The sequence below is a fragment of the Mixophyes fleayi genome, chromosome 8 (assembly GCF_038048845.1).
Source record: "Mixophyes fleayi isolate aMixFle1 chromosome 8, aMixFle1.hap1, whole genome shotgun sequence".
Taxonomy (NCBI): Eukaryota; Metazoa; Chordata; class Amphibia; order Anura; family Limnodynastidae; genus Mixophyes; species Mixophyes fleayi.
In genome coordinates, this window is record NC_134409.1 from 22,000,399 (window position 1) to 22,288,756 (window position 288,358).

General features: G+C 40.5%; 3 protein-coding genes and 1 long non-coding RNA gene across 4 annotated transcripts; 2 read left to right on the top strand and 2 right to left on the bottom strand.

Annotated features, from left to right (window-relative positions):
* Window positions 1–2,393: 2,393 nt before the first annotated feature.
* On the bottom strand, window positions 2,394–6,455 carry DMRTA2 (DMRT like family A2). The gene is made up of 2 exons (XM_075182057.1): window positions 5,223–6,455; window positions 2,394–3,956 (listed from the first exon to the last, which is right to left on the bottom strand). Exons 1-2 carry the CDS (start codon window positions 5,656–5,658, stop codon window positions 3,076–3,078), a joined length of 1,317 nt encoding a protein of 438 aa, XP_075038158.1. The 5' UTR covers window positions 5,659–6,455; the 3' UTR covers window positions 2,394–3,075.
* A 29,694-nt stretch (window positions 6,456–36,149) lies between these two features.
* On the bottom strand, window positions 36,150–200,074 carry FAF1 (Fas associated factor 1). The gene is made up of 19 exons (XM_075182058.1): window positions 199,811–200,074; window positions 176,251–176,319; window positions 159,887–159,933; window positions 159,074–159,294; window positions 157,626–157,717; window positions 151,958–152,049; window positions 146,628–146,733; window positions 117,295–117,381; window positions 102,999–103,094; window positions 101,123–101,249; window positions 99,588–99,651; window positions 98,788–98,869; window positions 91,438–91,592; window positions 77,913–78,049; window positions 74,696–74,784; window positions 59,354–59,434; window positions 59,147–59,224; window positions 49,715–49,930; window positions 36,150–37,696 (listed from the first exon to the last, which is right to left on the bottom strand). The coding sequence occupies exons 1-19, from the start codon at window positions 199,853–199,855 to the stop codon at window positions 37,613–37,615; spliced, it is 1,968 nt and encodes a 655-aa protein (XP_075038159.1). The 5' UTR covers window positions 199,856–200,074; the 3' UTR covers window positions 36,150–37,612.
* Window positions 200,075–230,532: 30,458 nt separating this feature from the next.
* On the top strand, window positions 230,533–237,476 carry CDKN2C (cyclin dependent kinase inhibitor 2C). Its single transcript, XM_075182059.1, has 2 exons — window positions 230,533–232,743; window positions 236,159–237,476. Exons 1-2 carry the CDS (start codon window positions 232,615–232,617, stop codon window positions 236,534–236,536), a joined length of 507 nt encoding a protein of 168 aa, XP_075038160.1. The 5' UTR covers window positions 230,533–232,614; the 3' UTR covers window positions 236,537–237,476.
* A 22,688-nt stretch (window positions 237,477–260,164) lies between these two features.
* On the top strand, window positions 260,165–260,904 carry LOC142100021 (uncharacterized). Its single transcript, XR_012678657.1, has 2 exons — window positions 260,165–260,306; window positions 260,441–260,904. It is a non-coding gene; the product is annotated as an uncharacterized LOC142100021 (long non-coding RNA).
* The last annotated feature ends 27,454 nt before the right edge of the window (window positions 260,905–288,358 follow it).

Sequence of the window (288,358 nt, forward strand, 5' to 3'; positions counted from 1 at the left end):
ATTCACAATGGGACCTGCATAGCTTTCTTTCCCTACCATAAAACGGACTAAAATCCCAGTTTAAATCTATTTACCTGAGAGTGCTGGTCTATAAGAACATTCTGCACATCCTAACGACCATTGTTATTACCTAGAACAATATAGTGGATACATTCCGTAGATGAGGCTTTGGGTACCTGTGGCTTTCCAGCATCTGCCAAATGAATACTTGCAGCCTGCCCATGCTGGGACTTGTAGTTCCACAACAGCTAGAGAGCCACCGGCCGGACACTTCTGCTGCTGCAGACTTTCGTGAAGCGATTGCAATACAGCAACAGGGTCATCCCATGCAACACAAACGTTTAACCCTATGCTTGCTGTACAATATTTTGTACAAATTCAACAAGCACTTACTGGATTTAGTAACCAGCTGTGAAATCCCCCCCTCGCCCCCTTCCCCCAGTGTTACTTCCCCACATAGGTCAGTGGTCTGTGCAACGTGTTTCTTAATCCGAATTAAGGTTGACTGAACAGCTAAATACACAACAAGTTCATACAGATGTTCGACCCCATAATTTCTCAGTAGATAATAACCTAGTATTTTACAACGAGAACCCATCTGATTTTCCAATTAAAGTGGAATTAGCCAGACCAATCAAATTAGCTCACCATTAAAGCCTGTCTTTATTAAAACGATTGCGTGGCTGGATATCAAGTTACAGCACCTCTTGCTGCAGAAGCTTCCAAAAGTTTACTTTCCGATATAAATTTGGCAACCCCTAGCAAGCACTTGTGTCATGTCTGTTTACATAGGTTTATTTTACACCATTTAAAACTATTTTTAAAATAGCATCTGGTGCCCCAAGTGCATTAAATAAATAACGATAGTTAGGATTCGGTTTAAGCCTTCCTGTACCTTAGCCCTAGGGCTTCCTCAGTAACATGTCAAGTCATTAAGCCAAGAGACTGTAAAGGTGATCTTGCCTTGACTTCGATATTTAAATTTAGAAATGAATGGCAAAGTTATTCTCTAAAACCCTATGGGCCGTATTTACAGCTCAGAGAAAATCCAGCTGTAGGGTGCAGATCTACCCCTGGAAAAACCATGTTTCAAATGCATTTTTCTCCATGTTGGAAAAAATTGCCTGCTTTGCATGCAACACACAAATACAGGGCAGTTTTATTTTTACACTGTTGTTTAAAATTGAGTACCACCCCACTCCCCCTATTCCCAACTCAAAATGTGTCTTCTAACTGGATTTATTCCTAAATGTAAATGAGGCACTGTGAGCTCACACTAAACTCTGAGACAGCCCTACAGGCCCCTCTAGTGGTGTGACAGTTGTGCACTGACTTGCGGATGGTGAGTGAGAATTGTATAAGGGATAAGTGACAAAAAGATGCAGGGCAACTTCAATACCTGGGGGAAAAAGTATCAAGCTTAGAGTTTTCCGGCGAGTTTGAAAAAGCAATCAGATTCTAGCTATCATTTATTTAGTACATTCTAGAAAAAGATAGCAAGAATCTGAATGGTTGCTATAGGCAACATCTTCACTTTTCAAACTCGCCTGAAAACTCACAGCTTGATACATTTACCCCCTGGTGTTAAAAAAAAAAAAAAAAGGACATTGAGGGTCGATGCTTGCTGCAGAATGTTGCAGTAATGCTGGGTTGTGTTTCAAAACAAAAATGTAATATTAGAGCAAGATATAGTCCCAAACATGAATTAGTTTCAGTGAACACAATGGAATATTTTGACGACAAAACGGACAGATACATATTTGAAAAAATCACCACTGTCTAAAGCTTAAAATAAATAAATAAATCTCAATTAATCCATTGAATGCAGAGAGCAAATGGAAACATGACAAAAGGAAACTTGTGTGTAAAAAATAATTTAGGAGAATCTCATAATCTAAATAAAAATGTTTTTCTCCAGTTTCTTCTGGACTCTCCTCCAAATCTCCAATTATTTAGTTCATCTATAATGGTTGTAACTGAGTGCAGGTTAATCAATCTCTGCACGATAGAAAATATAATGAATAATCAAAAGACATCTTGTTCAATGTATATAGTATATAAATATCGATTTTTAAATAATAAATAGTCAACTATGTATGGGTAAATAAATGTGCAGACCAGTGACAAATCTATATAACCTTTAAGCATTCCTGTATCTATATAGGTCTATAGTTTGTCAGTGATGCTATGTGTAACAAAATAATTTCATAAGAATTGTATCTTGTATTCTGAAGGCATGATTAGAGCTTTCTATAATAAGCCACAATGTTGCATATTAAAAAAGGGATATTTAAACTGTTTAAACAAATTGTTTACCATTATTACTTAGCTAAATAAAAATGTTTATGTGATGTGCCATGTGTCTGATACAAGCTGTGTACACCAAAAAAAAATACTTTTGTAAAAAATAACATTTATTACTAACGTTTATGGAATGGTCACACAAAGGTGTTATTGATTTCTAAACAATTAAACCAACAGCAATATTTTAAAAATTGACAAAAAGAAGCAGATTTGATGCTGCCTCCCCACCGTATCCACAATTCTGTACACAACGACGAATGTCCCGTTGTCCTTTTCACTTGCAAGTCACTGACTTCACCCACAACGTCAAGAATAACTTAGAATCCCCTTCTCATAACATTAGATTTTGTCTGTGTGTGTATATATATATATATATATATATATTTATGTTTATATTATAAATTGCAAATTCACAATGCACCAAGGCTAAGCCCATGCTTTTGATGATAAGCAAAGAAAACAACAGCAATTTAAAGGGGGGGGAAAGTGCATCTTACAAAAGTTTACAGTGTGTCTGTGGCAGCCCAAAGAAAATCTTTGACTGATTATATCCAGAAATTGTCCGATTGAAATTAAAACACTAGATTTAAAAATCTGTTTTAACTGTTTGCACTGAGTAGGATCTGGTTTAAATTGTGGTGGACCATGGATTTGATTCCTCTGAGGTTTCTGTGCCCTGGAATGATCCCCAGTAGATGTGGGGACGTGGCCCTTCACAGTCTGAGCATCCAAGGTCATCAAACACTTCTATTGTGGCATGAAGAATACGGCTCATTGTTTCTCTGCGCTGTTATTGACTACAGAACCATAGAGCCCATTTGAGTAGACTTGGTCTTTGTGGACATTGGCCCGGTCTCTCATTAGGTCACTAAAGGCATAGTCCATGGGCGGGCGGAAGCCTAAAGTGGGCATGAATCCCGCTGTGGAGTAAGGGGCCATGAAGGCAAGTCCTCTGCTATGTGCAGAATAAGCCAGTCTCAAAGGGTTCAGTCCTAAATGTCCACTTAACTGGTAAGTATTAGTATCTGTTCCAAAGTGAGTGGCATTGGGCTGTAACGGTGAAAATGCCGATCTGCTCCCTATAGTGCCTATGGCCGGGGTGATGGCCCCCGCTATGAGCGGTCTCGGGGTTGTAGATACTGAGGGCTGGATACTTTGAAGGGTTGAGTCTCTAGACCAACTCTCATCACCCTTTTCTTGCCCTCTGTTATTTAATATTTGCTCAATGGCTTGGACCACATCTCCACCGCAGCCTTGAAGGACCAGCTCCAAAACGCTCCTCTTCTGGGTGGGGAACACCCTTGTCAAAATGTCTATAGGGGTCCTCTGTCTAGCAGAGGAGGAAGAACTAGGGTCCTGCTCATCCTTCTCCGCATCAGATCCAGATTCAGACCCCAGTGGACTGATAGAGCTGGGGCTGTCCTCACCTTCTTTCAGAGCTTTGGACATAGGTGAGCTTAGGAAAGATTCACCATCCCCATTTTCGGAGCCAGAGCCTGGCCTCACTTCAGGAGAGGAGGTACCTTGGGCACTTCCAGTAATAGATTCACTGTCCAGGGTCACTGGTTTTGCCCCAGAGGTCAATTGCTGAGGAGTGATAGACCTGGGGATCAGGGTCTTGGGAAACAAATCGAACTTCTGGATTTTGGTCTCTGAAAATACATAAGTCTGGTTGAATACAATGTCATGTGTTCAACAGTACAGAGTCAAATAAGATTTATTTTTTAAAAACTAAGCAAATAAAATATAGAATGTAAAAAGATATTACACAGAAAATAATCTAATTCGATAATTGCCAAATTTAGGAATAAAACTATATAGGTATTCAAATTCTGGACATAATTGTATTATATTCCTTGCAGGTTTTCTTCCAATTGCTCCTTATTTATTCATATACACTGCAGGTATTCTCATATTAAAAAAAAAAAACACTGATAGCATCAATTCAGAACAAACTTTAAACTGTCATTACTGAAACAACTGTAATTTACAAGAGGACTACTGTCCTGTAGATAATTTCTTACAGCAAATGTATTGCTGTTTGTTTCTCTGTAGTTGCTCTGCAGAATTAACCCATATGTTATCTGTCATTAACTGACCATTGGACTATAACTTTCAAAAAATAATACAATATTATAGCAGATTGACTATGAAAGGCAACCAATATTTAGTGACAAGTCCAAGGTAAGGGGAATGTTATCCAAACTGCACAGAACTTTTTATATGACTAGAAGACTATTGCCCTGGGGTTATACTAGAAGTCATTAAAGGGTGATAGGGTATAATTATAGATAGGAATACCAAGATAACTTTTTATTACAGAGTACATACCATACAGTACCACAGTAATAGACTAAACATGTTAACTTATTGATTCATTCTGCTCTATAAATATTGTTTTGTATCACAAGGATGTATACTTATATATATTAAAATAAAATAAAATGCATTTAGCTATTTTATACTCATGATTTGAGCCTTATAACTTGCACCTAAATTTAATCCACCTCTCAAAAACCGTTGAAATTATACTTGATTTTAATTTGTTTTATTTAGTATATGCTATCAAATATACTCAGCTATATATTCCATGGCAAAGTTTTTTAAAATAGAGAAAACATTTTTAAGACTGGAATTTTTTTTCGGTCCGTATTCTAAATATTTATTGTCTATCAAACAAACAATTTTCTTTTGGAATTAGGACTATAAGGAGAGAGTTAAGAATAACGGGAGCAATATGAGCCTTATTGGAGAATTCTTGTAAACCTTATTGGAGAATTCTGCATTTTAGAATTCTTCAATAAATCTACTTTTTTGCTACAGTTATTTCATAACTGGTCCATATTGTTATAGGTTGGATATTTTTGCTGAACTATTGGGAGTGTGTTAATTGATGCAAATATTGATTATCCGCTTACCTGTCCCTCCCTCTGCGCACACGGATCCAAATAATTCATACGCTGGCCGGGGTGGGATGATGCCGTTGGCCGCGGCCAGTGCTAGTCCCTCGGCAGTTCCATAGAGTAGCTGCAACTCCCGGGCTTCGTTTTCCTCCTGCGCCTGCTGCCGGCGCAGCGCAACTTGCGCGGCCATCACTCTCTGGCGCTCGGCGATGAGCGTGCACTTTGCGCACATGCAGTCCTTCCAGCGACAATAGCGCTTGTGGCCCTTGAGTGCGGAAACCACTCCATGATTCCTGCAGCGAGCGCACTTTGGAGTGCGCGGATACTTCTCCGCTGCGCGCAGGAGCAACTGGGGACCCCGGAGAAGGGTCCCGGCTACAGTGACTGGTATCGAGGTCGAGGTGGTAGTCTGGGGGACCTGGGATCCAGACGGGGCCCCGCTTATCTCCATCGTAGGAGCCCCCCACACAAACCTAAAAGTAGACAGTGCCAAGCAGCAGTCTATACCCACATTCACTATAATGCCTATAGAAATGTATTCTACTCAAATGTATATGGGTACAACAGTATAGGTTAGCTACAAACTACAATAAGACAATATAGTTGATCAATCATCAGCGAGGGACATATATAAGTCCTTATAAACTATAGCCAGACAGAATTATGTGATACAACATTATAGACACCACTATGCCCAAATAGCCCTACACATAAGAATCTCCTGACAGCTCTCTATAGCCAAATACAGATCAGTAAATCATACAGTCCCTTTACAATGTCTGTAAATAGAAATCTATGGAAACTATACCTACATGTGTTAATATCAATATATTGGAGCCCCTATAACTTGCTTGACCTCAATAGATTCTCTTTCTTGTCTGTAACTTGCTGGCCACCTAAATCCCATGTCGAAAATGGAATAAAACACCCACCCACCCAATTCTCTCAGCTCCTCTAATCTCAACAATCGGGATATCTCCTATGGCTCACTCCTATAATAGGCTGCTCCCTATCTTCGTTTATAATGATACTGACCCTGTGTGATAGTGTTACCTTGGGTGATAGTCCCAGATCCCCAGGTCCCCGAATCCCCCTCCAAAGATCCAGGTCTCAGGCAACAAGTCCAACTGTTATCATTGCCCCCTAAGCAGAAGTTTTGCAAGTGTGTCAGCTAGGAACACACTCTCCGGCACAAAAATTGCAACTACAGGCTCCAGGCAGCTCCCCTTGTCTCTCAATTGTTGATCACTCATTAGACAAATGTTGATAACAATGTGAATCTCGCCATTGGCCAGTCAGGGGAGATGCTCACTTCTGATTGGTCATTGGCTTGTACCACTGTGTCAAGAAGGACGTTTTCTCAAATAACAGGAGGAGGGTCTTGCAGAGGTACAATCACAAACACTTATATAGATCTTTGTGTATCATCCTGTGACTATACCCACTGCCCCTGCCTCATCAGTAGTTCAGTGCAGACAACTATACTGACAATATTAAATAAAAAAAATACTATGTTGCAACTGAATTCAGGGGTTTGAATTATTATAGCAATAGGTGTTATGTGTTATTGCACTGGCTGTGAAGGAGAGTTGTATTAGATTTTAAAAGGTGAGTATTATATCTATCACTAACGGAGAATATTTTACATTTTTCTTTCTACTTAAGGAAACGAATCATTAGTAACAAAGTTAAATACACCCCGTATGTTGCAATAACTCACGACTTACTGTAGCAAGATATCACATGTTTTCTGTACGCTCCAACAAGCAAGCTATATAACGCAATAATTAAGTCACATAAATAAGAATTAACTTTTAATATATCATTTCTATGGCGTTGTTATTTTTATAATATAGCTGATATAATTTTTTTACCATTGTCAGAAAAATTAACTTAAATTAACAATGTTCAGAATATATCAGAATATAATATAATTGATAGCACTCATTAAATAATTATGTAGACTGCACATAAAACCGTTTGTTGTATTAAACGTTTTATTTATTTACAACATATGATCATTAAATAATAATAAGTGCTTGCAAATATATTAAGACTGTGTTTAAGGAAAGAGATGAGGATTTATTTTAGTCTTCTGAAATGTGACAGTTTATTAAAACGTTTGTGGATTTTGTTAAACGATAAGCGTCTCTGCTTTGTAGCTTGAATTTTGTTTTTCTGAATAAAATCACGTCCTACAACAGACATAGCCAACCTCTGACTCTGCAGCTGCTGTGAGACTCCAAAGGTCATGCTGGGAATTGTAGTTCCACAACCGCTGCACAGCCTCCCTGTCTCTGCTGTAGAATAATGTAGATTATTTCTCAGATCAACACAGGATAAAGTGCCGCCATGCATTGAAATTGACCTAAATATGAATTTTCCTCCTCTCATAGGTGTTGAAAGCTGACAAGATTTTCATGGTGTCATAACATGTTTATTAAACGTAGCCAGAAAGTCAAAATACCTGATATACTTGTATGGCTGAACCCTCCAGGGGCCTTACATGATAGACTGATAACCCCTGGAATAGCTGAAAACAATACATGTATATATCCTATACTGAATAATGAACAAATATTGACAAGAGAGGAGCACTCACAAAAGGAAAATTAATACATATATCAGGAAGCAATACATTATACAAATAAACAAACACATGTACGTGTAACGCTCTATTTATTAAAATATAATGGTATCTTTTAAAATTGTAGGCTAATATTTTATGTAAGAATTCACACTATCATTTTAATGTGCACGATATTGAAATGAAGTGTTAAATTAGCCTTTGTTCGTTCGACATATGCATGAATAAATATAAATATATATTATATAGACACACATATATACACATATATAATTTTACACTTTCTTTGCCGGTTATCGAATAGGAGAACTACATGTAAAGTTCGCCACACTCATCACGGGTATAATATTCCCTAGAAATCGGGACAACACGTTAACGAACAATTAAATGTATTTCTCATCATGGGTTTTTTTCTCAGCAATTTGGTTTGTTATATTTTAAACAATAAAAATAAACTATGCACTGAAAAGCTGTTATAACAAATATACATGAATGATTAACTTTTTCACGGCGTAAATATATTTTTATATAGAATTGTGTCCGTTTTTTCCCCTAGAAAGACTAGTTTCTCCATATTAAATGGGTATCAGGCAGACTCAGGACTTATTTGTGAAAACGAAGGTGGAATCCTGAAATGGATACATTTATTATAGAGTCAGAAATACTCTATTAAAGCGTTTGGTTCTTTTGTTTGTTTATGTTTTCACATAGCTCAGAAGAAACGTCATTTGTAATTTAATATCTAGCAATGTTTAATATTACCAGTCTTGGATATTGGAAATCAAAGTAGATTTACAAAGAACTCGCTATTCTCTGTAAACCAAATAAGTCAATAGGTACTTTCAGAAGACAAAAAAAATATTTGCTCTAATATTTACAAAATGTCATCAGTATAATATAAACTATATAATATTAACTATTATTACTAACAAATGCGGGTAAACATTAGTAGCAGTGGAAGAAATAAATTAATTAAGACAATTTAAATTACGATAAATATCACATCCGAGACACAACAGCTAATATATTCTAATTTATTTCTACTTTTTCTCACATTTAAAATGTTTTATATCTAATAAGTATCTTCTATTTACTATATCGATTCTTTACATTTTTTTATTTCTTTTGTGCATTCCCCGAACAGGGGCCGATACACTGGCAAATATATTAGTCTATCACTTACACGTGCTTTTCTATGTTTCGGTTTTAAACATATCTATAAATAAAAAGAAATACGTGAAACGTATATTAAAACTAACCACAAAAATGAAACATTTATTTACAGAATGATGTGTTTAATAGGTTTTGGAGTTCAGAATTTAAACGAATTTCTATCTTACATTTATCATGGAGAAAAAAAATGTTCAAGGTGGTTTAGAATTGCCATAGAAGTATGTGATCCACACTTAATTAAATCTCCTTAAATCGGGCTAAATTAAGTTTTATTTGATGTATTTAAGAAGTGTGTGCAGTGAATGCATTCTCTCTGTCTAGGCTCCTCTCCGGATTGGCCCTTCACACAATGACAGTAGATGTACCTGCTAGTGTTAGACAATATCCCTGCAGTTCCTCCCTCTGTTTACTCACTGAATCACAGCAAGCAACTTCCATCTGTTCCCAGAAGCTTCCACACCACTTTTAATTATCAAGCAGCAGCCTAATAGAGATGATATTAACCTTAATCTTTCTGACATTAAAAGTAATTACCTCCAAACCAATATTACAATAATGAATATTACCCCTCCATCTTTTTGTGTTCTTTAAAAAAAAAAAAAAAGCGAATAAGTATTTCAGAAATAATTGACTCCCCCCCCCTCCCCCCCGGTGAATTAACTCATACGGCGCTGACGTCAAGCTGTAACATGCTATTTAGCTATAAATGCACACTGAGGTACGAACATGGTTAATTGAGGGGTAGGGGCTGATTAATTGTTTATGCTGCTAATTGCAAAACATTTATTAATTCAGTATCTTAATGCATGAAGAAGTAATACACACACACACACACAGTTTTTTTTCCTGAAAACAAGTATATCTATATGTGCTACAGATGTCATCTTTAATTAAAGTATATCAGTCTATCTGCAGTTAACTCATGCGTGTCAGACTGACGAGAGATGGAATGTCATCTTCATTGATGATAACATATAAACAGGAGTAAATCGTTCTGCATTAGCAGCTGGAATAGATGGGTGTATAGAAATTATCAGAATACTCCTCTGCATGAGATGTATGACAGTAGAAGTTACAGATGTTGCCATGAACAAGCCACGGCTGGCAAATTAAATCTGAGATAAACACATCCACAAACTGCTTTTATTTAATCCACCCGTTCGATTGTTTTTAATATGTACTAAACTGAGCTAATTCTAATTGCATGATTCAACAACCCCAAATCTAGATTAAGACGAATGGAAACGGATAGGGGGATATTTCTGTTTCAGTAATTATGAGTAAATTTGTGGATGTGATAGACCCCGTTACAGTTCTTGCGAGAGCTATGATCCAACAAAACAGAACAATGAATGCTGGGACTTGTAGTTCCACAGCATCTAGAGATGTAATAAAATCCAGAGGCCACTTCAAGAATCTGGTCTTAAATCTGATTTTTCTACCTGGAAGAAGACACATTAATTGTAATATTACCTAACTTTTGCAATACATTGACAGGAATAACGTTCAATATGCACATTACAGCGCTACCACAGGACACTAAGAGAAATATCTCTGCTGATTTATTAGTCTGTAATATAAACGGTTTCTTCAATAATTATTAACGTATCGCTAACGGCGTTGAAGTTATTTTATTCAAAGTGCTATAAAAACTGCGTCTTGTCAGCATGTGTGATACATCACCTACCATACAGGTTAAGAGCAAACACTATATGAACGGAATATTCAGGAAATATAAAGGTAACATTAAAATATTCAACTAAAGTTTCCACTGTGTCCTATATACTGAACGCGATACTAATTAGATTGTAAGCTCTGCGGGGCAGCAACTTCTTACTTCTGTATAAATGTATATGTTATTTCTCGGAACACTTACATTTACGTTATTTTTACTGTAAGATAGTCCTTGTCATTTAGCCTTACTATTTAAATGTTGCAAGTTGTGCCATTACAAATAATGCATATACACATCTATAGGCTATAAGGGATGATGTTACCTATTGCTTATAACCCAGCAGTGTGTCGTTGGAGGTAGCAAGCCCATGGACGAATGCTCTTATACTAGTACCATACTATTATATAATTACTATAGGAATATATTATTTTTTGTGGGATCCGTTTACTAACCGCTGTGGAACGCTATTTTTGGCTGTATTTAATAACATGACCCAACAACTCTAAGACAGTTCCAAACTATCAACGTTACCCCCCTCCCATAAAAAAATCAATGTATTGTATTCCGATAAACAGTAAGCACATATTTCGTGTTACATATTTAGTGTTGGGCTGCAGACAATAATGAGTGATGTATCACTGATTATATAACACACAAGTTGAAGCGCTTAAACGCGCGCTAGTCTGCATCCACCGTGAACATATAGGGATAGCAGGAAGGGTTAACACGGTCCACCTGCCGGCAGATAGAGACACATTGCCCTCTCTTTAATTCCTTCTTTAAATCCCCTCTCACAAATGATCGACTCCTAAAACTTCCTCTCCTCTGGATGGATTAATACCCTTCACTGAGCCTGTAACAGGACATGCTGTGGAGTCAGACGCAGGAGCTCTGTCCACCCATCTACCCATCAGTGACTCTGTGTCCCCTGCCTCACCGCGGTCATTGTGTGGATTTTTAGGTCGTTTAAAACCAATTCCCTTCTTCCTCTCGTCACCCCTCAGACCTGGATTAATCCTTCATACAATCTCCTCTTCCCAATTTATGATGGCTAAACCCTGCTCTGGTCAATGGGTCCAGGAGGAGATGCAGTAGGGGGCTGGAGACAGGATCAGCAACTGTTATTTGTGTACAGTGTTTTAGTAACAATACCCCCCAACAGGGGGCAGGAGGAACACCAGATCAGTGGCTTTAATACACAGCCAGAGTTAACTTCAAAGTGCGAGACCTCTGTGCCTCTTATAACTGGCACAATTAGTAAAATAACACGGAAATAGGACATTATTAATTGTTATCTGGTCCCCATACACAAATCCCATTATATAAGCTTCATTTAAAGAAGAGGTGTGTAACAGCAAATGTAATCCCAGTTTCGACAATTGTCATTTTAAAAAGATTAACTTTTTTCAATTTTGCAGAATGTCAGTTTATATTCTATATATATCCATAAATACACATCTGTGTTGAAGAGCAAAACGGATGCAGATTTATTAGAATTTAAGAAAATTGTGAGATGTAACCATTTGTAGTGGATCGATGAGAGATAGTTATATTAGTTAATTGAAAGCATCTAAGAAGGTATAGGCAACCCGCGGCTCTAATGTGGAACTACAAGTCACAGCACGCCCGGGCAGTCAGAGGTTGCAGATCAAGCTGGGACTTTTAGAGTTCAGCAATAGCTTCAGGTTTTTGTACCTCTGACTTTCACAGAGCGATAAAAGTTGCATTTATCACCGGGTGTTATACACCTTATTATAAATTATTTTTATTCGATTCACACAATATTATATACATCTTGCTGGATTTGCTATCTAGAATTTAGTTCGTGGTTACACAAATTCTGGAAGGAACTTTAATCCCTCGGAAAGTTTCAGATAAATATAAGTGATGTTTTGTTTCAGGTAATAACCAATCATTAAAATTCAGCCCCAGTCCCCTACATCTGCCTTTCCTTTTCCAAGTGAATTGAAGGGAAATAAAAGGAGATTGTATTGAGATCACAGATGGGGTGCAGGTTTTTGGAAGAAATTTGAGAAACACTATTGTCCAAAATCAAAACTCAGTGTGTTTCTCTAACAAAAGGTTCTGCTTTAAGCCCTTCCACTTGTATTGGGCTTGTTTTTTAAACTTGAAGAGATTTGTACAAAAGATTTTCCCTAAAGTGTCAAAACCGTTTTGATTGGAAGTGTGTGTAGCTTTGTCTGCATAGATATGGAGGGATCGGATTCGGTAGCTATAAATGGCTATAATCTAATTCAGCGTTGGCTAACCTGTGATACTCCAGGTGTTGTGAAACTACAAGTCCCACCATACCCTTCCAGCAATCAGCTGCTATATATTGGCAAAGCATGCTGGGACTTGTAGTTTCACAAACACCTGGAGTGTCACAGGTTAGCCAACACTGATCTAATTCATGCTTAGGAACTACAAGTCCCATCAGTCCTTCCCAACCTGCATCTGGTTGGGTATGCTGGGATTTGTAGTTTCTTTCCACCCAGGGGCTGGCTAGGCATGCTGGGATCTGTAGTTCCACTCTGAAGCCTCTAGCCAGCTCTGCAGATAGGAACTACAAGCTAGCAGTACTGTTCAGTATCATAGATGGGAGTTACTATGATCTTATTAGAGATCTGTAATTTGAGAGTGGATTACAACAAAGCATTAACATTGGGATGTATGAGAATCTGAGAGTGAGTGGAGAGTATATTTAATGGCAATTATACAGTGGGATAATATAATTTGAACCCACCATTAGTATATATTGTATAGCAATTAAATTCAATCATTTATATTAGATACCTGGTTGCATTAATCAGACCAATATTATTTTTTATATTAAACAACATAACAACCTAGGTATTGATATATGAGATCATGTTGCAGATAGACAACTCTAGGATCTTCTGGCAGTTATGTTGTTTTATCTACATAAATGGCACAATTTGGCTACATATTATCACAACAACTAAACAACTCCCTTTAAGGATCACTGGTCTCAAATGCTACATAGAATTCTAAATTATGAGAGAATTATTAAGTATACATAGCATTGATTACTATATTCTTTCTCCATATAGACATATATTATATGGGGCATATTCAATTAGCTTTCTGGTCCGCGGGATCGCGCCGGAACGGGCTGCATAGTCAATACACGGTACCGCAATAACGTTGATTTTCGTTCGCAGTCCATTGGGTTGCGTACGAAAATCCGCGTTAATGCGGTACCGTATTAACGGCAATAGTGCGCAGGATTCGCGGTAACGCAAATATATATATATATATATATATATATATATATATATCTCTATCACTTAGGAGTTACCATCTCTAGATAGGAGATCTATTACATATGTTAGATTTATCTCATGTGTGTTCCCATTTGCTACTCAAGAATTACACAATAAGCCTTGTATAGGAGGATGGATTTGGCTTTCTATATTCAGGTGCAATTAGTATTTAGAGACTGTGAGATATGGATGAGATGTCAATATTTGGATGGGCACCAGTGAGTCTAATAAGTTAGAAGCTATATTGGATAATTGGATACTTAGTGATACTGGTATCTCCCTTCTCCATCCAACTTATCCCTATTTATCTATACACTGAAGGCTCTGGTTTGGTTTTTAATTCACCTTTCTTATTATTTACACACACTCTTTACTGTTTTATAATATTTAGCCACCATTTGGTCTTTGGAATAAAGGCGTATTTTGCCAAATTAATGAGAAAACCAATGTTATTTATGTATAAGAAATTTTATTTGTTATTTACTAATTAGTGGACTGGAGTGTCGTCTGTCTATATACTTAGACCTCACTTCTGTCTTTTTGTTCACATCTCACTTCTGCATGATTCCCTGGCCGGCATGAAGCTAGTGAGGCCTCCAGCTGACTTATCCGTTTCCCAGAGTGGTCACTTTCTTCTTACATTATACACTGTAGAACTGGTAAATACATAGGTATATTTTTATAGAAGATTTAGTACACAAAGATGCATAAAGTGGATTTATTTGATCCCCTTATCTCAAAGATCATCAAACCCCAATACATGTATCACTAAGCACAGCATATTATATGTTAGGTGCTTACATTGCAACATGCACTGACTATACATACATACACATATATACACACATATACACATACATATATATACATATACACATACATACATATACACATATACACACATATACATATATATATATATATATATATACATATATCTATATATACACATATATACATACATATATCTATATATACACATATATACATACATATATCTATATATACACATATATACATACATATATCTATATATACACATATATACATACATATATCTATATATACACATATATACATACATATATCTATATATACACATATATACATACATATATCTATATATACACATATATACATACATATATACAGTGCTTTTTTTGTAAAAAAAAAAAGGTGGTGGAACTCACATCTTGTTAAAATTTTATGTTTTTTTTTTTTTATATTCATGTCTTAACATACCTTTAATGTATTATATGTATTGTATGTCCCCCTTCAGTTTTAATCCTGTGCCAGTGCCCCTAATCATTTTTTTGTGCCCCTTGAGTTTTTATGCTGTGCCCCGGGCCCGCCCCTCTCATGCTGGCCTTTTTCTTTTTTTTTGTCACCATTTATTTTTCTGACCACTTTCTTTTAAACGGCGCCCCATTTTTCCTCTAACTTACCTTGCTTTCTGTTGCCTCCTTTTTCCTCTTCACTTCTTTTCAGTTTTCTTTTCTGTCGCGGCGCTCCTCTTCTTGTTGATTGCTCCTCACAGCTCCGTGAATGACTGTCGGGCGCGACGTGTGTGATGACGTTACGCCCAACAGCCATTGGAAATAGAGAAGGGAGGAGGGCGCGGCCGCGCCGGACAGATGGTATTGTTTACTTTTTTTTTTTCATTGTGTGTGTTAAAGGCCGGTGGAGAAGCCGCCGCAAAACAAAAAAGGTCCCGGAACGCCGTTCCCAGCGTTCAATGGGAAAAAAAGCACTGTAAATATATATATATATATATATATATATATATATACATATATATATATATATATACACATACATACATACATACATACATATAGACAAGCCCCCTGCTGCCCTCACACACATTATACTGCCACAAGCCCCCTGCTGCCCTCATACACATTATACTGCCACAAGCCCCCTGCTACCCTCACACACAGACTGCCACAAGCCCCCTGCTACCCTCACACACAGACTGCCACAAGCCTCCTGCTGCCCTCACACACTTTAGACTGCCACAAGCCCCGTTGTCAACACACACACACACACACACACACACACTTACCTTGCTCTCTGCTGCATCACTCAGCGCTGCTCAGACAGGAAGTGAAATGAGCACTACCTGTCTGAGGCCTGAGGCCAATCAGCAACAGGCAGCCTCACGATTGGCTGCCTGTTGCTGCCACTGACCACCAATGTTGTCACAGGCACCGCGATGGGGATGAAATTCGCACCAAGTTACGCGAACATATATATGCCGAAATGGGAAGATGATAACATCTGGAACAAAAACCCCCACCACAAAGACCTGGTCACCTGGAAAAGGTACATAGACAATATATTCTTCATATGGAAAGGCAGCGACACAGATCTTCTCTCCTTCCTGCAACACATCAACACCAACAACCTCAACCTGAAGTTCACTTTCAACTCAAGCAAAACAAAAGTAGAATTCCTGGATCTCACGATTTACGTGGAAAACAACAACATAAAAACCAAAACCTACATGAAACCAGTAGACTGCAACAGCCACATTTCAGTCAGCAGCAACCACCACAGGACTTGGCTGAAAAACATCCCAGGAGGACAATTCAGAAGACTTAGAAGAAACTGCTCCTCCATGGAAGACTTCAAGGAACAAGCAGACACAATGAAACAAAAGTTCATGGAGAGGAAATATGACCAAGAGCACCTAAACCAAGAAATCGAAAAGGTAGAAAAACTGGAAAGAGAAGAACTCCTCACCTACAAAAAGAAAGAAACAAAAGAAGATAACACACCACTGTTCATCACGAACTACCACAGCAATCACAGAAGACTTGAAAACGTCCTGAAAAAACAGTGGCACATCCTTCTTGAAGACGAACAAATCAAAAAATACCTACCGGAAAAACCAAGAGTAATATACAGGAAATCAAGAAACCTAAAGAACATACTAACGGCCAGCTTCATCCCAACAAACGACAAAGAAAAGAAAAACAAAGAAACCTGGATTAAAGAAGGGAAAAGGGGATTCTACCACTGCAACCGATGTACGGCATGCAAAACTACTAGACAAAGCTCCACAAAACCATCAATCAACTTTACCTCACACTCAAACGGTAGCGAACACAAGATAGAAGAAAAGATGACATGTGACTCCACGGGAGTAATATACCTCCTTGAATGTCCCTGTGGACTCCAATATGTAGGAAGAACCATCTGAAACCTGAAAACACGGATCCCAGAACACATAAGGAACATAAGAAAAGGAGTACAGAACCATAGCGTATCTGAACACTTCAGAGTGACCCACGATCAAGACCCCTCAGGTCTGAAGTTCAAAGGCATCAAGCAAATCCCCAAACCATGGAGAGGGGGAGACTACATCAAACTGATCTCACAGGAAGAAGCGAAATGGATCCACAAACTAGGGACCCTAACACCGAAAGGCCTCAACATCGACTTTGACCTAGGAAGTTTCCTGTAAGTATACACCCCCATTCCCCCCCCTTCTTTCCCCCCCTCCCCCGCCCCCCCCTACACCCCCCCCTAAATATATCACCCCACCTACCTTAAAAGACCACAAAAAATAACCCCAATGTACCGATAAACGCCTATACTCTTAATTATTTATATCATCACTCTAAATTACTTAATTTATAAAGCCACCCCTAAAGTTTAGACCCCCTACCATAGATCCAAACACGACCACTAAAACAAAATATTCCAAATAATCTCAAGTAATACATCCGCATCCCACCCAACAAAAAAACTAATAACCTAAGAAAAACCCTAAGTTATGCACCTATCCCCTATATCAACCAAATTTTAGGAACTACAGGCATCGCAAAAAAAGTCATCAAAAATTAATCCCTAATCCCTCTCCCCCTCCCCCTCTAATATCCCCCCTATATAATCATAATTAAGCACATACTCGTATCAAAAATCAATAACCCACCTTACACCTCATCCCGTTTCCACCTCCCAAAAAGCTCATCATAGCACATTAACGCCCCTAGCCCCCCCCAATTAGAGAAATCTTAATATATAACATATATAATCTCTTACCCAGATATAAACAAACCCCCCCATGCACCTACAACTCCGATAACCAAAGGAAGATCCACACAAATAAATCCTCATTATTGTTAAACCCTTCACTCCAATTTAATCGCCCCACTACCATAGCCATATGCACATTCAGCACCCGCCTTCCTATCCAGCCCCCAATAATACAATAATATAATACCCATCTCCATCAAGAGTGCCCCGTTCGCATCACATAAAGACTAAAATCCCTACACACACACATATTACACACATAATGTTTTCAATCATAATATCCACACCCTGCGTTATCCCCCAATTTAAATAAAAGCTATTATTCGTATTTATAACATAACATAAATAATCCCAAAATATAGTCCACTTATCCCTCATTGCCCCCCCTCCCTCCCCCCTCTTCCCCCTCCACTCACCGCATCCCATTGGACACAAAGATGGAAGACTAGGATATAAAGATCCACTTACCAAAAACAAGCCACATCCCTGACGAAGTCTCCGGACGAAACGCGTTGGTTAGGACACTCCATAAAGACATTACATCCAAACCAAAAGGAACCTGAACGCGGAGAAGCCCCACAACAAAACGAGCTGTCCGACGAAAGGTCCAACATACCAGAGGCAAGTGTTACACACGCGGAGAACACATCACTGCAGTGGAACGCACAGGCGCCTGTGCGTTCCACAACAACACAGGAAGTGAGGCATTTGGAACGCTTTTGCGTTCCAGCAACAACGGAAGGAAGCCGCTAGGCCGCAGCCACCCTGACCGCTCGTCCAGCGCTACAATTCCAAAGCCTACCTACAGCAGACACCCGCCTACCCGAGGTAACCTGCCCAGAGAAGCCATCCCACACCAAGCACCGCACGAACTGCCCTTTTAAGAGCACGGAAGCAGAAACGCTAAAACACCCTCCATCTGCACTTCTGAGAGCCTTAAGCCACACATATCCCCCTCACTTACAGCATTTATATCCCCACACATAGCACAGCCCATATCTCCACCTTCACTTAAGCACATACCATTACACTTATCCCACATTATTTACATTATTTACATTCACCACATCATTTATCTTAATCCCTTAGAAGATTGAAACACTAATTTAAGCCACTACATAAACCGATCTTGCTCCACTAGATCACCCAATAGCTGTATTTTAAATAAATACAGAAAAGCAAGCCTACACACTAGCTAGCAGTATACCTGCTAGGTTTAAACCCCAAACCCACAAAGGGCAAACTAACCCCCCTGCCCGTCACACCCCTAAGAGCTACTTACTCTGAGAACTCCATAGATCATCATAGTATACACGGCACTAGAGCTATAAACCAAGCAAAAGAGCTATAAACAAAAACTGCAAAACAAGCTATAAACATTTCCCACTCCAGCAGAGCCACTGCTCCGGCTGATATCGTGTATACTATCTCCCCTGTTCTCTCCTCCCCCTCCCCCCCCCCCACTCCCCATCTTATTTCCATCACAGGTTGCGCCACGGAAAAAACAAGAGAACAACCAACAACAACCGGAAATGGAACACCCGGAACTGGAACACCCGGAACAACCGTCACGGCAGCACCAACCCTCAAAACACCAAAACCAAGCGCAGACGTCCAAGGTAAGCCCTCCCAAGAGGGTCTCTATCACCCACCTCACAATGTTGTTTTTATTAACTTTCTTTTTCCCCACCCCTTCCCCGCTCGCATCACCCCCTCCCCCACTTGCGCCCCGAGCGGGGGGGCGGGTGCCGCGAGCGAGGGAGGGGTGGTGAAAAGGAAAGTTAATAAAAACATGCAGCAGCTTCTCTCCTCCCAGGCAGCAGGGGGCCCTCAGAGAGAGGGGGGCCCGGGGCACGTGCCCCCTCCTTAATCCGGCTATGAACATACATATACATACATATATATATATATACATACACATATATATATATATATATATATATATATATATATATACATACATACATACATACATACATACACACACATACATACAGTCCCAATGGGGCAGAGACTAATGTGAATGGGTTCTCTGTACAGCGCTGCGGAATTAGTGGCGCTATATAAATAAATGATGATGATGATGATGATGATGATGATGATACATATACACATACACACCAACCCTGGCAGGGGCTGGCTGATTTTAGCCAGGCAGGGGGGGAAGAGGGGGTGACTTGGCTCTGCTGCCTATTAGGAACTTTTTAAGGTAAAAAAAAATGCAGGTGGCCCAATGACCCAGCCCAAGGTAGCCCACTATAGGACCAGCCCGGGGGGGCACTAGATTTGGTACTTTGTATATACAGTTATATAACACCCATGATATATTAAGCCCCTTTTGCATTTTATTAGTAGAGAAAATAATAATGTTTCAGTATCAGATAGAAAAGGTAAAAATAATGCAACGCACAAGTAAACTGCACCCACTGTGAACCACTGTCACTCTGTGACCTATGTCCGTGGGAAGAGGGGGGTGTAACCAGGGCCATCTTTTCCATTGGGCACGATGGGCAGCTGCCCAAGGGGCCCCGCGGGCAAGGGGGCCCCATAGGCACGGCTCTTATTGAGAATAAATAATCCTGCAAAAGAAAAAAACCTGCAAAAAAAACCTACAAGGGTCACTGAGCAAGTACATCTATCTATCTCTATCTCTATATATCTATATCTATATCTGTATCCATCTATATATCTATATATATATCTATATCTAGGGGCCCCGTTGCACTGCTTTGCCCGGGGGCCCATAATGTTGTTAAGATGGCCCTGGGTGTAACCCTTTCACTGCCTCACTCTGTAAGATTCGGCAACATTAGTACAAAGAGCCCTGTACTGTTGTATTAGAGCAGAATTAGGTAAAACCTTCTTGTGGGACTTAACGCCCGAGCGTAGCCCGGCGGACAGTGGCTGGTAGGGCACTCTGGGAGTTATAGTTCCACAACAGCTGGAGCGACACAGGTTACCTAGGACTGTATTACAGCAAAGCAGCAAATTAATCTTTGTATTTTTATTCATCATTCTTGACAGCTCATCTCGGATTTGCCGGGATTTTCATTGGAATGATGTTTGTTGCCTTAGTAGCCCATGAGCTTAAAACCCCTCCAGGAATGTGCAGGATAAATAAAGCAACATATTGAAAGTGTCTGAATGGACTATCACTTTACATCTCCTCAATTACACTCTGTATTACTCTGGTTATTAATTAAACATGATGTACTAATTACAAATCAGCGAGATGCAGCATTGCATAATGCCAAATTAATTAGAATAAACAGATATACTGTGATACTTCGGTTATGTGTTACACGGTTATATAAACATGCTATAAGTTGGGGAGAGGACTCCACACTGCAAAATTAGTTTCTGGATAATACAACAAAAAGGTAAAATATGCCAATTAGAATTCAATCAAATATAACAATATAAAATAATAAACAATGAAGTAAAGCCACATCTTCCAACATGAGCCATGGTATTTTTCTGAATTAAAGTAAATAATTTAAATTAACATCAAAGTGTAATACTTTATTGGTTACCTTGATATCCAATTTATTCCTTCACTAGAAACTAGTGACATCATTGAGGGATGATAAACTTTTTGAGCGTGATTCATTAAGGAAAGTAAATCATAAGAAAGGAGCAACTTTGCACCTGGGCAAAACCATGTTGCATTGGAGGGGGATGTGCATTTCAAATGTGGGGACAGATTTATAGTTGGGGTAGGGCATGTCCTAGATCAACCTTAAATTTCAGTGTACAAATAAAGCTATCAAGTATTTGTGTGCTACATGAAAAAAAACAACCAGTATTTAACTTATGTGTAAAATAATAAACTAATATGCACCCCTTGCATTGGAAGATGGTTTGTCCCGGAGAACATTTACTCCTTTTTTTGCCTTAGTCTTCTTAATGAATCAGGCCCTTTATGTCTCAGTGAAGTCATTCCTTTCTACTAAATTTGTACTCTGAATATTGGATCCGTCAAAACAATGACTGCGTCCAGTTCCTTGTAGGTGAATGGTTCAATTTAGAATCATCCCACACTAGTTCAGTTGGAAAATGAGTAGAAAGAATTTGCAAAGACCATTGTGTATCGATAACAAATTGAATTAAAATCGGAATAACTCTTTAATCAGGACATTAGGTCCTTCGAATACATAGATGCCCACAGCCTAGTGATTTGGTATTGATGAAAGTAAGGTATATAATTGAGCAACAAGGGAACAGCAAATACATAAAGTTTGAAAAACAAACAAACACAGTCATGTAGTCTTCATTGTATCTGCAGTTTAAAATAAATGGTTGTGGTAATTAGGCAAAATGTATTCTTTTGACGAAATTTCACCTTCTTTCTGCTTTGATTAAAACAATTTAAAGATTATTTAAGAAAGCAAGGAAACGCTATGTGGAAACATGTTCATATTTGCTGTTAGCAGGGAGCAGAATCAGCTACAACAGGTTTAGAAGCCTTTGAAGATACCCTTACGCTGGGGAGGGCTGGCAAATTTTAGCCCGGAAGGCAATACTCGACTCAGCTGCTTATTTTAAAAAGGAAAAAAATGGGAGGTGGCCCTGCGACCAAGCCCAAGGTAATCAACTATGGGACCGGCCCGGGGGCAAATGTCCCCCTGCCCCCCAGCCCAGCCAGCCCCTGCTCTGACGTGTTTAGCTGGATGGGAGGCGGTATGTGTATGTGCTTCACAAAACCGCACCCTCCAAATAATGACACTACAAATATAGTAATATCTATCCCTGTGTAGCCATGGAGCCCGACTCTGCGCTCCCAGAGGTCAACTGGAATCCCAGAGATGTCCGCATTCGTCCTGAGCTTTGATGCAAAGGGCTCCTTCATTAGTGTAATGGGGAGATGGGGTACCCCGGTCTGGTATCAAAAGTGGACAAAACTAAACCAACAGTCAAAATGGAAGTGGCAGGATTATGGCAAATAGCATGGACTCCCCTGCGGAAACCATCCCAAAGTCTAGATGAAGGACCATGAAAGCCAATAGAATCTTCTATCTAGAGCCATCACCAGGACGGGAAGAGCTCGAAAGTGTTCTACCTGAATCAGAACCAATCTTCTGATATTGTCCAAGTGCACCAGTGAGGGGATTTTGGCAAAGAGTTTGAGATTGACATTTAACAAAAGATATATGGGGCGATAGTTGACGCAATTATTGGGGTCCTTTCCAGATTTGGGAATCTTTACAACCTCTGATCCGGTGGTGGCTCCATTTGGCTCCGCGGAAGATGGCGTCAAATAAATCTACTACAATAGGCGTGAGGTATCTTTGTTACAGGAAATAGCTGGGAACATGTTGAGATCAGGGGTGGAGGATTTTTTTTTAGAAGTTCCTTTATTGCTTGGGTGACCCCTCCTCAGGGTAAACGTCTTTATTAAGTTTGGGTCGCTGCAAATGTCTAATTTTCAAGAGTGTGCAGCAATCCAAATACTGCAACTATTGTAGCAAGATGGTAAATCATAGAGATTTGCATAGAATTCTTGGAAGCGGTGCACAATTTTATTTGGGTCATATGTTAATTGCCTATTTGCCACTTAGATGCAATAAATTCAGTTGTGCAGGCGTTATGCAGAGTTTGGAGTCCAGCAGTGCATCCGCTTTATCTCTCCATTTGTAAAATCTCTGTTGTATAGGGAGGTCAAATTGGCATTAGGGAGGTCAAATTGGCATTATTTGCAGATGATTTACTGGCAGTTGTCACCAACCCTGTGGTTTCCCTTCCAAATTTGATGTCCGAATTCAAGAAGTTCGGACACATACCTAACTTCAAAATCAATTACTCAAAATCAGTTGCTCTAAATACCTCCCTTCCAGAACATAGTGAAATCCTTGAGAACCTCCTTTCCCTTTAAATGGCATCCGACATCTGTCAGATACCTGGAAATTACACTTTCAGGCGACACTTCCAAGATTTATGATTTAAACTATTATCCTCTCTTAACTAAAACGCGCAGTGATCTGCTATCCTGGTCTAAACTACATCTCTCCTGGTTAGGAAGAGATCAAATGACTATCCTCTAGAAGATATTGTATGCTCTCCAAATGGTTCCAATCAGAGTACCTACTCGCTTTTTTGTAATCTACAACATATGATCAGGGACTTTGGTGGGACAGATGGCCGGGGTTCAAGCTTGAGATACTCTATAGACGTAGGCACCAAGGAGACCTACAATTACCACATTTCTGGTGTTCTTATCAGCAATCTATGCTTACTAGAGTTCTGGAATGGATGAGATTGAGAAAGCACAAACAGTGGATTTCCATAGAGAGCCACGGGCTGTTGACCCCATTGAACTTATTGCTGTTCTCCCACACTTACCTAAACTTACCCATCCCACTATTGGCCCTACTCTAGATTGCTGGAAAAGGATTAGGGTGAGTCAAAGCATCTCCACAATTATCTCACCTCTGACCTCTTTTTTGGGCAACGCCAACTTCCCACCTGGGTTCCAGCTTAAACAGTTTGCTGTTTGGGCATCAAAAAAAGTATTCAAAGATTGGGCAATCTAATCAAGGCTGGTAACATCCGAGAGTCCCGCAAACTCCGATCTGTTGTTCACAGAGTATCCTATCTAGGGTCACTAGGCCACTCAACCCTTTGAAACTCTCTGTACTCTCAAAAACACACCCAAACATACTATATCTAGTATTTACAAAATACTCATCGTAATTTTTTTACCCACAAACCCCTTTTCATGGAGGCCCGGGAGAGAGATCTTTTGGATCTCACTGGGACAATCCAGTGGCCTAAACTATTCATGGCTACTCATGCAGCCTCACAAGTTACAACTATTGTTGAAACCTAATACAAAATATTAACGAGATGGTACAGATGCCTCGAATTGTTAAATATATTTTCACCAAGAATATCTCCTCTTTGTTGGAGATGTAATGCTTATGTTGGTTCCCGGCTCTACATATGGTGGTCGTGTCATAAGATCTCCTCTTATTGGAACAAAGTTATTTACCTTTCTGAAAAGATCACAAGAGGTGCCGAATGGCACTGGTTTCTCTATCTAATATCCTCATTTCCTCATATAAAAAGTTGCTCCTTAAGCACCTGAATAACGCAGCCAAGTCTTTGATTCCAGTCCGCTGGAAGTCTCCCTCTTCTTCCACTGTGTCTGAGTTGTTTACCCGCATTGATTTTTATATGTCTTTAGAAGAAGACTGTGCGATAGGGGTAACCGTCCAAGGCGCAATGCTGAAGGGGGACGCAATACATGAATATTTTCATTTAATTTGGTTAAAATTGAGGGCTAGGGGGAGGCATTTTTCGCTCTCACCCCAGGCGCTAAAATTTTAAGTTACAGATCTGAGTGGATCTGATCTTCCAAATCAGCTAAACGTTGGCGCCCCCTTCTTTTTTGTGCGCTGGCCACATTGATACAATGCCCTTGATGGTGAACTTATGAGCCTCCCATATGGTTGAAGGGGGTAAGTCAACGGATTGAGCCAAAGTGAAAAACTCTTCTACAGACCTCTCAGTTTCCGCGACTATCTCAGGTTTCAGCAGTAAAGATTCACTGAGCCTCCTTCAAGGTTGCCCTGGGGGAGACTCGGACATGTCCAGTACAAGCATGACCGGTGTGTGATCTGAATAGGACACGCCGGAGACCCTGGCATCTCAACAACTGAACCATTTACTAGAATGTAATCTATACACGAGTTAAGCATCCTGTTTTCAGTGAAGTTGTCTCTCTAGCAATTCACATGCTGAGTGGAAGACATGATGAGCACCAGAGGGAGGGAGAGAGTTTGTCTGAAGTTAGGATACGGTCTCAGATATTGCCCATGTTATGCTGAAAATGCCAAGCAGGTAAAACATTCACATAAAGGGATTCCATGTAAATGGCGTTCTCAGAAGGGACAGTTCTTGTAATGAACATATATAACATTGTTTTGAATTATTTTTTTTTTTTGAGTTGAAGGATGTATATTAAGCCCCCTCTAGAACTGGTCTGGCCCTTAGATGTCTTGACAGCAAATGCTTTTAGTTTGAGACAAACCTTTTTCAGTTTTATATGTTTATATAATTGTTAATCACCTTTGTTTTTAATGGAACAATGTAGAAAAAAATGTAACTTAAAATTGCACAATTTTGCAATCTGCTTATGTAATTTCTTCTTTTCTGTGTTCCTGTTCCCCCAATACAGCAATTGGTAATGTTATTGCCCAGTGTTTCAGTGGTTTCCATTCCTGCAAAACTTGAACTGCAAATATATTTGGAACATTGCAAATGGCTATACTCCGATTTCAAACTAAACACATCATTCTACTGTCAGGACTTGCTTTCACCTACCCGCTATTTTGTGGTTTTCACATATTAATAAAAGCAAAAAGTGCATTCAAACAGGTTCAAATAGGAGCCAATCCTGCGGTACTCACCTTTCCATTATGTTACTGCTGTATTAACAATTTTAGTTAATAATGTCTAAACACTTTTGCGTATATTAATGGGCATTACCAGGACAATATACTTTATTGGGAAAAGCGTAAATGCATGAAAAACGCATGTCAAACAAATAAATGCATCCGTAAGGCGTACGTTAGTTTTCAGGCACTTTTATCCATTTTCCCTGTGTATATTTGTGGATGAGCCCCAGGCTTTGACTGTTACTACATCGCCAAGTGACTTTTCTGCTTGGAGAGAAAAAAATGCTTTGCTCTCTGAAAAAGCATATGTTTCCTTCTGTCATTAAACTAAGATAGAGACTATCCAGAAGCATAGTTTAAATAAACAGTATATTCAATCTCTGGGTATATTACTTATTTGTTTATTTTATCATCCCATGCTGAGCTGTACTCCGGATGAACTTTGAAATAAGGAACCATTGACCATGACCTATTAATAGCATTTAATGCCTTTTACAATGTACTGTTACATTATTTATTACAGGTGTTTAGCATTTTGAAATAAATTTTGAATTTTCTAATTATTTTATGGACTCGTTTTATGAAAATTCTATAGATTTATTGCTTGATGGAAAATCATGTGTCTTACACTTATGTTGGTGTTATGGGGAAATGTAACACTATGGTAAGGACGAATATTGAAAACCTTTAGGTGGATGTAAGCAACATATCCCTCTGTCTAGACAAAGGAGCTGATTTTTGGGGTTGGGTACGCTTGATTGATGAGGAAAAATCCGACATCGACAAGCCTTCCAACTAAAATCCGAATTTCTGCATAACCGATGTGAAGATAAACAGACTTACCTTGAAGCAGCCTCTGGAGATCTCCGATTGGATCGATAAGCTGACAGCAAGTTATTCCGATTGGAGAAGTGTTCGGCCCTGCAGCTTGATGTCATTGCGACGTCTCTCAATAAAAATTTAAAGCGGCAATGTCGGGTTAAGTGTTTAAACACTTAGGGCTAGATTAACTAAGCTGCGGGTTTGAAAAAGTGGGGATGTTGCCTATGGCAACCAATCAGATTCTAGCTGTCATTTATTTAGTACCTTCTACAAAATGATAGCTAGAATCTGATTGGTTGCTATAGGCAACATCCCCACTTTTTCAAACCCGCAGCTTAGTAAATCTAGCCCTTAACCTTAGTGGTCCCCACATTGCCGCTTTAAATTTCTAATGACAGACTTCGCAATGACTTCAAGCTGCAGTGCCGAAGACTTCTCCAATCGGAATAACTTGCTGTCAGTTGGTGATCCAAGTACAAGTACAAAGTGTATCTCAATAAGTAAGCAATTAACAGCAATGTAAAATACCAACACAACCTTTTATTTGCACTCAATGATAAAAAATACAACATTTTCCTGAAAGGGAATCTTTTATGACCTATTTCCATGGAAAAAAAATAATAAATAAATCACCCCCGACGAGGCAGTTTTCCTTGTGTCTTTTTGTAAATGACACAAGTGACAGGGATTAAGTCTGCCGAGATGTAAAGCAGATTCTAAACCGTGAATTGGACCCTGCAGAGAAAACACAAGTTCCCTGTAAGAGGATTGTGGGATTTACATTCCAGGCCCTGGTTGGGAGTTAGGGACAGGGGACACTGGTTCTTCCACCTGCAAAACAGGGGGCTCTGAGAAAGTAAACTCTCAGTGACCTCAGCGGGATAGTTTAGCCTGAGATTTCAGGAGGGGCCGCAGGGGGATCATCTTATGTGTAAGGACTGGGGTGATTCTGGTATTTAACCTCATAAGTGACACCATAGCAGGGACTAAATCCCTATATGTGCGGTGAACCGGACACAAGTGATATTAAGCAGCTAACATCCCAATTATCTCCTCCTTACCTGACCTCTGACCTCTGGAGAATGTTTACTCTTAATATATGATTTTCCTGGCCCTCAGTCTATATTCAACGTCTGGACCAAGCCTTTATGGGTACAGGGGGACCTAAAGGTGCACCCTACCGATAAGTAGTCTGTGAGAGCATGGGGTACTTTTTTTATTTTCTTTACCCAGCATTTCCCCCAAAAGTTTATAAATTGCACGATTATTTCAAATTGAAATATTAATAGGTGTAGCCAACCAGAAAATGTACATTATCTCACTAGAAAAGGAGCTTGGCCTGTACAAATTTTGGTGTGTCCTAAATTTGTCCCAATTTTAAGAGGGATGTATTCAGTACATTATATCATCTGTTGGTCATGGGGTATCATCAAATATACATTTTATGTGTTTATTCAAACCCACCAGCAACATTGGCCTCTAGGGTATGGCCGGTATGGCTATTTGAGGTGGGGGTGTGGCTACATCATTGGGGAGGGGGCGCCACATCTTCCTGTGGCGTACCTAGACCTTCAGAAGGCCACCCCCAGGGCCGGATTAACCTGAGGTCTAACTGGGCTACAGCCCAGGGGGGCATCGGGCATCCAGGGGGCCCTTGAAAGTGCTCAGCTGCATTTTTGATCGGGGCAGGGGCGCCCCTGGCCCGATCAATGCTGCTAAGCCTGTGACTGTAGCCCTTCCGTGGCGCTCAGTAATCTCCTTAACTAGGGCGATCTTGAGAGAGTGAGACTATGAGTCTCCATTCCTCCATTCCCTTATTCTGGCCCTGGCCACCCCCCTCATGAATGGTGATGACCCCACGATTGTGATCAGCAACATAACTCCCAACTTAACGGGAGTCGGGACTGTGCTGCCTAAATCAGGACAATCGGAAGCTATGGTTTGTTATCGCTTATTTAATGACGATGCAACAAATCAACTCTTAGAATTTGGCTAAATAGAAACTCCTCAAAAATGAGGGAAAAACTTACAAAACAAAGTTTAAAAAGCTTTAGAACTTGGTTAGATTTGAGCAATAAAGAAGCATTAGATACTATGTACTTGCGAGCTGGGCCTTCTCACCTCTTTGTTTGTTTTACCCAGTTTGTTTATTAGTTTACTATGTTTGGCCCCAATTGTAAAGCGCTACGGAATATGTTGGCGCTATATAAATAAATGATGATGATGATGATGATATGTATTTATAGTTACAAATGTGCTGCTTGTTTAATGGATCTGCAGGAGAAAACCAAACAGGCATGTGAGTGACATCAGCTCAGTGTCTCGAACTCTTCTGCAGTTTGTTTCCGACTGGGCCAAGCGCAAACATCAATTTTTCACACAGTTATTTGTACAGTGTGATATAGTCTTGCACGAGCTATTGTGCATTTATGTGTTACTGTAAACTAGGGACACAACGTATCATGTATCTAGCTCGGTGTTGTAGTGTTGGCACCAGTGAGGTAACAGACAGTTTCCAGACATTTTTCCTCATGAGCGAGAAAATATTTTCTCCAGAGAACTTGGAGCAGCAACATATGCTCAAAATTTGGAGGCCAACATTTTTTTTTTGTAATATATTTAGGAAAATGGTATTGAGTTTATACGTTGATGAACTGAACAATGGTACTCCCAGGGGCTGGGCCTGTTCTGCTTACAAAGAGAACCACTTATCTATTGGGTCATCAGAAATAAGCTTTTATAACATGAAACATAAAATAAATCAAGGCGTTACCTCGTTAACATTAAATCATTTTTGTCTCTCTTTCTAGACTAAATTCCAAGTGAAAGAATAGGGCAGACAGATGTGGGCTGTTGTGGTACCAAAAGACCAGCACGGCCGTCAATGACTGGCACAATATTTCCACAATAAGGGTGGGCACAATTTGCCAGCTGTAGAGCAAAGGCATACAATCTTTATTTATAACCTGTCCAGCTGCAGTTAAACTAATCCCACCTTAACCACAGGATCTCTAACTATTCAGAATGTAGACAGAATAAGGATGGTCTGAAGAGGACTACAGAGCACATGGTCATCAAACCAGACAAAATAATAATATATTGGTGGGTCAAATCACACCTAAGTCCTAGAATAACAAATAAAAGCAAATGGAAGTCTTAACCGCACAACCTACACAGTTCCTTGAAGGTGGTGGGCCGCAGGAGACAGGTCAACCGGCCGTGGAGTCCCTCTGGGGCTGTGATCAAGGAGCCAGAGTGTAGCTGGATTAGGGGCATGTTCTGTTTCAGCAATATTAATCCGAAGGTCTGAAGGTTGACTGCTGATAATCTTCTTGGTGGTGGGTCTTCTGAGTATTCAAGAAACTCATGTTGATACTTAAACATTCCAGGAGTCAAAGAATAAAACAACAACAAAAGTCCTGGACATCGCTGATATGTGCAACCTTACAGATCAATAATACCCGTAATAATACACTTTGTATAGAAGTGCTGCTTAGAAAGCAAGTAAATCCAATATGTGACATTAAGAAACATCAAAACCGGTGTACGTATTGCTAAATAAAATAGCCTATAATAATGGAGGTGGAAAGCATGCTGTCTATTCTGTTCCCTTTGTGATATATTAAATATTGTGTGTGTGTGGGGTGGGTGGGGGGATAAGGAGGACTTCTGGATCTTATATCCTTCTGGGACAGGGGTATGGAGCATTAGCTGGGTCTCTTAATTATCTGTAGAAATTGGTTTGTAGTCTACTAGGTAATAAAATCTATTCAGACGCAAGGACGTGTCCAGAGAAAATACAGAAAGCTTGAAGTAATCCTGTTATACGTAGGCGGCAGTAGATCGGTACTTTGGACACCACATTCTATCTCCTACCACAGATTCTTGGGAGGACGGAGACCTAGAGACTGGGAGAAATAATTACTCATGTTCTTAAAACTATTCCAGGACTTACCAATCCTTGTGCCATGGAGGAAGTGTTGCTGAGACAGCCCATCCCCAGAAGGGCAAACTATTGCCAAGAAAGACTACACCTGATTTTTCGCCACATGGGCCATTTACTTATTGCTCTGTTTACATCAAATGGCTCAATGTGCACATTGAAGACTCCCTACTAGACAATTACATGGTCACTACCATTGTGCATTGTTGACAACCAAAATAATGGCTGCAGGGATTCTAGTGCTTTTCACACTTAGTCCACCTATCAGTGAGAAACAGCAGTAGAACTAGGACTTGTCAGACCAGGTGGTATTCTTTTGTTTTCTAATCCTGCATTGTTCAACATTTGTCCAGTATTTTGTACTAGCGGGAACTTAGTGGGGTCATTAGCTGCCTTATCCTCATCAAGATTTATTTATATAGCACCAGCATATTCAGTAGCACATTACAATTGGGAACACAGTAATAAAACAATACTGGGTAATACCAGAGAAGACAGCTCTGCTTGTAAGCTTAAATTATCTAGCCTTATCCCATCCATATAACAAGGTACAACGAGTTGTGCTCATTCAGCACTACTGGTATACTCAACTAATTGACTGACTGTATCCACAGTTTTCTCTGCAGAACTGGTATAAAACTCTATTCTCCCCCTTTCCCCAGTGGTCCACAATTTGATGGACGTTTGTATATTGCTCATGCTTGTGGTGACACGTCTAATACACTGATGCTGAAAAGTCTGTCATCCCCTAGCACGCCACTGTCAACATCCGGGAAATAATTTATTTGGGAATCTTGGCCATTATTTAACTGAATTGCACAAACATACACATGATCCACTAATAACGGCTGTAAATAGCATCACCTGCACATAAAATGCAGTCACGGATTGAGCAGTCAATAACATGGGCCAGGCAGATATAGCCTTGGGCACTTTATATGAGCACATTATTGTGCAGGAGATCACACCCAAATCATAATGTTGAATACATGTGTTATACTAATGCATTTTTGTATAAATGATCCAGACTTGCTAATGCCTAACGAATGTGAATTTAAACAACAAAATGGCAAAACATGTGAACCCATTAGCAGTATCGTTGTTCCCAAGTGAACTTTTTTCTTTTATTAAAGTAACCACTGTAATTTCCTTTACCGGCCATGACTTCCAACTAAACCAGTGGATCCCACTCAAGTTTTTAATGCCATTGTGAAATATTGTAGACAATCTTTTTGGACTATATATTTGGACATGAATTGTTGGATCATATAAATATTTTTCAAGTTGTAATTTTTGGACATGCTATTGGCTTAAGATTCGCTTTCAGGCCAAACACTCTTCTCCAAAAAGTTCCAGTCACCATGGGCTAACATTTGTAAACTCAATAGAACAAAGTGTACCTACAGACCATGCTACACAATCATTCTACATGTGTATTTTGTAACCTATTAAAACACATTTAGGACTTCTCTGATGGCCTAGTTCTAACCCCAAACTTTTTTTTTAAGCAAAAAGGTCAGTCATTTTAGTACCTTAAAATGAAAAATGTCTCCTTACAGCAAGTGCTCCCTTACGCAGATTTGTTCAATGCCGCAGTCACGTGTGTGTGTAGCACGGTGGCTTAGTGGTTAGCACTTATTTGTGTGGAGTTTGTATGTTCTCCCCGTGTGCGTGGTTTCCCGCAGGTGCTCCAGTTTCCTTCCACACTATCAAAACATACTGGTGGGTTAATTGGCTGCTCAAAAAATTAACACTAGTGTGTGTTAGGGAATTTAGACTGTAAGCTCCTGATGTTAATGACAAATATTATTTGTACAGTGCTGCAGAATTGGTGGAGCTATATAAACAAATGATTTATACATTTGGCAAACGCTCTTCTTCTCAGTTTAAAACCAAAGCATGATGCTTTTAAAGTATTGCATTTAAAAAAAAAATTAAAAAAAAAATCTATATATTTTTTTATTTCAGAATGGTTACATTTTACACTACAGGTTCATAAAATAGAGCAAAACTATGAACTCTGTTCATTTTTTAATATGTTTAAAAGGTCAACGTTTTAAATGAGGAAAGTACAGCTAAACGACATTATAACAGATCTTCATGTACAAATGAGGAGTTTGCCATAAGTATCAATAATTATTTTTGTCAGTCAGTCTCGGTAAGGTTGGTGAGAGGAATGAAGAAATAAATACAAAGCTACGTTTATCAAAGCCCACCAGAATATTGTATACCTGATATTTTAAAAATAATAGCAGGCGTGGAAGTGGCTGTGCTTGGGGAATGTCACACAAGCGATTAAATACATCAGCCAAGAACAGCAATTGCTTAAACACGAATACACTGTAATGACTGGAGACTCAGAACAAGGGATTGAAAGCATACAAATGACAGTTTCGAGCATCATACTATGTATCAGATGAAACACTGCCCTTAAAATCTGGCATTTTAAAATCCACCAAATTTACCTATTACTGGCTGTGAAAGTCCCTATTTAAGTCTCCTTATAGTGACCACTCATCACCATTGTGCTGGTGCATCTCACTAACTTCTTACCAACCAGCAATCAACTCTGCTTTCTGAAGAACTTCTTTACATCTCACTTCAGCCAGATCTTCTTTTCTATATCTGATCCTGAGATTCTCTATCCGGTCCACCAATTGTCTTCATTACAGCGACTTACAACCTATGCCGATTTAATATTTTAGGAAACTTCTGCAGACTCTGTCTTCCTTATATTATTCATATCAGTATTTACAATCTCTTCTGTATCGACATAATAGAGCCCTCTATATTCTTGTATTCCTCTAAGCAGGGATATAGTGATTAGACTGGAGCACCATTCCTATCATATCGGACTCATTTGGTGACCAAGAATAGCAAACAGGGTGCCTCAAACCTCTCCTTGTGATATATTATTAGATGTAACATTATTAAGCTGAAGACGGTCATGGTCAGAACACAAATACGACAGATTGCAACAAGCAACCTTGTACTTCCCTGTAAGATTTCAGAGCGACACTCCAACCAAATCTAACATTTCCCCAATAACTATTCCTCGTCCCACCTGACAAGTAGAACCGTGACAAGTCACTTACACTTCAGGACTTTCTCAACCCCGATGGTGCCAACCTTTTACATGGCTGTGTTTTGAAAAGGGGGCGATGGGTTTTTGGAGAAATTCTACATTTGGGTGGAGTTATCCTTTAAACAATTGGGATGTAATGCACAACATTTGTCCACGATGCAGCCTCTTAAATAAGTGTATGAAGTGTAGAGGGCATGTTCCTTACTTTGGCAATGATGCAGGATGAGAGTAGCTCCCGATACAACTTCAACCCAATAAAGAAAACATTTTTCACACATTCTTTTTTTCATTTTTTTTTTTTTTTTTGTAGCGTGACATGTACAACGTTCTTAAAAACATCAGAATAACAATATACAAACGAGGACAGACACAAGTGGGGAGTCGGAGGGGAGACTGGGGTGAAGGATCCTATGGTTTATCTTGTGATAGGACATAGGTCAAATTACCCAAAAAGGCTTTGGCCTCTAAAATGAACCCCTTTGATGCCCACAGTTGGTAGTAATACAAGGACATGTATTTATCGGGCCGTACCTTTACCTTAGATACATTTGCCCCAATAAATCCATTTTATGTTTGGCTCCAGAGTTCACCATTCTACACAACGGCTGCTGCTGTTTTTGCCTTTCATATACAGAATTTGGGGCCTGTATAACAGTGAGCAGCCTAAAAAAAAATAAAAAGACAATATTCTGTCTGAGGGATCACATTATAGATCAGCATTATGGAGTACAAACTAGGATTTCTATATAGTTCACATTTTGCTGTAAAAGACGGACACTAAGGAAGGCCACTGAAAGGAACACCTTTACCTGTCGCAGATTGCTCCGCTCCATCACCCAGACTACAAGATGATTCTATGACAACTTTAATGTTAATGTTAAACGTACGCTCAAATCAATCTGACTGGCTCATCACAAGGTTCACTCATTATACAGCTTTAGCGAGCATGTCAAAGAATATTCCTATTTAGTGTCATCTTAAGGGCTAAGGAGGTGCCTCCCCCTGCGAGCTTTGCAATTTTTTTTTGTGGAGGATGAAAAAAAATTAAATAAAAATGTTTTTTTTCATTTTTTTACATTTTTTTTGAGTAGTACCCCTGTTCTATTACAGAGAATTCAATCCTCTCCCTATATATGGATGGCCCTTCCAGGTTACAGTTCTACATACTCCGAGACTTGCAGATATCATGGCAGAGAATACTTGGCTCAGGCCTCCAAAACCTCCAAGGTTCAAGACATTTCCCCTTACACTTCTGCTAGGCATACACGCCTGGAGAGGCACGGTGTTCCCCCAAAGCATAAATAGCATCACGCTGCCAAATCTGGAGCAGAGGACAGAACATATAACTGGTAACGCCATGTGTATCAGTAACTACGATCATGCTGGTTAGTGTGACATGTTCTTGCAATCCCTTAAGTCAATGGCCCCATTATGGATCATCACTTCCCACCTACAAACAGAGCAGGTTTAATGGGTTCCCAAAAAAAATTATCACAACATCTTAAAATTATTTCCCATTTCAGCAAATTAAAATACTCTTATCATTTTAGAAATATATTGCAATTGGGGTTCTGGCTCTTTTATTATATTGAAAATTTTTTCCTTTACTAATGGGGCTTATAATGCAGAGGTTGTGTGTTTGTATTACACCAGAAGAACATGGAGAAATAGTTGGGTGGAATTGTGGCTCTAAATTTACAATGTTCTCATGTCAAATTAAGCTCCATTACACTAAAGGTAAGTGACCTGTAACTTGCCAGCAGTAGCTGAATCATAAGTCTCAGCAGGGCAGGACATACTGGGACTTGTAGTTCCACAAGATCCGGAGAGTTACCGATCGCCTTAGCCTGCATTAAATGAGTCCCGGATTCTAGGGCACTTTGGACCAGAGTGGGGGCAACTCTGAATTATTGGGAAGATTTCAAGTATCTTGTGTTGGTCTGTTATTTATTCAGAGTTAAATATTCACATCATGCATATACGTAAGAGGCACACACTGCAAAGAACTGTACCCCCACCTCCCCAGCCTTAAAAAAAAAAAAAAATCAAGAAAAAACCCAAAAAGCCTAAATCAGAAATAAATAACTGACATCTTGACCAAAATATATTCTTCAAATAACCCCTCACATTTTTATCAAAGTATCTGGCAATGAAAAGGTCCTCTGTAATACTGTAAGATCGCTGTGGAACGTTCTGTGCATCCCTCGTCCTCTTATTAGGTCTCGAGTTAAACAGTGTATGTAATTACATAGTATTTCCAGATTTTGACGAAAATCCAGACAGGTGTGCCCAGGAGTTGCAAAATGCACAGATTAAAATAAAAAGTAATAAAAAGGCTAGATGAAGGAGTTTTCTGCGTTTGGGGATTCAGCGGTTTGGAGGGGGGGGGGGGAACGTATGTACCAGTCTAGTGATGCTGAATATTTGCAATCTCCCCTATCATTCCCAGCCAAGTTATGTGATTAAGTCATAAGGGTCAAGTCACATGCAGAGTTCTGTTAGCTTCCTGTAAAAACAGATTCATCCTGATCAAACTAAAGTCATTAACTACTACTAGGGAGCGGAGGCATTGTACAGCATTCTTCATGATTACTGTGTGCACCCTAATACCTTACAGTACAGCAGTGTTTGGGGTGTTATTCTTCCTTCCTACTTTCCTCGTACATGTCACATAATCGGGGTGATGGGAAAACTTTTAGAACATTTGTGTTGTCTAGATTAGTGGGGGACACGGCTGTGCAAACGTGATGCGGCCCCTTATGTCTCACGTCCAAAGGAACACAACAACGTAAATGACAATAGTTGGAATTAGAACGATGAGTGTTTTAAATGCAAAATAATAATAAACACAACACTAAAAAAAAAAAAAAAAAAAACAATTTGTGGCCGATCATCCAGAAAGAAAGCAAGGCCATGTCTTCTTAAGCTTTGGAATATATTCGATGTAAAGGAGCTGGCACTTTAAATGTTCTGTTGCCTTGCTTGGCTCCCGAGCTATCCTTTAACCCTGTACGGACATGTTACTTATACAGGTAAGCATCAAACATGCGCTGCCTGCTTCCTGTGTGTGGGGAAAGTAGCAAGAGTATACAGATAATCAGCATCGTAACGCATGACACATCCCCCCCCCAATCAGGACACATTCCAGGGAACCCCCTTTGGTGTCAGAACGGTGCATTCATTTGATCAGAAGCTGGATGAGCGGTAATGTGAAGGATATGCTGTATTGGGATGATCTCCTGCACAGGCTGAAACCTTCCAGCGTGGGGTCTGGTAGAGGCTCTCTCTTCCAGGTAGTGTGGGTAACTCTCTAGGACCGGGGAGGTGACAGGGTAGTTTCTTTATCCCTTAAAGCAGAACATCTGCTGCTGTCACAGTCCGCTCTATGGACACTTATTCCTTGGCTTCCAGGAAAAGTGTTTCCTGAGGGTACAGCTTTAGTTCCATGAGAGATCTGCTGGGATCCAATTGGGTGATCTGGGAAACAGAATTGAGATAGGGACTTTAATATGTGCAAATGTAAAAACAAAAAACCCCAAAACAAAACATAAAAACAAAAACAATCCAACTGTACCTTGTAAATAAACCTTAATATGCGGTCAATGCAGAAAGAATATTTAAAGACAATAAATAAATCAACGAGGGTTTAGCCAGCGACAGTACAATACACACCAATATCAAACTGACCAGTTTACTATGATCATTGCAGCCACTCTTATTACAATCCCACAGACTAACCTCATTGACTCATCCAGCTCAGAGGAGACCTGCCGGGGACATCACTAGTTCAGAGATGGAAAAACTGTATGAAAGCCATCCATAAAAATGTATCTGCCCCGATCATCCAGCGACAGGGACTAACTTATACTTGGCTCAAAACATTAGAACACCATCCTGGAGAGGATGGGACACACACTAACAGGTTGGGAGTTAAGCTACATTACAAAACGCCAGCCTGAAATGGAAGGGGTGCTGGTGGCCTGCGCTGTACTTTACTGCTGAAAAGCTTCACACATTAATCTTATAAAACTGTGGACAAGTTTACCCCAGACACAAAAGCAAAGCAGACAATGGAAAGAAAGGTCAGAGCTTCCAGCAGTGGCCAGTCAGGTGGAGCACCATAGAATATTGAAAACTACATTTAGAAGTGCTCTCTTGTGAATAGCAAGACAATTCCCATTTTTACTTAAATCGCCAAAATAAAATTATTCCCACTCCCAACTGTCTGTTTCTGAGAACTCCCATAGTAAGCAAGAAGTCTTCTGTGCGTTCATGTAACAGGTAACGCTAGTAACGTGTGGCTTGTAGAAGTTACTAAAACTACCTGTCCCATAATCCGCTCTACTGGCAGCTCACACCGCTCTACTGGCAGCTCACACCGCTCTACTGGCAGCTCACACCGCTCTACTGGCAGCTCACACCGCTCTACTGGCAGCTCACACTGCTCTACTGGCAGCTCACACTGCTCTACTGGCAGCTCACACTATCTTCTTGCCAACAGAATGTAGAGTGCAAGACAGGGGGCAATTCTCAGGGAGGTTATTGCAGGAATGAGAATATGGCACCAAAACACCATTTAAAGTCAGCTTTATAGGTAATTATTAATGAAGTGAACCAGTACCTTTTACATCAGAAATTCACTGCTATAGGTGTAAACGAAAAAAATAAATAATAAAGTCATGTGACTTCTGCTGACAGTGCCGGGAATGTAAGCATGGTTACCGACTGCCCGAGTTCTGCTTATACCGGCTGCACACCCGCAAGGCTCTTGTAATGTACTAGCTTAATTATGCAAAGTGCCTGAAAACTGGACACCCCTAAATAACTGGCAGCTGCAAATATTCTAAAAATTACTTAAAGACAGAAGTAACAATAAAAGAAACACATCAATATTACACTGAAGACATCATAAAACAACGAGTGGACTTACTCTTTTAGGATGGGTTTTGCCATATTATTGTGCTTAACGCACAATAGCAAAAGAAAATGACACCCCAACCCCCTCCATGATCACATCTTTATCTCCACTTGTGATCACTTTCAATAGCTGCCCACATACAAGTCTATATGACCAGATCGCAACCAGATCTGACTACTTTGGTTCCACAACGAAGATCATGGTATTAACCGATAGGATTTACCAGAAACCAGAACTTTGATTGGAGAAATAATAGTTTCAGTGAGTGAAGACAGGATAATACGGTTGTAAATGCACCACCTAATGGACATCTCCTAACTTGGGGAATAATAGTGTCAAGTAGTCCAAAATTTTCGTCTGTATGTTTTAATTGCAGAAGACTCCTTAGTGGAACCTAGTTTCATAGAAAGGGAGATTGTGTACTGTAAACCATTATCAAGTGAGATCACTGTCTATTTCATAACAATATACACAAAAATATTATTTTCATTCTTTTTTATTAGCTCTGTTCCCAGTTTCCAGTATCCACTTAACAGGACTTCCTGGAAAACTTATTAGGGTAGACTGGTACTTATGGTCCATTTAAAGCTACACTGCTACACACAAGCAGGTGTATGTAGAATGGAACACTGAGGTGTAATAAGCGGAACACAAACTTAACTGGAACTCTATTTACAAACTCAAGCTAGCTTAGATCCTTCATCATCATTTATTTATATAGCGCCACTGATTCCGCAGCGCTGTACAGAGAACTCACTCACATCAGTCCCTGTCCCATTGGAGCTTACAATCTAAATCCCCTAACATACACACACAGACCGAGAGAATAAGGTCAATTTAATAGCAGCCAATTAACCTACCAGTATTTTTTTGGAGCGTGGGAGGAAACCGGAGCACCCGGAAGAAACCCACGCAAACACGGGGAGAACATACAAACTCCACACTGATAAGGTCATTGTCGGGAATTGAACTCATTGTACTGTGAGGCAGAGGTGCTAACCACTAAGCCACCGTGCTGCCCGATCATTGGAGATGGCCTTTTGCCAAGTCAAGTCAATACACTACAGCTACATTTGAATGGTCTATTGCTAAAAGTAATTTTCCTGTTGTGATTAGTTTATTACACATACAAATAGTTTCTCTGTGAGAAGTTAAATTACTTTTAGTAAACAACTGCAGGATTGAGCACAACAACTTATGCGACGTGGGAATCGCTGCCCTAATTATCCAGACAGACGGCGTTCTCGTCTCTCTGCGGTGTTATGTGGGTTGGTGGTTAAATGAGCATACTGTCAAACGTAACCTTACATGTTGAAACAGCTGTTAAGAGACGCATGGAAGGTGAGACATGGCAATATGACTTTGCTGCCATGAACACCTATTGCTGCTTTTAAAAGTGGGATTGCAGCCTTAACGAGTGCCTCCAGATGGGGCAGCAGCTAATTAGAGAGATGCCGAACCTCAGCCGAGCTCCGTGGCAGTAAGACGGCTCAGGATGCCCTTTTCTCAATCTCTTTTACACTTTGGAGATCTTAGAAAAATTTCAGGCAGAGGATGGTGGGTGTCATGAGAAGGGGTGGGACTGTTTATACCCTTGATTTCAGATTGCCTTCTGTTTCCAATTCACCGGGGGATTTGCCGATTTGCCAATGTTTACACCATTACCCAATTACTGAATATGCGGCTGCTGCATCTGTCAACAAACAGAGCTGTTGTCGCTTTGTTTTAGCGGCTCCTGCTCCCCCCCCCCTCCTCCTCATCATATGGCTCATTGTTCAGCTTAATTAGCATCCCATAACCTTCTGCATTATCAGACACCCCGATCTGTTATCTTTAAACAGTGTACTTGGCACTATGGCAGATTAATAATGCACAGACGCTTCAAAATGATTTCTGTTATTACAAAAACAAGTGTTTGCCTTTAATTGATCACAACATTATACAACAGAAACAAACGCACTGCTGGAGCCGAGGACTTTGATTACATACAGAAAGGGGCAAAATAAAATAATAAACATTTTACGCAGACAGGAAAAGGATTGCGCACCTCACGTCAATGACCTACTGAAACAGATTTGACGGCAGATATGAACCACTTGGCCCTTCTAGTCTGCCCATATTTTTTAACTTATGGTAACCTCGAACCAAATTTGATCCTTAGTTCTTTGTAAGTATATCCTTATGTCTATCCCAAGCATGTTTAAATTGCTCTACTGTATAAGCCTCTACCACCTCTGGTGGGAGGCGATTCCACTTATCCACTACCCTAATAGGTTTAATGACTGTACTATTTTTCTTAAAGCCACTGTACTCCAGGATAAAAGCAGTCGCACTAGGCTTTTGAGATCCAGTTCATGATAATTCAGATCACTTTAAAAGGCACATACTGAAATCTATAGGAAGCAGCCAAATGCCTTTATTCATCTTTTGCACTATATCTGAAGTCATTTGATGCCTCACATACAGTATGTTTCTAATACACCTTTACTCAATTGAGTGACATTCTAAAAATTAAAACAAAACTAATAAAATGCTCATAAACATCTATGAGCATTATTCTTTATAAACAAAAGCAAAAGAGGATGGCTAGCGCATTTTCCACGCTCAGTGTTAAATAGTCAATAGATAACTCCACCAGTTAATATAAAAACGCTTACTTATCTTGCCATGCTCAGGGCCCAAGTGGATCTAGTAGACAGATAAGTAAAATGGTCAAATACACCACTCTCCAGTGTGGCTGTCCCTCACCTACTCTCTGTACTCCACAAAAAACTCTTGCCTCACCCCGCCTTAAAAGTGTATAATATGGGTGCTACATTTAATATATTGCCATTATGTGGAGCTGCATGGCTAAATGGCTCTTGGATTTTAAGCCAAGTCTTAGATAACCTAAAAGGAGGGCAATTGCATTAAGCATCTGGGTATTCCAATTGTATAGTTACCCTTTTCTCAAAGCTACCACTAACAAAGAAGAAAAGATAACAATGAATGAACATGGAGAAGACAAGTTTCAGTTGATCCTTTTTGGTCAGTGTTGGCTCACCTGTGACACTCCGGGTGTTGTGAAACTACAAGTCCCAGCATGCTTTGCCAATATATGGCGGCTTATTGCTGGAAGGGTATGCTGGGACTTGTAGTTTCACAACACCTGGAGTGTCACAGATTAGCCAACACTGTTCTAGTTCTTCAAGAATGCCGGTTAACGGACATTACATTGAAAACAACACACATTCTCTGCATGGCTCTTCTGCTAATAAACTTCATCCAGAATTTGCTTTGAAATGCCAAATGTACCATGTTCCAATACAACTTGGCTGCTGAATAGCTGTTTTTCAGCGAGACATTTTATTATACCATCTGACCAGCAATGAAACATCTTTCACCGACAATAACAGGTGATAGCTGCCAAGGGCTGAAAAGTTCCAATGAAAAAGGTTAATTGTTGGTAGCCTGACTGCACGCAAGGTGACTGAACAGTGGCCGCTGCTGTCCAACAACGTAATGATCTTGTCCTGGGCGCCAGTTTTTACAAATTTATTTTCAGAGTTTTCTGATGCTGGGAAAACTTCTGTCAAGAGTATTATTACAAGTATCTATATTATCGTGCAATGTTTCCCTACTGATGTAGCCAATGTCTATGTCCGAGAGGCATTGCAGTGCAAGACTAAGATCATTTCTCTTGGACAGCCTAGATCAGTTTTGGCTAACCTGTGGCACTCCAGGTGTTGTGAAACTACAAGTCCCAGCATACCCTTCCAGCAATAAGCTGCTTTATATTGGCAGAGCATGCTGGGACTTTTAGTTTCACAACACCTGGAGTGTCACAGGTTAGCCAACTCTGGCCTAGATTAATATAAACAAGGATCCCAAAATAATTTTTATATTGTTGATAATATTTAGACAATGATAGGGTCCCAGTATTTGTATTAACTTAACTAGCACCATAATAGAAGTAAAACCCTGACTTTATCTATGCCCTGCCCTGTGAGAGGGAGTACTGGTCCAAGCCTGGCCAACCTGTGCCTCTCCAGCTGTTGTGAAACTAAAAACCCCAGCATGCTTTGCCAGCAGATAGTCAGCTGATAGCTGGTAGGGCATGCTGTGACTTGTAGTTTCACAACACCTGGAGAGCCACAGGTTGGCCAGGCCTGTACTAGTGTATGAATATAAATGTTAACGCCAAATTAGTGCATTAAACGGTGTTTTCACAATACGTTTACGCAGGACAGGACAAAGCGCTAGCCATCCTGACTCAAGTACTGTAACAATACAATTCCTTTTCAATATAAAAAAAAACAACAAAGGGAAAAAAACAGTAAGACATACTCTTAAAATCCATGTAGACTGACTCGTAACTAATTCTGTAGCCCGTGGGGGGGGGCCTGCTCTCCTGGGTGTCATGTAATACTGCAAGGTCTCATTACTTCTTATTAATGCTATTCCACATGGAAGCCAACAAGCTAAAAACATAAGCCTCGTTAGATGGCAATTAGTACACAATAAAGAGGCATGTTTCAGGCAGCAGTTAGAGCAGCAAGCAACAAACAGCTGTGTTTTTCTTTTTAATCAAGAAATAAAAGGACAGTTTGTACCGTTCTCTCATACACATTGTTACATCACAGCTCAGTAATTGTATACTGCACATTCTATAGAGACTGCTATGGGAACAAACAGTGCGTACCGCAAATAAAAATCTGATCTTGCATAAATAACTACCATCTCTTAGATGGAAAAGGAGACATGTTTACTGACAGTTAAGAGTGGCAACCTGATAGATTTTGGTGTTCCAGAAGGCTCCATTTTTTTTTTTAAACTGGGGTTCTCTATTGAAATGCAGTATAACTTGAATGCGGTTATGGTGAGACACCAGCCCTGTGGATCGTCACTAGGGTGCTTGTACACAACGACTAGTATCCGCTCTGCTACAAGAACCATCAGAAAACGTGTACAGGCTCCGGTACATCTCAGATCCTGCACACGCCATCTGATAGCTTCCATAGCCAGAGGTGATTCTACATACCCCAGAGATATCGGGTCCAGGCCTGTTATCAAATCTAACACCCCAGCTTGTATTACTCACCACTAGTGTGCTTCAGTGACCAATTTATAGCTGGTGGTAACATTCATGTCATGCTCAGAATTACTGATGAATGTTCTCCCCCCAATATATCTGTTATAATATTGGCTCTTATCATACTGATTACCATCAATCTATTTTACTTTAGCCAATATTCTCTAACACACATAAAAATGTCACTTCACATTGTCTAAAGGCAAAGCTCGATTATTATTCCCACCCACACAGTACCTGATGTATATATTACAGACATGTGATCTATTAGCCAGAATGCCTAGGACTTTTTGGTCTTTGGACTTTTTTTTGCCCCCTCTATAATACTATGGGATTATTCAGCCCAGAAACATAATCTCTACACATTAAAGGACAGCTAAACCCTAGGTTGCTTCACATAAAGAGATACCAAGATCACTGGATGGTACCGCAGTTGGTTTACTGGAGTCTAGTTGGAGACAATAGGATAAGTAAAGGCTGCCTGTAGCACAGTGGTTAACATTGCACCAGGATGTTGGGTTCAAATCTGACTGGGGTGTCATCAGTTTGTACTTTGTATTGGGGTCCCTTTGAGTTTCTCCTGTAGGTCACCTGGCTTCTAACTACATAGGTCCCATTGCGCATTTCTGAAATTAGACTGTAACTGTAGGGTACGTACTAATGTGAATCAATAAACATTCTCTGCACAGTGCAGCATAACATGGTTATCTATAAAGAACAATAATAATATACAAAGCTGCATACAGGTGGTTGAACCCATATACATGAGTATATATCCACGCAGTGTTTGCAACCTATCATATAAATACACACATGTATACACGTACATACATATTATATCTATATACACACTTCTCACCTAATGTTAAATGAATGAACCACAGACTCCAAGGAACAGCGCCCCCTAGAGATCAAGTGGACGCAAAGTAACGTTGGAGTTACAAAAAAGTTTTTTTCAGCAAACCTACTGAATATGCCATGTTCACATAGTATCTGCGTTCTATATACTGCTATACAGACAAATGACAGCTGAGGGAGGACTCGTGTTTTGCACACAAGTGAAGCCTGGAAAGCAATATATTGATATGTTTGCAAGCAGTCAGCACAGATGGCGATCGGCTCATCCAGCACCTGCACAGATGCAGCAGACTGACAATAAATTGAATTTTGGTACCGAGTAGAGCTTTGCAGCACAGGTATTAAATTAACTGAAATTGCCATATGCTGCAGTAACTGATGCCCAAACACACTCATCTCTTCTAAATTAATTTAGTGACAAGTGAAGGTTGCCAGATTGGGAAAGTAAAATTAAAATAAATACAAACTCTGCTTATTCCACACAAGAGACAAGTTTCTCTTTGTATAGATTAAGGTTGGGCAATCTGTGCGCTTGTTGTTGAACTATCACTCTCAGCATGCTCCCCAAGTTTGTAGGTAGGTGAGCAAGTTGGACATTACACTTCAGCATTACAGTCCCAGATGACCAGAAACCATTCTTGCCTGCACTCCCGGAATGTCCGGAAGACGCTCGAATTACAGGTGCTTTTCTCTGACCTGTGGGAGAACAGGACTTCTCCGGATCATGATGAAGCGGGTGGTACAGGGACATTGTACCATGGGGGGGTGGGGCCACAAATGATGTGATTTGCCGTGTGATGTCCCATCTATACTTCCAGCTTGATCTCCCCTTTTTAATGCCCCCATGGACAGACCTTCTGACTACCCTGGTGACAACCAGCCTTCCCATCCTTCTGTAGGGAAGGTGAGCACGCAACAAACTCCTTCCATCAAGCACAGCTGTTGCTCCCCTTCAGTTTAAGTTATTTTCCATCCAACAGGAATACTGAACAGTCTAACACATTGAATCGGTAATTAAAGGGGGCAAACATCTACATAGTGGGGGCAGAAATATGCGGGGTGGGGCAATATTCATGAGAACGCAACCAAATCATTTATTACTATCGACATCATTGAGGCACTTTGTGCCTCATTTCTCAGTGATGTCGCTTGTGACTAGTGAATCGGTAGATTGTTTATAGCCTACTCCGCTGTACGTAGGTACATTATAAGCCTAATAGGAGAGGTTTAACATCACTGCAATGAGCACAGTGTAGTTTCCTTTTTATCAGGCTTACATCTTGCCAGAACGTTATCTCACTTGTTTGTTGGAAGTGCCCAATTAAAGAGATTTAAGCAAATCACACCATACTAAACAGAGCAAACTGGTTTTAAATGATTAAGCAATGCCTTCAGCTGTGGGATTACCTTAAGTGACTTGTGTTCTATCTGATCCCACCACACTGGTTAGGCGGAATGTTGTGTAAACCGAACCAGATACAGTAAAATACTGCATTCTAAAGTTTAACAAGATCCCATTTACAATACAGTATAATATGTGTCTCACACAGCATAGATCATAGGACATGTGCCAAGAAGCAATTCATATGGATGTAATTCTTAGTCCAAAGAACAGATGATAAAAAACAGCACTAATACTGTGATCTAGTTGGTTGCTCTACAAATATATAAAAATCTTTTGTATATATATATATATATATATATATATATATATATATATATATATATATATATATATATATATATATATATATATCTATATCTAAATACCTCTATTAACTGTTTGTTCTTTTCTCCCATTTTACTCACAGCCATTTTTATACATGAAACTAATAAATAAAATTGAAAAATTAAATATCATCTGTTAATGAAGAATTTCATGCAGAAATAAAAAATAGTTTTCCCCCATAAAGACATATTTCTAGCTGAACTACTGTGAACACTGCAATGACTTCCATCCACAAAACACAGTTCACAATCAGTGCTCCAGGGTCTACGCCCTGGAAAAATAATGTAGTCTGAAACACTGAGGACCAAGTTGAAGGCATTATTCATTGGAAAAGAGATTGGTAGCAATGTAGCATTGAGTTTCCTGTAAGAAACGGTGTCAATTCAATGATTTAATTTAGACCTGGTAATTGACACTGAAAAATAAGGATGATACTTTTATCCTGGTGAACTGGTCATGCTAGAATGCATGAAGAAGCGGAGAAGAAACTACAAAGACATTTCATTCCTGAACCTATTTAATAAATTCTCGCTACCAAAAAAAGTATAAAAGATGAAACTAATATTTTCCAGCAAAATTCGTACCAGGATTTTTTAGCACGTGGGTAATAAATGGTTGTAAAATATGAATTTGTAACATCAAACATGTCGGCAGAGGAAACCGCTAGGGTTGGAAAGTTTTAACAAACGACCAAATCAGGCGGCTTTGCTTGAATGTTGAAATCAACCGATTAGCAATCATGCATGTACCACAGCACTAAAATCACATGTGTTTATGTTTGCCGATTGTGGTTTCCAGATGAACAAACCTATAGGTAAGCAGTTAGCTAGTTAAACATCTGGTTGCTCTGCACACAGGGGAATTGGCTGTACTCATACGAAAATGTACAGATCAGACTGTTCATCTGGAAATAGCAAAACCTCAGTGTGTCACCAGTTTAGCTAGACAGATCAGGTTAATGCAATAGGCCAAAATTCCCTTTAAAATAAACCTGACAAGCAGATCTTTCAAGGGTGACGGCATAATATTATGTCAACTTTAACTAGTACATGACACCAGCTAATTATATGCCACTGCAGGCTCCTGGCAGAGGAGGGGTTAAAGTGTCCTATATAATCACACAATAAGCACTCGCAGCTCTTGGCCTGCTGGAAATTGTATTCTTTCCAGTTTAATTATCGCCGGCTCTAAAGAGATTAGAATATATTACAGAGACATCTCGGAGCTTCAGCTGTATTAGTCATTTTTAAGCCTCTGGTGTTTGGTTCTGTATGCGGCTTGTAAATATTTTGTAAACAGTTTATTAATAAAATGATCTACAAATGAGTTGCTTCCTCTCATCCTAGTTTATGTAGCTGCTCATTTTAATCAGGAAAGTGGGCAGGTCAGACACAAGTCAGCTTATCCAGACATCTGCTCTTCCCAAACCCAACTTTATTAAAGAAATCCCTGGCTACATCACTTCCATCTATAATGGAAACTCCCTTTCACTACTTGATATAGATTCAATGTGGATCAATTTCACATTACATGTGGTCTCTCTACAGCATTACTTGTGTACCTATGTTTTAGCTGGTGAACGACATAGAACATAGTATATTATATTTATATCGTTACAACACAAACGGCACACACAATGTCTGTGTTCACATGAAGCACATTTAACTTATTTCCGTGAAGATGTAGTCAAAAAAGCTGTCTTTAATCATTAATTAATTTAGTCTGGTTGCAGAAGGCTGCAACGTTCCAGTGTCACTGCAAACTGCAGCAATGTGAGGCCTTGAAATACGACAGCAGTGTGATAATGGACCTGGCAGATGTATATGTGAAGATGTATATTACAAATTGGAGAGCCTATTGATTATATATAAAGTAGTTAAGCTGCTCACATTTACAGTCGATGTATTGCTTCAAAACAGCCCCAAAATCTTTATGTGTTAGGATAAAAACGGCCAACTAACCGCATCAATATTTGCTCAGGAATAAATCAGATGTCAACTGAAACTGGACGAAAAACTCTTTTGGCCGACTTCGAGCTGCATTGTGCAGCAACAGCTGACTGAGAGGTGATTTGTTATTTAGCCAGAGTGTCAAGTTACTGGATCGAATCATTTGGTCAACTACGTCTGTGTACTGTGTAGCTAAACTTGTACTGTGCTGTCTCCCATTGTATTGTAATTTGTTTGTCCCTGTACGGCGCTACGGACACCTTGTGGCACCTTATAAATAAAAATTAATAATAATAATTAATAATACGTCCATGGCAAAATTGGAGACAGATCCAGTCACTCATAAATGACGATGTCACCAATTATAATCAGACTGCAATTATCATACCTTCATCACAGTCACATTTGAAAGGACACACATTCAGGTGTTGAATTCATCAAGTTGTTTATGGAAAGTCTCCACCACCAGCTTTCGTTGGCATCACTGCTGTTCTTGAGACCGACCTACTGCACTGGAGCGCGTCACAAGACCATCAGTGCACTGATTCTCAAATAGTGTCTAGACCAGTGTTGGCTAACCTGTGACACTCCAGGTGTTGTGAAACTACAAGTCCCAGAAAACCCTTCCAGCAATAAGCTGCTATATATTGGCAAAGCATGCTGGGACTTGTAGTTTCACAACAGGTTAGCCAACACTGCTCTAGACTATAGTGCTTGCCCGAACACTGGGCTCAAGAAACACACAGCACATGGGGAATGAGACAAACCTGTTTTCTATAGTGTATGGTGGCTATAATATAGCCAACAGCCACAGCACTTGCAGTATTAGTGATATTACAAACTCCCTATAGTTGTCCTTTAAATGCAGGCCTTCTTAAAAATTCTACTTGATCAGATGTGCAGTAATTTAGAATAAAAGGAACATATTAGTTGAAAGCAGTTCACGTGTCTTTCCAGGGGAGATACTTACATCTCTTCGTGGAAAGGTGCTGAGCAGTTTGAACTCCTGGCATGGGAATCCTTTGGATGCTACAAAGTTGAAGACCACCTGTAAAGGGTTGGAGCACAAGAAACGCCTTTCTATGAACTCCCCTCTTGGTGTCCGGATACGCAGCTTGCTCTGCGGCTCGCTCAGCTCCTCCTCTGGTTCTGGTGGAAGGGACTGTTCCAGGGAAAGCCTGATGGCCTGGGAACGAGACAAAGTGGGTCAATAAGCCATGGTCACTTCTCTTGTAGAAAAAGCTATATGTTGTTGTTGAATACAGTGCAAAATAGCCTAACAAATACAAAGTCCAGGGCACAAGATAACAGAAAAATGGAATGTTATAAATTAATATTACTTGTATTAAAAACACACATTTTGTATTTTATTTCTTTAAGTGATCAACAAAGCAATTCTTGTTACAAAACTTTGCTAGACATGTTTATCAAACAAGGACAACATCAAACTGATTGACAAGAGATAAGTATAGTGTTGATATAAAGCCTGTGTACTGCTACCAGCTTTACCATGAACAAACACTGACCTCAAATACCTTTTCAAAACTTCCTCAAATGTTTAATTATGTATATATTTGAGAATGCTACAAAGTGCTTTTATACAGGCTGGTTGCCCTTAGACAAAATACAGTTTTAATCATATCACTGCCACTTATTGGCTGCTGTGCTCCATAAAGAGATAAACGCATGAATACATTACAGTATAACGGCTGAAAAGTCAGTGTAGTGTTATATAACCCTGTCTTTAACAGGCTTTGGACGCGGCACTTGATTAAAGGACAGGTGTCAAACACCCTCAGAAAAGGTTGTCACTGTCATCTGTGTGCCAGGTGACAAATCTGTTTACTTCCCACCACTTAATGACCGCGTGCAGTGCAGCTAATTAAAACAAATCCTCCTTTTTACAAGTCCCAATTAGATCAGATAGCCCTGCCTGAGAGGACACCTGATTTAATTGTCAGGACATAAAGGTTAACGAGGCTTCAGAGTGGAAGTGTAATTACTGGACTATCCTCGGCTCATTCAGGTCACTCTTTTCTTTGAAGATGATTAGATGAGAAAACAAATCACTGAAAAGTTAAACCTGATCCTCCAATAACTAGTATTACCATGTCAAATCCTCCTGCAACTGGCATTACCATGTCAAATCCTCCTGCAACTGGCATTACCATGTCAAATCCTCCTGCAACTGGCATTACCATGTCAAATCCTCCTGCCACTGGTATTCCCATCCCCCGATCCTCCTGCCACTGGTATTCCCATCCCCCGATCCTCCTGCCACTAGTATTCCCATCCCCCGATCCTCCTGCCACTAGTATTCCCATCCCCCGATCCTCCTGCCACTAGTATTCCCATCCCCCGATCCTCCTGCCACTAGTATTCCCATCCCCCGATCCTCCTGCCACTAGTATTCCCATCCCCCGATCCCCCTGCCACTAGTAATCCCATCCCCCGATCCCCCTGCCACTAGTATTACCATCCCCGATCCCCCTGCAACTAGTAATCCCATCCCCCGATCCTCCTGCAACTAGTAATCCCATCCCCGATCCCCCTGCCACTAGTAGCACCATCCCCGATCCTCCTGCCACTAGTATTACCATCTCCGATCCCCCTGCCACTAGTATTACCATCCCCGATCCCCCTGCCACTAGTATTACCATCCCGATCTTCCTGCCACTAGTATTACCATCTCCGATCCTCCTGCAACTAGTATTACCATCCCCGATCCTCCTGCAACTAGTATTACCATCCCCGATCCTCCTGCCACTAGTATTACCATCCCCGATCCTCCTGCCACTAGTATTACCATCCCCGATCCTCCTGCCACTAGTATTACCATCCCCGATCCTCCTGCCACTAGTATTACCATCCCCGATCCTCCTGTAAAAAGTATTCTCAGATCCTACTGTAACTAGTATTACATCTCAGACATGTAATACCTCCTCTGTTCTCCAGCCTCCTTTGTCAACAGAGGAACTAGTGTCGTCTTGTTTCGCTTGTTTCAAAGCTCCTACAGCAAGAGCCCCAGAATAAAAAACCAACAAAAAACCAACTACATATGAAGCCATAAGGATGGCGCAACTGAAGAGGAACTAGGAATATGGAAAAGTCCATATTTCTTTCAGATGTAATGGAAAAAGTATCTGAAAGGGTTCCATGTTTATATCCATAGACATTTTTATATAAATATTGGTGATCTCAGCCATTCTGCAGGTATAGTCACTGAAATGTAAATCAAAACACAGAGGCCTATTTACCAACAAGGTGGTATTAACATACAGCCAAAACTGCGCTGTAAAAAGCACAATCTGATTGGTCACAACAGCATAATTAAACACTGTTAATAGATAAACCCCATAACATAGTTTTCAGCATATCATACCAGACATGTTATTTTGTCCTGTAAGCATCTTTTACCTTCTGTTCATGTCCTGTGAAGTATCCATATTACAAAAATATATACTTTCTGTGCCCGATTCATCTTTGGAAGCGTCTGTGTGCGCTGTATCTTGTGTGAAAAAACTCTGCATGCAATTCATGGCAGAAAGCCTATGACTTGAAGAGCGTTACGGGGGAGGGAACGAGTGGATGAACGTAGGCAATGTACTGTAGAAGCCAATGCTAGTGCGGCCGATTCAAGTCCTGAGTATCTCGTAAGTACGCTCTTTTTTTTTAGCCATATCATTGCATCAGCTACAGGGCAGGTGTAAGTGCCGACTGATAGTGATGACTGTCATGGCATAGTCTTTTTATATTGCGCATATGCATATCTTGCACTCTGTTGTCTGTCTACAAACGGCAAGTAACGTTTAAGCAGAGGGTATTTATACCCAGATTCAAATGGAAACGTATATTGAGATCCACTTGGATTTGAATACGGTCGGAAATATGCTCAATTTCTGTGCTCGTTATTAAACGGAAGTTGCGAGCAGGTTACGTCTGAAGTTGAATCAGGCTGAGTATGTTGATTAAGCAGCAAATTGTAATAATTCGTTGTCATGGGTACATTGGATATTATACTGTAAATTATACAGATAAGAGTCCCAGAGGAGTCCTATGACCATATAAAAGCATTGGACCGTGGGAAGAGTGTTTTATATAAGTCACAGAAATCCGAGGTGACTTCTAATATCTGTAAAAACTTACAGTAGTGGGTATATTATTCCTTATAATGAACAGGTTTTCCTAGTGAAGACTAAAGTGATGAAATCAGAACTCACAGATTATAAGCAATGGCATCAGAGCCTCACTGATTATTCCGATATTTACAGGAGATCATATATTTATTATCACTACTTGTGTAGTGTAAAAAGATACAATTTAAATTAAACATTGCCTATCCCGTAGCCACAAACTTTACCACTGCTGATATTTCATTTCAGGTTTACTAGTTTACATCTAGAGATAAAACACAAAAAAACAGAGAAAATGTGAAGAAATGAGGCAGCTAATTACATCCAGGACTGCCAGAGTATTATACCTTTATTCTCTTTAAGAATAGATATTTCTATATACAGTATATTAATGTGTTTTGGTTTAGAGAAGAAATAAACATTGCTGGCACGTATACTGCGTGTTGGCTTCTACTGCAAAGATTACGCTTTCTCTCTATAAATTGTGGCACTTTACTTTTATTATTGTGTGGGCGTGCGCGAGTACTTGCATTCATATGCTTATGGGGACATTGACCTGTTTACACACCAACACTGTGGGGACCTGAGTCGTAGTGGGGACAAAATTTGAGGTCCCCACAAAGCTTCTCAAGGCTAATCAATGCAGGGGACCTTGCTGATCTGCTCAGCATAAAAATCTGGTATGTTCCCGAGAGTCACATTTGTCGGAACAAAAGTGTGCGTGTGTCCGATGGGGAAGGGAGAGTGTATGTGCCTCCCACCGCTTCAGGCCAGTATTCCGTCTTCATGCATAGCAGGAGCAGCAAACGAAAGGGACTGCATCCTGCGGCACTTTGTACACCAAGCGGGTAAAGATACAGTCGAATCCGTCTGCTGTTGAAGGTAAAGCAGGGACGCTGAAGCATGACAGAGCCCACCGGTAGCTCCGACTCTAGCCCAGACACTTCGGAGAAGAGCGGTTCAGACACCAGCGGTGATGTCCCGTTGCCCACCAGCGCAGCAGAGTGCAAGCTCCCAGAGATGAGTTCTATGTACGACTTTCTGCTAGCCGTGTTTTAAACACAGAGGGTCAGAGAGACGACGCAGTGTCTGTCCAAACACTATCCAGAAACAGTGCTGGCTCCGGGGCGTATAACAAAAAGCAGTACTGCCTGTACTGAGAGAAGCCCCTCTTAACAATTGCCCGGCACATGGAGCATGTTCACCGCAATGAGACTGAAGTAGCCTGGGCCCTGAAATTCCCCAAACACTCGAAAGAAAGGTGCATGCAATTGGCACATCTTCGCAATAAGGGCAACTTAGCACACAACGCTGAGGCAATGAGGGTAGGCCACGGCGTTCGGGTCATGTGCAAACTTCCAGACAAAGAGATGGATGCTGAAGGCTTCATGCACTGTGTAGCCTGCCAGGGCTTGTTTGCAATGAAATACCTGTGGCCACACATGAAGAGATGTAAGCTAAACCGAAGGGGCAAGAAGCTCCCACCTGCCAAGAGCAGAGTCCAGTCACTTTGCTCAGCCTGTTCCACCCGACATCAGTGATGGCTTTTGGAAGCTCTTGAGTGACATGAAGTCTTACTCGAAGTGAAAAATGATCAATGCATCATGCAGATGGGGACAGCATCTGTTCAATCGGGTGGGATCAGATGTTGGCAGGTACAAGTACATCCGTCAGAAGCTTAGAGAAATGGGCAGGCTACTGCTACAGGCCAGAAGAGCTACCCCTTTGGAGAGGATGGAAGACTTTACTACGTGCAGAAAGGGTTAGATGCTGTGAAGCTGGTAGCTAGCTATGACGTGGAGACAGCTAAATTTAAGACACCCTCGCTGGCACGGCCTGCAAAATATAGAGAGCATTGTGGAGTGCCGACTCATGATGGAGGGCTGCACTGCTGCTTTTGAAAACACACAGAATTTCAGGAAGCTATATGAGGTGAGATGGAACGAGTTGTTCTCACCGGCTGCCTTCAAAACTCTTAAGGAGTCCAAGTGGAACATGCCTCAGCTCTTACCTTTCACAGAAGATTTGAAAAAGATGCACTTGTACCTCGATGAGAAGCAGGAAGCCTACCGAAGTGGGCTATCCACCGAGCCTATGGTTAACCACTGGGCACTACTTGCAAAACTTACCCTGGCACAGGTGATCTTTCAATCGAAGAAGGGAAGTGGAAGTTTAAAAAATGTTGCCGACTACCTTCTCCTCAAGAGATACCTCGGATCTCCACGAAGATGTGCTTTCCGAGGTGGAGAGGAAGCCCTGCTGGCACTTCACTCGTTTTGAAATCAGAGGAAAACGAGGGAGTAAAGACCCCATCCTGCTGACACCAGCCATGCAAGCTGCAATGGAACTTCTCACAGAAAAGCGTGACACATGTGGAGTGGATAGCCAAAATGTCTACATGTTAGCCAGACCAGCTGCCTTGTCACACTTCACAGGCTATGATTGCATACGACTGTTTGCCCGAGAGTGTGGGGTCAAGCATCCCCACACGCTGTCTTCCACGAAGCTTCGAAAGCACAGAACTGGATCAATTGGCAGACTTCCTTGTGCACGACATCAGGGAGCACCGGCAGTATCACCGCCTCCCAGAAGGTACCCTCCAACTCGCCAAGATCAGAAAACTGTTAATGGCTCTTGAGTGTGGCAGACTGGTCGAATTCAAAGGCAAGAATTTGGACAAGATGCACATTGATCCGGACGGTAAGTGGAAAATCTCGTGTCTGATGTATACTTTTGACTTTTACCTCGATCATTTACATATCGGTTTCTTTTCCGAACCGGTCCAGCTATAGAGCGACATGTCGGATGAGCAATCCCCTGTGACAGAGGGACAAGTGGCCAAGCCTTTAGTTGACACTTCCACGTCAGAAGAGAGGCGGTGTATGGACCTGGCAACACAGGACCAGTGCCCAGCCATGACGTCTACAGGTAGGTGTAGCACACAGTTTTACCAGGCAGAAGAACTTTGTCTTCTCTGTATTTTGCGGAGCCATAATGGACCACTCTACGTCCTTTCAAGTTGCAAAGGAGTGCAGAGGAAATCCCGGGACAAAGAAGAGGTCCAGGTTGTGGAGAAACACCTGCTGAGGTTTATACAGACATGCTGGGTGCCCGGAAGTGAGACTGTGTTGCGTGCCTCATGGCTGAACCATTAATACTCAAAGATCGGAACTTGTCGGGGGTGAAATTCTACATAAAGAACCGTATAACCGCTTTAAAGGGGAATCAAACTTGTTGAAATGATGCAAAGTGGTTTAACAGGACTGTAGCCTCCATGGCTAAGTGTCGTTGTAAGCGAGCATGCGGATGTCTTCAGACGGCCAAGAATCGACACAAAAACTTCCTCTACCATTGTTATTATTGATTCATTTATGTATGCGGGAATATGGATGTCCTCATACAGTCAAAATACATGACACTTTCCCCATCTTGCAGTCCGTGTCACTACTTTATGCAAAGTCAAAGTGAAATCTCATGCGGTAACTCTGGTGACAAACTGCTCCTACACATACCCCTATGATTGTTCTGTCGACAGGGCATTAGGAAAGGGGTTTGCCTATACGCCATGTTCCAGACATGGGTGCTCACAATGCAATAAAATCAAGTTTGTGTGTTTGTGCATGTGCATCTACTATCTCTCTCTCTCTATATTTCTATCATAAATTAACTTTACATATGGGTTTGCAGTGCTTAATGGGTTATATTTGGTTGTTTTAATTCAAACAAGTGTTGAAATTGTAATAGAGTTTCCCAATATTAAAAATACCGAATTAGCCTACATGCAAAATATTAATACTGTGTGTGTGTTGGGGGGGATTCAATTTGCCCAAATTAGTGTTGGAATAGGGACTGATGTGAATGAGTTCTCTGTACAGCGCTGTGGAGTCAGTGGCGCTATATAAATAAATGGTGATGATGGTCCACACTGAAATTTGCTCAGTTAAGTTGGTTTCCCCGTGAGGTTCAGATATGTATGTGAAACTATCCAAACGCCCCACTATGTTGATAATTATGGGAAGGGCCCTCGGGTGCATTGTGAGCTAGCATTAATGCGCTCTACTGCCTACACATAGTTAGCAGTAAGAGAGCGGAGGTCCTGGCACACTAGGGGTAAGATCCTCTATGGACGCTGAGGAGAGCATGTACGGCAGGGACTCCGCTCCCACACACTCAGCTGGCACATACATTATATCAGATCTGGGTTTCCACAGCCAAACCACACGTGCACAACAGTCCTCGTGTCTATAACCTACAGCGGTAATGTTACAAAATCAGGTGATTAAACAGAAATGGCAAAACAGTTTTGTTTTAGTTTACCGTAAACCCCAAGCGATGGACAATAGTCCTGATTTTTTTTACATTTAATGTTTAATCTAAAATCCACACTCCTTTCTCTTGTTTGTTCCATTGTTATTAAAGCACCTGTTTCTCTCTCTTGTTTTGACATTTTCCTGCTGGCTGCAATAACAGATGCTATTTTATTTACTGCACCCGCTCAATTATATTGCAGAAGGATAAACAGTAGCTCATTAGAGTCCCTTTCCTTTGTGCAAAGAATTCCTATTTCCCCCGATGTAACCAGTTCCCCAATGGCGTTGTCACAGGACAGAGACTCACAATGACTTTACCGAAGAATGGACCAACTTAGAAAAAAAACAACAATTAGATGATGCCGGGCGCTTACAACTTCAGCATCTGAACAACCAACTCCAGGGCCAAAAGAAAGGGAGGAGACGGCTTCCTCTGAATAGATCAATAGCCACATTTCAAATGTATGCGCTGAACAAAAACCCCTCTATGTAAGCAAACACAGCTCTACAACAATAGATTATGTGTAATCCCTGAACTTCAACTGCAGCATTCTTTAATAAACAGCATTGTTAAAAAATGGCTTTTGTTTTGAAAAGCAAATATCTATTATTTCCATTGCTGCACACTGTGTTACAAAGAACAGAGGTCCGGCTGCGCTCCGAAACCTAGACTGGGGTTTTATATTCTGCAGGAAAATATAGTTTCCAAACAGCCATTGTGAGGCTGGCTCCATAATGAAAGGTAGGGTAACATAATGAATGCAGATAGGAAGAATACCTGTTTGTTTTACTGGGAACTATTGCTTTAGGTCCAAAGGAACACAAAGGGAAAGACATGTATGCAATGGAGACAGTCCGAGCAGCCGCTTGTAAAGGAGGTTTATACAAAGTCTGAATCTGCTATTTCACACGCGGCCAGGCAACATCATTACCAACTTTGTTTCATTTTTATAAATATATATAAAACTTCAACTTCCAAGGCCATGGTCATTAAACTAAGTCTTTTTATTACACTTTTTCCATCTGGCAATCTAGCACCAACGGACTACTGTGATTTCACTGTACACCACTCACATTAATACTGACCTGTACATCCGGGGTGGTCTCTCACCTCCTTTACTCACTAGAATGTGTTATAATTCATGGCACCTGTAACTGAAACCAAACACTATCCCATCCTACAGAGCACAGTGCCGTGTATTAGATAGGCAGGAGAGCTGCATGGAAACGCAGGCTTACAGTCCTAATAACCTGATGAGAATAAGTGAAGTCTTTAAATATATTTAGATATATTGACAAGTTGCTGAATGTCAAAACAGCTCCGTTTCATTCTGAAGTTGCACACTGTACACTACCATATTTCTGTTAAGCATTCTGTACATTTCTATTTTTATATATTATGTTTATATATCAGAGCAAAATATTTCCCTCAACATAGTTTTTTCTTTTCTCTCGGCATATTCAATTAAGTACAGCCCATATGGAGAGCCCATAATAGCCAACAACAAAGGTCTTAACGCTGATGTTATTCAGAGCATGTTATTATTCTATCACTTTGAAATATAATCATTGATATTATTCACATGAAATGAATTATAGGACTGTCCTCTGGGAGATGCAGGGAGAGCAGTGCAGGGCTATGTGATATGCATCACCCCGCCCACTGCGGCACCCCACCCCTCCCACTGCTGCATAAGGATGTGAATTGCACAATTGCGCATCAGTGGCCAGCGTGGAGATGCACGTCACAGCAGGACTCCGCCGCTGTGTGAGGACACCCTTTTGAATCATTATACAGAGGTGGGTGGTCGGAATATGATTTTTTATGAACAGCGTCATTGTGCCGTGTGCCCTTGTCCGGAAAAATTGCACACTCTCTCGAGTGTCCGCATGCATGGGTTATAATATACTGTATATGATTTGCTGCGTTTAGTTCCGCTTTGTGTATTATCATCATACCTCTCTTTCCTCCTCCTGTTCTTTTTTGATCTGTTCCTGTCGGTACTGTTCAGCCATTTCCCTTTCCTGAGCTTCCCTCTGAAAAAACAAAACAAAACCATCTTTAGTTCTTATGTTATCAGCAGCAGCCACTTCTGGAAGCCTATATGATTATATAGTTCTACGCAGGTCAGTGGAAGTGCCCACGTGATAACAGACGACATTTACCTTTGCTCGGTCGGCTTCTAGGGACAGGCGGTAGGCCTCATCTTGCTCACGTTTCACGTTCTCTCTGGCCTCTCGTTCATCCTAGAGGAGATACGGAGAGATGAGTGGAAACTTACGGCCTCACAAATCTTCCAGCACAAACAAAATGTATTTCTTCAGTTTAATTAAATGTGGACTCTGTGGAGACCCCTACGTAGCAGCGGAACCGCTACACGACACTTACTGCGGGGCCCGGCTTCTCGTAGCCATCTGTACTCAGAAAGGAGCTGAAACAAGGCGGCCGTAAAAAATCATTTAGATGCCTCACTATCTCCCTCAAGGTGTTTAAGTGGTTTTATTATTTTTTATTATTATTAATTAATTTATTTATTTATTTATAAGGCGCTACAGACCCGTTGCGCCGCATACAGAACTAGATGAGGTAATACACATAGCACAGATAAATGTGAGCAATGCTATGGAGAGAGACATGACAGGTCGGACAAGGGAGTCAGACAGTAGACATATATGGGACAATAGGTAAAGAGGACCCTGCCTGTGAGCTTACATTCTAGAGGCCCTTACTGATGTCCCCAGTATCTAGCAAATTGATAGGCTGAACCCTCATGACAAACAAAACGGCTGCATCCACCATGTGTAGGGAAGAGCTGCAAATAAATTATTATACAACGGTCTGTTTCTTTCATACATCTCATAAATAGGGCTGCAGAAAGCAGCCATTGTGTTTAAATAGACAGCTCAGAGGCGGCAGTCAAATGGCTTCCAGCATTCATAATAATGTAGAATAATCTTTTTCTGCTGTACTATACCCACTGCATACAGGAAACTGATCTATATGGATTCATCTTTGCATGTAGGAAACACTTCGTAACGTTTATGCTATACAATAACTGATCTACACAATAGAATTATGTACTACAAATGTAGCTGGAAAACAAACAATAGCTAGGACACAGAAAGGATTCGCACATTGATTTATGCAATGTTTAACCTCTCAACCTAAAAAAAAAGGGAGGAACACAGATATTGAATTTCTAGCATCAATACACAAACTGATCAATTTATATTGATCGATACTGATCAGTAAGACACTGGCTTAAAATAAAGGTTCATTGTTGAGACAGTTACACTATGACACAGAAGTGCTGAAGACCTCTGTTCAATTACTTCCGACATCTCGCTGTAACAGGTTACAATGAGATGCTGTAACACAAGTGTCGGGAGTACTTGGAGGAGAGTGAATTCCGCACAGATAGTTGGGATCGAACCCGTGGCCAAAGCACCTGTGAGACTGTAATGGTAACCGCTCTACCACCATGTGTAATTCTGCCTCCCACGTCCGCAAGTCCTATAAATACAGCATTTATGAATATACAACTAGCCTTATACTGTCAAAATGTAAAAACATGGATTATAATTCACACTGTATTTTATGCACGCAGTATTTACAACGCATTACCATGAAATAGCAACTTGTGACATAAAAGGTAGAACTAAAATCCTTCTTTGAGATATAATAGAAGAATCAGGTTAGAGGTCCTGAAGACAATTCAGCATTCTGAATCTATAAACCAGAAATAATGGACATGACACAAGATACTGCTGGTCTGATAATAGGTTTATAACCGTCCTTATCAATACAGTTGTTGTAAGACAGACACAGCTTAAAGAGTTGTGCGTAATGCTCGTCATGATAACACAACACTTGGATATTAGTCACCGCTGTCACTTCTAATGCCAGCGATTTAGTCCCTACGTCCTGGTAGAGTTGTTACTGCCGGTTCACGTCCCACTGCTCGCAACAGCTCGCTCCTTGCTGAGAGCTGACAGTAACAAAGGTCCTGTGGTTTTTTTCCATTTAATTAAACGTGGAATCTGTGGCTCCCCTGCACGGCAGCGGAACTGCTGCAGGACTCTCGCTGCGGGGCCCGGCTCAAAACCCTTGGAATTAATTTAAGAAGGGGGAGCTCATAATGACTGAAACAGAGCCAGCGATATATACACTGTATATTTCTCAGATGGGTTTCAGTTTTTGTTCAACAGTTCAAGTTCATTTAATGAGATCATGTGAATATATTGCTAACAAAACCTACAGAGCTGGCGCCGCTAGATAAAAATAGCGGGATAACACCAACAGGGGGGCAAGAAAAAGTGTCTTAAAAAATAATGAACGAAAAAAGTGGATATTTTTGTTGTATATATGTGCGAGATAAAAGGTTAAACAGAATGAACCCCGATTCGTAAAGTCATTTTAATCTTTTTACATCTCACATACATCTCCATGCACTCAGGGCCAATTTAGTAAGTCCAAAACACTGCTCAGTCTGTAACTTGTCTGCTTTGCTTGTTTGTATCTGCAAAGAGTATTTCAAGGGAAGCACATATGTGACGAGACTGCACCACAGGGGGAATTAAAGAAATATAAAAGTGTGAGCCAAATACAAAATAAAGAACTAAGGGGAACTTTCAGCACAGACAGGCATCAAACTGTAAGAACGAGCTACAGTACATTTAACTCTGTTTTGTGACTGTAACCTCAGCTCAGACATGTAAAAACCACACAGTGATATCCATTGGTTAGAGTTTTGGAACCTTTCGTTCTGGAGAACTGAACTTTTCCACATTTATAGTTGCTGAAATGATAGTGTGTCTTTGCCTGTAAAAGAATCAAACCACACCACAACTACAAAACTGGCAGTAGGATCAGCAATATAGGGACACTAACCAAATAACGTTGGGTGCTACAGATAGCGCCGGACCAAACCACAAAATAAACAAAAAATTTACATTCGGAAGGGCTGGATATCCCTCCAAGCTGGTCAATAGGCAGCAGTCTACTAAACTCCCTAACAATATCTATCTGCCCTGAGTGCTACTACTGTTCCCCTTGTATCCAATTCAAGGGAAGCACACTTTTCCAAATTAAGGCTCCTGGAAATCGGAAGCGCACAGAAAACGGGAACATGGCCATGCTGTACTGTTGGAGTGGCCACGACAACCCGGAGACGTGCTTAGCGCTTCAGAAGTGCTTGGTCATCCCAGACATTCCGCCAACCTGTCTGGAGTAGGGACTAACGTGCTGATTGTTGGGATAGAACAGGAAGGAGCAGAGGTGACAACTCCTGCTCCCTTCATTCTGGGTAATGACGCTGGACAGTGACATCATAGCCCAGCGCCACTCTCCTAGCCAATCAGACATTGATGGGCAGCAGCCAACACTTTGACAGGTAAAAGAAGCTGTCAGCTGCTTCTCATTCATGTCAACGGCCAGCGCTCTATAGGGAAAAGCTGCGGGGACATTAAAAAGACTGGTTGAGTGACATTACATCACTCACACAGTGTTCTAGGCTCCCCCTAACCAAAAATGGCAGCCTAGGCGACCACCTCAGTTTGCCTAATGGAGGCACCAGCCCTGTTTAAAGGTATAACACACATTGCAGGCTCCAGGGCATACTACTGAGATCAATGCTCTGCCTATTGCCTGCATTATCCTGCGCTTACACATTTCTTCTTCCTAACCAGCCCTTTGTACGATACAATGTTACTGGGTATGTACATGTTGGTCTTCAAGGCTTATTATGAACTTAAACTAAAAAACAGAGTAGAAGCAAATTAGTCATCAGTGATCTCTTTTCCCCAGTTACTAGGTCTGAATAACTAGAAAGATGCACAATATAAAAATGCTACAACCCATATCAACCAATCAAATGTTTGTTTTAATAACTACAAAACTGCAATGGGTTAAAGCCATTTTTTCTGTTCAGTGTTTTCCATAAATGTCCCCCAGTGTCAACAGAAATACCAGCTATGGAACGAGCCAGGCGTTCTTTGCAGGTGCCAACACAGTGAAGGGATTAATGGCTGACGATTGTACAGCTGTGCCACACACTAGTCCAGGGGTAGGCAACCTGCGGCTCTCCAGGTGTTGTGAAACTACAAGTCCCAGCATGCTTTGCTGGTAGATAACCAGCAGATAGGTGGCAAGGCATGCTGGGATTTGTAGTTTCACAACACCTGGAGAGCCGCAGGTTGCCTACCCCTGCACTAGTCTCTCACCTCTCCTCCAGTGCTCACAGAACTGTTAGGACAGATTAGAATTTGTTTCATAGACATCCGGTGGCTCTACAGCTCTTGTGAAACTAGAAGAGTATGGCTGGGCATGCTGGGACTTACAGTTCCTCCACAGCTGGCGACTCGCAGGTAGCCTACAGCTGGCCAGATTTGCTATACTGCAGCCAATAACCAACAATTAACCCAATGACCACAGCGACAGATAATGATCCTAACAAATCATTGTCTGACATGGCTGAGAGTGATGTTGGAAAGTACTATTGTCCTGCGCACGTGGTGAATGCTCACTCAGACGCGATAAGACGTCAGAGATCTGGCAACCCTGGGAGTCGAATGGGCAGATATCCATCATGGCCGCTCACTCGCATCCAATTTGAAAGACGATCCTTTTACTAAACTCTTGGGTCTAGTTGCAGAATCGGCCTTTGTGTGGTCACCTTACCTAGTTACGTGGGAGTATTGTTTCCTATAGAGCATATCATTGTGCAGATCACTGACAAGATGCCGAATCCACCAATTCCTAACATATAAATGCATAATTCTCTCAAACATTTTTACATGAGCATCTTTTAATCAATGGAAAGGGCAGAATAATCTACACATTAACAATGAATTAAATATACGTTATTGCAATATACATTTTTAAATGGCACAACAATGCACAATATAGAAACTGTGCTTTTGTTCAGAAGAAAATGGTGCGTGTACAAGAAATGCGCTTTAAGCCTTCGTTCAGCATAACTGCCCAGAGCTGATCCCTATCTCGCAGTGATCCTCGCAATACAATTTAGTTCTTACAAATGGCACAGTTAGCAGAATACTAGCAATAAAAGTAATATCTTTACTCATACGACTTCTTATCCCGAGATCACGGGAGCGCTTTACACAATAATGAATACATCTCCTCAGTTATTACTGCTCCACATTGTTTACCTCTGCTGGATGAAAGGCTTAGCAAGTTCCATGGGATTTGAATCTGTGACCTTCTGGCTGTTAAGATGTTATGGGAAACCTCACCCACCTGTCTGGCATTTAGTGTAAAATGCAATAACTATTTTCTGCTTACAGTAAAGGAAAGACGAGAGAGATGAGGAAAATATATATATATCGATGTACAGCCACCGCAGTGGGTCACAACATTTTATTGCGAGCAGTTAACAATTTCAGAGCAGGAGGGCCCTCAAAACGCATTATGACGGTCTCTATACTACCGTAGATTGATTTTATAATACTATATCATAAAGGTTCAGCATAAGGTTAACTTTCCCATTGCTTGTGCTCAAATAGGACTTATTTCAGAATGTGCTCTAAAAGCAATATCATCATGTTTTGTTTTGTCTTTTTATTTAAAGAAAAATCCAATTTAACCACTTGTCAAGAGTCTATATTTTGCACAGAATCAAATAAGAAAATGACATTGAAAGATCTGTAGGAGGCAGCTAATTGTGTATGGACAGAGGTAAGGCTCTCATATGGTTGTCCATCAGCTGAAACAACCCTGTATTCTATATTATATGAAATAAACGGCAGTCAAAAGGACCCAGTGTCCCAATATTAGTTTACATTTAGAAGAAACTTTAAGGAACTAACCAGAAATCTCCTAGGACAGAGACATACTCTTAGTCCGGTACTAGAGCCAATATCACATCATAATAAGGGAGGGAGCCTGAAGTCATTATCTGGATACAATAAGTAAGTGTTGTATAATTCAGAAGTCTTATATAAACTGGCTTTCTTATGCTGTCTTTGTTCACAGACTGTATAAATCAGATACTTTATTCCCTGTTCAGAACAATCGTCAAGGTAGATTCATTTAAATTACACAGCTTAAGTTTCCCATCACACCACTTCTAAATTTCCACTTCAAATCAACATTAAAGTAACATTGATTATCCTGTTACAATGGCACCTGTCAAGGGCTGGGATATATTAGGCAGCAAGTGGACAGTCAGTTCTTGAAGTTGATGTGTTGGAAGCAGGGAAAATGGGCGCAAGAATCTGGGAAAATTTGACAAAGGCCAAATTGTGATGGCTGGACGACTGGGTCAGAGCATCTCCAAACAAACAGGTCTTGTGAGGTGGTTCCTGTATGCAGTGGTTAGTACCTACCAAAAGTGGTCCAAGGAAGGACAACCGGTGACAGGATCATGGGCACCCAAGGTGATGTGCGTGGGGTTCGAAAGACTAGCCCGTCTGGTCCAATCCCACAGAAGAGCTACTGTAGCACAAATTGCTCAAAAAAAGGCTATGACAGAAAGGTGCAAGAACACACAGGGCATCACAGTTTTCTACGTAGCTGAAAATCAGTTTAAGTGCCAATATGGACCACTGTCCACCTCTGAAAGGGCCTACAATGGCCATTCGAGTGTCAGAAGAATGTGGCCTGATCTGATGAATTACGTTTATTTTTTTTACATCATGAGGATGGCCGGTGCGTGTGCATCGTTTACCTTGGGAAAAGATGACACTAGGATGCACTATGGGAAGGCGGCAAGCTGGCAGAGGCAGTGTGATGCTCTGGGCAATGTTCTGCTGGGAAACCTTGGGTCCTGGCATTCATGTGGATATTACTTTGACACGTACCACCGACCTAAACATTGTTGCAGACCAAGTACACCCCTTCATGGCAACGGTATTCTCTGATGGCAGTGGCCTCCTCAGCAGTATAATGCGCCCTGCCACACTACAAAAAATATTCAGGAATGGTTTAAGACACACGACAAAGAGTTCAAGGTGTTGACTTGGCCTCCAAATTCCCCAGATCGCAATTCGATCCAGCATCTGTGGGACGTGCTGAAAAAACAAGTCCGAGCCATGGAGGCTGCACCTCACAACTTAGAGCATGTAAAGGATCTGCTGCCAACGTCTTAGGGGCAGAACCCACAGGACACCTTCAGAGGTCTTGTGGAGTCCATCCCTCGACGGGTCAAAGCTGTTTTGTCGGCACAAGGGGGACAAACACAATATTAGGCAGGTGGTTTTAATGTTGTGGCTGAAAGGGGTGTGTGTGTGTATATATATATATATATATATATATATATATATATATATATATATATATATATTCCTCTGCACTCACCATGTACAGACTGGGGTGCAAGAGGGGGTTGCCCACATTATATAGACAAGAAAACAAGGATACTCTGCACTCTCCACACAAATAATTAATGCTGTACCGTACTGTTCTATAGTAAAAACAGGGAATGTTAGTTCCACATATTGCAATATATGTTAAGCTGAGCAACTCACGCCAAAGTCTTAACATTCTGGTCAGTCCTAACATGATCAAATGCTATGCTATTATATCTGGGCTTAAGGCTTACCTGCACACAGCTTTTAAAGGCAAGACTTTCCCAGGCACTAGCAGCCATGGGAGACCTGGGACTCACCGGACACAAGTTGGAATTAATGTAAAGAATGTGGTGCAAGAGTCATGGGACTTACATTGTATATATATATATATATATATATATATATATATATATATATATATATATATATATATATATATATATATATATATATATATATATATATATATATATATATATATACACACACACAAACACACACATGCATATATACATATACATACACACAAACACAAATATACATATGCACAAATATACATATATACACATACACACACACGTTACAGAGAATGTAACCTTATTATTTTCTCCTTGACAAACACTCACACAACGAGCACAGATGCGGTTGTCAGCTGCAATATTATTTAGTAGGTTGCAGTGATGGAAAAATGTCAGCCAGCAAATCACATTCTGTTCTAAGCTCCAGTCTAATGCCAGCAATCTGCAGGAGCGGCTGGGTCTTCGGAGGAGTTTACCAGTCTTAGGTTCACCATTTATCAGAAGGTATAATAACTAGGAGGATGAGATTCTCCTATTTTTATCCTCTGCCTGGATCTGTGTTTCATAAAGATCCCTCTTATTTTGTCACCTTGCACTTGTGATAAAAATTAGACAGATCTGCTCTCTGCCACAGAAAGGTGTTTGGCAAGAAATAAACAAAAAAGGCCACCGATTACTGTAATACAACAAAGCTGAACTTTCAGGCTAATGAATTTTTAACGTCCTGTTAGTTATTTACATGGAGCCTGGAATAGAGAGTATATATGTGTGAGGAGATCAGTACCGAACATGGACCAAAATCTCAATAAATAAAAGCATGAACTTAGATTTCTAGTTTAATCTCCTTGTGATCTATCCAAAGAATGGGTAGTACCCTAAAGTCTTTATAGGTACTTGAGCAACCTGAGGCATACATAATTTAAAACTATCAGGTTGCATAATAAAATATGCTACTTGGCCACATATATTGCGAGAACAAGAAAGTAACTGGGGTGGGGGGGACGGGACTGGGAAGGAGGCGCAAGAGGGGCCAGAGAGAGAGAGGGGGGGGGGGGGGGGCGGCAAGAATGGGGGGAGGGGCCAGAGAGAGAGAAAGAGGGGGAGCAAGAATGGGGGGAGGGGCCATAGAGAGAAAGAGGGGGAGCAAGAATGGGGGGAGGGGCCAGAGAGAAAGAGGGGGGAGCAAGAATGGGGGGAGGGGCCAGAGAGAGAGGGGGGGGCAAGAATGGGGGGAGGGGCCAGAGAGAAAGAGGGGGGGGGGGCAAGAATGGGGGGATGGGCCAGAGAGAAAGAGGGGGGGGCAAGAATGGGGGGATGGGTCAGAGAGAAAGAGGGGGCAAGAATGGGGGGATGGGTCAGAGAGAAAGAGGGGGTAAGAATGGGGGGATGGGTCAGAGAGAAAAAGGGGGTAAGAATGGGGGGATGGGTCAGAGAGAAAGAGGGGGTAAGAATGGGGGGAGGGGCCAGAGAGAAAGAGGGGGTAAGAATGGGGGAGGGGCCAGAGAGAAAGAGGGGGTAAGAATGGGGGGAGGGGCCAGAGAGAAAGAGGGGGGGCAAGAATGGGGGGAAGGGGCCAGAGAGGTGGGGAGAAGGGGGGCCAGTGAAAGCAGGGCGCGCGAGAAAGAGAGGGGCCAGCGAGAAAGAGAGGGGAAAGAACTGCAATAAAGAGTTAAGTTATGTTCCTATAAGGGTCAGGAATATGACAATGTTACAAGCCTCACACACTTGGCTATGTCTGTGTTGCGCAAGCTCCAGTCAGCAGACAGTAATACACTTTGACAGAAGGAAAATAAATATGTGCAAAAAGAGATTCTCAGATGGGCTGAGTCACACTGCAGCAACCCCACCCACAGCCAGCTTGTCACACAGTGTTACTGTAATCCTTTCAGATTGTAACCCCAGGCCCAGTGCAGGTGAGAAAAGCTAAAATCTGCATATTAGTCCTCAAAGTCTGGGTAGGTCTGAATGCGACAACCTCAAGTGTTATAAGTGTCTGTTAATCAAGGCTGAACCTGTCTGTCAACATAGAGAATCCTGGCAAATGCGCTGTGTGTACAGGAAGAATGAGTCTCTTAACCCCATCGCCCCCTTATGTATGCCTTACATCCCATGCACGCATAGTACATAGCAAGACAAAGATAGGACTTCTGCTGTGCTGCTTGTAGCTGCACTAATACATAGGGGGACTAATGTAAAACAGGTACAGAAATTAATAATAAGAGCAGTTCTAAATGCACTTTAAAGTGTAAAAAAAAATAAAAAAAAAATGTAAAAGTAAATTCCTAGCCCTTACACAAATGCTGGGCACACACCGCCAGGGCCGCCATCAGGGGATGGGGGTACAGGCTGGTACAGCTGTAAGGGGCCTGGATAGATCTAGTCTGTTCTGACCGCTGTGAATCTGCATCCCTCCGCGATGTGGTAGCTCCCAGTCACTGATAGGCTGGGAGCGCACAGTGCAGTGTGGTGATATCAACACTGCACGGAGCACTTCCAATCTATCAGTGTCTGGGAGACGCCCCATCGCGTCAAGAACCAGGTAAGTGAATAGGGGGGGCATGTATTGTGCAGAGGGAGAGAGGCATGTACCTTGAAGAGGGAGGGGGCCATCTATTGTAACAAGTGGGGAGAGGTGGGGGGGACCCCTACCAGATTAATTTGTACTGGCCCCCACGGTTTCTGACGGCAGTCCTACACACTGCTATCGCATTATACTGTGTTCCCCCAAAATGAGCATAATGTCCAATAACAATCCAACAGAAATCATTTGGGGCAGTACATGCGGTAATCTTCTGCCCAACCTACAAAGCCTGGTCCTCGTGCAATGGCTGGATCTCTTTCATTTGGACCAAGTAGGACATTTACCAGTCACTTGGACCTGGTACAACCATAGGAAAACATAAATCCTTGATAAGTAGTATTTTTTTCATTTTTTTATTATTTCAGCAACATAGAAGCATTTCTCCCTAGTAATCAATTGTTAAGACATTTACTCCAATAAATCACTGCTGCTAGTGTCCAAATTACAGAACAATTCTCTCACATGAGGCAAGAGGTAGAATTATCAAACCTTTTAACATGAGAATTGGAGGCGTTGCCCATAGCAACCAGTTAGACTAGCTGTCATGTTCAGAATATACTAGAAAAAGGATAGCTAGAATCCGATTGTTGCTATGGGCAACATCTCAGCTTTTCTTTCTTACAAGGTTTGATAAAACCAAGTATAATGTCCCTGACGTACTTGATATATCTTGGATACAGTGAATGTGGTAAAGTTAATTAAAAGAAACATGGGAGCAGGTATAGCTGTACAAGCGTTTGACTAGGTTCAGGGCACCGTTATCTCCTGATTGTCTGGTCTCTCCCCAGTTTTGAAGTAGGTGGGATTAGGAAAAAAACTACAGCCAATCAGATAATTGGCATGATCACATCAGCACAGAGTATTTCAGGAGATGAGTGCACTGATCTTGTGGGAGGTAGTAACCTGTCCACTTGTGCGATTATGTTAGTAGGACAGGACCATACAGAAGCAGAGCCACGGTTTGAAGGGAACAGGAAGCCACAGACAGAGTTAAATAGTGAAACGAGCAGAGTCCCCATCAGCACAGAGCAGTGATGCAAAGATCCGATTAAACTTATGCGGGAAGATTTTGGGGTCAAACACACTAATACAATAAACACAGTTCATACATTCAGCTGGTTTCTTCCCCTAGAGCAGAGTTCTTAATCTGGAGCCCATTGATAGATTTCAGGGGTCCGTGTACTTGGGGGGAAAAATATTTTTTCACTAACTTCAAACTGAAATTTACCATTTCCTTCAGTTATGTAGGCAACAAAGCACAGTAACACTACCTGTGATTTTGTGAACAAAAAAAATAAATAAATAAATCACACACAAATATTTTGGCAGATAGGTGGGCTACAACGTGGTATCCATGGGCGTCACCAGGAATCCATGCTACAAAACAGGTTAAGAATCCCTGTTCTAGAGCAGTGTTTCTCAAGCCCAGTCCTCAGGGCCCCAACCAGTGCTTGTTTTCCATGTGACCAGGGAAATAATTACACCACCTGTGGATCTGTTACAATGTGTCAGTCAGTAATCAATACACCTGTGCTAAAGCAGAGAGATTGGAAAACATGCACTGTTAGGGGTCCAGAGGACCAGGTTTAAGAAACACAGAGGGACAACCTGCTGTTCTCCAGAATGAAAGAAATTGATCAAAAAAACTCCTTATTTGTCTAAGGAATCATAATGAATCTCCTCTGTATGGGTATAACCTGCTAACTCTCACACTCTACACAACAGAGATGACCAAGTTCAGACCTCAAGGGCTATCAACAGTTCATGTTTTCAAGATTTCGGTCTGTAGAAACTGGTGGAATAATTACGGACCCAGCCAAATAGACCCACCTGCTGAAAACATGAACTCTCGGTAGCCCACGAGGACTGAACCTGGTCACCTCTGCTATAGGAGATACACACATGTCCCAGCTAAAGGCAGAAATGTGTTCATTTAAAAATATTCTTAATAAATTTGACAGGAAACGAGCTACACGAACAGCAATGTCATTTACAAGCTCTGCAAACATTACATTGATACACTGTTTTCTTACAGTACAAAGCAATTCTGTTGATCGTCTTGTGGTTTCCATTAAAAGCATGTAACTATTGAGACAACAGCGGTTACAGAAGCTGGAATCTGTATCCTGTTTTCTATTGTGGTGCATGAAAAGGACTTGCATTTAGATACATTTTGATCTTCCAAAGGCCAGGTAGTACGGAACAATAGACCATGGGATGGGATTTCTAGGAAACCGACATGTGTTAAAACCCTAAGCCACAAAAAAGGAAAATATTGATTTTTCTCATGTCAGTCTGCCTTAACAGAGATTCGGCACTTTTTTTTTTTTTTTTCAGCCAGTGACCCAGATCAGACTGGGAATCATCCTCACAGACACTGGGATCAGTGTGAATGAATGAAACACTTCCTTTTAAACATTACGCAAGCCCTGTATATTATCATTACTTTTAATCAAAATGAAAATGGGAGAAAAATTGTACAAAAGAATATTAAGAATCAAAAGAGAAATTTGTTCTCCTATAACTTTTAACCATGTTACAGCTCATAGAAAACCAGGAGCCCCGTCTCAGGGGCCCGCAGGACCGCCGCCACCTTAACTCTGAGGATTCATGGATGAGCAATTTGAAGATACACCAAGCAGCGGGCGCAAAGTGGCAGTTAAGGATCTCTGTAGTCCCACTAGCTAAAGGCGAGTAGAAATAGAAAACTTGAGTTGTGCTTTAATAGTAAGTTTATTAATTTATAGGACACCATTCGTTTTTCAGTATTAAAAAACATTTAGCGATCTATATGCAGCATTAGAATAAAAGAATATGGAAGCCATGGATCTTGTGGATTTACAATTTAAAAGATCATTATTATTATTAATGGTAGCGGCAGACTGGTGCTATGTGCGCCGGCTATTTTCTCCTGTGCATAGCGGGTAATGTAACCGCTGGGTTCTTGCGGCACGGATGAGCGCTGTGAACGCCGTCAGCAGATAATGGATATACAGAGTGTGCGGAAAGCGCCAACTTAGCTTAAGCTGCAAGAGAAACTGGGAACACGCATGTCCTAAGTGTGTGTACCTTGTGCAGTTATATTCTATATACTACCTATAAATATTTACTATAGGACATGGGTGACTACCGAATACTTTTACAAAGATTTTTTGTATGAAGTGTGGGAGGAAACCGGAGCACCCGGAGGATGCTCCAATGATCCACACAGAAAAGGCCATGGTCGGGAATTGAACTCATGACCCCAGTGCTGTAAGGCAGAAGTGCTAACCACTTAGCCACTGTGCTTGTACAATACAATCTTATATTTGCTGAGTAATGATTTCACATGAAACACTGATGAAGCTGTATAGCAGTCGGAGGAGGTGAAACATCTGGAGGGGAACAACTTGCATGCAATATGTTTGATTTAAAATAGAAACGTGTTATAAAAATGATGTACACCCCTACAGTAAAACAAAGAAAGGATATTAGGTGTTGGCTTCTGTCTATGTAAGTACAGAACGCACACAATTTTTAATTACGCGAGTCATACAATGGTGACTCATCGGTTCTGTGCCTACATTTAAAAGCTACAAACAATAATGTGCATTAATTGATACTAAATGTCATGTGTGTGGCTGCCAGAATTGCCTTAATTAAATATGCGGCCAGCGGCCTGACCGATCATTAACCTTCATGAATTCCGCCCTAAGGGTTTCCAGGTACGGGGCTGTCAATCAGGACATTTAGCAGGACAGTGCTTGGCTCTGCACATCAAGTGTTACACATTCCAAACTGCAGCCCCCCAAACGTTCACTGTCAGCAGCACAAAAGGCATCAGACAAACCGTTCCTTTTTTTCGGTCGTCTCAGATTACAGCAAAACTTTGTCTCCTGCTCAACTGGCAACTTTCCAAAACTCTCTGCAGCCAATTAAAGCGCGTTAACAGACTCTGCAAGAGAGCCGAGAGGATTAAGCTTAAGAGGATCCATTTTCCTCCGCCAAGCCTCTCCCTTTGGATAAAAAGGTATTAGAAACGTATTGAGTTAATAGTAAAATAAATATTTCACGCATTAACACCACTTTACACATACAGTAAACAGATATTTTTTCTAGTTGTCTAGATGTACTGTAATAGTAGTAAGCTCCTAAGGTCAGAGACATATCCCAACTATACAACAGAGTAATGCTACAAATGGACTGTAACCTATAGCAAACAATCAGTCAGTCTAGTGCAGGTTATACTGATGAAAGCCGATATCCATCTGGTTACTATATGTTACAGACACTACTAAATTTACTATATTACTAACAAAAGCACTGAACCAACCTTTTCTCCTATCAGGAATGTTTCAGATCACTCTCAGGGTGACGCACAGTGGGACGTACGCCAGTTTCCGTAGCGCATCTTGAGTGAAAGCCTACTGCGCATGCCCAGAAAGTGGACACACGCCTATGTGGACTTGTGCAATTCTGCCACTAACGCCCGGAGAGCTCAGGATGGGGAAGGGAAGCGCAAACGCAGGCGGAGTGCAGTAAAGGTGTGTTTATGACACAGACCTGCAGAAATACGCATATATACCTTAGGAGGCTATCTTGTGCACCTTTAAAGACTTGCTAATGATAACGATTTGTCGCTATCCAGGCATATACACTGCTAACGCGGACTCATCTTGAGATGTGTACGCCTCTGTGTCTGGCCAGGAATACGCTATTATTCTGTGTTATAGGTTTACCCAGTTACTTTAAGTCACAAATTGTTTTTCTTTTGAAGGGAAACACATAGTTAAGCATAGCTCCTCGATATGTACTGGTCCTCTGCTTTGGCTCATAGATCAGGTTGCATGGATCATACAATGGGTGGAGATAAAAGTAGACGTTTATGAGAAGTATTTTAAAGGCACACAAACATTATGAGGGGGGGTGTGGAGTCAGAGAAGGCTACTGGGGGGTATGGTGGCGTCAGAGAAGGCTGCGGCAGGGGGACAGAGAAGACTGGGGGGGGGGGTAGTGGCATCAAAGAAGGCTGCGGTGGGGGGGGGGGGGTAGTCGCATCAGAGAAGGCTGCGGCGGGGGGTAGTATCGTCAGAGAAGGCTGCGGCGGGGGTGGGGGGGTAGTGGCATCAGAGAAGGCTGCGGCGGGGGGAGTAAACTCTCTAGTCAGATATTTTAGGCACTACAAGGCTCCATTAAATGTTATTCAATCAGCTTACAGACTGTAAACTTGCTTCTGTATCATATTAAAAAGACCAAAAAAGTGTCCACAAGTTCTAATACCTCTTTTATATGAATCAAAGTACATAGCTCTGTCCACTTCCAAAGCTATTTGGTGCTTACCTCATCCTTGATGTCTTCCTGCTGCTGGGCTGAGAAGATTTCCATTGCTGAAATGAGTCTCATCATCAGCTCGTCTACAGACGTGTTACCTGTCAATAAGAGTGAATTTGTGAGTAATCAATAATCAAGACTGATAACATGATGAATTCAGGCAAGGACAGCCAATTAGAATGCTTTCGTTGACCTGTTGAATAAGACATTTGCAGACATACTTAAATTGCATCAGCACCCGGCCTTTAAACTGAGAATATACATAAGAGTATACTGTATTTTCTTACAACGCATATTTGCAATTATTGATATAACAGATCTGACCACTTGTTTACCTGCTCATAAGTATTACAATTATATTTTAACAAGACAGATACTAGCCCTTGGGATCAGCCGTACGTTTGACATACACTGATAAAACACCTGCTTTATTTTTAACCATTACTAACTGCCTGGGGCTGATTTAATTCTTAATACAAGTCATTACAGATGTAAAATGTTGCTAGATTACTTATCTTCAAGTTCTGACAGCAGGTTATACATACCGGAACTCCTATCTCCTTGTAAATCTCAGGGCTAGGCGAGAAGTAATGTTCTCTTATGCACAAATACTAGATGGTCTGACCTTGGTAAACAATTTCATGTCAGACTTTGTAACAGATTCTTGCTGGAACATGTTAACATTTACAAAAATAGCCTGAGATCTCAAGGTCTGCAAAAATACAGTCCTGAAATCCCATAAAAGCTGTGAAAGGTTTCCATAATTTCACTATATTCCTCCCACAGTCAGGCTAGATGTTGCAGTTCACCTGTTGTGAATTTTGGGGACACTTTTAAGACAATGCTTAAAGTTACATACCTAAAGATCTGCCCACTCAATTTGGTTATAAATGGTTAAATCCAGCCTTGCAACATCTGTGGGCACAATTAGGATAAGTGCCGCACAGGTTCCTGCTTAGGGTAATGACAGTTTTTGGCGTTTAATTGTATTTTCAATATCAACTATTAAGACTTAAATGAAGACTAGGGGCCTGATTCATTAAGGATCTTAACTTGAGAAACTTCTTATTTAAGTCTCCTGGACAAAACCATGTTACAATGCAAGGGGTGCAAATTAGTATTCTGTTTTGCACATAAGTTAAATACTGACTGTTTTTAGATGTAGCACACAAATATCAACTTTACATTTCAGTGTACAAATAAGCTATCAAGTATTTGTGTGCTACATGAAAAAACAGTCAGTATTTAACTTATGTGCAAAACAGAATACTAATTTGCACCCCTTGCATTGTAACATGATTTTGTCCAGGATACTTAAATAAGAAGTTTCTCAAGTTAAGATCCTTAATGATACAAGCCCCAGATCACATTTTAGGTCACATTAATGCCATGATATGAAGGATTCACAAAACGTCTATTACTGTGCAAATTGCTCTCTGTCATACAACAGGCTAGAACCTTTACGCAAGTAATTCTCATCACCCGCATGATTCTTGAGAAACGAAGTGGATAATTAGCTAGTTGCAAAGTCAGCAAGGTCAGGGATAGAAAAATTATTTTAAAGTTCTAAATGTTAATTTTGTGGTGACATTTTCTGCTTGTTCAAAAGGTTATGTAACCAAAGCATACATAAAAGGATTTCATCCCAAAGGTGGGAGATCAGTGCAGGACGATACAGAAAAGAAAGTTCAACTTTTCTTTTTTCTGCTTGACTGAGTTATTTAAACAATACAAAGTACGCACAAGTCACTTAATAAAACAGAGGACTTACAAGTCAGCGACAGCCAGAATGACGCAGAATTTCTAGGACTAAGTAGCTACAATAGTAACGGTTTTAACCCATATAGAAAGTGAGGCTTTATCTATTTCAACCATAATGCCAGTGGCCTATTAGATCTAAAAGAAAGATCGACTTGTCACTGTAGCTATTGAAAGAGGAAAGAAAAAGTAATTGTAAATGTTCCTATTTCGTTGAACAAACAGCCTACTAGAAGAAACTTAGATATTTAATGCTTTAAAGAGCTCACTGTGGTTTTGTGTGAGGAAGACTGGCTTAGTTTAATAATGCAATGTGACCCATTCTGTACAACTGGAGGGAGTTTCTTCCACTATTAAAGTGTATGAGTATCGTTAATTTAGATCACAGTATGTAGCAAATAAAACAAAGTATTTTAGTGGAGTGTTGTGCAAACTACCTTTTGTGTGTTACATTTGTATAAGAATTATAGAACTATTTTCATTACTATCTAGTGGTTCTTGTGCGCTGTCACAAATTTTGTCTACAATGTGCAAACTAACCTGTTAATGCTGCCTTATTAACAGGTGCTCGGCCCTATCATTTACTGGAATAACTCCCGATACTTCAAACAGGATTAAAGCCTGAAAACGCCTGTTGACTTTACACTGCTGCTGGCATTTGACAGAACATAGTCTATAAGGGTGGGAACACTCAGTGTAATCCTTAAATTTGGTTCCGTTATTCACAACCTGTCTGTCAAATGCCAGCAACATTGTTTTTATCCATTTTCGACAACTGAAGTCCTATATCAAGTAACAGGAGTTATTCCAGCAAACAGTATCCAAAGTGATTTCATTAGGGCAGCATCATTTGTTGGTGGTTTTTCTATTGATGTCTCACAAGGTTAGTTTACACAATGCGTCGCTGCTTGGTTTACGGCCTTTCGTGCTGTGTGGTTTTCTGATGCTGGTAAACTTGGATAGAAAGTACCCAGCATAATAATGTTAATTAATTATTGGCATGGAGTTACACTTTCAGTTAATACCTTAATTATTAATCTATACATGGTCAATATATAGGGTCCAATATCTATCCACTGCCTTTGGATTCTATAGACTTGATATATAAAGGCATACATACTAATATGTAAGGTTGTAGAGCAATGGTGTGTTGCTCTTCTGTCCATGTCACCTTATTATAATTACCAGTAGACTAGCATAACAGGACGACAGTACTGTGTCTACTAATATTGTAGTGCTTATAGTGCTGTATATTGTGATATCCACTAATAATGTGTTCACCTTCTGGTGAGTGCGGCGCAGCTCAGCTAAAACCAGCACAGAGATTCCACAAGCGGAATCTTCACCAACGCTCACAGCTTACACAAATCAGTAGACAGATACAATGGGTCACAATTCTATTGAGCTTAAACATTCACCTTTTAATCACATTTGTTAAGTTGTCTCTAAACAATCGGGAGCACTTTACCTTGGATGACATTAAGCACTTCATTAGACGATCTCTTCCCCATTATAATGAGAAAAAGTGGAAACTGATCAGTCTTCTGTGTTCGAACGGTCTGTGTTACCACACTGCCAAAGTGTCGGGTACAGAATGTGAGAAATCTGCCAGGGAACAGAAGGAATAGATGAGCAGACAGTAAAAAGCGATCAGAGGCTGTCACATGCATCCTTTAATCCACAAACCCTGGAAGAACAATCTAATGTAACATCTTCTGTAAGCACTGGAATACATCATGTTCAAATGACTGATGGCAACAATAAACTCAGGTAGTACAATACAGTATAGCAGTTCTAAAGGGGAATCGTGCACACAAGCTTCTGGAAGAAACGTTACATTACCTAATTAGGCTTAGTCAACCTGTGGTCCCACCAGCTGCTATGGAATTACAAGGACCAGTGTGTCCTGCCAACCAGAGGCCACATCCCGAAACTGACCGCACCACAGCCGCGGAGTCACAAGCTGCCTACTTATACAACTCTTACTACACCACCTTCCCATAAACATACTTCTCTTGTAGGTACCATTCCCTGGGATGCCCATTGGATGCAACAGTCCCATGTTGCAATTCTCTACATCATCATCAGCTATTTATATAGCGTCACTGATTCCGCAGCGCTGTACAGAGAACTCATTCACATCAGTCCCTGCCCCCATTGGAGATTACAGTCTAAATTCCCTAGCACACACACAGCCAAAAACTGGGGTCAATTTTGATAGCAGCCAATTAACCTAATACTATGTTTTTTGGAGTGTGGGAGGAAACTGGAGCACCCAGAGGAAACCCACGCAAACACGGGGGGAACATACAAACTCGACACAGATAAGGCCATGGTCGGGAATCGAACTCATGACCCTAGTGCTGTGATGCAGAAGTGCTAACCACTAGGCCCACAAAGGTGCCCATGCCATGCCCCATTCACACACATGCTTTTGTTTATTTTAACTCCTTCATTTCCACTGAAAACTAAATTTTTAGCTTTGTGTTTTGTTCTTTAAAAGATATTGAATGGTCCCACAACGAAAGGTTTACGTCTGGTATTATACTTCCTATTCACAACCCCAGTAGGCTGGCCATGTGGTTCGATACAGTTTTGTATTGTCTTTAGCTATTGTATTATATACTATATATTTATTATATGTGACCTATGTTTTATATCAGTTATATATAGAGTTTTTTGGGGTTTTGTTTTTTTATAAAAAAAAAACCCCCAAAAAAAACAATCATATTCTTATTGCCCATTTTTGAAACAGATTGCAAATCTGCTATATTTTAAAACCCTATATTACACGAATCCACCAGAACGGCTAGCCCGACAGCAAAATGACATTAGATAACCGTTAACGTGCCAACAAACCATCAGTTTGACAAGGCTGCTCTATACTTTCATCAATGAAAATCACAGTTAAAGTAAAGTAATTTCCTTACTAAAGTCACAATTATTTGGCTTTATTAGATGAAAGAAAAAAAAGCCATGAAAATGTAATTACTGCAACAGTCAAATTGTTACTTAAATTAGAGATATTATGAAGTTAAAAAAAGTAGAAATCGTAGAAATCATCCAGTCAATATTTAAGCAATGCCCTGAGAAAAAATGGTTGGCCAGAGAAAGAAGTTGGTCCTCGCCATGTGCAGAAGCAGAGTGCGCAGAAGCAGAGTGCACAAAATCATGTTTTATATACTATTTTGATTTTTTTTTAAATAATTTATGAGAACGAGAAATTGAAATACACAAAGGCACCAGATAGTGCAGTATTTTTTAAGAAGGTAATCCCAAAACCAATAGGTGTAGTTTAAAATCGTACCAGAATTTTGTCTTAAGGCGACTAAGACAAATAACTTAGAAATTAATTTACTAATCATCCACCAATAGATGTGCGTATTGGTGAATAATTAGAAAATTAACTGTTCGATCAGACGGTACTACACTATTTCTTGGTTATTTGTCTTTCCTTTGGGTGTACCTGACTGGCAATCACACTAAGAGGCCCAGCTGACAAACCAAGTCCTTTTGTGATGAAGAGCCTTCTTGAAGCAAAATTCTGGCACACTTTTAATCTACACCTATTGGTTTTGGGATTAACTTCCTAAAATTACTACACTATCTGGCGTCCTTGTGTCCTTTTATTTCTCATTTTCAGATTTTTTGCTCATCTGGCTTTACCACCCGAAATTTGAAGGAAGGAAGTGCTTTGATGTTTATGAACTAAGTGTATACTATATCTTCAGATCTGGACTGCACACAAACATTGATTGTGTATATATATATATATATATATATATATATATATATATATATATATATATATATATATATAAAATCATCACAGACATACACTTTTTTTTAAAGCTTTTGTAGATACTTTTTAAAGCACAACATTGGCTTGGTATATTTTACATATATAAAAACTGAAAATAAAGCTTTTATAGCAAAAAGGACCGGCGCACTTCCATATTTGCATATAAAAGTCGAGTATTAGCATTCTTACCACGATCTGGAATAAATGAAAAAACTGATAAAGCTTTTCACTTCCATTAGAGGACTGTCTGAAATTAGCATTTCTTTCAAGAGAAAAGGGTAGCTTATGATATGTTTTCAGATGTGAAGGTAAAAGTAAATGTCATAATAATAATGAATTATGAAAGACCAAATGCAAATATGGAATTGCTTTAATAAGATCCAATTTAATAAAGTCTGTAAAAATAATAGAGTTTTAATAACATGGGTCAGAAAAGGCAAAACAGTGGAAATTCCTGAGAACTCGCCACTGAATGAAGTCTATTAATACTTAATTATTTTCATGAAACATAATTTAAATTGAGATTTTTTTTTTTTCATAATGTCAGGGAATATAAATGTAAGGGAAAGTGGAGAGACTGACATGATTAATTAATGATAAACAGAATATAATAAATTAGTCTTATTGCCTTATTAACCCAAAGTGATTAACTTAATTATTAGGAAAATGATGTAAACAAACAAACGTTTTTTAAACTTTCTGATGCCCTTGAACATGAAATGTTTACGTCATTTTAGAATAGTCTTTAGTACATGCTAATAATGTGATAATAAATATACTGTAATAGAGGAACGGTCATGACGGAGATAAAAATAAAAAGTTATTGTGCTTTATAACATAACCTACTTTTGTTGTCCTCTTTTGTGTGTATATATTTGCTTTTCAATCTATTTTTTTGTTCAGGCCCCATCTCGGCACCCCTCCCTGTCCACCCGCTTTCATGGGAAGGAGCCAACATTATTAATAACAATAGGGAGAAGTCAGAAGTGTGAAACATAGGTAAAATAAACAAAGAAACAGCCAACATAAAAAAAATACAAACTTGTATATACAAATGGCATAAAATAAAAATAAAAAAAAAAATGCTTCGTCTGCTATCAGATTTGTTAGTCTTGCCATACAGTTATTAGATTGAAAGCTCTGTTGGGCAGGGACATCGGTTTTCTTTGGTCACTGATTTATTTTTAAAAGAACTTGGAATAATTTTCTAGGTGGTCATTTATTTCCCGCACTTGATATTTATAAACTATCTAGGTAAAGCCATAGATAAAATATTCTGATATAAAAAAAAAAAAAAAGTCTTAAAAGCAATAAAAGAAAAAAATATAGAAGCACTAAAAGCACAAAAAAACACTATACACAATATAAAAGGTATTTAGTTTACAACCTTAAAACCATTTATTGCTGAAAATTGAAGACACTGCTCCTAATGTAGTGTTTCCAATGTAACTAAAAAGAGGAGTATAAATAAATAGATATTGTAAAGGTAAGTATAAGAATTAAGAACCTAGACTTTCCACTAATATATTTTTTAATATGGGAAAAGGATAAGAGCCGACCAAATCTCGACTCTAAACTGCAACAGTAAACACTAGTGGAATTGTCATATGCCGAAATATTTAAACACAACGGCCTTTTACAAAGTAGTTAAAATGGAAAAGATGATTTGCAGTCTGTGAACAGACATATGACTTCAACACAGTCATTAATCCCTGATTTAATTAAATGTAACTTTCTAATTATTTAGTTGTAGGACTTTATTTTATTTATTTTTTCAACACACAGTAGTCACAAACAAGACAAGTACAAATGTTTCTGACAGAATGAAGAGGCCAGTGTAATGAATGATTTCTATTGTATTTGTCCTTCTAAAAAAAAAAAAAAAGAATTTATAAAAATAAAAAACACAGAGTAGGCCACATAGCTCATTTATTTTGAAACAATTTTTCAAATCATAAGTAGTAATAAAAATAAATAAAAATTGAACACTGTAGCAAAACAAAAAACAAAGAAACAACAAATATAAAAAATGAAACAAAATCCTGCATGTTCATAAAAAGTTGCTTGAATGAGCTATAAAGCTACAGTATACATTATAAATAAAGGAAGATGGAACTGTATAGAAAAACAATGTGTGACAACAGAAACTAGAAAGGGTGAAAGTTAATTTTGTGAAGTTTGTTACATGATTGTTGTGGGGGCACATTAAATGTGTTATGGGGCTATTTTGTGTAGCCAGACCAGCACATTATACAATGAAGGGCTATTACGGAGCATGGCACTCATCATTTGAGCGAGGCGATTTAAAAAGGCTAGATGGAGCACAGCAGAAACATAGGTCAAGTCCAGCCCGGACTGGTCGACACAATGACCTGTGGAGATCATCAAAAGAGCCAGATGTCGCTGCATGGAACAGGGCTCCATTCACAGCTCGGAATCTGGATTATCCAGGTCTCCTCCTATATACAGAGGGAGGTGAATTGTGACTAACACACAGCAGCCGGCACCCCGCCATTCCTGCGGCTCCCTCAATTATACAAATATTTAGTTGGATAAAGAAACATGGCAGGCATTGCTACAAAGGGGGTTCAGCCTTCTCTGTCTGTCCTTTAATTGACAGTTGCAAAAATGTTGCTAAAACCAAATGCTGAGCGGTTCTGTAAATGCTTGTGTTGGAAAACAGTGTCACTCATTATCGGATACAAGGCTTTGTTGTGGCTGTAACTGAAATGTAACGGAGCAAAAAAAATATATATTATAGCGGAGCTGCCGGCAGAGCTGGTGGTCTGGTAGTCGCGCACACTAAACGGAAAAGGTGCCCGAGACACACTAGTAACATCATACTGTACAAAAATAAATAAATATACATGCAATAAAACCGTATAGGATGCGAAATATCCTGTGGAATGTTACAACGATTAAGTTGCACATCTAAAATTTCCCAACCACATACACAGATGGACTAGGAAAGGTTTCATTTTTGATACGCAATGGATGCTTAAAAATGTTAATGAGCGGTCGTCTGACCTTCAAAAGGGCCGCACATTGCCCATAATCCCAGCAAGCCGTTGAAGCAATACATTGAGACACCTATCTGTTATAATAGACGAGCAGGTATTTTAAATAAGTGTTACCAGGTATAAAACAAATCGAACAACAAAAGCAGGAAAGGGCTGGAGGCCGCAGATGAAGGCTCGGAGGGCCGCCTGGTTCCCACCACTGGACGAGAGCAACACAATGTCTCCCCAAGCCCGGGTGTAAACTGCGCCAAAGTGTATCAAGCTAAAGAAATGCGATCACCTACCACACAAAGTGGAGGCAGATATTTTGTATGCTGAACCACTAATTCATAAAAAGGCAGATTCTCTACTCACAAAAAACAGTGATCTTGCACTTCACTACTAATCCAGTCCGACTTCTGTTCATGACAGTAGAGATCGATTGCAAACTCGCAAATATTGGTTCAGTCCACAATATGGCTGCCTCCGCAGTGTGTAACTGCGGACACGTGCTTGTTCAGTGTTTGAAATCTCACTGTACAAGTGAGAAAAAGTCTTACTCCTATGCTTTAGTGTACCGCCTCGGAAGACAATACTATCATTATTAACCATCTGTCCTAGTCCCTATTTTAGTTTTAGAATTCACCTTCCGCTATTTTCTGTTCTATCTGCTCCCCTTCATCTGGGCATAAGACAAAAAAAAAAAAAAAAACCCAACAAAAACAGACTTTAGGCAGCATTAAGTAAAATCAATTTCCTACATCTGTCTTATGTCAAGTGCAGAAAATTTCCCTAATCGTCTTGCTGAGCTACGTGTGGGACAAGAGCCGACAAGGATCAGCAGACGGATGCTTAATAAATTACTGGAAGGAGCGGAGGTCAGAAGGAATCAGCCACAGAAAGCTCTCACCGGAGAAATATTAAAATGTCGGATTTCTTGAAGAGGCAGAGCTGAAGAGTGGAGGTTTTAACGAGACGCTGCCTGTTCTCAATCACAGGCAGAGAAATCCAATCCACAAGAGCCCTTAAGGAAGTGAGGAATTTGCAGCTTTACAAAGTGCAGCACTTAAACAGAACATGTGTCAAACAGTCCTCAACCGTAAGGTGGAATTCAAGAGCACTACAGCAACAATAGCAGAGAGCCTGAAGATAAGAGTCATAGAACGTTCTTTTGTTCTGTACTGTGGCTACCCATCACAACGGATACAATATACATTCAAACAGATCTAGGCACTGTGATATTAGCGTTAACATGCACTTAGATTCATAGATTTTATAAAGGTCTGTTTAAAACAAGGTTACTCCCGAAATCAATCATGCAAAGCCAAGACCCCATTTTTCCTATTTTTAAGGGATCGGGAAAACGGTGTCAAATTCAGTAAAAAGGAAAATGAAGGAAAACTCTAAATAAGCCCAAACTTCAAGCAAAATGAGGAAAAAAAAACCCAAGGAAATTTCTAAAAGGACCAGAGTGGTTCATCATTTGTAAATCGTATATTCCTGCATGTACAATGCTTGCTATTCACATGAAAGAATCAACACCACAAAAAAAAAAAAGTAAAACTAACTTCAAATGCAGGTCTGTGTAGACATATCCAGTATTGAACATTTACATTACTCAAAAATATACTGTACTAAACACTTCTCTCGTGTACACAAAAATACTACTGTACAGTATTATGATAATTCAGGAAATAATCTGGAAAAATTGTATGGTGTACAAAGCAGGAAAGTTAGTGTAAAAACAGGAAAATGGACACTGAAATTCATTAAAAAGAGGAAAAAAATAGTAAATTCTGGGAAAGTGTAAACTTGGGTAATATAATGGGGGGAGAGGGGAGTGACTAAATTTCAGTTTTAATAATGATTTGCCACATTGAATGTATGGATATTTAGTTTACAGAACAAGTTAATAAATAGAAATAACGTACTGTATATTTGTATGTGCTAAATGGTTTATGTAAAAATATATGTTTATAATATTTATTGGACCACTCCTTGGATGAAATGGCTAAATCGCAGTATTTTACAGTGATCTCTTTGAAAACTGCATGGTATTCCAGGAAGAACAGGTGACTGAGCGTAAGCCAGAGAACGAGTCACGTTATCAGCTTACATCCAATCACAGGCTGCCTACTCCATAATCATAGAAATGGGGTACACAAATCAGTGTTCTTCTCCATTTAAACACGTATCTTCATTCTGTATCCCAATTCACTATTCCTGACTTTAAGGTAGTATCCACGGCAAAATACATAGGGTGTTATTCATAAATCTATAAGCGTAATAATATTTTAGTATAGTGCCAGAACATTAAGCAGCGCTGTACAGAGAATGTTTATGTGTTCACATCAGTCGATACTGCACCGGTCCCTGCAATCTAATTATCCTACCCCAGGCAGATGCACACATGCACCAGTCAACATACCAGAACATTTATAGACTACGGGAGGAAAACCACATGGACACGGGGAGAACATACAAATTCTGCCCATAAAGCACCATAGTTAGATTCTAAACTTTATTTCAGAGGATGCTAAATGGTTTGTTCACGCGGGAACGACATCACTATATCATTATCTTTAAACATCTAATAAAGACGTGTCTGGTTGATTGTGTATTTGAAACATAGAGAGACTTATGCAATGATCCTTTCTATTAGTATTTCTGAAGCTACAACGACAGGATCCATCTTTCTTCTTGGAATCTCTCTCTTTGGAAGCTGCCTCCCCATAGAATGTTGGTGGAAAATGACATTGAAAAGATATAATAGTTAAACCTCTAGAAGAATAAGCATTTCTAGGTCATATTGTAAAGCCTAACCTACCCAGGCTCCATTACTGGTAAGTGTCCTGGTCGGTCCCTTGTCCTGCTGGACACAAGGCAAATGCTTTGTTTTTTAGCCCCTTTATGAAAACAGGCCTGAATCAGCAGGGTTCATTTACTAACATTGCAGTTAGGTGTGCAATTTGCACTAAACCATTGCAACCAATCGTACACTTGCATTCAATGTCTAACTTGCACTAGATAGATAAAAGCCAATTAGTTGCTATGGGTCAGTACATATTTTGCACTTAAATGTTCCTTAGTGTGCGCCATTTGGAGAGATGGGTTTTCTATAATCATTCGTTCAACTGAGAATAACGGAATATCAATTTATCAGAGCTGAATATAAAAGTAATAGTGAATAAAATATAAATTTAATAGTGAATTAATATAAACGGGGGAGGAACAGTGAATCACAGGGCCCCATAAGTGATGTTGTTCTTACCCCCCGGACTCTTCTCTGCCCTCTACTGAGCATGCACAGTCTGGCGCGCACACACACTGTGCGGATCGGAAGATGCCTCTCAAAAGAGTAGAGCAGGGGCCCGCAGGGGGAGCAGGGCTCCATTCACCTCTGGATCCCATAGGCACTGCCTCCACTAGGGTTCCACCCCTGGATATAGCATGTAACTTATTTAAAAAAATAAATATATATATATATATATATATATATATATATATATATATATCTATATCTGTTGTAAGCTACTTGTGCGAGAACCCATTCATCAACATTTTTATTACTTTTCAATGCAGAGTAAGTTTGCTGCCATGTATTTTGATCATATTTAACTAGTGGCACTATTGTTGTACCCTCTATACCGTTTATACTCTATGCCCATGGCTTGACAAATAGAAATGCAGCTCTCTGTGCAGAGTGACTTATAAATAAAGTTTGTTTTAAACACTGTATATTTCCCTTTAAAAGCCATGTGTGTAAAACTGTTAGCAGGTTTCCCTGGCATTGAGGACCAGCTGTGCAGGATCTCTGCAGGAGCTGCTAGAGATCATCTTTTTGCTTGGTTTCATCCAGTCATATTCTCCCTTTCTGCTGGGCTTTTGATTATAGTGTCAGCCTTAACCGTACGTCAAGATCAATTTGCAGCCTGGTTTAACTGGAGGCTTGCATTCCGCCAGCAGCAATTGTTCCCCCCACACAATGCTGTGTGTTCCTGTAACTCCATACCAGGGCAGCATCTAATGACTTTATTAGTGTTCAGTTTCAAAAAGGCCCAGTAATTGTTCCCATCTCTTTGTTAGCCGGACATAATTACTGCACGGGATTGTCAAAGGCTGCACTTGTAAATACTTTTCTTAATCGCTGCAAGAAGAATTAAAAAAAAATCAAAAGGGACAAGAGGTGAAAGTCTCTGAAAACGATAAACAAGCTGATCTGGATGTGCTTGGGGTTTAACTGTTTAAAATGCCTTTCTTGTCCTGTCACAGAAACGGGTAAACTAACCTTCTCAGGAAACACTTGATAGGATGATAACGTGTGACCGGCTTAGTCAACCCTCAAGGTATCCGTTTTCTTTTAATGATACGTTTGCTGCAGTTTCCCATTCCTCCAGTAAATGAGTTAAATAGCAGCAGGAAGATTTTCTTTTCACAAGGTGATAATCCTATTTTTGAATGGCAATGGTACAGTAGAAAAAGAAGATACCACTTTTTTCAAATCGCGTTCCTTCCAGATGGCAACCCGTGAGAAATTTAAACAAGACACTGCTGAGAACCTTGCTCTTTTGGTGGTTTTGTTTTCTGAACAACATTTACTAGTTTTAAAGTTTATTACTCGGCCAGACTTTACACTCTGCTTGGCCACAGAGCTTGCACTTCATTTTATTATGCTCAGTTAGAAAGAAGAAAAAAACGAGATCACATGAGGCCAGTGGCTAAGCATATATTTTGCTAAAGTGTTGGATGAAGGTAAATGCAGACAGGAGCTCATATGTTACCCCCCTGAATAGTCACAGTTTATTTTCATGGGTGACTTCTGAGCAATTGTTTTGCAGCTGAGAATCGCTACGATAAATATTTATTGGCAAATTTAAGGGCTGATATACACATAAAAAAATCAGCTACAAGTCTCTGCTTAACAGTGTGCCAGGTAATTGCTCACTACTTCCGATTGCAATAGAGCTACGTTTTTCAGTAGCATTCAATCCAAGGTCACCGCTAGAGGCGGCACCCTCTCCGTAACATTCTATCTGCAGCAATTTATAGTATATGGTCTAGTGATATAAGAAACATTACTAACAAGAACAGGATGCAAGAAAGGAAAATGCTATTTATTTAGTAAGAGTCACAGGACAAGTACAAGTCAATATATTAAAATAGATTTAAATGTCAAACAGTCCCTTTCTGCTAAAAACTTCTTACTGGATCGACAATCTGGTCCATATTATATATATACACATACATACAAACATATCAAATATTCACTCAAGCAATGAACATTTAAATATCGGTAACAAGGGTCAGCACTCATGGGTGGGAGACTGGGACAACAGGCAGGAAGAACACTCCCCCAACCCAGCCATACTGCCAGGTGACAATCTCTTAGCGGTCACTGATTCTACTGGTGAGGAAATTTAAATGTCCTGGCAACGGTAGGTTAATTGGCTGCTATTAAAGTGCCCTTTGTCTGTGTGTGTGTGTGTGTCTGTGTGTGTGTTAGGGAATTTAGACTGTAAGCTAAAATGGGGCAGGGACTGATGCGAGTGGGTTCTCTGTACAGCGCTGCGGAATCAGTGGCGCTATATAAATAATGATGAAGATGATGATGATGTACTAAATGAGCTGGCTTTCATATGCCATCAATATTTAGTATCAGAATCTTTCTGCAGTGGCAACAGATATCTGTGATGGTCATTTCAAGCTTAAAAATGAATCCTTTTCCATTTTATATGCCGACTTCACACCAATATGGAGAGACCTAATTTTATGCCTGAGGAATAGTCAGCACAAGAAAGTACTGCCCAATGTGTTTGGACTGGAATTTGAAAAATGGATTACTCATTGGGAGGACAAGTGACGAACAAGAACATGTGAAAACAACAGAGAATGAAAATTGCCAAGTCTACCACCGACGCCACCTCCCAATGTAACTTGTGCGGCGTTGTCCTAAAGCAGAAAAGCCAAAGGCCATGTTTGGTGCATGACCAAGGTTAGCGCTTCAGTAACTGTCTGCTATCTACCTGAGCGAGAGTTGGTCACTACCCAGCATTCCCTGCTGAAACACGTGCAAAGTGGCATTTACAATAAACAGCGGTGAAGAGTACAAGAGGATCTGCCGACAGTGTAATGCTCACCACAGGTATCTCTGTCGCTTATTACCAGTGTATCCAAGTTCTGCTACTTAATAAACTCCTTTTGGTAAAACACTACAAAGCAATTACATGGCCACTGATGGTCACTCATACAAAACCCTCTGAAACAAGGCTTTTTTTTCCCCTTTAATGAAACTACACCGCAATTTTTGTTATTGTTAAATAAAAGGGGCTGTGAAATCAAACAGGGCGCAGGACAAAGTAACAGCAGGCATCCGTCTGAACTCAGCCGCTACAGATGGTTATGGAAGAGCATTTTATTCTGCAAGAAGTTATGGATAAAAGCCTTGGAGGGGTTCTGTGGGGGGGATACTAAACGTTCAAAGTAGTATGTAATAGTTTACCAGACAAAGTATGGGGTTTACTGCACAAAAAGGGCCCCAGAGTTTTCTTTTAGGAATGTTTTCGTTCCCTTTTCAACTCCTATTCAGAGTGGAGAGGCGGCAAAGGATTGGACGGCTTCCTTTTGTTACTGTACGGGAAACAATGTCCCTTCCGATGTTGATGGGCTTCCAGGTCAGGAGAAAGTGGCTTACGTTTGGAAGTGGCTATTGTAACAAAATACACATACACACACCAAGAATGTCTGACTTCAAATTGTTATATAAAGAGGTTCCCACAAGCACCTGAATCTCTTATATTCCTGTGTACAGCAAACACCGAGTCATATTGGCTCCTCCAAAGTCTTCTTCTAGTTATGTGTACTGAACATTAATGAAAATGAAGTCGATCCATCCACTGAAACTAGTGATATCTCTTATTTGAGCATCCTGAACAAGCTCCGTCATACAACCCAACTGCTCTCCTAACCGTCAGCTCAATCCACTATTCAGTGAGCTAAATAACCAAAATAAACCACTCTTTGAATATATGTCCTTCCTGTTACAGATATTATATATAGAGTAGCAGGTAGCAGAACAACAAATATAGGACATACAAATAAATCCATGGTTGACTATGTTTAATCCAATACATTTAAAATAAGCTTGTTGGAGACTGGCGATCGTGTCTAGAGACCTGGATCCTTCTTGACCAATAGGTCGGGACCGGAATGATTGATTGCCAAGTTACTTGAGATGGATCCCTGTAACCCTAGAATTTTACCAGTGCCATGTTCCCTCTATTCCCATTTAAAGTGTGTTCTTTTGTTCTAGAAATACACTTACACAGCAAAAAATTATATTTTAATGTTTCTATCATATGACCTCTGTCACTTCTCTCCTCCGAGCTGTATATGTATCAGGAAAGAGCTGAATGATTTGTAACAGCCCATGCACCGTTTTACTAGCCCTTCTAGGTCCACCAGATCTTTACACTATACTCAATGTGAGATCTTACCTGTAAAGTAGCAATTTAAACGCCCTCTTCCTATAAAACCAAGTATCCTATTGGTTCTCCCCACTGCTGCTTACCCTTCATTTTATCCGAAACTATAACCCCAATGTCTTTTCCTAAGTTGCTGGTGACATTACATCACCACTCATTCTGTATTCGGATTTCAGATGTGTCCCAAATGTATTTTTTTTTTTACATTTTGATGCAATAAATTTAAAATGACATTGTCTAAATCATTGGGCATCAACCCTGTTACATATTCATACATCATCTGCCTTTTCTTGCAGACCACACATCAGCTATGCTTACAGTGACATCCATACGATGTGTGTGAGTCCTCTGAGCTGTACAGAACCCTACTGTAATTAGGAGATAAAGCCTGTTACCTGGACACAAGCCTCTGCACTGCCCCATACAGAAGATAAATAAATATGGGCACCTGACAGCAGAGGAGTGGCATAGATAACACGCTGCTCTTAATAGTCCTCAGTAAAGAGGGCTGCAACAAAAACTGTGCCGCAACAGTAGATGTGCGCTATACACAATGCTACCGAGTAATCCCACGTAATGATTTAGAACGGCAAGAAACTGTAAACTTCGAAATGTAAAACATTTACATATGCTCTAAATATGGTTTGGTGGACATTAGATGATAGGGGTCCTAGGCACCTTTCTAGATAGAAAGGGACTACTCGGACTCACCTAGCTCTGTTGGCCTCTCGGGTCATGTCCCAGGCCCACGTGATGAAGTTCTGACTCAGGTAGGAGACGATGGATTCTGCACAAAGCATCTGGGAGCAAAAGACGTTGGTGAGGACACTCTCGTCGTGATGGAGGTAGATGGCAAGGAGCTTTCTCTGCAAGACACAAGGGGTGACATTAAACAGGAGCTCATGCGGTGATAGCCAACATGACATAATGTAATAAGATGTACTACTTGCAGAATAGACACACATGAAATCTCCTTATGTTAAAGGAAATCTTACACATTCATCTTTTATAAAGATAGCCATAGGCCACACGTAGCACCACACTTGTTCACCAAATGCCCGGATTTTAGCCCAATGCGACCACATACATGGAAGGTCCAATCGAAACAAAGCTCTACGTAGCTCAAACCTCGACCACAGAGTTTTCCTCGATGCACGTTGTGCAAATATGTGTTTTAAAATTGTAAAGTGCTGCATTCCCCATGTGGCAGCATGTACATAAACGTACACCTACACACAAACATACATGCAGTAAATAGATGGCTAGGCCGAATGAACAGATCTCAAATTCCCCATGTTACCAGTCTATCAGATCAGGTCTGATTGTGTTTGAATGGTACACAGTGATCAACTGAGGCCCCATAATAAGCACAACCTGATCCTGAGCTCATAAACACAGCTTTACACAAAGTTTACAGAAGTTTCCGATGTTCTCCGTTGCTACCGTCTAGGCAAAAGAATTACCAAGCTATCTGTATTTCATTTCGGCAAAGAGCCGAGGAAAGACCAGGCACCGCCCGGATCATCCGCTCAACATTTCAAAGAGCAACTTCCATGCAATATCCTAAGTTACTGTTCTAGAATCTCTCCCATTCTAAGGGGAGCAGGGTAAGGAGCTGTTTACACAGTGATTAGGCCCTTAGAATAAGCTCCCAACTCCTGCGGTGAGATCCCAACAATTATTCATCTGGACTAATTCACAAAGCTGGGGAATATTAAACACCCATGCTGGGAGGACAGGCGAAATCAGGCTGGTGGAGAGGACAGAAACTCCTTGAAAACCCCTTGCACAGCCTTCATTATTTTCCCCTGCAAGGAAATCTTAGGAAAGTGTTTAGTTAGAGAAAAACCCACATTGACCTTGCTGTAAACCCTTTAATCTGTCCTTTGTCACAGTCCCGCTTTGTGCCCGGAGGCTGGCATTTTTAACACCCTTCCCACCCCCCTTTGCTCTGCAAGAACAGAAAAAAAAAATAAGCTGAAATAAATACAAAATGTGAAAGGAACCTGCAGAAAATAATTCAATATCCCAAACATGAGACACGGACATACACTGTGTTCTTAGACAGTAACTTAATTCATAGTGTAGTATATTTTATAGAGAGTCTTACTGATTTGTAGAGGAAGAGATTGACATTTCCCATAATGCTCTTGTTTCATTTGCTGTAATGCAGAGGACTTACTGGCCATTAATCAATTATATTGATGCAATTACAATTTATAAAAAGAGTCCAACATGATGGATCTGATAACTATGTAACTATGGCTGTACAGACAATATGTCCGTATCTCCTTGTTTCTTCACAAACGCCAGATTCCAAGCTACGAGTAATAGGTTTAATAACTGTTATTCAAGTGCTGAACAATATAGAATTACTGGGAAACGGTTAACATAAGCAGGTTAACAGAAGAGGGCAAATCTGCGATACATATAGTCTTGTAAAGGCTGTTCTTTTCTCAGTGGGTACCAACTTTTTGGCAATGAGGTTTGATTAAAGAAAAAAAAAAATCCCTTCCACGGATTTGCTGAACTGTTCAGATATTTAACACTGCTATACGACCATGTACTGCCATCATGCTCAACTTTTCCCCTTTGAAAACTCTCTATACACTGATAACTGAGGACTACAAATGTCACGGGTGCTTTATATAACAAAAGCTGGGGACACCGGAAGGGTCCCTTGTTGTTCTGCTAATCAGATTTTGTCTACAATCCCTGCATCTACTAATATATGGAACAAAACAGTATTTAGTATCATGGCCAGTATTTGGGCAGGGATTTGCATATGATCTATTAATATTTATTAAAACTTTGAATCCAGGCTCACACTGGCTGCCTCCGTCTGTTGTCTACTTAGAAGTGTCAATATTGGATCGCGCTTGTAATCAGTGAAAGCTGGGCACTATAAATTACTAATAACCAATGGCTATCGCTCCAGGGACCTAAACTATGTCATTTGTAGTCCTGCCAAGCAGTTACATAGAGATATTCAGAACATATTACATACTGCATCCAATTACCAAACGTCATTGCAGCTTGTCCCCCTCCTGTATGTATAACGGGGTCTAGTGATTGGTGACACCAATGAAACATGCAATATAGGAGGTCTTATTTGAGCATGCTCCCAGCATATCACTATGCACGCTCCCAGCATATCACTATGCACACAATCTGCAGCAGCTATTTCTGCCCCTTCATGAGGTGCAAACACTGCAGTTCTGTATGTAGAGGAGCTTCCTATGGGGCTCCGACCTCCATTCATGAATCTCAGTGTTCTCCCCAGCACCTATCTCCTGGGTGCTCATCCTGGCTGTTTTTACTTGCCACCCGGCTCTTGGAGCCCAACAGAGTCCTATTATAATAGAATAAGCCATCGTTTATCCTATTAGAACAGGCACTATGTGAGCACTGTGCCAAGTCAGGTGCCCTGCCCACACACACTGTAGCCACATGGTGCGATGTGGCCCTTCTATCATGGACCAGAACACTCCTATTTTCTACTAAAGGTTTATACTATTCCACCATCTGAGAGTCACTTCCTAAGTTTTGCCGTTTATGAATTATTTGGGGACATAGAGCAATAAATGTCTTGTAAAATATAGCTAAAACTATATCCAGAGATACATTATATACTAGAAGGGTTTTTCGTCCTAGGTTTGTAAAGTCTAAAATGTTATTAACCCCCATCTGAAGTGCTCTCCAAAAGACTTCAATGGAAAAATGCACACGTCTTTTCATTGGTCAAAAATTCTGTTTGCAGAATATTCTGTTTGCAGAATATTCCAAAATAGCCCAAAAACTTTGAAATACATTTTTCTTTTCATAGGTTGCCAACATGTATTAGGTAGCGTTACTCTAGCTACCCGATCAAGACAGCTACAAGATAGTCCAGTATTATATATGGTCTTAGAACGTCATATTTGACAGTACATGGAAAGAGTGATCTCATTAATTCCCCTCTATTGATGTGAGACTTCCAGCTCTTTAGTTAATATGCTCTTATCATTCCTGCCTTCTTGTCAAGTGGAAATCATAGAAAACTACATTTATAAGCAGTGGTTGGTCACAAAGTTTGATTAATGGCGATGAATGCGGTTCTCCAAGTTTTTTTTATATTATTTTATTATTTTTGTTACTTTATTAAATGTTTAGAAAACATTCATAGTAATTCATACAGATTAAGTGAACATTTACAATAAACTAACAGCTGGCCTGGGACCACTATGGTTTTACTAAAATGGGGAGATGTATTTGGGAACCAGCGGCAAAATACGGACCATATATTGTACCCTACGGGGTCCCAAGATCAATAACCACTGCTATTACTGGATGAGGTTAGATTGGGTGTGTGAAAAGGTAGGTGAAACAACGACCCAATACCGCCACGTCTGTGAGGTCCACGTTCAGCCAGGAAGTGCAAGCACTAGACCAAACTGCTCACAAATGAGTTTATCCTGCAGTTGTGCGGTGAATCTTCTTGTATTAGATACTACAACAAGGATTCTCAGAGAACCATATTGACTTTTACTTGAAAATAACTTGGCACAAAGTGCTCTTAAAAATCACTTTATTTTATTTTTTTTAAACCAATACTTTATATAGACTTTTTTTGACCTTGCCTATTGCTCTGTCAATTACTATAAATAATGTTCTTTAGGATGAGACGTGAGCACTCTGACACACGCCTTAGCTCATAAAAAGATCACATGTGAAGATGTGGATAGGAATAACTCAATGAGCGCTAAAGGACTCTTCGGCTGCAAAGTGGCCCCCAGTGAGCTGTTCTTGGAGGGGATTTCATTAAATTGGGGCAGAGTGTGATATCGTGAGAAACACGTTATCAAATGGAGTGTTTTACTTAGTGATTAAGCAGATACCAGTTCACGAAATTCTCCAAATCCCCCCTAATCCAGGCACTCCAATAAACATTTAATGAGCAGAGCAGTTCAAAAAGGCTGGCGGGGGATTTAAACCTTCAATCTTGTTTTTATTGACTGTGGAAACTCAATTTCCAGCGCCAATTCATCTGCTCTCTGCCGATTCTCATATTAAACGTTAGATAGAAAAGTGAGAAATTACATGGATAGAAATAACAGACCTCAAGACACAAAAACACCTTCTGTGAGATAACCAAGAGCCGTGAACCTATATACGAGCTGAAACCTTCAACTGCAGCATAACCCTAGATAACTGGAACATAATTAAAGGTATATATATATATATATATATATATATATATATATATATATATATATATATAATGTTTTGCTTTCATGGATTCACATTCCATTGTGGAACCCATGTTCCCACTGTCACACAAACAGAAATGGATCGGGCGAGTGCCATGGTTTCATCTGTCTGGCAAATCATGCCTGAACAGAATTGTACACTCACTTGATTATTATTATTACCATTTATTTATATTATAGCGCCACTAATTCTGCAGCGCTGTACAGAGAACTCACTCACATCAGTCCCTGCCCCATTGCAGCTTACAGTCTAAAATTCACACACACACAGACAGATCCACACACACGGACAGACACAGACTAGGGTCAATTTGTTAGCAGCCAATTAATCTACCAGTATGTTTTTGGCAGGGAATAACTTTGGTAACACAACTATCTAATAATGTTGATTGAAAACGAGTAACACACATTTCTATAGTATTACAATGAATTATTGAAATAGTTAATTTATTGTAATTTTTGGTTTCTATTGTGGCATCTAACAGTTACGTTAGAGAGGCGGAGTATATCAACTTGAGCACATTTTGCCAATTCTACAGATAAGGGATCAATTGATCTGGATGTATACTCATGTAAAAGATGGCTTTCAAACAAAATGGAAACAGAGCAAAAGGCCAAAAGTGCTATATTAAAGAAATTTGCACCATCTCCAACTTGTATCCCTGCCCCGCACACCTATGTATAGGGTGATTTATCCAGGGTCACAAAGATCTACCAAAGGCTTTGTCATATAAAAAGCCTTAGAACATAACCTGCTGGGGTATTATGCAAATAAAACTACTAATTAACCAAACCACCCTAATAGAGATGGTTGAACAAAAGTCCAAACAGATAAATTAATGTCACGCCTAGTCTCCAAGAGCACAAGGAATAGTAATACTTATTTAATGTTACATATATTATTGGGCAGACTGAAAATCTTGTTCAACGATGTCCTTTCAATTCTGCAGTGTGTATACACTCACAATCAGAATCTCCATAGAGTTTACAGAGTCCTGATCTTTTCAGCAGATGGTTATGACAGATGAAGAGCACAGATTTGAGGTTAAATCTTTTAAAACATGTATAACGTGCACACATAAATTGGCATCCTGATCGGGACTTTTTTCCCCCCGGTCGTTGGTAAAATCGTTACGGATATCACATCGGGAGAAATTTCTGTAGTGTGTACCCAGGGTTAGGCCATGTTATCTTATGTCACTATGAAGCAGTATGAATGACGGGACTGCTGTTTTGCTCTGCAGAACTGCTCTGTGTGGAATGCTGGACTTATTCATATGGACATATGCATTAATGTCACAGCAAGCAAACTGGTATATGCTGTGCTATGCTGTTAAAGCCACTGAAACAGGAGAAAAAGCTTAGAGACTCCAGCTGTCTGTATTGAAGGTGGGAGGAATTGCTCACTAGAGTTGCAAGCCTGGACCATGTGTATTATCTTTATGCTTCATATATAAAAATATATATTTATTTTTAAGAAATACCCATTATGTTTGACTTTTTAACAGAAGTAAATAAATCATATTGATAGATTTCAAACAAATAACACTAAATCCGAGAATTCTAATCTATTTAAGCTCATGAAACATTTTTAAAAGCAATTTCCCACTTACGGCAAACAGTACATTATAAAGTCAGATATTTAGGCCCCTTCCAAAATGTTTTGGTAAGTTCATAGAGCACGTGGTGACATGCAGTGCAATGTGGCTGTTCAGATCATTACTCCAAGTGCACTTCTTGTTGTTCTGCCGGGTGAGGAACTCACCCATGTACCAATCCGGGGTCATCGACCAACCAGATTTTCAGTACTGCACTTACAAATGTAATCCAACCAGGTTTCGATTGTAGAAAATGATTGTTTGGAGAAGCCCACAATGTAAATGACTACAAATGACTGACCTGATAATGGGTGTATGCAAATCAGGGAACGGTTTAGGAAGATCTGGGGTACTTAGTGCAGATTGGGAATGTTACGATGTATGCCGCTGGGGAAGGGGGGGTGTACCACGCTTAATTCAATGTCAGCACATGTCTAGAGATCATGGTGCAGAATCCGTCCTGGTCTATTTTCTGACATCCAGCCGTAGTTTCTCAAAAGAACGATGACGAAAACTGCTCAGTTTTACGTTATTATGTAAATGAATTACTTCCTTTGCTTAGGCCGTTAATGGCTGTGTGACACTGGAAGGGGGTCGACTCTACAAAGCAACTGTGAAATGCAATGGCAGCAGATAAATGGGCTATTAAACATACACTGCGCACATGATCTTCTCTTGGTGGACCTGTCTTCCGGTGGGTAATTTATTTATTTAATGAAAACATTACTTTTGTAAGTGTTCTGAAATACCCCCTGCCGTTTGCCAGGTGAAGGAACGCTTTGTAGAGTATCCATTGTGCTAATCATTTTGGCCAATAAGTAGTTCTGGAATGCATGTGGCCAATGGGAGGCTGGCACCAGCCTCCTCCCTGTACGTTATCCCTTCAGTCACATCTTACTGGTTGGCGGAGAGGACAAGGTGCTACCAAAGTTTTCTGTTTAGTATCACAGGCTCATTACAATCTGGTAACCCTGCTGGCACACAGCCAAAACTTTTTATTTTTTGTAATTATTCTAAAATAAAATCAGTCATTCTTTTCAAGGAATGAATAATCCCCCTGTTCCCAGTCCCGCCTGATATCAAGTCTAATTTAAGACGCTCAAAAACAAGGAGAGGAACAAACACTGATATCAACAAAAATGTCCCATACGAGTCCTGGTTGTACATCCTCATATTGTCTGACATGCAGGATGATTATAAAAACTATTACTTACTTCTCTCGCTTTCCCATAAAACGCCTCCTGGAACGAAGCCTCCAATGATCCAATGAAGAACACAGGATGGGACTCGCCATATCTAGGAAGAGGAGGAAGGGACAATTGGACAAATTGCTAGATCTAGAATCTCACATTCAGCTGACTGGGAGCTGCGGAATCCGTTACGAGGTAACAGAAATAGGCTGCACTGATTGTCATTATACTGAGAGGTGTAGAACACTGCAGAACACTGCAGCAAACAGTGGCCTGGACTGTGTTACAGAGATTGGCTAAAACAAAACTTCTCTCAGTAATTAGCAAATTTCCCTTTATCATGATTAAGAAAAAAACTTTAATATTTTTCTTTTTGTGGCTCTTCACACATTTATTTTTTACTCTAGTTTCTTTTTAAGCAATGGGAGTGTCTGTATTTATTCCAAAAGTAGTTTTTCAGGGACAGTGTTACAAAGTTATGCCTGAAACATTTCAGTATCTCATTATGCAATACGCACACAGAGCATCAGCCTGCTGACATTGTGTAGGCGTTCGGGGATTTAGACATTTCAACAGAAACATAACAGACAAATGGATAACCACTCAGCACTCAGGAGTTTCGTTTTAGTGTTTGCAGCAACCACGGACATAAACATTTTTTCATGTTCCGATGTTGGTATTAAAATCAAACCACATTACGGTGTTGAAGTGTTCTGATGGTTGGTGTTTTAAAGGTGTATACTGGGCCTCTAAACTGCTTTAAAAAAGTTGATAACGACTGATAAGATGGTTGATATTTATTTAAGGCAAAAAAGGATTTATACCTGGAGGAGAATTCTGCTGTAAATTGTAGCAAAGCGTCTGCTTCATTTTCAGCGTTTTCAGGCACTGCGAAGACAATGACAAGATTTCTAAACAGAGGAACATAGAGGAAATTAAAGCAGCAATTTGAGGCTTAGCCACAATGGCTACATAAATGACCGTTTAACAGCCCAACCACAAGATGAAAACATATCCATATCTTAAAGCGCATCTTCAGCAGAACAAGATATACGACAACTCCATAAAATACAGTTACAGATGTAACTATAAAGAGGTTTTTAAATAAAAAACTTTAATTTTATCGTGTAAATAATCTAACACTCAGTGGAAAATTGCCAACCATTACCCAAATTACCAAGAACTACGGTACAAAGCTTGATGAAAACAAAGGACCAATGGAAAAATCCCGGCAGCCAGGTAGCCAACTCGCCTTAAACACTATTATTTTGGGAACACTTTCTATTGATGTCAATGGATGTGCGTCTTGTCTGGATCCTTACCACACCCTACTGGCTCCTAGGCTTGACCCGCTGGATTTTGAAATCTACATTATTTTGTTTATATGCCTTTGGGAAAGGATTACCGCCCTTTTACTTAAGAGCCATACAGAAAACAATGCATCATTTATTATATATTATATTATGCAATATGACAATCACCAATCAAGTGCAGTTTCTAAAGACAAAATGCACTAGTTATTAATCTGAGGTTTGCGTAAAATTACATCTAATATTTGGATATTTTAAAAACTGCAAACTGCAGCTGGCTTAGAACAGAACATAATGTGGTTTGTTGCAAAGCGATTATGTAACAACCATTTGTCCCAGATTTAACCCTTTGTGATGCCTCTAATTTTGACCAACGTGTATTGCTTATGAGGCGTACCTTTTTGCGCTCCATAGGCCTGCAACAGGTTTACTTGTTGATGACTGCCAGTTGGACATAAGATTTGTGTCTAACAGTATTTTTGTAGCCATTTAGCCATCAACGGTAAGTCAGGCACTTTTGTATAGTCCCCATACTTAAAACGCATGTGATTTGACCAACCTCGCCAATGAGAACCACGTCTACAAAAATGGTCTCTGTTTGTGCGATTTTCCAAGTGGTTTCGTAAACCACAGATTAATACAGTGCACAGTTTGTATGGATCTCAGATCACAAACCACAATGTGGGTTTTGTGGCGTGACGATTTAAAAAAATAAAAAAAAAATGCTTGAAGTGCGGATTCTGCTTTGATCATTTACACCACTTAAAAACCACACAAAAAGGGAAAGAAAAAAAAATAATACACGTAATACATCTGCCCCACAATGTTTTCAAGAGAAGTCCCATTTTTACATTAGCTCACGATTCTGCTTTAAATGGTCTTACTAACCATGGCAGCCTAGCTTCTAGAATAGCTATAGGGGGCATGTTTTCCCATCCCTCAAAAAATTCAAGCATAGCAAATGTTCAACAAGTCTCCCCCCCCCCCCCCCCAAGAGACTCATCTGGGCAGACTGGGGTCACATATGCATTGGCAAGTGATTTTCTTACTCATCGGAGACTTTCGAAGAGCAGAAGAGGAGGCCATCCCGAAGATCTCTCCATCGTCCACACCAAATTCTGTAGCGTCTTCAAAGTCGTCTCCGTCGCTGTCACTGATCATGTGAATATCTGTACACTAGTAGGGAAATGTGTAGGTTAGGTTTGCTTGATAACACTGGGATAAATAGCGTTTTAATGCTACCAGGATTTTTTTGTTTTTTTTTACCACCTAGTTCACTTATGCAGCCCAAACCCCCCCCCCCCCCATAGCCTCGGTGGAGTCTGAGGCCCTGATGCTCTCTGCTTTCCATCTCTGTAACACATAGATGAATATACCCTACAAAATAATAAAAATAACCATGCATATTTCATTACAGATAAGAGTGAAATGTAAATATAGCAATGTGAAAATGTAATGGGACAGGCTGTAGCCCCAGCCATTCTGCTACCCTAGGCTCCGGGCCTCTGTTGCCTCTCCACAAAACTAGCCCTGGATGCTAGGAATGTAATATCCCTCCTACCCCTCATTATGCCAACACCTGCACTTCTTACTCATGGCAAAACCAGCATGCGGCTTAAGTTGCAACAGTTTGCGAAATTTTCAGATACAAAACAATCTAAATAATAAACTACTAAACAGATGCAACAGATGTCTATACTAGGTGTTCTAAAAGAGCAGGACAAAAAGCAAAAACTTTATTAGTCGTGCAACATTTTTCAAAAAACAAAAAGGTCCAATTTGCAGGTAAAATAAAACTGGAATCAGAAATATCCTGTGTGTGTGTCCAGTCCTGGTGAACAGGTGAAAAGTAGATCATTACAGTTGATGAGCAAGTAAAGGTGGTTTATCCAGAAAGGATATAACGGCTAGTGATGCTCCCTATATCAAAAGCATAACTAAAAGGTTAAATCTGTACAGAGTCAGGCTTACCGTGATCATTTCAGTTTAAACGCTTTTAAAGAGCTTTAGAAATGATAGCACTAAAAGTACAACAGGTTCCATGGGTTAAATATTTCAAAACCAAACACAGGTCTAAGATTTCACCTTGTTTCACAATGGTCTTAGACTAATGTGCGACTGAATGAATAATGTTCACTGTGACAATGCTAATTCCTATTTAAGTACTGAAGAATGCCAAGTAATAGGATAAAAATTACAGTGCTCATTTACAAAACAGAAATAATCTGCAGATAAACTAGCTGGGTTATTTCCTGTTATTTACAAAAGATAACACACAACAGGAGCAATGTTATACAATGCAGAATGAATGGAAGCATCTTGAAGTGAATGGATGGTCAGTTCGCTCCTGTGTAAGACGAGTACAGCAGTGTGCGCGATTCACGTTACATCTCTGCTACATAACTATACACACAGACAATGTCGATCGGCCTTAGGGGACACATTTACGCTTTATAATTAATATTACATATTGCACATAAGCGAGATGTTTATATGTAAAATATATCCTACATGGAGAGTAGTGATGTCACTTTGGCAAAATATTACACATGAGGCTAGATTTATCAAACCTTCCAAAAACTAAACGTGGAGGTGTTGCCCATAGCAACCAATCAGATTCTAGCTACTGGTTTTTAGAATGAACTAGATAAATGATATACAGCACTTGATTGGTTAAATAAAACTACACCATGGAAACGTTTAATTAAAGCGGCAATGCTCACAAAAAGCATTAATGCAAAGTTAATAAAACATACATGGTTTATAAAACAACAACAAAAAATAATATATTAATGCAACAACTATCACCAAAGCTATGAGCAGAAACCAGGTCACACTCAATGTGATATCTTAGTGTCCGATGTTGTTGTGGGAGTATAAATGATTTTCGGGTTTGTGAGGGTAGTATTCTGACAAGTGTATTACCTCTTCCGACTGTTCTCTGGTTTGAACAGGGGACGTTCTTCGGGCCACTGTTAGCCGGTGACACGGGAAGTCGAGTCCTGATGATGCCAGCGTCATCTAAATCACAGGAGGGAAAACAAAATATATGGAAGGTCAGACTAAGTAGTCACCATGCGGCAGAATGTCACACTAGAGAGTCGTGTAACAACTTCCTATTGTCTTATCTCAGAAGTAGACAAACATCAAACCATTCACGCAGGTACAGACACTGCAGGGGTCAGACCACTCTCAGCTATAACACCCACCTGTGGGCAGCACGGGCTGCTTTATGTCAACTGCAAACATTTTATAATACATCTATAACCTGTTTTCAAGACATGTCCAGACCCAACGTGAAGTCCGTGCTCTGGTTTTGGTTCGCCTAGCTAGGATAAGTCAGGCTAAAATAAGAGGAGACCTAGCTAGGTGCTCTTTTACAATCACCGCTACTAGTACACACAGTCGTGTCAGATAATAACGGAGCAAAATGATAACTTTATACTATTACCGACTATTTTTTCTTTAGAAAAACTGTGCCCTATATTTAAAATGAAAAACAATGCATACCTTTAAAAGGTACTAAATATGAATATATAAAAGGGGACATGATCAAGAAACCCCCATTTTACACCCCATTCTTCCAGATACATTTATTGTGTTCTATCACATAGGTATACAATACAATGGGGTTTGTGTCTTGTACATTACTGCAAATATTCAATCTACCAGTCCATGCATTAATACTACAAAAGTCACCATATACAGGACTGGATGATAACTAAAAAACATCCAAGTGACTTTAATCTAAGTTAAAATTTCACCTTACTGTACAGATGTATTTGTTTTATTGAAAGTCCTCTGTGTGTAGGCATTTTACATGTAGGAACACACTGAATAACACACGGTGGTTGATTGCAAATTGCCGTTTGTTTTCCCTTAATGTAGTTAAAGTGTTAAGACTTTTTTTTTTTTTACTCACAGCAATTTTTTGTGGTTCCTTGAAATATGTAAACTTTAACAATGTTAAATATTTTTCAGGGCCGCTATACAGATTGCAGGTTATGGACAATGCTCTCTCGGTGTAAGCACTACAATCCCCATCATGTCATGTTTAGTGAACTTGATAAAGTACTTTCCTGCATCCAAAAGTACAAATTTAAAAAAATATTTTTGCATATAAAACCTAGCGCCTAAGAATCGACGGTAGGAATTGCATTGGTCAGGCAGAAAGAGAGGAATTGTATTGTGCAGCTAGTTAACATGGAAAACTAGGGACATTTCAAAGCAGAAATCTTTCAATGCTGGAACTGTTCCAGAAAAATAGGGACAGCTGTAATTACGGATGACTGTAACATACACGTGCTTTACCATACTGATCACGTCATCAGAACCAAAACCACTGCAACTATACGTATATGACTGCCGCCTCTCTTCTCCCGATTAAAAACCTTCTCACTCCCTCCTCCAAGACTTTTGCTGCGGTGCTCGTCCATCTGTGGTCTGCACTCCCTCGCTCAGTCAGCCCTCCAATGCTTCAACCACTCTCCCAAAACTCACCTGTTCACCAAAGCCAACCAGAATGCTCCCACCATCCAGTCCCTCTCTACATCTCACCCCCTCGTTCATCCTCTCCAACCTCACCCCTTTAGATTGTTAGCTCTCACAAGCAGGGACTATAGTTTACTCTATCCCCTCCTCTTCCCCACTTGTTTCCTACCCCTCTCATCACCTTCCGCTACTCTCTTCATCCTTGTAAATGCCCAGGAATATCCCTTCTTAGGAGGATAGATTTATGCTACCATTCTGGTATTACAACTTGTATTTGTTATATGCGTTTTTCAGATCTATTTGTGCTATGTACATTTTTGTGAACTTTTTGCTTGTGACCTACGTCTGCCTTGTTTTCACTACTGGCATATAAGGCGCTGGCACAATATAAAAGTAATAATAATAAATAAATAAATAAATAAAACAGACCTCTGTTGGAAGACATGTACTTAACAATCCTATTTATACTATTAAAACATACGTAGGGTATATAGTGTATAACCAGAGGCTTTGCCTCAGTGCCATGTGAAGGTGGCAGCAAGGAGTTAATGACAGGATGTCATAATTTTACAGGTTGAAACAGGCAGATTATCAGCTCCAGCCATAAGCCAGAGGGGGACCTGTTAGAACTGGCCCAGTGCGAAGGCTCACCTCCAGCGGGGGCAGAGCTCTCCCTCTCACTCTCTCTAATTAGAATCCAACCGTATTAGCTCTATTAAATGGCCACGGTAACAGGGAATTACAGCTCATGCAGGATGAAGAGACAAAACACTCAGAGCATCGCTGATCTCTAGACCTAATATCACAGCCAGTTAGAGAGAGAGAGAAGTACTTTGTACACTCTTAGTAAAAATTACTTCTACATTTAGGATTAAAGGGTCCTGAAATTATCCATCAATTGCTGGTCATTTATATTTGCCAACACTTTATTTTTAATCTACTTAGTGAATTATTTTGAGCTACATTATAAAGTCGTCAGTAACTTCAGGTATCGGAATAACTACAATGGAACAGCAGCTGGAGAATAACTGTTGCAGAGCTACAATCTTTACAGCCATCGAGTCAACGGTCTATATTAAACCATCCTCAACACAAATAAGTATCCCCCCAAAAAGTCATCCTTCTATGATACTGGAAATAGCACATTATATACTAAGAGGGAGATTCAATCAGCCGCGATGTTCTGAGGAACATAGCAGTGGCGCATTTTCACCTCTATGGGGCGCGAGGAAAAATCAGTGGAGTTTTCTTATAAAAAAAAAACCCTGCGGCCTTCAATGTTCTGAGGAACATCGCGGCTAATTGAATAGCCGCCTAATGGGGGAATTCAATTCAGCCGCAACCAAAGTGGCGTTAAAGCTAATTTCTGCTCGCGGCTCCTGCAACGTCGGTAATAGTGCGCAGGACGCGTTACTGTGCCAATTGAATTCCCCTCTAAGTGTACATTTTTTCTTTTTACAGATTTGTGAGTTAGTTGAGTTCGATGGTGACCAGACAGAATTTGAGTCCGACTCCTTTAACCCGTCTCCATAGAGTCCTATGTAAATAAATGCCATGGATAACGTCAGAGACTTCTCTATGTCAGCATTACTTATGCACGCATAGACAATTACTTTCACGACAGGTGGGGCTAGTTGCTGGGATAACAGCAAATATAACATCTAATATACTCAGAATATACAGCAGACATATCATATACATCATAGTATTCATATTCAAAACACGGTCACAATCACAAACACCACCCATAACTTTACATCAATGATGAAAATGTGGTCCAAAAATAATCAGAAAGAACAGCGATCACCTCAAACACACAGTCGCAGCGCAAAATTCGACAAGACGACTGTAGAGAGCAGCTATTTGGCATAAACACAGAAGCCTAATCAGGTATCCGAATACTGGTGTTGAGTTGTTTAAAATGAAAATTGTAAAGATAATTAAAAAAAGAAACCCATATTTTTTTTTTTATATATATATCTATAATATAAATGTCTAGTGGCGTGTGTTAGTCTGTCTGTGTGGAAAAAATAAAATCAAGCTGCAGCGCCACCTGCTGGGTGGAGTTATACACTGACCTACTAAATTCTTAGTTTGTGTGGAAAAAAAAATTCAGAAAGGGCTGAAATTTGGTATACTAAGATGTTTTTAATTTGTTAATTTCATTTGTTAATTGTTAAAAGGGTTTATAAAGATTTTAAAAATACACATATATGTATATATTTCTTGAAGGAGAAGTGACAGTTGGGAGTGGTTGGTGGTTGCCGGGGGTGACAGTGGGGAGTGGTTGGTGGTTGAGGCCTGGGCTATGGCCCAAATGCATGACAAGAACCTTTTTAACACCTTAAGTAGCTTGATTTGACTAGAATGCATGAGTATCATGCACGGGTTAACACACACACATTATATATATATACACACATACTTTTTTTTTTTTTTTAAGAAAAAAAAAAATGAGTACAGAACAAACACTTATAGTTATATTCCTCTATAGTTTCATATTTCAGGGTTTACAAATTGATTTGTTTGTCACTGCTAAAACATGAGATTAATTACTTTTAACCACTTTTATCTCTCAAAGAATTTTGTGTTTTCATCCGAGGTTAATTTGCAAACATCTGCAACGTGGCTTATTCCTGCTGGAACGCCTGAGCAGTCCTAAGCTCCACAAAGCTATTTCCAGCAGGTAAAAGGTTTTTTTTATTTGTGCAGAATAACGGATAAAAGGAGCTGGGCGTATCTCCGGGAGATTATAAATGCAGCATTATTCAGATTGGAAGATAATTACTCCTGACAGCTTTACTTAAGGTTCATTTCACGGTGCCATTTTCCTTCAGCTAGAGCCTCAGCCGGTCCCAGATGCCCAACCTCTCACACCTGTTGTGGCTCTTCATATTACAGGCCAGTTTGGGCATGTCACTTCAAATTAGCGCTGTGCTGAGTCGATAACAGTGGCAATTACTTATCACAGGTTTAAAAGGAGGTAGAAGGAGGGGGGGGGGGGGAAAAAGTTTCCAATTTAGCCTGTACTACAGTGTCAAAAGTAGGAAATCCGAACTTGTTAACACAGGCCGTGAGAGGAATTCTGAGAAATGCTGAGCAGACCTGGGCTGGGTCACTGAAGGAATGCGTTCTATAATGATGGAAGCAGAGCATTCAGGCTAGGAAGGGTTAACAGACGCTTAAACTGAATTTCAGTTTTCAAAAACGTTTTTTGTGTCGAGTTGAGATTTTAGAGCACTCTCCAGTTCAGTCGTTTTATGTTGCAAGCCAGCTTAAGTGTACAAGCTGCCTGTGCACACTGGCAGCCATTTTGTGAGCTGAACCTTGGTTCATGAGAAAGCAGCCAATCATTTCACTGGGATCCAGTGACATCATAGCGGCTTGGCGTCACCAGCTCCTACTACACCGACTGGCTGTATTGGTCAATAATAGTTAAAACAAAATATTTATATAGCATTTTTCTCTTCAATGGGATGCAAAGCACTTTGCATTGCTGCGGCCATCTTAGATGCTCTTCTATGTAGTCGCTCACGTCAGTCCCTGACCCATTGGTGATTACAGTGTCCCTACCACACACTAGGGTCCATTTTTGTTAGAAGCCAATTAATTCACTTACCAGTAATGTTTATGGACTTTGTCGGACGAAACTGAAGCACCCGGAAGAAACCCACGCCATCACGGGGAGCACATACAAACTCCACACAAATAGGTCTGTGGCAGGAATCGTACCCATGACCCCAGTGCCACAGTGCTAACCACTGTGCAACCATGCTGCCCTACCTCCAACATCTGCTTCCAATGCGCTTGGTCAAGTTGGACAAACGTTTGCTGCATGTTCTTTAATCCCCTGCAGAAGCATTCTTTTATATCTATATACACGAAGATAATCATCTACACATATAGTCGATATGTTCATCCTACCGAGTGCCAGACTATATCATTTTAACCTTTATGGAAAATTACTAAAGTATACACTAAGGCAGCAAACTGTTAGATAAGATAATGTTGAAGATAATGGAAAACACCCAACAGGTGTCAACAGAACAGACTTAAACATCAACGCCCAGAACATTCTTCATAGCTGTCACTTTAGATCGCTCACAAGCAGTCAGACGTGAGCTGTCACTTCTTGTGGTAACAGTTACTGACAGACCAAATTAATGGATGATTTTGAGCAGGCATGCTTGTATGAAGGGAAAAACTTGCAAATATTTGCTTTAAATGCAGAGGAAAAGCAGAAAAAAATAACTCACTTCCAAGCTGCATGAAAGCTATCTGGAAGGACTCAAAGGGATACAAATCAAAATTGTGTCATCTACATCTGCTTTTAGGAATAACGCGTGGATAATATTTTGCATAAAGGGTATCAATGACCATGGTTTTATTTCTGGGGAATGATTTTATATTATTCAATTGCATGCTGCAGAAATACACATATGTACTACTTCACCATATTCCTATCTGTTCTCAAGCGGCATGGTACACAAGTGAGGAGGCAGACTCAGCAGGCAGCCTATTAGTTTAAAAAGAAACATGGCTGTAACAACTACAGCTTGAAAAGACAAAAAGGTATTTAAAGAAACTTTTTAACAGTCCTACATACAGAAGGGTGGCAGAGACACTTTATATTATGTGCCTTCCTCCACAACCGTTGATTTAAAATTTTTTGACTTTTTGCAAAAAAAAACACCCAGTAGAGGTACGTCTGTGCTAGAAACCTAACAAAGGCTTCTCTTATGGGCCCAAATCCCTGCCCTCCTACTACGTTACTCTCTCCCACCTATGGAACTAACACACAGATCTGTGTCTCCTAAATATAAAATGCTAATTCCAGTTACATTGTTTTAGTGCTTTGTAGTTGAGTATAGTAAGCTGTATTTTATGATAAAGGGTCATGGAGACACACATACAAAATTAACCGCCCGGATTTCCAATAACCATAAAGGGAAAATCAAATGGAAAATGGATGCGTTTGGGTGGTTTGGGGGCACTTTCTAATGTGTCCTGATTTTCCATTCTGGAATGTAGGGATGTGTGTGTGTCTGAACACGTGATAAAGTATGTGTTATTAAAACCAATCTTAATTGTTCCTATTTTTTGGCTATTAGTGGCAAGGATAGGTAGCAACAGAAGCTTCAAGAACAGTTAAATATCAAGTCTTCATGCATCGTTACACAAATAGAAAGCTAGCCCGGCTTAGATCATTAGACCAGTTACCATTGTTGTTAAAAACATGGGTATATAGCGAAACTATGTGAATGATTGTAGTAATAGAACCTATTGGTTCCATTGATTGCATGACCACTTCCGATGGCATCTGTGGTTGGTAGAGTTGGCGGCACGGCAGTGTCTCTTCTGTTCACAAGGGAAGACAAGGGGGCCATCGGCATGTCCTCCATTGTTAACCTTCATCACCACATACAACCACTTTATCACTATAGATAAAATAAGCATATTCCTAGTAAGAAACATTTAACAATAACCGTTCTAGATCCCTACTCTCACAACGTCTGTTGAATACACCTCTTCGTATACTACGGCACTGGCATTACGGAGTGATTGCCAGTTGGTAAGACGAAGGAGACAAAAGGAAAACGACAGATACACCGATGGCCAACATGATACAGAAGTAGTTTCTAAACGTCTATCTACATGTACACTAATGGAGACAGGCACTTTTTTTTTCTTATTTGTTATCCAATGTAAATACATTTAGTTTGGCTCTCTCTTAGTCCTGTGGATGGTGTCGGGATTCAGGAAGTACAGACAGAAACAATTAACAACAGAAAACCAGGAGCTTAGCGGAGATGCCCAGCGCCTGTAGTCACTTACAAGAAGCATTTTTGGCACCCTACGCTCTCCTCCTCAGATTTAATGATGTTTCATGGAAATCTGGTTTCCTGGCTGTATGAACAAATGTGTTTATACAGTGGAAATTCTTTCTGGTCTGAAAGAACATTGTTGTTGAAGATGATAGACACTTAGAGGAGTCCTGCAGAATCACATCCATAAAAAGTGGTTTCTTTTGTGTTGTGTGTGTGTGAATCCTTTGCATATTATAAATGAGCCCTGTTATTAGTATTCTGTTTCATTTCTGGTATACTGAAGAGCAATTAATAGCGGTATTGACATTTATAGAGTATTATTATATTTTACAGCAATATCTGCCTTCACAACATCAAATGTAAGGGGTTAACGCATCATCAAGCCATACCCACCTTAGTAAGCATCGAGTGGCAGGGGCCTAATGACGCAATTCAGAGATGAACTTTCGTCAGTTTGCATAGCATAAATTATGAAAATATGCACTGCGCTTGGCCACAAAGAACGCATGACACGCGCTCATGCAGAGTTGCGTGAATCTGACACTGGCATCTCCTCACGATTGGACAAAGATAAACGGCAGAGGAATGGGCGGGGACTACCATAGGCGGAGTATAGTTAGGACGTGTTCACAGAAATGCAGCACAGTGGCTAAGTGGTTAGCACTTCTGCCTCACAGCGCTGGGGCCATGAGTTCAATTCCCGACCATGGCCTTATCTGTGTAGAGTTTGTATGTTCTCCCCATGTTTGCGTGGGTTTCCTCCAGGTGCTCCGGTTTCCTCCCACACTCCAAAAACATACTGGTAGGTTAATTGGCTGCTATTAAAAAAATTACCCTAGTCTGTGTGTGTGTGTGTGTGTGTGTGTGTGTGTGTGTGTGTGTGTGTGTGTGTTAGGGAATTTAGACTGTAAGCTCTGAGGCTCTCAACAGGTACTGATGTGAATGAGTTCTCTGTACAGCGCTGCGGAATCAGTGGCGCTATATAAATAAATGGTGATGATGATGATGCAGCTGGAGCAGACCAGCTCAGAGACGCAAGACAGAAGCTGTATCTTACTCGTTTACGATAATGATGGTCGGCAGCGCTAGCTATCCGCTTCTGATTGGCGGAATGTGGATTCACCTCTGAAGCTAATAGGTGCTTTCTTCATTGATCGTGCCTATATTATAGGAGTTTGTCTGCATATGATATCCTCTGTATTATACTAAGCGTAATAGTGAATGTGTTTTTTTGCTATCAAAGCAAACGTTAACAAAAACGTTTCTTTATGCCCTAGAAGTTACGTATACGTAGTGACATTAACCTGGCACATATGCCACAGGTGCAGAACAGGGCACCCCTTCAGAAGCCCACGACTCAGCATACACTACTTGTAAAAGATGACGTTTGTTTTCATATCCAGTTCCATATATAACATTTGAAAAAAATATTTAAGTCAAAAACTAAATGTGAAGCCTTTTTTGTACTGCGTTTCTGTGAAAACCTAAATCTTTAATTGCAATAAGCCGCTACAAGACCAGTCTACTGTGATTATAGCAAAACAACACAACAAAAAACTCCGACCATTGCTGAATTTTATTATAAAATGTTCACCATAAGCCACCAGCGCTCTGAGGCTGAACTCTAGCCCTCTAGAAACAAGAGCTATCCCTCTAGAATAGAAAGTGTTAAGTCAAAAGTGGTTACCATTTTCTGAATTACTGGAACTATAAAAGGACACTCTACACAAGCTGCCGCTGAATGTCACCTGAAAAGCAATCACAAAAGGGCTCTGTCTTGGCTTATCTCTGGGCTCTGTCACTACGGCAACCAGGCGATGAAACGCATCCGCGATCCACGCATTGGCGGATCCCACAGAAGCCAGGGCTAAGGAGGCATGTGAAGCCTGGCAGAGATTGACTGCATTAATACATTAGCAAATACTGTGAAACACTGGATAAATGTCAGCAATTATGGCGAGAAGCATCTAATAACGTTATCCGTTGCCTGTCAGGCCCTCGCGAGGTTTGATGTGCGGCTGCCACTCAGAGCCTCTCCGTAATTTTAGCTCTTTTTAGGCGCCCCCTGGTCTTCTTGCTTTTTGGATTTTGTACTTTGAAAAGTAATAAAGTCGGGGGCTGCTCAGTCCGGGCTGATCACAACAGTCAACAAAACCGAGAGGAAGAGGAGAGAGTTTTAATTCCCACGCTCGTGTCAACAGCAAGGACTTTGCTAATGACTAACAAGTAGCTGTCAGCAGCAATAACTGTAGAGCGCGGTCAACAAGGCTTTAGTAAACCGGGTCCTAAAATCATTTAGGGGGCCCCCCCACATTGTGAATGCGGCGATTCTGTCACCCATCTCACCAAACCCAACCAAACCACAACAGAACCGGATATAAAAATGCTTAGTCAGATCTTACACTTTATACCAATGTGCTTTAAAGGATACTATTGTACTATACTATGATGTTTGGGGAGTATGAGTGTATAGACATAAAACATACAGGTTTAACAAGACTTCATTCCACTTGGTTGGAACGCATGTGATAACAGCATAATAAGGGTGGCATTGCAAATAAGATGACACATTACTGAATATATAATATATAATAAATAATGCCGTCTTGTAAGCAAGGATGCATTATAAAGGGGATGACATAAAGGGTAAGCACTGTATTTTACATATATATGACCAGATTATGGAGTAGAGAACACAGTCCTTTATTTCCAGATCAAATCACGTCTGCCCTTTCTCTTACTAGATTGTACAAAGCCGTTCTGCCTTATAGTCACAGAATATTAATCTACAACCTAAGACCATGTCATTTTCAAACATGGTAATAACTTCATTTTATAACCATTTTTGGTTGGCTGGTCCGACGAGAATGTCTAGCCCTTGTCACAGCTGTTCAGGTCCTTACACTTGCCCATTTTCCTGCTTCCAAAACATCAACTTCAAGAACTGACTGTTCACTTGCTGCCTAATATATCCCACTCCTTGACAGGAGGTAATCAGTGTTACTCACTCCACTTGTCAGTGGTTTTAACGCTGTGGCTGATCTGTGTATATAACTGTACACTATTTTTTTTTAAATTCCATAACAATCCTATAAAAAAAAGAGACAGTTCACACCTGCGAGTTGCAACGTGTTTAGATACAAAAGGTGTCATTGAACTCTAATGTTATTCACGCATCATGAATCGCTAATTGAATTTTCAGTGAGGTGATTGGGGATCTTTCGTAGATGACAAAATAAACTTCTGATAGACAGTTGGTGGTATAAGTATACTATACCGATGTGAGCGAGTTCTCTGTACAGCGCTGCGGAATTAATGGCGCTATATAAATAAATGGTGATGATGATAATGATGATACCGTTTAAAATACAAAGTTGCCAGGAGGTCATATTGGTCAGAAAGGCCTTTTGGTATATGTTAGTCTCCTTGTTTATTTTCTGTTGACATTTCCTATGAAAAGCCAGTGGCTCAAACATGCAAATGAGGCAAGGGGACAGATTGAGCAGGATCATAGAAGTGCAAAAAGAAACAAAAGTGTGCATAGGACATAAGGGTTATCAGAGCACTGTACAACACAAGGTAAAGCTTTGCGTGATTTTGTTAAATCATTTCTGTGATATTTCAGCATTAGACATCCCTAAATGTCATACTTGCCAACTCTCCCGGAATGTCTGGGAGACTCCCTAAATTCCGGTAGGTCTCCCGTACGAGCAGGCAATTATCCTGCATACTGCAATTTACTAGCCAAAATGACACAACTGACCGCGCCCTACCCCCGCCCGCCCTCCAACTACACCCCCTGCCCGGGATCTCCCGGAATTCACGTTTGAAAGGTTGGCAAGTATATTAAAAGTATACGCATGCTTTAATACCATTATAATAGTATTTCCCTTCAAATGGGTTGCCTGGCTATCACAATGTGAGGAATCTGATTGGATAAAACAAATGATCATTTTGAGGGAGGATGAAATAACTGGATTAAAAGGTATCAGGACCAATAAAAAATACATTTAAAAAGTCCTGAAAGCAATTTAACTACTGTAGATAATTAAATACACATGCTACAATAACGTTGGCCACCTGATTTCTGCGAATAATTGGAAAATCGCATTACAGGAGCCTACACTCTGTACCAAGACGTTGTTGGTTACAAAAAGTGATAAGTCTGCAGGGATTAAAATAAACATCGTCTTTAATTAGACCAGGCATATTAATTCACAGTGTTAAAATTATTCCTTCACTAAATAAACCAAAAAGTGCCCTTGTTAATGTGCAAAATTAGATTTCCGGGGGGGGGGGGGGGGGGGGGGGTTGTCCTCTGTGTGAATCTCAGCTTGGCTGTCACAGCATGAAAACATTCTTTAGGCGTGCCCCCCCCCCCCCCACTCCCCTTCAAGGAGATGTGTTATAGACAAGTTTGCAGAGCTCCAGATAACACTGCAAAAAGGAAGGTAGGTTGTCATCTCCCAGGGGAGATGCAGTCACAGTTACAGTTCTTTAAAAAACAAAAAATACAAAATAAGGTACATATTATCAGGTTTATTACATGAAGTTAGACTAAATGGTCTGCTTAGCTTGTACGTATACATTTGTATAGAATGACCGAGTTGCAGCAATGGAAAGTATTTACAATATAGGCAATAAATACAACTGTGTCTGTAGTAGCACTGCCCTAAGAAGCACTTTGGTGTCATAAGTCTAACCCCTCCATACCAGCAACCTCCTTGTCACCCCCACACCCTTCAGCTCCAACAATTTAGATTGTAAGCTCCCATGAACAGATCCCCTCCTTCCTCTTGTCCCCCCAGAGGCGGATCTAGACAATTTTTTTTGTGTGAGGAAGGGGACTGGGCAATTTAGCAGAGCCCTGTCCCAATCATCGCTGATGGTGGTGCCCCGCCCCCTCCTTCACTCTGATTGGACCTGGCCGATGAGAAGCCGCCAGAGGACGCTGTACGACCGCTCTGCCCCGATCGCCCCCTTCCCCTCACATATAATAATAACAACAATAATAATAATAATTATAAACCTAATATACTCCTGATGGCTTTGATGATGTGGAGGAAGGATATTGACTTATAATGGCACAGAGGTCCTGAGGTAAATAGGAATATGGAGAAATGACCGCACACTAAGGTCTGAAGTTTTTAGAGGATAGAAAGCAGTAAAGCATTGAGGATTAACGTGTACCAGTAACCTACACACGGTGGGGGAAGCCATTGTGCTGACTGAACCTTATTCATGAAGCTACAGCATAGCGCTCACTAGGAAGAGCCACCATATCTAGGCCACTTCTGAGGTGAAGTGGAAGCAGCCGTGTGTGGGCTAAACCAATAATCACACACCCCTCTGCAAGCCCTGCCACTCCTGGCACATTGGGAGAAACAATTCTATGGGCTAAACCAATAATCACACACCCCTCTGCAAGCCGTGCCACTCCTGGCACATTGGGAGAAACAATTCTATGGGCTAAACCAATAATCACACACCCCTCTGCAGGCATTGCCATTCCCGAGGCACATTGGGAGAAACAATTCTATGGGCTGAACCAATATTGGTGCAGACCACAAAGGGGCGTATTCAATTGTCAGCGTTAACGCTGAAAAACGAGCGCTCGGAATATATTACCGTTTATACGGTAATATTGCACGCGAAAACCGTTAATACGGTAGTTTACTCACGGAATTTCAGCTCGCCGCTCAGGGAGCAGCGAGCTGAAATTCCACGAGTAATTACCGTATTAACGGTAAGATTTTTCGAGCGCTCGTTTGTTAGCGTTAACGCTAACAATTGAATACGCCCTCAAAATGTCTTTATCCGCTCTGCATTGGTGGTCAGGTGTACTTTAAGGTCACAGATGTAACCATCGAAAGACAAAGAAGGTTTTATTTATTTTTTAGTCTACACCAGGTAGTCCAAAGTAGTAGTCAGCACATCCAGGTACCAGTGTTAATCATTGCACGATGAACATTGCAACCCCCAAAGTGCTTTACTAAGCTTGGCTTGTCTTACACAATTGCAAACAGCGGCTTTATAAAAAGTTAGTTAATGCGCTGCAGTGTGTTTAAAACACAATATTATATTTATTTCTGCTGTACCGTGCGCTGTCATCACATCTAGAAGAAGATCTGACAATCACACGTCACCAGGACTATATCCAGGTATAGTTAGTTACAACTGTTGAACAGACAGCTAATTTTTCAGTGAACGCAGACACGCGGGGAGCCAGGAACTGCTCTCAACTGGATATATTAAGTGCTGTTATTTCCACAACACTTTTCCTATAAGAAATGAAAGCAGGTTGCTCTATAACAATGTCCCTTTGGGCTATCCACGTCTTACTACTGTAGTTGTGGCTGTGAAGGTATTAAAGAAGTTCACGTGCGTAACAGATATAAAACACCATTGTACGGGGGCCGGTTGTAGAATACTCTTATGAAAACCAGGCTTATTTTCTCATCCAACAAAGATCTGGTAAGTGTACAGTGAAGTTGCAGCTTATAGACCCATGCACACAGAGGCAGGGGGAGAAACCAAGCCAAAGTTACTATTTTGAGAATATTTTGGTCAGGGCACAGCGTAGACTCAGTCACTAAATAATGTAACCAGTTGACCTTGGCTGTGACAAAGACATCCCCATGTGACTGACATCTCAGACAGTGTTCTGCGTCCCAACAGACTTGCTGCTGTTGATGACGTGGAGTTCTCCATTTAGTCTTTGCTTAAGCGCTTTGTTTGCATTGCTCTGCCACCGGTACTTGCTTTTGCTCACAAGGAACCTGCCACTCACAAACGCAGCCTAGCACATCTGTCATATACAGGGCTGTGCAGCGGGAGTCACGAACAAGCTATATCGTACAGTACACAAGACAAACAAATAATACAGCCACTGGACCACTTACAGTGTCGCTCTGAGCAGACGCCGGCCAACCTTCCCACATCTGGTGACGGACAGGGATGCTTGTGAGGTCATACACATTTCTTTTTACCTAGTGTGCAAAAAGAAAAATCAACATGTTATAGGGATACACAGACACTGCCCGGTGACAAAAAGGGTACAGAAAAACATGTGACAGACTGAAGACACTGGCAAGATATTATTCTGCTTTTATGTATAACGCCAACATATTATGCAGCGCTGTACACTGAAGGGACCATAGTATGAAGAGATGAATTGTAATCACGTGGAACAGAAGGTAAAGATGTCCAAACAGACTAACAGTCTAAGAAATAGGGTTTCTGCCTCACAGCGCTGGGGTCATGAGTTCTGTTCCCGACCATGGCCTTATCTGTGTGGAGATTGTATGTTCTTCCCGTGTTTGCGTGGGTTTCCTCCGGGTGCTCCGGTTCCCTCCCACACTCAAAAACATACTAGTAGGTTAATTGGCTGCTGACATTAACCCGTGTCTGTGTGTGTCAGGGAATTTAGACTGTAAGCTCACATGGGGCATGGACTGATGTGAATGACGAACGTTCTCTGTACAGCGCTGCATAATTGGTGGGGATACATAATTCAAAATGATGACAGCCTCCAAAGTTTTGCAATTAATCTATATGGAAACATGGATACTGTTTTTGTAAAGAGACTAGGTCCATCCACCCCCCAAAAAAGTTGACCCAATATGGAAATACATTTTGCAATATATGTTAAACAATACATGTACAAGAGTCAGAGCTTTCTTTGGTCATGCATTCACAGAGACGCACATCAGGACACGGGGGTACACCAAGGAACCCGCTAACTTGTATGGCCAGCCGGAGCCTACAGTGTCCTCTAATTGACTTAATGTCTGTTCATAGTTTAAACCAGGCCTGTCCAACCTGCGGCCCTCCAGATGTTGTGAAACTACAAGTCCCAGCATGCCCTTTCAGCTATCAACAGGTTGTCTACCAGCAAAGCATGCTGGGGCTTGTAGTTTTACAACATCTGGAGGGCCGCAGGTTGGACAGACCTGGTTTAAAGGATTTTTTTCTCTACCATCACATCACTTTTACAAACACATTACTACGTCCGATACGTTTCTGGAACCTTTACATACCACGTCTTTGAAAAGGTTACCAAAAGCCGTTTTATCAGGGGACTTGTATTTTAGGTTTAGTGCCTCTTTAAATGCAGTCTGGTCCCACTCATCTTAACGGATCCATCATTAAAAAAAACCCTGCTCAAGTGAACTGTCTAGACACATATATGCCAAATTGAAGACTATTAACTATATAGAGCAACCAGGCACGTGCCAAGGGCCGCACTATTCAGGGGGCAGTATACAAATGGTTTCACGTAGTAGTAAACTTATGTTCTTTTAAGATTCTTCACCCTTTTCCCAATAAAAATAATGGGGGGGGGGACTGGCCAAGGAAACATGAGCATGGGCACAATATACAGCGTCACTACGCCTATGGCCGGATCACTTGTACAAACGGCTGCCCCATGGCACAGCAGATTCAGGGGCGAGAGGATAAGTAGGGACTGTGTACAGTTCAGCCCTTCCCTGTATAAAATTTAATTTCTTATCACAGTATATGCATTAGTGCTATTCTATATTAGTATTAGAAAATAAAAAGGTTCAAAGCAGACTTTTTCCTACACAGAAAACAATGGAACCTGTTACTAGGCAGACCGATGATAACTGTGGTAACAATTATTGGCAAGCTGGTGTGGACTTGTGCTAATTGCCCTGTGCTGTAGATAAGCCTTCATGACCAGAGTATTTACAGAGGCAAGTTCAATGAAGTGCTTGTATATAGAGAAAGGTCAAGCAATATAGTCCTGCTTGACCTCTAGAGAATAAAGAGAAGCCAGGGAGGCTCACAGAAACGATAGGACCCATTCATTGTGAGAGCCGGTCCCAGGCGCACACATCACTTACTGTCCTAACCACAAAGGAAGCGTCCCCTAAATGTGACATTGTACATGCATGATCTGCCACATGATCTAAACCAGAGGAGATTCTTGTGACTTTGGAAAAGGGGAGAGGTGCATTGTTGATATCATGGATATATTTGCAAACAACCCAAAGACATTTATCTATTAAAAAAAAAATATGGTTTCACTTCATATCAAAAATTCACCACTGATCAATACCCAAAAACTGACAGACACAACAGTCCACCTTTGTTCACTCCAATCCAATGAGGATGAAATTGTCCTTGGCGGCTGCACACAGTGAACGCAGCCATTCGCGGCTGGTTTTTATACATTGATTTTAAGGCGCCATAGTGCTCCGCAACACCGGATCATGGGGAAAACAGGACATACATAAAACAGGGACATACAAGGCAGACAAAATAAATGAGACATGAAAACACAGCATATGAAGGGCCCTGCTCATGAGAGTGCTTGCAATCTAATTAGAAGAAGGATCAGCTGACACAATTAGAACAAGTGTGGCTCACAGAGGAGATTAGGACAGTTGTGCGGAATAGATATATGTCTGTATACAGTGTTCTTTACAGAAAATGTTGCCAGTCAGGTGGCGGCAGTTGTAATACTTTGCAATAAAATTGAAACACTTTGGAGGTTATTGCCTACACCTGCCAGAACTAAGGACTAGTCAGACTGGTGGTCGGTGGTCTAACACACACTGCTGGCTGTAGTGCTGACATAGTGCCTGTTATAATATAATAGGAGAAATAATGGTTTATTCTAATAGGACTCATATATACACACACACACACATATATATATATATATATATATATATACACACACATATACACACTCCCATGCATATACTATAAACATATATTAGTAAAAGTTTGTATTCAGTAGCTTTAACCTCACAGCATAAGATGTTATTTCAGCCAGTCACTGATTATCCTTAAATTACAAGTTGTTTCTGGATGACAGTATTACTAGTGACAAATGTGGCCACTGTAAAAGACTCTTCAACTGGCTAAAACACTTGTGTCCAAGTCCTAAGTGTCCTAGCAAAACGGATCCCACTCCAAACAGTACGTTCCCAACACTTGTACTTCTGCTATTATCCGACTGCATTTACCTGTATACAATTGTGAAGGTTTCTTTCATAAGCCAACTTTGTTTTATTCTTGGACACGCCCACATCATGTGATCATGTCAATCTTACCCGAGCTAGTGAGTATTTCTCCTCTAAGTGGGGTCTTGCCATTACCATGTCATTGTTTCCAGCTATCACGCTGCTTCTGTCAGTGAGATTACATTACATCTCATCAGCACAGAGGCTGGTAACCAGCTTTCATACAGTATCCACAGAAATAGGAGAAATGGAAATACCAGCAACTCAATATGTTTTTGTCCCCGTGCACACCTGTGAGGCTGTCTCCGTGGTCATCTGCGATTATTTCATTAGTTTTGGGCAATCAGGACTCAAGAGAGGGATTAAGACCAATCCCTACTTCATTGGATCCTGCGCTCTCCCCTAATACTACTTTAAAGTGAAGACTCAGAACAGGGAGATTGCTCTGTATTAATCAGACTAATATTAATGAGATCTCTGAAGCAAATCTCTGCACCATGTTTTGTGAAATAAATTGTAGATTTACAGGTAATTGGGGAGTTTTTGGAACACTTACAAATGTAGGGGTGGCTCTTTATTAGAAGAAAAATTACTATAAGAATATGTTATCATTTCTTTGAAATGTCAGATGCCAATGTTAAGATGTACAAAATGGAGTTTTAATTTTAGGTTTACAATGCAGAAAATATATTACACTGAAAAAGAAATTACACCAAGGTGTAAATGTATCAAGCTGAGAGTTTCCGGTGGGTTTGGAAAGTGGAGCTGTTGCCTATATCAACCAGATTCTAGCTATCATCTATTTAGTACATTGTACAAAATGACAGCTAGAATCTGATTGGTTGCTATAGGCAACATCTCCAATTTTCAAACCCGCCAGAAACTCTCAGCTTGATACATTTACCCCCAAGTTACGATCAGGGATTACTTTTTTTTTTTTGCATGCTGCTTCGTAAAACAAACTGGACAATTTTGTATTCTGTATACAAACTTTTTTTCCTGCAAATTTAGTTCTACTCATAGAAGTCAGAATAACCAAGTTCTAATAAAATTGAATAATTACCAACAGACTCCAATTAAGCTAACAAAGACTTCTGCATATAAAAGGATATTCAAAATAAGCATTATTTTTATTTATTTATTTTTTACTCCTTTGAACTTATTGCATTTGACTGAAGAATCACATCCACTAACTAAGCAACTGTTTTAAAGATTAAATCTTAACTGGCTTCTGGCTTCCATTTGTTTTGAAACACAATGATAATAAAATATTTAGAAAAGAGGTCTACCAAAAATGGCTTAAATGTGAGCAGAAAAATGCAGCACAGACTCATTTACAAGTCCCATTTTCTGTTTATTCTGTAACATTGTGACTGTTGCAATAATTGCAAGAAAATAAGTATTTAAGAAGAAATGCACGGTGATGCATTTAAAGTGGTAAGTGAATAATACCTGGTCTTAAAGCTGCACTACTGAGTAGGGTGAACCCCCTCCCATTAACTGCTCCCCTCACCAGACCCCGCTGGGACTGCTGCATGCAGCCGTTTCACAAATAAGGGTCTGTGTGAAGCTGCGGTGAGAGGGGCGGGGTCAATAGGAAGCCAGCACGCTAACAAGACAATAAGGGCCACACTTCTTAATGGCCACAGTGCTGGAAGCATGTTGGATGGGGTAAAGGCTGTCTTAGATATGTGCTTAGGTGACCATTCACATTTCTACCCTGATCTTCTATTTTGTAGTGTATATTCTGCAACTTAAAAAAAATAAAGAAAAACAATGGAAAACACAACATATACACAGCAAATTAGTGCAAAAATAAATTTAAGGCACTTCAGGATTACTTTAATATATATATATATATATCTATATTTATTTCAATAAAAGTTTTTTTGCACGATTTAATCTTAAATTCCGCAGCGCTGTACAGAGAACTCACTTCAGTCCCTGTCCCATTGGGGCTTACAGTATAAATTCCCTAACACACACACGGGTCAATTTGATAGCAGCCAATTAGCCTACCAGTATGTTTTTGGAGTGTGGGAGGAAACCGGAGCACCCGGAGGAAACACACGCAAACACGGAGAGAACATACAAACTCCACACAGATAAGGCCATGGTCGGGAATTGAACTCATGACCCCAGTGCTGTGAGGCAGATGTCCGAACCACTAAGCCACCGTGCTGCCCACACATTGAATAAAGTGTATTGGTCACCCACACCCCACAAAGGAAGTCAATTTTTGGCCTATCCGTTTATTAGTGATTACTGAAGCGGGAGGCACTAGGTGAATGGATTGGCAGCATTCCCACAAAAATTTATTTAGCCCCAAATATAGCTGCCTCCAATGTGTGTAGGCGAAAGGAGGACTTCAAAATCGACAAAATAAATTCCTGCTGCAGTTCTGCTTATACAACCCACTCATGACGAGGCCAGCGATGCAAGTGTTAAAATAACATCACTAAGAACAACGGATTCTCCGCATTCCTTTCAGCTGGAAATCACAACACGCTGTATTATGAAATGAACAGTGTTTGCCTCTTCTATTAACTTATCGGCAACTGCACTGATTTCAATAACATTCCAGGGCTATCGAGAGCCTGAAAGGCCTCTTCTTGTTATAGTGTTGTGTTGGTATAAAGCACAATGCCAGACTGATGTGCCGCACAAATGTGATCAAAGATTCACTTATGTTAGCGAGCGCACAAGTATTCTCCGGGCTTATTCTAGCAGAGTGACCTCTGCTTAACAACTTATCTCAAAGAAAACTAGTTATCACAGGCAGCCCCTGCTGTGAGCCGGCCATCGACAACATATTAGGTAATGTTTGATGAAATCAATTCATGAGGATAACTAGTTTGTTTTGAGGAGATGCCAGCGCTGCCCGGCTCTATCTGCTGCTAAAGAAAGCACAATATTGTTTAGAGATCCAGGGGTACGGCACAGTATTAAGGACGGAATTCATGTAACAATCTACTGGAGGATTCCAGACTGGTTATAAAATGTTCCACATGTCAAAACGATGTTCTCCTGAAAATAGATGTTATGTAAGAGGGAAGAATTTATTCTTATATTCTTTTCTTCCTGGACCCAAATTAACTTGGAAATAGATTAGTTACATTGTCCTCCCAGTAAGGATTCTATTCTTAGAACTCCATGCAAAGATTACAGTTCCCTATACCACCTTTATCCCATGTACATAAACTAGAGGTACCATTAACTGATCACCGATGTTTAGATATTAACTCCCTCCAATACCTCAGTTTCCCAGGATCCCCTGCTCCCTCCGTTCCCCTAGGAACACCAGCTCGCTCCGTTCCCCCAGGATCCCCCGCATCCTCAGTTTCCTTAAGCTTCCAATACCCACAAGAAAGCCTATTCCAAAATGTTTCTTTTCTGCTGTATGTCACATAACAATCAATACATTTAAGACATTTTTATTCAATTCGACAAGTAGTTACTTGACTTCAGAAGCAGGTGCATGGACTGCAAAAACACCAATAAACTGCTTTTTATCTACAGTTCAAACTTAATCTGAATACCACGCAACCTTACAAACACTAAGTGCTGTGAAAGCGCTTGTGTCAGGGGAACAGCATTCCCATTTAACATAATGTCTAACTAAATCTGGGTACACACTACAGAAATTTCGACCAACTTTTTATGCTGAGCTATTTTACATGCGATCGATGTTCCGATCGCTCGGTCCATGGACTGCATACACACTAGCCTTGTTTAGGAAGATAAAGAGAAGAGCGGACATCCCTTTAGCGACTTTTTACAGCCATGTTGTCGTGAGAAATGACTAATTTCATACTCACTGTTGTGGATCGGTCGGAAGTTTATACACACTACACAACGGAAACGAGATTGGACCGAAAATATTAAACGGTACGACCAACCAAATGAGGCGATAATCGTCCATTTGGGCAGACTTTCGGCCATCGTGTCACTGCACACGCTGACCCGACTTTTAAACGAGCGGTCGTATGTCGGCTGTTTGAGCCGATTATTGGATGAAAACAGTGTAGTGTGTACCCAGCTTAAGGGAGCACATTTACCGTTTAAAATGTCACAGCTCTCCGGGTGGAAAACCAGTGTTAAAAAAACGACACCCACCCGCTTGCCCAAGGCTTACAACACACAACTGTGCCTTGCATGGAAATCTTGCAATTGGAAGAAGGTGGAATAATAATGACAACCAGTTTTTAAAGAACCATTGTTCTTAGAAAGCAATCAGCCATCTATGACAATATTTTAAAAACATAAGGAACAGTGACAGAAGCGTGCTACAATTAAAGCTATTTAAGACAGGGTAACCAGACAGTATCCAAATCTTCAAAGTAAGTTAATAAAAAGTGTCGGTACCTCTCGTCATTTCAGTAACAAAGTGCCTCCCTGTGATCACTTTCAGATTCGGCCATACACAAGCATCCAACTACCGGATCCAACATGGCCCCATTAGCGCAGTCAGCGGAAGACTGCATTAAACAGAGAGGCAAATTTACGGTCTGCCCCAATTCAGCACTAATAGATTCCAATCAGACATTGATCAGGATTGGCAGTCTTTAGCAGCACTTACATATATGGGACAACGTGTGTGGTCGCAAGTTATGGACTGCTCCCTAGCAAGGGATGGAAAGAAAGAATAGAATATATATTTTTATATAAAAATTTCCGCTATGAAACGCCTTCTCTGCTGTAGTTTGAGGGGTGAGATTAAATTGCAAAAAACATTTATTGTAATGTTCATATGCTAGCAACACTCGCACAAAATCAGGGGGCATAGTGCCTCTCAGAGCTGGGGCCATGGGTTCTATTCTGACCAGAGCACTAGGTTCTAGTTCCCCCGTGTTTCAATGGGTTTCCTCCATGGGAGTCAGCCTCTTCTGGTTTCCTCCCAGGGTCCAATAATATACTGGTTGTCTAAGGTTAGCGTGTGTGGGAGAGAAATTAGACTGATCTACACTGGGGCATGGACTGATGTGAATCATTAAACATTCTCTACACAGCTAACACAAGACAACAACCCTCGAACCAACATTGCGACACACACTTTGTGGAATTCCCTCCCTCGCACAATAAGACTTTCCTCTAGTCTACAAACCTACAAGCTTTCTCTGAAAGCCCACCTTTCAGACAAGCTTATAATATTCCTCAACCACCATCTTAATCACCCTAGGTTACCCTATTACCACCCTTTACACAGCTAATGCAAGACAACAACCCTCTGGCCTACATTGCCACACACACAGCCCTCTCAATACTTTTACCTTTGCATTCTAGCTGGTCCAGTGTGCAATATGATATAGCACATGCCCTTGTGTTTCAAACTCCCATTGTCCTATAGATTGTAAGCTTGTGAGCAGGGTTCTCTTACCTCTCTGTCTGTATGTATTACCCAGTATTGTCTTATTAATGTTTGTTCCCAATTGTAAAGTGCTACGGAATTTGCTGGCGCTATATAAAATAAATGTTGATAATGATTAAGTGCTGCATATTATATTGCCGCTAAATGAAGGATAATAAATGGACCCACTGGACATCTAATATTTATGGGAACAAAAAAAAAACCCATAGTCTGAAATAAAGAGGAATTTCTGCTAACAAAACATGAACTAATAAAGAACTATTTTTGGCACTGTACCTGTCACTTTGATCACATACAATAGCTTTAAGCAACACAACAATGCAAGGAGTGAGAAGTGTTCTGTCCACATACCATCACATTTGCAACAATAACCTTGACACGAATAGACATTATCCTAAATACTACTCAATAGGACATTGCCTCACACACATTCCATATCAATAAAATAATCACCACGCCATAATTTCAAAGGTGGTTCCTTTAAAGGCTACAATCACACTTACATTTAAGTTTTTCTGGAAGCATAGAAACACCAATAATGTATAACATAAAAAAATTGCCTCATTAAAACATAAACCACATTAAACAGATGAAAAATAAATAAATGACATAACACTCCCAATATGAAGCATTTAATAAATGAAGCACAGCATAGGGGTTGATCAACAGGAAGGTGTGAGCAATACTATAGAAAATGTTTTGCTCTTTTGATCAGCAACGTTTGAAACCCAGAATAACCCTAAATCCGCTCTTTGTATTTGAATGATGTTTAACAATGGAAATAAAAATAGCGCATTCAAATGGAAGCGATTATATAGTATCGCCTCCTGCCTAATAATGTGTTACAATATTCTACAGAAAGCACTTTTAACGTGTGTTGAAAAGTAACGCTAGTTACAGCATGGACATAAATGTATACCTTTTCCTTGCTTTTAACCGAGCATTCATTAGTGTCTGAAAGGTTTCCTGCAATGTAATGTACTATACTATACTATATACACTTAATGAGCGTTCCCATAGAAAATCATTGTATTTTTACCTAGCGTTAATGGTTCGGAACCCTGCGTGCAACGGTGAAATTGATGCAAGGCTTGCCAAAAAGCGTCTGTACAATTTAATTCGCTTACATTATGTTTTGGGCTATCAGCATCAATGCGCATTTAATAGGCTTAGAGAACATCCGTTAAACGCTTGAAAATAATGCTCAAATGTAGGAGGCCTAAATCGGCTAATAAAATAAACAAGATAAAAAAAATCCCATAAACTAATCTTTATACAGTATATCTTTCCAAATTATTTTGACTACCCGGTTTGGTAGGCATACCACTGCCACCGTGTGGTCAGTAGGGCTGCCAGACTGGCATTGTTCAAGAGCCAAATAAAAGGACAGTAATTGCAGAGCGATATTTAATTTCCCACAAGCCTTCACTTCCAATTCCAGAGCTATATCATTCACAACAGCTCGGGTACACAGCCATAAAGCAGTACTCTTTGTAAACTCTCTAAATTACTGCGACCTAGGCTTGTTTTGTTTTTTTAATTGCTGCTTCTGTTTCAGTGCCAGAAGATGGAGTCCAGCTGTATTATTTATCGCAGGATCTGATGTGCAAAACTGCAAATTCACACTATATGGCCCACTGGTCAGAGTGAAAGGACTTGGAAGAGGCCTCGCTGCTGTGCATGAATTGGAGAAACGTGCCCAGATATCAGAGGATTTCATTCACTCGTAACAAAAGACTAAACTTCTATCTGTTCTGTGCAGTGAATGAGAGCGGGGCTGTAGAAATATCTTACCATGCCAATGCTCATTCACGTATCCTTAATGCAACGCTCTCTCACAAGGAACTTGGGTTGTTTTTTTTTTTTTAAAGAAATTATTGGTGGAAACCACGGCTGAAAGTTGACACAGTGCTGATTGCTTACTAACTGGAGATGGTTAACCCCTGTGTTACCAAAAACAAGTGCTAGGCGTGAATTCACTAAACCTAGTGTTTTGAGTATGTGGGGGAATGAAACTGCTGACCACATATTAACACTCCATGGTATTCAGTCATATAGTCATACAACTGAAAGATGTGAATGAGTGGTATGCACTGCCTGACATCAGTTGTACAAAATCAAAAAACCTTCCTGGCGGGTTGTAACTGTTCCAACAACTGACTTCTGTTCTAATTTCTGTTAGTTCATTATCATTTATTTATATAGTGCCAGCGCGGTACAGAGAACTCATTTACATCAGTCCCTGCCCCATTGGAGCTTACAGTCTAAAATCCCTAACGTACACACATACACAGAGAAACTAAGGTGAATTTTGATAGCGCCAATTAACCTACCAGTATGTTTTTGGAGTGTGGGAGGAAACCGGAGCACCCGGAGGAAACCCACGCAAACACGGGGAGAACATACAAACTCCTCACAGATAAGGCCATGGTCAGGAATTGAACTCATGACCCCAGTACTGTGAGGCAGAAGTGCTAACCACTAAGCCACTGTGCTGCCTGTTAGTTAGTACAAACTTGTACTCCTGATGGGAAGAGCTAAGTGGATCATGATGTTCCTTCTAGATGGGGCTTGGCTGCAGTAATCTGCCTAATTCTGTGCCCTATTACAAAAACAAGATTTTGTTTTTCAGGAGGAGATAACTATTGGCAGGTAGGGTGTCTGCACTTTAAGGGCTGTTTCCGTTTTTGTGGATGTCCGTACAGACTTTCTAGACACGCAAGTTTACAATTTTTATGCTGCAACGATCAGGCATTAGCCATTATTTTCAATGGGGCCACTGCTGCTGCTAAATGCAGGAAAGCACATTTATGTGTTTGCAAAAACAGATTTCACTAAAATGGACCAATGTGGTATGAAATAAGACCATGACAATGTCCCCTTAATGAAGGAGGGGTCTGCACATAGTAACATTTACTTAAACACTGGTGGAAGACAGGAACATCTGACGTAGAGGCACAAGAGGGCTGGTATAGGAGGCCTTAGGCAGCTAAACATACAAGGCTGAAACGAGGGTTAAATGGGCAGCACTTTAAGAAAGCAAAATAATCGTTCAGAGGGTTCCTGTCTACAACACACAAGTGAATATTAAAACAGCATAAAGCTAAACATGTTACATTTACCGTATATTAAAATTACATAGATTTTATTACGTGCCTGCATTATGCTGCAGCTATAGATAAGGAGCATTAATGTGAGGGTGAACATCCCATATACAGTTGCACAATCCCATTAATAACAGGAACTCTGCAACTTCCAGCACACGGTCTCTGAGTAAGGACACGGCGCAGGTTAACCATGCGGGAAACCTTACGGGAACTGGCTGCAACAGCGCAAACAGCCACCCAAAGCAGCTGCACAGATACACCTGTATAGGCAGAATACGATGCGCTTTGCGTATTGATACAAAAGACAAATAGGAGCAACTTTCTCACTAGTAAACAATTTTTACTGACTTGGTTGGTGGATGGACCTATCCAAAAAGACACATACAGTAAGCAAAATACAATATGATAATCTGAGTACATCAAAGACCAAAAGCCAGATCCTTATAACATCCATCTAGTTATAGTTGTACAGAATCGCAGGATGCGCGCTATGAGCCCGTTATATATTTTACTACTTAAGTTCTAAATTGAACGGTCAGCACACAGATACCTTCCCAAACACTGGATGTACTATAAGGGCAGCGTGATCTTTAGTGAGCAAAATTACAAATGATTTCTAACCGGACTCCCTCCTTTCCTACAAAAACTGCGATAGCCCGATCACGAAAATCTCCCACCCCTCCAAATCAGTGCTTGTCCAATTCTGTTATAATACAGAGACCCTCCACTGCTCCCTTCTCTAGAAGTTGTTTCCAGGGTTTCTTGGTGGAAGATATGGTCGGACCTTCAAAGCCTATAAAATGTCTATAATTGATATCCCAATGAAGCGTCTTACTTTGTATGTGATAATGTGGAGTAACTTCTTTGTCCAAAATTATATTTTTGACATTATGTTCTGCTTTCCACTCATGATTTTCTCCTCTGTACTCTTCCTTGAAAATCAATATAGATTGTTCGAAGGGAAATTATTAGTTGTATGGTGGCAGCCCCTCCCCGTAATCTGTGTCCTCCCAGCACTTACAGGCTACCCATGGCATTCTCTGCAATGACCATGGGCCCTGTTTGTTCAGGTGCCAGCAGGAAGTGATGGGTAGACCCTGACAAAACTACTAATGGGGAAAGGCACTACTAAAAGATAGGGATGTGCACCGACCACTTTTGGTGTCTCGTGTTTTGGATTCGGATTTGCTTGAGGTTTTGGGTTCAGATTTGTTTCGCAAAACACCTGACAAAATGTTTTGGTTCGGATTTAAGGTTTTGGATTTATTTTGAAAAAAACATAAAAAGTGCTAAAAAACAGTTTTGTGTTTTTTTTTTTTCACTCCTACCCTATTAACCTCAATAACAATCATTTCCACTAATTTCCAGTCTATTCTGAACACCTCACAATATTGTTTTTAGGCCAAAAGGTTGCACCGAGGTAGCTTGAGCACATAATGCCAAAAAAAGAGGTACAAGATGGAATTGTTCTGGGCCCTCCCTCCCACCCCTCGCGAGATTCGATGCGAGACTTGGACGACAGAGCCTCGTTTTCATTTTTTTGCCCGCCGGAAATATCCGAACAGTGCTCGGATCCCGTTCAGATCCGCACTGTTCGGGTGGGTGGGCTCGGATTAGCGGAATCCGAGCCCGCTCATCTCTACTAAAAGATACAGCAGAAGCCTATAAAGTGTACTATAGGTGGTACTATACTCCTGATAAGTTGTCTCGAATGTTTCCTACGGCCACTCCGAGCTGCTGGCGGGAATGTGGCCAGAGAGGTACGATGCTACACATATGGTGGACCTGCCCTCGCATAGTTCCTTTCTGGAACATGGTTCTTACACTCATAAACTCTGTGTCAGAACAACAGATAAGTAAGGATCCCTGGTCATTCCTTCTCTCCCGCCCTATACCTGATGAGAGCGCGCCCTCTAACAAGCTTATCTCTCATTTTCTGGCAGCCGCTAAATCCCTAATAGCAAAGCACTGGAGAGACCCTAGGGCTCCCTCTATGCAGGAGTTACGGTCGTACATAGGACATGTCGCAAGCATGGAAAGTATAACGTGCTACCTTCATGATAAATCATATAACTTTGATAAGGTGTGGGCCCCGTGGTACTTTCTAGAAAGCCGTAGCTGCCTTTCCAGTACGGCTCCTCCTCCTGCAGATGGAACATAGCTCTTGGGCCGCCTCTGGACCCCCCGGGCTGGAATTGGTGCGCGGATGGTGAGTAATGTCTGTATGCTACCCCTCTCTCGTGCAGTCATTGTAACTGTGTGCCCTAGCTTTTCCTAGCAATGTTCCAAGTTTGCGTGCCTATTGGTTTATTAGTTATATTGTTGACAATATTTGTGCCTTTCTACCCCCCACCCTCCCTTCCCTTCTCTTTCCCCCACCGATATAAAAGTATAAAACTCAGAGGAAACACTTTGATTATTAATATTTTTCTTGTCCAAAATATTATCTGTACTGTTCCTGTTGTTTCCTCTACAAATAAAGAGTTTAAAAAAAAAAAAAAAGATACAGCAGAAATACCACCATACATAGCTTTTCCCATCAGGAAGATGCAGAACATATTTTGATAGTGTCCTGCTAATTAAGGAGATGTGCGAGGACCACAGTAGCACACAGCACTTAGACTCTCATACATTGAGACGGACAAGTAGCATCTAACCTAAACACAGTTCTACACTTTTTATATACTTTTATTTTCTTGGCTACAAAGGTTGCCCAAACCAGTCTTCGCTAAGGTTACTACTGGGTCTGCTAAACCTTAAGCAGATTAATTACATGTTAATTAAAGGAGTACAGAAGAAAATACATCAAGTCAGGTTATGGACTGCATGGCAGTACACTGCAATTGTGCTAAAGTACCTAATACCGGCCCTGAGAAATGTACAACAACAAAAGGACAAATTGACATCTTTTGTCTTGTCCTTCTGATGGGAAGTCAAACCTGGGTACGTCTCAGGCTCGTTTCATTGTCATTCCGAAGCATCACAATATTATGCACTAATCCAGTGGTTTTCAAACCTATCATCATTTGCTAATAGGCCACATTTCGTGGACAGCATTAATGAGCACCTGGTGAGAAAGTCAGGTGGATTCAACTTGGACAGACCTGAACGTAGAGACAGGTGTTAACACTGAACCATCACAAAGGGAGCATTGTGGAAGCTGGTGTACAGGGGACAGCCAATCAGATGTTTTCTTCCATCATCCAAGCTGTACAGCAAAGTTTGAAACTAATTGCAATGAGCTATAGCAACATTTTGGCACAATCGTACGTGCACCAGTTTGCCCCCCACTGTCCTCCTTGTTCAAGAAATATCTGCCAGTTTTAGTGTTTCTGAGCATTGGTACAAATACAGAACTACCATGTAATAAGTGAAGAATGCGTCAATGCCCAATAACAAAAACTTGTTTAGAGTATGTCAGCTTATCTTTACTAAAAAATTATATAATATATCCATCCATACACATAAAATTATATATATATATATATATATATATATATATATATATATATATATATATATATATATATACATATACACACACACACTGTTGAAGATCAATACAAACAAAACACTGTTGTTTTTTTTTTATTTTTTATAACACTACACTGACAAAGGTTTATAATTAAACTGGCAGACATATGCTATACACATTCATGGAATGGACACCTGCTATTGCTTTACCGCTAGAAAAACCTATTTACAAAATGAGTGACGTGCGTGATTAACATACACACGCCCCCAAAGGAGTAGCAACTCGAGGAACTATCGGCAGCATGGTCGAGGATCAATCGAAAACTTATACACACTACATGATCATTAGGTGGATTGGTCGAAAAATATTAAACAGTACGACCAGCCAAATGAGCCAAAAATCTACACTTTGGAACGACTTTCAATCATTGTGTCACTATACACACTAACCTGACTTCTGACCGAATGGTCGTATGTCGGCTGATTTGCCTGACTATTGTACAAAAATGCACCAGTGTGTTCCCCAGCCTAAAGGGCAAAAGATGAAAAGGTAAATTTTCATTATTCTTTCTGTTTAGTTGTTCAACTATTTAATGAGTTTTTGTTTCACTTTACTTCCTATTCTGTACTTTAGTCTGGTAATATAGTCCAATTTATTCGATATTTTAGGAGGTTTACAATGTTTTTCTTTACGATACAAAAATGTGGGCATGAAAACTTATTACCACTTACAACAATCTAGAAGTGAAGAAGTTTTGCCTTTGTCTAATGAGCTTCATCTGAGCTTTTTATCTTTCATCATAAAAACGTACTTCTTCTGAGAACGTTCTTTATCCCCGTCTTCTGTGGGCCAAGCGTTACGTCATGGACGTGATCACCAGGCCAAAATTTGTACTCATTAGCCCCGGCAGAAAAAAAGCGATGATTTCATTATAAAATTAAATCTGCTATTAACGAATAACAGATATCAATTGGCCCCCTCCCCCCAAAAAAATTTCTAAGTGAAATAATTCTACAATTTACAATAATCAACATAATACCAAAAAAAATATTAAAAAATCTCAAACCAGGCTTGAATAAGTTAAAAACAAGAACTTTCCATAGTACAAATAGAGCATGGATTTAAGATAAACGAAGGGTACTGAGGTACAAGTACAATGTCATTGTTACCGATTGGTTACGCTGAGAAGGGTAAATGTGTTGTATAGACCAATGGTCGGAGGACAGAGATGAGCTTGGTTCGGTATCGTTATATTTTTGGGTGTTGGTGACAAATGTAATGGACGACATCTCGCAAGGTGAAGTTAGAATTCCAAGTTAGAACTTTAAGCAATCGTCACGGAACATGGACTTCTGGTTCTTGCCCTGCTCACTCTACAAACCTCTTCATTATTCGGGGGCCTCCGTTTAATCTATCATTAAGAGCCGTTGACCCAGAAGTAAATGTAAAGCAGATCCTTCCTTCCTTCCATGTCCAGATTCACATGCCTCTGGAGCTGGGGATGCCCTGGAGCATTTGTAGCACAACAGGGTTCCTTTAATCTCAGCAAGGCTCTGTGTAAGTGCACTGGGACCAAGAAATTCATGTTTTACATCTTTAACCAGGGAACCTCCTCCCCCTTAAGAAACACAAAAAGAAAGAAAGCTGGGGAAATGGGTGAATGTACAGACATCCAGAGATTTCTGGGGTTTAACTCTTTTCTCCCCGAGTTCCTACCATCAATTGTGGGGACAGCGAGTTTTAGTTAACTATGAGAACTAATAAATGGGTTTCTATCAGACAAAATTCCCTCTGCCTTTTAATATAATGTACAGAAGAGAGTTTAAGAGCTTATTATGCACAGAAATTGTGAATTATAAATGGATATTTAGGAATTTTTTAAGAGCTTTCCAGGAACAAAGTATAGCTATCATTCAGGAATACTGCTTTACAGCATAATAATTCCAATAGGAATACAGTTTGTGCAACAATATATAACATACCAGCGATACACAGTGATCACGATGTGAACATTTAATTTGTATGGAGAAATATTCTTGTGAGCCAAACAAAATTAGGAGAAAGTCTCAGGATGTCAAATTATTTTTTTTTAACATTTAATGGATAAGGCTAACAATCTACATCTAGATCCAGTATGTATGATATTTCAAAAATACAATGCCAACCATAATGTGCCAAAGTAATAATTAAATGTGATCACCAGCCAGTTTAAAAAAAACAGTCAGATCTAATATGAAAGCCATTTATTAGTGATGCTCTCACTTGGTCATTTTTTTTGACCAATGTCATTTGGAACTGTGGCAAGCAAATCCCTATATTTGTAGAATTTGTATAATTTGTATAATTTATTGCTGTTCTTGGTACTAAAAAGGTCAGTACTTGTTTATTGAGTACACCTGAAAAGCATTAATACTGAATGGGATTTCCCATTGGGCTATGTTATACACGATGGATCTGCCCATTGCTTCAAATAACTTTGGACTAGTCGCTAGACTACTGGAGAAAGTCCTACATTACAGGGCTACCATTGATAAACTTAATTTAAATGATGGGAAGTCTATAATGGGGAGTCTAGACAGAATATAGACTCCTATGGGGTGTCTTATGAAGGCTACACACTTGGCTATGGACTCTGCGTGGAGAACCACAACTTAGAGTAGATCCCAGTAGCTGCCATTATTAATAAGCCTTGGAAAAATATACAGCTGCCGCTACAGTGGAGAGCAGAATGTATTGTGACTGCAGGACAGAAATGCTAAGTTAACTGGTCCCTAATTAAATTGGCCCCACATAAGTGTTTGTGGCTGTGGTGAGTGACAAATATTAACCTCTACTTTAAACAAAAAATAATAATTTCTTTGGCCTCTATAAAAGTACATCTATATGGCAACTGGCCTGTTCAGTAAATGCCACTTACAAACATGGAATAAAGCAGAATAGTGCAAAAGTCTTCTTCTGTGACATCAGGTATTAATGTGCATCTGTATACAGGCATCATGTGCAAGGGGTTAGCATGTCAAGAGAGAAGCTGGTTACACTGGGGTGTCTCAAAGAAGGTGGGCGAGCTGCAGCATAGCCCCCTCATTAGGGGCGATTCAAATGGGTCAGAGGTAAACAATTATACTTTGGTTGACGTGCGCATCGCCATAACGGAGCACAAGTCTGTAAAATGTTGCGCCAGACATCTCCGTAGCTGAACATCAAACAGCGCACAGCAAATAAGACATTTGTGCAAAAGAAAAAGAAAAACACCCAAACATACAACGCAAACAGCGTGCTGAGCCTATGCATTATTTTCAGTTTGTATATGGTAGAAATGCATTTTACATTTTCAGCTCCCCATTGCATTGTCCCACTGCTAGGATCAGAGCATGAATTTGTTACTTGGTTGATCAAAGTTAGACCCGTAAAGGTGGTTCGACAACCACTGAGAAACCGTAAATTTCCATGGCTGAGCGCCTTGTACCTGGGTTAAGAAATCATGCCACATCCCCTGGCACAGCGCCGACAGCTACCACTAAGTGACAAGCAAGATTTGGATGGCTGCCTGGGCTGATTATTACAGCTTTCTGTGGCTTCAGGATGGAAACAATTTTAGACATCCAAGCAAATCTATCAAAACCAATGTCCAATGTGACACTAAGTTCTATATTCTCCTTTACACTACTGCTAAAATAACCATATAACAGGCCGTTCATTATGACATGAAGACTTAACCGCCAACTGACATACCAATGTGCATCTAGCAGGTACATGGTGCAGACACAGAGGTCTATATAGCATCCTCTTCAACTGTGATCTCTGCCATCACTTCTCTCCACCTCAATGTCTCAGTCACAGAACGGTCAATTTATGTAGTGCTACATAAATCACATTAAGATCAGATAACATGCAGAGTCCGCTCATTAGCTCTGTCAATGCAACCAGAAATAAATGTGCAGTTATTAAATGTTCGGCAGCAACATATTCAATATTCCAGAAAATTACGATTAGTAGACTGCCGAGAGCGTAGACAATCTTACGGGAATATAATGTAATGCCCATGTTTCAAATATATGGGCGGTAAATAGGTGTAAAAGGTCCTAAAAAACTGCTGTTGGATACTCTGCTGCAAACAAAAGAATCTGACCAATGCAAAAGAAGGATTTTCTTTGAAAGGCTTTCCTGAGCACACTGTACCGGCAGCGGAGGCCAGGTAACGCACATAGCAATCCTGCCACTATACCCGAGCGACACGGCCATTGCCTAATTTGTCACATCAGCAAGGAGCCAGACTGGAATAGATTTGAATGTTCAGGACTCCGGTCGAGCTATCGGATCACTCCAGGTATCACCGGGGCTATCTGTACTGACGGACCTACCACAGATGATGAGGCAACAGATTTCTAGTGGCTTATTAACAGGTATCGCTGTCATTTTGTGACCACCTGTCATGTTAGAATTATGCTGTAAAACATACTAACAACTTTGCTATTAACTTCATTAGAAAACAATGCTCTGCTTCAATTACGCTTCTTAGGAGTATAGTACCATGCTTTAGCCTGCAAATATACAATAAGCATTCAAATGGCAGCTAAACCTTTTTATATTCAGCAATGGAAAGCATGCCATAGGCCAACTATAAAAGTATTTTACAAATTGGCTGATCGCTTTTCAATGATGCACAAGCAATATCATCACCCTTTGAAAAGAGTGACACTAGCCGTTCAGAGCTATAGCAGTCTATACTGGAGTTAAATTCCGCTGTCTATTAGTATTGTATTATTGAGATGTTTTATAGCTTTTCATTTATTTGAACTGTGATGAGGAATTTAACTTATAATGTTTATTGTGAGTACTGAACTGTTTTTTGTGTTGAGGTATGCTCATATGCAAGTTTTCAGTTTATTAATAAAGGAAGATCTTCGATCATATGTTCAATATATTAGTTGTAGTAATAATAAGCAAATTCAGAACTAATTCATTGATACGGATTGGTTTGCGCCAGAATGTATCTCATTTATATAATAGAAACGGGAGCCTGTGCGCAGAGGGCAGCAACTCTGTCCAGGATGGAGTGAATAGTGGAAGCTGTCTAAGGATAGTAGCGCTGACTTTAAAGTATTCAGTAGCGGCTCACTAGGCTCACAGAAATGTTGCATTGTATTTAGCACTGATGCCATTGACAGGACCGGAGACTGAGGGTTATATTTCAATCACCTAGCAAGGGAACAGTTTGGAGAAGAATGACTGATGCTACTGTTTTCCTTCAGCATTATATAAATTGCAAGAGAGGGGACAAGAGAATGACCATTACTATGCAAATTGTATTCCTTTCCAAACAGAAATCGTCAAAAGAGCTTTCTATCTTCAGACGCTGAACACACAGAGCGGTGGTGATCTCCCCCCAGAGAAGTGGTGTTTTAGGGAGGTGACCTCTGATCGGCGTTGTCTCTTTGGCTCTGTCTGCTATACTTAAGCTATCTGGGCCTTATACGAGAACAGCTGCACTGGTGACGAGTTAAAACCTGCATTATTTCTCTGTGGCATCTAATCCCGAGCCTGGGTACAAGACGCGGAGAAGAGCAAGTATCAGGGATGGAACAATAGCATCTTTGCTGGGAGCAGATGCTTTTCCCCTTGTAGCTAAAAAAAAAACCTGGAGAAATCCGGGACTGCAGTGTCTGGTCACGCAACTTGCACAAATCCCAGCATATGATTTGACACTCACTGCAATTGTCTTCAATGCAAACTCATATGCTTCCCTGAAACACTAATGGAGATTTCTTTATTGTAATTCTATTAGAGGCCAGCATCACTTACCATCTATACGCTAACCGGAAATCTTAACGCTCCACAAAGCACACAGATGTTACACGATACGCTAAAAGTTACAATTGCCACTCATTAAAGCCAGCGTCTAAACTTACGCCCAAAATCCAGCGTTCTTGCATTAAAGTCACCACCACCAGTTTTACAGAAGCTTTGAAATCTGATTTTAAGACCCTGAATATAGTTATAAATCTCAGGTCGGTGAAGCTGATAACATAAAAGTACAGCTAACAGAAAAAAAATATATTCTCAATACAATTATGGTATGGTTACAGAATGATTGAAATGCACATAGCATTTATGCATTTAGTTTCAGTCTACAAGTGTTCAGTTAAAGCAGATTGCTACCATCAACGAAGAGGGTTAGTCAGAAGCTAGACAGACATTCTCCTCTCATACTATTGGGAGGAAACAGCAAAATACTGAATTTAATCACCTTTGTAACTAAAGAGCACATATCATTTACAAACATGAACTAAAGAAAGAACAAAATATATTTTATAAATCAGCTTTAATAATTACGGATACAACTTTTCAGTAACATACTTTCATGCACATGAATGATCATTTCTCATTCATTGATCCATTATCTTTGACCTTACCGATCGGAACACTGGTACGTGCAAAAACGAAAATGTAAAAAGGCTTCTGACCGTGCAACTGCAATTTGTATTATTAACAATGCAAATTTTAGGCCATGCCCTGCCACCACTATCCAGCACCCTGGGTATTATGCTGTGCTGTTTGAGCAAGAACGTTGCTACATAGTGATGTTTGGATGAGTGTCAGAGGCGAAAGTGGAAACAACAGTTGAATCACCAGAACAGGGTCTATTGCTTGACTAACTTTCTTTTTCTTGTTGTATAGATCTATGGGGATACTAGTTTTATATTTATAACCCTCTAACATAATAATTAAATAAAACCCCGTATAGAAGGTGTTTTCCTAACCCAACAGATTAAATATAACCAATTTATTATACACTATTTTCTGTAACCTTCACTAAATACATTAATTTGTCTGTTATTCTTCTGTATTTTTCAGCCATGTATTTTATACCATCAGGGAAAGTATCCGTTGCCGTGGGATACGACAGCTCTCTGCATTGGCTACTCTGCTAACGGCATAGCAGCTTTAGGACTTATCCCAGGGCAACCAAAACAGGCAACTCTGATCACATAACCATCTGGCTAAAGAGCATAGATGGAAGCCAGAAATATAAAAGCGTATATTTAGCAAAAGCTGCAGGGAGGGGTCTACAAATCAATGCATTCTGAAGGTGGAAACCTATTTAAGTCTTTTAAAATGAAACATTTAAAAAATCCAAACTAGGTTCATTCATATAACTAATGTGGCATCATTTTATAATTAATTGAAAAGCCAAAGCGTAATCCTCGATCGGGATTTCTATGCAGAGGCTGTAAACCATAACGCGATACTTCCGAAGGATTTAGAGTATGGTCCTGTCCTATGTAGGAGATGCTATGTCGGATATTTCGAATCGGTTCCTATATATACACATCAATTTGTGCACCCCAAACACCAGTTTCAGAGTAAAATAAAGTTCGATATAATTGCTACAAGATGTAAAATTACCAACGAGTCTGATTAACACTCGTCTATAACAATGCGACATAACTAATATAACCCTTCGGGCTGTAATCAATAACAGGCTACAATCTGCCGCTTATCAACGTAAAGCAAATACTTCTGCATTCTTTCAGAGTAAGTGTTTCACGTTAGCAGGAATCCCGGCGTTAGAAGAATCCAGCGTATTAAAAACAGAAGGGAAAAAAAAAATCCAGCCTGCTGGTAAAATTGTACACATCTACAGCAATAAGAGAGCTGAAAAGAAAAAAGTATATTCTGATTATGTAAAGTAAACAGAGGCAGGCCGAAGAAAAAGCAGCCACATTCATATTAAAATGGGGGTGGTGACGCTTTTAATCAATGCAATTCGCCCTTGGGCTCAATGCCTGGCCGCACTAAACTCGGTCAACTGTTGCTCATGCTTATATATTCATACCGCTTTAATAGCACTTAAAAAAAAAAATACCAATTGGCTTTCTATACACCAGCGATTCTCACACATAATGCACTTTTTGAAAAAAAATAAAAAAAAAATCAACACCGATATAAAAGGCTTTTCGGGGTCCTTTTCTCCCTTTTCACAGCAGTTTTTTTTCCCTCTCTCCTACGTCTGTTTGTTGTAATCTGCCTTCACATTCTCATTGCTACAGAACAAACAAGGGGGAGAGTGCTATCAAAAGGGGCTCAGTGTGTAATGGCTCCTCTAGAATTAATTTAGCTTCTCCAAATCCATTGAGCGCTCAGGTCTACCCCCCCCCCCCCTTTCCCCAGCTCCTGTTCTTCGCTCTTCTCAAATCATTTCGAGATGAGTTCAGCCCACTGCCTTTGTAATCCCAGCGAAAGCACTTAAAGTGCTCAGTAGGTGTTCATCACGACCATCTGGTCAAAAGCAAAACAAGCTGCTGATTCCCTCTTTCAATGGAATGAAGCGAGTGTGAATTAGCCTCTTCAATTAGCACGATTACAACCTGTCAAGTGCATATTGTAAAGTGGGATTATTACAGTACTGGCCATTGCAATTATTCCAGAAGAGCCTTTAGACCATTCTACGGGTTGGGATTGTCATAACTGGACACGGTTATCTTAAAGACTGTCATTTTAAGAATGTGGAAGGAATCGGAGGAATTACAAGCGTCATCGTTCCTCTTTAGCACCTCTCCGTTTATTATTGAGCCATCACTTCCCCAATGTCGGCATGCATTAAGGGCTCGTTCACACGTAGGCACTGGAAAAATGGGTAAAAAAATGCATGAAAAACCAACCTGTGCTTTAAACGCATTTTTATTTATGTGTTTAACGCATTTTCCATGCACTGCACTTTTAGCAGTACAATCTACCGGTAATGCATGTCAACAGAAATAGGGCATGTGTTCTAAAATTTATACAGCAACGTTAACATTTTAGAAATTAATGGTGGGAACAGAGACATTTATTTTAGAAGAAACCACTGATACGATGTTTAATGTGCTTTTCAGGCATTAGCTATTACATGCTAAACGCACCATCAGCAGAGGAGTGCGAATAGGCCTTAAACATAATAAACAAAACAAAAAACAAAAAAACAAAACCACACGATTAAAAAAGGTACCGAACCATAAAACTACATGTTCAACCGTCAAAACATTCTAATTCCTATATTAGCAAAGCACTGCGGAGAATGCTACTGCTATACAAATAAACGTTAATAGTAAGTGTCAAGGTAAAAAAGGGATATATTCTAATTCCATGCTAAAACTCCGACATTGTTTGGCATTCTGATAAATATAGGTTTTTGGTTTGGCTTTCACTTATGTAACAATACACACACACACACACATATATATATATATATATATATCACCAACATGTATTTATATAGCGCCAGCTTATTCCGTAGCGCTTTACAATTGGGAACAAACAGTAATAAAACAATACTGGGTGATGCACACAGATAGGCAAGTTTACACACAAATACTTGCGCATCACTTTGTCATCCATAGTCAGAAGATATGTTCTAGAATACATTTCTATTCTCCATAGAACTAAGAGTATAGGACTAGTTGCAGACCATGCGTCACCAAGTTAGGGTGGGTACTCGGAATCATCTTTTTGCAAACCTACCTTACGTTCCTAACTACTATTCGAATCGTTTTTTATGCTTTTAAAAAATGTTTCAGGGTTTTATTTTGTAAATACAAACAAACAATCTGCTTATTTGTAGACAACAGTAAAGCTAAAATAAAATAAATAAATAAAAACAACGAAAAATAAAAAACAAAACAAAATGCGCTAAATGAGAAACGGAACACTGTGTCAAAGCAGAGAAATAAAATACTAAGTTAAAAATCTTTTCTTTATATTATAAACTATACCATACAGACACAGGGCATAGATTCATTCTGCTGTGGGTAGACTGTAAGCAGGGGACTTGTGATTAAGCCAGACAAGTGCTGACAATTAATCTCTCAGTTCTATAACATTGCCTTAGAAGACAAACACTGGACAGAGAAAAAAGAAGTGTAAAAATGTAGAATTTCGTTTCTCCTGAATGATGTGACTTGGATTTATTATAGGCTGGTGCTGTGTTGCAAATAAAAATAAAGACAATGGTATAACTGGTGCAGTTTACTACTTCTCCTTGGTCATATCTTCCTTTTTGCCCTGTTAATCTACCTCAATTCCTCTTTCTTCCTTTTCAAAACTCCAATTAAAAAAAAACACAAACAAAAAAAATAAAGCAATACAATCTCATGTCAGCTACGTAACTGTGAAAAAAGTCCTAACATCACTTAAAGCGCAATCGCTAATGTAAACTTTGTTATATTTTTGTATGCAACGCATATCTTCACCTACATAATATTTTATTTATATACGAGTGTTTGTCAAATATATGCTTTAGACGTCAATTATGTAAATTTGAAAGAAACAAGCTCATTTTAAAAGGTGCAGAAAGAAAAAAAATACAATTGAATTTCTCAATCTATTGCCAGATTTTTTCCCCGACCTATCTAGTATTTTGGCTACAGTAATCTCATGTCCATGAGTCAGGTTACAGCACGTAGTTACTATCGACAATGAAGAGGTTCAGTCTGAGAGTAGATATTCTCCATAAAGCGCAACAAATACTTATATGAAAACAAATAAAAACCCGTAAATCTAATCAAAGCTACAGAAGTTTCCCCAACAAAATAAATTGCAAAAGCCTATAATATTTATTTTACAATTATACATGTCTTACGGTACACTGTACCTCTCTCCTGCACAAGGGAGAGGCAGCTAGTTTCAGGTCTTACCAATATTCATGCAAAGGTCCCTAGTGAACCGATAGTGCCTCATGCAAGTGCCTCAAGCCTCAATGAGGTCACTCATCCCTAGTGCATGGAGAGGATGATTAGTGGTCCAACACACACAATAGCTGCATCCCCGCCTGTGTATGGGGCCAGATACACTTTTATCTTTTACTTTTGCTGAAAGCGGACGTAGGATAGTAAAGGGCAACATGTGGCCCTCCGAGCCTTCACCTGTGGCCCCCAGCTCCTTCCTGCTTTATTGTCAGATTTGTTATAGCTGGTAACACTTGTTTATAATGCCTGCTCATGTGTTATTACACATAGGTGCCTCTTTATTTGATTAAAATGTACTGTTTTAACTTATGATGGAAATTATGGGCCATGTGGGGGTCCTTTTAGAGGGACGCCCACAGGGCCTCTGAAGTGTATCAGGTGCCTATCACTGGTCTAGGATGAAGGGTGGAGGAAACGATACAGCATTTATATGCATACATTCACCACGCTATGGACATTAAAGGGTTTAAAAAGGCAATTTTGCAGCAGACAGAAGAAATGGTAGCTATATTTGTTGCTTTCTGTTTTCCAATGTATATTTTACTATCCAAACAGATGGGTGCCCAGAGACACGCACAGAACGGTGGGGAGCGAGGAGACATATATAGAATATTAATTCCAGCTTTTAATAATTGATGTAGTCATTTTGAATCGTTCTGCATAGAATATCATGTGTGAGTAGATTGCATTAACACTGCTTAAACATTTCAACTTGTCAGAATGGCCAACTCCATTCTTTATATATTTGCAGTATTTCTTCCTCGAAACAGTAATAATGGCAAAATAAATATGTGCCTCTATTTTATAATCACTAAACATTAATGAATATTTTATATCTTTTTAAATCTCATTGTTTAATTTAAAAGGGTGAAATTAAGTCTCCTTCCAGCAATGTGCCAATTATCTCCAGATCAAACAATAACCCGGCCATTATACTAGGTTCTGTTTATATTTCAGAAGCTAATTTGGAGTTGCTGAATGGTTTGGTGGTGTTGTAAATGATGAATGATGTCTTATGTTGCCCTCTGCTGCCTGGAAGGAGTATTGCATGTGCGTAAGCTCCTAAGCAGTGTTAACAATTAAAATAAAATTTAAAATATAAGCAAAAATGCTTTAAAAACAGCCCTCAATCTTGCACAGTAACAAGTATTTTTTTTATTTGATCTACAACAGACCAGTTTCATAAGATAGATACAATACAGGTGCCTTATACAACCTTCTAAGACAGGTGCACACAGGAGGTTTAAATGTGTTAGTTTTAACTGCAGGATAGATGCGGACGTAGAGGAGTGTAAACATCCAAAAAACCCAGCACCTCCTTGTACGTGTCCCCACTTACGTTTTCGTCTAACTGCATTCTAGGCAGAAAATAGAAAGAGCTTTGATAGCGATACCCACAGGGCTGACCGAATGTAACTAGGATAAATCTGATCTATCCAGACATAATGAAAGATGCACCCTAAATACAAAACCCTGTATTCTTAGTTACCCCACGGGTGTCTTTCCCTTTGGCAAATAACCAGAAAGCCCCATTTCCTGTAGTTCCTAAAATTAATTAAAACAAAGCTACACTAGTTTAAAAATTAAGATTTGTCTGTCCCTGGTGTTCTTAAAGAGGTTTTCCACCTTCAGGGAAAATTTAATGGCTTGTAAATGCCGCCATACTGCAACTTTTCCTAAGCAGCTCAAGCTTCCTTACTGCTTTTCAGCCATGTCTTTATAGCATTACCTGAAACAATAAGAAAGGTGCGCCAAAAGTTAAAAAAATCTTCAGAAATGTGAGGAAAATTGTGTGCTTCTATTAAAAAAAAAATAAAAAAAAATAAAAAAAAAAAATAAAAAAAAAATCGATAAACAGATATTAATATCTAAAAAATAACTTACAATAAACAGCTCGATTTAAATGCTACTATAGACAAAAATCAACAAACAGATTCAGAAACTACAACATACTCATGATTGCACCTTTAACAGAAAAATATATCATCGTTGTTGAAACAGTTCTCTCTCTCTAATAATGGGCTCTTTCAAGAGTTTAAAGAGAACTGTTTCAACAACCAAGATATATTTTTCTGTTACAGCTGCATGCATATGTTGTAGTATCTGAATCCGTTTGTCGATTTTTGTATATAGTAGCATTCACTAGCATTTGAATCAAGCTGTTTATTATAAGCTTTTTTTTTAGATATTGATATCTGTTTAGATCTAGTTTTTTAACCATTATTTTATTCGTAAAATTATATATATATTTTTTTTTTAATATATAGAAGCACACGATTTCGTCATATTTCTAAAGATTTCTTTAGCTTTTGGCGCACCTTTCTTATGGTTTCAGGTATTGCTTTTATTTAGGGATTGGCACCCCTAAGATAGGTAGCGACAATAGGTCCTTATATTATATAGTGTGAGCGCCTGAGAGATTATTTTTATTTACATTACATGTATTTATAGCATACTGTCTCTTATCTCGGCCAAGAAAAAAAACCAACTCACATTACTCACACATGGCTAAAGGAAGCTAGACAGAAAAAGAATGATGTATTTCGTAAAAGTTGCAGGGGGGTATCTATAGGTCGATGATTAAAATCTCCTGAAGACTGAAAACTCCTTCCACCATCATTGTTTTGTTTTTTTCCCTTACCGATGGTCAACTAACAAATATAACCTATTTATCAAATTTTACATCATTATCTCATACAAGTACTCAAAGTCCATTAAAGTACACAGGTAACTAGAAATTCAACCCTGGGTGTTGAAGCTGATTCACAGACAAACTGTAGGTGGAGGATGAGAGAGTCTATACATCTGGTCTATGCAAAGCAGTGGGAGGTGCCCTGTGGCTTCTGATGCCGACTCCTCCATTCAATTTGCATATAATATATATATATATATATATATATATATATATATATATATATATATATATATATATATATATATATATATATATATATATATATATCTCTCTCTATCACACTGGCACTAGGCAGGAAATATCAGCTTAGAAAAAAAAAAAAAAGTGTATTTAATAATCAAGTCACCGTACCAAACGAGGTATATATATATTTTTCTTTACATGCATTTCACTTGCGTGCATCTGATGAGAGTCAAAAACTTACCTTCATCTTAATGGGCTTCATTCAATGAATCGCCCTTAATAAGAGCCACCATATGCAATTAATTTGAACAAGATGGTAACTCCACTGTTTTACCAATTATAAAAAAAAAAACAAAAAAAAACACACAACAAAATCAGGCTTGTTCACAAGTGCATTCAATCGTAATGCGGCTTATAAACTTTTTCTTTGAAAATGTGTTAAAGAGAGACATTGCAGGCGCTAATGTATACGTAACCCAAGACTTCAATCTGGTCGTATGTTTACAGTTACCTTAACTTTCATGAGTGCAAGAGACAGAGAGAAGAAAAAAAGATCACAAAAACTTCCAAAAATAACTCTCACCGCTGAGTGGTAACAATACTTGTAATAATTTAGCTGCTGTGGTTTATTAAATTTGCACTGATGGTTGTTACTGCTGCAGCCAGGCTTAGGCCACACGTCACTCACCTCCTGTATTGTGCAGCTCCCAGAGAATTGCAGGTTGTATTCCTTCTGGACCTCCCGGTGAGTGATGATCAGCATGTAGTTCTGGTTTAATGACTCCTGTTGAGAGCTGAGGGGATGGAAAGAGAGACAGTAAGTCAGCACAGACAAGTAGCGGCATGTTTCATCAGAACCATCATCCCTCCGGGACAGAATGAGCTGCCACACAGGCAGGTCTAGGCAACACCTCTCGTACCCATCAACAGAACGGCTACAGTACGGACCAAATAAAAAGCACTGGTCCTGTGAGCCTGTTACTGCACAGACACATAGATAACACTCGGATAATTAGGTCGTCTAATTTGTTAAACACGTACATACAGCATTGCAACAGGGACCTAACCAAACAAAGACACCCTGAAAGCTCCAACATGTCCCCAGGAAGAGGTCCCAACCATTTAGGTTAATGTAGAATAATGAAATTACACTACACTGCATTGGGATAGTACATTAGATATACTCATAAAACATAAGATAGCACTCACTCTAGGCTGGAGGAATCTATTCTTGTTTTAATCTAGTTTTCGGAACTCTGCAATAAAAGGACGAAGGGCTGATATTTTGTACTAAAGCCATCATCAATGTATGTGTATAATATATCTGTACAAATCAGCACACTGTGTTGTAGCATATAAAGAGGGTATATACCTACCCTCATTAAATCATATTGTGGTGTTTTCTTATTGCGAGACTGAAATTCTCAGCACCCCAAACCAAATGCACCTTATGTAAAATGTGATACAAGGACATATTTGAGAGAATATTTTGCCTTTGAAAACTCACGGTGCTAACGCTTTTACCCCCAAAAAAAACTAGACATATTTCTGCCACGCCCCCAAAGGAACAGTGCCCCGTGTGGACAAAACAGGGCAGAATAGTTTCAATTGGTGGTAACAGGCACTAATTTGCACTCAAACAATCCATGTAGCTACGCAAGGGGTGCAAATGCAATTTCTTATTTGCATGCAGGGAAAATATTTTATATATACACATTTATGGGAACTGCATTATATAAACATTTTCTTGAATACAAGACCTTACTAAAACAAATCAAAGTTGCCCCGTATTAGAACAAACCGTACAGATCTGCTGCAGAACCAGACAAAGACGTTTACATTTTTCTCTAAGGTTTTAGTCACCCTTAGAAATCTTTTAACCTGACTAGGACTCCTTTATGTATTACTTAATTGTTGCATTATGTTATATGGACTCTTTACCACTAACGCGTTTCACCTTTTTTTTTTTTTTCTTTCAATATTTTTTTTTTTTTAATACATAGCATCTCAGCGAGTTTTTACCTTAAAAAGGCCACCAATTGGATCAATACATGAACTGCCCGTTATCTGTACAGTATGCTGCAGAAGCCTTATTTCTTACCTATTAACTGTTCACATGTCACATTTACTCAATACGAACTCGCAATAAGGGCAAATACTTCCTTTGTTCTTAACATAGCCCACACAGAACCGCCCACTGCGACAGATATCATGGCAGCTCTCACTTCATAAAGTGTCAGATTATAAAACAGGAGATTTTAGAATGGATTTAAGTCTGATAAATTAAGGCAATTTTCGTTTTTTTTCAAGATGTATAAACGCCTGTTAAACTGATTTTAAAGTGTGTGTTTTCTGTGGTTAGCCTCACTTTACAAACATATTATCTAAAAATTAGCAGAAGTAGGGGTGTTTTGCTCAAAGCTAGTGGCAGCTATGACCAATGAAACACGTAAGTCACAACTTCTCATTATATGACTTTTTTTATTTAATTGAGTGTTCAATAGCGGCAAACAGAGCAGACACCAATGTGTCATGCTGACAGCACTGTAAGAACAGCCTGTTCCAAGAAAAAGGTGGAAAGCGCAGGACAGACACCACGTTGCCATACACCATAGCAAAACATGTCTGTCCCCCACCAGCAGTACAGGAGGCGTGGCCAAGTACAAATGGGGGTGTGGTCACACTGCAACAGGGAACGGCCACATCCCTAGAGGGCTGCTTCACACTGTAAAGCGCTAGGATGACCATTACATACTGCCCGTCCCCCAAAGTTCAAACACGCGGGACAAACATATCCCTGGCCGGGGGAGTGGGACAGAGCCATAAAATCGTGACTCATGCTGAAATCGGAGAAAGTTGGGAGGTAGGACACTGTGTAGGTCTATGTGCTCCCGTGGACCCTACTCTTCCGAGCTTGCATTGCAAACCCCCAATTTGGGCTTTCAGTTCCACAAATGGGGCTTGAATGCGCATGCTCCTCCCCCACACGTGTCTAGCAGGGACCATGGGAGCCAATAGACCAGCATCACTGTTGTAACCTCTGGGCCCCAAAGCCACCACACCAGCTGCAATGACATTCGTTCTGCCACCAATAGACATATTCAAGGTTAAAGGGCACCAGCTGCATACACAGATTTAAGGTGGTCATATTCTGGAATGAACAATGTTCATGAACACTCATTAGAAATATAATCAGAGAGGTTATGCAATTTGATTGGTTTGCGTTCCAATTAATATTCGTGTAGCCGACAAAATGGCTGCCTCCACTGCGTGTAGACAACATTCACCACCTTCCTTGTAACCTTTTAGAAACCTATCCGGCTTAAAGCAAACGTTTATACGTGGTAAATATCTGAACATTTACTAGAGACAGTGCAATGACGCACATGCAACACTTCCATGTGTTATTTGGCCCTTTTTTATTTTTATTTAAGTGCCTGGGGAATTTTAAATTAAACACTGCTAAAGCCGCCAATTAAATTTCCAGTTTTTAAGCTTGCAGATTTATACTGGCTCATGTCAGCCACGGATCACATTTACAGTAATTACAGCTTATTTACATTAACACAAAATAAGAAATCAATATGTAGATGTAATGTTTGTTGTAGCTAATGCTGGAGGAGATTTCACATTTGCTGCAAACAGCAGTCACTTAAAAACCTGGAAAGTATGCAAATCTCCAGAGCCTGTGTACCGCGGAGTCACGCCAAGCACCGTCTCACAGATGGAAAGCAAATATGGAGCTCTAATCTCAATCATGGCCTCGGACACAGACTATGACTTAAATTATACTGCAACAATTCAAAAGGAAGCTGGTAGCGTCAGTCGGGATTTACGCATTGGCCATTTTGTTACATAGCTATAACTCTAGTAGGATAGCAAATACAGTGTGCCAGCATTTAAAAGACATATGTAAAGGGTAGAAAAAGCTTTTACTTATAAGTTTAATCTGTTTTTTTCTTTGTTTATTTTAAGATGCATTGAATTTGGCACATTATACATACAGTCAGATGGCCTAACATACTTTATCTAAAACCATCATATTAGTAACATTACTAAACTAAAACTCTAAATACGGTGAGTTCTTACTCCTGTACAAAGGACTATAGGAGGATGGGGGGGGGGGGGGGGGGGGAGAGTACATTTCATTATACAAATATGTTCTCTCTCCAGTAAACTGGTTTCATCAATTACAGAAGAGTAAATTCCAATCTAAATGCAAAAAAATAACAAAAAAAATAAAAAATTCAGCAATGTTATTATTTATACAACTAGATGCTACTCTGTTTAGTTATGGATGTGCGCCTCCTAGTGGTAACAGAAAGGAAGTGATTCACTGACATTTCAGACACCATTAAATATAATATTATTGCTATTCTATTGGTGGACTATTTTTATTTTAATATACTCTTTATTTTACAAAGTTCACATTTTACAAACTACAAAAAAAAAACAAATAGGTTCAATGCCATTAGGGAAAATGTTATATAATATTGTATTGCTCCATTGTGCAGGCTGAAGACAAATAGCCCTGGAGGTGACAGGATTACCCAGCATGACTAGGGAAGCCTCCATGTAAGAGTAGTCACATGGGCCACTAAAATCACCCTCCGATAACGCACTTCACTATAAAGAACAGCGATTTAAAAATAGATTTAATAACCTTTAGCAGAACATAGCGAATAGCGAATTTGTGTGAATTTAATTTACAACAGGAAGTAATGGATGGAAGTTATTGTTCTCTCTCATGCAGCTGCCACATGAGCTGAATCATGCACTTAGAGACTACATCTAACACAACGTAAGCATCTTTTATCCAGCGCTTTTCTTACCAGTACGTAAAAGCACTCCGATATATCACCAAGCACTTTACCCTATAGCTGTTTATCTGCTGACTTAACACAGCTTGTGTCATTTTCCTTAGTTAGCGTTATAATGCCCAGGTAATGTTCTGAAGTATTGTAAGACAATAATGTTGTAAGATGAACGTGTCTTCTCCTCTATGCCACATAGCTAATGTAATGCTTACCGTACAATTTATAATTAGCAGATGGGAGAAAATAAGAAGAGATTTGGAATAACAAGCAGAGTACGGATAGAAAGAACTACGTACCAGTGGCTAAGTGGTTAGCACTTCTGCCCTCACAGCACTGGGGTCATGAGTTCAATTCCCGACCATGGCCTTATCTGTGTGGAGTTTGTATGTTCTCCCCGTGTTTGCGTAGGTTTCCCTCGGTGTGCTCCGGTTTCCTCCCACACTCCAAAAACATACTAGTAGGTTAATTGGCTGCTAACAAATTGACGTGTGTGTGTGTGTGTGTGTGTGTGTGTGTGTGTTAGGGAATTTAGACGAAGCTAAAATGAGGCAGGAACTGATGCGAGTTCTCTGTGCAGCGCTGCAGAATTAGTGGCGCTACATAAATGGTGATGATGATGATATCAGATGATGGGGAGTGATACTATAATCCAGCACAATTATACTTCCAGCTTTGTGTGTAGTGGGATCACAGTGTCATTTCAAAGACAGAACCATTGCAGAAAACTTTTGTGGCTTTCATAGAAGTAAAAATGAACACACATTTCTATACAGAGGGATTTAACCTCTTGTAATCCCAATAAACTTTAAACCCAACAAAAGCTCTGTATTCTATTAACATGAATTCACAAACAGTTTATTAGATCGAGGTCTAGCTTTAGCCCAAGAGTCGGCGCCTAACTTACAGTGGATAAACGTCTAGCACACTTCTATATTACCCATGCAGCCTTGTCTATTATTGCCCATGGACATGACACAAAACAGCTGTATAAAAAAAAAGCACAGGGTAAAGCTGATCCGTGTCATATCCAAGGGCATCAGAGTAACTCGGATGATCTAAAAGGTCTTGGTGAAGTTCTCAGAAGAAAGCCAGAAAGATAAAGCGATTTAATTAGTAAAGGCACATAAATCAATAAATCAAAAGTTGGCTGAATGTATAAAATGCCTTTAAAATAAAAACATAACAGAATTGAATACTTTACCCTGATTGGCTGGACATAGATGGAATTGGTATCTCTGGGGTGAGGACATAAAGGCTATTGTTTTTTGGCAAGTGAAGACTCCTTAGGACAGTCTGAAAGTAAAAACAACACATAATATAAATACGTATACCGGATACACTACACCAGTAACAGGTAAATTTGTAATGCAAACACTGTTTCGTCTTTGCTGCAACGGACGAGGGATAGGCAGGTTTTGCTGCTACAGATAGTGGAATTTGAGTGCAAAGGTCCAAAAGTAACACACAAACAAAATTTGATATTGCCTGCTATACTGGGCAAAGAGATCAACATGTAAGGCCCACAAATGTGATACCACAAATAATTAGATCGGCAATGCTCATAAATAAGATCTGACACGGACAGATCACGTGCACTGTGCGACTACACTAACAGGCGCCAATGTATCCGGAAGGGACCCTTCTGCTTAGCCCAAGTGTCCAGGAACTGGGTCTCATTCAATGTCTTGCTTGGCACACAGAGGTTTACAAACAGAACTAATAGAATATTATAGAACCATTTATTTTTCTGTGCGCTTACCCTTCAAATAAAAGGTCCAATGATAAGTGATCTGGTACCAAACCCCAAGGACTGGTCAGAAAACCTCTATATAGAGAACAGAATAGCTGTAATATAAAGTGTAACCAAGACCAAGGAAATAACGTAAAAGCATTATTGCAAACAAGACTGAAAATCAGATCTTTTACGAGCGCTTTATCAGAGCAACGCTTGAACCTGTCTTACAGAACATTTATGGCACATTAAAGCTTAATTATAAGGCGCAGTTTCCCTTATGCCCATTACTCCCAATGTGTTTGTAGCATCATTTGCAGCAACTAGTTAATACTTGAAAACCGCATTACATTTAAGATACACTGTCGGTCATAGAGCTCATTCACACCTATGAAAGGCAAAACTTGCCCTTAAACACATTGTCGTTTTAAATTTTGCCTGTAATGTCGACCATTTGCAGAAGTCTGACCTTAATACATTTATTTACCCCCAGATGTCCCATCTCTCTCCAATTACAGTAAAAGATACATGTAGATAAACAAAGCACTGTGTCAGGAAGATAAAATTAATAAAGAGAGTAGTGGTAAAGTTATGAGGATTTTGACATCATGTTTCCACTTTCCACCATGTGCATTCTCATGTAGATCTGCACAATGATACGAACAGATTGGGAAGTTCCAGAGTCGGTGAAGCCGGCGTGTACCTTTAAATGCGCTAGATGTAAACAGGTGCACTGGAGCAGATAAAGAGGTTATTGACTGCAGCAGGGCCCCCCTGTTATCCCAGCCCTTCCTCATAGCTTTAGTTCTCCGAAATATTTACATAAATACGTATTAATGGTATTACGTATGATCGGTTTCATCACCTACTCAAGAGAGCCATATAGAGGATTGGAGTGATAGTAAGATACGATGGGCCCATTTACATTAACAAAATGTGGAAATAAGAGTTGAGTGTTTATTGTTGTGCACTAACACCACCATATGGAATCACACCGTAACCACAACGCTAGGTCAGCGTCTCCCTCACACATTTTGTATTCCAGGCCCTTTGCCGTGGAGTGTTTTTCTTTCTTCTGGTAACTTAAGACCTGTTCAGGCTGAGAAGCCTCCAGGAACAGCCTGTATCCTACAGGAGAACAGCCCTTTTATTCAGTAGCCTGGTGCTATTTAAAGCCTCAGCTTTCCAAAAATAGTCCAACTGTCCGTTCCAATGATAGGGCTGCACACTGAGCCTCTGTTCCTCTGCACGCACTGAAATGCCACTAACTTGGGGAGAGAGAGAGGGGGGGAGGCTGCGTAAGAGATCTTTAACTATTTCACCACTGAGCAGAGTATGGCAGTGTCTGCAGACTGTGGGGTAAATGTATGAAGCTCCGGGTTCTTCAACACCCGCGAGTTCGGCGTCTTCGGCGTTTAAATTTAAAGTGGCGCTGCCTTGTACAGGGAAGTTTCCCTTTACAAGGCAGCGCTGCTTTAAATTTAAGCGCTGAAGACGCCGAACTCGCGGGTGTTGAAGAACCCGGAGCTTCATACATTTACCCGTGTGTGCATCACGCCACACCGTGTCCTGCTCCTATAGCGGATACAATATAGTACATTGCTCTGCTCAGTGCAAGCAGCAAATAAAGGTTAAATGATAAAGACCACCCAGCAGTGAACCAGAGACATTGATGACTCACCCTAACTTTGCTTCCTTGCCTTTAAAAGACAAGAGAATATTTGCAGTGCACCCAACGTGCAGTTTTGAAAAGTCTAAACCTGAGCGTCACTGCAGCAAAACGGAGCAAGTGATTGGGGGCAGGGCAAGAGACAGGAACCCTCTTACTGGCTACACCAGGGGTGGGCATGTTATAAAGACACAGGTAAGTTATATTAAGCGGGTTGTCAAAAGAGGATGTTGCAGACAATTTTTTCTAGTAGAGAAGTTACATGAGCAGCCTGCAGTTCTCCAACTGCTGAGGACATAGTATGGGTTTGTGGATTTGACCAAAGCATTCCAACTAGCGGATCGCCAATTGTTCATATCTAGCCCGGGATTGCTGGCTGCTGGGTATACTTTTCTTGTTTCGATAAAGGAATAGCCAATAGATTTTAAGGTTTCAAAGGGCTAGTATGGAAGTGACGTAGCAGATTCTGCACTGGTAAAGAGTGTGACCCAACAAGTCTTCATTGTAGGACCATTATGGTTTTCTCTATTTTTGAATCAGAAAGTTAATGTAATTAGTAATGTTTTTTGAACTCTAACCTGATGATACAGTTATATAATTATATGAGATTCTTTGGTTGGGGCCTAGATTCTTTAGAGAAAAGAGTCATCTCCTTTGGCTTTTAAAATTGGCTTTAAATTAATGGAAAACCAAGGTGAGGGGACCTTTTTTTTTACCCCTTATGCTCACATACAAGGCAGTCTCCAACTCCACTGCTCCCCTCCCCAGTCGGCCACATACTCCCCTCCCACCCTCTCCAGTCGGCCAATGATAGTCATCTTTCCTCTCTGGTAGTCACATCTCACTCCCTTATCCAAGATTTCTCCTGTGCAGCCCCCCACCAGTGGAACCATCTCCTTTGTTCTATCAGACTATCCCCTATAAAACTTTTGCTCATTGACTTGCACCTCTTTGTGGCTCTAAAAATGTTAGTTGTGCCAATGTTAATGGGCATAGGTTTCAGCCTGCACTGGATGTAACCCTTGCACCCTAGTAGCTGTGTTTAGAGTTGTAGGGTTACTTGTTTAATGTATTGTACTGTTATACCATGTACTATCTTGTTGTTTGCCCTCTGTACGGCACTGGCCTATAAATAAAAATTAATAATAATAATAAATAATAATAATAATAATAATAATAATAATAATGGCTTTTGGATCGTTTGCTAGATGAAGATGGTGGTTAAAACTCTAGTTTGATCATTTTATCAAGACACATTTCAGTAACTTTGGCTACCAATTTTAAGGTATTAACCTCATTTCATGAATCCACTGTAGGACGACTCCTTTGTAAAAGAATTCATTAATTTATCATGCGGTTGGCAACAGTCTCAGTTTCTACACATTGCTTAGTTCCTTATGTGAAGCATAATGCCACCGTAACAGACACTTTGTGGCAGCAATCTCTGAAAAATCTGCTATACTTAAGCGGATTGCTAAAAATTGCTTTAAATTACCAACAAATCAACTAATCATTTTCAGATTCTCAAAAACTGGTTACTGGTTTTATTACATCTTAAATATTATGTAGCTTAATTTACACATAGAAAATACAACGAATATATTAAGGCCATTTAATGAGTATTATTGTGCTAAGCACAGGTCAGACAATATGGTTCTTAAATTCCATTTATGAAACTCAAACTGGACAGAACGCCACTTGGAGTTGACACAGCTCAATTTGTTGGGAATTAAATCCTCTGTGACATAAGACAATTCAGTTATGTTAAAACACTTGCAGGTAAACTATGGATCTCAATTTAATAATTTATGTTTTTTTATTTTTTGTTTTTTACATTTTAATCTATGTAATGTTTATATAATCATGTGTGTTTTGTATTGTATTACATGTCTTTTGTGTTACATGTGTCACTTTATGTGGGTTCTACCTATAAAAAAGGAACTAGTTTCCATTGTACTTACAGTGTAAAGTAACACAACAGCATTAGACTGGGGTACAAATCAAGCTCTAGATAAGGTTTTGCCACTATAAGCATGAAACTGCATCTTAATGACTAAACTGGACAGATTACACTCACACAAAACCACAATCTATACATCCAGTAAATATTGTTAACAACATAATGCAACTGTTGGAAGTATCTTTTTAATACACTTCTAAACAACAACAGTAGGAACCAAATTTATGTTTGCTAAAATAGCTGCTGAATCTGCCTTCTCACTCATTTGCATACTGATGCCACTGGCACTAGTAAGAGGCTAAGGGGTGGAGTAAGGGGTGGAGCATTGCTGGGATCCTCCCAGCCACCTGATATCACCTGTTATACAGTGCCAACTGGAAAAGAGAAAAGCAGAGATTTAATTCTCAACAGGAAGTGTAGCCCTCCAACCAGGCCTGTATTCACTGCACACCTTCAGTCATACTTACCTACTTTTAGACACTCGTCCAGGAGATCCCGGACAGGGCAGCGTGACTAGAGGGCGGAAGGGGGCAGGGAGCAGTCAATAGCTTCATTTTGGCCCTGCGCCGGAAATGATGGTTTGATGCGGGGGTGGGGCCAAAATGACGCAGTCACTTTCGCATTACTTTGGCCAGGTATTTGCTGGATGTGGGAGACTTACCTGCTCTCCCGGGATTCCGGGAGACCGACCCAGATTTCCGGTGTCTCCTGGACATTCCGGGAGAGTTGGCAAGTATGCCTTCAGTCCTAGCTGACCGATTGACTAAGATGACTGAAGTCCTCTAGAAACAAAAATGTTCCGCTTCTCCCCCGTCAATTTGCTTGTGTCAAGTAACTCTGGTGGTCCCAAAGACCCTCACTGATGTGTTAGATTAGGAATGCAGTAAATAAAAAAGGGAGGAGAGTCCCAAAGTGGGCAATCATTTTAAGTTTTCTGAAACACTACTACACTTCCCACATTGATCGACCCACAGACTAACTGTTTTTGAGAGCGATGGATCGAAAAAAAGCAAAAAAAACTTCTAGGACATCATGGTCAATGGCATAACAAGGGTGCTTTCCAGATCAGCTTAATGGCAAGAAATGAAACACTCCTTATGTACCAAGAGGGGGCAGTGAGCAGCTACAACGGATCACTCTCACATTTCACCTATTCCATAGACCTGTTATGGGTAACAGGCAGCCCTAAGGGCTCTATGTGGCCCTCTGAGACATCACCTGTGGGCCCCTGGCATCTTCCTGTATATTTGTCAGATGTTTGTTACATCTTCCAACACTTGTCGGCAGGAATTTTAAACATGTTATTACAGATAGGCGTTTATTTCCTTAATTAAATGTATCGCTTCAACTTATTACTGAGACTAAGGGTAATGTGAGGCCCTTCTCAAAGCTTAGTGGAATGCCCATAGGACCCTGAAGTGTATATGGTTGGTCATCACTGATCTAGACAGTATACAACTATATCTGGGACTAGCACTCTACATGTAAGAATAGGGTGATGTACTCACACTGTCCTCCACATCTCCAGATTTCCAGCCTTTTAACAGCATTTTGGATGCAGGAACCTGAAGCTCATTTTCTAGGATCTGCTTTATATCCCCTGGAAACAGAGCAAGTTGCATTTTTAAAAAGGATAGTTAAAGACGGTTCATAATGACAGATAACAGATTTATCTGTTAATTTTGTTTACACGTTTTAAAAACCGTAACGTCCTTTGTAAAAACTAGTGTAACAGAAAAAGGTGGTATGTGCTACAGTAACCAGACAATTGTCATTTATATGGAATAGTTAAGAAAATGAAATCATTGGATGCTATTGGAAACAATCTTTTTCCATTGTACTGGCTTCCTAAATGTCTCCTGATACGTCTAGTGGAGCATATTTTTTTATTTGCAGAATGAACAGAGGACATTAACAAATCTGATACATGTTTTGTTAAAGGTAAAAGACCCTAATATTCAAAAACAAGTGTGTATCATTACAGACTATGGATTTATGAATCTACTTTTATTCTCAAAAAACTGTTGACGGATGAAATTGCCCAAAGCTCACCCGGAACTTGCCAGAGATTAAACTGTGTTTGTGGACAGTGGCACTAAGTGCTAAAGAGGACAGGGAATGTAGTGTAACTGGATCTGCTATATTCTACACCTGCCACTGGACCAACCTCAGCTCTATGCCACGGAGACGTGTAAATATACTGAAAGTACAGGAGGCCAAAGGGATCAATGTGATTTACAAATGTGAAAGTGTGAGAATGCCAAAATGATTCCGTAACATCTCAAGTGTAAGCTTGTGTCTGTCTATGTTATAATGCAGTGAGAAAGGTTATAACTTAATATTTACATATATGCATATCATAATACCTATATGGAAATTGAAATTGTGTGCACCTTGCCAGATGCACAAGTTAAAATTACCATTTGCAAAGTCTAAGTGACAAAGTCACACTTCCCGTTCTGCAGGATGGGTCAGATCTCTAACGGCTTAATAAGGAAACATTTTTTTTTTTTCCTTCTCTCCTCTCTGGACTATTACTTTAGTAAAGTTTCTCCTTGAGATATCTGATATTGGTACATGGCTCTGCCTGGGCAGCACACAGCAGCAGGGAGGAAGACTATGTGTAGCTGAAGAGATCGAGTCCTACAACACTGTTATGAAAATGACAGCTGGAACCCAACTGGTTGACTGTAGGGTTCCTCTAATCAGGAGACAGTTCTCATCTAGTAGTTAATCAAATCTTGATGACCACCGTCTCACTCCAAGGTGCAAATGTTCACTGCAGAGCAACCCCCATTAAGGCAAACTGTGGGGAAGTGGGGTTAGGGGTCACTTAAAATTAAAGTGAAAATCCCCTTTACAGAGAAACTAACATTGTGATTTCAGAATATATATATATTTTGTTAGCATTATAGAGGTGTCAAACTGCTGGGGTGACAATAAGGAGTTGTCTTACCGACAGTGCAGCTATCTTCCAGAACTACATCCGCCGTCTTGTCTCTGTACTCCACTTTGAAGTCCAGCATGCGTGAAAGCCGTTCTACAAGCTGCCGGCTAGAAACTACTGGGCGGAAGGCTGATGTAGAGGATGAGGAGGGGGAAGCGATGGATGCCGAGGTGTTCGGCTGGGGAATAGGACCAAATATAGGGTTTTGTATTGTTTCTCCACTAAATTCACTGAAATTATAATGCAGAAGATAAAGGTTAGCCTAGAAAGAAAATATACAAGTACACAGCAATAACACACGCAATAATCTACATTGATTCATGCCTTGTTATATCTAACATGCAATATATCCACTAGCTATCTCCCTGCATCACACAAGACCTGTGCAGCACTGGTTCTTCCTGAGCTTTTCTGCATGTAATGTGTGTAAATAACCACCACTGTTTTCAAACATTTAAAATAAATATAATGTCAAGGTGAGGGGATGGCCAGGTGCAGGAGAGTATGTACAAGGGGAGGGCACAGTGCAAGAGAACGGCACATGAGAGGCGGAGGGTGAGAGACGAGCCCTGCTCAAGAGAGGACCGCTGAGGGGGGGGGGGGGGGGGGGGGGTTGTGGGAAGAGGAGCCCTGCACAGGAGAGGGTGCGGGTGGAAGAGCATTGAGTAGCAGTTGTATGCCAGACGAGTATGAACAACGCCTACGAGTGTTATACAAAGGGCAGTGCAAATCTATACATAATATACATATTTACCTAGAGTTATACACAGAGGTGCATATAAATACATATTTCCACAGAGGCAGAAATTGGGACATAATTACCTTTGTAAAATGCCATTTTCCTGTGGTATTACCCCATTTATTGCTGCCTACAAAGAAGAATGATAAAGAAAGTTAGAAACCTCAACTCAGTGCAGCGTGAGGAAGTAGTACAGGTCATACATAGGTCTGCGGCGTGACCCTGTCAAAACTCCCATTTTCTACACAATTTCATGTAGGAGTGTCCAGAAATGTCCCTTACAGTATTTAGCAAATGAACTAGGACTCTATAATGTATATTCATTTTAACAGTTAAGAATAAAAGTATGCAGATAATTAATTCAAGATAATTACATGTTTAAGAGATTTTGTTTAAAAGCCGTCAAGTCATTTTTATCACACCGTTTCACAGGAGATGGTATTTTACCTTAAAAATGAAACTTTTAGTTTTGGTTGAGTTAAGCAACCTAAAATAAAATACAACTAGACAATCCTGGCAGTAACAGTCTTAAATTAAACTGAATGACTAAATTACTTTATTAACAGAATTCAATAACTTTTTTTATACACTACATGTGGAAATTTTACCAAAGGAGTATAATGTATAAATAACTATATTATCAATCACTATACTAAAAGGAACTAACGAATTTCTTTATACACTACAATATATGTATAAGTTCTTCCATCGAAGTTACATTGCTGAGCATGGTCCCCGCAAGACACGCTGATATATGTGGCTGCAAATAATGGTCACAGTTTCCGGCCCACCTAGCAGGTCACATGTTCCAGGTCACTCAGCAGGTGCACAGGGAGTGTTCACCAACTGTCACTATGTCCAGAGCAACCACCAGGTGTACAGGTGTATTGGCAACTATCACATTTTCCAGAGGACAATGGTAATGTATTGTTGTAAATGGCGACCGTACTGCGAAATAACTCAGAAACTATGCAACCGATTAAAACACCAATATTTTTCTGCAAACCTACAAACCAAGACCTTTAATTTGGTATATGATGTGCCATGCTCAGACAACGCCATCATAGAAATAAGTCACTCATGAAAGTCTTACTTATGCTATTAATATATAGAAAATGTACTACTGCTGCTCGGACGATCTAGTAGGTCCCCAAATGCATTTAAAGGTCTATTCAGAAGATCCTTTTAACTTGTGCTCATTCAAGCTGGTCAAAGGCCTCTCCCCTGTGATCCTACCATTAGAGGTTCATGGGGCAGAGGTTGATGAGCTAGGCCTGCCCCAGTAGGATGGAGGATCACAGACCGTCACATGCATTGGGGGACACACTGGATCCACCGAGTGACTGGTGCTTTATTCTACAGTATTTCATTTCACCCAAAACAAAATTCTTGGTTTTGGGTGTAATTAGCCTTTAACACAATAAGGGCCTCATTTAGAGTTGGACGCAATGTGCGTCCAAGATGTGGAGGAGTGGGAGTGTGCCGCAGCTTGGTAGGGTATTACGAGTGGCATGCAACCCCAGTTGCATCTACCTCGTAATACCCTACCGAGCAGTTTGTGCAGCTAGCCAACTACTTGCACCACCTAATTCCTGCTGCACTGTTTTAGCCCTTTTTTGACGTGTTGCGTCTGTGTCCAGGATTTACCTACATGGCCACAACCCTTGCGTCTATATTATCCAAGTTCACGCCTTCACAATTCCGCATTCCACCCTTTCCCTTATAGTAAGCCGCAAGCTATCGCAAGTGTAAATTGCGTCTAAGATTCAGGCGGATACGGTGCTTGCTGCACATGCGCGATTGTGGTTTTTTGGCTGATGCGCCTAAAACGGACTTTGCGTCCGACTCTGAATGAGGCCTTAAGTACATAAGTGGTTAAAAAAAAAATGAAGCATTTCATAAGCGGTTCTACTCTCGTAACCCCAGTAAACTGTTTGGGCTTCTAAGTTCATATCTGTGACTCATTCAAATGTTGTAAAATTATTTAATTTCTTGGGTATAGTTCCTCTTTCTGGAGATGTCAAATTTGCTGCATTGCAGATTTTGGAGAAAAAATTAGGTAAAAGTTCATAATCTTTTTTTAAAGAAAAAAAAAAAAAAAAAAAAAGCTAATTAAAATGGGAATTCAGTGATATTATCTCCTTTGTTACTTTCATATACATATTGTAGTTAAAAGCCACCTGTTTTAAATCGACAATACACATTGTCGCTATGGACTTGTATGTTTTACAGGCATTAATGATACTACAATTATTTCTGTATATCCAAATACAGGTAGAATTCTACGTCCCTCAATAAACAACCCCAGCTTTATAAAGACTTCAAATACTAAACAGTCCAATCACACCAATTTGATTTTCTTCTGGCCACTATGTATCTTGGGAAAACCTAACAAAATTAAAACGTTCTTTATTTAACAAACACGACAAAAATATTGAAACGGGTCCCAGGAATAACTAGATTAAGCACAGCCACTATGGAAAATTTAAGATATACCTCTAAACTTGAAATTGTATTGTTATACTGCTCCTTATTTTTAGAAGTCTAAAAGTATAGACAGATTTTAATATGGATAATCAATGCATACAATATGGAAGTTGAATAAACAGGTTATGCTTAGGATACTTATGAATTAACAGTATATTAGTGGCATACATTAGGTTCTGTTATTTTGCAGAACTTACTTAATATGCTGACATATCACATGGTATTTTATCTTGCAACTTATCTAACAAAATTTACCCCCCATGATGGGAAAAACTGAAGTTGTGGCAAGACCTACTTGGCTGTAGGCCTGCTACTGGGGGGTGTTGGATGGGCCTATAGATGGTGGCGATAATGGTTGTGTTATAATTATATTGTGGTTTTAGGCTATGAATGGTGTGTAAAATGAATTAATAATTGCCATTGCTCATTTTGAACTGAACGGCCTGTAATGTACATACAAAATAAACCACCATAAAACTGAAAACACTTTGTTAGCAGCTGCTTTCTAGAATATTAACTGTTTTTATATTGAAAAAAATAAATTTAATTCTGTTATGGAAAAATATAAGGACAATCTGTGGAATAAGAACATGTAATGACTTGATACAGACAGCGCTAAAATACAGAAGAACGGCCACTAGAGGGCGAACGGAGACCTCATTCCCCCTTCCTAAATCTGCGAGTTCAGTGCCTTTCAAAATGATCTCACAAAAGTGGCACTGTTAGTGAGGCCTGGGGGCATGCTTGAGAACCCATGGTTCAAAATACACATATTGTGTTAGAAAATACAAAAAGTGCTTACATTTTGCTGTAGTATGGTTAAAGGTCATTGAAAGTTACAAGTGACATACATGCTTTCTATAGATAGTAAGCCTGCCAGCAGGGCACTGGTACCACTTTGGAAATACCCAGTCTGGTTTTATTACTGTGTTTATTCCCAATTGTAGACACTGCAGACTATGCTGGTACTATATAAATAAATGGTAATAATTAACTAAAAGAAAATAAAAGTGTTCCTACATTTTTACATGAGGCTCCTCCTTAATATTCTGTTGAAAAGCAGATTGGAGTCAATAATGTTAGTTTTTTTTGCCAGAATGCCAAGGCCATAGTTAAGAAAATGCCCCTCTACAACTTTTACTTCATACATTGCTGATTCTCTTGTGCCGTTAGCTTGGTCTTCTCGATCACAGGGGAGAACAGTTTATTCGTTTTGCTCTAGTAATATGCAAAAGTCGCTACCCAGGGAACCAAAAATAAATGGTTTTGCTTGATTCTATAAAGACATGGCTAAAACACACAGACTGAAGCCAGAAAGGTAAATCAATCATGTACAAACCAAAATAAATCAGGTGATCTGACAGCAGACAACCCCTCTAGCTCCTTTAACCCCTTCACTGATGAGCCTATTTTGGCACTCTTTGGATTGGTCAAATTCCAGCATCAATATCAATAATTTGTGCGGTAACCACAGAAAATACCTATTTTTTTTCCCTGAGGAAATAATGTAATTTAATAAGCAACAGGTCCCTGAAGAGACCGGATGTAAGCATAAACACTGACAGGCAGAACCCAGTACAAATGAAGAGCTGGTATTTGTCAGCGCTGGAACAGAGTTCAAAATAAATTTGGCTGGTCTCCATTTAAAATAACCTTTAATTGTGGTCAGGTAGTGAAAGATTAAGGAGGATAATCACTTTAAAGCCAAACAATGTTGGGTGCCAACTGCTCTTAGTCATCATGATTGACAGTCCCATTCCTGCAGAACAACTCGCTAATCTCCTGCACTTCCTGTCCATCACAGACAAAATTTAGTCCAACAGTTTGTAGTTGAACACTGAAAACAAATGCAGCATGCTTTATCATCATCATCATTTATTTATATAGCGCCACTAATTCCGCAGCGCTGTACAGAGAACTCACTCACATCAGTCCCTGTCCCGTTGGAGCTTACAGTCTAAATTCCCTAATATAGGTACACACTCACACACAGACAGAGAGGGAGACAGACAGACAGAAAGGGAGAGACTAGGGTCAATTTTGATAGCAGCCAATTAACAGTATGTTTTTGGAGTGTGGGAGGAAACCGGAGCACCCGGAGGTAAACCACGCAAACACAGGGAGAACATACAAACTCCACACAGATAAGGCCATGGTCGGGAATTGAACTCATGACCCCAGTGCTGTGAGGCAGAAGTGCTTGGCTGGAGTGCCCCTAAACTACCACTTCAAATCTATAAAGTCTCTTCCACTGGGCCCAGAAGGTTTAGGACCCCCTTTCCCTCTACTATTTACCTCACAATTTTCCCAAAAATTGTAGGTTTTACTTCCTTAGCCCCACTGTCCCGTACTGGTCACCTATTCCTCAAAATACTGCATATTCTCAGTCGCGGTCACATTTCAAGTGTCTGGTATGACCTGAATCATAGCCGCCTAACACAGTGTCAGTTTTGCTTGCATGAGCGACACAGAGGCAGAGCGGTGAGCACTGCTGCTCCGGCTTCGACAAAATGGACCCCAGTGTGTGTCTGCATCTGCGTGCTCGAGGATTTAGACTGTAAACTCAGACGAAGGACTTCTGTGAATGATTATTCTCTGTAAAGTGCTGTGTATCACGGTGGTGCTATATAAATAAGGATAATAATAATAATAATAATAATAAGGATAATAATAATAATAATAATAATAATAATAATAATACTATACAGTGATGTACTGCACTGTTTTGTTACATGCATGTTCATTATTCTGATCATTTATTTGCATTACTATGATGAAACATATCCTGGTTTGCCCTATTTTTTTGCAGACAATTCTGGTTAAACATACAAAAAAGTAAAAAAAAAAATTAACCCCATTGTCTCCCCTCCCTCCCCCCCCCCAAGTTTATTGGACTAAAGAGACAGGTGGGATCAATGGAGCTGACAGAGGCAGGTGAAAAGTTCAACTTAATGTAACACCATGACAGCAATCACACGTACAAGCCCTGTGCGATTGTAACTGTTCTGGTGCTTCTTCCGAGATGTGCATGGAAGACAAAGAGATCTCTATTGCCAGAAATAAAAGTTGTTTTCATCACATGAAAAAGCCGATCTAGGCGCTCGTTGCCTGAATGATGACTCTGCAGTTTTGGGAAAAAAGGGGGGTGTGAAGTCTTGGAGATTGTGCAAAGAAAACAGAGTACAAGGCAGGGGGGGGAATTGGGGTGTTCGCCAAATCTCTGAGATTTCCATAAGTACAACTTGGGACTTGAATTTTGATGTGTTAGAAACCCAACGGCTTTAAGGGTCTAAAACACAAAAAACACATGCTTTAGTGTGTACACGTGTTTATCAACATGCTTACTAATAATATATTACACACATGTACTGCACATATATAAAGCGCTCACACATTTATACAATAGATTGTATGCAGGTACTCTGATAACAGGGACCAGTGCACTGTGATTGACATAATACCATGTACTATGGACCCTGTACCAGGCTAACGGTTATTCCATTGGACGACCGTTCTATCATTACTGCACACTGGAGGAATGTATAGAAAGTGCATCCTCTGTTAAAAGCAAAGTCATTTATCGCTGTCACTTATTTGTAATAACGTTTCATCAGAAAAAATATATTTTGCAACAAATAAACTATTTTCCTGAGGCAGCCAAGTGTTTTGTTGGCTTTTTGTTGGGAACAAAATAAAAATATTTAACCTTTCAGCCACTTCCAAATTTAGATTTATTGTCCCTCTGCTGCCCTGTTCCCTAAATAATGTGACAGCAACTTACATCCAAAAACTATAAGGGGAATATTTATTAATGCTCATGCACTGAAAAAAAATAAAAAAATCAAATCAAATAAAATGTGGCCTACAACATGCAACAAGTCTATAGGTACATTGTCCCCAAACCCTGTCGCCAGAAGTGGGTCCTCTGTGTCCGAGCCTGTACCATAACGCAGTAAAATGCACCACATTTCTAAGACCTTTGCAACATATTTTGTGCACCACATAAAAGCTGCACATATTGACTATTGGTGTAGACAAGACAGGTGGGGCCAGGAGACTAATACTTAGAAATAAGACAGATAGAAGCGGCTCAATCGTCATGCTGGGAAGAGGACAACTTTATTGCACAAAAATAAAAAATTAGGCAAATATTAATTTTATTGCAGATAGTATTTAAAGACCATAAAAATGACAAACAAGTCATACTGGAAAAGAGACCTAATCCAAACAATCTAAAACCAAACTGGATTGTTTTTAAAAACCTACTTCAAATAGTACAGAAGTGCTACAAACTCAAACCAAGCACACGTTACCTTTCATCTGTCTGATCAATCAAAGCATTGTCTCAGGGCTCCTCACACTTATCTGCTTTTAATGAGATTACGAATCAAAAAGTGCATTCAAAACAGGACAAATAAGAACAGATGGTGCATATACGGTTTCAAAATACAACATGCGCCATCTCTCGCGCTATTTCTGGCTGCAAATACATAGCTCCCCAACATCCCTCCTTTGGTTGGACAGCCCCCCCCCCCTTTTCAACATATCATACGCTTAATAATCTGGGACAGAAACAGCAAATCCCATGGGCTGGCGACACCCCTGTGATACCTCCGTTTGATAAGCCTGGATTTCCCCAGGCTGTAGTCCCAGCTCATATGACCTTTGGGTGACAACAGGTATTATATATATGAATTATATTACTGACCCTCCTTTCCCTCCTCGGAGATAAAATGTTCAACATCCTTAATAAAATAAATTCCAATTCCTACAACCGAGAAACTTTTACAACTCTACTAAAACATTCTTGTCCAGCAACCCCTTCTTACAGTGGGGACCCGATGACTAAAACAAATAACAAAAAAGAAAATTTTTCAACATTACGCGCCGAATTTAAGCTGGGTGGATTGTAGAGAGGGACTCTCATGAGTGTGTGGGAGAGGGACCTGGGGGAGACACTAGACAAAGGCTGGCGGAGATCAGGCAAAACACAGCCTCCAAGCTCTATGTGCATAAAAATAAAATAATTCCTTTAACCATCTATATCATCGGTACCTGGTTACAAACAAACAGACTATATAAAATATGTCCCAACACTCCAAGCACATGCTGGAGAGGCCGACATGAAGAAGGCACTTTCCTCCACATTGGGTGACAATGTCCTAAATTCTCAGCAGTCTGGTTGGAGATCAAATCGTTAATAACCAGCGTGCTACATCTAGATGTCCCTCTCTCTACCAGGTTCTTCCTCCCCCAAGGCCTCCCGACGTCAAAATAAGCCAATTTAAATCATCCTACGAGCTGCTACCTGCGAGACTGCGTTGGGCTAGAAGACGTCATCTCTCAGCGATATATTAGTCATTAATAGTATATGGCACATGTACAAGACTGAGTGTATCAATGACTGTCACCAATGTCCTGGAGCCACTGACGGTTTTCTTCAACTCGTCTCACATTTTCTTGACCCACCCCCCCCCCCCCCCCCTTTCAGCATTAGAGTTCTATCCTCGCCCAACAAGGTTTTAACATATAACTTCCATGTATTGGATCAGATCTCCTATAGGTCTGCCTGGATCCTCCCCCCTTCACAACCTCTTCGTACGCCATGCTGCTCAACCTCACCCACTTAATGGATGCCACTACCATCTCTCCCATCCCACATATGAAGGAGAAAAGGTCAACACATGTTCTTAAGTGTGATATTGTTTGTAACTAATTCTTCGGTATTGTTACATGTTGGCCGCTCAATAAATACAATTTAAAAAACAAAACAAACTTACAACGCCGATGTATATGAAATTCTTTTTAAAAGTACCCGATTCTACACCAGACTCGTGGGTGATGGGTCCTCGTGGGTGGTGGGCGATACAACACAAAGCTGTTTCTATCTGATTAATATTTAAAAATGATTGCCAGAAGTGCAAAAGGCAAACTAAATCCTAATCCCATACAACAAGTCATCATCAGAAGAAAAAAAAAAAATTCCCGTCTCACTTGTGCAACTGGTCTCATTTGACAGTATGAGTCACATCTACATGGGGGATTACCAACAACTTGTTTATACACAAGATAAGGCCTGTCCTTACAACGTGCACCAGTTCAGCACTTTAAGCTATTAAATTTATATATGAACTGTAAAAAAGTATCCAGGTTTACACTTCTTTATCCACGTAACTCTGCCTACTCGCCACCAACCGCATTGCCAGGTCCATGACTAATCACTGGTCTTTGTTGGCAATAAACCTGTGTCTGCACCTGCAGCTTGCAGTAAGAGAGCCCCGTTCTGATTCGTCTAAAACACTGCTCGCTTTAGATTCATGAATTTATAGCTTAAATTATCCGTGCAAGTGAGAGGATATCTGACATTTAATTCATTCAGCAATTTTTATGTCTGAATGTTTCATTATATTTTTCGAATTGCAATTAAAAATTCACTTTCCAGCTAAAGTGCAACTTTCAGGTGCAAAATAAAATATTAAAATACTGCATTAAAAGTACAAGGAAAAGGTTGGATTTCCGCCACCTATGACCAGTTAGAGAATTAAAGTTCTTTTGCGAGGAGAAAAAAAAGCTGTTTGTCTACCCGTAATGCGTTAGGGAACGTCTGCCTAATGGCACCTTCTCCACCCCCTTCTGTTTATTTAAATATCCACTAAAGAAGAAGGAACGTCCCTGATCCGTCCATCTCCTCCAATCAGATGATGAAAACTTTTGTAACTCCACAGATGTCACCGTTAAGGGCCAAAAGTCTGTCTGAGTATTCACAAGAACCGGGGCATTTGCGCAAAACTAGACACATGACATTATAAAGACCATGTGCCAAGGACTTTATATATTCAGCATATACATGTATACACTATTACTATACACACGTTTACTATTACAAGACCGTAATGAAGGGTTTGGGCTCTTTTAATCTTCAGAAATAAAACACGTTGTATAAATAATAATAATATAATAGGAATGACTTTACTCTGACACAGGCACATCTGCAGACAGGAACGTTTCTCAGAAACAGATGCAAGTGAAGCAACATTTTCCCTCCAGTGAATACAAAAAGCTTCTTGTCAGCTGATCCCTGGAATCAGCACAAGACAAACCCTGAGTCATCAGTTTTACAGGTGCTGTAGTTATACGAAGAGCAGAGAGAGCACGGCCTACCTTACACTGCAGCTAATGCATGTTACTCTACATAGCCTTTCCCAAATTGGTGGGGGGGGGGGGGGGGGGACGGGACATAAGTAAACCCTTTGTTTACTCCACAGACCATAAAGCAGACGAAGGGAACCATCTGAATAATAAAAATCACATAAGATATTATTATTATCGTTTATTTGTTAGGCGCCACATGGTTTCCGCAGCGCCGTACACAGTACAAACAGTAAACCATACAGGGTAAAACAGTACAGAACATTAAACATAAAATACCAATACTTCAGAAACTCCGGGCAGGCAAATACAGTAGAGACGGAGCGGAAGAACAGGTATGGAGACAGGAGGAAAGACTGCTATGACTGATAGCACTGACAACTTCAACCACGTACAGCCCTCATCTCTCTGCCAAACATATACTTGTCAACTTTATAGAGGGATGGGGGAGAGGGGGCGTGTGATTGTCATTTTGTCCACAGTCCCACTGTGAAATTCCGCAATTGCGTTCTAAAAATTGACAGCGGGTCGCTTCATGGGGGTCCCTTGTCCCGCCCACTCACTAAAAAATGGGTGGGGTACAGGAGAAAAGCCTACACTGCAAGGGGTCGGGAGTGTGGCCAAACAGTTACATAATCCCAACATTGGTTCCTGGATTCAATGTAACAATACTATAGGCTCTTACTCACTGGCATCAAAATCCATGTCTTTACTAGTGCAAAGGACTCTGTTGGTTCCAATGACTCCATATCCATTTTCGTTAAGATGTGGCAGCGTTTTTGTGTTTTGTTTTGGTTTTTATTAAAGCTACCTGCTCAATTTACCTGGTGTCCATTGAGCACTTTCCTTTTACAATGATTATTTTACCCCAAAACACTAGTTACTCTATATAACCACATTCATGGCAGAAGGTAGTGGTGTCCATTGTTACCCTTACACTGGCGACTTTGAACATCTTGTTTGAGAAAACAAACCACAGCCAATATTTAAAGAGGTAACCACCTGTTTTTTTGGGGTTTGTTTTTTTTTTTTACACATCAATCCCTCTGGTTACTTGTAGTTGTTCAGTTGCCCTTGGGGTTTTGATTCAAGCTGCAATTTGTGATTAATAGCTTGCCAAGTGTCACCCAATTATCATGGCAACCACAGCCTCACATGATGTAGGGAGCACAATGGCTTTAGCATTTCATAACATAAGCCAGTGGTTCCCAAACTTTTGCAGTTCGCGGCACCCTTAGAGACTCCAAATTTTTTCAAGGCACCCCTCCAAAATAATTATTGAGCAGTCCTGTTTTAGAAGTAGTTGGGTCAAAAAATTGTAATAAGTATTTAGGTCAGGACAGAAATACTTATTTAGTTGTATGCAAAAATGCCCCCTCTGCATCCAGACACATTCCCCTCAGGCATGCTGCCGTCCCCCCATCCTCTGCCCCGCTGCCGTCCCCCCATCCTCTGCCCCGCTGCCGTCCCCCCATCCTCTGCCCCGCTGCCGTCCCCCCATCCTCTGCCCCGCTGCCGTCCCCCCATCCTCTGCCATGCTGTCGCGATCCCTCGCACTGTGCCCCACGCCAGGCATAAAAAAAAAAAAAAAAAGAACACAGAAACTTACCAATCCGTCCGGCACCGGGACCCAGCAGCCTCCTCTCTCCCGCAACTTGTTACTGACGTCGATATACAGTGACAGCTGCGGGAGAGAGGAGGCTGCTGGGTCCCGACGCCCGACGGATTGGTAAGTTTGTGGGGGTTTTTTTTATGGCTTGCCCGCGGCAGCCCAGTGACAGCCCCTGGGAGCCGCGACGCACAGTTTGGGAACCGCCGGCATAAACCCTTCCTTCAACTGCCATCACATGACCACAGAGAAACTTCTTGACTGACTGGCTCACAAGAGAAAGGCTTGATCTTTAGCAGTAGCAACCATATAAATCTGCCACACCAACCAATTTTGCAAAGGGAACACAGAGTTATAAAAAGTTATAGAATATTCAGTTACAAAACTAATGTGGGATTTCGCCTTTAAAACTAGGTCAATTCAGAATTTCAATTGTTGTTGCAACTATCAAATGCTTATACAAGACAGCAGTGTTAGCTGTCTATACTTCATTCAGTTCGTGACCTTGACTTGCAGCACATAGTAATGAATAAAAAGGATTTAAAAAAAAAAAAAAAAAAAAAAAAAAAGACATACGGTTTACAATCAATAACAATAAACACAAGGTGAGAGGGAGATAGGATAATGTTTACCCAATGTACGGGACTTTTTCGAAAAAGTGAATCATCACCCCTTTTGCGCGGGTGACTGAGCACGGTACACCTTTAACAATACCGTACACATGACCAACTGCTGATGCTTCCGCCCACAAATCACACAACGGTGAAACCACCTATACTGTCTGCACACTGAGCTAATTTAAACTACACCACATATACCGTATTTGCCGGCGTATAAGACGACTTTTTTTACCTGAAAAACATGCCTCCAAGTGGGGGGGGGGGGGGTCGTCTTATACACCGGGTGCCAAACTCAGGGGTCTCAGGGGTGCCGCGGGACAGCGGGACAGCCATAAAAAAAAAAACAAAAAAAAAAAACAGAAACACTTACCAATCCGCGCGGCGCCGGGACCCAGCATCCTCCTCTCTCACGCAGCCTGTCATATCAGCGACAGCTGCTGCGTGAGAGAGGAGGATGCTGGGTCCCGGCGCCGCGCGGATTGGTAAGTGTTTCTGTTTGTTTTTTATGGCTGGAGCGCGGCAGATGGGGCAAAGTGAGAGAGGGAGAGAGGGACAGATGAGAGTGACAGGAGGGGGACAGAGGAGAGTGACAGCAGAAGAAGGTAAGTGTTATTAGTATGTGTTATGTTACGTTTGTTTTATGTTATGTCATGTCAATGCAGAGTGTGTGATCAGCATATATGAGTGTGCGTGTGTATGGGGGCCAGTGACTTAATGCAGTGTGTGTGGGGGCCAGTGACTTCATGCAGTGTGTGTGTGTGGGGGCCAGTGATTTAATACAGTGTGTGTGGGGGCCAGTGACTTCATGCAGTGTGTGTGGGGGCCAGTGATTTAATAGTGTGTGTGGGGGCCAGTGATTTAATACAGTGTGTGTGTGGAAGGTGTGCGGAAGAGGGGGTAGTCTTATACGGCAAGTATATAACAAACTCTATAATTTTGAGTGGAAATGTTGGGGGTCGTCTTATACGCCCAGTCATCTTATACGCCGGCAAATACGGTAGACCATTTCACACCCAGATCACATGGATCTCTCAGAACCTGCTTACTGAATAGCTTCCCACAACGTCAGACACGTTACTGTAACATTACAGGACAATGGGGGCTCTGCGTTGAAGCCTTTCCATTAGAAAATAGCAAAATCTTCAGCGGTGGTTTCATTAAATAACAGTAACTGGAGTTTAATAAGACACTGCTTGGCATATTAGCCAGATTTGCATACACAGAATCACTGGCTGGTACAGGGACTAGAGAGTCAGCTCTTATGACGAGTGAATATGTAGAACATTACATTGCTATTTTATGGTTACAAAATATATATATTTTTTTAAATAAATAAAAAATGCATTTGTGCACGTACCTTAAATGGCATTATCCCGAAGTATATTCTGATACACAGTTCAATTTAAAGTATATATTTTTATAAATATATAAAATAAAAAAAAAAGAAAAAAAAAAAGGAAGCACTCCCTCTTTACAATCTGTGATTTTGCTGATCAGCGGGTAATTAATCTTCTAGTCCTCACCAAGTTTACAAATCTAGTCTGATAAATAACTTGTAACAGATTTTATCATTTTAATATTTATTCAACAAAAAATAATCTAACATGAAAAAACCACGAATGACAAAGTGAGTACGAGTCAGCGAGTGACACCATCATTCTCTGTATGATTTCCGATCACTTAAGCTGGGTACACACTACAGAAATTTCAACCAACTTTTTATGCCGATCGATTTTACATGCCATCGATGTTCCGATCGCTCGGTCCATGGACTGCATACACACTAACCTTGTTTAGGACGATAAAGGGAAGAGCGGACGTCCCTTTAGCGACTTTTTACAGCCATGTTGTCGTGAGCAATGTAATTTCGTACTCACTGTTGTGGATCGGTCAGAAGTTTATACACACTACACAGCGGAAACGAGATTGGAACGAAAATATTAAATGGTACGACCAACCAAATGAGGCGACAATCGTCCATTTGGGCAGACTTTCGACCATCATGTCACTGCACACACTGACCCGACTTTTGAACGAGCGGTCGTATGTCGGCTGATTTAGCCGATTTTTGGATGAAAACTGTGTAGTGTGTACCCAGCTTAACACACAATGCTCCAGACTAAACTGCCCAAGTTTCAGCTTTTGTATAGGAGGTGACAGCACTTCCAGATGAGGAGATGGTGAATTTAACTTGATTAGCAGCCCAAATATCACATTACATTGTTTATGAATACAATTTGTGCAGGATTGTATGTCGTCTCCATGTTTCCTCCCACTGTCCAAAAACATAATACTAGGTGATTGGCTACTATCAAATGGACCCTAGTCTGTGTGTGTATATTAGTGAATTTTGACTAAGCTCCAATGGGGCAGGGACTGATGTGAGTGAGCTCTCTGTACAGCGCTGCAGAATTAGTGGCGCTATATAAATAGCTGATGATTTCCTGCAAAGCACTCTGTGGAGGCTACATTTCTAAAGGTTATTAATAAAGAATAATATGGACGCAGCAAGGATTTACGCACCTTTTTTTCCTCTACAAGAAAAATGTTACCTTATTTTTGTGCAGATTAACATTGACAAAGTAAAATCTGTTATAGGCCATTTGTCACGTGAGACTTGATTTATCACATTTAAGGACTTGGTGGCAACAACATGACTGTTCATCAATTGTTGGCTGGTGCATTTCCAAACAAGAGCTTCATAATGAAGACCAAAGAACATTCAACAGAAATCCCTCCCCGAAAAAAAAAAAAGTTGTTGAAAAGCACCAATCAGGGGAAAAATAATAGAAGCTTTCAAAGACTTATTATCCCCCAAGACGTTGTAAAGCCCACTATAAAGAAAGTTTGGGAACTAGCATGACTGTGAACCGGTCTAGAACAGGCTACCCTCCAAAACAGAGAATCCATGTGAGAGGGGTATTTGGGGGGGAAGAGGCAAACAAGGTGCCTATGTCACATCTGATAGAGTTACTATTTTCAGTGGCAAAAACCATGTAGGAGCTGAGTTTTACTCCAGCAGGACAAAGACCCAAATTGTACTAAGTAGTGACTTACAGGGTGTTTTTTTTTTTTTTTGTTAAATCCTGGGTTTGACCAGTCAAATCTCAGGCTACAAAAACACCATCATTTGCAATGCATTTAAATCACATTTTATAATGCAGGTAACATGCATACAAGCCACGTAGTGTTGCCTAGCAGTTATGTATTTAATGTGCAATTACAAATGCGTACCATCTTTGTTTTTTTAAATATGCATCTGTGATAAACCATTAACTTGCCTCGTTTAAGCCAAAAAGCAACTTAAATGCATCTCATTGCATCTACAATGCTCTCCCATTGAGATGAATTTGAGTTTTCGCCTGTGTTAGCACAGATCAGACATAAGGATAAGGAATAAAATGTGTTAACAATAGATTGGTCAAATTTCTGTTCACCAACCTGATGGAACACGAGCAAAACTGCCCATAAGAATGGACACAAACTGCAGTGTTCAAAGCTAGTAGAGAATTACCCAGACTAACTGCTGGAAATTCAGCAAAAGGAGCTTCCACCAAGTAATAGAACAAGGGGGAGAGGTAATAAATATGTAACCAATTACAATTATTGGTTTTGTAATTAAGAAAAAGCTGGAGTTTTGTTTTTATATTGGACATTACAAATGTTGATATTTTGTGTTGATCAATGGTAAGAATTCCCCAGTAAATAACATGATGTAAGGCAATAAAATGTGGAAAAAAAACGAAAAATTTTTATAGCCACTGTATTTGTTTCATCTTTGACGTTCCTCGCTGCAGGATAACTGAGACAGTGCTTTATTCATCACAGACTGATACATACTGGTCACTAGCGCCATACCTCCGTTTATATTTAGTTTTTATAGATACTTACTTGCACACAAACAACTATCTGGCGATAATGTAATATCAATAATTACACTAAAGCTGGGGTAAATGGATAGAAGAGACACTTAATGCTGCTTTACACAAGATGCTACATCATAAAGCGATGGTTATTTTAATAGATGGCCTAACAGCCTAGAACAGGTGTGACCAGATAAAATTATAGGGACGCCACTTTGTGTCGATATATACATATAAAAATACTTATACACACATGCACCATATGAAACTATATATCATTTAATAAAATTCTTAGAATTGTTTGCACTTTTTAAATCATGAATTTCCCAAAGTGTTAAATATATAGCACCTGATAGATAAAAATATATAATATATACATACATATATATATATATATATATATATATATATATATATATATATATATATATATATATACATATATATACATATATATATACATATATATATACATATATATATACATATATATATACACACACATATACATACACACATATATACATACACATATACATACACACATATATACATACATACATACATACATACATACATACACACACAGAATCAGCAACTAGGGTATTTTTGTAACTAAGTACAGAGAAGGAAATATTGGAATACTTTTTTTTGTTTTGTTTTTTAAATCAAATATTTTTAAAGCAAACTGCAAATTCCAAACACATGGAGAAACTTACAACTAAATCCCAGTTGTTCTGCTCAAGCAGTGTGATCGCTTCATCGATATTCTCAATGCCGGTACATGCCTGGAACAGAAGAGAAGACAAAGAGTTACAGACCAGCAGGCTCTCTAGTTTCAGGTTGGCAGCAGGACCAGGACTCTTAACTGTGTCACCTTCCTGACGGCAACGCGGTCCCAGGTAATGTTTTAACAAACTCTGAACTACACTTGAACTCTACGCTAACTACATCCAGCCAGCAGAAGCCAACATCGTCCGACTTCCTCAGCACACCACAGGCCGTCCAAACATTAACGTAAAACACTAGACCAACTCTCAAAGGCCTATTTTATAAATTAATGCAGAATGCAAAGATGTTTTGTATCAGCGACCAGTCACCGCTTAACTTACACTAGACTGAAATAGAACATTTATGCACATAAACACCTTTAATAGACTTTTACAACTTTATGCGACTAATATAATGACTTATATTGACTTGTACATGCCCTATTGTTACTTTCACAAAGTACATGACTTATTCTTTCTAGCTTCCTCTTGTCTTTTAGTTTACTTGTATCTATACTTGTTTAACTTTTGCTGCCTAGATTCCACAAAACTGTATTCTAGACTGATGAGCAACATGTGGCCCCCCCGAGCCTTCACCTGTGGCCCCCCAGCTTCATCCTGCTTTATGGTCAGATGTTTGTTGTAATTGTAACACTTGTTTCAAGTGCCTGCTGATGTATTATTACAGGTAGGACTCTCTCTTTCATTAAATGTATTGCTTTAAATGATTATTGAAATTAAGGGTAACGTGTGGACCTCTTGATAGTCTGAGGGCCGCCCATGCAGACCCTGATGTGTATCAGGTTGCCTACGACTGCTCCCAATAGACTTTTTGGTTTTATTTAAAATTGCCCGATAAAATTTATTGGGGAGGTCATAATAAACAGACCCCATAGATAGAAACATCATCCACTTGTAGTGGGTCTCCTTAGTCTGGGACCCTCTCCTTTTGCACCAGAGGCAACTTTGCAGAACACAATTATCTACAGAAGAGGAATCATTATGTGGAGTGTTAAAGCATGGGGTGCTGCCCTGTCACACCACTTTGTCGCTTCAACTAAACCAACATTATTATATTTAAAAACAGATGTAAATTAATGGTAAGAAAATGTGTGCAAGGGGCAGGGGGTAGCAGTTCACACCGAAACTTGATAACTGCATATTAAGGACCTCCTGTGTGGAGGAAGGTATCATTCATGGATAATTAAGGCAAAGAAAGAGGGGTCCCAAGGTAGGGGTACACACTCCAAATTAAGTGGACATTTCCTTCAACCTTAAATTTTTTAACAACTGGTTTGCAGACTTCTGAATTCGCAAGCAGAGCAATGGCTAAATAACAGGTCTAGATAGCAATACCAGTAACTCTAGTTTGCTTTTCCCTCCATTAAACAACCTTTTACTTTATTGAGTGCAATCTATAATATCTGGGTTAAAGTTTGGGACTGAGAGATGGAGAACATACATTAAACTCTACTTTTCAACAATGCTTCAAAGGAAAGAAATGGTGAACAAGGCAATGTAATTTCACATCTCTCTTTACAGGTTAAAGTGCCCCCATCATCTACCCGAAGCGACGGCAGCCACTTTGTGAGCAGAAGCAAAATTCATGAGATGCAGCCAAATTTACATGGAACCAGTGTCCCATGAACAGGATTGGCCAGGAAGATCTTCAGTGATGTCAATGGTTCCTAGTAAATTAATCAGCTGCACCGTCAAAGATTGATTCAGCTCACTCAGCACAATCCGCCGTGTGTAGGCACCAGCACACCAAGTTGTCCTTTAACCACTGCTGAGCAAAAACTAGAGGCCACAGTTACTGCAAAGGATTTCAATAGAAGTTTATTAGAAATATACACAATTATTACAGTCAGCACTTTTAATGGTGAAACTCATGAAAGTCTGTAGGAAACTAGTAAAACTAAATAAAGCTTACTATTAAACATTTTATAAAACTTACTAACCAAATAAATATAGTACCCCACTACCTATCGGTAACATGGCTCTCCTGCTGTTCGGGAACTACAAATCCCATCATACCTATGGCTAGCAGTTCATCCCGGGACTTGTGGCTCCCACAACCATTGGGAGGACAAAGGTCGCCAACCCCGGCTTACGACCTATAAAGCCTTCTCATCAAACATATATATAGTATAGTATATAGTATTGCTAGGATAATCTATAAGTAATAAATCATCATTACAAACAAAAATAAAAAGAAAATCTTGCAAACCTATAAAAAGCACAGGGTACAAAAAAGGAAGAGGAGAAAAAGACAGCGCTCAAAGACTATAAGCAGAAATGGTAGGAACAGAGGATAATCATTTCAATTTCAAGTAGGGCAGAAAGTCTCCTAAATGCTCATAAACACGAACTGCCAAACCAGGGAAACAATAGGTGCACTGTCCACAGACATCAGAACACGCAGCGCTCTCCAAGAAACGCGGCCTGTTCTGTAAAACAAACCGACTTATCACTGAACTGCTGAATAAGAGCTTATCAGTTCCGTGAGACACTAAGTCAGTGGGAATGACGGTCCTGGAGGGAATTCTCTAGCATAGTAGTTAATCACAAGATGTATAAGATGTGAGAAGCATTGTTCAGTGTCCCCATCGCTCATCAAGAAATACCCAGGAGCCAGTTCCCCTCTGACAAGCACACTACCATTTCTAGCACATCAAACATGACACATGAAAGCATGCAAGAGCGAATGCAGAGGTTGAAGTTTGCAATGGACAGGGGAGTTAGTAACACTGACTCGTACGATACTTCCCAACACAAACAGAAGCCTGCAGTTACACCTTTCAGACCACTAGGTGGAGGTATAACACACACAGAAACCCCCAGCACTTGTCACTGGGTCTTGCTCAGACTATACATCTGTACTGACATTTTCATTAAAGGACCATTTACACAAACATTATTATTTTTGTATGATGTGTACACATAAGTACAGGTGTTAGAATAATTATCCAAAATGTGTCAGACTTTTCTGGATAATGTTTTTCTTTCCCCCACTGTAATCTGGAAACCCATGCCTAAAACATAATTAAATTATGTATACCCCTGGTTATTGCCATCTGCACTAAACAGTTTAACAGTGCTCCTCATAGTGACTGTAAGAGTAGGGACAATGTGATGATATCTGCAGACTAGCACTGTGGGTATTAGTATTATTTCTATAGTACCTCCATATTGTGTAGCGCCGTACAAAGGATATGTAATTATTCACATCAGTCTCCCATTGGAGCTTACATTCTAAATTCCCTACCACAGCTAGGGTCCATGTTTTTAAATGCAAATTAACCTACCACTATGTTTTTGGACTGTGGCAGGAAACCCACACCAAACATGGAGAGAACATACAAACGTCACACAGAAATAGAGATGGGCGGGTCCGGTTCTCCGAGAACCGAACCCACCCGAACTTTGGGTATCCGAGTACCGAGCTGAGCAGCTCGGTACTCTCCCGCCCATTCCGAATCCAAATCGAGGCCGAACGTCATTGTGACGTCGTCGGATCTCGGGACTCGGTTCTCGCGATACTTCAACTTTATAAATACACGCCTCCACAGCAATCCATCGCCATTTGACAGAGGGAGAGAGCAGGGTGTAGTCATAGGCTAATTAGAGCAGGGACAGAGAATACCATATTGTTCTTGCAATTGCTCTAACCAAAATCGCTAGTGCAGAGAGGAGGATAGAGGTTTATTATTTTTTCTTCATATTTGGCACTCCCCAGCGCTTTTGGGGTGTCCCCCATAATTGTGCATTAATATTTCTGGCTGTCAAAAGTCATATCTGTCAGCATTATCTACTAAATAATTTGTAGCACACCTCAGTGTTTTTGGGGTGTCCTCCCTAATTGTGCATTAATATTTCTGGCTGTCAAAAGTCATATCTGTCAGCAGTATCTACTCAATAATTTTTAGCACTCCTCAGTGTTTTTGGGGTGTCCTCCCTAATTGTGCATTAATATTTCTGGCTGTCAAAAGTCATATCTGTCAGCAGTATCTACTCAATAATTTTTAGCACTCCTCAGTGGTTTGCGCTCAGAATGGATTCAAAGCAGTCCACATATGATCTAAATGAGCAACCAGGTTCTGTCACCAGTCCTGATGTTAGTGTTCCCAGTACGTCATCTGGCCAAGGCGATGTCAAACAACAGAGTGTTTTCAAATTAGTGCAAAAAACAAAAACCCAAAAAAAATTTACTGTATTGAAGCGAAAAAGAAGTGTAACTGAGCAAAAGTTAAGTGACGATAAAAAAAAAATTGCAAGCATGCCATTCTACACACGCAGTGGCAAAGAGAGAATGAGGCCTTCACCTTTGGCTATTAGTGGCAGATCCCAAAAAGTTACCCAGGCTACAATTGGTGCACAACTACTGTTACGCGTCAAAGCTGAGCTGCAAGATACCAGTGAGGCATTACAGGAGAATATTTGCTCTGATTCACAAATGACAACAATCCCTGTGGAGAGTCCATCCAACAGTGGGATGTCTAATCGTGAGCATTCTGCTGATGTGTGCCTTAATAGCCCGAGTGTAGCCGGTGATACCCAAATTGAGGATGCCACTTTGGAATTAGAAGAGGATGAGGGGGAGATTTGTGTAGGCGACGAGGGCGCTAATGAGGATGTTGATGAGGATGAGGTTGTTTGTGTAAGTCCTGCACCAGTGGCAGCAGTTCTGGCACGTGACAAGAAAAAGGCCATTGTCATGCCTGGGCATAAAACAAAAAAATCCACTTCTTATGTGTGGAATTATTTCTACCCAAATCCAGACAACAATTGTATAGCCATTTGTAGTGTATGTGAAGCCACAGTCAGTCGAGGGAGGGACCTTAACCATCTTGGAACCTCGTCTATGTTACGCCATTTAACGAGAGTTCATGGCAAAGTGTTGGGAAAAGCTGAAAGTTCTTCCCAAAAGAATACAAGCACTCCCTCATCAGCTAAGACCCTCCGCTCACCGACATACCGACGGCTACAAAATACACCCACCACACCATCCTCATCAATATCCTCAGTAGCGCTCGGAGTTAGCCCGGCATCCCACTTAAGGCTGGATGACTCCGGCACTATTATTGATTCCTCTGAAGAAAGCGTTAGTCCTGCTGCTGCTGTTGCTGCTGCTGGGGGTGAATCGTCATCCCAGAGGCAGGTGAATAAAATGAGCAGTCCTACATTTCAGCAATTAACTGTGAAACAATCATTTGCGAGGGGAAGCAAATATGACAGCAGTCACCCAGTCGCCAAGCGAATCACAGACGCCATGGCTGCAATGTTAGTGTTAGATCTGCGTCCAATCTCCACAATAAACGCAGCTGGTTTTTCACAGTTAATTGAGGTTTTGTGTCCGCGTTACAGAATTCCATCGCGACACCATTTCTCCCGTAAAGCTATTCCACAACTATACCAAAAAGTGTGTAAAAATGTAGAGATTGCGCTGAAAAATGCCATTCTGCCCACTGTTCACTTAACCACAGATATGTGGACAAGTGGAAGTGGCCAAACCAAAGACTATATGACTGTGACAGCCCACTGGGTTGGTCATTCACCTTCACCAGCAGGAACAGCAGCAGCATGTACACCACTACGTAACATTTGTCACAGGCAGGCCACTCTTTGTATCACCGGCTTCACTAACAGGCATACGGCTGACAATTTGTTACGCAAACTGAGAGATGTGATTGATGCATGGCTTATACCACTCGGACTCTCCCCAGGGTATGTCATTTCAGATAACGCCAACAATATAGTGCGAGCATTACAGCTGGGTGATTTCCAACATATTCCCTGTTTTGCTCACACCATCAACTTGGTGGTGCAGAGCTTCCTACGAAATAACCGTGAGGTGCAGGAGATGCTTTCGGTGGCCCGTAAAATTTCAGGCCATTTCAGGCATTCAGCCACAGCATGTAGGAGATTACAGCAGCTCCAAGAGCAGTTTAACTTGCCCTGCCACCAACTTAAGCAAGAGGTGGTAACTCTGTGGAATTCCACCCTGTACATGCTTCAGAGGATGGAGGAACAGCGCAAAGCCATCCAAGCATATTGCACAAGTCATGACATTGGGAAAGGAGGGGGGATGTATTTCACTCTTGCACAGTGGGGAATCCTTTCAGTGCTGTGCAAGGTGCTGAAACCATTTGAAGTTGTGACATGTGAGGTCAGTGCAGACTCTGCTAGTTTGAGCCAAGTCATTCCTTTAATTAGACTATTGGAAAAGCAGCTTGAGAAAATGAAGGAGGAGCTGAAAGCAAGCAATTCAGCAAAGTATGTTGGCCTTGTCGATCAAGTACTTAATTCGCTTCACAATGATCCTCGAGTTATTAAGATCTTGAACTCGGATCAGTACGTTTTGGCCACTGTGCTTGATCCAAGGTTTAAAACCTACATTGAGTCTTTACTTGTAAATGAGCGAGATGTGAACTTTTGCAAGGAGCTATTGCTCAGCAAGTTGGCCGCTGAACTGGGCCTCGGCTTGACGACGTGTCCTCCTTCACTTTCTCAAGCTGTTGCTCGTAAAAAATTAAATTTCCAAAAAAGAAGCAGGGAAGACACAGGGGGCAGACGAGAACAATTTAACATCTGGGCTGGTTTGAAGGATTTTTCAAAAAAAAGTGTCACTTTGCCCATAAGTCCATCCAATATGAGTATAAACATGCAAAGGATGGTGGAGGATTACTTTCAAGAGGTAGTTGATATGGAAATGTCAGACAGTCCCTTTCCTTACTGGGAAGAAAAGCAAGCCATTTGGAAACCCATGTACAAACTTGCTTTGCAATACCTAAGCTGCCCACCCTCCAGTGTGTACTCTGAACGAGTGTTCAGCACAGCAGGGAACTTAGTCAGTGATCGCCGTAGAAGGTTACTTCCCAAAAATGTGGAGAAAATGATGTTTATAAAAATGAACTACATCTTCCACGAGGAAGGCCTTCACCATCCAAGACATCCAAGCACTGACTGTTCTCTAATGGCGGATTCAAGCGGCGATGAATTGATAGTCTGTGATGATGACGTACACACTGATGAGGGTGAGGATGAAGCTGAAGATGATGCCGATAACATCTTTTTAAAACTTTCTATGTAAGTGTAGGGTGCAATCTACCCCCAAAGAGGAAAGGGACTTGTGGCATTTCCATATCACATACCATCTTGAAAGGCTGCTGTTAGGGCAATTTATCCTTAAGGGTAGGGTGTCATAGACAGAGTGACCCTAAACTGGCTTTGTCCATTTTTCATAATATTGTACAGTCTATAATGGCTGAATTTTTTAGTATTTTATACAAGTGGAGGGGGGCCTAGAGAGACAGAAACCAAACTGGCTTTCTCCATGTCAATTAATATTGTACAGTCTATAATGGCTGAATTTTTTGGTATTTTATACAAGTGGAGGGGGGCCTAGAGAGACAGAGTGACCCCAAACTGTCTTTCTCCATGTCAATTAATATTGTACAGTCTATAATGGCTGAATTTTTTAGTATTTTATACAAGTGGAGGGGGGCCTAGAGAGACAGAAACCAAACTGGCTTTCTCCATGTCAATTAATATTGTACAGTCTATAATGGCTGAATTTTTTGCTATTTTATACAAGTGGAGGGGGGCCTTGAGAGACAGAAAGCAAACTGGCTTTTTCCATTTCTTTACATATTTAACTATAAGTGTAGGGTGTAATATACATTCAAAGACGATGGCTGCATTGCCAATATGCATAGATGGAGAGGAAGACAATCTGTTTTGTGTGTAGAATAGGCCTACCAACGAAGAATTAAACTGTTTTTTTGGATGATTTATTACCTCAACAATTAGATTACTTGTCTCTAAAACAGTTGGAGCACTAAATTGGGTTAATTTAGGCCCAAAAACATGGATTTTCCCAAAAAATAGCAAAACAAAACCAAACAAAACCAAAACCAAAACCAAAACACGCAATGGCGGTTTTGCAAAACCAAAACCAAAACCAAAACACGACGGTAATCCAGATCCAAAACCGAATCCAAAACCAAAACACGGGGGTCAGTGACCATCTCTACACAGAAAGGACCTTGGTTGGAATCAAATCCATGTTCTCTGCAGCAATGCTAACCACTGTGCCACCATGCTGCCCGTGGGTATCTCATGTGTTACCAATACTCTAGTTTTCCTTGTATTAATTCTAAATTAAACCATGGTCATAATATAACTAAATCCTTATTTCAGTTTTACAATTTAAAAAGACAGTCTGTAGGCACAGACCATAGAAGAATTACACCAGTCACCTACATACGAGGAGGCAGCTGTACCAAGAGGCATGTAAATACAGCCTTGGGCTCTCTGTCTCAGTGATATCCAAGGCTTATTGACAAGTGACGAAACGCGTCCTCGTACACATTGGTTCATGCCACGCATAACTGGCAGGTGCACTCAAGTCCTCATAACCACATGTGTTTTTTCTAAAGGTATTTAATGTGTTTACAAATGATAAAACGAAGTTCCAATTTATCCTGAGTGCAGAAGCTTCTCTATACTATGTCTGACATCTTTGGCACCCAGCCCATGACCCCCTGTAACACTTAACAAAAACCACACACACACACACACACACACACACACTTCAGGTTTCAGCCCCCCCATCGTGCCAATTACACGATAAACGACCGTCCGGCTTGATATCGCATTAGTGTGTACGCTGCAATGGTCATGTTTTATCGTTCCAAAGAACATGGTATCATTTGATTCGATTTTATAAACAGACTAAAAATCTCTATAAACGAATAAACGATGCGGGGCAAATTCTGCACCGTGTATGTACTCACCACCGGCAGTGTCCATAGATCTCCATAGAGTTTACAGAGTCACCATCTTTTCAGCCAATGGTTATGACAGATGAAGAGCACAGATCTGAAGGTAAATCTTGTACAGGGTGTACACAGGAATCGGCAGCTGATCGGGACTGTCATTGGTAAGATGGTTAACGATATCACAATGGGGGATGTTTTCTGTAGTGTGTACCCAGCCTAACAATGGTCTGATCCAACTGCATTTTTACTGTAGAATTTTTCAACACACTTGTTGATTACTAGTCATTACTTGTCATTTTTTTGTCTCGTTTAAATGTACTGGAAAGACTACAAATCTCTAAAACATGCATATCAAACAGCACGAGGGTTCAAGGCCTAAACCCTCTTCTAGATCTGCTTGTACAGCAAACGCAGGACACAGCAAACAGAACCCAAACACACACACACCAGATAGAACCCTTTGGGATGGAGTATGCTCCATTTATTTGCTTTTACAGCAAGTGAATGGTCTGGGGTCAAAGGAGTTTTCCCCACTTAACTGCCCTGATCACAAGCTATTGTGACCACCACATGTCAGCTGAGATTGCGTTAATCACTTGGTGCCACGAACGTCGGTGGGTGACTAGCATTGAGGTATTTCTATGAAATGCCAGGATACAACACAATGGCATAGAGGTTCATTCACGTGTCAAGAGAAGCTCTATGGGTGACGTATAATTGTCAAACCACCAAAAACAACATTAACAAATTGAATTAGTTCAGGAATTATTTTGTTAATAAGCAAGTTGATCTCACAGACAGGAATGTGGTTGAACAGGGAATATACTAATTATTTAATTATTCCATTGCCCATATTAACTTGTAATTATATTGCAATTAACAGATATTACTGTTCGCATAACAAAAGCTTCACCTCAACGTGACCCATTTTCTGCTGGATAAGACTGGACACAAACAGACTTTCGGAGACAAAGTCATCTAACGAGTACCTTCAATAAAACAAATACATCACTAAATGGATGATTGTTGCCAATTTTCTTTTCGCCTTGAAAGGAATATAATCCTTAATACTTATTTTTGTAAAGCACTTATTGAGGAATAAAACATGGCCTCGTCTTTTACAGATATGTTTAAAACTTATTCCTATGTAAACCCTCGCAGTCCAAATTCAGCTGACCTCAGCATGACTTAGCAAAGGGTTGCACTGTAAAATTTGACTCTCTGTTACTACTTTTTCTTTTAATTAAAGATGACTAATGTTTCATACACAAACATTTATTTCAGGTGTTTAACTCTCTAAGCTTTATAAAACATTACTCCCACAAAAAAAAAAAAAAAACCGCACACAGCAGGAGTTTGGTTTTTTATAACATACATTATATAGGCTATAAGTAGAAAGCTGATATTTATCATGTTCCTTTTTTTTCAGGCTGTTATTAATGATTTAGGATTCCGGACTACCATGGCAACCACAGTCTAACAATGTAGAGAATAGAGGAGCTTTGGAACACCCCTCAGAGTTCCTACACTGTAAAATCCTCCTCCCCCCCTCAAATGACCAGCTGAGAGTCTAAGTATGTGTGTGACTGCCAACCACATATTTCTACCCTCCAGAGAGATTTTGAAAAGTAGATAATGATTTGTAGGACCACAGATCAGAAACATGCTTAAAAAAAAAAAAAAAAAGGTACTTTACATGCTGTTTAAAGATAAAATATTTTTTATGCGAGATAGCGGGTTTCATCTGCAGCAAAAAAAAAATTGTTCTCGCAACCCAACACACTTATAGCAACCTAACCATACCATAGAGCTGAGTGGACTGACTGTCTTCCATTCATTCTGGAAAATGTGAATTTACAAGTCTGATAAAGCAAAAGTAGCACTTGGAAGATTACATTGCTGAAACGTTGTCCCTCGAAGCAACAAAGTGTTCCACAGCAAAACGCGTTTCATGAGAAATTTCACTCATCTCTATACGCCACAAATGCAACACTAACAGGCCCAACACAACATAGCAAAACAGGCCAACAAGTTAGTAGTGGACAATACCAAAGCATATATATTACTATATTTAGCTAAACAATATACTTGGAATAGTAGTTCGCTTTCATAGTTATCCAATAAAATAACTCATTGCCCAGAACATGTAATGTTAAGACCAGCTAAAGCCTGTCTGGTTCTCTACCTTTCGAGCACAGAAAACAAATAAACGCATTTTGCAGTCTTTGCATGATGCTGAAAGCACTGCATGCAAACTACTGACTTCAGTGTAAGGAGAAAGCTTATTTACATACATAAATTATTCAAAATAAGTATGTAAACATAACACATTTTCCTGACTTGAGTATCATGTGCGTTTGTTTAAACAATTTGTGCTTGAAAGTAATAAGATTATGTACTCAGAAAAGGAACTGTGATATAATGGAAGAAATATGGCTGCCCATCAGAAATAAATTAGAAAGGAATAACTTTAACCACAGGATTTATACAGGATACATGATAAACGTGAATTCCCTCTTTTTCCTGTACATTCCAGAGGAAGGGTGTGAAAGGGCATAGACAGATTATAATAAATATAAATTAATGGTTTACAGTGTCTGGTGTTATGACACACTGGCTGGGAATCACAGGGCTACAAATGGTTTCAAAAGAAGAAAAAACACCAGATTCAGATGTCATTCTATAGGGTTCAATTCTCAACACTGCATTTAGGTACAAGATTTGCACGGAACCACAGGAACCAATCAGGTATTGACGGCTACCTATTTATTGTGAGTTAGACAACGAAACCAAGTGATATTTACTAAACTGCGGGTTTAAAAAAAATGGAGATGCTGCCTATAGCAACCAAATCAGATTCTAGCTGTAATTTTGTAGAATGTACTAAATAAATGATAACTAGAATCTGATTGGTTGCTATAGGCAGCATCTCCATTTTTTCAAACCCGCAGTTTAGTAACGATACCCCCAGGAGTTATTGGTGACTATGGATTTTGTTTTTTCTTAAGAATTCTTAGGGTAAAACAGACTTCAATGTTTTTCCATGGTATCGGTGAACGTAGTATATAAATATATTTATTGATTTACTAAATAGTGGAGTGATGATTGTGTTTTCCAGCATTGAATAAACCAAGACAAAAACGACATTTACAGTATTAGCTTATGGGATTTCAAATTTGAGCTTGGCTAACAGGCTGCAGAGGATGGAAAAACAGAGACATTGGGGTAAATTTATCAAGCTGCAGGTTTGAAAAAAAAAGGAGAGATATTGCCTATAGCAACCAATCAGATTATAGTTTTTTTATTTAGTACATTCTACAAAATGACAGCTAGAATCTGATTGGTTGCTATAGGCAACATCTAAAACTAAACTAAAGAGTTTACCAAATGAGAGATAGTCCTTTAACATATAATAAAATCTAACTAAAAACAAACATACAACTCCCCAAATCTTAACAATCAATATCCTAATAGGAGGGGGTGAAGACTCCCGACATCTGGAAGGAGTTTGATGGGGGGCTGGCTGGCAGTGTGGTGGGGAATCAACGTAAGAACATGTCATCGTACTGCAGGTGCGGGAGATATTTTTAGCTTCACTTGTGTACAGCTCAACATGAAATGTTTACGGATTGGAAACCCAAACACATATGTAAAGTATTTAAACCGTCTCCGTGCATGAGTTATATTAGACATGTGCACTGCCTTAAATACACACAATCAGTGGGACATTTCCCCTAACTGCACTCTGGTTCTTGGACTCTGAAACCCTGACATTTATATATAAAACAATGACAATACAGAATAAAAACGTAAAATGTTTCTAACCATCTGTCCCACCGCTGCCAGTTGCCCTCCTGGGCACATTTAGCTACATGGTTTACATCCAATCATAGTGTATGTGCGATTGTCTCTTTTGGTATTGGAAAGCTGCTCTCTCACTTTGTGTTTTGAAAATGTCCCCAATGGGTGAAGACACAGAAACACATCAATAAATTGCCCGAGAGTAGATGACTCTTGCCCTTTCACAAATCAATGAAAATTCATCATGAAACGCACTTAAAAATACATTATAAACATATCTTTCTGGTACATAATACTCTATTGTATAAGGATCTAAAGGTGTACGGGATATTGTTTATTAACTTATTTTATAGCATCAAATGTATTACGCAGCGTTTTAGAGAATATTTAATCCTTCCCATAAGCCTCTGCCCGATGGAGCTTACAATTCATATTCCCTAACACACACACACACATAGCCCCCCAAGGTTAATTTTGTAGTAACCTGCCAGCAAGTGGCGTTTGGGAGAAAATCGGAGCAAACCCACACAAAGACGGGGAGAAAATACACACTCTACACAGATAGGGTCCTGGTCGTAATTAAACTCATGACCCCAGAGCTGTGAGCCAGCAATGCTAACAGCTGTGCCACCATGTTGCAGAGTGACCGGGGCAAGTCAAGTCTAGAAATATATATGGAGAAGGAACGTACCAGCATCCAATCATACTTCAGTATACATGAGACAGACCAATAACTTAACAAGCTGACCCCACAGACCAGGAAAAGTCCTAAGAAAAATTACTGTACAAGTCCTTTTACACAAGCGTTAATTTACAGTGTTTAACGTACATTCTCAAAGTGTATTAGATGCAATATTAAGGTGAATGGGTCACAAACTTAATATAAAGAAATGAACCTGTATACACAACCACAATTTCTAACAAGCGATTGCTTTGCGTTAACCTTGACATACCCTGCAGTGTTCAGAGCATTAAATGTGCATTATGAATACAGTGAGGGCTACGTGGATAACAAGTGCTTGATAGGACACCTATGATCTGCATAGGACCACATTGCATTGAATACTGCAGGGAACCTTTAGCATCATTCTTTAATACATTAGCACTGCTCTCAAAGCAAGTCGATAGGGGAAGGTTATAAATCACGTTTAACTAGCGTTGTTGTTTAACAACCATGTGTACAAGCCCTAAGAACAGCGCAGACTCAGACATACACAGCCTTTATTAACAACAACAAAAACACCAGAGTAGTATAATACACAATCCCAGGATTCAAAACAAACCATTACCCAGCATCACAACAATGTCTAAGATCCCTGGGAATAATGTGGTTCAAAAATAAAACACCAATGTGGGAATTCAATTCGGCGTTATGCTCGGCTGCACACGTTTTCAGGTACTACAGTACCCCAATATCGCTGTATGGGGTGCTGCATCGCCCCAGAGGCTCCATGCGACCGGTCCAGTGGCACTCCGTGGCACACTGATCGGCCCCCAAGTCTTCTTGGTCCCATCTTACATAACAAAATGTAAAATTCTCCATGAAGCTATATAAATGAACAGCATATCGGTAGAACACAAAAGGGTGTTTAGATGGAAGCAGTCACTAAAGACTAAAATATTTATCAAATATACACACAAAGCACAATATTTACCACGGCTAACACCTGAAGCAAATCGGTGGAAGACCAAATAGTAGACCACAACATACTAATAGGTTAATTGGCTGCTACCAAATTGACCCCAGTATCTCTCTCCGAGTGTGTATTTAGACTGTAAGCTACAATGGGGCAGGGACTGATGTGGGTGAGTTCTCTGTACAGCGCTGCGGAATCAGTGGCGCTATATAAATAGCTGATGATAATGAAGGTAGCCCACTATGGGACTGACCAAGGTGGGGAAATGCCCCCAGCCCAAACTGCCTCTCACTATCGTAAGTGAAGACATACTCCCCAAATTATGCGAGTTGGGACAAATATGCCGACTGCGGAACAGTCCCCTTAAATTGGGAATGTCTTGCCAAAATCAGGGCAGTTAGGAGGTATGTCCGATTAGTTTTACGCACAGATCTTAACTAGAGCATTTTAGATTGTTTGTTTAATAGCATTTTAGTGACATTTCTAAGATTTTTGTATATTCCCAAGAAAAATTTAATATCTGTTATTTTTACAATCAGTGCCAAATGGAAAGTAGTGGTCTTTGCAAAAACTGGTTCAATTGACTTTCAAAAGGTCCCCATGGGACATTTTCTGATTCACTAATACATCAAAATATCATAATATCCTTTATCTCAGGAGATTCTATTTGTTTTGCATATTCTTATCTGTTTTTCAGCCATTCTGCTGGGAGGCCTTCCATCATGTCTGTGTAATTCCATATAGAACAGAGAGGGGTGACAGACTCAGAGGCACACTAGTACTTCAAAGGGGCATTAAACCTACAAAAATAAAATGTATACAAAATAAAAAAGACATATATTCCTGGTGTATATGTAAAAACTAACCAAAGAGCATTGTGGGTGTTTACTTGGTAAGGCAACTTACAATACCATTTCTGGATGGCTCAACGCAATGCCATTTAACAGGCTAAAAAACTAAATTAAGCAAGCAAAAAAAAAAAAAAAAAAGATGCCCCCATAATTATAGCTTGGCAACATATGAAAGGATCGTTAAATAAGCTTATTGCCTTTTTTTTATCATCAATCGTTTTTAATTGGAATTTTTTAAGCAAATGGGGGGGTACAGAAAAAAAAAAGGAGGGGGGGGTGAAGTATGAACACACCAATATAGCATTTACCAGTTACAGACAGTATACTTATTGAATTTTTTTAAACACTGTAAATTAAAACAACACCCCCCATTACTTTCAGCCTTCTTTAAACATCATACAAATAAACTTATTCAGGATCACCATAGTGTACACAGGCCCACACAGCAGCTACCGTGCACGTAATATGATATACACAACAATGATTCATCACAACACAGGGCGTCTCTGTACACCAGTACACACACCTGCTGTCTTCCTGACTATCTGCCCCAGCTCTGGTTCTTTGTAGTCTGTAGTCAGTTTACCTGCACAACTAAACAGGAAAGCCATGTAAAATCTACTTTTAACATCGCACTCCCTACTCTCAACAAGTATAAATGAGGGGTTTCCCTCTGTCCAATCAGCTTCCATCCGAAATCTAACAGAGTTGCTTGTCCTGCCGCTATGCCCGATGCACCTCCAGTTACAGGTGCTAGTGAGGTACCAAGCAAGGGACCCCATTGGTGCGATAGTCGGGGGAAGAGAGCTCTGGGTTCAAACAAAAAAATTGACGTTGCATGAAGTTCAAATTTACTTTGTTTGTTTATTTCTGCAAACAAGAGTTTGTGAAATATTAACTTTGTTTACACACATAAATTATCTTGGTTATATAATAAAAACAAAATGTTATGCCTTGTTCTACTTGAATGTGCTTAATGCCCACTCCACAATCCAATGCATATTATAAGTAGGAGGGCAGAAAATTACCTTTAGGAGAAGATAAGTCCCCTCTACAAAGAAGAAATGCCCTCTAGAAATCTATGGCTTCCGTTCTAGATTTCTATAACTGCCCAGGCAGAACATGTTGTTGCTTTATAAATCGAATTATAATATTCAGAATAATAAGTATTAACATCTTCTTTCTATACATTAACAACTAGGAGCTGTGAGCAAAATTAAAATTTTCTAGAGATTGTCGCTGATCCACAGAATCCACATTTTGGAGAATATGGAGCACGACCGTGCCATGCAATAACGCTGAATGACAATTCTAAGAAATGACAAATGCACCCAACACAGTAGGGCAGGACACACAAAGCAATGTTTTCAATATATACGTAAATCACCCAGATTTCTACTGGGAGGAAGGAAGAAGAAAAGAAACAAGAAGAGGGGGAGGTGCAGGGAGACAAATATAGGAAAATGCTTCTAGCGTTTAACATGGTTTTTGTTTTTAAGCATCCTGGGATATAAAACAAGGGGGCAGGTGGCATGTTATTCCTATGGGAGACAGCAACGACGGTCTTTAAATGCTATATGGAGTATGGGGGATTGAGGGAAGGTGGGGATGAGACCGTAGGATAACTGTGGCTTGGCATCAAATAGGTGAGACATAACATTAGTGAGAAGACTTATGCCAACTTTATAATACACATACCAAGGCACCCACCTTCCTTTAAATTGGATGTCATTTTTATAACCGCTAGGGTTAATTCCATGGAGATCATAAACCAGGTTCTGGTTCTCAACAGCTAAGAGAGGAGGCGTTGTTTTCAATTCCACTTCTTGACTCTGTGACAGAGCTGCAGTAATTATATGCATGGTTAATTTATCCAGACGATTATCCAATGAATTAACAGGTTTGTGGAGTAAATATGTGGCTGAGTATATCTATGTTTGTGATATGTTCCATATGGCTGGTTATTTTTCCCCAGAATGTTTTGATTAATGGAAGTCTCACCAAATGTATATAGTTTATATACACACACACGTTATATATACAACCATATCATGACGTAACACATGTGAAGGGGGAGGGGGGGGGGGGGAAATGATATCAGGTAATTGGCCCAATAATCCCAAAACTAATCAATCAGATTATTATCAAACACAGTGGGAAATGCCAGAGGGAGATGGCAGCTACCGCTGTGTCTTTTCCTACAGCACCAAGAGGCTTTAATGAAGCTAGAGGCCCATTCGTTAACAGCCACATGTCGCCCTATTTGGCCACCTTTGTAGGATCATCCCACATGTGGCCAGCACAACATGACATCATGTTCTGCCAAGGTTTGGAAACATTTACATCTGTAAATGTTATTAGCAACCTTTTTTTTTTTTTTTATATTTATAAAAAGCAATGTTTAAATCAGGCCACACACACTATGATCTGATCATTCAAACTGAATTTATCGAATTCTCAGGGAATTAACAAAATAATTGATCATTTATTAACTGATAATCTGATGATTTTCAGTGGAATCATTTACATTTTAGAAGGGTACTATTTTTTTTCTACTCTGTCAAAACAAATCGTAATGCGTGTTAAGCACTCACTTGTTTTTTAACTTATGACTCAATTAAAACTGATCAGATTGTAATGTATATTTATATAGCGCCACTAATTCCGCAGCGCTGTACAGAGAATATATGTCACTCACATCTGTCCGAGGAGAGAGAGAGAGAGGGAGAGAGAACAAGTCACCTACTAGTATGTTTTTGGAGTGTGGGAGGAAACCCACGCAAGCACAGAGAGAACATACAAACTTCACACAGATAAGCCACTGTGTGCGGTCATCACCAGTTACAATGTAATGTGTCTAAGTATCACCAATGCTGTAGCAGTTAAAGCAACTCTATGCACAAGTCATAATACAGGTGAATGACGAGACAAAGACAAAGTACTACAGTAGATACATGAAGGAGTCAGGTATGTACCCAGTGGGATGCACAGAAAATTGGCCAAAAAGATAACAAGCAGCTATCAGCACCATTAGTCTCTGTGGTGTATTAAATGGATTTCAGGTTATATATAAATCCTCTTTTACTATCAACTGTGTGAAAGCAGCTGCAGAAGCAGCACAATTATTATAAAAGTGACTAAAGCTTCTCAACACAAACTGCTATGAAACGAGATGAACAAAAGAAAAAGGGGAGCGGCAGCCAATTTCATGAAACGGCCAGAGAGCTACGCTGGTTTCTGCTTACTCATGGGAACAGAAGGCTGAGTCAGAGCAATAGCCTGGCATGAGAGTCAGCACAACCTAGCCGCTGTGTGCAAATATACCAACTACAGGACTCCTGAGCAAATGCTGAGTATATAGGGTATACCAATGTGTGTTAATAGAGGTTGTGAGACTAAAGGGACACTACTAGGAAAACAAAATCATGTTTATGCCTTTAAGCATAGGAGTAACATTTGTTAATAAAAAGAAAAGGGGGAATAATCATTCCACAGTGGAAGTCTAGGTCACACAACATGGGGTGTGACAAAGCACTCTAGTGGGCCCCTATCCTCATATCCCTAAAAGACTACCGCTTGGTGAGCGGTACATACCCGTCAACATCGTGACTGCCCTGTCGAAATCAGGACAGCTGAGAGACCTACCCTAGGTCACACATTCAGTGTATTGTACAATTGTTAAGAGAAGGGAAACAATGGTCATTTTATTAACTAAAGAGCTTTGCAAGCAATATAGGGTTATAGGCTCCCTTTAATTAGCCAGGCTTGGGATAGAAACTTATTAACAACAGGGTAAGTTACTTATATAACAGCTACCTAATGTTTTACAGCGCACTGAAAAGTCCCCAAGACTGTGGGAGGAAAGCTGCAGTAACTTGTTAGAATGTTGTATCAGAGGTGCTTAGTGTCCGTCTGAACTTTGAGCATTAAGTTTCAGGGAACCTCCAGTTTTATGCATTTATTATATGTGTGGACTTCCTGATAATCCAGTCACTGAGCTGGGTTGATCCACTGATATAGTCAGGGGGAGGCTGGCAAGTTTTAGCCCGGGGGGCAAGACTCGACTCAGCGGTCTATTTTAAAGGAAAAAAATGCAGGTGGCCCAGTGACCCAGGCAAAGGTAGCCCACTATGAGACGGGCCCCCTGCCCCCCAGCCCAGCCTGCCCCTGGATACAGTGCTGCCATTTTGTTTGCATTTTGTACAAGAAATATTGTCAATTTTGTTCTCATATATTGCAACTTGTACAGCAAGGAAGTGCCAGTTTAAAAGCAGTAATTCAGGTTTAGCCTCCCGCTGCCTCCTAATTATGATGGTTGCCTTGTCATCGTATTACTTTTACGCAAAACATGAGGAGACACTTATTACAACAATGAAAATGTATACTTGTGTGAAAGGTTATCCTCCGAGCTGGTGACAAGGGGCCTGATTCATTAAGGTACTTAAATTAAGAAGTTTCTTATTTAAGTCTCCTGGACAAAACCATGTTACAATGCAAGGGGTGCTATGGGGGCCATAGAAACAAAGCAATTAACTGGATTTAACTGCTGATCACCTCTGTGATAGAAAGTAATTTTTGTTTATTTGCTAAAAAAAAATTAGATCCTGTAAATAGGCACACTTAGTATAATGCACATATATAGTAAATCCTCTTTTGGGGTCTGATTCATTAAGGATCTTAACTTGAGAAGTTTCTTATTTAAGTCTCCTGGACAAAACCATGTTACAATGCAAGGGGTGCAAATTAGTATTCTGTTTTGCACATAAGTTAAATACTGACTGTTTTTTCATGTAGCACACATATACTTGATAGCTTATTTGTACACTGAAATTTAAAGTTGATATGTGTGTGTTACATGAAAAAACTGTCAGTATTTAACTTATGTGCAAAACAGAATACTAATTTGCACCCCTTGCATTGTAACATGGTTTTGTCCAGGAGACTTAAGAAACTTCTTAATTTAAGTACCTTAATAAATCAGGCCCAAGGTCTCTTCAATTATAGGTTTTAAAACAAATTATACCCAATTTTCCTGATTGCGAGGCATTAAGTCTAAGATTTTATATCACTTCTATGCTTGCTACAAAACAAACCATCTACCAGGCTAAACAAAGAGAAGCTGTACCACCAAAAACTGGCTGATTTACACATGACAGAGAAAGCCAACAGTGGGAGGAAGAGCATTAACCAGGATCAAGATACCCGGGCAGTAATCTGAAGTGCAAAGTAAAACAGGAGCGCCACTGCAGATCAATCAAATTTCATCAAAACCGTCCTACAAAAACTACAGTCGGGTGGCAGTGCACAACCTGTTGATCACATACAGAAGTACAGCTTCGGAAGTTCAATAATGTAACGAGCAAAGGCAAAGAATTACATTCAGACATATGTATTTTATTGTGTACTTTTCATCTGTTTAAGTTTGTTTTCTCAAACATTCAATGCACTCAAAAGGAGCATGGAAAACAAGTCCTGCAGTCTCCTAAGTAACAAATGTTCTGTACAGATTGTCTCAATGCAAGTATAACTGACCGGCTATGCTTTGCCATTTAAGCTTTTTGTCCTACAGCGGCACCCTTCACCCATGTCTAAGGGATGTGCCATCAATTTTATGGGGTAGAGGATGATCCTTCGCACTTAATTTTTATCAAAACCGCAGTGGAAATTTAAGGAAAAAAAACTTAGAATGTATTTTATTTCTTTGCTTTATATAGGATATATTAAACTTCTTAGTTTAAACATCCTTTAAATAAATCCCAGCATGTCCCTAAATACATTTAGATTTCTGCACGTTTTCTCTAAAGCTGTAGTAGGTCAGATCACCGGCACTGAAGCCAAGCAGTCTAACTAGCATTGTCAGGTGTCCTATGGCTACAATATACCTAGCTGTGGTATAGAAACTTTCCTGATAACTTCTGAAAGTGGCTACTTTACCGACTTTGGCAACTCCAGCACGCTGGCATAACAACTAGGACTTGTCTGGCAGCGGCTTGCACAATGCGTGCTCATACAGAAGACAGATTATCAGCTGAACTGAAGGCACACAGCACTCAGCCGGCCAAGCTGTCAGGAGTGCATTCTGGCTACATTACAACTTAAAGCAATGTGTGGGATGTCATTTTATTTCACCAGGCAATGAACTGGGGCCTGTTGACATAACTAGAACACATGGAACGCCTATACAGGGCTCAAATTAAAGGTTAACAGCTGCTGAACAAGCACAGGAAGGAGGAATACAAATTTAATTTGAAACTTTGCAACACAGTTTGCTAATGTATTACTCTAAACTTGGGGATTTATTGGTCATAGTTACCTAGCAACACATTCAAACTTTAAAGCAGAGCCACACCTTATATTCCCCCCACATCAGAACTGCAATCATTGGGTTGTTCTGGTTTAAACCCACTTAATATTCTACCAGCTCCACTGACATCTATTCAATACTCTGCATTTACTTTCAAACTTTCCCAGGCTTTCAGAAGCAGTGTGTAACTTATGATCATCATCAGTTATCTATATAGCGCCACTAATTCCGCAGCGCTGTACAGAGAACTCATTCACATCAGTCCCTGCCCCATTGGAGCTTACAGTCTAAATTCCCTAACGCACACACAGAAAGTAGGGTCAGTATAGATAGCAGCCAATTAACCTACCAGTATGTTTTTGGAATGTGGAGGGAAACCGGAGCACCCAGAGGAAACCCACGCAAACACGGGGAGAACATACAAACTCCACACAGATAAGGCCATGGTCGGGAATCGAACTCATGACCCCAGTGCTGTGAGGCAGAAATGCTAACCACTAGGTCTCTGATGCCCACATGCCAGACTTGGGACCCTTGCTGTTCTACTGGTGGTGGGTTAGGCGGTGTTATAGCAAAAATATAGAGTTCTCCTTAAATGTTTATAACAGAGGTATCTATTGGGCACGTTCAAAGTTTACAAATGTTAATATTAACAGTAATGAAGGGGTACTGTGATACCTGCAGTGATCTACACAAGAGTAAGCATGGTGCATTCTTTGATAGAAAAAAAAAACCAAGAAATGCATGATTTAAGATTATAAAGATTGCTCGTATTTTCTGTTTATAGAGAAAATATGCCCCATATAATATGATTATCAGGTGGTACACTGTAAGAACGCTTTAAACTCCAAACATAAAACCCACAACAAAAACAAGATGACCTCCTTTCCCATCATTTGTTTTTTTCAAATGACAACCGGAAGAATTAAAAATAAAATGTATATACTACCACATCTGCTATCAATTCCTACATATGTATGGTTGTGCATAACAGTTCATACGCAAACAGATACTAGTTGTAACAATGTCTCTGCATAGAAGAAGAATCCAGAGGACTCAATTTCTTATTCCACCAAACCAGCTATTATAGTGTGTCATAACTACAGTGTGTGTGCATGGTTTCTAAGACACAAAGCAAAAACATTAGTTGGGTAGCCTGTCTATTTCCTAACCAGACGATTGAAACATACAATTTAAACACAATTAAAATAAAAAAATACACGTTTCATTTTTCACTATATCTTGTCAGTGGCAGAAACACCCTAACCACTCGGCCTAGAACATTAAATACATGTTAATAGTAGTGCACAGTATATACATATCTTCAGTGGCACTGCACAAAAATGGACAGTATGTACTTTTATAAACAAGTACAGCTGCTATAACAAGTTCATGACCTACTTTCCTCTCAATGTACACCCCCAAACCTAGACCAATTAACCAACTCTGTCAAATAATATAGGCATATTGAAAATATTGCTTTGCAGAACAAAATTATAAATAGGGGTTCAAAACACTTAATCTACCTTGATATTCAGTATATCTGCGACATCAAATACAAAGAACTAAGAACAATTATATCAAATCAATTTAATTATATCTGCTGGTGAAAATCCCTTGTTCCTATTAGCCCAGAAACATGAACCTCAGGATTACTATCCCATGGATTGTAAACTGGGTCCTCTTACCTCTCTGTCTGTATTACCCAGTATTGTTTTATTACTGTTTGTTCCCAATTGTAACAAGCCATGGAATTTGCTGGTGCTATATAAATAAATGTTGGTGATGATTAATATGGCAAGAACACGAAACACTAAATTGTGAAACTCTTATTTGTGAGAATTTATGGGACTTGTCCCTGACAATGACAACAACTAATCTTAGTGAGTGACTGGTGGTCTAACAATGTTTGTTGTTGCTGAATGAGAATCCTGAATTGTGATTATAAATTTATAAATAAGTAGTCTCAGGGGGTTGATGACAGTAATATATTAGTTTATTCACCACAGAAATAGTATTATAAATAATTAATATTGTCAGCAGTGGTTGATAGGGTAATGAGAGGCTGGAACCCCCCTGGACAGAGCATATAAGGAAGTGAGAGACCCACTGGTCTGTCTACGGTCCCTGTACCTGGAAGTCGGCCAGGATCATCTCTCTGTCCGTGTTGGACGCCATGTCACCCGGTGGGGGGGGTGTCAGCGATGGGTGCCCGGCTGGCTAGTAGATCTGCCCCCGGGGCATGTCCTCCGTCTCGGCTCCGGGTCCTAGCTGTCCGCCCTGAGCGCTGGCTCCGGGCCCTGTTCTCTGTGTCTCCGCTGCCAGGCGCTGTCTGCTCTCCCTCCGCCGCACGGCGCTGTCGCACATTTTGCTCGTCACCGAAGTCGCAATGACTGGCGGATTGCGGCCGCTGGCGTCACGTGACGCCAGCCCCGCCCACACTCCTTCCGTCGCCATGGCAACAAGGGGAAGGGAGAGATGGGGGGGGGGAGCGGCAGCTGGCAGTGATGAGCTGTCACACAGGGTGACAGTGAGCTCTGGGCAGAGGCAGGAGACCTGTGTGTGCCTCTAGCTGCTGTGCAGCCCTGACCCAGAGATCCCTGCCAGGCCTAGGCCTGAGGCTGCCGCCTGCCTGTCACTGTTATAATAGTGTTACCAATAAGCCTCAGATATTACGCATATTATTAATGGGGATCTAGACAACAAAGACAACTAAAGACACAGGGGTATACTTACTAAACTGCGGGTTTGGAAAAGAGGAGATGTTGCCTATAGCAACCAATCAGATTCTAGCTGTCATTTTGTAGAATGCACTAAATAAATGACAGCTAGAATCTGATTGGTTGCTATAGGCAACATCCCCACTTTTTCAAACCCGCAGTTTAGTAAATCTAGCCCACAGTCTCTATTGGTCAAATAGAGCTGGTGACGTTTGGCATCATTAGTTGTTTATATATTGCCAATATTCCCTATATAAGTGTAAAAAAACGCGCTTTTGTTATGCTCCTTTCACTCATGAGAGAGTATGGGATTATGTGTGGACGGTGCAGGATGCATGCAGGGGACACTTTGTTTTTGTGGTGGATGCATTAAAGAAATACATTCTTTTACACTTTTATTGAGCACCAATGATTCAGGGCAGCCTAAAACAGGGGCCTATTCAATTGTGCGTGGAGTGCGTTTGGAACAGGCACAAAGGTTTTCTGCGTTACTGCAACATGGCGGATTTCCCTTTGCCCTCAGAGTTGTGAAGGGAAATCTGCAATGTTGCCATACCCAGGGGCAAACGCAGGATTTGTAGAGGGGGGTTTCCCCACCACGCCCGCCCAATTTTAGACTACATAGGCAATGCTGCGTGTACTACTGTTAGGTGCATGCAGCTCTCCTTTTTCAAGCAGAGCCGTGTGAAGCAGGGGCAGGGTCCAGCCACCTCAATTATACAGTGCCCCAGGCTTGGAGGGGGGTTTCCAGGCACTAACCCCCCCCCCTCGGTTTGCCTATGGTACCGTAAAAAAGGCGCAGCCACGATGCTCTTCCGAACATTGCAGATAATTGAATATGCCCTATAGAGTTATGTCACTTATTTAGTGTTTTTATTTTTCCTTGTGACATCCCTGCACTGAGCATCCAACGCCCTAGGGATTTCATTTAAACTGACTTCCTCATTGGCTGACGATGGGGAAGAGGTATGGGGAGTTTGAATATTTAAATGAGTGCGCCCTGAGCGCTTGCATCCTCGTGCCATGATGACGCTGGCTGTTGTTCTTTTGTGTCAGTGATGGGCTGGGAGTATGGTGCTATGCTGCAATGTCACACACTCCCAGCCTGACATAGAGCAACAGTATCCTATGGGCTCTGCCGGTACCTTTCCACTTGCCCTATGCATGAGGCACTATGGGGTAGATTTATCAAACCGTCTATAGGAAAAGTGGAGGTGTTGCCCATATCAACCAATCAGATTCTAGCTATCATTTATCTAGTACATAATAAAAAAAAATCATAGCTAGAATCTGATTGGTTCTATGCTCAACACCTCCAACTTTCCTTTTTAGAGGACTTGATAAACCTCTGTAACAACTTATTATCTCAAAAATGACACATTTCTTTTGTGCTAACCTCATATCATATGGGTTTCACAACCACCCTCTATGTTCTCTAATATTACAGTAAACATTACAGCTTGTACAAATCCTATTGTATAGTTGGTGCTATATAAATGAGATAATAAGAATTATTGCATAGTTGCCTACATTTCCAGAGTCCAGAAGGCTCCCGAATGTAGGGGAAACCAGCCACAAGGATGCTTATCAGTCTGCAAGGTTAGCTGGGGCATGTAATGATGCAAATAGAGTCACCAAGAGAAACCCCCGAGGGCTTGATTTAGAGTTGAACACCAGTCCAAGTCATTTCTGCTGTGTAAAAATGTGCTTTGCTAAACTGCGTATATGCAAAAACATTAAACCGGAATTTAGAGTTGAACTAAAGTGGCCTCATGCTCCTGGACAGGTGGTTTTGGGGCGTATAGGAAGTCCCCTGGAGGTGTGTCCCTATTAGTCATGGAAGCTTCTCCAGATACGCCTCTTGGGAGACATATCTTTTGCCTGTCCCTAAGTAGTAGTGTAAAGATATGTGCAGATGGTGATGACAGCATCACCATGTATCTTCACTCTTTTAATATAGTAAATTGAAAAACCTTCCCATTGGCTAACCAGCACTATTAATTCGATTGGAAGGGCTGGGTTGGTCACACTATAATCAGCGCCGGTGCTAGGGTCCTTGGCGCCATAGGCACAATGTGAAAATCGCCGCCCCCCCGTGTGAAAATCGTCGCCCACCCCCTTTAAAAATCGCCACCCCCCCCTTTAAAAATCGCCGCTGCGCTTCCCTCCCCACCCCTCCCCATGTCTTTCTTTAACTTACCTGCATGAAGCTGCTCCTCTCTGCTCTGTCTTCTCCCCTCCACTCACAGACACTGTCGGGCGGTGATGATGTCATCATCACGGCCTGTCACTGTCAGTGAGCGGAGGGGAGAAGACAGAGCAGAGAGGAGCAGCTTCATGCAGGTAAGATTCAATAGCCCCTTCCCTCCTCTCCTCCCCATGGATTTCCGTTTTTTTTTAATTTCGAGGCGCCCTGCAGGTCCCGGCGCTCTAGGCAATTGCCTAACCTTGCCTAATGGGAGCGCCGGGCCTGACTATAATAACCGAGATACACAGTGTGGAGTTCCATATTATAATATGAACCAGCCTGTTCAGGGTGGGACTGGAGCTCCCCCAAGAACCTACCAGACCTGTGCTGTATGGCACTGGGGCTCCTCTTGGCATCCCTGGGGAGGTGGGTGCCATGGTAATAGAAATATGTAACAGATTACAAACTATGATGGAACCACATGTCCCAGCAAGCCCATAGGAACATGCTGGAGCTTGTGAAACAATGAGTGTCAGCATGCCTGTGACTGCCAGGGCTTGTTGGTGCCTGTGGAACTACAAGCTCCAGCATGGTCTGGCAGCCAGTACCAGCAGGAACATGTAGTTCCACAATAAAAGTAATAGAAAGAGTTCAACACAAATAAAATACACACAAAAGCCTCTTGTTTATCATTTTATTAAACTCCTAAATCCAAAACGAATCTCCACCTATAGCGTAAATAGATATACAATTAAAAAGCCTAATAGACTGAGTACTATTCCCTACAGGTCAAAACACTGAATAAAACTGAACTCAATTGACCTAGAGGGTCAACTTCTGCTCTGATATGCTGGGCAGTAAAGACCCTCCAGGTAAATAGAGTTCAGTTTCATTCGGTGTCTCAGCTGAATTGTACACTATACACAGTTTAAACAGTACTTATAGATATCATCATTTAATTATTAGGAAAAAAAATACTTTGAATATATGGCAACCTGATGAATAACTAAAACAAATGGATTTACATGGTGCTATTTCTAATATATTAAAATACATTCCAACATTTTAAAAAGTAGACTCCTCCCCCATGATTCATTCTAAGCACACACTAATGTGTTCCAAGTCAAGGAATCCTACCCTGTCAAGGATAAACCTATGACTTAATCACCCAATTGTGCACACTCTGTGCTCTGGTAGCTAAACAGTTAACCCTTCACACACTGGTTTCTAAAGAGTTAATCCAGCCAAGCAATCTGTCTCTTCTAAACAGGCAATTAATTCGCTTTAGAGCAATAAGGACAGAACTATTAAATTGTTAGATTTAATATACAAAAAGTACAATGCTTACAGAGAATAAAAAAAAACAGTTAGATAAAGATTTGACATACAAGTAAAAAATTGCAAACAGTTATAAGAACAAATAGGATGAAAGTACAGAGCATAAATTACTTATCATAATCTGTATGCCTGGGGGTAGGCAGAAAAGATGGACAGTCCTTCAATTAGATTGATCCCCAAGAAACTGACAAGTTGCCCCTTCCCAACACAGGTTTTTTAAGCAAAATGAAATGGGACGTTCTTCACAGGGGCGTGTTAATGCCATACTTGCCAACTCTCCCGGAATATCCGGGAGACTCCCGAAATCTGGGTCAGTCTCCCGGGCTCCCGGGAGAGAGGGCAATTCTCCTGATTCCCGGGCAGCGGTGGTAAGTGAATGGAGGAGGCGGGGCTTAACGGTGTCACGGCCGCGTCATTGTGGCCCCGTCCCCTTGTTTTATTGGAGGAAACAGGTTGTGACATCTTTGGGGGCGGGGATAACGGCGCGATTCTTCGAGCCCCGCCCCCACACACCCACCTGACCCCGGACCTCCCGGAACTTAACCTGCCAATGTTGGCAACTATGGTTAATGCTAATAGGGGGGCAGGGATGTCCCCTTGGTGTCACTATAGTTTTCTCTCAAATATTCCCAAAGCTTTGACCTTTGGGTAATTATTCACAGATATATCCCAGAGACATAACTCCCCCTTCAATAAACCAGTCATAATCTCCTGCACATTTAAATACCAAACATGATGGAATTATGACAATGTGACATACCTTTCCCAAAGATATGTGATTATAGATGTTCCCGGATACCGCCAGTACCTGTCATTCACAACCCTGATGTGATATCTGCTCCTCAGTATGGAGTGACACACAGATTTCCCAAAATATGAACTATGAAGACATTTTCCTTTGAAGCTCATATTTCTATATACCTGTATAGGCCTTCACATGCTTTCCTTGGCTGCAAGATTTCCACTTAGGCATATGTCTCTCTCTCTAATTCACACCAAATAGTTCCCTGATGTTTACACTACCTATTGAAAGGAAGTCAATTAGGATGGGGAATACAGGATCAAAATAATGGATGTATGGGTTTTAGCAGCTTCCACTGTGCAGGTCACAGCCCTCTGGAGAGTATGGTAGAGTAACGGATTACAGCTATACAAGATGGAGGTCAGGAGCTAGCCCGAGCTAGGTGGTAGGAGAGACACAGAAGTACTAGGAAAATCACTGGGGAATAGAGACTGTACTGTGGTCAGCAGAAGATGAGAACAATGATGAGACTGCTTTGGAGATAGGCAGTTCAGAAGTAGGTGGTATAGAGATGAATTGCGCCTGACAGATATTACCACTGACGTGGATATGAGAATCAGATAACAGGTACAATAGCAGGTAATGGAGGAATGCACTGAGGTAGTGTGGTATTACCACTAATGTGGAGATGAAGTATTCCGGGCTGCAGATGCGTTACTAGGTAGCGTAGAGATGACTGCGGTAAACCGAGATTACCACTACTGTACAGATGAAGTTTATCCTGGCTGCAGGTACGGTACAAGGTAACGTGGAGATGTCTGCGGCTGACAGGTATTACCACTAATGTGGAGATGAAGCTTGTCCAGGCTGCAGGTACGATACCAGGTAACGTGGAGATGTCTGCGGCTGACAGGTATTACCACTAATGTGGAGATGAGGTTTGTCCAGGCTGCAGGTACGATATAAGGTAACGTGGAGATGTCTGCGGCTGACAAGAGCGGTAGCGGGTACACTGGAGAGAGGACTATTTGGTTACCTCAGCAGAATGAAGACCAAGAACAGGCAAATGAAGTTGGGCAGGGGTGCCTTAAATAATGAGAGGCAATTAGTGAACCAATGAGAAAGAGGAGAAGGTTGTAACAGTCCACAGGTCTGCACATGTGCAGAAACATAACTAAGATGGTGGACGGCCGCGACGTTGCACAGGCGCCAGCAGAGCAATGAGTGACTTAGATCTTGGCCTAGAGGAACCAGAGGACCGGTGAGTGACAGGTCCATTTACCAATGAAACATACTGTATTTTTGTCATTGTTGTCTCGTTCCAATATTTATTTGTATTTTGTTCCGTTTGTGTATTACTGACTGTACAGCGTTGCGGAATCTGTGGAGCCCCATAAATAAATGATAATGATGATTTGTAACACATGTATGTTCACTTTAAAAAGTACATATTTTGTGGGCACAGGTACTTCTTGGATACCTCTCAATATTTAAAAAAGCAAAATCAGGACAAAATAAGGTCCAACCACAATCGGTCCAAATCACGCCACTGATTCGCCCCAACCCTACCCCGATATGCCCAACCTGACCCTCATTCAGAGAATGTAAGCTCCAATCGGGCAGAGACTGATGTGAATGAGTTCTCTGTACAGCGCTGTGGAATTAGTGGCGCTATATAAATAAATGATGATGATGATGTTGAAATGTGTAACTCTGTATCTCCTCTTATAGAAGCCTGTGGCAAACACCTCCCTTTGTCACAATATGTACACCATATTCAAGATGAAAAAGTGTCCAGGTCTGAATAAGTAGTGGATTTATCTGCTTGATAACAGACACACCCCTCATACACTTATGTCCATCTTGCTAAAGCCTTTTATTTTATATGCTTTACGATTCCTATGAAGCATCAGTTAAACTTGAATAAAATAGCTAGTACAGTAGGAACAACTTCTGGAAAAATGTTTTTTTTATATATTTGCTACAACAAGCTTGGCAAATCCTAAACTATGGGCAAGCTACTACTAAATTCTCAATAAGTGTCTGTAAATCATTCACAAACCTCTGATTACAAGCGGTTTGCTAGTTGGGGTGTTCATCGTCATCATCATCATCCTCTACTTACACCTTCCCCTGACCACCCGCAAATAAAATCACTTTTTCAGTCGTTTCTGCGACTACTTCCCATCTGAATCCGTAGGCAATTGTTCGAACGCGACCTTACTGTACATTGCCTAAGTTAGTACACTACTTCCCTCCCCCGTCATGTCTCTTTAGGTGTAAGGATTCATAAGGGACAAAAAGATCAGAATATCCGCAGTTGCGTTGTGCATGCGCAGTGCGAAAAACAAAAAGATAAGCTATGCAAATGGACATACGTCTCACTCTGAATCATTCCCAAAGTGTGTGAACATTTATTGTGTGAATATGATCCCGTAGCAAATGTTACATGTTTGGTTTTTTTTACATAAGAGTGCAATTCATGTCTATTTTCTTGATAGCTTATATCATGGGTCAGGGAACTTTTTTACCTTTTACCCCCCAAAATATATTTAGATACGCCAACGTTACCCCCTTGATTTGAACGGAAGGAAATCATATATTATTAATTATTGGAATTCAAAATTTTATTGAATCTATTCAAAATTTCTTTGAAAGCTTCAACTTCAAAACTTCAGGTTTTGGAGAAATGATGTTGCTCCATTTTTGATACGAGAGCATCAATATTGGGGCATTTTGATGTCAGAGCAATTTGGATACAGTCTTCAGCATCCAATCGATTTCTCTGCTTTGTTTTTATGTTCGTTAGAGTGAAAAATCCTTGTTCACAAAGGTAGGTTGTTGCAAAAGGCAGCAACTTTTTGACTGCCTCCTCATGTGCAATTTTGATGCCTTTGCAGCTGTTGACATCCAAAAATATGACATATCTGCTTTGTTTTTAAATGCAATACGTGCTTCATTATTGCATTGCTCAAGAAGTGCCTCTGCCAACCTTTGAGGCTCTTCTGGTACAACAGCAATTTCACATTTAAAGGGGTCAACAATCCAACTGACAGCATGTGAATCGGCAGCATTACCCCCAGGAGTTTCATTTTTACCCCATTTGGGGTAATTTACCCCTGTTCCCTGACCACTGGCTTATATGGTCTGATTCAGTTTTAATTTTGTTGTATTCTTTTTCTCAGAATTTATTCTTATTGAGAGCTCATTCGTCATCTAGGTAAGGGGTGTTGGTAATTTTAGTTTTTGGGAATTTCATGTGGATACAGATGTCAAAGTGGAAATTTAGAAGTGAGGGAATGGAAAATTTAAGTGAATGGAATTTATTAGTTTGAAATAAATTTCAGATCCTTTTTTTAACACTATGAGCCTGATTCATTAAGGAACATAAATGCTGATACGTGCCGTACTTGCGTTAAATCGCACTGCGTATACCCAGAAACGGACTATACACTGGTGAACGCAACAGCGCCCAATTCATCTTCGAATGCAAAGGGCACTTAGACAGGCTACGATTTCATGGGCGGAAGTGGGAAGGGGAATGCGCAGCTGCACGTAGACAATTTACAATAAGCTCCGGCACACGCATCAATGTCCGATTCAAGCTTTGGGTATCTCGAAGGTACGTGTTTTTCTGTCATATCACATGCTCCAGCTACAGGTCTGGTGTAAGTGCCGAGTGATAGCGATGATGATGATGATGATCAAGAGCAACTGTAAAAATGCATTTTATGTACAGTGGACATTAATAAGATCATGATAAAATGGGAAAAAATATTTATTTTAACATTTTTTTCATTATTGACTATATTATCGTGGGCAGCACGGTGGCTTAGTGGTTAGCACTTCTGCCTCACTGCACTGGGGTTATGAGTTCAATTCCCGACTAAAGTCTTATCTGTGTGGAGTTTGTATGTTCTCCCCATGTTTGCGTGGCTTTCCTCCAGGTGCTCTGGTTTCCTCCCACACTCCAAAAACATACTAATAGGTTAATTGGCTGCTATCAAATTAACCCTAGTCTCTCTCTCTCTCTCTCTCTCTCTCTGTCAGGGAATTTATACTGTAAGCTCCAATGATGCAGGGACTGATGTGAGTGAGTTCTCTGTTCAGCGCTGCGGAATTAGTTGCGCTATATGGAGCTGATGATGATGATAATGATGATTATTAACAGGTGACAATAACCGAATACATTTTTTTTTCTGTGCATTCTCTTGTGCCTTTATATTCCACATATGTATTGTATATATCCTGCAGTATATTGTGTCTGTCTCTATTCAACAATTGCCGCATATGCAGAGTGGACCTAGACTCGTATTCATAATTTTTTCATGAGATGCTGGATCATTAATACATTCTAGGATGTCCCAAGGGGGTTAGAATATCCTCTTCAATGTTCCTTAGATGTTCTGCTAAACAAACTTTTAAGGGGCCTATACGACCTATATAATATTTACCACAGTCAAATTTTAAAATATATACAACATTTTTAGAATGGCAAGTAATGAATTGGTTAATATGATACATTTGTCTACTGATATCTAATTCAGTGATCTTCTTACTAATGTCACTATGAGAGGTGTTTTGGCACATAGCAGAATAACCACATCTATGAAAACCTTTAGTAGTAATTGTACCTTTTTTCTTGGTATCACCTAACTAATTTGTCATTTAGATTAAAGGCCTTCCTGTAGATAAATTTAGGCTTCTCAGGGAGAGTTGATCCTTTAGCAGAACATCTAGGGGACATAATAAAGGGTGTGCTAACCCACCAACTCTTCTGAGAAATCTCTAGTATATTTTTGTGGTATTGAAAAAAATCAACATCACTGGAGAAATAGAAATATCAATACTTAATTAGCTAAAACAGAAATTAGTTAGATTTTTAGATTAGAGTCACTAAGCCCCAATAGTTTATACTCAGATTTCAAACTTAAATGGGTCCTAGAATAGATCATCATTCTGTTTTCTTTATTATTAACTCTGTATGCTCTACTGACTATGAGCTTAGTAAGGTCACTTATGGGATTTGTCTATCTTTGGTTTGACAATGTAGTCGTTATTACATAAAATCGGAGACATTAATTTGTGAATTTATTATCTATTTAATTTACACATTTGTGCTACCCACTCATTTACAAAGTTATAAATCTTTATTCAATAATATTATAGCATTTTCATCATTAAACAGTATTATGTGGATTCAGGGGCCTATTTAATACTTAATAGGTTTTTTTTGCCTCATTAATTATTATTAGTCATCGCAACAATGACAGATGACTTTTCCGCTCTGTGGCTGGATCACAATGAAGTAGCTTATTGTGGAAATGTATTTCAATTAATAGCGCAGTATGCAGCTGTATATCATTGCAAATGATATTGTGTTTTGTATTGAAAATGCACTAATATGCCATGTTGGAAGAAATTAGTTTTTTGTAACTTTTCTAAAGCAAGTCTCATGCTAATTAGGCCTTTTCATTTGTGAGTGACCAAGACCTCTTTTATCCTGAATACACAGAGGGGGGTTGTTACCATTTATCCTGTCTTGTGAAAAAGATAGGCAAACTACATGAATACTCTGTGTAGCGCCGGAGACCCGAGTGTGTGTAACAAATGTTGAGGGAGACAAAGTACACAAGATACAATCCCCTTCTCAACAAGCCAGGTACTCACCCGATCCTGAGGGCAGCCATGAACTCACTGTACCTGCTGTGGTTACTTACCTGTCTCAGACTACCTGGGTACACCAGTAATAAGCCACTCCGTGGGCCTCCGCCTGTGGCCTGAACCCTGGCCTTTCAGCCCGCCTTCTTTGGGCTCAGGACTTATGGTGCCCTTCCAAACAAAATAGAGGGGCCCTTAAATTTACAATTAACACTTAACTATAGAGTGCCTATCACCTTCCTAAACTAACTAGAGCCTAGCGCCCTCTTAAACAACATTAAGGGTCTACTACCCTGCTATCAACAGGGAACTATCGTCCCTCTAACTATTAGAGCCTAGTGACCTTCTACAGAACCTAGAGTCCTCTACAACTATGCAAGGGCCCCCTTCTGAACTATGATGGGGCCTTGTGCCAACCTACTTGCTATGAAAGGGCTTTGTGCCCCTTACTGTATCATACAAGAGCCTTGTGCTCCCTACTTAGCTATGAAAGGGGCTCGTGCCCACCTACTGGCTATGAAAGGGCCTTGTGCCCACCTACTGTCTCATACGAGGGCCTTGTGCCCCCTACTGTTTCCTACAAGGGCCTTGTGCCCCTAGTTAACTATAAAAGGGCCTTGTGCCCACCTACTGGATATGAAAGGGCCTTGTGTCCACCTACTGGCTCGTACAAGGGCCTTGTGCCCCTACTTGGTTCTACAATGGCCACCCTAATGCCCACTGTGTGGGAAAGAGATAGAAGATGGTGCGTTCGGGTGCCCGGTAGAAGGGGTGCCCACCAGGGCCCTACCTGCATCGGGATCCCGATGATCACCTCCACGTAGCTCTGCACTCTGCCGCTGTTCCCGGGATCAGCCACCCACCTTCTTCTTTTCTTCTCCACTTGTTCTCTGCGTCTTCTGGGCAGGGTAGCTGTCAGCACTTACAAGGACTCCCTGCCACTGTTCTCCGACGGTCTCCGATGAACTCTCTCTTCCTTGCTTGCCCACGCCATCTTTTTTCTTCTGTCCGAAGTTCTCCTTCTGGCTTCTCCTCCTCTTCTATTCGCCGTCTGTCTCTATCGCTCTCCGCCGATGGACTGACTGTCATGGCGGCGCGCAACAACTTATAAAGCCGCTAGTGCGCTGGCGTCACATGCTGATGTCGCCGCGCTGTGCAATGACGCGGTGAGCCAATCTAGGCTCGCCCCGGAGCCAACATTTCTGATTGGCTCCCCGTCCTGTCTGGACCAGAAATAGCAGTGAATTGCACCAAATTTGCCACCACCATCTCGAAAGCACTCTGGAGGGACTCACCAGGACATGAACACCCAGGTGAGTCCCCCACATGGGCCGTACATGTGCTTTAGATACCTACATCTACAGCGGACAGAGAACTACATCTCCCAGCATGCAGTGGGGAGGGGGAGTGTGTGAAGGAGCCATTACAAATGTCAGTTGGAGATTCTGAGAGGGACTCAGAGGGACAGACATCCTGGGAGAGTCCACTGCAGTCTGTCAGAGAGAGGAAAATGGGAGTCTGAGAGGTCTGGGAGACAGAGGGATTAAGGAGCAAGAGAGAGAGAGAGAGAGAGAGACCCTGATAGAGTGGAGAAAACTTTACAGTGGAGAGTGGGAGAGCTTACCAGATACCTGTGTAGAGAGGAGCCATCCTGTTACTGATCCCCACGGGAGACCAGTGGTGATCAGTAACCCTTGTTTACCTTGCTATTTATCTACTTTGACTGAGATTTTTTTTTTCAATAGTCAGGTAGGGAACAGGTGGAGAGACCTGAAGAATATTCTACAGTCCTTTTACAGGACTGTGATATAGTAACAAGGGTGAAGTGTAGGGAAAGATAGTTATGGGATAGAGACTAATAAATATGCCGATGTGGCTTCTAAACACCAGCCTGGTATATTACTATTTCATTTATGTGTGCCTGTGGTGCTGAGCAGGGGGACTGAGGGTTCCTTAGTCTTCCTCTGGTGTTGATTATTTCCAGAACATTACCCCACAAAGATCCTATGGTACTCAGACCTAAGTGAAAGTACTGCACAAAAAAGGAAACAAGGTAGAAAGTTTAATTAAAGACAGGACGCACAAATCCGTATACACACCAGAGTAGAAAACAAAGGTGTTAAATCTGAGGCATTGCAGAGAAAAGAAAGAATATAATAAGATACGTTGACTGAAAATAAGACTTCATGCATATCTAAGACTACATGCATCTATGAGCTATTATACCCATATTGCTTTGCATCTAACTTTTAGTGTAAGAAGCTTCTTAAATACTTTTGAAAATAAGCACAAACACTAAGTGATCTCTCTGTGTGTAGATGGAGGAAAAATATTTTTTCTGTATCCACCCATATTCATTCATCACCATTTAGAAATAATGCCATTTTAAAAATAGAACTTACTACACTATGTTGTGTTTTTTCTCTATTTCGTATATAACCAGCAATGAACCTTTGAGGAAACCACATATTTTTCCCTGCAAAGATTTTAATATCAACAACGATACACCCACATTCCTTGGGACATTCCAGAATGTATTTATGATCTAGCACCTCATTGAAACATCATTCATTATTGTTTGTTTATTTAAATTGATTTTTCTTACAAGCGCTCATAAACACAGAACAGTTTTTTAATTATTGTATGTATGTTTGAGTTTAGTGGAACTCTAGTTTTGTTTTTAGGAATTTGCAAATAGGAGCACTCCAAATTGTATACCATTTGCATTTTACTCTATTATAGCAGACAAAAATAATCTCTAAAAAGTGATAAATGCTGAGAGATGTAATAATGAAGAGTGGTCGGTATTTCAACTTATATTTTGATTAATTTGTGTCTCTAATTACTGCTTAATTATTATTAAAAATTAGAATAAATGATTAGCACACGATACATTGAAATGTGCCCTGCATTTTAGGACTGATATTCTCCTTACAGTCAGCATATATAAACAGTACTTATTACTGGATTTACCTAAATCTCAATGAATTCTATGCTGATACATTATAATATTCCCGTGGTTTAACACAGATACAGTGTTACAAGTGTTGTGATTTAGTGATTTAATTTGTTATTCAAAAGCAACATTATTAAGCAACAGCAGGTGGCTTTGAGAGATCTCTCCATCCTTGCTTCTGATAGTTAGAATTTGAGTTGAGTTTATTATTTTACAGCTGGTATCATTAAATAATACTGTGTTTGAATTATGCATAAATTGCTGTAGATTGATATCGCTCTGCTTTGTTATATCCATGACAGGTAATGATTGCAATCATTCACTGTTAGTTCCCTCTTTTTTTTTCTTTTATTTACTTTTTCTTTTTCTCTTATTCACATGTCTTACTTTAAATATGTAGCTTTTTATTATATATGAAGCACTGACAAATAAAAATATTGCTTTGATCGCTGTGGAATACAGATCATTGGAGGTATTTCACGCCAACCATTATGTTTGCTTAATGGGCTGATAATAAAGTATTGACTTACTATGGAACATACCTTATGTTTTATTAAAACTGTGCGGTTAATATAACAAGTGCAGATTTATTGAGGTCATGTGGAGCAACACAGTATGATCTGGTTTTCCGACTGCTGGCTTGTCTGATATCAATTGGAAAATTTGGCACATATTCATTCAACTCCGAGTCTTAGGGAAGGAAGTGGTACCCGTGCATGAAACCGGTCAGCCACAGCTAACACAGCTGTGCCACAGTGTGCACATTACTTGGCTTGGCTGCGCTGCCCTGTGTTTTAGAGGCGAAGGACAAACAATATTGGGACGCATTGAGAAGAAGAAGATGGAAAGTGTCAGAGATCAGAGGATACAACTCAGGACAGTCAAAGCAGTGGAGAAGTGGCAGTATGGCATCCCACCATATACCGGCCCACTGTGTGGAGAAACTGTGTTTTTATTATCAATGAATATTTGGAAATCTAAAGTGTGGTTCAATATTAAGGGTCAAATCTACACCTGGACAAACCATGTTGTGATGCAAGGGGTGTGAATGTAATTTGTTTTCTTCAATGCAAGGTAAATACTGCCTGCGGTTGAATATAGCATACAAATAGTATTCAACTTCTTTTACACAGTGATTTAGAGTTGAGCTAGGATGTGCCCCCCTTCAAAAATCTAAATATATCTGCACATTTTAAATCCCCCCCCCCCCCGAACCTATGCAGCACAACAAGATTTTGCCAAGATGCAAAATTTCATCTTCTAGCAGGATTTACTCCAATTCAGGCCCTATGTGAGTAAATGTTAAGACATAATTTTTTTAAAAGGACAGCTTTCTGACAAGGTGAATAACTCCTTTCCTTCTAGAGCCCCAGGAACAGATTCACATAACTTGGAGCGAGTCTAGTCCCCATGGCTGTACCACTGATCAATTGGCTGAAAGTATTAGAAAGAAAAAAAATGTTATGTAACAAAATTAAATGTATACTATTGAGAATAAAGGGAATTTGAGCGTCCGGGTGATCAAGATCATATTGTAAATTATGTATGTTAGCTTCAACACCAAGCTATTGCTAAATGCAAGTGTAGAGTGGACACACTTCTATATGGGAAAATTTTAAGTTTTTGTCCCATTTGATTGTTGTTTATACAAAACATCTGACGCATCCATCAAAATGGGATTTTAAATTCAGTATGAGGGGATGTACAAAAAGCCAGGGGCCAAAGGTGTGGATGTTAATCCCACTAGGAAATGTACTGATATGGGCAACCCACTACCTGGATCGAATGGATTCTATTCACAATTTGCTTTTCTGCAAGATTTTGCTTCAGCCTTCAACAATCCCCACTGTACTGCTACACCTCAAGCTATTGTAACACAGTTACACCAAGTCTCTTGGTCCGGGATGGAATACACCACAGAATTCCGGAGATGGTTTGATGGCACCCATTGAAACCTCATTTGGGTCTTATGGACCCCGCTGAAGGGCTTGAGGAATTAATTACAAGGTACATTACTATGCATCATGGAGGAGGCCCAATGCAAAATTTATAATAAAGATATCACTGTTAATAAATTAATTGTCCTCATATAAATTGATTTAGGAATGTGTCCAGTAAGCACCCACGTTAACTAGGTTAAATACATAAAAGGGCACAGATAGTCTTAGGAAGCCAACTTAGCATATGTGTGCCACAGACCTGACAGAGTCTATGGACTTCCATCTGATAGCCCAATTTCCCTTGCCATCAATAAGGATGCCTATATAAAGTAAGGGTTTTTAAAACAAAACGGGGATATTGGTATTCAAGACATTAGTCTTGTCAGGAAGTCACAGGGACCTCATGCAGCTTCAAAGAACACAAGCTGCAAGCATCCCTCACATTGCATTTGTGACACTATTGATGCCTATCTTACAGGAAAAACATGGAGTAAAAAAGAGCATGAATCATTGCTGTGCACCAGCCACCTCCTCTTCTCATCATCCAAGTCTGCTTGCAATTCTTGGGCCCACTGCCACAGAGGAAGACCCCATGCAAATTGCTGGTATCCATGGCCTATTAATGGTGCAAGAATAAAATTGCACGGTAATAATAACCTCTGCATGTACTGTGCTAAATCAGAGCATTTCCTCCACCAGTACCGCTTTCGTGGCAAACACCTTGACCAAGGCATAGTAAAGGGGTACTTGTCAGGGTTAAACAGAAATGTGACTATATACCTTCAATGTATACTATTGTTTCTACTTGAATGATGTAACTATAGCTGGTATGCTGTGCTCAGCGAATCATATATTTTTTTATAAACATATTTTATTGAAGAAGTTCAGATATACTCAATACAATAATATTTGTATGCATTCAAATTCAATCACAGATACAATTATCGTATAAGAATATTCACATTGTTACTTGTTCGGTGGATATAATTTCCGAAAAGCAGTCTTAATTAACAATCTCATTGCATTTGTCATAAGAGTAATATTACCGATCATAACAATAATAACATCTTCTATAGGAAAGAGCAATCGGGAACCCCCTCTCCTCCAACTCAGAATCAACTGTTACCAAGAAAACATCAAAGAGATACCGAAGTGCGGGGAGACCAGAAGAAAAGAACAAAACAAATCTCCTTCCCTATAATAGTATTCTTGAAGGAATATTCTAGTTTCAAACCAGAGTGTTTGGTGGAAACAATCATGTAGCTGTGTTCGCAGTGGAGTAGGTAGGATATTTATGTAACTTTCCCATGTTTCGAAGAATTTACAAGTTAATTTTCCTTTCTGGAGAGACGCCTCCAACCAATCCATCCGTAATAGGAAATACATCTTTTCCTTAAATAAGTCCAATGTTGGAGGGGAATTCTGAATCCAAATATGGGGAATCGATTTTCTAGCCGCTGCCGAAATTTCCGCAAATCATATATTTACATTTGTATTATTACCTTATATGGTCACAGTCACGGGAGCCATCTTTAAGATAATATTTATATATGAATGAGTAAAACAAATAAAGGCCAATCTCACACTTGAATCACAAGAAAATACATTGATATCTAGAAGTCTTCTATAAAGAAATCAGGTGACCAAAATGAAATGTGACAACGGTGCTCCCTGACTGATCACTGTTTGTAGCTAAGTATAAATTATTTAATCACTTAACGGTTGTTTGTTTTTATTTCTAGTAAGTTTCTTATAGCCACTTAATAAATCACTGGTATAATTTGAACAAACATTCCGCTAGGAACAGTGCTGCCTAGATCCTATCCAATCCCCCTGTTGTCAGTTTCCAGCAGGTGCGGGCTGGGAGAAGGAAGCCCGGGGGGCACACAGGCGGCCGCATCACATGAAACGGGATGCGGCCGCATCGCCTGTCATGTGATGCGGCCGCCTGTGCGCTGACACGGCCGCATCTCATGTCATCAGATGTGGCCGCCGGTGAAAATGTGGTATATTGCATCCGAGGGGGGCGGCCGGCCGGCCTACCCGCCGGCCCACCCGCCGGCCCTAATAGCGGTCTGACTGAGCGGCCCGGGGGGGCGCTGCCCCCCTGGCCCCCGAGCCAGCCTGCCCCTGGTTTCCAGGATACACTATTTAGCTATCATTCCAAAGTGCTATATTTACTTATACCTTTAAGTTAAATGTCAGAACAGCATCATAACCATTCCAGCTAACATTGAATCTGAGTCTATGTGGAACTTAATGGATAAATCTTTTGTAGAATAGCATAACGTTCCACCATCCAGAAACCCTCTCCTGTTTCAGTAAACACCATTGATTGGTCCCTCATTGCATATTGACCAGTTACCATAGAGTCCCATCAATTACATGTCATTACTGCCACCAATTATCAGAAGTTCCTGCTGTACTTGGGATGTAATGGCTTGCTCAATATAATCCCAGTATTAACTGGGAAACAAAAACTTTAAATGCACAAGTGTCTGCTCTTAGTTTCTTTTTCGACAGCCGTTAACCCTCCCAGAGCTTCCATTGCCCTTCCATGATTTAGCAGATGTATTTAGTAAACATCAGACTGAACAATAACCCTGCACAGTCCATATAGCTGCCCTACGGATCTTTAATCTAGAGCTCAGCTTGAATCAGCCCTGATTGGTTACTTGCAGAAAGGTTCCCAGCCTGGTATTTGTGTTGTGGCTCCGCAGGTAGTGACTCCACTAAAATGTTTTTTTTTTATTTAACCACTGTATTGTCAGAGAAGAATCAAGATGGGAAATTCAATAAAGAACAAAGACAATGAGGGACTGGGGGAGTCTTTATTTTAAATTAAAAAATTGTAATATGGTGTCGCACATTTATTTCTTAGTATTCTTCTATGGTCTCAGCAGGCCCAGAATGCCAACACATGCTGGTACATGTAGTTCTAAAAGTGGCACTATTCTCTGGTAGCCTCGGACATGCTGATGATTGTAGTTCTATAAGTGTCAGCATACCCAAGCAGTTATGGGCCTACTGGGACCAGTAGTTCCACATCTCTATCAGCGCAGGAGGATGGTTTTCCCTCAATTGGGGTGGGGCCTAGGGAATTCAGCGCATTGCTGAACATACTGGGGATCACTATCATAGGCAGACCCCACACTGTGGGTTTTCCCCCACTATAGTGGGACCAGCCCAGCCTGTCATAGTTGCTGGTTGATGTTGTTTTTCCCCAGCATTAGCTGTAACCAGACCAGGCAATGAGTGTCAGTGCTTTTTTTGTTTTTTTTCAATGAGGGAAATAAAGGTTATTTTCTTCCATTATTTATTTTTATATTTATATTTATTTTACTCGCCAGTCATCATCAGGAAGTTGATGATGATGACTCTTGCATCTAATGTTCTTACAGGGTATTTTGAGCTGAACATATCTTAACGTAACTCAATAACACACAGATAATAATGCAATTTTTCAGCACATACTTTACGATTACATTTGGGCTGCAAAATTACATTCACCTCTAAATGAGCCCATATTCGTGTGGATATGTGGAGTCAGAAGAGGAACCTGAACATCAATCCAGTACAATAAGGCTGAAATTCATTCCTTAGTTCAACCATTTTATAGGTTTCTTTATTCCTGTCACGACCAATTCCAGAAATTGTGGATTTCAACTATCAGCCAGAATTTATGCTGGCAGGAAGGAGGCGCAGAGTGCAGGGGCGGGCTGGCCCGGGGGGCAGGGGGGCAGCGGCCCCCCTGGGCTGCTCAGTCTGACCGCTATTAGGGCAGGTGGGTAGGCCGGCCGGTCGCCCCCCAGATGTAATATACAACCTTTTCCCCGGCGGCCGCATCACATGACAGGGGATGCGGCCGCATCATCAATGACGCGGCCGCATCCCTTTTCATGTGATGCGGCAGCCTGTGTGCCCCCCGGCTTCCCTCTCCCAGCCCGCGCTTGGCAGAGTGTAACAGAGCCACCCGGTTCTCACCAAGAGCCACCTCAAGGTAGCATGGGCATTGCTGCCGGGAGCTTGCAGGTGGCAGCCCTCTGAAGAGCCTTCTGGCGTGATGGAGTGAGGAGGTAGTAGAAGCACAAGCATTTATAGGCCAGGTCAACAATTTGTGGTCTGGTCTACAAGCGGACTAGCCAAGGTGCCAAATCAGAATCAAAAGCACAGCCAAATACAAGCCAAGATCAAACACAGGAATCACAATAGGGAAAACAGGAAAGGATATCGCAGTGAGCCAGAAGCTGCGGTTAAGAACCTGTTGCTTTGACACTGAATCAGAGCCTGTTTAAATACTGCTTCAATTTTTATATATCCCATCCGAGGACTTGTGATCACATGACTGCAAGTAATAAGTACAGGCTTAATATAGCTGGCGTGAGCAGAGAGGAGAGAGACATCAATGGAGCCTTTGAAGTAGTAAAATCAACAGGGGGTATTTTTTTACAGCTTAGAGTGGAAAAGTGGTAAAAAGGGACAGGTGAAGGATTTTTACTGTTCACAATATGTTGATACATTTCAACCTGCATGGACATTGTCACATATATTTTACTCATGTCCGAGTTCCTATGTGATTACCCTGTGGTGAACAGACTGCAAATGTCATCTGATAAAAACATACTTAACAATAATGTTAATTGGAATATGTTTCAGAGCAATACCCTGGCCTGATCCACCTAGGTCACACTCAGATCAGCCCAAAACACACAACCCAAATCTACAAGGACATCCCTCACTTTATCGTGGGATACAGCAATGTGGAAAACACTGTGAAACGAATAACGGCCATTGATCCACATGATGAATACAGAGTATATATACACAGATGGGTGTCAATTAGCACGTGTCCTAGTTTGAGGAATCTATAAAATAACATTAACCTTATTTATTTATTTTTAAATAAATTGCACTTTCCAGGGATGTTTATATATTATGCAAGAACTGAATGGAGCACATCAAAGGCAAAAGCATTACAGGACAACTATACCCAAAGTTTTTATGTGTATATAAACCACAAAGGTCAAGTCCCATTCTCCAGTCTTAACCTGACCTTTCACTGCAGCTCTATAAAAAGTAAAGTTTAATTAAGTGTTTCCCCCATCATCACATGAGACTATAGTAATGGCAAGACTCTTGTACAATGTCTAAAGTGATTCTCATGTAGTACAAAACAATTGTATGATAAAACAGCTATGTAATAAATTGGACAATGCACTAGCACAGCTTTGGCTAACCTGTGACACTCCAGGTGTTGTGAAACTACAAGTCCCAGCATACCCTTCCAGCAATAAGCTGCTATATATTGGTAAAGCATGCTGGAACTTGTAGTTTCACAACACCTGGAGTGTCACAGGTTAGCCAACACTGCACTAGCAGTTCCTCTGTGAATACAGCAATCTGCAGGAGACTAGCAAACCAATCACATGCTCTGGATTTCCACTATTGTTCAGTGATGCATAGATGTCACTTATCTGGCCCCACATCTCAGACACAAAGAGAAGTGTTTGTGTGCCTAACAAGGCACATACTTTATCAGCGCAGCCGGTTAGGTATACTGAATTTATCCACATGCCCATGATGTAATTGTGCCTCTTTTTAAATTATTCTGCCCTCTAAACCAATGGCTGCCCACGACCCTCTATCGGATTCTAATTTTGGAACCAGAGCAGCCAGCCCTGTCATTTATAGTCATCATCAGCAACAGCTATTTATATAGCGCCACTAATTTTGCAGTGCTGTACGGAGAACCCACTCACATCAGTCCCTGCCCCATTGGAGCTCACAGTCTAAATTTCCAAACATACACACACAGAGACCGAGAAAGACTAAGGTCAATTTAATAGCAGCCAGTTAACCTGCCAGTACATTTTTGAAATGTGGGAGGAAACCAGAGCACCCGGAGGAAACCCACGTAAACACAGGGAGAACATACAAACTCCACACAGATAAGGCCATGGTTGGGAATCAAACTCATGACCCCAGTGCTGTGAGGCAGAAGTTCTAACTACTAAGCTACCATCATGGGAGATATTGATTTCATCTCCCTATACTGATATTACTATTTATTTATGTATTATGTACTGATATTACTGTTTCTTTATGTATTCAGAAATATTATACTTATGCTATAGTAGTTGTTAGAGACTCTATGATATGTCTCTTATTTACAAATATCTGTATTTAAACATTGTCTCATACTGTGGTTAGTTTGACCACTTCTTTGCCATGTTATTTAAGGATATTTTATTTTCTTTCTAAGGGGGTAGTGGATGTATTTGTTTATAGTATTAGCTGCCACTATAAATGTACTGATGTCTTTTGCAATTTGGTACTTTTGTCTCAGATGGTATCTATTATGATAAATAAATTGATACCTTTTCTCTTTTGTATCTGCCTCTGATACTTTGTTATTTGCATTTATTGGATAGTTTTCACTCCTGATTTAAATTTGCCACAGTTGTTGTATTTTAAAAACTCAGAGTGGTTTAGTTATTTTATTTCCAATACCAGTAATTGACACAGCTAATTGATATTTGTTTTTTTTGTTTGCTTGCTTTTGCATTTTAATTCTGCTGTAGGATAGAGTGTTATTTTCAGAGTGATTGGTCGTACGCCAGTTTTGTTCTTATATATTATTATTAAATTAAGCAGTCTTTGAGAAGGGCTACTGTATCACTGAATTTAATAAGATGAAGTGTTTCTCTGAAAAGACTGCCCGTTATAGTGGTATATATTTATCTTGAAGGCAACAGAATTAATATATCAGAGATTTTGTTTCTTTCGACCTTGAGGTGAATTGTTCCTTTTTTAATACAGCAAAGAATGATTATATAACTATATTTGGTTATAATTAAAGTTGAATTTCCCTATTGATTTTTCAGTCTAGACTCTAGAATAAACTTATCTTCAGATTTAGTGGTGAGATATAATTATTACATTCTTATAGTACTAGTAATGTTTGTTTAGCACATACTCCTGTTGGTCAATATTGATGGTCAGTCTACAATTAGGTATGGTGATATCAAACAGTTACCATATTAAAGAAGGTAGCTTTTCCTTCTAATTCATTCAGAAGAAAGGTCTGCTGCTATTTCCTAACATCACTCATATTGTTCTATATCCAATATGTTAATAATTCCCCCAGGCAATCCATTATCACTCAATAGTAACTTTCTTAATCTTCATCTTATCATTCTAATATGAGTACTATGTGAATTATTATTAAAGTATTGGTGAGATATGTACTCCAAGGCTTTCAGGTTCTAGTTCAACTCCAGCTTCAGCTCATCTGGTACCTATCCAGGTACAGTCTATATCTAACTTGTTTATTCCAACACTATAATGGAGGTACCCAGGATGCATAGACTGCCACAGTAGGGACCTGATTTTGATTAGGAGCAAAGCAAAAAAAAACTTTGCACCTTGGCAAAACCATGTTGCATTGGAAGGGGAGGTAAATTTAAAATATAGGGACAGATTTATAGCTGGGATAGGGCATGTCATAGATCAACTTCTATTTCAGTGTAAAAATAAAGCTGTCCAGTATTTGTGTGCTACATGAATAAACAGCCAGTATTTTCCTTGTGTGCAAACAAATAAGTCAAATTGTACCCCTACAATTGTAACATGATTTGTTCAGGTGCAAATTTGCTCCTTTTTTTTTCTTTGCTGCTAACTCAAAATCAGGCTCTAAGGGCTAGATTTACTAAACTGCGGACTTGAAAAAGTGGAGATGTTGCCTATAGCAACCAATCAGATTCTGGGGCCTGATTCATTAAGGATCTTAACTTGAGAAACTTCTTATTTCAGTCTCCTGGACAAAACATGTTTTTTCATGTAGCACACAAATATCAACTTTAAATTTCAGTGTACAAATAAGCTATCAAGTATTTGTGTGCTACATGGAAAAACAGTCAGTATTTAACTTACGTGCAAAACAGAATACTAGTTTGTATTTGTAACATGGTTTTGTTCAGGAGACTAAAAAAGGAAGTTTCTCAAGTTAAGATCTTTAATGAATCAGGCCCCTAGTTATCATTTATTTAGTACATTCTACAAAATGACAGCTAGAATCTGATTGGTTGCTATAGGCAACATCACCACTTTTTCAAACCTGCAGTTTAGTAAATATACCCCTACGTGTTATATACACTTTGAACTTCAACCAGGAAATGGTAGAGACATTTGAAAACCCCACTAGCTATTAGTGCTTTGATGTCGGCTGCATTCCAGGAGGAGCGATTCAATTTTGGAATAAACAAAAAGTAAATATTCTACATAAATAGCAAAGCTGCTTTTTTGTTATTCTCAAAGCCTTTAATCTGCTGCCAGGTAATTCTCTATGTGGTGTAGTGTAGAGGAGAACCTGATTGGATCACCCAGGCCAGTGATATTATTAAGAGAACAACCAACATTCTAATAGTATCTTACCAATCTAATACAATTTTACACATAAGCTATTATTACATTCAATTACCACTGAATCTAATAGTGTTAGTGTGCAGACTCTCCTTTCTATAGGGTCTCCTTAGATTGTTAAAAACAAATACATAAATAAAATATTTGGTATTTTTAATGTAGCACACCATTTCTTTCTCTCTAAACCCATCTCCAATATATCTAGACCGTGTCACGTATTGTGTGTGACCCTCGTGCATTTGGCATGTGAAGATCGCCCCAACCCTACTGAATTACACCAGCTCCCCTATGTTTGTCTTCTAATCCCAGCCGTACAACCCTTTCTGCCAAACTAAGTATTTGCTCACGCAGGCATCTTGTGCTCATGTGCGGTGGTGGTGGTATGCCATAAGCATAGGCAAACCGAGGGGGGGGGGGGTTCTAGTGCCTGGAAACCCCCTCCAAGCCTGGGGCACTGTGTACTTGAGGTGGCTGGACCCTGCCCCAGCTTCACACGGCTGTTTGAAAAGGGAGAGATGCGTGCACCTAACAGTAGGGAACACAGCATTGCCCATGTATATTATGGGGATAGGAAGAGTTGGAGAGCAGCCAAGTACTGTCTAAAATTATAGTCACGCCCTGAAGCATGCTTGCCACGCCCACCGGTGATGTGTCATGGAAACCCCTCTCTACAAATCCTTCATTTGCCCCTGCCAAGGGGGTGAATGTATCAAGCTGCAAATTTCCAGCAGGTTTGAAATGTGGGGATGTTGTCTTTAGCAACCAATCAGATTCTAGCTATCATTTATTTAATACATTCTACAAAATGATAGCTAAAATCTGATTGGTTGCTATAGACAACATCTCCACTTTTCAAACCTGCCAGACACTCGTAGCTTGATACATTTACCCTAAGGTTTTAAAGGCCTCAATTAGGGTATCGATGAGTTAAAAAGATTATTCCTCAACTTGCTGCCCGAGACAACAAGTTCTGTGTTATCTACAACTTGTACCCACCCACCAAAATAGCAATAAGTTTGTGAAGGAAAGCCGTCAAGTCCTTCTTGTAGTATTTAACGCGTACAACCACTTTATTATTAAAGTTATAATTGTTTTGTAAGATGCCACATTGCTCTGCAACGCTGGATAGTGGGGAAGTATACATAAATCGGGGACGTGCAAGGTAGACAAATAGATGTAGACATGAGGACAGAGGGTACGGAGATCCCTGCTCATGAGAGAGCTCACATTCTAATTAGAAGAGGATACGTAGACACAAGAGGAGAGAGTGTGGCTCAGATAGGAAAATGGAATAGGTGTGAGGGTGTGTTAGTCTGGCTAATATAGGCGGGAGTAGGGGAAGCTCCAATAAAGAGATATGTAGGAAGATCTTTGCGAGCTCTGACAGATTGATAAACTGTCTCATTATGATACAGAGCCATGGCCCTAGGTTGCACATTCGTTTTTTAATTTGTACTTGAGTCCGTTCTCACTTCTACAAATAAATGCAGCATTCCCTTCATATAATAAGCTCATAGAAATCTACAGAAAATACACTTTAAAAGCTAAAAATTGTTGTATTTATTTGTGTGACTTTATATTAGAAATAATGTACAGTATAAGGATATCATAAGCCACCTAATAGTTCTCAGACCATATGGAAGCTTGCATATTGTTCAGGCGAACTGTTATTATATAGGTCACAGAACACTGTGGTGACCTTTAATATCCTTTTTATTTAACAGTAGGGTGGTTGAATAAACCTTATATTACACACATTCTATTTGAAGCAAAGCAAAGTTGATCCTGACAACTAGGTGATCATGATATTAAGGGGCCTAATTCATTAAGGATCTTAAATTAAGAAGTTTCTTATTTCAGTCTCCTGGACAAAACCATGTTACAATGCATGGGGTGAAAATTAGATTTCTGTTTTGCGCATAAGTTAAATACTGGCTGTTTTTTCATGTAGCACACAAATACTTGATAGTTTATTTGCACACTGAAATTTAAAGTTGATATTTGTGTGCTACATCTAAAAACAGTCAGTATTTAACTTATGTGCAAAACAGAAAACTAATTTTTACCCCTTGCATTGTAACATGGTTTTGTCCAGAAGACTTAAATAAGAAACTTCTTAATTTAAGATCCTTAATGAATCAGGCCCCAAGGTGTATATTACTTGCACTGACACTTATACATTCCATTACACTTTAAATATTAGTAATTTGACACAAGTGACTTCTCTACTCTCCCAATATAAGTAATATTTTTTTACAGGATATTTTTACATATTTTCAGGTCATTTATGTAATATACACTACCTGCCCTAAAGTATGTAGATGTTGAACATTTCATTCGAAAAGCATATAGTTAATATAGAGCTGGCTTCCCCTCCACACTTCTGGGCAGGCTTTCCATTAGGTTTTGGTACATGGCTGTGGGGATTCGCATTCATTCAGCTACCAGAACATTAGTGAGTCCGGGCACAGATGTTGGGCACTAAGGCCTGACTGGCGCTCAGCGTTCTAATTCATTCCAAAGGTGCTTGATAGGGTTGAGATCTGTCTTCTGTGCGGGCCAGTCAAGTTTTTCCTCACTAATCTTGCGAAACCATTGTTTGATGGTTTGTACATGGGGATATTGTTATGCTGAACATGAAACTGTTTACCCCTAACTGTTGCCACAAAGTTGGAAGCATACAATTCTCTAGAACGTCATTGTATGTTGTAGCACGGTGGCTCAGTGGTAAGCAATACTGCCTCGCAGCACTGGGGTAATGAGTTCGATTCCCGACCATGGCTTTATCTGTGTGAAGTTTGTATGTTCTCCCCGTGTTTACGTGGGTTTCCTCTGGGTACAGGGCAGGGACTGATGTGAATGAGTTCTTTGTACAGCACTGCGGAATTAGTGGTGCTATATAAATAAATATATGATGATGATTTCCCTTCCCTGGAACTAAGGGGCCCAGGCCAAACCATGAAACCAATCCCAGACCATTATTATTCCTCCACAAACCTTTAAAATTGGCAGTACGCATTGAGGTGGGAAGTGATCTCCTGGCATCTGACAAACCCATTTGACCCTCAGACTGCTAGAAGATAACGAGTTTCCATTGCTCCAGAGTCCAGTGGTGGTATGCTTTACACTACTCCAGTCAGGGGAGGGCTGACAAATTTTAGACTGGGGGGGCAAGACTTCAAACCTATTAGGAACATTTTAAAGGAAAAAAATTGCAGCTATCCTAGTGACCAATTCCAAGGTAGCCCACTATGGAACTGGCCTGGGGGGCAGACACCCCCCAGCCCAGCCTGCGACTGACTCCAGTTGATGTTTGGCATTGCGCATGGTGGCCTGAGGCTTGTGTGTGGCTACTTGGATAGGGAAACCCAATCCATGAAGCTCCCGATGAATCGTTCATGTGCTGATGTAGCTTCTAGAGGCAGTTTGTAAATCATTAGTGAGTGTTGAAACTGAAGACAGACAGTTTGCACATGCCATGTGCTTTTACACTCGGAGGTGGCTCTCTGCGCGGTTTGTGTGGCCGACTGCTTCACGGCTGAGCTGTTATTTTTCCTAGATGTTTCCACTTCGCAATAACAGCACTTACTTTGGCAGCTCTAGCTGGGCAGAAATTTGACAAACTAATTTGTTGAAAATGTGGCATCCTGTGATAAGGGGAAGGCTGGCAAATTTTAGCCCAGGGGCAAGACTTGTCTCAGATACCTATTAGGAACATTTTAAAGGAAAAAATGCATGTGGTCCAGTGATCCAACCCAAGGTTGCCCACTATGAGACCGACCTGGGGGGCAGATGCCCTCCAGCCCCCCAGCCCTGCCTATGGAAGTGTCACATTGGAAATCACTGATATCTTCACACTCTACTGCTAATGTTTGACTATGGAGACTGCATGGCTGTGTGCTTGATTTTATGCAACTGGTAGCAATGGGTGTCACTTAAATGGCCAAACACACTAATAGTGACAGATAGGGGGGTCCACCCCTGCACACTAATCAGAATGGGTGTCCACATACTTTTGGACATGTAGTGTAAATGTTTAGAAAAACGATTATGTTAAATATTTTCAATTGCAAAAACTGAATCTTTCATAGGAACATGGGAGCAAAAGATATTGCTACATGAAATAGCCTATAGTAAGTATTGGAACTACAGTGGGTGTGGTCTGCTACAGGACATGGAGCTGAGGTGGGCCCCACAAATCTGAGTCGCCCCACCCTGTGGCCCCACTACCCAGAGGCTCCAGCTCTACTGTCAGAAGAGCAATTCAGTGGTGTCTTCTAAACTGATCTATGTGCAATGTGTGCATTCTCAAAAGAGACCCCCTCTCTGATTTCTAGGGAGCAGAGCTGGGAGCACGGCAGGGAGCACAGAAGGCAGCCCCTACCCAAATTCTACTGTTTGGCCCTGCGCACTGTTCCTGCCCTGTTTGCAGTGAACCTGTCACCATGAAATAACATTCTGTAAAAATTAACTATCATGTTTGCTGTTTTTTTCACAGAACATTATATAAGCGATCTGTCTTCTTCATGCATTTACTGCTAGCTGAGAGTGGCACGGAAAGACAGGGAGGGTAAAGATTCATCAGCCTTTCTAGTAGCTTAAAAAATCTTGTCCTGCATTTCTACTTTGAAGAGACTTCCTGGCTGTTTAAACAAAATATGAAAATATTTTTTTTTTCATTTTACAGACAATTAGTTTTAAGTGAAAAAATAAATAAATAAGTTTAACATCATCTCATATTCTATGTTAGTATTTGCAATAACTTTTAATCCAGAGCATTTATTTGAAGGTGATCTGTTTCTGCAGACCTAAGTGACAACAGTATACATATGGTTCTGTTTGATTTAACAAACCTGTTCTAATCGCACATAACATTGCCCTGTAATAACGTTACTACAGGCTTGCGGTCACGTTCATAATATCTTGCAAGAAAACCGCAGTCAGCTTGTTGTACTTGGAATGTTTCTACTCTCCTTCTACATCATTTACCGCGTTTGTCATCTGTCCAAATACCGCCATTTGCAGGTGTGTTTAAATTTGTGCTCAGTGTAAAATTAGGCTGTATAATGTACAGGAGCAGGTGCAGTCCCGCACACAGTACAGTAGGGGGCTGACAGCCGGCTGCCACATTTGTCTTTGAAGAAGACGCCTTTGCAGCTGAAATCTGACTTGTTTCATTGTATCACTTGAAGATGAATGCAGTGATACATTGTATTCTTCTGCGTTCTATCGATTCCCAGGTGATTAGTGTCCGCACGGCCGGACACAGAACTTCTGCAATAGGCTGTTATGCAACAGGATGATTAACTCTTTCGGGGCCGCACTTTACAGCTGCATTCAGCAAATAAGTAGCAACATAGCTAAGAATTCCATAGACTACATGAATTTAAGTTGATGGTTATATAATAAATCAATGTACAAATAATACTTGTGATTATGGCAAGGCTAACAATGTTTACAGAGGTAAAATATTGCTATAGATGACGAGTTAGTTAGTGTGGTTTATATGGGAACTAGGTAGTTCAGTTTGGTATAAAGGCTTATACGGGTATCTGTCAAGGTCTTCCTTAAATGTGTGCCGTTGAAGGGGGCGTGTCCTAGGAGGGATTTGTGTGGTGGGTGGAGCCATGCAAGAGCGCTCAATTTTTTTTTCTTTTCAAAAAAAGCTGAAGAGGAAAAACCGGCAGCGAGTGAGATAGAGGGAGGGGAGAGGGGTATATGCAGGAGAGCTAGGTATAGGCAGTGGGGAGAGGGGTATATGCAGGAGAGCTAGGTATAGGCAGTGGGGAGAGGGGTATATGCAGGAGAGCTAGGTATAGGCAGTGGGGGAGAGGGGTATATGCAGGAGAGCTAGGTATAGGGAGAGGGGGACATGTATATACAGAGGGGAATGAGCAAGTTGGGGAGCTTCCACAAACAGGAGAAGAAATCGGTTTGAAGGCACGTAGATCTACTCCACGAATTACTGGCCAGGGCTCAGATTTGGTATGTATAGGAACTGACTGACAGCTGCCGTGACAACAGTCTGCAGTGCATATAGAGCACCGACACTGAGGAGATGATGAGTGCAATGACAGGAGGGAGAGATGTGGTATAGGGGGAGAGTGCAGTGTCAGGAGGGAGAAATGTGGAGTGGGGGGGGGGGTGCAGTGACAGCTAGAAGATATATGGTATGGGGGAGAATGCAGTGACAGGAGGGAGAGGGGCAGTGGCATGAGGGAGAGAAGATGTATTATGAGGGGAGACTACAGTGTCAGGAGGGAGAGATGTGGGGCGGAGGTGCAGTGACAGGAAGAAGATATATGGTCTGGGAGAGAATGCAGTGACAGGAGGGAGAGGGGAAGTGGCATGGGGGGAGTGCAGTGACAGGAGGGAGAGATGTTTTATGAGGGGGAGACTACAGTGACAGGAGGGAGAGAGAGAGATGTGGTGTTGGGGGTGAGTGCAGTGACAGGAAGAAGATATATGGTATGGGGGAGAATGCAGTGACAGGAGGGAGAGGGGAAGTGGCATTGGGGGGAGTACAGTGACAGGAGGGAGAGGGGAAGTGGCATGGGGGGAGTGCAGTGACAGGAGGGAGAGATGTTTTATGAGGGGGAGACTACAGTGACAGGAGGGAGAGAGAGAGATGTGGTGTTGGGGGTGAGTGCAGTGACAGGAAGAAGATATATGGTATGGGGGAGAATGCAGTGACAGGAGGGAGAGGGGAAGTGGCATTGGGGGGAGTACAGTGACAGGAGGGAGAGGGGAAGTGACATTGGGGGGAGTGCAGTATGTTATGGGGCAGTGGAGAAGGGAAGTGACATGGGGAGTAGTGCAGGGAGAGGGGAAGTGGCATGGGGAGTAGTGCAGTGACAGAAGGGAGAGGGGAAGTGGCATTGGGGGGAGTGCAGTGACAGGAGGGAGAGAAGATATGTTATGGGGCAGTGCAGTAAAGTGCAGTATGTTATGGGGCAGTGGAGAAGGGAAGTGGCATGGGGAGTAGTGCAGTGAGAGGAGGGAGAGGGGAAGTAGCATGGGGAGTAGTGCAGTGAGAGAAGGGAGAGGGGAAGTGGCATTGGGAAGAGTACAGTGACCAGAAGGAGAACAGTTGTGATGTGGGAGGTGTATTGCAGTGGCAGGGGAGAGAGGAGATGCACTGGCATATGGGGAGTGCACTGGCAGGAAGGGAGGGGATGTAGGGGCATAGGGAAGAGTGCAGAACAGAAAGAAGAGGGGGTGTTGTGGCCTGGGGGAGAATACAATGACAGAAGGGAGATAAGTTGAGGTATGGGAGAGAGGACAATGATAGGATGACTTGTGGCATAGAAGCAGTGACAGGGAGGGAGAAGGTACTGTGACGTGCGGACAGGAGGGGAAAACAATTGATGCAGTGGAGGGGGGATAATAAATAATCGTGGTATAATAGGTAGAATGCTGTGACATGCAGTGACAAGGATTGGACATGTGGCATGAGGGAACAGTTTACTGACAGACTGGTGTGTGCATGACTGTAAGTACAAGAGCAGGACGGAGTGAGATTTAGTGACAGGACGATTAGTATAGTGCCATGGGGTGAACGATGGTGTGTAGTGACATGAGTGGGGGATAAAGTAGCGGAGATGTAGTGACGAGGAAGTGATCGAGGGAATGTAGTGACACGAGTGGGAGATAAAGAAGCAGAGGGGTTATTATTGACAGCAGGTGATGACTGTACTGCAGTGGCAGCAGACATTAACTATAGAGAGGTGGAGGAAATGGAGAGGTGTAGGAGTCAACTGATAGAAGGGGGTAAAATGTAGACACGACAAGAGAGTGAAGCTGCAGCATTAATGAGTGAAGCAGTAAACTACACCTGGGGGACACTATTGTTTTACACTGGCAACATTGCCTGAGAATCAGCGATCTGTTCTGGAGACTACTTACTGTTCTGGAGATTACTTACTGTTCTGGAGGCTGTCTACTTACCGTCCTGTCGACTGTATCTTAAGGACTCTTGAGGCTGTACATCATAATATGGATATATTATTCAGTGGAGGCTTTGAACTACATCGATGGGGACTATAGTACACTGGAATGGAAGCTGCATTTCCATTTCTTCTAGGCAACGAAGCTTCTTTGACACTTCCTGGAGGTTGTATCATATACATTATCATAGGACCCACTATACTTCACACATGTGGGCGGAAAACAAATGTTGACAGTTGTCTTCAAACCATTTTATGGAGGCTGCATCCAATCTAGATCGTGCATTCTACAGCCCAACGGTAGTGGGCACTGCTCTGGTGATCTTCTAAAACACAGCCTCCCCTTGACCGAAAAACGCAGCCTCGATCCTTCCAAAACCAACCATAATTGCTGCTAATTGGAGCGAAAATAGGCTACAAACGTAGGCTCTGGACTTTGGTATTGTAGGAACATCAAGTTGGAAGGAAACATAATTAGGAAAATACTAAAATATAAAAGTTAGAGGCTGTTTAAAAAGTAAAAAAAAATTGCAGTTGAGGGGACAGAGAAGTCAAGAGCTACAGCTTGTAGAGTAACTGAGATAAAGGAAGCTGTAGGGTGAGAGGAGGGGGTAGAGGTCAAGTATGATGCGAGGAAGGCTATCAGGGAGTTGATGGAGGCTAGATATTATAGTGGAGGATAATGGAAGAAAGCGCAGCAAAGCAGGAGAGGAGGCTGCAGATGGATCAGAAGAAGCAACTGTGCAGGATGAATCAGGAGAGATGAGCTGCTGAAGAGAGCACAAGGAAGGAGAGGTTGGAGAGGAGGGATAGAGCAAGGAGAGGGGAGGCTGTAAAGGAGAGGGGAGGCTGCAGGAATATCTGCTCATCACGTGTGCCCGGGGGCGGGTCCTGGCACGAACTTTTTTACGAGTATTTACTACGATCCCCCTATTAGCTCAGAGCCCCGGCTGTCAGCCTGTTCATGCCATGCCCCAATAACCCGCTGCCCTGCCCCGGACCTGTGCCCAGGACCCCAACCCAGCATGGCAGACCCACTTGCGGACCTGATTTCAACGGCTGCTGCCCGAGGGGACCTGGAGCAGCTACAGGACCTGCTGCGGAGGGCGCCGAATGTGGATGCACCCAATAGATTCGGCAGGACAGCCTTGCAGGTGGGTGTGAGCTCGGGAGTTTGGGGCACAGGGGCTTTTACAGCTAACTTAATGATAACCTCTTTTATGATTAAATTAGTATTGCAGGCCCTATGAGCACAAGGGGTTAAGCGTCTCCACCTTTGGGGCACAATAATTTATTTGCTTTGTCCCAAGCGATTCAAAACAGCGTTAAAATAAAAGGTCCCTTTTTTCCCCCTTATAATCTATATTGGCGAGAGCCCCAGAATCCTGCAACGAAATAACATGTGTATCGCTAAAATACAAACTCGGGGGGTGTTTGTGCTATATACCATTGGGTGTTATTCCAAACATAGGCGTTAAAAATACTGGTCCCATTCAGCATCCTCCTGAGCCCGATTCCTGGTCTCACAATATTCATTCCTAAAAGTAGAGGGAAGACTGTCTGGATAGGGTAGACTAAGGGTTAACATGCCAGGTAATCACACTGAATAAACAAAAATCCAAATCTTACGGTGTCTGCAACACTGTAGTTTACGTGCGGACTGGGTGTATCCTGATAACAATTTGGGCATTTTTATTTTTTTATTATTATGATTTGCCCCCCTTCTCCAGAGGCCTGTTACGCAACTGTCGTTTGCTAATTAGACGATGTAAAATGTCGAAATGTATCTGATTTATCCTTTCTGAACTTGAAATAAATCTGCTTACACACTGGCTGGTATTGTAATAATTAGGCTGCGAGGTATGAGTTGATGACAAAGTCAATAAGAAGGTGTAGAATTAGAAACCACTTGTAGCATATATTGGATGTCTCTACAGGATAAAGAAAAAAAAGTTAAACTTTAGATCTTCCCAAGTAGTCGGTTTATACTGGTTTATATAAGCATTTTTGTCCCTTCTGGTTCGTTGCCCAAACCTCTAAATACAGATGGGTTAATTATCCAAGTAGAATTTAGCTTTATCAAGACAAAAGGTGGGAAAGTTTTATTTAACAGTACAACAAGCACACCACGTGTGTTATTTGAAATTAAATGTGGAAGTTAATTTCATGCTTGTGGACTGTTTCATATTTACACCCAGTTACAGTTTTGTGGGTGATGGATGCACAACTACTGTATAGGTGTATTTCACATTATCATTTATACAATAAACAATTTGTTTCACTATTAGTAAAATAAAATGGACATCGAAGCAGAGCAAAACCTAGCAAAGCATCAATGTGATACAATGTATCCTTAGCCAAAATTGCTATATTGGCTCAAGTGCAATCGTTCCATCTTTTATAACTGCTAATTAAAGGTTTGCACCAGGCTGGGCAGGATTGTCCGAGCCACACATCACTGATAATAACGTGTGTACTGTAATCAGACACAATTTACCCCTGTGCAGATTCCTTAGAAGAGATTCGGATAGGCCTCACTTCAGGCTGTCAAGGGGAGTGAAGGTGGCACCAGCCTTTCATTGCCCACGTGTGTCAGGCCTCACAGCAGTGTTAATATGTGACATCTCCCCAATATATACCTGGGAATCTCCGCAAATATACAGTCGCCATGACCTTAAATATGTGTATGTCTAATAACTGAAATAAATAAGGTAAACCCTATACAGTAGAAGTGCTTCTTATCACTTGCTGTTATTCAACTTGCTGTGATACTATATGCAAAATGTAAATTTTATTTATGTAGAAGAAAATATTAACACACACACATATATACATATAAATATGTATATATATATATATATATATATATATATATATATATATATGTATATATATATATATATATATATATATATATATATATATATATAATATATGTGTATATGTATTGTACATACTGTACATATATACTGAATATCGTGCAGGATTATGCACTTGTATGTGCAATATATATACAAATACTGCAAATATATACATATATATATATATATATATATATATATATATATATATATATATATATATATATACGAACTGTTACCTAGAACGAACAGGGGGTTGCTGGCCTACTAATTAAAAAATGTATGTGGATGTGTGTATATTGTGTGTATTTTATATATGGTTTTTTTTTTGAGGAGAGTGATTTATTTAGTTAAAAAAAAATTTATTTTTTTTTAAAATGGATCAGGGAGTAAAAAGGATTGAGGTCTGTCCTTAGTGTGCTAATTATTTATGGTTCATTGAAGTAAACCATACGTGCAAAATAATATTTGCTAGATAACAATTGCAACATAATTGCGAGTTAGCAATGGATGTTTTTCAATGTAAAATACAAACTCACCAAATGTCACTTTAGATGGTGGTGTGTTTTATTCGATTAGGTTAATTGAATACATTATAGTATTCTTTCGGGGTTTTTTCCCGGTAAGTGTACTTAATATTTGGAATATATTCTGCCAGGGCAGATTTCACTTTACATGTAGCCGAAATTACGCCTGATACAATGTATTGATGTAAAGGGAGGGTGGATTAAGCAGTGGTTTTGCAGTCACGATTGGTCACATCACTAAAAGTGCAGTTCCAATTAACCCTCTGTCTACTGAAAAGACCTGCTGGATTCTTTCCACTTCGGCCCATTTTAGTGGCCTGAGAGAGGAAATCAACACTTTAATAAGAGTTCTATCAAATGAAAACAAGCATCTGACAGCCTACCTACAGCATAAACCATCTAATCCTTGGTACATTCTGACACACCTTACCGAGATAAGATCTGTTTACCGAGGTGACATCAGCCTGTCTGAAACTAGGACCAGACAGGGGTACAAGGCCCCAGTCACAGGGATACTAAAAGAGTTTTATAATGGATGTGTTAACTTCAAACTAAAATATGTATGTGCATATGTCTGTTTGTATATAGATAAATAAATAGATTTTATATATTTACTGTGTTACATGTTTAATACTGCATTGTCTAATTATATAAAGTGTAACATGTATACTTGTAAGTGGAGTTTAAATTGCAATTTATTTATGTGTAAGTAGTCTCCTTTTTTACACATAGATAAATATCCTACTGTATTTGTGTGACCTCACTAATACCCAGGCCTTGTGCAAATTGGGATATTTTGAGTCAGAATAACAACTGTTTTTTTATTATTTTTGTCTATCTCCGTTAGTAGCATTCATTTTATATCAAAACTTGTTTATTGAACTCTCAGGATAAGGAATAATATTTAGTTTGCAATTTGAATACATTATAAACAGGATCAGGTATATATTTTTTTCCCATACAAGACTTAGGCAATCTGTAGCTCCTGTTGTGGAACTACAAATCCTAGCAAGGCCATGTAAGTTCCACATAGAGTGACAGGTCTCTGCCGATGTATGCACTCTATCGATAGACATAGTGATACAAAATAACACACATATTCACATGTATAGACACATACTACGTTATATACATGCTGCGATCCCTTGGTCTAATAGCCTGCGCTGTGTCTGTCTCCCCAGGTGATGCGGCTGGGGAGCCCGGCTATTGCCAGCCTTCTTCTCAGACAAGGTGCAGATCCCAACTTGAAAGACAGCAACGGATTCTCCGTTCTCCACGACACGGCCAGGGCCGGCTTCCAGGACACTATGCAGATCCTATTGGACTTCCAAGCTGATGTCAACCTGCAGGATAGCGATGGGAACATAGCCCTGCACCTGGCAGCCAAGGAGGGCCACCTGCACATGGTGCAATTCCTGGTCCTACACACGGACAGCCAGGTGGGCCATAAGAACAGGAGCGGAGACACCCCCTGCGACCTGGCCAGGATGTACAGTAGATCACATGTGGTGCAGTGGCTGCAGGGCAATGCCAGGGGGCAGACAGCAGACCAGCAGTAGTGCCAGCACAGGGAAGTGTCCCCTTCCCCCCTTCCCAGGACTGCGGAGACCTGATTGTGTATTGGGACAGGAGAGAGCTAGTTGATATATGCTAGTAGGGCATGGCAGACCCTCTGCTAGATTTATGTTAAAATATATTTCATGCTTCTATGTGTCATTAGCTTCCCCACATGAAGACTTATTATTTGTTCTCCCGGAATAATATTACTGTGATTTTTTTTATTATTATTTTTTTTTTGGGGGGGGGGGGTGCTGAGAGGGAGACTGGGGTAAAATTTAAAAAAATGTAGCACTTCTTATAAGAAGAAACCAGTCACAGGGCACTGATTGATTGCAAGCACTATGGTGGGGGAAGGGATCCCCACAGAGAATCTCCGTGTTGGACATATTGGTGTAATATGTAAGCTTCGTTCTATTGCATTTGCTCACTTGACTGACATCGACCTACTTGTAATTAACGCACGTATTACCTGACCTGCTCACCAGGCAGCCACGCCCACTGCTTTAATTAGTCACATACATCGCTGTCTAGAACTGAAAAACGCTTCCAGCATAACCACAACTCCATAATATCCTTGTTCTTTATTATGTTTATTTTGTGTTTGATTCCCCCAGCTTACAGCCCCTTGCATGTAGCCTCCCTGTTGTAGGACACACAGTGATGTGGAGAATTGTCACTGGACAGAAAATCAGGCTTGTTTTATTTACAGAAAATTGTTACAGTATGAAAGGTGTTATTATTTGTTTCACTTTGCAAATACAAAACCGTGTATATGCACAAAGCCTGGCTTGTTTCATCATCCATGCCTCTAAATCTAAAAGTACTGCATCGCTCAGTACAGGAAATGATTGTTATTTGTCTTATTTCAGGAAGTTATAAAAATGCACTTATTTTGTATTAAAACATGTAAATTCGATATTTATACCCCCTCCTATATAAGTGTTATGCGCTGTATTGTCTATCTTCTAAGTAAATCACAATGGTACAATGTTTCTTTTCCCCATGTGTGTATTTTTAAACACACGGTTGCAGAACTAAATTCTATTTGTTGTTTTCTTTTAGAATGCGTTTGTCGTGGTTTTTTTTTTTAGCTGCAGTTATTCTTTCTTCTTACTACACATTTAGACGAGTGTGTTTTTATTCGTCTTTTTTGCCTACTCATTATTAAGCTTATGTTTTTCTATATTTTATTTATTATGTTTTCACAAAGCATGCTTTCTAGCACTTTATTGTTTTTTTTTAATTAAATACTATTTTCACCAATAGTGGATTTTACACAATTGTCTGCATTTATAAAATGCAACTTTTAAATGAATAAGTATAACATTTATTCATTTCACCCAAAAATAATACGATGGTTTATTTGGGAAGCATTACTTTGTGCAAATTATCGTTTTGTCCTGAAAAAAAAGTTTTTCTTCTTCACGAGCTATTTAAAGCTATTTAATTTTATGTTAACTAATACGATTTATGGACGAGTGATATCTATTTACGTGTCTGTGATTACTCTTCAGTGATACAATGCACAACCTTTGTTTCCGTGTTGTACTATGTCAATAACATGTTTTGATACACAGTTACTAATATCCATCCCATTGAGGTATACTATATGTAATTTAGTGAACCGAGTCTATAAATAGTTTAGTTAATTCTTACTAGATGTAGACTAAATTTTAACATCGATGCAGCTATTGAAACTATGTAGAAAATGTGGTTTTGAAAATGACTACTATATGAAAGGCTAGAAATGATTCGCACATCTAAAAGGACCAAATATACACTAACACTTTGAATATTTTTTAACTTACTTAAAAGTAGGCATTGATACTGACACTCCATAGATATTTATGTATACGACATACAAATATTACAAGGAATTGTTTATAATATTGATACAGTAGATTTTTAGTAATTCACTACTAAGCAGCTTCAGTACTAGGCAACATGTTTTTTTTTTTAAACACATAATAATGAGCCATCTCTTTATACAAGCTTACACATAGACAGCATAAGATAACGTGTGCATACACAGATTTTGATATTCATCTCTCCTGTACATATAAGTATATAGTCTTGTTTCACCTATATAAGCTCCCGAAATTATGATATATATTGTGTATATACGGTCTGTATATACTGAAAAAACATCATATAATTTGGTGTGATAATATGAGGTCACATCACAAAGAAACTTTATCATAAGTTGTATATTATAATTATATATTACACTTGATTAATTCTGATAAAACTGCAACCCTTCGTAATATAGGCAATCGAAGTTATATGGCGAAATAAGTGATTTTTTTTGCACAAAAGTATGTTCTATGAATGCATTAATTTTGTTATGTAAAGCAATTGCAATGTGCAACATGAATTGACTAATAACTAGAAGAAAAAAGTGAACAATGAAAAATAAAAATAATATATATATATATATATATATATATATATATATATATATATATATATATATATATGGTATGCCAGTATGCCTTTGGAAAAAAATAAATGTATAACAGATCAATTGATATTTATAATTGCTGGTGGTAAAACATAACAACATAATACATGACTGTTTAATTTATTGCCATGCAGATAACTATATGACACGATAAATATTTACAGTTTATAATAATATAATTATGATAATCATATGTGTGGGAATCGCGTCTGTAAAGCCTAATATGTGTATCTATCTATCTATCTACGAATACACACATATAGGGTATGTAGGACCAGCATAGAAGAGGTTAACAGTCTCCTCTGCGCACACTTTCTCCAAATTACCCATGCACAAATACATCTGGAAACCAATTGCAACGATCATACAATTAGGGGGAAATATACACCACACCGATTCGTTTATGTGACGTTTTACATTTATTTTTATATACTTCTCTCTCTTTAAAATGCCGAATATTCTACAACCACTGTGCTATTTCCTGACGATTTCACAAACCCCTTATTGTCATATCCTTCTACCATTACAGAAAGCCTCAATGCCAGCCTTACATGTTTTTTATAATGTAGACGTATCTGCAAATCTACCACGTATACGGACACCAGGCCCATATAGAACGGTGTTTCCCAGCCTAATTTACATTTATCTCGAGGAAGTACATCAGATGTGTTCAATGGCACTTTAGTGTCTTTTAAAACAAGTTTATTGTATTAAGAAATAGAACAATTGTATTCATTACACACTATTGTATTAATATATAATAAAATACATGTTATAAATAACGAATAAAAGAAATAAAACAAAATTGTATTAAATACACCTTTCCAGAAGGAGGGTATAGTGTGTAAACAGTTGTAGATACAACAGGGCTATCTATAATACATTTATACACATCAGTTATATTTGCTAAATCTCCTTGACACATAAGGGAAAATTTAATAAACAGAAATAAGGGATATTGGATCATATTTGCTAAACAGACATAAAGGCCACCCTATCATGATATAGATATATATATATATATATATATATATATATATATATATATATTATTACATACATGTTTATTACATGTCATACATATATTTACACATATAAGGCCTGATTCATTTGCTCCTGGACAAACCATGTTACAATTTAAGGGGAGCACATTTTGTTTATTATTTGCACATAAGGAAAATACTGTCTGTTTCTTCTTTTTCAGCACACAAATGCTAGATAGCTTTATTTTTACACTAAAATTTAAAGTTTTTCTAGGACATGCCCTACCCCAGCTATAACTCACACCCCACATTTTAAATTTACCTCACCCTCCAATACAACATGGTTTTGGCAAGATGCAAAATTACTCCTTTTTTTGCTTTCCTTTCCTTAATGAATCAGGCCATAGGGTCACTTAATTAACTTCTAGGGAAGAAAATGTTACTTCATAAGCCCATAAACCTAATATATAAGGTACAATTGAAATTCGGAAGACAACACACACACACACACACACACACACACACACACACACACACACTCACACTCACATTTATATATATATACATATATATATATATATATATATATATATATATATATATATATATATATATATAAATAAAAAAATATGGTATATATATATATATATATATATATATATATATATATATATATCTTTATCCATTTGTTTGTTTGTTTTTAAAGCGAGAGACAGACCTCACAAATATGTACTTGGTAAATACACATAAGATATAGGTTATACGTATATCATTTAATAGACATGTATAGCCTTCCAGGGCTATAGTAGACATATAGATACATAAGTAAACATATATAGAAATAAGGGTATAACATAGAGATAAAAGGAATACTCAATACACCTAATATATAAGGGACAGTTTTTAAACACACAAACACACGTTTATGTCTATACCTTTTTTGATAGATTTATAGACATAACGGACATTTGATACAAGAGAGTACTTAATAAACACGTATAGACATAGAGCACTAGGTAAACGTATAGATAAATAAGTCACTTGTAGAAGTCCTGCTGTATAGCCTCCGTGCGCCATTGCGCACACTTGCTCCAGCCTCAGACCCCGCTGTTCCATACAGACCATGTCCTCCCAGACTGGAACTGAAGTTTGGACCGGACCCAGCGGCTCTCAGCAGTCCCAGAACCGTTACCGTTTTCATCTTTCTTTTTTCCTTTCTCTTCCTGTCCAAATATCTTTGAAATTTCCGCGCCTTCTCTAACAGCTCCTTCTTCTGTATCCAGTCCCTGGGTTCCTTATCGTGATCAGCAAGAACAGCCTGACCCTGCCAGTCCCTCTGTCTGTTCAATGCCAATCTTTGTTTCATTCTATTTTCCCTGGATTTATTTTCTCTCCATCCACAGTGTCTCTCTCTCCTTTCTCCCTCCAACTCCTTCATTTATCTCCCCACTCTCCTCTTTCCCCATCTCTCTCTATTCCTGCACCTCCTCCATTATTTACACCGGCATCCATGTTTTATGTGTCTCTTCTCTTAGCAAGATCTAATCCTATCCGAACATATCAGCATATGCTGCCTAATCCGACTCCAGTTTGGTGTCATTCTACCCTGTCTTCTGTCCCCTCCATCCCAGGCTACTACTAACCCTCCCGCAAATTGGCATTTCTTGCCCCTATTACACTTTTCTAATACTTAACCTCATCTTTACTCGACCATCCTTCTCTTAAACTGCTTCTTTTCTCATTCCTAATGGCTAAGGTAAGAAAACATCGGTTTACCCCTGTAGACCTGGTGACTGGGGCATTATTTCATCCACTTACTGCAATGAGTAAGACACCAGCGAGACTCCTGGATTGTTCAGTAAAAAAAAAAAAAAAGTTTTGCCCAATTTAGAGCCCAGTCAGCAACGGAACATACGGGTTCTTGCTACAGAGCTTTGAAACTTCCTGAATTGCAACCATTGCTGTCTAAGGGGCAGTGCTGCGTCTGTCTACTGATGACTGTCACAATCTGGGGACTGCACGGCAGAGTCACTGCATGACAGAGACTGCAGTGCTTATTTTTGTTGGTGCCACAGAGTTCAGAGCTCACACATGTTGAGTGCCATGGACTGCAGATCCCACACTTGCTGTATGCCACATAGTGCAGAGCTCTAATGTTGCGTGTGTCCCAAAAAGCAGAACTGATATTTGATGGCTGCCACGAACTATAGAATTATCATGTAGTCTTTCTCTGTGCTCCATGCTGCAACGCTGATATTTGCTGTGTTCCCCAGAATGAAAATTGTTTCTGATGCTAGACTGCAGAGCTCACACTTTACTGATTGATACAGAAGAGCTAATGTTTGGAAGGTTGTTTCTGTACCCCACAGATTACAGAGCATATTGTTGCTAAGTGCCACACAGATTGCAGAGTTTGGACAGTGGCTGTTTCTGGGTGCCACAGTCTGCAGATTCTGTTCTTTGTGGGTGCCACAGAGCTTATTGTTACTGAGTGCCACAGGCTGCAGAGCTTATTGTTACTGAGTGCCACAGGCTGCAGAGCTTATTGTTACTGAGTGCCACAGGTTGCAGAGCTTATTGTTGTCAAGTGCCACAGAATGCAGAGATTATTGTTGCTGAGTCCACAGACTGCAGAGATTATTGTTACTGAGTGCCACAGACTGCAGAGCTTATTGTTACTGAGTGCCACAGACTGCAGAGCTTATTGTTACTGAGTGCCACAGACTGCAGAGCTTATTGTTACTGAGTGCCACAGACTGCAGAGCTTATTATTGCTGAGTGCCACAGACTGCAGAGCTTATTGTTGCTGAGTCCACAGACTGCAGAGCTTATTGTTACTGAGTACCACAGACTGCAGAGCTTATTGTTGCTGAGTGCCACAGACTGCAGAGCTTATTGTTACTGAGTGCCACAGGCTGCAGAGCTTATTGTTACTGAGTGCCACAGACTGTAGAGCTTATTGTTGTCAAGTGCCCAAGACTGCAGGTTTTATTGTTTCTGGGTGCCACAGACTGTAGAGCTTATTGTTGTCAAGTGTCACATACTGCAGAGCTGATTGTTGCTGAGTGTCAAAGAGTGCAGAGCATATTCTTGCTGTGAGCCAGACCATAGTTCTAAAATTTTATAAGTGCCACTTGGGTAGCAATGTGTAAGGTTTTAGCGTCCTTTTTACTTTTATGTATGAATATGTACATGTTTATTTAATGGCTTGACACTTTTTGAGACATCTGCAGATGAATTAATCTATATATTGCCACACACTGGACACACTGACTCACTAGTGTTCCCATGATCTCTGTCACATAATAACAGAGCCACTACTGCAAGTATCACACAGGGAATCAGCAGTGAAAGGAGGACTGCTGGGGGTACAGTAGTAGAGGAGGAATCCTGGGGGTACATCAGTAGTGGAGGACTCCTGGGGGTACAGTAGCAGAGGAGGACTCCTGAGGGTTCAGTAGTAGAGGAGGACTCCTGGGGGTACAGTAGTAGAGGAGGACCCCTGGGGGTACATCAGTAGTGGAGGACTCCTGGGGGTACAGCAGTAGTGGAGGACTCCTGGGGGTACAGCAGTAGTGGAGGACTCCTGGGGGTACAGTAGTAGAGGAGGACTCCTGGGGGTACAGTAGTAGAGGAGGACTCCTGGGGGTACATTAATAGAGGACGAAACCTGGGGGTACATCAGTAGTGGAGGACTCCTGGGGGTACAGCAGTAGAGGAGGACTCCTGGGGGTACAGTAGAGGAGGACTCCTGGGGGTACAGTAGTAGAGGAGGACTCCTGGGGGTACAGTAGTAGAGGAGGACTCCTGGGGATACAGTAGTACTTGCTGCACTGCTGTGCTGGCAAATTATGGCTCTTTTAAAGATGGTTAATTTTGCTCTGAAATTACATTTTTCATAATTGTATTAATTGAAATCTGATGACACTGAATATAGATGGTACACAGAGAACATAGACCCCCATCTGTGCTGCAGGATTTATACTTCCTGTCTCCAGAGCTCAGTTATGGCTTCTGTGTCCTAATTCTACCAGTTATTTAACATTTGTAAGCATGGTTATAAGAACTGTTTATGTTGGTGTCATTTATTTTTGTGTAGATAATTGGCTTTTCCCAGCATGTTGTCTAGTTTAGGGCAGGTGAACCTGCGTCTCTCTTGCAGTTGCTATTTTACAAGTCCCAGCATGGCCTACCGACCTCTGCCGAAGTGCTAAAGAGCCAAGGGCCACCGAAACCTGACTTACAGGAGCTGCCAATTCCAAATAGAGCACATTTATCCTAAATGGTATGGTCAGCCATTATAATAGCAGCCACAGTGAGAAGCGCATAGATTGTGGGTGTATTAACATATCAGGGGCGCATAATAAATTGAACGCAATTTAAGTTTTTGGCGTATAACACACTTTCTCACTCCTGAGCTCCTGAAATTAGTGCTCTGTGTGCCTACTCAGACATTAAATGCCCAAAAACGCATATTGCGTTTAACTCAGCATGCGCCTGTCAGTATCTTAACACTTATTTGTATTTTAATATGTATTGGCACAAGTGATCTGATTATTAGCTATAATTAACAATAATTAGTTCATATGATCAAATATGTCTAAAATTATACAAATGATGTAAATGCTATTAGGACACATTGAGCTCAACATTAGATACATACAGCAAGTGTTCTTTCCATACTTGGTAGCAAGTGGTTAATGTTTGTTATCGTGACATTTATGAAAACTGGTGGAGAGTAAAAAGTAACATAGCAACTAATTGGATTCTAGCTGTTATTTTGCTAGTGTTGTTTAGAAAATGAAATGTCTGGTTGCTATGGGTTACAAGACCATATCCATCTGCACCAGCCTCTATAAATGTCACTAATTGCCTTGATCGTTCTTCTGTTCATAAAGGTGTACACATTTTAGGTTTCGTTGAAATAAATGTTATCACTAATGTTGTTATCACTGAACTGTATTCCATCAGTATCAATGGCTTGTCACTTTCCTCTATGCTATAAAACAATTGCAAATATTATTTATTATCCCAAATTATCTGCTAATTATTGTGGCAAGAGTGAGACCTAACTGCTGGGAAAGACTGTTGTAGACACAAGGGGCCTGATTCTGAGTGGGACGTGCACTGGTGCACATAGCGTGTAATCCTCAAAGATATACTGCACATGCACAGTAAACAGGCTGCATATAGGCACATGTGCCTTATCTGTGTGGAGTTTGTATGTTCTCCCCGTGTTTGCGTGGGTTTCCTCCGGGTGCTTCGGTTTCCTCCCACACTCCAAAAACATACTGATAGGTTAATTGGCTGCTATTAAATTGCCCTTAGTCTCTCTCTGTCTGTGTGTGTATGTTAGGGGATATAGACTGTAAGATCCAATGGGACTGATGTGAGTGAGTTCTCTGTACAGCGCTGCAGAATTAGTGGCGCTATATAAATAAATGGTGATGATGATGATGTAGAGTTTCACATATCTACACTTGCACATCCTTATGACTGGAGAAGTGGGACGGGGGAGGGAAGGAGTGGTCTAATATAGGGCGAGTACAGTAAGGACGCATTCATGCAAATGTAGCGGAGGCCGACCAACACAGAGACGCATACGCGCCTGTCAGAATCATGCTGATGATGGTGACGGTTGTCAGCACTAGCTGACCACTTTTGATTGGCTGACTCCAAATACACCTCTGAAGCTGATAGGTGCTTTCTGCATTGATCGTGCCTATATTGTAGTATTTTGTGAGAGTATTTTTTTGGAGTGTGGGAGGAAACTGGAGCACCCGGAGGAAACCCACGCAAACATGGGGAGAATATACAAACTCCTCACAGATAAGGCCCTGGTTGGGAATTGAACTCATGACCCAAGTGCTGTAAGGCAGAAGTGCTAACCACTGAGCCACCGTGTGTATGGGGGTGTAATATATGTAATATATGTCTGACTTATATACTTCAGGTGCAGAGCTGGATGATGCTTCCTGAGACTCAGCATAGGGGTTTAAATACAGTTGCTTATTGGTTAGCACCTCTGCCTCACAGCACTGGGTTCATGAGATTGATTCCCGACCATGGCCTTATCTGTATGGATTTTGTGGGCTTCATTTAGAGTCGGACGCAATGTGCGTCTAAGACTTACATGAAAGAGTAGGAGTGGGAGTATGCCGGGTATTACGAGTGGCATGCAACCTCAGTTGCGTCCCACTCATAATACCTTACCAAGCTGCGACCAGTTCCTGCAGCCAGCTAACTACTTGCGCCACCTAATTCCTGCCGCACTTTTTCAGTCTTGTTTGACGTGTGTTCCGCCTGCGTCTTGATCCGATTAGTGTAGCTTTTGCGGGTAGACGCCCATAGTATCTGAATTATTCACGGTCACGCCTACATAACTCCGTGTTCACCCTTTCCCTCGTACTGAGACGCAAGCTGTCGCAGTGTACACTGCGTCTGAAAAGCAGATGGAACTGCAGGGAACTGTTGCTTATTGCGCAGCCCCATCAGTGGAAATGTGCAGGATGCGCCTGAAATGGACTTTGCGTCCGACTCTAAATAAGGCCCTGTATGTTCACCCCGTGTTTGCATGGGTTTCCTCCCACACTCCAAAAACATTGGCTGCTATTGAATTTACCCTACTCTCTCTCTATAGACTGTAAGCTCCAACGGGGCAGGGACTGATGTGAGTGAGTTCTCTGTACAGCGCTGCGGAATTAGTGGCGCTATATAAATAACTGACTTTTGGGGGACGTTTTAGTACAAATAATGGTCAGTATGTATCCAACTCAGCCCTAAATCCCAAATCAATATAACAAAGACAATCATTGTCTTGAAATTTTATTGATGTAACATTGAGTAAAGGACATGATACTCTATAAAATTATACCAAAAGAATCACATGATTAAATGAAATAAACACAAATTCACGTAAACCTGCAATGTAAGAAAAAATCATGTCTGTAGTTTGGGATTTGCTCTAAAAGTGAATGTTATTTCAAGAAATTGGAACGCAGAAGAAAACCCCATGGGGTGATTACTAAAAGAGCGTGCGTACGACAAGTCAACATCATTTTATTTATTGCTTTTCCAGTTCTTTGTATATTTGCAGAAGCACATGTGAATCTTCCTGTGCCGCTCACAGATACACCCACTCCTGGTGGACGGTTTTCATAGATTTAGGAATCTGCAGATGGATTCATTTTTTTGTTACATTGAAAAGTCTTCTTTTCAGCCTGTAAAGCTATACCCACTCTTACTTGGTGCATTTAATACTCCTTTAAAAAAAAAAATATTTTTTTTAAATTTAATTATGTGAGGCTTATGCATTTTTAATATTCAAGTTTAATGTAATGTGTAAGCTATTCAATTCTTTTTTAAATTTTTTCTTACATTTTTTACGGCCTGTCAATGATTAATGTACCATAGGGTTAACTATATGCAGGTCCGTGGCAGTGAAGACCAAGGGCCTGATTATGGGTAGCTAAGCATGTAAAGACATGGGGCCTGATTCATTAAGGATCTTAACTTGAGAGACTTCTTATTTCAGTCTCCTGGACAAAACCATGTTACAATGCAAGGGGTGCAAATTAGTATTCTGTTTTGCTCATAAGTTAAATACTGACTGTTTTTTCATGTAGCACACAAATATCAACTTTAAATTTCAGTGTACAAATAAGCTATAAAGTATTTGTGTGCTACATGAAAAAAACTGTCAGTATTTAACTTATGTGCAAAACAGAATACTAATTTGCACCCCTTGCATTGTAACATGGTTTTGTCCAAGTTAAGATCCTTAATGAATCAGACCCAAAAGAGGATTTACTATGTATGTGCATTATACTAAGTGTGCCTATTTACAGGATCTATTTTTTTTTAGCAAATAAACAAAAATTACTTTCTATCACAGAGGTGATCAGCAGTTAAATCCAGTTAATTGCTTTGTTTCTATGGCCCCCATAGCAGTACCCTTTTTTCCCCACCAAAATCTTTAACTCCCAATACTTATTTTTCACATCATTTAAACTTCTAATGAACATGATACATTTAGTGAAGTTTAAAAATACACCGAACATTTTGCTGTCTTGCTCAGTCAAATGAATCTAGACTGCCTGACATTTGAGTCATGTGTCTGTAGTTTCATGTGTCTGTAGTTTCAGTTATTGGAAAAGACAACATAACTTACAGCAGAGATAGGACATCAAAATAATAAATATGGCTGGGACTTTTAGTTCCACGGCAGCTGGAGAGCCTCATGTTGCCTACGCCTGATTTACAACAGAAATATATTATAATTATACATTTATATTCCCATGCATATCGTAATGGAAAAACTGGGTAGGATCATGTTTTCATTTAGTGCGATTGTCTTTTGACGCTGTTTTATTACTAAAGTTTGAATGAATGGTTTACTGTATGTTAGTGATAGAGTAAATGCAGATGTGTAATTGTAAACCATATATTGAGTATCGTCTAGGGACAATCATAGTCATAATCTGCCACATAGACACAACTCCATGTCACCATATACACCCCATCATCATTTATTTATATAGCGCCACTAATTCAGCAGCGCTGTACAGAGACCTCACTCACATCAGTCCCTGTCCCATTGGAGCTTACAGTCTAAATTCCCTAATATAGACACACACTCACAGACAGAGAGGAAGAGACTAGGGTCAATTTTGATAGCAGCCAATTAACCTACCAGTATGTTTTTTGAGTGTGGGAGGAAACTGGAGCACCTGGAGGAAACCCACACAAACATGGGGAGAACATACAAACTCCACACAGATAAAGTCATGGTTGGGAATTGAACTCATGACCCCAGTACTGTGAGGCAGAAGTGCTAACCACTAGGCCACTGTGCTGCCCATTAATCCCAATAATAATATTCCAAACATGATATAATAAGCCAAGTAATAACATTAAAAGCTAGTATGCACCTTGTAAAATGTCCTATGCTGTGCCCGGCAACATGTCCTGTGATATACCCAGCAAAATGCCCCAAAGAGATAACTATTGCATGCTAAGGGGGGTATTCAGTCGTCAGCGAGTTTTTTTTTTTTTTGAGCGTGTTAAGTCATTTTAACGCTGTTTTTTTTTTTATCATTTTCGAGCGTTTTAACTTTACCCACAATTCAATTCCATTTTTAACGCTACTTTTTTTTTCATGAAACGGTCCTCTCGCGCTCCAGTAGGTCTATTGAAAGTATAGGGGGTGCGAGAGGCAGCCACGTTAAAAGCTATTCAATTGTTTTTTAACGCGGCGGGTAAAACAGGAAAATATTCTGTTTTATCTCGCACCTCCTTGGGGTGTGTTAAAAATAAAAAACCTCTGAAAAGTATATGAAATCATGTAATAATGTGCAAAAAAGTTAAACTTATGTTTATCACTAATGACTAACTTGTGTAAGTTGATTTTCTTGTGAAAAAATATTGAAATAAAAAAAACCATAAAAAAATAAACAAAAATAAAATCACTAATTAGATTTATGTATGTTTTTGGTACAAATATGAATGTAGTAATGTGTTTTGACATGGTATAGATGATTGTATGGTAAAAAATAGTTCAATAAAAAAATATGCTAAAAGAAAGTACTGTAATGTAGATATTATCAATGTGTAATGCAATCTAATGTATGGAAATGTATGCAAAACCTTTTTTTTTGTGTTATACACAGCGTTAAAACTCCCCTAAAATCTCGCAAACACAATTTTTAACTCGCGGGGGCAGCGTTCCCTCTTTTTCAATTGAATTGCGAGAGTTTCCCGCTGCGCTAACTCAAAACGGTCGCTATTGCTGGCAAAAACCCGCAGGAGATTTTTTTTTAACACGGCGGGGAAAAAATTAAATCTCGTTAACAACTGAATACCCCCCTAAGTGTGATATATTTATAGTAGACACTATATATTGTTGTGAATTGTATACAGGCATTAAAAACAATAACATGAAATAGCTACAGTTTTAAAGTACCAAATAGGCAGAAACATCAAGGACCAGGTGTCAGGTGCAAGAGAGTTTTAAAAGTTGAAATTGTCACAATTTTATGGCCCAAGATTTTTTATCAAATTGATAACCAAACTCCAAAATGCTTTGTTCTGCTGCCTTTATTACTAAGGCTAGGAACACACTACAGGATTTTCACCCGATTATCATCATCACCATTTATTTATATAGCGCCACTATTTCTGCAGCGCTGTACAGAGAACTCACTCACATCAATCCCTATTCCATTGGAGCTTACAGTCTAAATTCCCTAACACACACACATACACACACACACACACACACACACACACACACAAACAAGAGAGAGAGAGAGAGAGAGAGAGAGAGAGAGAGAGACTAGGGTAAATTTTGATAGCTGCCAATTAACATACCAGTATGTTTTTGGAGTGTGGGAGGAAACCGGAGCACCCAGAGGAAACCCACGCAAACACGGGGAGAATATACAAACTCCTCACAGATAAGGCCATGGTCGGGAATTAAACTCATGACCCCATTTCTGTAAGGCAGAAGTGCTAACCACTGAGCCAGCGTGCTGCCAATCACACGATAAAGGCATTAGTGTGTACGCTTCAAAGATCTTGTTTTATGGTTCCATAGCACACAGTATCGTTCAAATTGATTCTATAAAAAAATCATTATTAACGATGGAACGATGTTGTGCCAATTCTGCAGTGTGTCTGCACTCATGTCCAGCAATGTAGGCAGATCTCCATAGAGTTTACAGAGTCACGATCTTTTCAGCCGTTGGTTATGACAGATGAAGAGCACAGATCTGAAGGTAAATCTTGTAAACTGTGTATAGTGCGTACACACGATTCGGCAGCTGATCGGGACTTTCAGTCGTTGGTAAAATTGTCGGTGATATCGGATCGGGTGAAATTCTCTGTAGTGTGTACCCAGCCATACTCATGAATCAGTGCTGAATCCTTTCTGCTTTCAATTTAAATTTTCCCACCTCAATTCAGCAATTTTTAATTTCAGCACTCATTTTATGCTGATGGCAACTACCTTTACACGTTACCTGTGAAATTATACGCTGGCCATGCGCTCAGCTATATTACTGACAATATTGACAAATTGTCCAGATTTTTACCTCCTGTGTATGAAACTTCAGCATTTACTACTAACATGTTAAGTCACATCTCTTCTCTTTCTCTACTGTGTCTAGGGGTGTAAGAAGTGGTCGAAATGGAAATTTAGACAGTATGGAAAATGTAAGTGAATAGAATTTGATAGCTTTCCAATCAAAGCAGAAGGAGAGGTGATGGTACGACATACCATCTTATACGGCCCACGTGACTACTGGGTGTAAGTAAACAAACTTGCGTGACTGTTGTACATCTGGGGGTATATTTACTAAACTGCGTCTTTGAAAAAGTGGAGATGTTGCCTATAGCAACCAATCATATTCTAGCTGTCAATTTGTAGAATGTACTAAATAAATGCTAACTAGAATCTGATTGGTTGCTATAGGCAACATCTCCACTTTTTCAAACCCACAGTTTAGTAAATATACCCCCAGATGTACAGCATCTTTGCTGCTTCCATATTAATAAAGAAGGTAATTTTAGCCAGCTGCTGCTAGTCAAGGTCATGGAATTATTTTTCAGAACCCTGAGTAGTACAGTCTGGAACATTCAGGTTTGTGTTAACACCACACCAAGGAAAAGAATCCATCTGCAGTGTTCTCTGAGAATCAATTGTTGCTGCTTATTAGTAGGCAGATGGTTATAAGGCTATTTCTAAACAATTTGAGGTCCAAGAGAGATTATTTGCAAACGGAGAACAGATGTCAATCTTCCCAAGTATGGGCACGCCAACAATTTCATCAAATATTCAGACCGTACGATCATCTGCAAAATCGCTAAACCCAGCAACTACATCAAGACATCTACAGGCCTCTGTCAACACGGTTAAAGTTCTAGACTCTAACAAAGGAAAAAACTATGGCTTTAATGAAAAGGGAGCCAGGGGAAAGCACCGTCTCTCCCACAAAAAAAAATCATTGCAATACGGCATAGGTTTGCAAAGTTACAAAACTTCTGGAACAGTGATCTCTGGACAGACAAGACCAAAGTGTAGAGGTTTGGTCCTAATGCACAACACCATGATTGGCGAAAACCAAACACAGCGTATAACTACAAAAACCCAGAATCAACCGCCAAACATGGTGTAGGTGACTTGATCATTTGGGGCAGTTTTTCAACCAACAGTTTCTGGTTGCTTTGAGTCATAGGGGTATATTTACTGCGGGTTTGAAAAAGTGGAGATGTTGCCTATAGCAACCAATCAGATGCTAGCTATCATTCTGTGGAATGTACTAAATAAATGACAGCTATAATCTGATTGGTTGCTATAGGCAACATCTCCACTTTATCAAACCTGCAGTTTAGTAAATATACCGCATTGAGTCCACCATGAACTCTTTATAGCGGACTATTCTGGAGGAAAACCTGAGACAACCTGTCTGACATCTGCTGACTGGTCAAAACTGGATCATGCAACAGGACTCTTAACACACCAGAAAATCTACGAATGAATCAAGGTTTTGAAATGGCTAAGTAAATGTCCAGATCTACATCCCTTTAAGAGCACTGTGACATAAACAAACTCCCTCAAGCATCAATGAACTGAAGCAGTGTTATAAGGAGGAATGGACCAAAATTCCTCAAATACGATGTATGAGACTCAAAAACTCAAATTTTGCTGCTAGAGGCGGTTCTACAAACTACTGACCCATAGGCTGTACTTCCTTTATCACATATGTCTTCTTCATGTTTGCTTATTTTTTGTTGAAAGAATAATAACGGAGTAAAATATGTGTTACTTATCACATGAGATTAGAGTTATCAAATGTTAGGACCTTGTGAGGACTAGATGATTGCTAATTATGTCCTGGTATTTAAAAACCCAGATCTCTCACATGACTATTTGTCCGGCATTATCTAAAAATAACCTTGCCAACGGCCACGCCATCCCTTGTAAATATTGTTTAATGACAAATTTATTTTTAAATACTGACATTGCCACACAGATGTCTGCGTTTCGCACCACCTCGCTCCTCACAAACACTTCTATTTTTCCGGCGAGAGTTTTGAACTTTTTTCCATCAGGTTGACAAAGCGCACCTGGATAAATTCTGTACATTGAAAAAATTGTGACAGAAATGTGGAATGTGGCGCTTTGTAAAATTGTGCTCTTCTGCCAATTTTGTTGCAGTTTTTGTCTTAGCTAATCTGGCAACTTGAACACAGCCAAAAACACCAAAATGTAACAGTCAAATAAACCACACTATAGTTAATTTCCCCATAGAGTGAATTCAGCACGTGACTGCTGAAGTTTCTGTCCAATCAGGTGCACTGGGAAAGTTTCTGTCCAATCAGGTGCACTTTTCACTCCACCTCTCCACTCTAAGCAGTTTGAGTCTGCTGTGCAGTCCTCTCCACTGGACACTGGTTTCTCAGTCCATGTAATGGTGGGTGTGCTAGAAAGGGGGACCTCAAAAATATGGCTACATAAGGGGGCTTACTAATGAGTATGGAAAAACTCATTTAATGCATGCAAGGCTGTTCATAGAACTGAAAATATACCCAATTTATATGCCAGATTTGCTCTTACTTTGTCTTGTGTTTCTCGTAATCTTAAAACTACAACATCTGCATAAGGAAGAGCTGCACGTTTTTTTCTGTAATAGTGAAATTGCATTTGCCAAATAAATTACTGCATAGGCTATACTAAAAATTTTGATAAAAAAATATTTTTGAGACACCTGAATATGTTTGTTTTACTCAGCAAATGTAATATAGAATATGTGTGGTGTATTAAAAATAAAATCATATAAGTTCCCTATAATGGCTAAATAAGTGATTTTGGTAATAATGCCACTATCGATATCAATATCAGGAGCTAATTTTGAATTACACCTTGATGTCATTACAGTGTAGAAAGTGACCAGACTGGGGTGACATTAGCATGTGTGTGTATTCCATCTCACCACCAATGACTGCTACTAATATTAAAAATCTGATGATATCATTACTTCTCAGTTTGCAAAAATTTGATTGGCCGATGACTTGGTTGTTCAGCAAAGGCTTGAACAAGCAGATCTGCCTGTGTGTGGGCACCATTAGAATTGTCCTACAATGTGATGTGTTGCAAGTGCAGTGAAGGTTATGTACAGGAATATGTACAGGAAGTTGTACAGGAAGTACATTTGCACATTGTACATTTCAATCTTGGATAATTTTATCGGCTATTCCAGCTTGGCCAGTCTTATCATACCTGTGTATACAAGTACACAATAGCACAGCAGGACTACAGCCAGTCACAGTGATTGTTCTCTGATAGCCCGATATGGCTAGACACACAAGTAAAGTGAGTTTAAGTAAACCAATAGCCATTAAAGGGAAATATATTTTAGTAATCGGTAAAATAATTTTCCACTTATTTTAAAATAAATAATGAACAACACATATGGACATAAGTCGTTCTTCCAAAAAGTACCTAATTTCTCGCTTATTTAAGAGCTGGTCTTATCAAACCTGCTTAATATTTTTATTTTTTCAACAATAGTTTTTATTAGCAGATTTTTGATTAAGGGTACAAAAAGCAAAATAAGGGTGGGGGGGGTGGGTGGAAAGTACAAGGGAAGGGGTAAGGGTACGGTACACAGATATCAAAACAGGCATTACAGTGAGGTCAGTCAAATCAACAATAGCAAGCAACACATCTACAGCAGGAAGCATCATCATCATTTATATAGCACCACTAATTCCGCAGCGCTGCACAAAGAACTTATTCACATACACAAAGATAGAGAGACTAGAGTAAATTTTGATAGCAGTCAATTAACCTACTAGTATGTTTTTGGAGTGTGGGAGGAAACCAGAGCACCCGGAGGAAACCCACGCAAACACATGGAGAGAACATACAAACTCCACACAGATAAGGCCATAGTCGGGAATTGAACTCATGACCCCAGTGCTTTGAGACAGAAGTGCTAACCACTAGGCCACTGTGCTACCCACACATGGCATAATGTAAGGCTCCTTGCAAGGCCTGGGAATCATGTTACGTAATACGTTACGTAAAGGCATTTTCAAGCCAAATGAACCACTTCATGGGGGGGGGGGGGGGAGGTGGGAGACCGAGCACGAATATGGAACCCCTAGGTCCTCCATCTAATAACTCAGTTGGACCTTGGAGAGAGGGAGGGATGGCGTGCTTCTTGCCTGGGCAATCACGGTTCTGGTAGTGATAAATATATGGCCTATGATGTAGCGGTCTCCCAAGGAGAACTGGGGGGGGGGGGATGTAGGAGAGCAACCTCTGGGACGGGAGGAATAGTATTTGTGGTGATAGTCATTATTAATGTAAACACTGCGGACCACAGAGAGCAGACCCTGGGGCACTACCAGAATATATGAAAAATGTCGCCTGTCATCCCGCAGTTACGCCAACAAAACTTGGTTTGAGTCAGGTAAACCATATGGAGCAGTTTAAACATCATCTCATACCTGCTTTTTAAATAAGCCTCAGTCGCAATGCCTCAAAACGGTGAGGCACAGCGCAAAATCATCATCCAACTTGAGTTGCACGAAAGCACCTCGATTTCTGGCAAACCGCATGGCTTAGCAGAGCAAAATGATTGTGTTTGCAAAGAGGGAGCATTTTTCATCAGCCAATTGGAGTGGACTAAGGGTGTTCCTTGCACTGTGTGGAGTAGGTAGATAATTGCACCTAGATTTGCAGAGAAGTCTGGCAGAAGGGTGCATAGCCATTCCTACTCCACAAAAGGACTTTAATTTTGCACCAGCTCTGTAATGAAAGAGATTTCTTGTTATACTTTTATTATATTGAGATGCAGTCTGGCTCGATCCAGTTCCAGGGCATAACATTACATTTTTTTGGTTAAAAGGTTGGACTTTTGATGTGACATTTGCACAGTGCACCTTTCAGCTATTTTCACACTGAGACCCGCTAGTTCTAGTTTACAGAAGTGCCTCCCGAAATCACCTTAATTTACCCTGGATGGACTATCTAGGTGCAAATTCAATGCATTTTGCAATGTAAAGTGACCTTTTTAAGTGGGGTCCATACTTTAAAATAAAAAAACGTCTTTTGTGTTTTTTTGCCTCGTTAAAAAATAATATCGTTGTTAATGTATTTATTTTACTTCTCAATGTTATGATTTCTTTAATGGCATGCAGTGCTAATTTTTAGCCAGCATATGTCACTGTTGCAAGTGCTGCCTATGGTAAGCACTTGGTTGATGGCTAAGTCGCTTCAAAATCAGCAGTGGGAACAGTGACACCTGGAGGCCATGAAATGAACGTTTGTTGACAGGTTTTGAGTGACTATCACACAACAATGGTAGTAGCATCCTTGCAGAAATCGCTGTTATACCGCTTTCATACTGCCGCCCCGGCAATATCCCGGGTTTTTCAAGCCGGGTTTTTGCCGGGGCTCGGAGCGTCCCAGCTCAGAAACACCATTCATACTGCACCTCGGACCCGGGAATTTCCCGGTTTGACCCCATTCATACTGCACAAGTCTGTGCCCTGGCAATTTGTGGGAGTCATCACCAGAGCAGTTTTCATTGGCTGAAAAATGGTGATGTCATTGAAAGGTGACAGTGCCCAATGGCAGCGCCAAGCAAACCACACAAGTCAGTCAGTCTTATGTCATACAGAAAACATCTATACTTCTTAACTGAGGCTTATAGCGAGATGTTTAATACTATTTCTGCAAGAGGATTTTAATCTGAAGCCAGCAATTGAAATGTCTCAGTGTCAGTGATGTCACTGGCTGTATTCTGATGGATATTACTGCAGCCGGCAAATAGGCTGCCACCACAGTGTGTAGACAATGGGTGAACTTTAAACATTTAACTTATAAACCATAAACCATAAACCATAAACCAGTGTCCTCCAGAGACAGGCAGACAGCCAATCAGCTTGTTTTCTGTGCAACCCGGGTTGAAAAACCCGGGTTGCACCATTCATAGTGCAGGCAACCCGGGTCCGACCCGGGAATTACCCCTCGATAAATCCCGGGTTAAAGACCCAGGTTTTTAGACCCGGGATTTTTGACTTGTACCATTCATACTGCACCAAGACCCGGGTCGTTTGAGCTCGCCCCGGCAAAAACCCGGGATTTTGGTGCAGTATGAATGGGGTATTAATAGCTCTTTGACACGTGTAGTTTAGAAAGCTTCTATACAATCTCTTTCAGCTGCCGTTCTCGTTCCTTAGAACAAATGTTATGCAACCTGGTGCAACCAATAGGATGTTAGTGTTCTTCTGTCTAATGAAAGTTTTACTGAAAACCTGTTTCAGAAAAAACAAAACAGGGCATGTGACACCAAGGACAGAATATAGAGAAGAAAGATGTCTGGACGTCCCTCCATTCTATGAGGAAAGCTTGTCATAGTGGACGCAGCCATTTTATGGACCGAGCAATGTTTAAAAATGTAGTCTATCAATTCGCTAGGAATCAGTGACATCACTTAAGGTGACCAAATGGGATGATACAGCCAAATCTGTATCCAACTAGACCAGACTTCTTGGCGACTAGGTTAGATAGATCCAGTTGCTTGGCAACCAGGCTGAGTGACTGGGTCACATGGGGCATGTAGGTGTGCTTGTTTGCAGAGCCGTAACTTACAATCCTAGCGCCTGGGACGAGAAAGACAAATGCCGCCCGCTAGCACTCAATTTTAACCAAATGAACCTAAAATATTCCTAAATTGCGCCCCCATTTAGCGTTGCGCCCTGGGCGATCGCCCTAGTTACGGCCCTGCTTGTTTGGACCCACACGCACAGGACCACACTCACAGGACCTCACACACAGGCAGATCATGATTACCAGCTAACTGCATCTGACCAATCACAATCAGTTGTTGATTCTGGCTGCTGTTTTCTTGGCTCCTCATATGCAGAGATTTGAAACCAGTTTGAACTAAGATGACCAAATTTCCCATCCACCTTGATGTAAGTGGATAGCTTTAGGCATAAGCACTGAGGGCCCGATTCATCAAGACACGCATTCTGAGCGCAACCCATGTTTAGTATTAAGCGCATGTGTTTCGGCTTTGCGCACTCCCGAATTCAGCAATGCGCGGATCTCAAGACACATGCGCTGTTGTAATCAGGTGCAGGTCTGCTGTGTTCTACTGCACAAGACGCTGCATGATACGTACAATAACTATGTGGATTAAAAATTTGTAAAGGAATGCATAGGTAAAAAAATAAAAATAAAATAATGTCACCTGATAATAATATAGACGCTAATAATAAAAGTTTTTTGTTCCCCCCCCCCCCCAATATATTTATTAGGATATTGTTAATATCTGCTGAGCATGAAATATATTTTTACAATTGCTCTTGATTGCAAACACATGTTATAGCATGCATATGAGACTGTCATCACTACTGATCAGGACTTAGACTAGACCTGTAATGGGAGCTAGAGATACGGCAGAGAAACAAGTAACTTTGAGATACCCAGAACTTTGGATGTGGCATGCTTGCGTTTGAGCTTAGCACGCCTTTACTGTACATTGACTACGGCAAAATGCTTCTTCCCCGTCCCGTTCACCTGGGGCAAACGCAGGATTTGTAGAGGGGAATTTCCACACCACACCATCAGTGGGCGTGACCATCATGCATGGGGCGGGGCTATAGTTTTAGACAGTGCTTGGCTGCTCTCTAACTCTTCCTATCCCTATAATATACATGGGCAATGCTGCGTACAATATTAAGTTAATATTGAGCATGGCTAGCCCATTTAATCACTCTTGCCCTATAGTTGAGCGGTGATAGCTTTTTACGTTCTTCAGCACACTGAACGTTCATTAGAAGCAACAGATGCTGACAAACTGAGGAAAATGTGCAAATAAACTCTGATGTTGGGAAACACCCCAGAAAGTTCTAGGATTTCTGTAAGAAGTTCCTTTGGCTGCTTTCCAGCTTAAAGTTTCTACTATAAATTCACTTCAGGAAAGTGAGTGTGTCACTGAAATCTTGGGCAATATCTTTCTTGTTTTGTTGCTAAAAGTTTTCAGCTGCGGAGCACAGGGCTTCAATACTCATTTTGTTGAACTCCTAAAGAAACTTAAACAAGTCACAAATTACTTCCAATGAAGTAAATGGAGGATGAAAACCAGAGAGAATGGAGTCTACAGCTACATAGAAAACGTTGACCCTATAGTGCTTTTCGGCATCGGATTGAGTAGGTAGGTGACGACTGGTGGGTAAATCTATGATGATCTCATCCCATTTATCTCATATCTGTTCAATGTTTTTGAGAACACATTTGATGTTGTCCAGCTCAATGTCCAATGGAGCATTGGGTGCTACAATAACGAGGGTAGTGGGGATCCTATACCCAGTGATGGTTACTCAGTGAACCCGTAGGCTGTGGAGGCAAGTTGTTGGCATCTTACCACCTCACTTCACAGAGGAGAACTTACTCTACATGCCTGTATTTCACCAAGCAGAGGTAAGTGTACATCCACACATTGATTGGAGAATATATGCGAATTTGAAGCTTGGCTCATTTGGTGCTTTTATCCAGCTGTCATCAGGTAATAAATAATATGTTTTTACTTTGATTTGTGTTATGTCACATACAAAAAGACTCCTTCCCTTATCAATACATATGGATATGGTTTTCTGGATTAAGAGAAGACTAATGATTAAGCATAATCACCTGTAAGAAATTATTGTGATCAATTTATTTTCATCTCATGGTCTGTTTTTTTCCTGACATTTACTTTTGTTATTGACTGGTAGCAAATTGTTATTTTAGTGTCAATAAATTTACTGACAGCTGGAAACCCTGGCTGTACTTAATAACCGTCCCACTACGTGTAGGTCTGTTTGAGCTGTTTTTCACACCGTTTCCAAACATATGTGATTGTGTTTACAAACCAAATATAAAGCTTGCTTCTTTCTTCTCCTGGAACATATATTTCAGTCACCTGTTTTATTGTTGCTGTGAACGCAGATGTTAATGTTTAGTGTGACCCTTATGACTGGTTAATTGGCCACACCCACATGACAAATTGACAATGTCACAAAAATTGGCCAGACCACACCCAAACCCCACCCATATGACATCATAAGTAGTCTCAGGGTATAAAATAGGGGGCTGGGAGCCTACAAGTCATTTGCTCCTGGCTGAAGGCAAATAGACTACCACAATGGCCTATCAAAGGAAACAGAAGAAGGGCCACCTGCCCAAAACTCGGGCAGTGACTCCCCGGAAGAGGAGACGGTACACAAGGCAGAAGAAGCGTGTGACCGTTACTAAAGGCACACGGAGAGGTAAATATATATGTTCCAGCTAATGTATAAATTACAGTCTAGACTAGTGTTGTACAAGATTTCCTCTACAAATTCTGTCTACCATGAAAAAGTGAATCTTTAACTTAATAAGCTGTTATTTTTCATTGTTACAGGTTACAGACGTAATCGTCTGACGTTTTAGAGGCATAAGACGTGACGATGACGGTGACCTTCTCCACCTGCCGGAGTCACCTCAATTCACCCTAAAGAGCATTCAGAAAATACAAAAAAAAAGATAAAAAAGAAGAAAAGGAAAAACAAATAAGTTAGGTTTAGACAAGGTGCAAGATTTAGACACGCTGACAATGGTAATGGTCCCATGCAGAAGAATTAAGGTTAAGCTAAGTGCAAAATGGTAATGGTCCCATGCAGAAGAATTAAGGTTAAGCTAAGTGCAAAATGGTAATGGTCCCAATGCAGAAGAATTAAGGATAATCTAAGTGCAAAATGGTAATGGTCCCAATGCAGAAGAATTAAGGATAATCTAAGTGCAATTAAGAAGCATGACTCTAAATTGTTTAGCATTTAGGTTAATCTAAGTGCAATTAAGAAGCATGGAATAAAAAAATAAAACGAATTTGGTCTCCTGTGATCTTTTAAGTATTAAGGGGTTTAATGTACATGTTACATGCACGCTGCACAAATGGTGCAGAATAAACACACCTTTAAAAGCCTTAAGGCAAGAAGACTAAAGTTTAAAGATAAGTAAGGAATACATAAAATATATAATTATACTGCCTGGCCAATACATTTTAAAGGAGCGTCACAAAGCCAGATCAGTTTGTAATCTGAAAGAGAGCGGAGGAAACTTTTCCTGGTATACTTGTGAAGATCTAATGACTGCCGGTAAGGGTTCAATAACCAGAGTGAAGATCAAGGACGACAGCGGACATCTTTGTCTAGTACAGTTTCGGATAATAACCCTATTGGATGGTGTCCCATTGATCACTATCATTGCTGATGGGTCTGAATATTGAGCAAATATTAGAGATGCTCACTGACCCCCGTGTTTTGTTTTTGTTTTTGTTTTTGGATCTGGATTACCGTCGTGTTTTGGTTTTGGTTTTGCAAAACCGCCATTGCGTGTTTTGGTTTTGATTTTGGTTTTGTTTGGTTTTGTTTTGCTATTTTGTTGGAAAATCAATGTTTTTGGGCATAAAATAACCAAATTTAGTGCTCCACCTGTTTCTTGGATAAGTAATGTAATTGTAAAGCTTATAAATTATCCAAAAAACAGTTTAATTCCTGGTAGGTAGGTCTTCATTAATTCTACACACAAACCAGATTGTCTTCCTCTCCATCTATGCATATTGGCAATGCAGCCATCGTCTTTGGGTGTATATTACACCCTACACTTATAGTTAAATATGTAAAGAAAGGGACAAAGGCAGTTTGGTTTCTGTCTCTATAGGCCCCCCTCCACTTCTAGAAAATACAAAAAAAAATCAGCCGTTATAGACTGTACAATATTAATTGAAATGGACAAAGGCAGTTTGGGGTCAGTCTGTGTATGACACCCTACCCATAATGAGAAATTGCCAAAACAACAGCCTTTCAAGACGGTACGTGATATAGAAAGTCCCTTTCCTCTTTGGGGGTAGATTGCACCCTAGACTTAAATAGAAAGTTTTAAAAAGATGTTATCGTCATCATCTGGAGCTTCATCCTTACCCTCATCAGTGTGTACGTCATCATCACAGACTAACAATTCATCGCCGCTTGAATCCGCCATTAGAGAACAGTCAGTGCTTGGATGTCTTTGATGGTGAAGGCCTTCCTCGTGGAAGATGTAGTTAATTTTTATAAACCTCATTTTCTCCACATTTTTGGGAAGTAACCTTCTACGGCGATCACTGACTAAGTTAACGGCTGTGCTGAACACTCGTTCAGAGTACACACTGGAGGGTGGGCAGCTTAGGTATTGCAAAGCAAGTTTGTACATGGGTTTCCAAATGGCCTGCTTTTCCTCTCAGTAAGGAAGGGGACTGTCTGACATTTCCATATCAATTACCTCTTGAAAATAATCCTCCATGCCTTTGCATGTTTATACTCGTATTGGATGGAGTTATGGGCAAGGTGACACATTTTTTTGAAAAATCCTTCAAACCAGCCCAGATGTTAAATTGTTCTGCTCTGCCCCCTGCGTCTTCCCTGCTTCTTTTTGGGAAATTTAATTTTTTACGAGCAGCAGCAGCTTGAGAAAGTGAAGGAGGACACGTCGTCAAGCCGAGGCCCAGTTCAGCGGCCAACTTGCTGAGCAATAGCTCCTTGCAAAAGTTCACATCTCGCTCGTTTACAAGTAAAGACTCAATGTAGGTCTTAAACCTTGGATCAAGCACAGCGGCCAAAACGTACTGATCCGAGTTCAAGATCTTAACAACTCGAGGATCATTGTGAAGCAAATTAAGTACTTGATCGACAAGGCCAACATACTTTGCTGAATTGCTTGCTTTCATCTCCTTCTTCAGTTTCTCAAGCTGCTTTTCCAATAGTCTAATTAAAGGAATGACTTGGCTCAAACTAGCAGAGTCTGCACTCACTTCACACGTCACAACTTCAAATAGTTTCAGCACCTTGCACAGCACTGAAAGGATTCCCCACTGTGCAAGACTGAAATACATCCCCCCTCCTTTCCCAATGTCATGGCTTGTGCAATATGCTTGGATGGCTTTGCACTGTTCCGCCATCCTCTGAAGCATGTACAGGGTGGAATTCCACTCAGTTACCACCTCTTGCTTAAGTTGGTGGCAGGGCAAGTTAAACTGCTCTTGGAGCTGCTGTAATCTCCTACATGCTGTGGCAGAATGCCTGAAATGGCCTTAAATTTTACGGGCCACCGAAAGCATCTCCTGCACCTCACGGTTATTTCGTAGGAAGCTCTCCACCACCAAGTTGATGGTGTGAGAAAACAGTAAATGTGCTGGAAATCACCCAGCTGTAATGCTCGCACTATATTGTTGGCGTTATCAGAAATGACATATCCTGGAGAGAGTCCAAGTGGTATAAGCCATGTATCAATCACATCTCTTAGTTTGCGTAACAAATTGTCAGCTGTATGCCTGTTAGTGAAGCCGGTGATACAAAGAGTGGCCTGCCTGTGACAAATGTTACATAGTGGTGTAAATGCTGCTGCTGTTCCTGCTGGTGAAGGTGAATGACCAACCCAGTGGGCTGTCACAGTCATATAGTCTTTGGTTTGCCCACTTCCACTTGTCCACATATCTGTGGTTAAGTGGACAGTGGGCAGAATGGCATTTTTCAGTGCAATCTCTACATTTGTACATACATTTTGGTATAGTTGTGGAATAGCTTTACGGGAAAAATGGTGTCGCGATGGAATTCTGTAATGCGGACACAAAACCTCAATTAACTGTGAAAAACCAGCTGCGTTTATTTTGGATATTGGACGCAGATCTAACAATAACATGGCAGCCATGGCGTCTGTGATTCGCTTGGCGACTGGGTGACTGCTATCATTTTGCTTCCCCTAGCAAATGATTGTTTCACAGTTAATTGTTGAAATGTAGGACTGGTCTTTTTCTTGACCTGCCTTTGGGCTGACGATTCACCCCCAGCAGCAGCAACAGCAGCAGCAGTGGCACTAACGCTTTCTTCAGAGGAATCAATAATAGTGCAGGAGTCATCCAGCCTTAATAAGTGGGATGCAGGGCTAACTCCGAGCGCTACTGAGGATATTGGTGAGGATGGTGTGGTGGGTGTATTTTGTAGCCGTCGGGATGTCGGTGACCGGAGGGTCCTAGCTGATGATGGTGTGCTGGTATTTTTTTTGGAAGAACTTTCAGCTTTTCCCAACACTTTGCCATGAACTCTCGTCAAATGGCGTAACATAGACGATGTTCCAAGATGGTTAAGGTCCCTCCCTCAACTGACTGTTGCTTAAAATACACTACAAATGGCTATACAATTGTTGCCTGGATTGGGGTAGAAATAATTCCACACATAAGAGGTGGATTTTTTTGTTTTATGGCCAGGCATGACAATGGCCTTTTTCTTGTCACGTGCCAGAACTGTTGCCACTGGTGCAGGACTTACACAAACAACATCATTCTCATCAACATCCTCATTAGCGCCCTCATCGCCTACACAAATCTCCCCCTCATCCTCTACTATTTCCAAAGTGGCATCCTCAATTTGTGTATCACCGGCTACACTCGGGCTGTTCAGGCACACATCAGCAGAACTGCTGAAAGGGCCCCTCTTTATGGGTACACTAACAGAATGCTCACGATTAGACATCCCACTGTTGGATGGACTCTCCACAGGGATTGGTGTCATTTCTGATTCAGAGCAAACATTATCCTCTAATGCCTTACTGTTATCTTGCAGCTCGGCTTTGACGCGTAACAGTAGTTGTGCACCACTTGTAGGCTCGGTAACATTTTTGGATCTGCCACTAATAGAGAAAGGCGAAGGCCTCATTCTCTCTTTGCCACTGCGTGTGTAGAATGGAATGTTGGCAATTTTTTTTTTAGTGGCAGTTAACTTTTCCTCAGTTACACTTCTTTTTCGCTTCAACACAGTATATTTTTTTGGGGTGTGTGTTTTTTTGCCTGATTTTAAAAGACGGTGTACTTTGACATCGCCTTTCCCGAATGACCACCTGGGAACACTACCATCAGGACTGTTGACAGAACCTGGTTTCTGATTCTGCTCATATGTGGACTGCTTTGAATCCATTCTGAGCCCAAAGCACTTGTAGTGCTACAAATTGTTTTAGATACTGCTGCCAAATAGGACTTTTTTGACATGCAGAAAAATTTATTTAAAAGAATGGGGGACACCCCAAAAGCAATTGGGAGTGCTAAATATATTTTTTTGACACTTCTGCCAAATAGAACTTTTTTGACAGGCAGAAAAATTTCTGCAAAAGAATGGGGGACACCCCAACTGCACTTGGAGTGCCAGAAACTGAACAGAAAAAACCCTCCTCTCTTCTCCTCTTACTGCTGTAACAACTGGTATTAAGATTACAATGGTATTGAATACAAACAATAATGTGTCCAATTACTGCACTGTCCCTGCGCTGATATAGCCAGTGTGACCTAACCCTGCTTTCTCCCTCTGTCAAACGACGATGGATTGCTGTGGAGCATTTATGCTTTTCAAATCTCTCGAGAACCGAGCTCAGAAAAACGAATACGTCACAATGACGTTTTGCCTCGATTTCGAATCCGAACGGGCGGGAGAGTACCGAGCGTGCTCGGCTCGGTACTCGGATAGGCTAAATTCGGTAGGATTCGGATCTCGGAGAACCGAGCCCGCCCATCTCTATTAACAAGGGACATCAATTGAGCAGTTCTTTTTCTGTGCTTTTGTGACTTTGTATTTCACATATGTATTGGATTTATCCTGCAGTGTCTTGTTTGTTAGAGCAGAGCGGACCTAGACCCATATTCATCACCGCACGTACCTTCTCATTTGTCCCTTGCTGAATTCAGGCTTATGTGTAACTGATGTGTGTGTTTTAAAACAAACGTACCTTGCGCTCAGTATGCGTCCCTTAATGAATCAGGTCCAGAGATAGCAACACATTTCCTGATGGTTCTCTAATGCAGGTTTGTGTTACATTTTTTCGCTTCTCATGTCCAATGCTCTCTTTTCCACCACTTGGCACTACTTATGCCGTCAGGAAAGTGACGCATGACAATACACCCAGAGACCACACTAACTTACATTGCTTACCAGCAAAGTGCTGCTCCTTGTCCCAGATTTATAAAACATAGGCCCCGATATTATCATCTTCATTAATAGCAGCGCTGAAGCACCTTCTCATATTTCAAAGGAATAAGTTGGCATAATTCACTGTAAAGGGGAAGTGAAAGAAAAACAGACAGTGCCTGGGGAGCTGAAAGTCTGGTCAGATCCACAATTAGTAACAGGTCAGGAACCCCAGAAACGACAGACAATACCTCCTCCAACAATGACAAGGTCCGTTTTTTTAAACAATGGAGATATTTGACTCCTGAGGCCAGGTTCCCACCTTCTCAATGGGAGTCATGGCATCTTCTGCCACCTTCATGACCAAATCCTCCTCCAGACATCATACATGATTGGGGCAAGGGTGCATCTATCATGGGGTGATGTGACCATGTCACCTCAGGCAGTACTATACAGGGAGAGGGCAGGGGTGGCAGATGTAGTGACTCTTACATGGAGTATTGGAGCTCGAACAGTCAGACTCTGCATAGTATCACTGGAGTATCAGAGCTAAAAGGCAGTCAAACTCTGCATAGCATCACTGGAGAATTGGAGCTACAAGTCAGTCAGATTTTGTATAGTATCACTGTCAGGGCCGGACTGGGACTAAATATCAGCCCTGGCATTAAAGCACACAGGCCCAACTCAGTTCCAGCAGGAAAGAAACTATGTGCCAAAAAGGGCGTGACCACATTGTGCTGTGGGTGTGGCCAACATGGGGCATTGATACATACATTATAATAAAACATTACATTTATCACGCCCTCCCCCCAGGCACATTATGACACCCCCAGCCCACTGTACTTATCTATGCTTCTCCATCACGGTGGGAACTTCCTGTAGAGTGAGCAGGGAAGCTATTTGTCTCACGAGATTACCAAATCTTGTGATACTTAGAGCTCCTCTGCTTGCTCTGCAGTCTGTGTCCTGTCCGGGAACTGGGAGCAGCTATCAGTTCCCTTCCCATAACCAGAGCTGGATTAAGGCTCAGGGGGCCCATGGTATTTAAGACAGAAGGGCCCCTATTATGTAACATGGTTATCATTTTAGACAAATACACAGGCACTACTGTGTGCACTACTGTTAGAAGCACACAGCTCTGCCTTTACAAGCAGTACGTCGTGAAGTGGGACATACCTCCCAACTGTCCTTGCAGTCGGACCAAATCCTGACTAAGTGAGGCAGCCACCCAAATTCAAGACTGCACCACCACATTCAGGGCAGTTGGCAGACTGTACTGCTCTCTCCTACCTGTCTTGGTCACTTTCACCTCTTGTAGCAGCTGGTTTCTTTAGCTCAGTTCCTTCTTGTCTTGATCCTGGAATATTGGATGCCCTATTTTGAAAAAAAAAATGGGTACATGAGATTTAGAAGACTCCAACCAGCCCCGGTGTTAAAACAATAGCACTCATGTTTTATAATTAGGCCTCCCTCCAGTCCCCACAATAATAATACTCACATTTAATAAGTAGACCTATTTCCCTCCAACCAGCCCCAACATTAAATTAACAATATATTCATTTACTCAAAACATATTTCCCTGCCTCCAAACAGTCCCAACAATAAATTAAATAGCATTAAAGTTTAATAAATATAACCATTTTCCACAACCATCCCCGACAATAAATAATTCATATTCACATTTAATAAATAGCCCTTCTTCCCAAAATCAGCCCCATATTCAATTGATAGCCCTAAACCACCCAAGCATGTAATTAAAGGTTCCTTCACCTTACCTTAAAAAATTAGCCCCCACCTACACTCCACCATTAAATAGCCTACCTTCCACACTATATTAAGATCCTACCTTCCCTCACATATTACATTAAAATATTGCTCCCACACGAACACACTGTATGAGAATACTGCCCCCCACATGCACACTGTATGAACATGGCCCCCACACGCACACTGTATGAACATGGCTCTCACACGCACACTGTATGAACATGGCCCCCACACGCACACTGTATGAACATGGCCCCCACACGCACACTGTATGAACATAGCCCCCACACGCACACTGTATGAACATGGCCCCACACGCACACTGTATGAACATGGCCCCCACATGCACACAGTAGGCACATGGCCCCACATGCATACTATATGAACATGGCCCCACATGCACACTGTATGAACATGGCCCCACACGCACACTGTATGAACATAGCCCCACATGCACACAGTATGAACATGGCCCACACAAGCACACTATATGAACATGGCCCCACACGCACACTATATGAACATGGCCCCACACGCACACAGTATGAACATGGCCCCACACACACAGTATGAACATGTTCCCACACACACAGTATGAACATGGCCCCACATGCACACTGTATTAACATGGCCCCACACGCACACTGTGTGAACATGGCCCCACACGCACACTTACAACATTTCCAGCCACACACTTACCTTATTATCTCCCTGCTCGCTGCTCCGCAGACAGAGTTTAAGTGATGTGCGGCCGATGCAAGTAATCACTTGGGACGCGCACCACGTGACAGGTGCCAAACCATGTGATTAAAATCACATGGTCGCACATAACTGAAACTCCGTCCACCGAGCAGCGAGCAGTGAGCTGCTCAGTTGACAAGGCGGGCATTCTGCCGGCTTCTGGATTGGCCCAACTAGCCATCGGCCCTTCTGGCATTTGCCAGAAGGGCCAGATGGCCAGGCCAGTCCTGATCACTGTAGTATTTGAGCTATAAGGCAGTCAGACTCTGCATAGTATCACTGGAGTATTGAAGCTCCAACAGTCAGACTCTGCATACTATCAGTGGAGTATTGGAGCTATAAAGCAGTCAGACACTGCATAGTATCATTGGAGTATCGGAGCTATAAGGCAGTCAGACTGCGTAGTATCACTGAAGTATCTGAGCTATAAGGTAGTCATACTCTGCATAGTATCTGTTAGGCTGCCAGTCTGATAATAAACTTGCAGAACTTGCTGAAGAGGTCTTCGCCTATAGCAGCCGCCTTTCTCGTAGAGCTTTATGTGCTCACAGATACTCGGATGCCCCCAGGTCTTAACTCTAGGTGTAGTGCAAGTTTATTAACAACACCGCAGCGGCAGGGCCGGAGGAGTTAGCAGAGTTCAGGGGTCCGAAGCAAGCAGATTAGTCAAATAACACGCCAAAAGGTCAGGGTCACCAGCACGAAAGCAGAATCCAGAAACGGAGCAAAGGGTCACAACAGGAGGTCCAATAGCAGAGGGGCAGAGTATCCACAGGAACACTGGGACAAGACAGGAACAGGACAGGAGCAGGTCAGCAACAGACAGTATCCACGCTATACCCGACAGGGAGGCTAAGCCCTCCATGCTTTAAATACTCAAGACAGCCAATCAGGAACATGTTATGGCCACCAGTGCGGCATAAACTTATAGAACAGGTAGAAGAGGTCTTCACCTTTAGCAGCCACCTTTCCTGTAGAGACTGGTTATGCTCACAGGTACTCGGATGCCCCCAGGTCTTATGCTCAGAGTAGTATGAGTTTATGCTAACACGGCAGCGCACAGGTATAGGAGGTAGCGCACGGTGTAGTGGCAGGCCAGAGGTCAGCGGACTGGACAGAGCACCAGAGAGGATGTCAGGTACAGGCAAAAAGGTCAAGGTCACAGGCAGTGGTTCAGAGTCTAGGTACAAGCAAACGATTAGGGTCACAGGCAGTGGTTCAGAATCCAGGTACAAGCAAAAGGTCGAGGTCACAGGCAGTGGTTCAGAGTCCGGGTACAGACAAAAGGTCATACACAGGTAATCAATCCAAGGTTTCAACACCAAACACTAAACAAGAACAGGAGCAGGCAGCAGTACTGGTACAGAACGCTATAACCGGCAGTGAGGCTCAGACCTCACTGCCTTAAATAGCACTAAGAGCCAATCAGGACATAAGAGGACAGGGCTGACAATCAGCCTCAGGAGGCAGCTAATTAATTACTAGCTAGAACTAGCATAGGTAACAACATAAACCAGGAAACATGTATAAAAATATAAATGAACCAGTTTAAATCGTATGAGAGCTCCCCCTGGAGTTGGAGAATGTCCCTACACCCTCCTACATCTATGTCCCAAGGATAATAACAGAGCATAGAAACTAAAGCACTCGCCCGGCTGCTAGTTCACACCAGGATGCGGCGTACCGTCGCGGCTCGTCACAGAACAGAGAATGAAATGGCATAAGCCCCCCATGTGTGGCTTAATGAATGTAATAAATGCTAAAAGCCCGCATGCCTAGTAGGAGTCTTGGCGCACGCGCCCGTCTGCCCTGTTTTGCTGGGGTGCGAAAAACTGACAGCTCGGCGGCCGCCGTTGCCCTAGCAGTGGTCGGGCCAAGAACCGGAAGTGACGTCCCAGTCGTCATGGAGACGGCCGGTATGCCAGGGACAGAGGAGAGCTGCTTGTAACAGTACCCCCCTTGAGGAGGGGTAAAGGAACCCCGACACCTAGGTTTCCTAGGAAATTGTAAAAATTTTTGATAAGTTTGTTAGCATGAAGGCGTCTTCGTGGAACCCAGGACTGTTCCCCCAAACCATGAATCTTCCACTGAACTAGAAAGTGGACTTGTCCTTGGACTTTTTTAGAATCGAGAATTTTTTCGATTACAAATTCCTGAGGTCCATCCAGATTAGGTGATCGAGTTCTAGGGGGCTGAAGACATTGAAACTGAGTTGAGTAGAACACCGTTTTGAGAAGGGAGCAATGAAAAGTGTTTGGAATCCTCAAGGAGCCAGGGAGTTTTAACCTGAAGCTACAGGGTTAATTTGTTTGTTGATAGTGAAAGGTCCAAAAAACTTAGGTCCAAGTTTTTTTACAGGGTTGTCTGACTTTGATGTTGCGAGTAGAGAGCCAGACCTTCTGACCTACTTTAAAAGAACAAGTCATATGGTGACGGTCAGCAAACATCTTAGACTGAAATGAGGCCCGCCTCAAAGAAGACTGAACTTTTTTCCAAATAATCTTGAGATTAGCAGCTGTGGAACATATTTCCGAGAGACCAGAAGAACTGAGCGAATACAGAGAATCGGACCTAGGGTGAAACCCAAAATTACAATAGAACAGAGAAGTATGAGTGGAAGAATGACATGAGTTATTGTATGCAAATTCTGCCCATGATAATAGAGAAGACCAATTGTCGTGGAATTCTGAGATGTACAATCGTAAGAACTGTTCCAGGGATTGATTAACCCTCTCCATCTGTCCATTAGATTGTGGGTGGTATGTGGATGAGAGGCTGATGTTGATCCCGAGGAGGGTACAAAAGGATTTTTAAAACTGCACAACAAATTGGGAGCCACGATCAGAGACAATATCCGTAGGGAGACATGAGCCGAAACACATGTTGAGCAAAAATGGTAGCTAGACTACGTGCACTGGGAAGTCTAGTTTGCGGTATGAAATGAGACATTTTACTAAATCGGTTAACAACCACCCATATAGTGTTATGCCCTGCAGAAGATGGAAAATCTAAAATGAAATCTATTGATAAGTGCGTCCAAGGTTTCAAAGGAATAGACAACGGGACAAGCTGGCCTGAATGGTAGTTCCTGGGAATCTTTTTCCTGGCACAGTTTTCACAAGATAGAATGAAGGCCCTGACATCCGAGGATAATGAGGGCCACACACAGAATGTGAAAGGATCTCCACTGTTTTAGAGATACCAAGATGCCCGGCCGTCTTACTGCCATGAGCTTCAGAAAGAACCACTATTCTTAAGTCGATTGGAACAAACAAACAGTTCACTGGAGTTTCTGCGGGTGCTATCTTTTGAAATCTACGAAGAGTGATCCCCAAGTCCTGAGTTAATCCAGCTTGAATAATAGATGATGGAATATTAGGCAGTGGTTCTGAAACTGAAACATGATGCGAAATGAAAGTCCTTGATAACGCATCCGCCCTGATGTCTTTGGAACCGGGTATATAGGTAATAATGAATTTAAAGCGGGTAAAAAAGAGCGCCCAGCTGGCCTGTCTGGGGTTCAACCTTTTGGCAGACTCGATGTACTGAAGATTTTTTTGATCGGTTATCACGGAAATTACATGAATGGCTCCTTCCAATGATGCCATTCTTCAAAGGCCCATTTGATGGCCTACAGTTCCCGATTTCCTACATCATAATTGGTTTCAGCAAAAGAAAATTTACGGGAGAAATATGCACAAGGATGTAAATGGTGAATATGAGGGTCTTTCTGGGAGAGGATAGCGCCAGCTCCTACATCAGAGGCATCAACCTCTAATACAAAGGGTACATCCGGATTAGGGTGTCTGAGAACCGAAGCAGAGACAAATGCCTTTTTGAGGGCTTTAAATGCGGTTACTGCTTGAAGGGGCCAATTAGTGGGATCCATTCCCTTACAGGTAAGGCCGAGAACTGGAAGTGACGGCCGGAATGCCAGGGAGAGAGGGTAGTGAGTGACGGCGGTGCCTGCGGCCGCTGCGGCTCGTAACAGTATCACTGGAGTATTGGAGCTACAAGGCAGCCAGACTCTGCATAGTATCTCTGGAGTATTGGTGCTCCAACAGTCAGACTCTGCATAGTATCACTGGAGTATTGGAGCTATAGGGCAGTCAGACTCTGCATAGTATCACTGGAGTATTGGTGCTCCAACAGTCAGACTCTGCATAGTATCACTGAAGTGTTGAAGCTATAGGGCAGTCAGACTCTGCATAGTATCACTGGAGTATTGGAGCTATAGGGCAGTCAGACTCTGCATAGTATCACTGGAGTATTGGAGCTATAGGGCAGTCAGACTCTGCATAGTATCACTGGAGTATTGGAGCTATAGGGCAGTCAGACTCTGCATAGTATCACTGGAGTATTGGAGCTATAGGGCAGTCAGACTCTGCATAGTATCACTGGAGTATTGGAGCTATAGGGCAGTCAGACTCTGCATAGTATCACTGGAGTATGGGAACTATAGGGCAGCCAGACTCTGCATAGTATCACTGGAGTATTGGAGCTATAGGACAGTCAGACTCTGCATAGTATCACTGGAGTATTGGAGCTATAGGACAGTCAGACTCTGCATAGTATCACTGGAGTATTGGAGCTATAGGGCAGTCAGACTCTGCATAGTATCACTGGAGTATTGGAGCTATAGGGCAGTCAGACTCTGCATAGTATCACTGGAGTATTGGAGCTATAGGGCAGTCAGACTCTACATAGTATCACTGGAGTATTGGAGCTATAGGACAGTCAGACTCTGCATAGTATCACTGGAGTATTGGAGCTATAGGACAGTCAGACTCTGCATAGTATCACTGGAGTATTGGAGCTATAGGGCAGTCAGACTCTGCATAGTATCACTGGAGTATTGGAGCTATAGGGCAGTCAGACTCTGCATAGTATCACTGGAGACTCAACTCAGCAGCCAATTAGGAACATTTTATAGGAAAACAAAAGCAGGTAGCACAGTGACCAAGTCCAAAGTAGTCTACTCAGGGACCGGCCTGGTTGACACTGCTGCGCATATTGCTGGGCAGGGAGTTGCAAACACCAAAAAAATAAAAAGTAAAATTAAATTTAAAAAAAAGCTCCGTTTACCTAGCTGACTGTCGGCAATTTGCAATAAATTATTCCTGCAACGTCAGAATCAATTGTCACCCAGAAAACACATTGTGATTCATCACCCTGTGCTTGATTTTTTTTGCTTACAATGAGATGTTCTGATCTGATGGTTCAAGAAGTGTAGCTTATTATTTAGTTATCATATACAATGTTGCAAAGATCTGCACTCAGATGTTTTTGTGGACAGGAACAATTTATATTTTAATTGTTAATATTTTTCATACTACTGCACAAGATCATTTTAATATTTCCCTGTGATTATTATGACCAATAAAGGAATAAATAAGACATGACTTTAATATGATATAATACATGTTTTATTTTATTTAATCTATTTTACCTTCAGACTGCCCCCCTATAGAATACTTTTTTCCCTTTTTCTGATGTTCATGGCCCCAAGGAACTCACACATGGATCTCAAGCAAGTCTCTCAATATAACTGGTAGCCATTCATTTAACCACGGCTACTACTTCTCGGCTAGACATTTCGGTAAAACATATATTAGTGGGTGGGCATGCCAAATACTTTTGCAGACTGAACAGTTGGAAATTCACTCATGTCAGGAAGGTTTATTTTTAAATGTCAATAAAAATCCATATAAAGGGACCTATAAACCTCATCAGCGCAGCATTTCCATGGGGCCAGGTGGTACTACTTTGACATGGGTCAGTTTGGTGCCATTTAATCTATGATACATAGCTGAGAAGATACTTGAAAGTAGAGATCAACCTTTAAAACTTGCTATTACAATATTTTTTGTTGCTCCCCTGAAATTTGCAACATTTCGCAGTGCGATGAAGTGTAGATACACTTGGCAATGACAACAACGCATGTAATTCAATTGCACTAATCAGTGTAGTCACTATATTGACATAGGAATATGTATACTCTAAGTTCAGCACATACAAACAGAGTTTTAAATGCAGTCAGCCAAAAATGAATTTGAACTAACATCATTAAACTTAACCAACAGGAAATGGAAACAGTCGACTTGTCTTACTTTTAAAACGTGTCCGTGTCAACATACTGATTTTAATGCGATTGAGATCTCAGTGTGTGATGTAGAATTTGCACTTTTGTGTTTAGCCAGAAGAAGACTGTAAAGGGAATAAAGCAGGAGAAAGGGTGGGGTTGTTTGGTGAAATGATTACACACTGTTAAAATGCATCCTCATTAACCTCTCTGGTGCCAGGCAAAGCAACTGTACTTTGCTGCTGTGCTTGGCACTCAAGTGGTTAAGGTGTCCTGGCAGCAAATAAAAACTTGAATGGATTGAATCTGGTTCCCTAACAAGACAATCCTAGTGTGTTTCCAAATAACGCAGGCTGAATGCTGATCCCTCAAATAACCTCACACACTCTACATTCGAAAAACTGCACTTCTCATTGGATCTCAAGGAACCACCAGTTCTTTTTGGCTGTAACCCCCTCAAATCAGGGCCAGCCAACCTAGGCTCCCCCAGGCACCCTGCATGTAATTAAACTGCAGTGCACGGCTCTGTGCCACTCATTGGGCTACCTGGAAAACACAAGGGAGAGAGCGGTTAGAGGTGAACGGAGGTCTGGGTATAAATAGCTTCTGGTTAGATTATGGTGAGATAAAAAAAAAAAATCATCCTAAATTTTCCGTCATTTTATAGCCCACAAGTTTGTCTCACTAATTTCTTTACAGTAGGACATACAGTATTACATACATAGACCCTCTCACAGCCTCCACAGACACGACACAGAGACACACACTATACATAAATACCATCTGTGTGTGTATATGTATGTATGTATGTATATATATATATATATATATATATATATATAGACACAAAAATTATTTAAGAACTATTAATTTTACACAGATACATTTTGTTTTGTACAGCTTTGAACAAATATCGGAAGATTTTATTTACACTATCAAGTGGAGTAAGTAATTTGTGCTGTACAAAAACATAAAACGATAGATAATTATTCACATCCAATTGTTCCTATTTTATAAAGTGCCCATACACACCAAAATCTTGATGGCCAATTAGGATTTGGCTGCAAATAGTGATGTGAGTGTCATATGTGTGTTAGTGTGTTATGTGTTTGTGTTTGCTGTGGTGCATAGAGTACTATACAGACCCGGATTATGAGCTAGAGTTACTGAACTGCTGGTTTGAAAAAGTGGAGGTGTTGCCTGTAGCAACCAATCAGATTCTAGCTGTCATTTATTTACTACATTCTACAAGGTAACAGCTAGAATCTGATTGGTTGCTATAGGCATCATCACTTTTTCAAACCTCCACTTTTTAGTAACTCTAGCCCTAAGAGTCCTTGGTCTTAAACTTAAAGTTACTGGTTTGGGGTCCTCCACCCACTCTCCAAATACTTTTTGCTACTTGCTTCATCCCAATCCAGTTATCAGATCCGTGAAGATGCAAAGATTTGACAGCTGGAGAAATATTAGTATATTATCAAAGGTATTTATAAATTATACAGGTGCCACTGAAAAAACTCAACTGTGCCATTTCCACTTAACTTGATCCGCTATTTCATCCTGCTGATCAAGGTCCCCGCACCCAAACCCTGAGAGCCCTGCTGATCTACTGTCCATCAGCCTTTTAATAATAGTGTGCATGAGGTGGGCAGGGTACAGGATGGGTTGAAATAAACAGACAGGATTTTGGTGGTTATCCAGTCCAAGCAAGAGCAACCACAGCCTATCTGTAACAAATAAAATGATTACACATTGTCAAAGTCATATAATTGGATGAACGAAAGTATATTGGTTTAATATTGTTTAGCCATGCGATTGCGATCCGTACGCCACGTAACACGTGGCGTGGTGCGATTGCACGGTAAATTACGCACGCACACACTCGCATTACAACATTTACTTATCTATATAATTCGTATTCATATTGGTTCCGTTACACTGTAATTTATGAGCAGATAGTATTTGGTTTATTATTAGTTTATATAATATGATTATAAGTACATTTTAGTGTTATTAAAAGTTTAGGTTATAGGAAAGGTGTCATGCCTGATATCATATTGATCCCCTATTCATCAGCAGCTGTCCGGTGCAGTCAGCGAAGAGATCGCACATTTCATACTTTAGTTATTGATATTAGGGAATAAACCTTTGTATGATGCTGGCTATGAAAGGAGCAGACCCCCTGGAGAGACGACCCCCACCTATGGATTCCTTAGATTGAATCAGCCTATGACCTGTTTACCCTGGACCCACCCAACGTCTGGACCTATAGAAACAATCTACGTCATCTCTATTGTTCACTGTGTAACACTGTACTGTATATAATCATAGCTGCACCCCCCTGGCCCTCAGTCTTCACTGATCACAGTATTCTAACAGATATACTGTCCAGGGGTGCCCGTGGTTAGCGCAGCGTAGCGCAAGCGGTATGTATTTATCTTTTGGTATTGGCTGTACTTTACTGTATCATAATATAATAATATATTGAATTGTTGACTATTTACATCTGCTAAAATAAATCACTTTGTATGTTAGAAACACAATACGATCGCTTGGGCAATGCTTATTTGAAAACGATAAAATTACTTTAATAACATTATTGTGCTTTATCACAAGTATTTAAGGAAATAAAAAAAATAAACACTATATAGTCATCTATTCATATATATTTAGTCCAAAACACCACAGTATTAATTAATAGAGATGCCATATTACATTAATAGCCTCTGCAATATATTATTAGCCCCCACATAACATTAATACCCAAAAACTTTTATATTCTAGCAGCAGCCATTACATAACAATAATAGCCCCTCGACACTATTCCCTGTACAAAATGAATGCTTCCACACAGGCTTGCCCCCAAATTCAATGGGGGGAGTTGTTTGTCCTGGGGTGTTCCTTGCAGAATTTGGATTAAGTGCATGAGTGCACCAACATTTAAAAATAAGATTTTGTTTAGTTGAATGACATTATTCAAATGACATAAAGAGATAAAGAGGTGAAGTTGACACATTTACCCCCCCCTCCCCCAGCCCCTATTAAATAGACTTAATTCTAACAATGCCAGAGAGAGTAGGCCAGCTGCTGGATCCCTTTGTTCCTCTGCTGTATTGTCCAGTGGATGCAGGCTTGGGTCTTCATAGCAGCTCCGACATCTACTGCTCCATGTGTGTAGGAGCTCTGTGCAAAATAGTGTAACTCCCACTGAAGATAGAGCAATGTGGGTGCTCTGCACAGAGCACCCACATTGTGGAGCAACAGTGTGAGCTGTGTAGTGTAGTGTAGTGCAACACTCTGTCTAATCCTCCACCAAACAGTGCTGGCGGAAGAGGATTGGTATAACAGCATGGAGTGGAACATACCACTTGACAGTCCCTGCAGTGAGGATAAACTCCTGACTGTGTGGGACAGTTCCCCAAAATCAGGACAGTGGCAGACTGAGCTGCTCTCTCCTACCTTTTCTTGCACCTTTTACTACCTGCTACTTCTGGTGTCATAAGCTTGGCTGCTGTTTGGCTGGATCCTGGAATGTTGGGGCCCTGTTTGCCAACGAGATAGATACTATTCACCTCCTGGAAAGCTGAGTGACAAATGAGCACTCTTGGCCTTTCAAACTCAGCCAGCCCCAACATTAAAACAATACACCTGCATTTAATAAATGCTCCTCCCAACTAGTCATATCACTAAGTTATTACCCCCACATTCAGTACCGAAAATGCTTTATTAGCCCCTATAATATAGTTATAGTCTAAATCAACCCTACATTGCATTAATAACACAGATAATTAATACAAATATACCCCATATTAAATGAATAGCCCCTACCTATTGATACATTACATAAATAGTCCCCCCTTCACATTAAATTAATACCTCTGATTAACTTACGTTAATAGCTCCTACATTAAATTAATAGTCCACATATTACATTAATAGCTTCCACCGACCCCCACATTATATTAATAGCCCCACTACACAACTTTAATAGCACACACGGCATTAAATTAATACCAAACCCTACATGACATTAATACCCTCCTACATTGTAATAATACCCCACAACCAGCACATTTACCTGATCCTTAGAGGTTTAATTCGGCGTTTAATACCCATTTGTTACATTCAGTAGCTCAGGTTAGTAAAATTAGCAAATACATGAGTAATTGTTGCACTGTGTTTGACTCTCCTTAGTCCCCTACAATATGCATCTATTACTACATGACCCACGTCGCTCTCTGCTTCCATCAAATAAATCACAACTGTTTTTTTGGATTGTAAACAGACTTTAAAAAGCATGATCTCTAAATCCATTGATGGGGGACATTTAGGGCCTCACGAGGAACCCTCCTTTCCCCCCGGCATTTTGCATAGAATGCTGAGTTGCATGTACCTTAAGAAACATGCAACTCTGTGTGCTATGTAAAAGGCACTGGCTGTATGATGATCCCATTAAAGTGCATCCTAGATAGATATAACATTCATCCTCATCAGTTTGATGAAGATGACTGGAGTTGTAATGTTATAAGGTTTTAAAAAAAAATAGATAATTTAAAAACATGGGGAGAACATACAAACTCCTCACAGATAAAGCCATGGTCGGGAATTGAACTCATGACCTCAGTGCTGTGAGGCAGAAGTGCTAGCCACTGAGCCACCATGCTGCCCAGGTATGAGCATCCTCGTTCTTTATAGAGAGCAGGTCCAGGCCTCCCACTTCACTTCCTGACCCATGTGTAGTTTGATGACCCCCACATGCACCCCCCACCCCAGACAACAAGAAACTTGCCCTCTTCTGTCCCTGACAAACTTAGGCATTTCTATACCTTTAGTTTGGCATGGTTAGAATTCACTTCCTCCCTACTAATCCAGTATTCTCTCCGCTCTCTTTCAAACTTCCATTCCCCACCTGCCAATTCCCCCTTTCTTGTACTTCTCTGTTACACACTTATTGCCCCAGTTATATTTTTGTATGATTGCTTTTATTATATACTAGTCTGAACTTCTCAATTTTTATCCTATTGTCCTGTTATACTAATGTATGTATTTTTGCTTGACCATTCAAAATAAAGAATTCTAAAAAAAAACAAATTAATCAGGAGGGACCTAAATGATAACATTTTAGCTAGTGAAAGGTATAATTCATATTGTTCTGAGCATGAAATCAGAATTCTGACTATTGCTAAAAACCATAGATGTGCGTACGGGGTGTGCCGGCCGGGTGTACCCAGGTACACCCTAATGCACAGATGCAGGCTACAGCATCACGGCCCGGATTAATAGAACTGAATTGTCCTTGGTGGCTGACCCTTCCCCCAGACGAGCCACCTTCATGCAGCTGCGGATCACATGATCAGTTCCTCCCTTCCTTCTCCTTAGCGTGTTTGCACCTTCTCTCCCATATGTGTGTCTATCAGTGATGATGTCTCACATGGGACATGCACATGACAAGTGCTGTTCCATGTGCGCAAGCTACAAGAGAGGCAGACAGAAAAGTCTGCCTCTCCAACACAGGGAGGGAGAATGTGAGTGGGGGTTTCTTAATGTAATGAGGTTGGGATGTGGACTATTAATGTAATGGTGGAATGTGGGTGGGTGGGGGCTAATTATTTAATGGTGGATGCTATTAATTTATTTGTGGATGACAGAGGGGTATTTAATTTAATAGTGTGGCCTATTAATTTAAAGGTGATGGGAACTTTAATTTAATACTGGGGTGGTATAATATATGTGTTTAATGATAATGTGTATATATGACAGCGGGGCACTACTGTGTGGCATATTATGATCTGGGGGCACTACTGTGAGGCATATTATGATCTGGGGGCACTACTGTGGGGCATATTATGATCTGGGGGCACTACTGTGAGGCATATTATGATCTGGGGTCACTACTGTGAGGCATATTATGATCTGGTGGCACTACTGTGAGGCATATTATGATCTGGGGACAGGTCTAGCTACGCACCCCCCTATGTGGTGCTAGACATGCCCCTCCGGCGCAGAACTGCTGCACATCCCTCTCTAGGTTGCCCTGTGTGCACACCCTAACGAAATGTGCTATGCTGCTTATGCTAAAAACCCTTAGGATACAACTGAATCCCGAACTGAATTGCTTCTAAAATCTGACTTTGAAAAGTCTTATAGGAAGTTTTGTAAAATGTTCCAGATCGTTATCCCTGCACGACCACCCTGAAAATCACCCCTGCCACCCCCCATACTACAACCGGTTATGCCTTGTGTGGACACCATTTCATTATCAACATTTGTGGTGTCTTTACGTCTATACACCCTGTAGCCAACAGTCAGGTAATAATACACATTTTATGACTGGACCCGCCTAAGGTAATTTTGGTTTGCTTTACCTTTAATCACAAACAAGACGAGTTGGGTGGAATTAAATGCCCAGAACGGCTCTATCATATCCTTGTGGAAGAAATATGAGATATGGAGAATATCGTCCCATCCAGAGATGAAATCTGCCACCGGAATTACTAGAACATACTTTCCCCAAAATTCACACAAATTTTTCTCTTGAAAGTTTGTGCTCTGAGAAGTGGTTTGTTTGAGGAAGCTAATTTGCCATGTTTTACTATGCTTCATTTCGTGGTCAATTTGCTGTATGACATGAATGTTTTTTTATGCCTTGTGCTCCACAACAATTACTGAGATGCATTTATGGGCACTTTGTACTGGCACGTTACCTCCAGAGGCACAGCAAGTAGATCTATTATTTCAATGCCTGACTTACACCAGACTGATCAAAGCAAATATCTGGTTGGCCGATATGTCCTGAACGTCATGGAACTAGGGAGAGAGAGTATGTAGAGATTACCTCTGTACTTCACACAGGTGCAGCTCCAATACTCTCATCATAATCGTATCATGTTATATTAGACAATACAGTTAATGTACTACTTTATGTACAGCTAATTATTACTTGTATTAATGGATTCAATATTGAACAGTGCACAGCTGTGTGTAATGTGAATTGTGGCTGCATTAATGACAATGGCTATCACATAGAAAAACCTGGCCTCTACTGTGTCTGAAGGTAAAAGTGACCCTGTTTGAGTACAAGCTCAGCAGCAGTGCACACTGATGATTGACTGTTCTAGCCCTATAACCGCACCAGCACTCGGACAGCAGCATGGTGGTAGGGTGAGGTGGGCGAAAGTCAACTACATTTATAGCTGTCCTACTCACAAGATGGTAAAAGTGACCCTGCTTGTGTACAAGCTCAGCAGCAGTACACACTGATGATTGACAGTCCTAGCCCTATAAACCACACCAGCACTCGGACAGCAGCAAGGTGGTAGGGTGAGGTGGGGGCGAAAGTCAACTACATTTATAGCTGTCCTACTCACAAGATGGTTTTCCCCATCAAACAAGGTAAACAATTTAAAACACTGGAAGAATCTAAACTTGTAATTTCTGTAAATGTGTTTTATACCACTGTTCCCTCTGAAGGTAAACGTTATAAACTGCAACAACTTCAATCCACAAAGATGCAGCAAAACAGAAAACACTTTTATTCTTAGAATTGGTGGCTTGTAGGTGCCACCAGTGACACATATCCACTCTATACTTGAAAATAATATACTTTATGTAGTTTATGTATTGTAATTATAATACACAATCCGCAATATAGACTTATTTGATTAAAAATTAGGGTTGTCCCATGCTTTCCTTGTATTGAACATGCTGCAGAGGCCCGCTTCGTCTTGGTGCCCATGAGAGTCTTCTCTATTTAATGTCAATGCCAGTCCAAGCCTAGACGTAATGTATAACTCAGTGATGGGCAACGTGATGTATTTCACGGGCGGCGTGCGCCTTCACACACATTACTCATCATCTCAGTAATAAATTAATATATTATTAATAATCTGTAATAACACGTCAGCTTGCATGTTCATGTAAGATATATAAGTGCTACAAGATGTAACAAACAAATCTGACAATTTAAAGTAACCTCTGGGTTCCTAGACTCTCCACCAGCTTCTGAAAGTTAGGTGTCTGGAACACAGAGAAAGCAATTCTGCATAGAGGTTTCCATGCGTCAACCTTACAGCATACTAGTAACATGAGCAGGAATCACATTTCTCTTCTCCGGGGAGGAAGGAGGGAGAACATGTGGTGCAGGCTGCACATCCCTTCTCTGATTTCATATGTGCTGCTGGTGCTGTGTGACTTCCCTTTATTGTATGGTGGAGGTCACATGATGCGAAGAAGTCACATGATGTGGAAGTTGGCTACTGCGGGCAATGAGTAAGGTCAAGTTCAGTCTAATTCTCTGTTAAAGGACCCACCAACAATCTCCCCTTGTCCCGGCTCTTATTCAATAAAAGTTGGGGCCCTGGGTAAAGCTCAACATGGTATAAAGCAGAGAATATGAGATGATGGACCCCACAAAGCAAAAGCAGAGAAAAGGACAGACGGGACATAAAACAGGAAGAAACTGGGGCTGCAGATTAAGACTTGGCGGCTACCTGTGTCCATCACTGTCTTAACCCAGTGTACATGGCCTACGTTAGCCTCCCCGATACACCTCCCAAGTGGTAGCCAAGCGTAAGTGTTATTTGCGTTCAGACGTGAATTACAAGCAATTGCGTTCAGTGGCCATTTCTGGGCATCTGCAGAGCTATTTCCCCACAAGATACACTACACAAATAGACTGACGTCCGAACATGAATCCGGCTCAATGGCTTTGTGCACCTACATGTCCTGCAAGGCAATAGAAGTAAAGGGCGTTGCTTGACCTTACTATCAAGCACACCACACAATAAATTAGGAGAACCAAAATATAAAAATGTTGCTGTAAGAATTTGTTTGCTGGAACTGGCTCCCTTAAGAATTTCAGGTGTTCAGGAATTACTACTATGCTTTATTTAAAAAGCAACACAAAATTCCAGAGAGTGGTCCAATCAGAGACTTTAACCCAATCACATTAGTCTCTACCCAAGTGGAGCTTACAATCTAATTTTTCTCTACAGTCACACAAATAAAGCCAATTTTTCAGAAGCCAAAATAACCTTTACACTCAGAGAACTTCAACATGAGATACAGAGAGAACATTAAATCTCAGTGACTAGTGCACTCAGTTTGGAAAAGAACCCAAGGGCCAAAACTGTAAGGTGACAGGGCCAACCTCTTTGCTACTGTGACAATCAACACATTACTCGTTTATAATGTCAAACGGGCTGCGTGATAAAAAGAGGTGATATAAGGTTCTGGATGGTGCATGTTTAAAGGTGGATATTTTCGAGTTAGGTTTCTGTTTGCAGATATCCCATGTCTTTGTGCTGGGGCAACGGACACAATATGACTTTTGAATGCTTTCAAAACAAGTTGAACTAAAGTTCTCACCAGCAAAACTGATATGGCTTTCTTTTTTCAATCAATAATTCCAGCCCACGGCCTCTTTCTCTCAAATGTCTCCCGCCTCTGCCTGCCAAGCTGTCTCACCTTTGAGCAATTCCTATGCCAACATGATAACACACAATAACTTTGTGTCAGTCTGGCTGTATCACACAAATCTCTTCTTAGTATTACCTAGAATATACCTACAGTTACACAAAGGATCCTCTGCCCTCTCCGGCACACAGGCGCTTTCCTCTAATCCAGCCTGATTTTCCATGATCCAGGCACAGTCAGGAGGGGTACTGGGCATTTGGTTGGCTTCCAAAAGATGCTTTGTCAGGTATCCAATAAAGAATTTTGCAAGCACACCATGTCACTGGATGGATGGCTGCAGGCTGCGTGGTGCCACAGAGTCTGTCTTACTGGCTAGTCTAAGACTGTAATGAAATGTCAAGGCATGGTCAGGCGGAGAAATGCACACGAGTTGGATTGTCCTCCCTCTTATCCTCACAAGAGGAAAGTCAACTAATAATGCAACTATCCCACAAACTAAAAGAGTTTATTAGAATGACAGCTATGAATCAAAATATCCCATTTATCCACCTGCTGTAGTGGTATAGGTCTGTTTTCGTAGTGCAACATATTTTGCAAACACATTGTGGAATATGTGTTAAGTAGTGGGGAAAATTACTAAAGAAAGACAACAATATGCACAGTCAGGGACAGTCATCAGAAATTGTGGGGCCCAGTACAAATGAACCAGGCAGCGCCCCCTGATGACCCCCCCCCTCCAATGAAACATCCTCCCCCCCCGATTATCCCCTCCCCCATGAACTGCCCCCACCAACTCCAGTAGCATTCAAAATGTTTTTTAATAATTAGTTGAAATAAACATAAAAATAAGAAAAAAAAGGGGATAATAACATTTCTTTAAAATATACTTACCAAGATGTTGCAGCTGCTGCTCCTTCTTCAGCGGCAGCGGGAACATCAGTGGGAGCAATGATTCCCCTGCGATCATGATTGACAGCTGCCTGGCTGTCACAGGAAGATCACATGATCCCAGGGGAATGATTGGTCCTCCCTTGCGATCGCATTCTGCATTTTTCCTCACCAGGGGACCTGCTGTCCTCCAGTCCCGGCATCTCCGCAGCTGTCTTCAGCCTGGCTGTCATCAATTTCCCATGACTAAGCCTAATACGGCGAAACGTACGTCGGGTCACGTGTGACGCGTGACGTCACACACCCGCAAGTGTGAAGCCGGTCAGTGGGGTTAGCCGCGATCGTGTCACACTCTGTCAACTATGCAGTTTCTTTAGATATATTGGTTAATTAATAGACGCTATATTTGGAACTCTAATCCAGAGCTATTTTACCTTAGGAGATTACTGTGTCTCAGTACCAGTGTAGACCAATAACCGAATGGGGCTTTGAAGTAATAGTCTCCTGTGAATTCCCCACTATTAGCCAGAATACTACTACCAGCACAGTCAATAGTGAGAATGTAATGCTGGGGAACATCAGATTATGGCAGACACGTTTTAGAGGAGATCTCTCTGTGGCTGTAACACTTGTACTATTAAACCCTCTTTCTCATGTATCATACTAATATCCAATAGGATATGAGGGTGTTATACATACTTAGGTTAGGTTACTAGCTAATACAATCGGATACATTTATAGATCCTCAATTACTAGAACCCCTTTGTCTCACACCAGCATCTTAGTGGTATTAGAATTCTGAATTTGAATAGCGCTTTGTATTATAAGAATAAGCTGTCATCTTATTCCAGAGTGGACACACATTATTAACTACATGTGAAAATTGATACAGTGTATCTACAAACATATGGAATGAATTAAATTCTAATAAAATTGTATTACTCTGAATTTAACGATATACTGTATATACTTATGGGTATTTTTCCCACTTCAAAATAAGTGTCACAATTACGTGACTACCGGCTTCCGGAAGGGTATTCTTAATTCTCTTTATCACTTATCTTTCATTTCTTATCACTTTCTTTATTTTAATATTCGCCGACCTTAGTGATACCTGGTTTCTTGATTTTAAAGATGATTTTCAATAAATTTTGTTTTTATATTCTCTAATGGACTGGAGTGCCTTAGTAAACAACCCCTAACAGGTGACTTGTTCACCATTTTGTGTCACCATGACAGCCAGGGTAAATACAGCAGCGGAGACGCAGGGACTGGAGGACAGCGGGCACCCTGGTGAGTGTGTGCCGCCGGGCCCCCTGAGGAGCCCGGGCCCGGTACAAGAGTACCCCCTGTACCCCCCTGATAGCGGCCCTGTGTACAGTGGTAGATGTGAAAAGTTCCCAGACTTAACATCAAAACTAAAAAGAATTTCAGACTAGAGAATGTTGTACAATTATCCACTTTTTCTCAATTTATAGGATTATTGGACATATCAGAGATATCGCCTGCATTTGGCAAAGTACCGCACAATACCACATTCCCCTTAATGCTCATTGGGGACTGCGGTGTGGGAAAATTTATCAGGCTCTGAAAAGCTTAGCTGTGGCCATTTAATCCTATGGGGAGAGCACTACAGGAGAATGAACTTCGGATCCCTCTCTGGCAGTCTTACTGCTCTCCCCTGCGTTAATTAACGGAAATGACGTTTGGGAATGCGGGACCCTAGGGCGCACATGCGCAGTAAAGATTCCTGGTTAGGACCCGGAGTTTTCATTATTGCAGAGTTATGGTCAGTGTCGAAGTTGTATAATTGGATGAACTAAAGTATATTGGTTAATATTGTTTTACCGTGCGATTGCGATCAGTATGCCACGTGTAACCCCTGGAGAGATGACCCCCACCTTTGAATATTTTGGTTTGAACTGGCCTATGACCTGCAACACACTAGACCTTCATGATACCTGGACCAATAGAAGCAAGCCACACCTTCTGCATTGTTTTCACTGTAACACTGAGTGTATATAATACAGCTCTACCTGGTAGCAAGTCAGTCTTTTCTGACCACAGTATTCTGGAGTGAAGTACTGTAAGCTGGTACCAGTGGAGCGCAGTTTAGCGAGCGCATGCGGGCGCGGTATATATGTAACTTTTGGTATTGGCTGTACAGTATTATAATTATGTATTGAACTGCTAAATTTTGCATCTGCTAAAATAAATCATTTTGTGCTTTAGAAACACAAATCGCTTAGACAATGCTTATTGGAAAACGATAAAATTACTTTAATACTCAGGACAGTCTCCTATTGGATGCACTGTCTTGACATGACTTTAATAGTAAATTGCCCTGTTAATTCATCTGTCATCACTGCAATGACAGATGATACTTAATGGGACAAAAGTACATGCAATGGTAAATATTCCCCTTAGTCTGAATTATTATTATTACCATTTATTTATATAGCGCCACTAATTCCGCAGCACTGTACTGAGAACTCACATAAGTTCCTGCCCCATTGGAGTTTACAGTTTAAATTCCCTCACACACACAGACAGACAAGACAGACTAGGGTCAATTTGTTAGCAGCCAATTAACCTACCAGTATGTTTTTGGAGTGTGGGAGGAACCGGAGCACCCGGAGGAAAACCATGCAAATAAGGGGAGAGCATACAAACTCCACACAGATAAGGCCATGGTCGGAAATTGAACTCATGACCCCAGTGCTGTGAGGCAGAAGTGCTAACCACTAAGCTACATTGCTGCACCATACATAATGCTTGGTTGGTGATGTTCTGAGCCCTATAAAGAAAAAGTTATAAATATTAATTAATGATCCTGACTTTCTGCCCTTCAGTTGACCAGACCAATTTGAAGTTTTTTTTTGCATGCAGACAACCAAAATTAAGCCAGACTGTGCAAAGTTCATACATATCACATATGTTTAGTTTTAAGTGTATGCTTGCAAAACAATTGTAACCACAGGTATGCACGCTGGGAAATAGGAAAGCCGCATTGAACAATGATTCCGTCCTTTGCTATTTTTGCTCAATTGCTAGATACTGAATACGGATTCTTTCTTAGATATCTGTTGCTTTGATGTGAGCTATTGGTGAGTAAATGTATATATTTGATTCTTTGTGATTTTTTATCACTTTTTTTATTCAAATTTTTTTCTTCTTACTGTGGGGGCAAGCATTTATTTATTTACTGTTATATTTTTTACTTATCACTGTCAGCAGGGACAGGTTCTGCATGCAGGCAGTAATGCTCTCTGAGTGACCAGATAAACATGTCTTCAGGAGACAGCATCTGCCTCCAATCTGGGTAAGAAGTAGATACGGAGAGAGCACCAATATTCTCTGTTTGGCCCTTGGGAGTGATCAGAGGCCTGGGTTAGGCTTACTAAGACTTCAAATAAGGAACAGTGGAGGTGTTGCCTATAGCAACCAATCAAATTGTAGC

What these genes read in the sequence shown, in the direction of transcription:
- DMRTA2 (XM_075182057.1), bottom strand. Translation starts at nt 5,658, where the DNA reads ATGGAGATAAGCGGGGCCCCGTCTGGATCCCAGGTCCCCCAGACTACC. An exon ending in GTGCGCAGAGGGAGGGACAG is followed by an intron (nt 3,957 to 5,222) that starts GTAAGCGGATAA and finishes ATGTATTTTCAG; the next exon opens with AGACCAAAATCCAGAAGTTC.
- FAF1 (XM_075182058.1), bottom strand. Translation starts at nt 199,855, where the DNA reads ATGGCGTCCAACACGGACAGAGAGATGATCCTGGCCGACTTCCAG. An exon ending in TTTATGGGAAAGCGAGAGAA is followed by an intron (nt 91,593 to 98,787) that starts GTAAGTAATAGT and finishes TGTGTCTTGCAG; the next exon opens with AGAAAGCTCCTTGCCATCTA. An exon ending in CGAGAGGCCAACAGAGCTAG is followed by an intron (nt 78,050 to 91,437) that starts GTGAGTCCGAGT and finishes GTTCCCTGGCAG; the next exon opens with ATTTCTCACATTCTGTACCC.
- CDKN2C (XM_075182059.1), top strand. Translation starts at nt 232,615, where the DNA reads ATGGCAGACCCACTTGCGGACCTGATTTCAACGGCTGCTGCCCGAGGG. An exon ending in TCGGCAGGACAGCCTTGCAG is followed by an intron (nt 232,744 to 236,158) that starts GTGGGTGTGAGC and finishes CTGTCTCCCCAG; the next exon opens with GTGATGCGGCTGGGGAGCCC.